At 36.4% G+C, this 287,728-nt stretch overlaps 26 protein-coding genes and 2 long non-coding RNA genes across 68 annotated transcripts in view; 11 read left to right on the forward strand and 17 right to left on the reverse strand.

Moving 5' to 3' along the window:
• The window catches only part of LOC120779090, a 20,916-nt gene extending 2,268 nt beyond the window's left edge, over positions 1-18,648 (reverse strand). Inside the window, exons 1-2 of the long non-coding RNA XR_005705605.1 lie at positions 16,266-18,648; positions 6,834-7,262 (exon numbers count right to left, since the gene is read on the reverse strand). This is a non-coding gene — a long non-coding RNA (uncharacterized LOC120779090). The remainder of the gene's footprint in view (positions 1-6,833; positions 7,263-16,265) is intronic.
• Positions 18,649-57,329: 38,681 nt separating this feature from the next.
• LOC120778558 (rhythmically expressed gene 2 protein) lies at positions 57,330-59,531 on the forward strand. 6 transcript variants are annotated; one of them, XM_040110417.1, is made up of 4 exons: positions 57,330-57,475; positions 58,213-58,658; positions 58,717-58,799; positions 58,862-59,531. In XM_040110417.1, exons 2-4 carry the CDS (start codon positions 58,498-58,500, stop codon positions 59,446-59,448), a joined length of 831 nt encoding a protein of 276 aa, XP_039966351.1. In that variant the 5' UTR covers positions 57,330-57,475; positions 58,213-58,497; the 3' UTR covers positions 59,449-59,531. The 6 variants fall into 6 exon arrangements, with proteins under 6 accessions (XP_039966351.1, XP_039966354.1, XP_039966353.1 ...); XM_040110420.1 differs by having other exon boundaries at positions 58,292-58,658; XM_040110419.1 differs by lacking the exon at positions 57,330-57,475 and adding an exon at positions 57,571-57,585.
• Positions 59,446-60,557, reverse strand: LOC120778559. The gene is made up of 4 exons (XM_040110421.1): positions 60,332-60,557; positions 60,110-60,272; positions 59,792-60,052; positions 59,446-59,719 (listed from the first exon to the last, which is right to left on the reverse strand). Exons 1-4 carry the CDS (start codon positions 60,488-60,490, stop codon positions 59,532-59,534), a joined length of 771 nt encoding a protein of 256 aa, XP_039966355.1. The 5' UTR covers positions 60,491-60,557; the 3' UTR covers positions 59,446-59,531.
• Positions 60,558-61,199: 642 nt separating this feature from the next.
• Positions 61,200-71,552, reverse strand: LOC120778750 (cell wall protein RBR3). Of its 3 annotated transcripts, none has more exons than XM_040110726.1 (10): positions 71,456-71,552; positions 71,075-71,360; positions 69,092-69,289; positions 68,811-68,950; positions 66,564-66,948; positions 64,444-65,260; positions 62,398-62,700; positions 62,142-62,331; positions 61,839-62,075; positions 61,200-61,765 (listed from the first exon to the last, which is right to left on the reverse strand). In XM_040110726.1, the coding sequence occupies exons 4-10, from the start codon at positions 68,842-68,844 to the stop codon at positions 61,716-61,718; spliced, it is 2,016 nt and encodes a 671-aa protein (XP_039966660.1). In that variant the 5' UTR covers positions 68,845-68,950; positions 69,092-69,289; positions 71,075-71,360; positions 71,456-71,552; the 3' UTR covers positions 61,200-61,715. The 3 variants fall into 3 exon arrangements, with proteins under 3 accessions (XP_039966660.1, XP_039966658.1, XP_039966659.1); XM_040110724.1 differs by having other exon boundaries at positions 71,075-71,376; positions 71,456-71,549; XM_040110725.1 differs by having other exon boundaries at positions 71,418-71,515.
• A 313-nt stretch (positions 71,553-71,865) lies between these two features.
• On the forward strand, positions 71,866-77,745 carry LOC120778749 (zinc finger RNA-binding protein 2). 2 transcript variants are annotated; one of them, XR_005705580.1, is made up of 7 exons: positions 71,866-71,949; positions 72,132-72,275; positions 72,347-73,387; positions 73,453-73,878; positions 73,948-74,454; positions 75,156-75,334; positions 76,685-76,773. XR_005705580.1 is itself a non-coding variant. In XM_040110723.1 (7 exons), exons 3-7 carry the CDS (start codon positions 72,376-72,378, stop codon positions 77,490-77,492), a joined length of 2,697 nt encoding a protein of 898 aa, XP_039966657.1. In that variant the 5' UTR covers positions 71,867-71,949; positions 72,132-72,275; positions 72,347-72,375; the 3' UTR covers positions 77,493-77,745. The 2 variants fall into 2 exon arrangements, 1 of the variants encoding a protein (XP_039966657.1); XM_040110723.1 differs by lacking the exon at positions 75,156-75,334 and adding an exon at positions 76,941-77,745 and having other exon boundaries at positions 71,867-71,949; positions 76,685-76,884.
• Positions 77,746-77,821: 76 nt separating this feature from the next.
• LOC120776953 (MRN complex-interacting protein) lies at positions 77,822-78,543 on the reverse strand. Its single transcript, XM_040108043.1, has 2 exons — positions 78,324-78,543; positions 77,822-78,262 (listed from the first exon to the last, which is right to left on the reverse strand). The coding sequence occupies exons 1-2, from the start codon at positions 78,372-78,374 to the stop codon at positions 77,822-77,824; spliced, it is 492 nt and encodes a 163-aa protein (XP_039963977.1). The 5' UTR covers positions 78,375-78,543.
• Positions 78,544-78,571: 28 nt separating this feature from the next.
• On the forward strand, positions 78,572-82,289 carry LOC120776845 (isoleucine--tRNA ligase, mitochondrial). The gene is made up of 12 exons (XM_040107870.1): positions 78,572-78,818; positions 78,875-78,994; positions 79,057-79,228; positions 79,303-79,510; positions 79,577-80,063; positions 80,132-80,374; positions 80,431-80,597; positions 80,655-80,957; positions 81,033-81,149; positions 81,211-81,418; positions 81,485-81,719; positions 81,775-82,289. Exons 1-12 carry the CDS (start codon positions 78,654-78,656, stop codon positions 82,188-82,190), a joined length of 2,841 nt encoding a protein of 946 aa, XP_039963804.1. The 5' UTR covers positions 78,572-78,653; the 3' UTR covers positions 82,191-82,289.
• LOC120776846 (integrator complex subunit 9) lies at positions 82,199-84,720 on the reverse strand. Its single transcript, XM_040107871.1, has 7 exons — positions 84,611-84,720; positions 83,957-84,553; positions 83,654-83,900; positions 83,210-83,523; positions 83,041-83,143; positions 82,781-82,980; positions 82,199-82,718 (listed from the first exon to the last, which is right to left on the reverse strand). The coding sequence occupies exons 1-7, from the start codon at positions 84,617-84,619 to the stop codon at positions 82,221-82,223; spliced, it is 1,968 nt and encodes a 655-aa protein (XP_039963805.1). The 5' UTR covers positions 84,620-84,720; the 3' UTR covers positions 82,199-82,220.
• A 509-nt stretch (positions 84,721-85,229) lies between these two features.
• LOC120776661 (girdin) lies at positions 85,230-92,464 on the forward strand. Its single transcript, XM_040107531.1, has 13 exons — positions 85,230-85,510; positions 85,773-86,189; positions 86,257-86,567; positions 86,630-86,711; positions 86,783-86,979; positions 87,036-87,321; positions 87,404-89,050; positions 89,157-89,294; positions 89,353-89,591; positions 89,654-89,732; positions 89,796-89,962; positions 90,066-90,167; positions 91,185-92,464. The coding sequence occupies exons 1-13, from the start codon at positions 85,442-85,444 to the stop codon at positions 91,717-91,719; spliced, it is 4,269 nt and encodes a 1,422-aa protein (XP_039963465.1). The 5' UTR covers positions 85,230-85,441; the 3' UTR covers positions 91,720-92,464.
• Positions 92,465-92,781: 317 nt separating this feature from the next.
• Positions 92,782-94,498, reverse strand: LOC120776662 (threonine aspartase 1). Of its 3 annotated transcripts, none has more exons than XM_040107534.1 (4): positions 94,480-94,498; positions 94,102-94,198; positions 93,083-94,038; positions 92,782-93,026 (listed from the first exon to the last, which is right to left on the reverse strand). In XM_040107534.1, the coding sequence occupies exons 2-4, from the start codon at positions 94,127-94,129 to the stop codon at positions 92,943-92,945; spliced, it is 1,068 nt and encodes a 355-aa protein (XP_039963468.1). In that variant the 5' UTR covers positions 94,130-94,198; positions 94,480-94,498; the 3' UTR covers positions 92,782-92,942. The 3 variants fall into 3 exon arrangements, with proteins under 3 accessions (XP_039963468.1, XP_039963467.1, XP_039963466.1); XM_040107533.1 differs by lacking the exon at positions 94,480-94,498 and adding an exon at positions 94,310-94,408; XM_040107532.1 differs by lacking the exon at positions 94,480-94,498 and adding an exon at positions 94,275-94,314.
• Positions 94,499-95,822: 1,324 nt separating this feature from the next.
• Positions 95,823-96,538, reverse strand: LOC120777864 (protein PDF). The gene is made up of 2 exons (XM_040109415.1): positions 96,348-96,538; positions 95,823-96,288 (listed from the first exon to the last, which is right to left on the reverse strand). The coding sequence occupies exons 1-2, from the start codon at positions 96,450-96,452 to the stop codon at positions 96,115-96,117; spliced, it is 279 nt and encodes a 92-aa protein (XP_039965349.1). The 5' UTR covers positions 96,453-96,538; the 3' UTR covers positions 95,823-96,114.
• A 3,553-nt stretch (positions 96,539-100,091) lies between these two features.
• On the forward strand, positions 100,092-107,272 carry LOC120779140 (H(+)/Cl(-) exchange transporter 5). Of its 3 annotated transcripts, XM_040111345.1 has the most exons (14): positions 100,092-100,262; positions 100,587-100,706; positions 101,129-101,429; positions 103,623-103,649; positions 103,753-103,892; positions 103,956-104,159; positions 104,229-104,861; positions 104,927-105,144; positions 105,218-105,432; positions 105,494-105,744; positions 105,824-105,924; positions 105,983-106,146; positions 106,210-106,426; positions 106,554-106,644. In XM_040111345.1, exons 2-14 carry the CDS (start codon positions 100,620-100,622, stop codon positions 106,642-106,644), a joined length of 2,649 nt encoding a protein of 882 aa, XP_039967279.1. In that variant the 5' UTR covers positions 100,092-100,262; positions 100,587-100,619. The 3 variants fall into 3 exon arrangements, with proteins under 3 accessions (XP_039967279.1, XP_039967281.1, XP_039967280.1); XM_040111347.1 differs by lacking the exon at positions 103,623-103,649; XM_040111346.1 differs by lacking the exon at positions 100,092-100,262 and having other exon boundaries at positions 100,620-100,706; positions 106,554-107,272.
• A 610-nt stretch (positions 107,273-107,882) lies between these two features.
• On the reverse strand, positions 107,883-110,635 carry LOC120779143. The gene is made up of 5 exons (XM_040111350.1): positions 109,090-110,635; positions 108,549-108,819; positions 108,343-108,452; positions 108,181-108,258; positions 107,883-108,055 (listed from the first exon to the last, which is right to left on the reverse strand). Exons 1-5 carry the CDS (start codon positions 109,941-109,943, stop codon positions 107,995-107,997), a joined length of 1,374 nt encoding a protein of 457 aa, XP_039967284.1. The 5' UTR covers positions 109,944-110,635; the 3' UTR covers positions 107,883-107,994.
• An 82-nt stretch (positions 110,636-110,717) lies between these two features.
• LOC120779142 (flap endonuclease GEN) lies at positions 110,718-113,749 on the reverse strand. Of its 2 annotated transcripts, none has more exons than XM_040111349.1 (6): positions 113,516-113,749; positions 113,115-113,424; positions 112,905-113,058; positions 112,694-112,829; positions 112,470-112,631; positions 110,718-112,383 (listed from the first exon to the last, which is right to left on the reverse strand). In XM_040111349.1, the coding sequence occupies exons 1-6, from the start codon at positions 113,671-113,673 to the stop codon at positions 110,925-110,927; spliced, it is 2,379 nt and encodes a 792-aa protein (XP_039967283.1). In that variant the 5' UTR covers positions 113,674-113,749; the 3' UTR covers positions 110,718-110,924. The 2 variants fall into 2 exon arrangements, with proteins under 2 accessions (XP_039967283.1, XP_039967282.1); XM_040111348.1 differs by having other exon boundaries at positions 112,470-112,637; positions 113,516-113,748.
• A 366-nt stretch (positions 113,750-114,115) lies between these two features.
• LOC120777971 (tonsoku-like protein) lies at positions 114,116-119,282 on the forward strand. Its single transcript, XM_040109602.1, has 8 exons — positions 114,116-114,230; positions 114,294-114,551; positions 114,608-114,776; positions 114,842-115,272; positions 115,373-115,900; positions 115,973-117,581; positions 117,646-117,821; positions 117,902-119,282. The coding sequence occupies exons 1-8, from the start codon at positions 114,218-114,220 to the stop codon at positions 118,954-118,956; spliced, it is 4,239 nt and encodes a 1,412-aa protein (XP_039965536.1). The 5' UTR covers positions 114,116-114,217; the 3' UTR covers positions 118,957-119,282.
• A 788-nt stretch (positions 119,283-120,070) lies between these two features.
• On the reverse strand, positions 120,071-122,768 carry LOC120777973 (probable medium-chain specific acyl-CoA dehydrogenase, mitochondrial). The gene is made up of 4 exons (XM_040109611.1): positions 122,606-122,768; positions 121,224-121,574; positions 120,723-121,158; positions 120,071-120,614 (listed from the first exon to the last, which is right to left on the reverse strand). Exons 1-4 carry the CDS (start codon positions 122,621-122,623, stop codon positions 120,163-120,165), a joined length of 1,257 nt encoding a protein of 418 aa, XP_039965545.1. The 5' UTR covers positions 122,624-122,768; the 3' UTR covers positions 120,071-120,162.
• Positions 122,769-124,532: 1,764 nt separating this feature from the next.
• On the forward strand, positions 124,533-181,543 carry LOC120777969 (ankyrin-3). 11 transcript variants are annotated; one of them, XM_040109591.1, is made up of 24 exons: positions 124,533-124,873; positions 133,429-133,530; positions 133,610-134,062; positions 134,145-134,909; positions 134,985-135,188; positions 136,002-136,382; positions 136,517-137,060; positions 137,556-137,663; positions 139,651-139,945; positions 140,019-140,039; positions 140,237-140,622; positions 140,687-140,898; positions 143,264-143,468; positions 145,892-145,918; positions 150,020-150,179; positions 151,241-152,079; positions 152,139-155,288; positions 155,360-155,464; positions 155,526-155,606; positions 169,360-169,410; positions 170,612-171,388; positions 171,672-171,953; positions 174,537-179,801; positions 180,796-181,543. In XM_040109591.1, the coding sequence occupies exons 1-23, from the start codon at positions 124,556-124,558 to the stop codon at positions 179,690-179,692; spliced, it is 14,622 nt and encodes a 4,873-aa protein (XP_039965525.1). In that variant the 5' UTR covers positions 124,533-124,555; the 3' UTR covers positions 179,693-179,801; positions 180,796-181,543. The 11 variants fall into 11 exon arrangements, with proteins under 11 accessions (XP_039965525.1, XP_039965526.1, XP_039965527.1 ...); XM_040109595.1 differs by lacking the exon at positions 124,533-124,873 and adding an exon at positions 126,145-126,300; XM_040109596.1 differs by lacking the exon at positions 124,533-124,873 and adding an exon at positions 130,885-131,273.
• Positions 156,862-181,543, forward strand: LOC120777972. Of its 7 annotated transcripts, none has more exons than XM_040109605.1 (4): positions 156,862-156,893; positions 166,589-168,891; positions 169,360-169,410; positions 170,612-170,653. In XM_040109605.1, exon 2 carries the CDS (start codon positions 166,654-166,656, stop codon positions 168,766-168,768), a length of 2,115 nt encoding a protein of 704 aa, XP_039965539.1. In that variant the 5' UTR covers positions 156,862-156,893; positions 166,589-166,653; the 3' UTR covers positions 168,769-168,891; positions 169,360-169,410; positions 170,612-170,653. The 7 variants fall into 7 exon arrangements, with proteins under 7 accessions (XP_039965539.1, XP_039965540.1, XP_039965541.1 ...); XM_040109606.1 differs by lacking the exon at positions 156,862-156,893 and adding an exon at positions 156,896-156,917; XM_040109607.1 differs by lacking the exon at positions 156,862-156,893 and adding an exon at positions 156,939-156,960.
• Positions 181,544-184,851: 3,308 nt separating this feature from the next.
• Positions 184,852-187,326, forward strand: LOC120777419. The gene is made up of 2 exons (XM_040108719.1): positions 184,852-186,028; positions 186,334-187,326. The coding sequence occupies exons 1-2, from the start codon at positions 185,485-185,487 to the stop codon at positions 187,266-187,268; spliced, it is 1,479 nt and encodes a 492-aa protein (XP_039964653.1). The 5' UTR covers positions 184,852-185,484; the 3' UTR covers positions 187,269-187,326.
• A 296-nt stretch (positions 187,327-187,622) lies between these two features.
• LOC120777420 (peptidoglycan-recognition protein SD) lies at positions 187,623-188,669 on the reverse strand. Its single transcript, XM_040108721.1, has 2 exons — positions 188,382-188,669; positions 187,623-188,314 (listed from the first exon to the last, which is right to left on the reverse strand). Exons 1-2 carry the CDS (start codon positions 188,589-188,591, stop codon positions 187,934-187,936), a joined length of 591 nt encoding a protein of 196 aa, XP_039964655.1. The 5' UTR covers positions 188,592-188,669; the 3' UTR covers positions 187,623-187,933.
• A 3,522-nt stretch (positions 188,670-192,191) lies between these two features.
• LOC120776486 (peptidoglycan-recognition protein SA-like) lies at positions 192,192-194,509 on the reverse strand. Its single transcript, XM_040107168.1, has 4 exons — positions 193,934-194,509; positions 193,115-193,318; positions 192,721-192,860; positions 192,192-192,661 (listed from the first exon to the last, which is right to left on the reverse strand). The coding sequence occupies exons 1-4, from the start codon at positions 194,262-194,264 to the stop codon at positions 192,281-192,283; spliced, it is 1,056 nt and encodes a 351-aa protein (XP_039963102.1). The 5' UTR covers positions 194,265-194,509; the 3' UTR covers positions 192,192-192,280.
• Positions 194,510-198,573: 4,064 nt separating this feature from the next.
• Positions 198,574-201,121, reverse strand: LOC120776485 (peptidoglycan-recognition protein LC-like). The gene is made up of 6 exons (XM_040107167.1): positions 200,978-201,121; positions 200,685-200,892; positions 200,140-200,628; positions 199,743-199,946; positions 199,138-199,289; positions 198,574-199,041 (listed from the first exon to the last, which is right to left on the reverse strand). The coding sequence occupies exons 3-6, from the start codon at positions 200,483-200,485 to the stop codon at positions 198,649-198,651; spliced, it is 1,095 nt and encodes a 364-aa protein (XP_039963101.1). The 5' UTR covers positions 200,486-200,628; positions 200,685-200,892; positions 200,978-201,121; the 3' UTR covers positions 198,574-198,648.
• A 3,066-nt stretch (positions 201,122-204,187) lies between these two features.
• On the reverse strand, positions 204,188-223,937 carry LOC120776484 (peptidoglycan-recognition protein LC-like). Of its 5 annotated transcripts, none has more exons than XM_040107163.1 (5): positions 223,673-223,937; positions 214,012-215,145; positions 207,554-207,781; positions 204,754-204,905; positions 204,188-204,658 (listed from the first exon to the last, which is right to left on the reverse strand). In XM_040107163.1, exons 2-5 carry the CDS (start codon positions 214,955-214,957, stop codon positions 204,266-204,268), a joined length of 1,719 nt encoding a protein of 572 aa, XP_039963097.1. In that variant the 5' UTR covers positions 214,958-215,145; positions 223,673-223,937; the 3' UTR covers positions 204,188-204,265. The 5 variants fall into 5 exon arrangements, with proteins under 5 accessions (XP_039963097.1, XP_039963096.1, XP_039963099.1 ...); XM_040107162.1 differs by lacking the exon at positions 223,673-223,937 and adding an exon at positions 219,096-219,772; XM_040107165.1 differs by lacking the exon at positions 223,673-223,937 and adding an exon at positions 219,096-219,771 and having other exon boundaries at positions 207,614-207,781.
• On the forward strand, positions 221,231-222,066 carry LOC120776487. The gene is made up of 3 exons (XR_005705429.1): positions 221,231-221,374; positions 221,452-221,613; positions 221,698-222,066. It is a non-coding gene; the product is annotated as an uncharacterized LOC120776487 (long non-coding RNA).
• A 4,018-nt stretch (positions 223,938-227,955) lies between the features above and the next one.
• Positions 227,956-238,475, reverse strand: LOC120777662 (peptidoglycan-recognition protein LA). 3 transcript variants are annotated; one of them, XM_040109118.1, is made up of 6 exons: positions 233,616-233,890; positions 232,377-232,636; positions 229,710-229,901; positions 229,189-229,424; positions 228,565-228,771; positions 227,956-228,408 (listed from the first exon to the last, which is right to left on the reverse strand). In XM_040109118.1, the coding sequence occupies exons 2-6, from the start codon at positions 232,459-232,461 to the stop codon at positions 228,268-228,270; spliced, it is 861 nt and encodes a 286-aa protein (XP_039965052.1). In that variant the 5' UTR covers positions 232,462-232,636; positions 233,616-233,890; the 3' UTR covers positions 227,956-228,267. The 3 variants fall into 3 exon arrangements, with proteins under 3 accessions (XP_039965052.1, XP_039965050.1, XP_039965051.1); XM_040109116.1 differs by lacking the exons at positions 232,377-232,636; positions 233,616-233,890 and adding an exon at positions 237,922-238,475; XM_040109117.1 differs by having other exon boundaries at positions 232,377-233,890.
• Positions 238,476-239,728: 1,253 nt separating this feature from the next.
• On the forward strand, positions 239,729-241,646 carry LOC120776904. The gene is made up of 6 exons (XM_040107975.1): positions 239,729-239,854; positions 239,910-239,993; positions 240,059-240,249; positions 240,302-240,512; positions 240,572-240,665; positions 240,837-241,646. The coding sequence occupies exons 1-6, from the start codon at positions 239,829-239,831 to the stop codon at positions 240,996-240,998; spliced, it is 768 nt and encodes a 255-aa protein (XP_039963909.1). The 5' UTR covers positions 239,729-239,828; the 3' UTR covers positions 240,999-241,646.
• A 682-nt stretch (positions 241,647-242,328) lies between these two features.
• On the reverse strand, positions 242,329-283,809 carry LOC120776903 (SCY1-like protein 2). 6 transcript variants are annotated; one of them, XM_040107968.1, is made up of 19 exons: positions 282,900-283,809; positions 282,573-282,698; positions 282,348-282,446; positions 278,683-278,838; positions 277,483-277,603; positions 275,668-275,763; positions 275,372-275,517; positions 273,591-273,721; positions 269,940-270,054; positions 268,336-268,481; positions 267,244-267,397; positions 266,896-267,072; positions 266,612-266,684; positions 266,065-266,201; positions 264,231-264,444; positions 259,913-260,166; positions 259,136-259,204; positions 254,969-255,148; positions 242,329-245,046 (listed from the first exon to the last, which is right to left on the reverse strand). In XM_040107968.1, exons 1-19 carry the CDS (start codon positions 283,077-283,079, stop codon positions 245,020-245,022), a joined length of 2,601 nt encoding a protein of 866 aa, XP_039963902.1. In that variant the 5' UTR covers positions 283,080-283,809; the 3' UTR covers positions 242,329-245,019. The 6 variants fall into 6 exon arrangements, with proteins under 6 accessions (XP_039963902.1, XP_039963904.1, XP_039963907.1 ...); XM_040107970.1 differs by lacking the exon at positions 259,136-259,204 and adding an exon at positions 256,151-256,168 and having other exon boundaries at positions 254,969-255,118; positions 259,913-260,181; XM_040107973.1 differs by having other exon boundaries at positions 259,913-260,181; positions 282,900-283,079.
• LOC120776955 (PE-PGRS family protein PE_PGRS47-like) overlaps positions 283,088-287,728 on the reverse strand; it is a 13,402-nt gene continuing 8,761 nt past the window's right edge. Inside the window, exons 2-3 of the mRNA XM_040108044.1 lie at positions 283,263-284,158; positions 283,088-283,213 (exon numbers count right to left, since the gene is read on the reverse strand). Of these exons, the coding sequence (XP_039963978.1) occupies positions 283,088-283,213; positions 283,263-284,158 (1,022 nt within the window). The remainder of the gene's footprint in view (positions 283,214-283,262; positions 284,159-287,728) is intronic.

Consider the following 287,728-nt stretch of genomic DNA (forward strand, 5'->3'; position numbering starts at 1 on the left):
TCCCGCGTACGGGACGTCAAGACTTAAACACTTGAGAGCGTATACCTTCAGCCATCCCACCGAACTGGCGGGTGTTGAAATTAAGTGCCTTTGCAAATTTATAATTTCGAACACAGGAATTCTTATTTTCTATGACTTCACAAAGGACAACATATACCAGTCCACCTGCGAACATTAATAAGTTCATGGAAATATCACTCTCTTATAAATAACAGTAATATTTCTAATTATGAATGCAAATGCACCAAATCTCTGTCCACAGCTGTATGCATGCATATACATATAGATACAATATTCGTCAGATAAGTAAGTGGTTGGCAACAAATGTGCGAATTATATGCTCATAACATTTTGCAGCTACTTACATTGGGACGAACATACAGACATTTGCGTGTTTGCATTGTTGTAAGCTTTTTCGCTGCTGCTGTCTTCTATTACTTCAACTGCTTTCACTGACATCATCCGCGTATATAAGCACGCACATACGCTCCCAGACAAACACCTTTACATAAGTTGAACCACTTTTGGAAGCAGCTGACTTCACCAACGGACAGCTGATGCAAATAGCCACACACACACACATATACCCGGCATGCATGTGCGCTGATTCACGCCATTGTTTATCTATGGAGCACAATGCCCCACCTGCCAGGAGGTTAATTACGAACACCGCCAACAGATCAATGCATCCGGCGTCTTTACCGGGGTGGTCTTCGTTTTCGTTTCGTTTTCGTTTTGAAGTTTTCGAAAAGTGCAATCATAACAAACAGCAGGTGCATTGTAATCAAAGCGAATACTTTGATCTGAGTGAGGAGTATATAAATTATGTGAGATATAAATGGCTCTGCAGGCAACTCATCTTCTATGGCCAAACAAACTGTAATTGCAATTAGTTTGTAGCAAGTGCCCTTAAGCATGAAGGTGTCAAATAAATTGACGCATTAGGTGGTTACTGATGAGTGCGTGTTGATTTGCGCTGTGTTGAGAGACAACCAACGTATAAATAAATTTTATGAAATTTTAATATCATAAAAAATGTTTACTTAAATAAAAATATGTCTCAATTAGTGAGGGCGCTGATTGCATTGAGCCTCGTTAACATTATCCCTTTTTCTGTTTTTATTTAACAGAAAAAAGGTTCTTAACATATTAACTGAAGCACCCTTTTAATTTTATGCTTAATATTCACATTTGTATACATATTTCGACTTTAACTAATATTTTTAGAAAACAATTTGAGTTATCTTTAGCCCCCGATTTCGGTTTGGGAAACGATCCCTATAAGCAGTGAAATCTCAAAATCAAGAAGATTTTGTCACTTTACATATGCTGTATAATTAAATGTATGTGTATATAGCAAGTAAGAGAGGGCTAAATTCGGGTGTAACCAAACATTTTATACTCTTGCAACTTGCAAAGATTAAAGACCAAGAATGTGTTTCAGGTGCTGGCAAAACTTTATATTAAGTATCAATACCACATACTACTAACAGGGCATATACTAAAAAAATTTTAGCTGGATTTCATTAAGGTACCTTACATACAATCACCAATCATATGGAATAAAGTCACCCGGATATTCGAAAATCCTGATATTAGTTGTATGGGGACTAGGTGAAATTTTCGCCCAATTTTATCTATTTTAGGCACAAAGATACATTGGCATGAGTAAAAACATGATCTCTGATTTTCAAGGAGATAACTCACATATTGGTTGATATATGCGGTATAAAATCACCTGGAAGTTCGAAAACCTTTATGTAATGTATAAGAGGGCGGATTTTTCACACACAGATACACTATTATCAGGGAAAGATTATCACTGAATTTCAATTATACTTATATCTCACACACTGACCGACATTTTTGGTAAAAAGTCAGCTATAACCACTGGGTCTACATATTCAGTGTCCAGGGAGTTGAGCAGTTTTGGTTAAATTTAGACAATTTCTGATCATACTTTGTCTCTAAAGCCATTATCCGCCCAAATTTTTATCCCGTTATATTCGTTTGGAAAGCTAGAGATTGAAATGGAATTTAAAATACGCCATATGGGAAGTAGGAACGTGAGAAGAATTTTACGGACTAAATTTAATCGAAATCGATGGGGTAGGTCCCGAGATATGTGATTTCACCTAAAACTGGGCGGTGCCACGCCTAATTTTTACTCCGTCTCGATATATAATTTATAGTTATATAACCCTATATCTATCTCGATTAGTTTTAGATGGTACATACAGCCGTTAGGTTAACAAAACTATTATATTCTATAGCAACATGTTGCAAGAGTTTAAAAAAGTGAACATTTAGCTCATTCAACATTGTGCTCTACAAATCGGTAACTCTTACTTACAGGCGCATTCTTTTGGCAAATAAAATGCAGCAATATATTAGTATCCGTATAAATACTACGCTTACACATCTGTGTTGATGTGCTCGCTTTACTCTTCGCTTACAATTACTCTTCATTGAAAATACTTAAAGAGCATTGCAACTCATACAACTGTAGATTTAGACCCACATATGCATCTCCTACACACATGCAGATCCACATATGCGTGATTACAAAAAGACACTAATATGTTTGCATGTGTAGGTGGCGCTTCGGGCTTTCAGTCGCCGTACACAGCACTTTGCTCGCACTGTTGGCAATTTGCGATCACTCACACTTCTATGGATGCAAGCGAGTGCATGTGTACACATGTGCGCATATGCATTTACACGAACGCCTTCATTCATAAAATTTAACCCACATCCACAACATCACACACAAGCGCAGATACTCACACAATCAACTGTCTTCATAAATACCCATTTGCGCTTGTATGCATATATGCATGTGTGTGTATATGGCTGCTGTACAGATGCAGCCACACAAATAGCGCAAATGAATCTCCGGCAGCAGACGCGGACCGAACTCATTAACTGTTTTCCATTCATCCAAGCTCCACACCCTAGCCGCCTCCTCAGTAGCTTTGCATTTGTAGTACCCACGCTATCGCTGTGTCTAGTAGATATCTTTGCCTAATGCTCCCATTGTAGCGCATCGACGATCTAATCAAGCGTTGCATTGTGTTGCTGGCGCCTGCGCTTCCACCGATACGTCCCATTGGTCGTTTTGTATAGCTGTACTTCTTTAGCGCTGCACTAAGTGCTCATACAGATTTACTTACAGACAATCATATGCACATACTTACATATATGTATATGAGTATATGAGCTGTAGATAATCCCAAATCTACAATAACGACGCTTCGCTATTTGTAATACTTCAACGATAAAAAATGCCGAGTCAGAGTTGCATTTGTGTTTGCAACAGATATCACCTTTAATCGCAGTCGCAGCTCGGTGCATTTCCCCACAGCGGCATCGTTTCTCCCTTATTATTCTGCAGCATCGGTAAGGCATCTAGAGTTTATATGGAACGAAAAGCGGTCAAAGCATGACATAATCAAGGCCACAATAGACCTTAAGTCGCGGTGCAATCCTCACTCATTTATCTATGACACAAAGACTTCATAAAACAACAACAATTGCACGTTCATGTCTTATATACATATGTGCTGAGAAACAAAAATTTACGAATCCATTGCCCATATTGCCTATTAAAAAATCATCAGTCGTCCAAATTTGCAGCCAGAAACGGTCAAATTTTAGCACAAATACACAATCTTCCACACATTTCACACCCGGATTAATTATTTTACACCCGTTACTCCGTAAATACACCAATACTATAATCCGAAACTTACATTCCTATCGGCAATGTTAACTGGTCACTGTCTAGAGGCGACTCCTGGTCGCAGAATGGTGCTTACAGAACTAGAAGACTGCAGGAAATGTCTAGAGCAGGGCACCAGGAAAACAATGGATCATCTCTTGTGCACTTGTTCCTCATTAGCAAGACTATGCTGTAAGCATCTGGGATCCCCACGGTATGATACACTGGAGAAGGTATCGATAGTGAGACGGCAGAGTTTGTTAAAATTCGCGTTAAGCGCAGACATCCTTAAGGATAACTACTACTCCTGGACCGAGAAACTGAACTCCATCTAGTATCACAAAGAACCAAACTGGTCTATGCGTGGCTTGTTGGCCTACCAGATTAACCTAACCAAACCTACATTCCCATCGCGGAAGACTACTGTATTACAGTTGTCGGTATGCCTGTCTTAAATGCTAAAACATGATTTTACTTCGTAGAAGACTACTGAAGCTTAAGTAATCGAAAAATCAGATAGCAGCTCTGAGTTCGCATTTTTGGGAGCCCCCTTTTCGATTTAATTGACAGCTTTGCTCAAAATTTTAACACAAATCATAAAATGAAACATTAAGAAATGGAAACAGTGACGTTAATTAGAATTTAAAATAGTTAACATTTGTAGAATTGAATTAATTTAAACGTTTGTCGTGGACTGCGTTGACACAGTTTTTAAGTTGGAAATTTTCATGAGAAATTAAAAACTTTCAACTTATAAGAACTCAGCTTTGGGAACCAAATTACAAAAAATATTAATTTAACTACATGAACACATCATTAGACAATATAAATTTCAAGTGTCGAAGCAAATGTTGTTAAAAAAATTAATGACTTCTAAACACTGAAGGTACGATTTTTTGAAGATCATTAGAAGACATTGAATAGGAAATTTTCCAAATTATATAAAGGGTCTTGAAACTTAGAGAACTTCATATTTGATACCTAAATAATTACAAACATACCCTTAATTCACTTAAATATGCGTAATCATGTCTGTGCGTCCACGTTAAAAGTCCACGAGGACGCGTGATTAGCAGCCGATGATTTTCAAATTGTTTTCACTTTGGCTTTTGTTTCAGTGGTTTCAGCGTGTGGACATTCCACTCATTTCTCATGCGCCTTTACCGCTTCAGACGGTGTCGACAGAGGCGTCTGTGGTCGCGTCAATGACGTTTGTCCTACATTTTCAGACTGTTTCAGTCGCAGACATGCGGCTATCTACAGCGCAGACGAAATGAAACATTTTTAGTCTTAAAATACCGAATATATACATATGTACACACGCATACATATGCTCGCATAAGCGTTTGTGTAAAGCGAAAGAAAATTCTATGCTCGAAATATCCATTTTAACTAATTGGGCGAATAAACCAAAATTGTTGCAAATTCAAAACGTATGTATGTATGTGTGGTGTACGATTCTGAGTATTTATATTTCCATTAATAAACGCGGCATGTCAAAATATTTGAGCAACACAGCTTAGTATGAATATTTTGCTTATGAATGCAGTTAAATTGTGTATTAACTGTTGAAATACCGTTTTTGGCACAAAAAAAAAACTTTTGCTAATTTTCTCTACACACTTTGTTTGGTGTAAACAATTTTCAAGTCGATTTCAGTTTACCTAATAAAATAAGATCTTTTACGAAAATCTTTATCCTGATTTCCATCGGTAATTTGTCTGGTAGCTAAATGCTATAGACGTCTGAACTGAAATGTTTTTTTCAGATATTGTATTTTAACATATTATGCTAAGTATTGACGCTAATCGAAAACATATGTGTATAGTATATACAAAATTTCGAATGCAGACCCACCTACCGCAGAAAAGGTAGGTAATCGATATCCACTCGTAAAGCGAATTTTAGTATACTGCTGTTGAAGACAACAATCCTCGCACTACTGTGGATACGTAATACATGGGTTAGATGGGTTTACGATGTTCAATTTTTATTGTCTTATTAAATTCTACAACCCCCCTAGAATATTGTCCTAAACTTTCAATTGATCCGAGTAATACATTGGAAGATACAGCCTTGAGAACTTGTCCGTTCGAGGCTAAGGAGCCTAGTCGCGAAGTCGCGTTTTTCTCGAAACTGTGTTTTTGAAGTCGGTTGGTAAGATTTCTCGAGAACTACTCAACGAATCTTCATGAAATTTTACACAGGTCTTTGAGATACAATTCTCAAAGACTTGGATGAGGGATTTTTTTTTTTGTAAAAATGTCCAACAAAAATCCAACTTTCAGTAACTCTTTCCTATGTACTAAGTTCTAAGTTAAGGTTTCAACTAAAACACATAAATTTTTTCACTTTAGTTGATCCTGTAAGAAGTTGTCCTGCCAACGCGGGCGCATCTGTTTTCCGAGAGGTTACCGGAAATGACGTCGCAATGGCCGAGTTTAAAATATTTTTTTCCAAAAATTTTAGAATTTCTTTGCTAATAGTGCATGTTTATAACAATAAAAAGTTCAAATAATATATTTCATTTTTTATATGGGAAAAAAATTGTTGAAAGAGGCTGTTTTTTACCTGAGGAAACCCATGTAGCCCCTTAATAAACCCTGTTTAGAAAGTTTTTTCAGATATGAGCAAATCCAAAGAATCAACTATACTTGTATAGTCCTTGTATGTAGACTTACTTATTTAATATACCCAATCTATTATATTCTTGGACATTTTCAAACCATAAATTTCACTCTAAATCGAATCCCATAACAAACTATGACCGGGTCAGGCAACTGCTCTGACGGTCGTTCCTAATTAAATTCTTTAAGCAAAGCAACTACAAACAGTTTCTTTCACAGCATGATCCGTATGCGCGTTGATATTTATGTAGGTGCGTGTGTGTCAGTGCTTGCACTTCGTTATGTGCAAAGAGACCACATAAGCAGCGAATAAGTAATTCATTCATACTTTTTAAGCACGCGCATGAAACGGAAGCAAAAAGGCAGCACATATTAATATGTGCACGCATGTGTGTGTATGTATGTACGTGTGTAAGTACGAATTATGTGTAAATGTATAGTGAAATCTAAAAATACTTTAACACCGGAAGTGGTGGCACACTCACCCAGCCATTTGAAAAAAACAACAACAACGGCATAAAAACCCCGACAATGATGGGGTATGGGGTAATCAACTGTCCGGAGGAGCATTGGGCGCTACCACGAGTATTGACCCGAAGTGTTCTGGCTGCAGATGGTGACGGAACAGCGTGTGGGTACCTCCAGCTTATCAGCTGCGCTTTGCTTCCACAATGTTTGTTTTCATTTTGAAAATTTCCAGTTTTTTTCGGTTTCTGTTTTCGTTTTGGGGTGCTTGCTTGCAGCTCCATACAATATCTGTTTATGGCGATGTACTTATCCCATTCAATAAACGCAAAAGCGGCGGAGCGAATTCGTAAAACGGTGTCATCGCTGATTGCGTGTGTGCGAGTGTTCGATATTCGTGTGGATTGGTGTCGAGTCGGTGTAGATCGCGATTTACAGATAAGAGTGCACTAAAATGAAACGAAAGCAAACATAAATGTTATGTGTAAGGCAAACAGTTCATGTACATATGTATGCATGTATGGTAAGTGTGTCTATAATTACCAATTCACACACGGACTCCTTTGTCGCCCAAATCGGTTTTTGTGGGACAGGCGGCGACGATAAAAGATGAAAGGACCGTGCCTCAAATGCTCACGTGGCACTCTTTGTGTTCTTTTTCGTAACAGTTCGTTGCTAGAGAGTAACAAAATGACGGGATTTGAATACCTCCCAAAAAATCGGAAATTCTCGTCATAAATTTGGCCTTGAAGATATCATTAGCGGATATTCAATTCATTCTGATGAGCTAGGCAGTTTTCGTCTTAAGTATTTCTTTGAAAATATTAATAGCGATTTAAAACATAATCTTCTCCTCCACATTGCTGGTAATTTCTTTTAAGCAAAATATGTGGCCAACATAAAATGAGCCACGCTCTAAGTGTCGCGTAGCCGAACTGCACAAACATTTGCGAAAATTTTGTGAAAATAAAGACAAAAAAATCGACTCAAGTGGCTGGACTCTTTTTCCTCGTGTGAACGCACAAAGTGACATCAAAAGAGAATGCGCGACAAAGGAGTCCCCATGTAAAGGTACGCATAGGAAGTACATACAAATCAGCACAATCAATATGTCGCATTCATATTGTGGGAAAAGTGCAATTGTGAATGAATTCATTGAGTAACTAGCAATTTAATACAAAATAAGCGCATGTGTATGTGTGTCGTGCAAGCATGATTGCAGCAATCAGCCGTGAGTACACACATATGAACATAAAATATACCATAATGACTGAGTGACGACTTCTTCTCCAAATTTGACACTTTCGGTGAGACTAGCACTACCTGCAAGGCTTATCTTGTTTGCTAACCCAATTAATAAATTCATGATGTCGAAATAACTGCGTAAAAGTCTACCTGGCCCTCGGAACAAATATATGAATTCACCCACCCTTTCATTTAACTTCGAATTTAATTATGAATGGACGTTCGACGAGCTCATTTTGTCAATGTGACAGTCAAAAGTCTGATATTATCTGATCCCACTGGGGGAACATTCAGGAATTTTCAGTGATTACGCTGTGTAAATATTTCGACACATTTAATATAGATAAATGTTATTGCACTTCATTTCCAAAAAAAATCACGTAGGCATTAGACTGAGTGCATTTACGTGCTCTTATATGACTTCGATATCTTCACCGTATTGCCCCCATTTCCGAACACCAACCGCAGTTGACATTTAAATGTTTAAAGCTGGCACATATCCGCCACATTTAAGAACAACCCTAATGCGCATATACATAAGCGCGTACTTATAAACACAGAGGTGCCAGTAATCAGACACCAATCCAGTCGCGACGCTTCGCTTTATCAATGGAGACGGCGAAACATGAATTCATGAATGAATTAAACAACAAACAAATTCACATAGCCACGCACACATAAATCGATTGGAACACCTACAAGCTACTACTTATGAGCGTTTATGCATAAATGTACATACATATATACACATATATACATACACACAACAGTATAGTGGAGCATTTATGTGTATTTGTATTTGAAGACCCCATAATCCAGCGAGCAATGATAGCAAACCGATCACAACAACGACCACAGCAACACGACGGCAATAAAATCGGCAACGGAAGTGAACTCTGCCACCAGTGCGGTACACTGCTGCAATAACAACAGCAATGGACGCCGTGTCAACAACAAGCGGCATGCCCGCGGGGAAGGCACACGCTGTTTACAGTTCGCGGAGAAATGAAGCGCGAAAGGAAGTGGCCTCCTCCGTCGTCACCACTCATGGAGGCAACATGAAAATACTCACACAACTGCTCAGACGATGGGAAGCAAACTGCAGCCAGCACCTCTGTGCGTCGCATGACATCCAAGTGCTTGCTCAGCTCTGCGACGCGGCGTTTCACTGTCGCTGCCAGTGGTGGCCATGCTTGGAGGAAATATGGTACACACAATTCATGGAGACGAGTGTTGTCACAAATGCTGGCATTTACATGGGTAGCTATGAAGTTTATATAAATAATATATCGGCGCTTTTCTACATACAACGTTTGTGTGTTGTGAGCATTTGGTTGCACACGCATGCTTGTAATTGGAATGCACTGCAGGTTACGTAATATACGCGCATACGGTACGTACAGCTGTGACAGCCAGCAAAACACACACACACACAAAGTAATATATGTAGTGTATATATGTGCGTGTGAGTGAGCTCTTGGTTTTCTGTACTTTTTTGTGACGAAATGAAGCGAAATGGAAGCGGAGCAGCAGATGCATTAAAGGCAAAGCAAGCAGTTTGGGAAGTGGAAACGCGAATGCGCTTCAAATAGAAATAGAAATAGAAACAGAAGCCGCAACGAAAAGTGAAGCAAAGTGAAAATGTAAGTAGTTGCAACATACGCATGCGCATACACTCATATCGGACAAAGCACACTCTTTCAAGTAAGTTTTTTGCTACATACTACTTCACAGGAAGGAAGTTGCCCAACAACAATAGCTAGCTCGATATGGGAACAAATTGTCCATAAAAAGTGTAGCAACAACAACAATCGCTTCTCCACCGTACAAGTAATTGAAATTACGAATACAATTCCGGCAAAGTAACAAAACGAGTACGATTTTTATAGTTAGTTTTCTTAATTTGTGCATGCTTGCAGAAGAAACATCGCTGCCGGACACGGGTTTCAACTGCCAACGCACACAACACCCGTATATATTGTGTATACATACTTACATACACATATGAGTGCATGTGAGTGCGTAATCGGAACATTAGCGGACTTCCACTTCCGCCGTAGCATGTTTTTTTGCGTGATTAACAGCAGACTTTAGACAGAACAGTTATAGTTGCGAGAAATTCGTATTTGCGACAAAACTCCTGAGATAAAACAATAACGGTATGTAAGACATTCGAGCAATATAAATATTTGTATGTATATCGCAACATATTAATGCTTTAAAGAGGATTCTGGGACGGAAATGCAAAACCTCATGTCATTCTCGTTTATATTCATCATAAGATGATAAAAGTTTTATGACCGGACATCTGTTATACCTTTTTTCGCTCATTTTCTTAGATCCTAAGATCTATTATTCTTATTTCGCTTATTTCCTTAGGTCCGAAGATCTATTATTCTTATTTCGCTTTTTTTTTCCTTAGCGTTGTAACGGTGGCTGAAGTTGTCGGGGTTTTCAATAAGAACGCTACAAAAGTACGTTCGGCAAATCACCGAAATTCTATATTCCTGTGAAAAAACATTCGAAGCCATTATCTATGAAACTCCATTTCTTTTGCAAAACCACCACGGACACGCTTGCAGAAGTGCAGATACTGAACTCAATTTTCGACGATTTTCAAGCATAAATCGGCCGATACTGCTGCAATTTCACGTTTGATAACCGTAGGAAGTTCATCAATCGTCGCTGGCTTGTTGGCATAGACCGTGGCTCCACAGGAAATAGTCGAACGGCGTCAAATCGCACGACCGAGGCGACCAATTAACTGGCCCATTTCGTGAGATAACATGTTCACCAAACTTGGTTCTCAATAAATCGATTGTGAAATTCGCAGAGTGGCTTGTGGCGCCGTCCTGTCCGAACCACATATTGTCCTAGTTCATATCATCCAATTCAGGCCAAAAATATTCGGTTATAACGTACCGGTCTTGATCATCACGGAAGAAGTTCGTCCCAATGACGCTGCCGCCCCATAAACCTCAACAAACCGTAATTTTTTCGTGATTCACTGACCAATAACACATATTTTGCTTATTGACGAAACCATTCAGCCAGAAATGAGCCTCATCACTGAAGATGATTTTTCGATGAAAATCCGGACCATTTTCAAGTTCTTGATCAGCCCAATTCACGAACTTACGACGATTCTGGTGATCAAGCGGCTTCAGTTTTTGCGTCAATTTGATATTGTAAGGTTGTAGGCCAAGATGATTTTGCAAAATTCGCTACAACGACGTCTCACTGAGATGTCAAACGCTTGAGAACGACGTGTGAGAGACTGATTTGAGTTCTCCTCAATTGATGCGTCTCACTGGCACGGCAACATTTTGACGTACGCGCTTAAAGTTGAAGCCACTGAATCCAAATTTCAGTAATAAATTTTAATAATGCTGACTCGTTGTTGGATCGTATATCTTTCCATGATGAAATGGCGAACCTTACTGAAGAGCTATGTCACTACCGAAAAATACGTTATAAGGTCCAAATATAACCGATGTATCTTAGTTCCAAACTGAATTAGTGCCTCCACATTTATACCTGACATTAGTTCCTTTCCACAGCACTCAACCAATTAGATAAATGCGTCAAAAACGGCGAGACGTGCTTTTAAAGTTTGAAAGTACGCCAAGAAGACAGGCTGTGTTTGTTGGCATTTATTGACAATACTGAATTTGCTCCCATTCATACCATGAATAATACATTTTTAGCTACACAAACCAATATTTATCCATAAATAAGTGGGAGCACAAGTGAATTGTTTAGCATTTTCACCTGTTTATAAATAAATCTCTACAAATCGGAACACCATACTTCCATTGTAACTTTTTCTGCACTACTCCTGGCGATAGATATACAGATATCTATACAAATAAATACATATATGTGTTTATTTGCTGCTTACATTTGCACTTATTTACATTGAAATTTTGTATTTGCCTCCCATCTTCATTTTCCGCCTCAGGGTCGATATTATAAAAGGTGAAATTTCACATAAAAAGTGAAAAAGTCTCAATGAAATGACGTCAAAACATTACAAGGCTGCCTCTTGATATGTGCGTCATCGAAGTGGAGGCATAAAATTTGTATAGCAAATTGAAGGGAAGTGAAATAAACAGTTTCATAAAAAAAATTAATACTAAAAAAGCAACAAACACAATACATAAGTAATACGTAAGTAATACGAATTTTAATGCAATAATAAACAAAACAAAAGTTCGGTTAATCCTATTGCGTCAGTAGTACATATACAGTATATACTTATACGATAACTTATAACTGTAATTTGCAGCTTTAGCTTCATTCAACATTCAAATACAGAGTAAATCTTAACTCATTTTTAAGCATTATAGGCAATGAAAATACTCAATGAATGTGCGGTATCATTGATATGGCAAAGTATTTGCGGAGAAAGTGAATTGAATTGCCATGCCATTGAGATTAAGCAGCGCTGAATATCCGCCTTTAAGCGAAATGCACTGGCGGAGGATGGTTATTAGAAATTATTTATGGGTGATTTCCATTCAGCTTTTGCTTCGCTTTGTTTCAGACTTTCGCATTGACGGTTAAGTTTGATATTTGCTTTTATGTGAGGCTACTCTGAACATTTAAACTTTGCCAAGCAGCAGTCGGAAAGCAAAGCATTCATTCTGACATATCCAATATTTACTTCACTTCCTTGTTGAAGTATAAACTGTCAAGCAAAACGTGGAAATTCGCAACTTTAAGGGGCTATACCAGTGTGACACTTTCTTTTTTTTTGCTTTTTAGATAGCATATATTTCTAAAAATATCCTGTGAAATCGGCAAGGTGGGATGCCAGCGTTCTAAAAAGCGACCGCTCGCAGGTACAAACATACATATACATATAGTGAGTTAGTGTAAGTGAAACTTAAAACGCGTTTTTCTCCAAACGACATTTTTCAAAATTGCTGACATCATCACTCAACAAAAAATTAACCGATCGACTTCAAATTGAAACTGAGTATTGTTGAATACATTTACTATACAATAACCTACGATCTTTTTGCTTGGTAGTCAATTTGGCATTAAAAAAAATGACCACTTTTTACCTAAAAACACGAAATTTTTTTTCAAAACCACGCCATTTTGTTAATTTTTGTTATTTTTCAATGTTATTTTTCAAAGATCATAGGTCCTTCTATAGAAAATATGTTTAAGTTCAATAAACTGTTTTGGTTTCTGCTACTCCTTCGGCCGAAATCATGTCAGTAGTTGGGGCACTTTTTTTGGAACTTTCGGAGTCAGCACATTACTCCGTTATTTTTCAATATTTTTGTAAAAAAAATCATAAAATAAAGCTGAATATAACTTATTACGTCCAAAGAAGTTCGAAACATTCAACAGAGTACTTTCTTCTAAAAAAATTCCCGAAAATCGCCTAATTTTTCATGCTTTACACTGGTATAGCCCCTTAAGCACCCAAACACGGCAATACACCTAAAAGTATGCAATAGTCTTACAGTTATTTTGGCTCCATAAAAAATACTGAAAAAAAATTTCCAAATGATGTGTCCACCTAAAAGTATGCAATAGTTATTACAGTTATTTTTCCTCCTTTATATTAAAAAAAATATTCAAAAGAATCTTCCAAATGATGTTCCCAGCATTCAGCGTTGTTCAAAAGGCGATGCAATAGTCTTAAGAAAGATAGCCCTTCTTCAGTTATGTATTAACTCATATGTAACTGTAAATCAATTAGTAGAAGGTGTACAGTAGATATGCATACTTATTATATAGAGTTTTAATTTTTTAAGTGTTTTCATATAGAAAAAACTTATTGCGCATTTAAATTTGCGACAATGGGCAAATATATTATATGCACATATAAATATATGCAAACATATGGACGTAAAAACGAGTCAGCCATCATCGAGAGTAGTCGCTCGAGGCATTTGAACGTTTGCTCCACATTTCGCTCTAAAGCTCTGCCATAAACACGCATATTTACATACAAACATAGACAAAGTAAGGCTAATATGCATACACATATGTATATACAAAGACACATACATATCTAATATATATATACAATCTGATTATATACAACATGGTTAGCACTTAGTATTATTGAAATTGCCAAAATTGTTGAAATTGTTCAATCTGGTTTCTCAACGTCTTTCTATACATATATCCATGTGTGTATGTGTATATGTTTGTATATATGTATGTATGTAGGCATGTACGCCCATCCTGTTGAGTTAGCGATTTTGTGCTATGAACAAATTGAGATATCGAGCTACATTGAACGTACACCTATTTTCATACATGTTTTTATGCAAATTTCTGAATGTACATATGTACATATGTATTTAGGAATCATGATTTAATGCCCAAGTGCAAATTTCGTTATTGTCTGCAAATTACTTGGCAGTGGATCCAAAGCGCTTGGAATAACATAAAGTGCTTAAATAGTCCAAGGTTTCAAAATATTATTTTCATAATGCGCCTAAAAGTATGCTTCAAGAATACTTCAATCGACAATCGTTGATCATTTGCTTCTACTTTAATGAGTTTACAAGTTACGCATTCTATATACATTTTTAACTAAGTAAAGTCCAACGAGACAACTTAAAAAAATTGTTGAGATTTCAACATTTCGAAACCGATTAGCATCGTTTTCTTCATAAATGTTTACGCTAAACATTCCATTGGACTCCCATGTGCATCGAACGATATCAAAGAGTGAGAAATTGAATTGAACTGAGGATCCTCTATTTTTATAAAGATGACAAGTGAAGTATTATTTTAGTAGATCTGGCAACATCGCTCAAACCACACACCAACACAGTTATTATCTCGTTCGCACTCATTCGCCCATTGTCAACGGAACACTCTCCCAGTATTACCTCCACAACATAAGTACATATGTACTCTCAAGTGTGCAACACACTGGCATTTGAGTTCATACATGTCTATAATTGTATGTGTGTCATATACACTGCGTAATCATATTTAACGCATATCGTTTTTCTTAAGTAGCGAGACATTTAATTAATTCATTCATCTGCACGCAAACAAAGCAATGTTTGATTTACACAGATATCTTCAGTTGTGTGTGTAGCTGTGTGTGAGCTTGTAATTTTCATGTTGCTCTTATATTTCCATGCTCGAAGGCATGATTATGCACTGAATGGTATGTTTGTATGTGCAAATTATATATCAAATAAAAGGTTTGATTACCTCACTGCTGTTACATGTCCGCCTCTGCATGCCTTTGGACAACTGAAAAATCTAATGATAACTTCGAAACTTCGCACAATATAAAGTAGCCGTAGAATCATATTTTAATTCGAAAAAGTAATATATTGTAAACAGTCTATCGTCCATGCATTGGTCACATGCCTCTCAATGAGCTTATCACAGTGCTCTTTGTATTTTGCAGCACTTGACTTGAGCTTGGAGAAAGCTCATTTTATTTGTATACATGTATGTATGTATGTCTGCCATAAAGGCAAGTCATTTCTCTTTTTGGATACAGTTTTGCTCGCAACATAGCAGCTGAGAGCAGACATTTCTAATTTTTATGCACCTTGGGGAATCCCCCTTAACGTAACAGCTGATTGGATTACAACACGTTTAAGCATACATATGTTTACATATATCTATGTACTATGTGTTAAGTTAAAAAAACGGCTAAAATCATCTGTTCAAAGCTGAAAGAGCGGTATTTGCATTAATGATAATAACTGTATGCGGTGCTATGCAGCCAGGAATGCATGCGGTATAATAATAATACATAATATTCGTCTATGGTATATTTACGCATTTTATGTAAACATGTCTTATTTCATATAAAGTCCTGCTCTTCACACTTTTAGCTCTTTTCAAATTATGTAATAAGCTCACGCATTTTTATCAGATAAGACAATGGAATGATTTTGTCACCAACGCCAATATCACTAAATCGTTTACACCTTCTCCGTCCTCCACCAACCTAACGTAAACAACGCCTCAGTCAACGTACCCCTCCTACCACAACCAATCTCGAGTGGTTCGCAACGCTCGCCAATTGGACCAATATATGTACTTGCAAACATACACTATTATGCATACATATTCGCATACATAGATACCTACATACATATATGCATGAACGTAATTAAGTTTATATATGTAAACATAGTTAAGGATGGCGTATACTTTAGAAACACACATTTAGAAACATACACTTATTGCCGAGAACTCACCTCACGCCCGTGCCAGTCTCAGGCTCCGTTTCATGCCATTCCATTCGGCTGCAAACAAAGACAGTCTCAGTCGTTCTTCATTATTAATAATATTATTATTATTTTTTTGTTTTTTTTTTTGGAAGACGAGACGTTGCTAGTAAGTTACTGACTGTTGCTGCTCGTCGATTTCTGATTGTAGAGTACTTCGTTCGGTGTTCACTGTTCCGCTGCTCACTTACTTAGAATCGCTTACGTTTTCATACAAGCACGATTTTGGGCATGCATGTGTGCAGGTTCGTGTGTTTATATCTATTCTTTTTAAATAGGTGCATATATTTGCGGTGAAGTCGGATGGCGTCGATATAACTCAACACTTTCCATAAAAATATATACACGCCGTAAAAAGTGGAAAATAGTTCAATGTTCTCGACGCTCGTGCCATTGAAAATTGGTGCAAAGTCTGTTTTAGTTTCATTTGCTCGTAGTACTCATTGTGACGGAAGTGTTTTCGCTGAAGTGGTTGCTGTCGTTGTTATTGTCGTTGTCTGGGCTTTTCAATTTCCATTTCATTTGCAAAGCGGCGATGGCGTTCCTGCTTCCGCTCTCCCCTTTTCTATATTATTTGTTCGACTACATTTGTGTTACTTTTGATTGCTTAATTTCCTCTGATTGTTTATTATTGTTGTTGTTCTTGTTGTTTGGCATTTGAGCTTCTTTATACTCTCTATTATCATGTTTACAAATTATTTAAATTTGTACGCATTGTCGTCACAGCCCCAGCAGGAAATTTTTGCGTATTTTTTTTACTAACGAATTCCAAGCAGATATTTACAAGTATGTAAATATATATAAAATTTGTCATATCACCAAGTTACTAGTATACGTTAGACAAGCTCTAAATCAGGAATGCACATTTCAGTTGTCCACTTCTAGACCGAATCACTGATGTTTGCATTGCAGTTAGTTGCGTGGCACTGTCGCACTTAAAAACGACTGTCATTGATCCACTTTAAGATTGTCATTGCTTTCGGTGTTATACCAACAATGTATGTTTGTAAATATGTACATGTATTCTCGTGGCTAAATTCATCCAAATATAATCCACTGCTCCGTTTCGTCTTTTTAATACATGTATATATGTGTGTGCGTGTGTCGGGCCTCTTAAATTGGTTAGAAAAATCATTTGTTTCAAAGTTCACATTTTCACTTTATTGTCTTAGCCTCATTTATTGTTGTTACGAATATTATTGTCGTCATTGTTGTTCTTCTTATTGTTACTCTGCTTGTTGTTATTGCTGTCGCCCTGAATTAGTTGTTCAAGTGGCGCAAGTGGCGCTATAAAGTCGTCAACCATACCGACGAAGGTTGGCCTTCTCGACAACTACAAATACAACAACACTAACAATAATAATAATAATAACAATTAAAGAAGAACTTAAGTTTCGGCGACATTACTCGTTGTCGTTAAATTCCGAATCCGCCTCGGTTTTCGGTAGCGTACATTCGTACAACGACCAACAATTCGGCAGAACGAATAGTTTTCGTGTGCCCACATAACCAAACGGCGAAACAAAGATACGACAACTGCGGCGCTGACACTTCTTGCGCCAGTAGCATAAAACACCAAAAGCTCCACCGAAAGGCATTTGAGCTGAAGTCAGGCTTTTTTTTTGCTATGAGCTGCACTCTATTACTGTCAACACCATCGCCATGAACGGCATGATCGGCGAATTCCTCCCCAACGACACTAGCTGAGCACTCGCCAAGCTCCACGGCCGCGTCGTAGCTAGTTGGTCAACTGCGTAGTTCGCAAACATTTTTAGTTATTAATTATATGCGTTTATTTCCAGTTTTATTTCGCACTTTTATATTTTAGATGTTATTTCTCATTACAAGCACTTTTTCGACTTTTTCGACTTTTTCCATCTTATCATTGAATTCATTTGTGTAAATCGGAAAATCGCACAATTTTCGAACTTCGAACAAATGTCTATATATTAATTTATGTATTTATCTATTTATACTCGCATACTTGAAAATAAACAGTAAATAATGTCGAACATTTTCCGAATATTAGCTTCCATTATCGGTTACTTTTTTATTGATTCTGTTGTAATTCCACTCATTTTGCGCTAATTATTGATAGTAATGCGCAGTCGTTTCAGTACCTTGTTCACTTCAAATGCACAAACACGACACAGCACCACAGCACCACAGCACAGCACGTCAAGCTGGCAACCGACCATCCAACAACTGAACGGCAGAATTCATCAGCACACCACCTAGAAACGGCCAAAGGCCAACGAACGACGAAAAACTATGAGCAGCCGTCGCTTACACCAACCATTGAGCGCTCAATCAACACGTCACACACAGTACGGTACACCAGCGACCAGCGACCAGCGACCATTGCATATTCCAGCTGCTGTTGGCCGCCTAGCTGACTTCTGCTGCCTCTTGGCTTTGCGTCTTGTCGACACTTCTACGATCTGCTGTTACTCACAGTCCCTAACCATCTGATTGTAAGTGTTCGTGTCTCGTAGCGCGCAAGGTCAGAAAATCTTACATAGTATGTAGACAGAGCGCACATACACACACAAAGTGCAATATCTAATACCAAAATGAACAGAAATATTCTTTCGTTTAAACATTGCCCATTCATATACATATATATATGTAAGTATATACACACGCGCACCTATAAACACAAATACCAACACCATATGTGTGCGTATGAGTGCGCCGTTTTCCGTTCCCACAGTTCGGCAACAGCAAAACATTCTTTACAATTTTCTCTTCTCCACAACACTGCACTAGTATTACGTGTACATACACTCACCCTCTAACCAAAACATCACCAACAAAGTGCTCAATGAATGGCACATTTTTACACTCACAATTGCTTTCGACTTGCGCTTGCCTCTTTTGTGAACGAGTAGGCATAGCACAATCATCTCTCATCTCATCTCTCCCGTAGCAAACTTACTATATGGTAGATTTGAGCCTCAATGACTTACGAGTCTTTATGTATGTATGTATGTATTTGCTGTTGGCGCTTCCAGCATATTTGTGAGAAATCGCAACGTACACGTATGCGAGCATTGCTATGTGACTGCGTACGCTTCATTCGTTCATTATTTGTTATGGTTTGACGCCAGCTTATTCCTATTGCTGTCGTGCGCTCATTGACAAAGCTAACTGGTTGACTGCCCGATTCCTGGCAAACTGACAAATATACCAGCGTACTCACTTTCTGGGTGGCTTACTCTGATACAAGCTAAATCATATATTGCAATATTAATGTTTATTTGTACATACATTTGTACATATTTACGAAATCATGCTTAGGGATCCATATAACTTCTGTTAAAACAGTGAAAAGGGCATTGAAAGGGCAAATACTTAGCCAACTTAGTCCCTGAAGTGAATGTACTCAATGGCCATCCATATTAGCCTGACTAATGCACATTACATTCTTCAGAATTTACTTACATACAGGTAAAGGAAATATTCGATAAAGTCTTGAGAAGTGTTTGCTGGGATTAGTTTCTTACATTTTTTCGCAGATACCCGCCTTTGTTTCTCAAAGAGACACTAAATATATATCCAAAAGATGAGCCAAACGCATCCCAAAGGGTCGTAGCAGATATGATACATAGTCTTTTAGACCTAACTTCTGATCATATGTCGTTGTATAGAGAAGATATGAGTTTGTATTCCATGTTCGAAAGGTTAATTTCCAGATATGGAGATTTGGATGTGGGTGCAACAACAATAATTTGATCTTGAGAGATCTCACCACTTTTTATATCTACCACAGTTCAATCCCGCATTTTCGGCGACCTTTAGAAAAATCTGTGTAGAGATCATTCTTGGACCAGACCTTTACGCTTTCGTTAAGTTGCTAATTTGATTATGTGAAAACAATTTGATATCCTTAAAGCGTCAATTTAGTGCGTAAAATTATTGTTACGTATTCTTGTGTTTAATTTAACCCTGAGAAGGTAAACAAATTTTACGGTTCAATAACCTTTTGGGGTTTGAATAAAACTCTTATCTGCATTCTCGATTTTTTCTGTTTTCAAACACACAATTACTAAAATGTATGAATATACATACATACATACACACATAGGCACGCATAGTGCCCCCACATTCGCGTTACAAACTCTCTCCCTCTCTGTAAAGGGTACTTCGTGCTTATTCGTGGTGGTATCGTAGTGGGCGCTGCGGGCCCGTAATCGTACAAGTATACCGATGTACACAAAAGCACACACAAATATAGATGTTATGCTTGTAGCTGTCGCCGATTTTGATATTATTGTCAACACAAGTTACTGTTATTAGCTAGTGTGTGAGCAGAAATAATACCATAGCCACACACTATAAACGGCACCACGAATTCCTCAACAAGTTGCCAGCTACTTTTTTTCCCGCTTGTCTAGCAATCGTCTGCCAGCGGCAATAATAACGACAAATATACGGTCATTTCTTTCCGGCCCACAGTGGGGCGTATATCTCACGCACACAATTATAGATGTGACACACTCAAATAAGCAAACGTACAGAATGCTGAATGCTCAGTTCAGTTGGCGCATCTGTGTCTGTGAGAATTTCGGTCAAGCATGCGATCACGATGTACGCTTTAATGAATAGACGCATACACATGCAACAAGCAGCAAACAAGCTTGCGGACATACACACATACATATAAGGGTACAAAGTTATTATTGGTGGTAGTGAGCGAGCAGTTGAACTGTATACATTTTTATGACCAAAGTGGCTGGCGTGAACTTTTGTAGTCAAATATATGTATGTATGTATGTAGCTGTATGTACATACATACGTATGTGCAATTGACATGCAACATGTTGTTGCCAGCAGGGACCGACATTGTCAATGATAAAGGTAGCCAAAGAGCAGAAGCAAAGATAACCCGTGGAATAAAGCCACAAATATTTATAAATGGAACATGTGTGCTGCCGAGGGTGCCACGGCATCCAGAAGTGAACAGACGGCAACCGTCAGACGAGCGAACTGCATTACCGAACTAAATTGAATGAGGCAACAAACACCACTGTGTGCAGTGCGGCATGTCACGCAAGCGTACCGCTACTCTAAATGCTGTAATGGAATTATTAGCTGCAGCGAAAGAAGCCACGAGATCGCAAGGAGAGGAAGTTATCTGCATTCATACCTAGCTTTTGGGGTATGAATGGGTAGTGTTGCTAACGTCTGAGGGATCGCCGATCCCAATTTGATAGTTTTGTATACAAAATTCTTAAACATTGCATCTTATTTTCAAATGTTGCAGTAATACAATCCATTTGTAGTTCTGTATTATTGGAAAGCTTAGCGCCAGCGATTGCCGATCTATCATTTCGCAAGTATTTTCTATCAGATTCATCATGCAACAACATACAACACAAACACCGAAAATAATAATTCTAATTGTAGCAGATTCCTGTCTTGAGTGAGCTTCAGCTGTACAGAATGCCACTTTTCCGGAGTATGAACTGTATCCGGGTATGTACGAGGTGGATTCGACAGTCGCTAAATCGTCGAAATAACAACCCAAGGCCGGATAAAATATGAGTCAAGAGCTGAACGCTCATAGCATGAAATAAACCGCGCCCAACTTTAATTTGAAAATATTCATTACAGGTTTTAACTCAAATATTACCCATATGCGTTACCATTCAGTAGTAGTGTTCGATCAGCCTTTTTACATCACGAAGGCGTCTAACTTTTGAATTAGAGTGTTCAAAGCATTCAGCATTTCATTTATTTTTAATAGGCAAACAAGATGTGATCTTCCACCATTTCGAAGTATATAAGGCGACTGATGCCTGAAATATGAGTTTACAATGTTAAGATTCAGAGGAAACGAATTGCCCCGCTAGGCTTAGAAGAACCACTGACACAGTCGCTGAGTTGTAATGAGGTGTTTAGATAAGTCAACTAATAAAATCGAAAACATCCCTCGATACTGTCAGTCTGCTCTCGTCTTGAGAGCATACCTTTCGCTTACCTTTTTGCCACTTTTGAGAGATATAAGCACTTATTATAATAAATATACATATGTATATAAGATGGAAGATTGGTGTACCCGCCGGAGACCCAGAAGGGGTGACAGCAAACTCCTTTGAACTAAGCAAAGTTTTAGTTCTGATTAAGGGCAGTAGAGTGGTTAATCTTCCCACCATTATACATTCAAAGCAGGTAGTATAAAGAGCATATATTAAGGAAAAAATCTGAAAGAATGAACAAATAACTTCGAAGTGATTTAGGATTTCCCGTTGATTGTTATGGTTCAGTTTTAGTTATATTTTCTTAGCCTCAGTTCAAACAAACTCAATTTAGAGCAACTCTAAATTACTCACTCCTGACTTCCTTCCGTTATAAGCAGAAGCATTTCTGCTTAGCTTCTACTAATAGAAATTACATCCTAGAACTACGAGTATGTATGTATTTATGGACTGGAGAACTCAGAGTTAGCGCCGAGCTTCCGCTATACAGCCCTCGTGTTGCAGATTGCGGTCACCGTGCCCATTACTTGCATTTAATATGTATGTACATATATACATATATAGAGTATATAGAGTATATATGTTGGTACGTAATTGTTTGTTCAGGAGCTTATTGGGTTCAATTGCCCATTTATCTTGTGCTCGCATACTCCACGTGCTTTCTTCGACATAAGGGTAGGGGCGTGTACAACTTTCGACAACGAAAAGAAAAAGAAAACCAATACACATACAAAACTTATGGTCACTCATACAACGACAACACACATGCTCGCATACACACTGATAACGCCTGGATAGCTGCCTACTGGCACTCATGCATTAACCCTCAGCAGTGCACCACCATCACACTTATTCACCAACATGCTATATGGACATAAATGTGTGCCCTTCTATGTGTATGTGAAAGGCATAGCCACGCTCGAATTTAGAGAACTAACTGATCATCGTCATCGCCCCAAATTGTAGGCTCTTTTCACATGTGCGATATTTTTAATTGCACTACTCAGCGGTAGCGATCGCCGTTTCAGGCCGCAACCACCTCTCCCCTTAGCATAGCTGCTTTGCTAAGTGCTCGGTGGTGTATTAAAATATACACGTACTATATAGTATGTATATGCATGTATATTGTATTCATTTATATATGTACATACACATATATCTTGTGCATGTGTGGATTTTATCACGTGTACGACGAATGTCAATCTAGAAACTCCACCAAATGATCAATATTCATAATATATATTTCAGAAAAATTTGTAATATTTACAAAAAATAGCAACGCATTCAGTCGAGGCATTTATAACTGCAATTTCCATAACATCTAAATACTTTTACCATATACATACACATTTACATTACATTATTCGCCTCTACGCTAAAAGCACATATTGATTAAAATCATTTTTCATACTTAATTACTAGATTTTGGTCATTTTCTTGTTTCACTTGCGTTTTTTCCTATCAATTATTCCATCTAAAAGCTTATCAGAAATTATAATCGGCACATTCAAGTGACAAATACAGGCATACGTGTGAACTTAGAACAGTCTATGTTCGCGAAATGTGCTGTTCGTTGCCAATAACAACAAACAAAATGGTCTACCTAATCTGGCAAGTAGAAGCTTTATGCTAGTGCTAAATAGCGTTATACTTCCAAAATGGCGGACAAGCCTCGTGCGCAACATGCGCTCTTATTTGTCCGAAATACATTACGTCAAAAACTGAAAGCACGAAATCTCACAAGCCTATTGAATAAGAACTTCAAAGTTAAAGAAAAATGTACATAATTTATACAGAAGACCTACATTTTAACATTATAATTTAAATTTTTAATAATAATTATTTTTTTTCATTTTTAATTTTATGACAACATTTTGAGTTCTTCGCAAAATCATTTTTACCAGGATCTTAGTTTGTCAGACTGCCTTTAAATATTTCGTTAATAGCTTCTCCGACAGTTTGCTTGGTGAAAAGGTTAGGCGTGCCATCTATGGTTACGGATTATTGCAGTTGAGGGCAAACTTTCGAAGATATTTCGGCCAAAAAAACTGCTTATTGCTCCGAAATACTAATGTATTTCGAAGCGAATCGTGACGGATTAAAACTGTTTTGTTTTATTTGTCAACTGCATATGAGAAGAGGAAGAACTCGTCCAAGCATTCAGCAAACCTGCAATTAAAACTCAATATTTTCACAACCTGTTCCTCAAAACATATTATATACATATATTTATTGGCGTAGACTCCGCTTACGCGGTTATAGCGACTATAGATTTTACAACAGAGCGTCATTCGCTCCTTCTTTTCGCTGTTTGGCGCCAATTAAGAGATTGCAAATGTAGCTAGCTCTTTCTCCACCTGGTCTTTCCAACAGAGATGTGGTCTCCATTTTCCTCTGCTTCCCTCGTCGGGTACTGCGTCGAATAATCTCAGAGCTGGAGTGTTTGCATCTACTCGAATGACATGACCTAGCCAGCGTAGTCGTATTCAGTCAGGAGAAATCAGAGCTAACCACGCGGTTGCTGAGGCCAATGATACCAATATCATCGGTGTACGCAAGCAACTGTACACTCCTATAGAGGATTGTATCTTCTCTATTCAGATCTACAGCTCCAATTATATTCTCTAGGAGTAGATTGAATAAGTCACACGATAAAGAGTCGCCTTGTCTGAAACCTCGTTTAGTATGGAACTGAGAGGTCCTTCCCGATCCTGACGGTGCTTTTGGTATTGCTCAACGTTAGTTTACACAGCCGTATTGGTTTGCGAAGATACCAATTTCAGGCATAGTGGCATAAAGGCAGTTACTTTTCGTGCTAAAAAAAAAACGCAGCTTTAAAATTGACGAAGTGGTGGTGTGTGTCGATCCTCTTTCCCAAGATTTGGCGTATGGTAAATATCTAGCCAGTTGTTGATTTTCCAAGTCTAAAGCCTTACTAAAAAAAATCCAATCAGCTTGTTGACTGTGGGCTTTAATCTTTCGCACAGTATACTCGATAGAACCTTGTATGCAATGTTGAGGAGGCTTATCCCACGATAGTTGACACAGATTGTGTGGTCTCCTTTTTTGTGGATTGGGCAGAAAACACTTAAATTCCAATCGTCGGGCATGATTTTGTCCAGCCAATAAGTGGTTGTGAAGTTATTGAATTATTCTATGAACGTAGTGTTTTCTGAAGGGGCCCTAGGGGTAAACTTAACCAACGCTGGTTTTGTCTACGCTTCCAATTGATTCGGTAACTCGATCTTTCGGGCAACTACGGTCAGAAATAGTCCACTTGACCTCAACTGAAGTATTGGCAATGCTAAGTTGCAACTGTGGAATGCAGTGTTCGGGCAGTCTTCATTCATTTGTTTGTATACATACATATATGGCAGGTGTGTATGTGTTTTACTTGTTCATAATGATAGCTTGACGCTATGAGGGCTTATTGGCATCACCTAACCATGTCTATTAGCACTGCCACTCAAACTCTACCAGCAAACGTATGTACATGCAGAGCTAACTCCAAAAAGAAAAAACAATAAAAAGCGCGTTCTGGAATTTGAACTGAAACTGCTATTGTCAGTGCCAAGTACTTGACGGTGTGCGTTTTGTTTACAAACTGCATTCCAACGTACCACGAATAGCAGATATCACCTTGAAACCCCGTTACATACCACATTTTTACTTGTATTTTCGAAATTGTTCATTAGTCGTGTTATTTTGGTTCTTTGTTTGGCTGCCTTTGCTTGATGTAAAAATTACAAATTTTGTAGTAATTCGTATTTGTAAATGCTTTCAATTGTTCGTGGGTGTTTGGAAACATTCGCAAAAGCGGTGATCTGTGATTATTCCCAACACCGATCATGTAACTACTTCGCTGAGTAACAAATCCAGTTTCTCATATATAGTAGCTGTAAGTAGTACATTCAAATTTCATTAGATAGCGAAAACCGTTAATGCTTAACGCATATCCATGCTTTAAGGACTAGTCTTGTCAACGAGATCATCTTTTGGTCACAGATAGAGGCTTAAGTCAGTTATAGTACCGAAAAAGATCCATTAAAGCATAGGTGTTCCGAGCTTAAAATAGATGATTTCAAAAATATATTTGGCAGTCGAAAAAGTCTTTTCGTATTTTGCTTCATACCATATAGTGTTGGAAAGGTGAGATTCTGAGCTACATTTAATCAAAAAAATTAAATTCGGGGAAGTTGAAAAAAAGTTACAGCTGTTTAAAAATGAGTAAAAATAATGAAGAAATGCGTTATTTTTGAAAGGAATGCCACGCAAGCCACCAATAAAATTTGGAGACTATACTGTATGAGCATAACAATGGTTCGCTCGTTTCCGTTCTGGAAATCTCGATATGAAAGATGCACCTTTCTCTGCTATAACATCGCTAAGGAACTTAACATTCATCGCCAAACGGTTTTGAACCATTTAAAAAAGGCTGGCTACAAAACGAAGCTCGATGTTTGGGCACCACATGAAGTGTCTGTGAAAAATTTAATGCACTGAATAACACCTGCGATTCTTTGCTGCTACGAAATGAAATCAAACCATTTCTGAAGCATGAATGTTCGAAAAAGATCATGGTACAAGCGTGCTGAACAACAAATGGTCGCAAAGCCAGAATTGACGCCTCAAAAGGGTATGCTGAGTGTTTGATGGAATTGGAAAAGAATCACTATGAGCTACTTCGGTCTGGTCGAACGATTGATTCTACATTTTACTGTCAACAGTTGATGTGATTGAAGCAAGCAACCGAAAAAAAAGGCTAGAACTGATGAACAGAAAGGGCTTCGTCTTCTATCAGGATAACGCCTGATAAGATGTGTGTGATCTTTGATGACTCGGCAAACACTGTGAAAGCTTGGCTGGGAAGTTTTGATGCATCCACCACATTGCCCTGATCTTGCACCATCGCACTACCATTTGTTTCGGTCAATGCAGAACTCCCTTAAAGTTAGCTTCAAGAGAAGCCTGTGAAAATTACTTGTCGCAGATTTCGCCGAGAAACCAGAAAAGTTTTACACTGATGGAATAATGTCTCAAGCGGAAAATAGCAAAAAGTGGTTGACCAAAATGGTAAATATTTTGTTTATTAAAGTTCAATATATATTTAAAAAATATATGTTGAAGTTTGATTAGAAATACGAAAAGACCCAATATATTTGATATCCACTGCAGTCCATCCCTTCAGTTAACTGATTTGTATATATGTATCTTATCTCACTGGTAAGCACAGATTCGTTGGATATATTTACTGGCTTCATAGTAGTGGTGACTCCAAACGCACATTCACGCACACACCTTTCACACAAAAGAGGCGAACTCTAATTCCCACCTAAATGCCTTCGCCTCCCAAACAATTCACGCGCAAACAACCCTAACTCTGCGACATACCGACTAGAGGAGATCACAGAGTAAACAGATAAATGTCCATCAGTCCAGCTAATCCTCATACCTCAAGATTTCTGCGAGACAGACAGACAGACAGACAGGCAGCTTAATATTCCTTCTTCTGGGAATAATTGTCAAAATATCCAGCAATTCTACTCATGAACTAGAAGCGGTACAGTGGGCACTGCTTAGTAAAGTAGCGCTGCATCTTATCAGCGCTGTTGTGTTATTGCCCAAAGTCGTATAATGAACATATGGTTATCTCGTTCTAACAAGTCTAAAACAAACACAAAGTGAAAGGTGAGTAAGCGTGAATTCGACAAATCTACAAAATGGCTGCCGGTATCGGTTAAATTGTTATTGAAATAAAGGATAATTAACTAAATTTCATTAAAGTTCGATTGAGCAACTGAGTTCTGGTAGATATCGATATTTTTGTCTGCTGTTACTGGCGTATGGTCAAACTATATTATTTGGAAAGCGAATTTCTTTTGTGTGGTTATAGATTTTGAAGAAAGTTTTTGTTGTAAGTTGTTAGTAGATATACAAAAATTTGCCCCATCCGATGTCGCTATCGCCAAAAAGTCGAACGAAGAAAAATATTGCGAAACGTTTACTGTATTCCAAAGAGTAAGGCTTGTTCACGATGAAATTAGTGTACAAAAAAATTTAAATAGCTTTTGACTTAGTTCATGTATTAAAAATTACAAAATAAAAAACAATTTTTAACAGAAATTCATTTCAGGTTTACATTTGATAAAAAATTTTATAGTTTAAATTTTTTTTATATTTTATATTTGTTTCTTCTCAAGCCAAGTCAAGCCAAAAAAATTTGGACCCTTCGTGCCGTCTTATGAATGACAAAAGGCGTTTTTGCAAGCACTCCTGGCTGTATAAATCAGTGTTGATAGTTCTAGTTGTAAAAAAAAGAGATACAAATTTCTTGCCAAACCACTTTTTTGGAAATTTTGCCTTTTTGTGTTTTAAAGTCCTTTTGGGCATTCCCCCTATGAGCTGCAACATAATAATCTACATCTCGACCCTGAGAAAAGCCCGCAAGCACATACGTCTCATCATCCATCATACATCAGCAAAACTTTTTGAAGAAATCAAAGGGAAGTCGGTTGGCTCGATATTTTGCCGTGCTGTTCTTTTTGGAATTTTGTCTTGCAATTTAGATTTTCGTTATAAAATCGAATAATATTTGCGCATTTCTAGTTGACTTTTCATTTTGAAAGCACACGTATCGAATTCTATTGAAACTTGACAGCAGGGTTGGTTTATATTTTGCAAAGCCATCTTCATGTAAAAAAATTTAACTTCAAATTTTAAAAGTTTGACAAACTGCAATATATGCACCAATTTCATCATGCGCCATCCTTATATCCATCGTGGTAACGAAGTTAGGTGTTCATTTAACTTGTTTGCATCTAATGGTCGTCGATTTAACTAACTTTGCTCACATCGAAGGATTTTCCATACATGTTACGACCACCACGGTTGATAGCAAACAATAATTATACAAAAGTTGGTCCATTTTATGAATAAAAGACTGCAAATATAGATTTTTTTCAAAGAGTCTGTTAATGTCAATTAATCCAAACTATACCAGTTTCATTTTTTTCTGCAAAAACGGGATAATTGAAGAGGGAGGGAGGCATTTGTATGTAGAAAAAGAAAGGGCCGAATGCGTGAATATAAAGAGCTTGACAAGCTGGCCGACAGGGGTAATGCTCAAAAATTCTACGAAAAGATGCGGCGGCTAACAGAAGGTTTCAAGACCGGAGCATACTCTTGTAGAACCCCCAAAGGTGATCTAGCGACCGATGCCCAGAGCATACTAAAATTATGGAGGGAACACTTCCCCAGCCTGCTGAATAGAACTGAAATTACAACGCCAGGAGAATTTGAACCCGATTCCCCAATCAATGACGCGAAGAACTGATAAGGAGCATGCATCAGCTTCTTTGTAAAATATGGTCGGAGGAAAGCATGCCCAACGATTGGAATTTAAGTGTGCCCTGCCCAATCCACAAAAAAGGAGGCCCCACAATTTGAGCTAACTACCGTGCGACAAGCCTCCTCAACATCGCGTATAAGGTTCTATCGAGCGTATTATCTGAAAGATTAAAGCCCACCGTCAACAAACTGATTGGACCTTATCAGTGTGGCTTTAAACCTGGCAAATCAACAACCGACCAGATATTCACCATGCGCCAAATTTTGGAAAAGACCTGTGAAAGGAGAATCGACACACACCATCTCTTCGTCGATTAAAAAGCTGCTTTTGACAGCACGAAAAAGAGCTGTTTGACTTTGGTATCCCCACAAAACTAATACGGCTGTGTAAACTGACGTTGAGCAATAGCAAAAGCTCCGTCATGATTGGGAAGGATCTCTCTGAGCCCTTCGATACCAAACGAGGTTTCAGACAAGGCTACTCCCTGTCGTGCAACTTCTTCAATCTGCTGCTGGAGAAAATAATTCGAGCTGTAGAACTTAATCGAGCAGGTACAATATTTTATAAGAGTGTACATCAGCTGGCGTATGCCGATGATATTGATATCAATCGGTCTCAACACCCGCGCCGTTAGTTCTGCTTTCTCCAGACTGGAGAAGGAAGCAAAGGAAATAGGTCTGGCAGTGAATGAACTGTATGAGATGTACGACGACATTGACATAGTTCAGCGAATTTAAAGACAGCGGCTACGCAGGCTAGGGAATGTTGTTCGAATGGACGAAAACACTCCAGCTCGGAAAGTATTAGGCGCAGTACTCGCAGGGGGAAGCATAGGAAGAGGAAGACCTCTACTCCGTTGGAAAGACTAAGTGGAGAAGGACCTGGCTTCGCTTGGAATATTCAATTGGCGCCACGTAGCTAAAAGAAGAAACGGCTGGCGCGCTGTTGTTAACTCGGCTATAATCGCGTAAGCGGTGTCTGTGCCAATAAAGAAGAAGATGCAAGTTTCATTTTTTCTGCAAAAACGGGGTCATTCTAGATTTTTAAACTTTCTGTCGAAACTGAATTTTTCAAAATTTACGTTCTGAAAATTAATAAAACGACCTCTTTTTTGGATGCAACTCAAAAGTATGTCACAATAATTCCATTTAAAATTCTACGAATGCGCATTTCAGAAAACAAACCAAACTACAAATGGCCCCGACACAAGTTCATCATGCACTACGAAATGGAAATTATGATTTGTTTTGCTATAGAAAAAATCCGTAGAAGTGCACGGAGTGAGTAAGTGCATTTGGAATGCCACACACCCATATACATATGTATGTGTATATAACATAACTTATGTAAATAAAGTAATTACAGAGTGTCGCTCTTGTTGGGTTGACATTTTGTGGCACGAAGTAATTAAAAGCCATTAAGGTCTTGCATATTACAACGCGCTGCCGTACACCTCACAGATGATGATATTTACTAGCTTGATTGTATTACAACTTTTCACCTATATTTTGAGACACATATATTTCTTTATAATTAAGAAACAAATTATTTATATGTTTTATATTTCATGTGTTGGTAAGAAAACACATGACATTTAAGAAATATGATTTTGATTACTCCCAGAAAAAATTAATACTAAATAAACTGGCTAATCCTCCTCCCTAACGAAACAATTGTTAAAGTCTTGTCTGCAATAGACTCAAATCAGTTTCCCGGAGCGGTCGTTTGTGTTTGTTGAGTAACCAAAAGTCACATGCAGCTAAATCAGGCGATCCGGTTTAGCGAAAAACTTACAAGAAATCAATGCAGTATGTAAATAAAAGTGCATTATCCTGATGCAAAAACCAAGTTGTCGGTATAATTCTGGCTTTTTTTTACGAATAGTTCCGCGCCAACAACGCATAACATTTAAATAGTAGTCCTTGTTGAGAGTTTGGCCGGTTGGAAGGAATGGGGGGCCAACAACTCGATAATCGAAGAAAACTGTCAACATAACCTTCGTTTATGACCTGCTTTGACATCGTTTTTTCGACTTCGGCTCACCTTTGTCACGATATTCGGCCGATTGATCGTCTGATCCCGGTTCGTAAGCATAAATCTGAGACTCATCGCCAGTAATAATACGAATCATTATACCCTGGTAGTCGGAAAGCTGTTTTTCGGGAAAATTGAGTGGTTTTGGAACCAATCTTGTTTTCACTTTTCATAGCACAAAATATCTTTGCTGACTTCCTTTTCCAACATTCTGAACGTTTCGAGACCAGAAATTTGATTATGCACACAAAATTTAATGGATATTCTTTGTAGAATAATTTCACTCATCATAAAAATCGACGAATGCACTTTATGTTCGGCAGAAAAACAAGAAAGGATTATTGGGAAATTATGATTTTACGAAAATTATTTTAATTCTCTTTAACTTAACTTCAATATTTGTATATACGAGCTTCTTTAATTTAGCCGAGAAATGAGGTCCTGAACACTTTAAGATAGTACTTCTATATGGCTATCCATTTGGCGGCAAAAACGATTTTGTATCGACGATTTACTGAAAACAAAATATCTTCCCCGGCTCATGAGTTCTTTGTATATGTACATATGTACATAAGAATATGATCAAAAACTAGTGCACTTATAACCAGTTAAGATATCGAGGTTTTCCCTGCTGGGGAAGGGCGCAACTTAATGAAAACGTGATGAAAAGAAAATTCTTTGGCCACCGACTTTCTGAGGTACGCTGATGAGGCGTTAAAATAGTTTTACCGCACAAATAAAAGAGCAATCGATCGACATTCGACCATTGGCATTGATGTGCATACCAACGGACACACTTATGCATAAGAAGATAACGTAAATGTACACATTTCCATGTGCATCGGTATTGCATACATACATACATACATACATAGTGATAGAGAGATATTGTGTAAGTGAACTAATCTCTACACACAAATATACTACACGCATATGTAAGCCCGTATGTATGTATGTATATTCGGTAACTGTTATCAAGTGTGCCGTGTAAATTCCATGCGCGGCATCTCCATACAGAGACCCCCGACTAGGGGCTTAGGATTTTCCAGGAATTTCTTGTTCTTAATTAAAAAAATATAAAAAAGAACAAACAAAACTGAGATACACGTTTGGAATACAGACACTCTGTACAATGCACCACACAAATACATCTAGGCACACACATACAACCATTTGTGAACACTAGGGTGAGCGTTTATATGACTTTTTACTCTTACTTGTTGCCATTCGGGATACAATGAAGAAAATAAATAAAAAAACTGGCCCAATATGGTTGGTAATACCAGTAAATAATTTTCAAATGTCCTTCTCCAACTGGTCTTTGTAACGGATTGGAGGTCTTCCTCTTTCTCCGCTCCCCCAGCGGGTACTGCGTCGAATACTTTCAGAGCTGGAGGGTTTTCATCCATTCGGACGACAGGACCTAGCCAGCGTAGCCACTGTCTCTTAATTCGCTGAATTATGTCAATTCCGTCGAATCTCTCATACAGCTCATCGTTCCATCGAATGCGATATTCGCCGTTGCCAATGCGCAAAAGACCATAAATCTTCCGTCGACTCATCAGATGTTGTCATCGTCCATGCCCCTGCACCATATGACAGGACGAGAATAATGAAAGACCTATAGGTCTTTGTTCGTCGAGAGAGGACCTTACTTCTCAATTGCCTACTCAGTACGAAGTAGCACCTGTTGGCAAGAGTTATTCTGCATTGGATTTCGAGGCTGACATTGTTGTTGGGGTTAATACTGGTTCTAAGACAGACGAAATTAACAACGACTTCGAAGTTATGACTGCCAACAGTGACGTAGGAGCCAAGTCGCTAGTGTCATTACCTCTTAGTAGTTATAATATTTTATAGGCTTAATCTAATGTTGCCAAACATCACATCGAGTTAGGATTGCGGTGTATATCGTCATTTAATGGTTTGGTTTGGTTCAGTTCTCCAATCGCAATGCAGCCTGAACACTGAGGGTTTCAAGGAAGTTTATTTTTTCCAAACTCTTTCAAATCACAATATGCTGCCGTTCACCCTAAAGTGTACCTATGCAATTATACATATGTACATGTATGTCTGCAACAGAACTAAAAACTCGTTGTTACAAATGTGTGCATCTGTGTGAGTGTGTCGCCACGCAAAATGAAAAACAGTAAATTTTAATAAAATAGCTAAATGACATTGGATGCTGATAAATACCAAGCTCAATAACTTCACATACGAACGAGTATCTTTAACTAGATGTTTGAGGCGTCCTCAACAGCATCTATCACAGACTCGCATGCATATGTACATACAAATTATCCGCGTACGTGTGTAATTCGAATGAGCGCATCGCTATTGAGGGCAGTTGAATTCAATACGGTGGTTTATTTTGATAATGAGGGGACACATACTATTAGTCTTGTGAAGGTCATATGTCTCATCGTCGGGAGGAACGTCTTTAGAAAGAAAAATTTAAAATTTCTCTCCAAAATTCATCAATTATTTGGATTATAGTCCTTATACTCCTTACAAGGGACAACATGATGAGAAATACTATTATAACAAGTTGAGCTGCAAACCTCAGAATCAAAATGTTTCTGTAGGCTCACTGGGGGAGCTATAAGAAATACATAACTTCATCTTTACTCGCAGTTATAGCACAGTTAACAACAGCGCGCCAGTCGTTTCTTCTTCTACATGTACATAACTGCCAATTGGAGACTCCAAGCGATGCCAGCTCCTTCTCCACTCGGTCTTTTCAACGGAGTAGAAGTCTTTCTCTTTCTCTGCTTCCCCCAGCAGTTTCGACATAGTACTTTCTAAGCTGGAGTGTTTTCATCCATTCGGATGACATGATCTAGCCAGCGTAGCCGCTGTCTTTCAATTCGCTGAATTATGTTAATGTCGTCGAATTTCTCTCCATCGAATGCACAAGAGTTGAGGAAAACCTAACGAAATGTCACCAATAAGGCGGAGCTAAAAATCCTAAAAAATGCCAGCCTTAATTTACACTTTCGAAACACTGTGCGAAGATCGGTTGGTCATGGCCGCAACCAAGAAGTGCAACAAGAGAGAACAACAACAAACAACCTTAACAGCAATCAGAATATTGAATTGGAAGGCTAGCGCTGGCAACGAAACAGAAATTGTCATTAAAAGCTTCAGCGATTTAGGCAATTGCATTCGGCCTGCTAGCGTTGTTGCTGTTCTTTCGAATACTGTTATACCGCCGGTATTAGTTATTTGTATGATGCAATATGAATGTGATGACAGTGTTCAATAGGAGAGCAGGATGAAAAAATCAGCGCATATGCGAATTCAACTCATAACATACATTCACACATACAAACGTAGGTATGCATATGTGCACACACTGCCGTAATGCCAATGGTCTGTTTGCAAAGTGTTAAACAACAACACGTTGTTCGCTCATCAAGTTGGTGGTTTGTTCAGGTTTGTTCAGAGCGATATTCATTCATTTGATCGCACCGACGAGAACAACAGCGATAACAATAAAGCAAAAACAAACGATACCTACAGCTATAGTGGCGCTGTTGTCAGCGCTGACTAACAGCAAGCGCACCGGAATGATGGCAACAACAACACAAGCTAAATCGTCAACAACGATGCATGCAACAATGATTGCTGCAACACAACCAAAGTATACAAGTTTATGTGGTGTTTTGGTCAAGCAGCTTTGGCTTTGGCTATGCGGACTTCATTTCAGGCGAAGGAGAAGTGACGAAGTGGAGCCGAACTTGACGGTATTGGGCTTACCACAGCAGCATGCCTGTGTGTTGGTGCAAATGTAGCTGCAGGTTCCGATAGATTATGCGGCAAGCATGGCAAGTGGCACGGCGTCATTATCAGCAAGGTAATGAACCGAGCTTGTATGCGAGTTTGCTACCAACAACAACCACAATACTAAATTGAAATTTAAATTGACAGTGAAAAAACTCTTTGTGAAGAAAGAAATTATTAACAGTGTTGTAAAAATGAGGAATGATATACACACAGAAAAATCTTACAAAAGTATTTTCAAAAGAGTTGACAGAACATTACAAGCTCAGCGCAAAAACGCGGTTAACAATGCTCCCAATTCATAAAATATATGACGACATAAACGATAAATATAGCCCGAAAGTCAAGAAATTTTAATTCCCCTCCTCCCACCTTTAATACCAAAAACCAAAAAAGCTCCGATAGAAATCCAAATAAAATTAAATAACTAAAGTTGGTGTGGACCACATTCTATAACTGTCTTTGCAGATATAACTTTTATTGTAGTGAAGTACGGAAGGTCGCCGAAAGCAAAAACAGAATGGTAAAATATACATGGTTTGTCCGGAAAGTAATAGGACTGATTTTCTTCAGCCGCGACTGTACTTCGGAGCGTGCGCGCACCGACTGGACTCGATAAAGTGTGTTCCTAGTTAACGAACGAGCGGCTGGTCAGTTGTTTCCGAACACCTGAAGAGTAAGGACAAACAGTTTCGCGCGACGTGTTTCTGTGTGTGGTGCAAGCCGAAAATGCACCGTTCGTTAGAGCAGAGGTACGCGATTAAATTCTGTGTGAAACTCGGTAAATCTGCGACAGAGACGTTAGATATGATCAAGCAGGCTTACTCAGATGTTGCTTTAGCACCATACCTTTTTGTGCATAGTTTTGAACTCAGACCGTCGACTAAGTATTCATTCAAGTGGAACTCCTCAAGAGATTCAAGCGAAGGGTCAATCGGTTCCAACAAGGCATCGCAGCCGATTGGAAGTTGCACCACGAGAACGCCCTTGCTCACACCGCCATTCTTGTGAGCAGCTACCTAACCAAGGCCGACATACCAACGGTTCCGCAGCCGCCCTACAGCTCAGATGTGGCCCCCAGACTTTTTTTTTTTGTTTCCTTGTCTGAAAAGGCCGATGAAAGGCAAGCATTTTGATACGACAGAGGGAATTCAAGCAGCATGCACCTCAGCTCTGAAGGCTATTCCGGGGCTTGCCTTCCGTGACGCTTTCAATGCTTAGAAACCACGCTGCATCGACGCAGAAGGAGTCTATTTTGAAAGTTTTTAAAGAATTGTAACGATTGGTTCAATAAATTTTTTTAAATCGACTCAGTCCTATTGCTTTCCGCACAAACCCTGTAGGTCAGTAACGTGGTCATTTCGAACAAGAACTCGATCAATATTTTTTCCTCGAGGATATTAAAGTTCTATATTTCAGACTATATATGAACATATGCGTCTAACCTCTTAATGCATCGACTTTCCACAAGGGGTAACCAAAAAGCGGTTCTTTTTCTCGCGCCAAAGCCATTCACTGTTATGCATCTTGGTTGGAATTTAACTGGTTTTCGATTGTATCAGAAAGTTTTGGTGGTTTTGCAATTGACTCCCACCAAAACACTTAAACACACATACATATGTATGAGCAAATACATGCATATGTGTATGTAAGTAAGTATGTGTAAATGCTGGTGCATTGCTGTTAAGTACCTAAACGAATCAATCAATTTCCCTTTTATTAAAAATTTTCCCATTGCACCATTGCACGTGCGCCGCGCCGACTCCTTATTTCACTCTTATCTGTTTTTTTCTTTTTTCACAGTGCATGCAGTCCACGCATTCACTCATGGATTCGACGTTGATGGGAAAGGGAATGTGGATTTTTAGCTGCTGGCATCGACTTCGGTCCGGTCAGAAGTGCACAAGCGTGCTATGTCGGGGTGCGGATAGCGGCGTTGGTGATGCGACGGTGCGGTGTTGAGCGCAGAGCTCTTTTTAATGTATTGCAATTCCAAGAATTTAGGAAGAGGAACGTGAGAAACTTTGTTTTTGTTTTCTTTACTTATTTTTCATTTCTTCATTTCCCCATTTTAAATGCCTTGTAAGCCCAGTGTGTGTGGGTTCATTCTTTACCTTACGTACATACGTTCGTGCATGCAAGCATTCACCTACGTTCGCTTCTACATATATGTATGCATGTATGTACATATGGGTACACACTCATATGTACACAAGGTATAACTAAATTCTTGAGGAATTTCGTACAGCGCCAACGTTAATGCACACAAGCACACCGGCAAGCACACACAAACTTGGAGACTTTGCAACAGCGAAAGTCGCCGAAAGCCCAAGCGGGCACCGTGTCTGCTTGTCCGTAAGGTTAAATGGGAGTTGAAGTTTGGGATGGAGATGCAGTCGGACGTTGGACGAGCCGCAGTGTTCAAAGTGCGTCTGCGAGTTTTTGATATAAACTACACGGCTGGCTGATGGCTGCCCGCCCCCGCCGATTGTTGCCTCACCAGCCTATGCATGCGAGCCAGCCAAGCGATCGCGATGAAAAGAGAAAGCCAAATTCCAATCTGAGCAATCGAGTATATGTGTAATGCTTGCTTTCAAGCCTATTTTGGTTTTTACCTTTCTTTTTGTGTGACTTTACTTTTATACTCACTTTTCATATTTCTTTTTTAATGCCTTTCTAGTATCGCAAAAACTTCTATAGCGGCAGGTAATGATTTGATTTAAGGTATGTGTCGCAAGTATCGGATCATTTCGATATTCGAACTATAATAAATGTGCAGGAATGGTTAAAAGTAAGCTTTCAAATTATATCGCTTTTCATGCGGCGGCGGTCTCACTATGAAACAGTTAGACAGAACACATTTCTAAGATCAATCTGATCTATGATTCATATTCGGTGTGGGCTTTGGAGGTTATGATCAAACAGCTTTGCATATTCCCTTAGCCCCTTCTACAGCTTACTCAGAGCTCTCTGAAGTCTTGATAGCCTCTAGTCTACATAACGTCCCAAAGCTGTGGGAAACTCAATCAGAAGTAATCAGCCAATTAACTGTTAGTATGTATCTTCTTTGACAACGATTGATCCTACGAATTTAGATAAATATGCTTCGGTCAATTGGACTTTTTTGATGGAAATCACTGAAGATAAAGTTAAGAAGCATTACATTTTCTTAATGAGAATACTTTGGTGGTCATCTTGCTCAACCGAACATATTTTCCAGTTCTCCTCCCGGCAAGACCTTATGAAAACAAGATTTATGTATGGTCACATTCGCAATGAAAATATTATTACATGGGTTATCCAAGCCGAAGAAAACGAGTTCAACCACTTTTCCAAAAAGTAAAAAAAGGGTGCACAGCGTACAATGCCTCTTTGCAGAAATAAACAAGTTCCATCACGATTATTTTTGCAATTCAAAATTCAATCAAGAGGTACAGACAAGGAAGCTTGCTGCTCACACTCTTCTTGTCTATTAACAAGTTTTTTTTCTTTATTTTTGTATATATTTTTGTAACTTACTTGTTTCTTTTTAATGTTTCGTCTCAGTGTACACAAATCCACACTCCATTTGTCTCCACAGCAAGGATTATAAGAAAAATCCCGTTTTCCCAGAATTCTTAATTATATCAATATCCACTTCCTGCACAGAAGAGGGTTGGACAAATGAACTACAAAAAAACAACAATAAAGGATAAAAGAAAACGCCGAAAATCAATGCAAAGCGCACAAAACATAGTCAGCAAATTGTGGGAAAAAGAAAGGACAAAGCCGCTCCGATGATGGTCTGGCACACTATTCCCTATATGCATTTGTTTGCTTATAGCAGTATGTGTATGTGTGAGTATTTGTTTTGTGTCACACACGCACTCAATACCCAAACATATACACACACAGAAATATCACATATGCACAACACTGGAACTACAGCGAGTTCAAGTGCGTACGTCGTCAAATGCTGATAAAGGACGAAGATGATTAGTTTTCTGGAATTGTCCATTGTCTCTGTGTGAGGTTTTCAAAGTCAGGGTGTAATGAGATTTCGTCGAACTATAAAATATTTATTATCTATTGATATGTGTATTGGTTTGAAATGAATGATGGCAAAGTGATAATAAGTTCAACATATCGTCACCTTTTCGTCGTAACTAAAATGCGAAAAAAACGAAAATGTGAAGCTAATCGGTGTTGAGGAATGATAATTGGTAAAGTGAAGTGAATATATTTGGACTTTTGTATGATGTGACAGTAAGTCAACGTAGACTATCAAAAGATTTGATTGAAGGTAACATGAGCTGAACCCAACCATAATTATACTTTGAATTTTTGAAAACTTGGTGCCATCTCCAACAGAGAACTTGACACGCATTTCTCTTAACTAAGGAAGCAAATCGAACGGATCTGGATATGAACGTTGATACGAGAAACAAGTAAAAAAGAGCTAAGTTTGGGTGTAAACGAACATTTCATACTCTTGTAACTTGGAAGGATTAAAGCCAGGAAAGTACCTTCAGGTACATACAGAAGGTCTGTTAGTTCTATGTGGTCTAAGGCGAGTTTTCACCTGTTTTTATTCATTCTAAGCACAAATATGCACCGTTATATGAAAAGCATGCTCTCTCCAAGATAACTCACATATTGGCTGATGTGTGCGGAAAAAATTACCCGGAAGTTCAAAAAACTTTAAGTTAAATATAAGGGCGCTCAAGAAGTATTAACTCGATTCAACCCATTTGATTCTCTCTGAATTTCAATTATATGTATATCTCACACACTGTGCTATATTTTCGGTGAAAAGTCAATTATAACCACTGAGTCCACATATTACACAGATGCAATTGCCACTGTGATCCTCTGTGCCAAATTAGAGTCTTATATCTTAATTTTGTGCTTATTTATGGCACTTCAAATGTTTACAGTTAATGGCTCTTTGTGGGCGTGGCATTGGTACAATTACTTGTACTTTTTTTTTGCCACCGAACCAACCGTATACCAAGTTTCATCAAGATATCATAATTTTTACTCAAGTTAAAGCTTGCAGGGACGGACCAACAAACAGACAACTGGCCTCATCATCCTAATAATTTAAATATCTGCAACTCTATATCTGTCTTGATTAGTTTTAGGTGATACAAAAAACCGTTAGGTTAACAAAACTATTATACTATTTAGCAAGCTTTGATAATGCCGAAATCAGTTGTAGTCGTTTAGACATGGATAACGATGAATATCACATAAGATGGTTTTCGAGGCTGCCTCGAATGGACGATGACAACATCTGATGAGTCGACGTTACGAGTTGGCGAGAGAAAGGTTCTGTGGAAGATTTATGGAATATCGCAATCGATGGAACGATGAGCTGTATGACATATTCGACGACATGTCTATACGACGCAATTTCCGCCGGGAGAAGCAAGGGAAGATCTCCACTCCGTTGAAAAGACCAGGTGGAGAAGAAGATAGCTTCGCTTGGAATCTCCAATTGGCTTTGAATTTCGAAAAGAAGAGACGATTGGCGCGCTGTTGTAAACTCGGCTATAACTGTGTAACCGGTGTCTACGCCAATAAAGGAGAAGAAGACGTCGTCAGCTGGTGCAAGCGAAAGATCCAGCTTTGGAACCTTGATTACATTGGAAAGGCCACATGCAAAAGAAATTAGTTTCATTTGGTGTTTCAAATGAAGCGTCTTACGAACAAAGTCGTGACCGGTGCGTCATTGTGTGATCCTCAAAAATCGCTTTATAAATCCAATCGAGGTGGGCGCATGCACAGTGCAATATTTTCAGAAATAAAGTCAGCATCCTTGAAAACGAAACTTATTGGAGAGATGTAAATTCTAGCTACTTTTTTCCATTTCTCAAATATGTTCGTATATTTGTTACATTAATGCAAAGTATTAAGTCGAATCTGCACCTTAGCGAATTTATTATTTGTAGTATGCAATAACATTATAAATGAATTAATGTAAAATTCGTTATAGATCTAATATGATATACCATATATACATATGTATGTATGTATGTACATATGTATGTATGGTATAAATGTTTAATTGCGCATTTTGTTCATATTCCATAATCTAATCAGAAAAGTTTTCAGTGCCGCCATTATTATTTTCGCACACTCCTCCCACCGCCGTCGTCCGCTAACCCACCACATATACGCTGACAACAACTATTTGAAAGAATTCAACAATACTACGCAGCATCATCACATATAACAAATAGACACACACACATTCATTTTATTACGAATACGAAAGCAATTCATTGAAATCTCCTACTGTTAGAAAAAGAGCAACCAAAAAGCGAGAATTACTCACCAACACACTCGCGCAACAGTGAGAACGGTACACACATACACTAGCAAAAGGAAAAAACTGTCATCTACAAACACACACATACAAAGCGTAGTCACTGTTGCCACATGGCCGAAAATGGCAAAGCAAATGCGAGTTGGCGCTAAGTCATGACAAATGTCAATAAAAAGTTTTCAAAATCTGCAGAAGCCTTTTCCAGTATTTAGCTGCATACATACGTAACTGTAGCTCAGCATACAAACAAATCTTTGAGCTAAATTTTAGCAAACTTAACTTGCGATTCCAACCGGTCAATACTGATTGGACATTAAGCTTAAAATTGTTCGTTATATGCATAAATTATCAAAGTGGCAACCATGATTGCTTTTCTCTATCTACACACATACACGACAGGCACGTAAAGTATGCCTCTGCACCGGTATTCATCACACCTATCAAAAATCTCACCAACACAATAAGGCATGATCGAGAGAAATGCCTACAAACACAACAGAATTCCGCATTTGCACGAGTGGGCATGAGCCGAATGCGCCTCCAACAACAAAACACAAAGTGTTATCTACGACAATCATCAATAGTGGCGAAAAGTACATACAAACAAACAAAATAGTTAAAACAATAATAAAATCAAAAGGAGAAAATGAGAAACTTCCACTCTGGCATCTCCGGCTGGGTCTAGTTGCTATCTCACCAATCCACATTCCATGCCCAACTATACACGGAAACCGTTTCATTCACAACTTGGCCGCTCTGGTCGGTAGGCCGCGTAGCTTGCTGCTTATTTTCACGGCACGAGCGAGCATTAGCGCATACTTAACCACAAACACCATCACCAATACCACCGTCTTGAACAGTATTCATGATTTTAATTACGCAGAGGTTTCTTCAAATATCGCTACATAAGTACATACTTAGCATACAGAGCAATGCGGCAGAGTCCGGGGAGATGAAGCTAAGGCTCATCCCGCTTGGTTTAAATGTAGCTTAATGGCTCCGTACCCAAATTAAGATGAATTTCTCTTTACAAATGACTTCATAGGTACAGATCGTATATAAGTATGTATGTGCTATGTATACAATATATACATACGTATTTATTCAAAGATCTCATCTAAAAATTTATCAACGTGCGCTCACCCTCGCCATAAGTATTGCCAATATAATTCACACCACCAAATGTTCATAGTTATTTCTATGTGTTTCATTTTCTAACACGCATTTGCACATATGTATCTCTGTGTATGTTTCCACACATCACACTCACACATTCTTTTAAGTACTTGAATGTTATTGGCTCTTCTGCCGCGATTGCGAGTGCTCACTTGCAAGTGAATGAATGAATACCAGTAGGGAAAGCTTTCGTTTAAAAAACGTTAGCTTTTTTAAACTTTTTGCCTTTGGTGAAATTTCGCGAAGCTAAAAGCCTTTTTTCGCCATAAATAAACTTAGTCAAGATCGGAATGTGAAAACCCAACGACTGGATTCTTAAATTCCTAGAACAAACATTTGCCAACATATTATAGCTAACTGTTCAATAATTGAATTACAAGGAGTCGCTTCTGCGATGTGAATCTAAAGGTCAGTCAACCACTTATAGGTTAGGTTAACCATTAATCCATCCACTCAAAATGAAAGTTAAATCTCACAAAGCGAAGGACTGCATTGCCAGCCCTAAATTCGTTGTTGAGAACGCTACTACTGGTTACCTCTAATCCGTATATACCAAATATATTACACATGTATAATATTGGGTAGTCGAAAAAGTCTTTTCGTATTTTGTCAAATGATGTCGTTGCAGTCAATATACGACCAATCACATTGTGCCATGCCATACAGTGTTGGAAAGGTGAGATTTTAAACTTCATTTTACCGAAAAAAAAAATTAAGTTCTGGGAAGAATGCCAGTCAAGCCACCAATGAAATTTCTGAAGTTTACGGAGACGATGTTGTATCAGTTCATGTAGCATAACAATTATTCGCTCGCTTCGGTCTGGAAATTTCGATGTGAAAAATGCATCCCGCTCTAGTCGACCTATCATTGAAAAAGTTGTTGAAATTATAGAAAAGAGTGACCAGGACCGTCACATGAGGGGCCTTTACATCGCTAAGGAACTTAACATTCATCATCAAACGGTTTTGAACCATTTAAAAAGGCTGGCTACAAAAAGAAGCTCAATGTTTGGGCACCACATGAATTGTCTGTGAAAAATTTATTGGACCGAATTAAAATCTGCGATTCTTTGCTGAAACGAAATGAAATCAAACTATTTCTGAAGCGAATGATAACAGGAGATGAAAAGTAGATCAAATACGACAATAATGTGCCAAAAAGATGATGGTCCAAGCGTGGTGAAGCTAAACAAATGATCGCAAAGCCAGGATTGACGCCTCGAAAGGTTATGCTGAGTGTTTGGTGAGATTGGAAAGGGATCAGCCATTATGAGCTGCTCCAGCTTGGTTAAACGATTGATTCTACATTTTACTGTCAATAACTGAAGATTAAAGCAAGCAATCGAAAAAACGGCCAGAACTGATCAACAGAAAGGGTTTGGGCGTTCTTAAGGACAACGCTAGAGCACACACATCTTTGATGACTCGGCACAAACTGTAAAAAATGTGAGAGCTTGGAAGGCAGGTTTTAAGGCATCCACCATATAGCCCAGATCTTTCACCATCGGACTACCATTTGTTTCGGTCAATGCAGAACTTCCTTAATGAGGTAAAGTTGGCTTCAATAGAAGACTGTGAAAATTATTTGTCGCAGTTTTTCGCCGAGAAACCAGAGTTTTACACTGATAGAATAATGTCTCAAGCGTAAAAAGGACAAAAAGTGGTAGACCAAAATGATACATATGTATTTGGTTCCTAAAAGTTCATTATATATATAAAAAAAAAATAAGTTGAAATTAGATTAAAAATACGAAAAAACTTTTTCGACTACCCTATATTGGCAACGTACATACTTAAATACGGATGTACACAATTTTTACGTATTTCTTTTAGATATTCTGCTAACTGTACCAAATGTTGTTGTTGGTTTAATTGTCTGCTGGACATTGTCACGCGGCAAAGTCAGATCGAGGAAGTCAATGGCTTTTGCGGAATTCCATTATGTGAATCTTCCAGTTGGGTGCAAAATCTTAGGCATATTTGCTTTATTTTCACCTAAATGTGCTTAGTAGTTTATTCTGTTGTTGCTTAATACGCTATTTATCCGTTTTGAACTTGTTTCACGCATTTCCACTGCGTTAATAAATAATCGTAAGGACAAGTTGGAGGCAGACAGCATTAGTTAGTGACAGGCAACAGAAGCTCTTGGCTATGTGCGTTACCTTGCGCTGTTGCCTGCTACTTTAAAACTATCTACAAGGAATATTTGACGGAGCAGCAACAACAAACATTTGGTATGTGTGTACATAGTATGCGCAGGTAAATGTTTGCAGTGTTGTTAAGAGCCCGCGCCGCCGATAAAGTGGCAACTTTCGCAAGAGCATGCCTACGCACGCGAATATTGCATGCAACGGACGTATCTACACAAGTACCATAGGTACCATACACATGGTATGTGTGTTGCACTGGCTCAGAAGCCGACAGCAAGTGGAATGCGCGCCACTGACCATAGAACGCGTACAGCGCAATGCGGCGATGGGTCGCACCGCAAAATCTGCGTTCGTGCTTCTCTCAGCCAAGCTTAGTATGAGTATAGTGATGTTTGCGAGTGTTTTTGGGATTGCGAATATTGTATACCTGATCTTCCTTATTAGTTCATGCATTCTTTGAGTCGTAGCTGCGGCCTGCGGCCTGCTTCGCTTTGCAGATTCTATTTGAATTCATTTTTATTGGACACAATTTCCTGGAAGAATTCTTTGAGCTTTTCGTTCACCTTGTTGTCCCTTTGAATTAATGTTTTCAACGGTAGTTAATGAAGCAAGCCGACTAGCGAGATGACCAACCCAAGTTTGTAAATTTATGTATGTATATAGTTAGTAGGTAAATATGTATGTATGTGTTTGTAGAGGATATGTAGCTAATGACGATGAGGGTGGATCATCATTTTCGACAATGCGAATATAATAGAAAGATATTTTAATTGGGCTAAGCAAGTTAGCAATTCTTAATTTCTTTGAATTTTTTATTTTTATTGGACTAATCAAGAAGAGAGGGGTGGAGAGGTCGCACCAAATGTTAAACAATCAAATTGAAAGCTACTTACTTTTCAGCAAAAAGAAGAAGACACCATTTACAAGACTACAAACATTTCAACAGTCTTTTCTGCTTAAGCCGCGATCCATCAAGAGAATGCATTAAGTTTTAAAACTTTTGACTCGTGGACCGATATGACTACTTGTAGCAATTTTAGCATATACAGGTAAGTATTATTAAATTTTTAATTTCATATAATATCCTGTTACATTACAGACATGCCAATTGTTTTTGTTTTCATATCCTCTCACCAAAACATCTCATCTTCACTCGAAAACAAACTGACATCCGATGGTGCAAAATTGTATTATATGTTATACTAATTTATTTTCTCTACTATATTAAAGCTAAGGAAAACTCTGAGGCCATGTCAGCAAGTTTTGCAACAAATTATATTATGCTAAACATATTCACCACCTTAATGAAGATTTATGACGAACTGCTGAATATTCAACAAAAGATCAAAAATCATTGCAATGGATATATGGTGGCTAAGGAACTACTTAATCTATTTTTTACATTAACTATATGTTCAAAGTTAACTCATATAATGAGAAAATAATTCTAACGGAGTTTCATCCATTGAATATTGCTGCAGCCGGACTTTATGTTCACTATATCACCATTGTCCTGAAGTATATTATTTTTAACGCTATTCGCAATTTTAGTGTGAGCATTTTCAATACCTACTTTCCATCATTTTCATGTCACATTGCGGAATTGTAGCACCACCTCGCCCTCTCTCTACCTCTCTATGCTAAACTCTTGCTTTAAATCTTAACATAAATATTAAATATTACGAATTGTACATATTCCCACTATTAATTTTTATATGCCCTGAACAGGGTATATTGTGCTGGCCACGAAGTTTGCAACACCCAGAAAGCAAAGTCGGATACCCCATAAAATGTATGTATAAATGATCAGCGCGACGAGCTGAGCCGATTTAGCTATGTTTGCATATGGTATATGCGAACTAGTCCCTAGGTTTTGAGATATTGCAATTTTTCATATGTCCTTTTCTCCTCTCTCTCTCTCTCTAAGGTCCAAAACTAATTGTTAAGGAAACTCAGTTTTTTATTGATTCTGAACTACAATCGATGCAATGAAGTTCTGAATATAGCATCATTTAAATGGCCTTCGCAACTTCTATTGCAGGAATGAATTCGATGAACCCAATTTTCGAGTACGTTTTTTCATTAAATCAAGTCGTATATCATATACCCTGTCAATAAAGTATTGGGAATTCTTCTTCTTGGCACATGTGCTTCGCTTCAAATGGATGTTACTTTGAAGGCGATAAAATAAATTTGAATGATGATTGGAAAATTTTCGTTTTATTTATAAATTCCCGATATACGTTCAATACCGACCTAGCTTGAAGAGACACTAACTTCGATTTCGAAAGAAGTACGTACCGATGATTCCAGACCAAAATCTACACCAAACATCCAATATACGTGAATGTAATGGTTGTTCATGAATATTTTGTATATACATAGTACATATATATACTGTGCCCAAAAAATAAGGTGAAATTGTATTTATTTTGAAAATTCTTTATTTATTCTTCCAAATCAAAATCATCCCCTTCAAAGTAATCCCCTCCCGATGCAATGCACTTATGCCAACGGATTTTCCAATCTTCGAAACACTGGTTGTAGTCACTTTCCGGGATGGCCTTCAGTTCCGTCTTCGCTGCGGCTTGAATCTCTTCTATCGTATAAAAACGGTGTCCCCGGAGCGGTATTTTGAGCTTGGTGAACAGCCAGAAGTCGCACGGCGCCAGATCAGGTGAATACGGTGGTTGCGGAACGATATGGGTGAGTTTTTGGTGAAATGATCACGATTTACGAGGGCAGTATGGGATGGTGCATTATCGTGGTGTAAAACCAAAAATTCTCTTTCCACAATTCCGACCTTTTTAGGCGAATAGCGCTACGCAAAACGACGCTTAACGTTCAAATAATATTCCTTGTTGACTGTTTGACCGGTTGGAAGGAATTCATAATGCACAACACCACGATAATCGAAGAAAACAGTCAACATGACCTTGATTTTTGAGCGACTTTGGCGTGATTTTTTTGGTCTCGGCTCTCTTTTGGCACGATATTCGCTCGATTGATCGGTTGTTTCGGGGTCGTAAGCGTAGATCCAAGTCTTATCGCCAGTTATAATGCGTTTCATGACACCTTGGTAGTCGGAAAGCATCGTTTCACACACTTCAACGCGACGCCTTTTTTCCAAAAAATTCAATGTTTTCGGTACCAGTCGAGATTTGACGCGCTTGAGGCCCAAAACATCCTTCAAAATGGTATTGGCTGAGCCTTTCGATATGCCAACTTCATCAGCAAGGTCTCTAATTGTTAATCGACCAAAGGCTTTCTGCACCATCCTCAACGTATCCGCAGCAGAAAATTGATTCCGTAAACAAAATTTAATGCAAATTCTTTGCTCAAAAAATTTCGACATCGCAAAAAACGAAAAACTCACTTTTAGCAGCTTACAAAACGACACGCATCTCAAACACTAATGAATATTTTGACATGAAATTTGACATAAATGTGACTGACAGTACTACCAACCTAAAAAAAAAATAATTCTCCAAATCCTTCGACGCGCTCAGTTTAAATTCAAATTCACCTTATTTTTTGCGCACAGAATATCCAAATAACGATTTCCAAAAAAAATTGAAAAATAACTCAACGCTTTTCAATAAAGGTCACCAAAAATTCTAGAGCCGTAGCCACACAACAACAACATCAACAAAACTATAACAACATAGTTCTCATAATGCAAAAAAAAGAATCCTGCGACTCAGAACAATATTTCTATTGAACCAATGATTGCGAGCCAATGTCAGGCAGTAAATTTTCTTCCTCAGACCTTTTTGCGTTTTGTTCTTAAAAACACTGTAGCAAAACATCCACAATTAACAATTACACACATATGAACTAAAAAACGGATGTTACAAATTGCATACAATTTTCTTTACATATTCCATAGAATCTCATCCGATTAACAGAGATAATGTGAAGGCAATACTACAAGAATAGTGCCCATGACCGGTCATTGGAAAGTTCTCATGTCCGTTTATAGGAATTGGTTTTATTTAAAAATATTAACGAAAACGATGTTTTCATGAAATTTGTCCTGTTTTGGAAGTTGTCCAGATATAAGGACTGTCCATAATGGAGAATGAAAGTGTGAAAGTGTTATCTAAGTTTAGGCATTCCATATCCTGATCTGTGTGTATACCTTAGACTAAATTATCTGCGACTGTCGCAACAAATTTCATCTGATTTTCCGTGGGTTGTATTCACCAATAAATAAGTGTATGTGCGTATATATGTATGTGCACATATATAATTGTGTCTACATATTTAAGTATGTAGCGGTATATTTGGCATGTGTAAGCAGACAAATCTAGGCGTCCCGTCGTGGTGCGGTGTGGTTGGAGGTGACGTGAGTCGACCGTGCCATACCTCCTTGCGCCCAGACGATATTTAATTTGATGTGATCGGCGAAAAAAGTCACTAGTACCGTGCCGCCACAACATTGCGACACCATCTTCATCATCTGTATCATTATTATTGTGTTTATCTGCGTCGCCGGCCAGCCACATCATCACATTTGCCAGCAACAGGCAACGGCCGAAACCAGAGGCTATGGTACGAGTATTACCAAATCATAGCCAGCCGCTGTCACCTCTACAACTGCCACAGACGACTTATGTGTAGAGATTCGTCGGTGTTCAGAATGTCTACGTATCTATTTATAATTTGTCTCTAAATCTATTTTCGCTATTTGTTTCGGTATAGAAGGAAGTGAAATATTTTTGTGATATCTCTGAGTTAAATTTATTTTCGTAAACATTTCATTCCATTTAGTCGTCCCCGGTGCTATGGTGCCCTTACCGCTGCACTCTTTATTTGTCAGGCTATCTTTGTCGTCGGTTGTCCATCCATCCTCTCATCATCATTTAGATACTCTGCTAAAAGTTTTATATGAATGCATGTATGTATGTATGTAAAAAATATGGATGTTCATACACACATACATACGTAACTGGGTATTCGAACATTCGCCTGTCAATCAAACATTTATGCGCTCCATAAAAAGCAATATAAGCATTTCTTGCTACTGATTGCCCTCTAGCAACAGACCTTTTTTCAGTATATTTGCATTGATGCTTCCTTGGTTTGTGTTAAAATTTCAAACTCGTTCATCATGGTAATGCTGTGACTTTGAGTGGGTGATCCTCAGGATACTCCCGACGAAAGTCAGGGCGGATGACCTTTCAATTCCTATAACAGCCGGTTCCACGGTAGCGGAACTGACCCGGGCGCAGTGAGCATGGGGACCGGATCGTCAGTTGATGGATCCGTCTTCAGTCTCGAGCGTTTGTTCGTCCTTGTATCCTGACTTAGTTTTCCTTATGGTAAAATAAAAATTCGAAGTACCGTCTACAAGCTAACTCAAGGATATCTCAGCACAGTATCTAACTGGGCGAATAGGAATGGCTTAACTGTCACCCCAAGTAAAACTAAAATGGTTTTATTTACCAGGAGATACAAAATCCCAGACGTCCCTCTCCTGTTATTCGAAGGCTCGCGTCTTCAACCTGTTGCTAAGGTGAACCATGTAAGGCTTACTATTGATAAAAACCTTTCAGGGAGACCAAATATTGAGGAGAGAGTAAGGAAGGCATCGGTTGCCTTATATTGCTGTAGAGGAGCTGTAGGGAAAAGGTTAGGACTCTCACCAAAGATAGCGTACGGTTCTACGAAACTGTAGTTAGAGGGCGCTCGAAAAGGCTACACTTACTAAAAAGTTTGAACGTATCCAAAAAGCGGTTCACATCGGCAACTCTGGTGATATACGAACAAAGATATACTGAAAATCTCTCCTACTTCAACTGAATTCCTGAAAACTTGGATCACTAGGTCCAAGAGGCCAACGTTTCAGATTTTTTTGTGCTCACATATCGACGAGGAAAATGTGGATGGGGAGAAGTCCCTGGAGAAGAGGAGCAGTGAGCTTTTTCACGGATGAGTCTAAGCTAGGAGGAGGAGTTTTCTTTATGAATCCACTGTAGGGTATTCTAGGTATAAGTAGCTGCTATCAAGCTGGTGATAGGCGTACTGCTACGAAGTGCAGCCTCTTTTAGACACTTTCACTTCGGCAGCAGAGCGGTAACACTAGCGTTGGGCTCACTAACAGCGCATTCAAAGCTAGTCAAGAACTGTCTGTACTTACTCGAAGAAGAATCAAAGTCGACGACCAGCGTCTGGGTGTATGTGAGATCCTTTTAGTCTGGAGTAGAAATCAGGAGATCAGGACGGAGGTGGAAACCTCCAGGTACATTCTCCTCCATTGTGTATACTTTGCATGACTGAGGCTGAAACCGATTTGTAAGGTTTCTAAGCTGTTCAAGTAAGATCCCTCTCCTTAATTCGACAACCTTAATTTGCGTACCAACAGCGTGTGTACTGGCCGAAATCGTGTAATATGGTATAAATTCTTAAGCACAGAAAATGTTTGTGTCTGCAGTTGTTGGGAACCGATCTTGCAACCAATGACTAGCATTTTGCCAGAAAACTAAATGGTACGCATTCCAGCAGCAAACGGAATCGTCTACATACATACTTGTACATACGAAATATGTGTTCTCTGTGTGTGGAGAAGTGTAGAGGTGCAGAAGTATCTCGCCCCAACAAACGTGCGCCTAGACACAAAGTCCAGCATAGCCACATTTGCTGGCAACAGGCCGCGCTCGTCCACTGCTTATTAAGTTTGGAATGCTGTAGTGCAACATTTGTGTAAAGACGGTGGTGCGATGTGTTTGTTGTTGCATGTTTGCAAATGCCGTGGAATGTCAGTCCGTTTGGTTGTTGGAATGTAGGTGAGGCGTTAGAATGTTGCCAATGCCTTGGCTTGTGTCTAATTTCTTCGTATGTACATACATACATATAAGATACAATTGTATGTGTGCATGTATATCTTATATGTGTAGCCTGGTGCAGACGGCCGCAATTGTCCTAAAAATGCGAAATTTCCACGAATTCGAGGCAACAGAGTTCTGGGTGGCCGTGTATGTTCGAGCTCTGGTATTTAGAATCTATGTGCACATGTAAGAGTGTCTACGCGACTGGTGTGTGTGTGTGTCTACAATCGCGTATATAATGTATATGCATGTATGCCTAAGAATAAATGCAGTTAACAGTAAAAGGTGCTAAGTGGCAACGGAAGTGCTTAAGTGGTTATTGAATGTGTAACTGAAACTGCGCAGTTGAATGGCTGCAAATGAAGCTGATGTACATGCAGATTGCCCACATCTACAGACAAACATTGACATTCTTATTCCTTAAATATACTTACATATACATATATGTACATATGTATGTATGTAAGTATGTACATATGTATGATTAGCAGACTTGTTTATTACGTGCTGAACATTGGAATATTTGCTATCAGTGGAGATGAAACCATTGTAAGGAAATCCGGAAGGACTGTGTTTCGCTGTGACACCGTAATTAACACCAAATACCGCGACTAAAAGCGTGGAATTGCTCTACAAAGATTTTTTCATATACAGCATTCTAATATCCCCAGAAATGCTGTCTGGATTGCGATATTCAGGTCATATTGTTTTGAAAAATGCGATTGGCATTTCACTGATTTTATGATGAGAATCCATCTTCACGAGAATCATAATTTCGCTCTGACTTAGAAGCGCAACCTATATAATCTAATCCATAAGTAGATATGTACATATGTATATGTCCAAATTTCTGGCATTTCACATTCCTTCCTTCACACATAGTATAACAACAATATCCGGTTTTCCCCATTGAAGCTTCGCTAAAATAATTTCTAAAAATAAAAGCTTTTTACATCAAGCTAAATGGAATTCAATGGACTCCCCCACTAAACTTAAGTGCAGCACATTGCCCAGAAATAGTAAGCATGAAACAAATGTTGTAAGCAAATAACAACAACAGAAATAACAAGACGGCGTGTTGTTGTCGTCTGATAACGCATTCCTGCATCAAAACAAACGTCGTGAATGCCATCGAATGCCAGCAACATCGACATGCGAGGCAACGCCAAAAGTACAATAACAATAACAACAACAACTACAAATATACTTATTGTTAGCTTGTGGAGACCTTTGAAAAAAATAAAAATACAACAACATAAACGTCACCGCCAACAGCACACAAAGAGCTAAAACACTGGTCTTGTTGCTGTTGCTGCCAGCACACACAAATGACCGGACGGTATGTGCATAAGGCACCATTCCCGCGAACTGATCATGTTTCATGCACATCCCACATACACACAAACACAGGCAGGGTAAGCACTGAAGCCGAAGCAGAAGCAGAGGCGCACACGCCAAATCAGCAGAGTTACTCCACAACGAGAACGCGGCTGCAACGGCAACAGCAACGGCAACAATAACAACGACAACAGAGGCGCATAGACGGAGACCCCCTCGGATGAATGAATTTATGTTTCTGTTATTTTTATGTTTTTCTTTGGAATTACATTCTGCCTTATTCAGCAATTTCATTTTTCGGTTCGAGTTTTATATTTACTTTAGCATTCCGATGTGGCTATGCAGCGACAGCAGCAAACAGACCGAACAACACCAACATCTATGTAACAATGGCAGACGAACTTCGAAACAAAAGGACAGACAGCAATGCAAATACTCACACTTGTACGAAGGCGAAAGAGTACGGGAAAAGCACCGCTGCAACAGGCAAACACACTCGTAATATAAGCAACTCCAATAACATCACAGTTGGAAAGTTAAAATGAAGCTTAGAGCTGGGTACTTCTAATAATCGATTCCAGTATTTAATAAAAATGGGTACATCAGTTTTATACATTCTTTCTTCTTTTCACTGTTTGGCGCCAATTGGATATAACAAATGCAGCCAGGTCCTTCTCCATCTAATCTCCACCAGCGGGTCAGTACCCGAAACCTTCAAAGCTGGGAGTGTTCTCTTCCAACCGAACAACATGACCAAGCCAGCGCAGCCGATGTCTCTTGATTCGCTGAACAACATACATATGTCAATGTCTATATCTCGTGCCGCTCATCATTCCAACGACAGCGGTATTCGCCGAGTCCAATGGTAAAGGACCAAAAATGTATAGAGGTGGACGTGTGCCACATCTTCGCTACAACAATATAGTGGACCAATTCGATGTTAGGTCATCGGAGCGTACGCACGTGAAGGACACTGGAGACATGTCGTCCACCTATCACGACATGATCAGTAACTTGATAAATTTTGTTGTGCTGGAATCTATAACTACAGACAGTCATATTTAGGGCCCTTGTGAATCAAATTAGTCTTATGTTAAAAAAAATTTTGCTCTGATATAGATTGTGGCCACGGCTGACCGGAGACTTAATTCTGGTACCACGGGTAGCAGCAGCCCTTGGAGGTAACTCCAACCTGCTTATGCGGACTGGCCCCTCGGGGAGTATCGTGGTGGTTGTGGTTAAAACCCAAATGCGGGAAGAACTGACCTTGTCAGTTGAATGTGGAGTTGCATTGCAACCGGGTGCCAGATCCAAAGCACGGCAGAGGTTTTAGATGGGCCTCGAACCCGACCAAGGTGGTTAGTGTGTCCATTCCACACTGACAATTGGTACTGAAATTGCTTAGCATTCTCAGGGCGCTGATCAACTCATTAATTTGATCCGCCGTCCTTGTTAGCGCCGTGGAGTAAGGCTGTCGTCAGCAGGTACCCACGTTAAACACACCGGACGTTGTAACTGCCAACCCAGAATCATGAACTTTTCATTTCAGTTCTGTTATTCACAGTTTAGCTTGTGTCCAAACTGGCCACTTAATAAACACCCACTAGGGCTCACTGCCTTGCGACATGTTATTACGGTTCACACATGGGTTTGCTCAGTTGTGCAAAACAGAAATTTTCGTGAATATATAGACAAACTAACTTGATTTCATAACAACCGATATTTAGTGTGTATGAATGTGCGCATGCTATGAATTCCTTTGTAAATCACAATTGCTTTTGTTACCTCCTTCTTTTTGGTTGCGCTTCTCTTTGCGGCCTTTTTGTATGAGGAATGCACTTGGCTTTGTGTTGAGGTTTTCAGAAAGCATTTTCGCATAATCGAGAAACTTTTCGGCATATCAATGTGACTGTCGCCGCGTGTCGAGGTGCGCGCAACCACATTGTCAATGGCGTGCGTTTATAACTTCGCACTGATATTCCTGCAAAGGCGCATTAGGTTGGTTCGTTATTTTTTTTTTTTGTAAGCAATTGGTAAATGTTTCCAATGGCCAATCGAATATCATTATAGACATAGGACACGCCATGCCATCCAACTTATATAAGTTTATGGAGCATATATTGCGTGTAGGTTCAAATACTACATACTGTCCAAAAGGTGTATGATTGGTACCACTCATCCCATCAGCTAGAAGCAAAGGACCTTCCCAGTCATACAATTCGATTGTATGCTATACCTAAGCAGTCTCGAATTCTCAATTTTTTATGTTCAATAAAAATTGTTTGCACTGATTGCAAGGGGTAATGCTTTAAGTAAAGTAAGCAACGGTAAAAAGACCTTTGCAACTGCTGGAACCTTAACTGAATTTCAAATCTTCAGCATATACTTGTGTATAAGTAATTGTTTATATCAGATTATGTACCACTTTCTCGAAGTAGGTATTTCGAAAAATTATTAGAACGACCTTAACGGTGGGATTAATTTATATGTATGCATTACGTGCATACCGGGCTGCATGGAGAGCTGCGAGTAGTCATCGCACATTCCCTTCCCACGATCATTAATAAAACTGACACGTATTCATATGTGGATTGAGCCATAAGAAATGCCGAAATATGTGATTTTTCGTTGCATACCTGCACATACATATGTACATGTATTGATATGTACATACTTATAAACATAAATATGTATGCAAGTTATGAGTTAATGCATGCGAATTCAATGCAGACTGAAACCTAAAAATAACCACGAATTTCGAATACCACGAGCAGATCTTTTAAAGGATCGATACATTTTCCGCACTTTTCTTCTTCTTCTTTACTGGCGTAGACACCGCTTACGCGGTTATAGCCAGCGCTCCAGTGGTTTCTTCTTTTCGCAATGTGGCGCCAATTGGTGAAAACAAGCGTAGCCAGTTCCTTCTCCACCTAGTCTGCTTCCCCCGGCGGGTACTGCGTCGAATACTTTCAGAGTTGGAATGTTTTCATCCATTCGGACGGAATGACCTAGCTAGCGTAGCCGCTGTCTTTTAATTCGCTGAACTATGTCAATGTCTTCGTATATCTCATACAGCTTACCTTTCTCTCGAAAACTCGTAACGTCGACTCATCAGATGTTGTCATCGTCCAAGCCTCTGCACCATATAGCAGGCGGGGATCAATGAAAAAAAATACTTCTCAATTGCCTACTCAGCCCGAAGTAGCATCTGCTGCCAAGAGTTATTCTGTGTTGGATTTCGAGGCTGACATTGTTGTTGGTGTTAATACTGCTTCCAATATACACGAAATTATCTACGACTTTGAAGTTATGACTGTCAACAGTGACATGGGAGCCTAGACGCGAGTTCGACGACAGTTTGTTTGATTACAGGAGATATTTCGTCTTGCCCTCGTTCACTGCCAGACCCATTTGCTTTGCTTCCTTATCCAGTCTGGAGAAAGCAGAACTAACGGCGCGGGTGTTGAGGCCAATGATACCAATATCATCGCCGTAAGCCAGCTCTCTCTATTCAGATCTGCAGTTCGAATTATTTTCTCCAAGAGTAGTTTATTAAGTCGCACGAAAGAGAGTCACCTTGTCTCAAACTTCGTTTGGTATCGAACGGCTCGGAGAGATCTTGCCCGATCATGACGGAGCTTTTGGTATTGCTCAACGTCAGTTTACACAGCCGTAAATTACTTTCAGCTTGAAAAATGTAACATACCTTTAGGCTGAACCATTTACAAAATTTAAAACAATAGATTTTCACATAAGATTTTGAATAAATGCAGAGAAAACATACAAAAAACCACAGTAAAGAAAAAAGTCAATGCAATTTGTGTATTCCGTTCAACTATTTGTGGACCAAATTAATTTAAATGCAACTGTTATGTGTAAAATGTTTCCATATTTTCGCTCCTAGATGTAATGGGTGAGTGTTTTATGTGAATCAGCACAAAATATTTTTTTATTACAGCAATGAGGCTATAAGGGCACGTATCTTACACCCGTGCCATAAAGAAATAACACCAATAACTTATCTGAAGCAAATAAAATATGCACATGCATATATTAGCTAAAGTTAACTGCCATGACGCTAGGCTGCTCAACTCCCTCAGTAGTTTCTCGTTGACATCTGCAGTATTCAAAGGTTGTGGGTTAAAAGTGGACAAACACCAATTGTACAGTGACATAATAGTTCCTGCCGCGGATTTTATCTTATGACGTATCGCAAAAATTTGTTTGGGAGTGTGTATACAACAACAACAATATATATTAATACTACACCTCTGTCCACCATAAAAGTGTAGAAGGATCAATTAAATATAAAGTAGATAAAATAAACAACCAACAAAAATGTAAAAGCTAGCGCTTTGAGGACGAATTATATGTACATAAGTACATATGTAGTATGTGTGTACTTAACTAGAAATTGTAATCCTACGTAATTGATCCTACAAGTATTGTGATTAAACTGATACGAGGGTTGTATTATAGAAGAGGTGACAAGTCAAAAGTCAATATAATTACAACAAACAACAAATTGAGTTTTTTTCCCGGCTCTCTTCTGAAATCTTGTTTCATTTTTCTATACTTAGTCGAATCGCGAATATTCGATCACTTCGATTCTTTGGAATTAGCGGAAAGGTGGTGTTTGAAACTATGAGGCAGACATCAAGCCGTTGTATGGTTAGTTAGTGTTTTAGGATAAGCTTTTTTAAGGACTTTTGAGTTTCAGGATTTTCAAATAAAACTATTTATTGATTTCTAATGATATCGTAATCGATACTACTATAATAAAACTCTTAGAGTAGAAATGAAACGTGCTCCAGATATCGCGGAGGGATAGTGTATCATGATACATATGTACATATGTACGTATAAAAATCTTATCATTATGCTTTCTAAATTCATTTCTAAACTTATTAAACTTTATAACTCATCATATACATATGTACATATATATGTACGTTTGTTGCGTATAGATAATCAAACATCCACGGGCTAATCGCCAGAAGAGCAAATCAACATTTGTTTTTATTGATAAGACATCCAAATCCATAGAAATAGCAAAACGCCGACGTGATTTGCTACAGAGCAAACGCACACCGAACGCTTAAACAGTTCTAGGGAAAGTCTTGATCGAATAGCATCGCATTCAAACACAAGTATACTTATAACAAGTATTGCCGGCGTAGTTGATAATAATAATAGGCATAAACAATTTAATACACACAAGTGCTTCTGGTGACTGCCTTCATACGATAACCATGTCAAGTGCTTTAGGTCGTATACGTCTAATAACCTTCGACGTCACCAATACGCTACTGCAGTTTCGTGGCAGTCCTGGGAAACAATATGGAGAGATTGGTGCACTTTTCGGTGTACTCTGTGACAATGCTGATCTCGCACAAAATTTTAAGGCTAATTGGTAAACTAAGGCAAATTTTTCGATCACTTTTTTTTAAGTTTTTTTTTTTTTTGTTTAGGAACATAATGAATAGAAAATATCCAAATTTCGGACGTAGTTCCCGCATTAGCTGGCAACAATGGTGGCATCAACTTATTGGGAGTATGTTTAATAATTGATTGTGCATGAGTATAATTTTATTCAAATACTTTTTTCTTATTCAGATACGTTTTCTGACAGCGGCTCGTTGATACCCGGAGAGAAATTAAGTAGCTTGGCAAATCATCTGCTTGAACTTTACAAAACAAGTCTTTGTTGGCAGCATTGCAATGGAAGTGTGGATTTACTAAATTATTTACGTTTACAACAACAACTCGCTGCAAACCATAATGATAACGACGTTGATGATAACCACTGCAGTCAGAAGTCACAAATAGCTTTAGGCGTTATATCAAATTTTGATCCTCGCTTAGACACACTCTTGCGTAATATGAAAATTAAGCATTATTTTGATTTTACAATTAATTCTTATGATAGCAACGTTGAAAAGCCAAGTCCGGAAATATTCGATTTAGCCATGAAGTTGTCCAATTTGGAGAACCTAAAACCTGAAGAATGCTTACATATTGGAGATGGACCTACCACAGATTATTTAGCCGCCAAAAATGTAGGTTGGAATGCTGCGCTTATTCACGAGAAAACTATTAATTACTTAATTAAAAACTATGGCGATAAAATAGAGGATCAATTTGTTTTCCAAAGTTTATACGACTTTCATAAGAAGTTTTCAAATAATTTTATAAACTGGTAAATAATTTGTTAATTTAATGAATTAAATATATTACTACCACATACCAAAAACAAATGTATGAACTCATATATATTATGGTAATATTAGTGACTGGTAATTGTTCCCTTAGGATGTGTGTCGCCCAGCGTTATAGAATGTTTTTCAAAAAGTTCGACAAGTGGATCCTGAGGCTTATGTGTTTCTTTGTCATACTCAATTCCTATCGCCCATAATGATTCCAAATCGTATTGTTCGCGTGCATCTGGTGAAAACACATGCAGAGCAATGTTACCTTAAATAATTAAAGCAACAAGTTTAGGTCTTTAGACAAAGTATTTCCATAAAAATATAAATGTGTATATACCCAGATCCAGTGCCATCCACTGTCGACTGTTTTCACCTTCGATCTTTGGTAAAATCTCTCCTTTCGTACGCTTTACTTTATAAATACGCCTCACAAATTCCGCAATCGCCAACATGTGCCTATAGCTGCGCCCACTACATACCACCATATAATCTACATACTTTAAATCTTTAGGAACAGAACAAACGAAAACATCTTCTGCATTTTCCTTTCGCAATACATCAACCAGATCTTCTACATCGTATACACCATGTTTTCCATCTGCAAATAATTTATATTATTTAACGAAATATAATTTATTTCAGATAGTATAGTTACGATTTAAGTTCAGTCCTAAATATTCATTGTGTTCGGTATTTTTCGGCTCCGGCTCATTTTGATACCGATAACGTTCTTCTTCAACGTCAAAAATCTCATTAGCATCCGTATCTTGGAATATTTGATATTTATGGCTGACGGAGCCTGCTACTTTATGCTTAATCTAAATTTATAATTGATAAATTCAGTATATTGAAAAGTATTTCTCATCGCAATCTTTACCATTGGCGCAGAATTGGCGACAGTAGAAGCGACCTTTTCTTTTTCACTTCCTTTTCTCTTCTGTGGTTCTGTGTCCGTAAAACCATGATTGAACGTGCGCAAAAATGGAATACTTAATCGATTATATCGAATCTCGCGAAATATGTAAGATTTTATCATATTTAGTTAATTTAATTTTATAATCGGTCGTATGTTTACCTATTTTACAGAAAACAGCTGTTGTCAAACGCAACATATGATCAAAGTTAAAGAGCGACATCTATTGGCGAGGTGCAGGAGTATATTGATATTGCCAGCAGGATCTAAAATAAATTAAGTTTGCATAATAAAAACCAGATTTACAATAGGGGTATTCTCGTGCTCTTGCAAAACCCTTGCACGGTGCACGAATTGCAGATTTTTCCACCTAATGCAACGGCACAACAACAAACACACGCAGGAAAATATTTGCAAGGGCTGTAAAATATGTCAGACCAAAACCCATGTTTGTTTTCGTGCAATGACACGTAAAAAATTCATTTACAATAAACTGACCGAATCAGCCGTTCATATATCATTCGATTCTGCAATCGGTGCTCTCGTGCCCTTGTATATTTCGCTATAGGATTTTTGCAATCTGCATCTTGCAAGAGCAAGAGAATACCCCTAATGTTTTTTAATAAAATTTTCGGCAAAATAAAAAAGTACTGTAAAAAGTTTAAAACTCCAGAAAATAATATAATATAGGTACATGCAAAAATACATAAACTTACATATGTACGTCTCAGATAATTATCTGAAAAATCCCCTCCCATTAATAGTATTTGAAGCCCTATGTTATACCTGGGATTTTTGGGAACACTCATATATAATATAATTAGTCAATATATATTTTCATCTTTATCACGATTTATTTTCAAAATAACCTTTTATAAAGAAACAACTTCACAAATGTACAATACATATAATAAAATCTCATACATTCATAAATAGCATGTATTTTGTATAGATCTCTTCCCATAATTCGCAATTTACCCACAAAAATATTGCAAAAATATACATATATTATGTTTTCAATATTGCAGTTTTCAGTACATTGGCATCTAATATAAATTTTAAATTATGTACTCACACATAAATGTTAATAAATTGCTCAAATTTTAATAATTTAGAAAATAGTTTTTTGAGCAAATTTATTGCATTTCCTTGTGAATCTTTTTGATATATATATTACAAATTCTCTACTACTCTCTTATGTCTAACTATTTTATTGGGATATCTTTAAAAAGATATATCAAGTGCAATTTATCGCGTTTAAAGCGATTTTCTTTGTTTATTTATAGTCCGTTATTATTTAGAATGCAGGCAGGAAATAGTACCACAAATATATTGCAGACAATGATGTCTAGCTTTCCCATATCTCATCTCGCTGTTTAGCTGCTAACATCTTACGTTCTAAAATAATTTGGAGAAACATAATTGTTTTGAATTCAACTCGAATTAAAACAAAAATAAATAGAAAATTTACCTTTGGCTTCGCGCAGTACCCGTTTCTCATTCTCTCTTTCTGCAGCAGCTGTTTTCAGACGTACACCTAAAGCTCCAGTAACAAGACGACGTGCAAGTGCTGCACACGTCTCCGGCCTTTGACGATATGGTTGCAGAGATGCAGCACATTTCTTAGCCTTTAAGCGAGATTCTATTGTAGCTTCCGCTAATGGTTTCAGTACTACGAATGGGTGGCCCATGGTTAAAACTTCAGCAGCTATTTAAAACAAAGATATTCATAAATATTTACAAGGTTTTATGTCTTATTTAATTAACCCATTACCAATTCGGGAACTGCTGAACACAGCCAAGGCATGGGTATCATCCACCCATTTAATATCAAAACCAGATTCCTTGTATTGGGAAAAAACCATAAGTAGGTCATGATTTTTAAATTCGACAGGGAAATTTGATACTTCAAGTACGTGTGGGAATTCCTCATCGTTGAGTATGGACTGTTTTGTAAGATATGCCTGTATGTCAAAAAATTATTTATTAATTAAATATATGCTTAAATGTGCTCCTAGACTAATATTTACACTATAATCCATTTTTGGCAATTCGATTTTCACTTTTCCCACCGAAGCTGTGAGTTCCTGCATGATTTTCGGATCTAAACACTCTCCACTATCGTCGTACATAGTTTCCCAATCGTCTTCTTCCTCCTCTTCTGTGGTACTATCTACGGCAGAGCGCTGTGGTGTCGAAATGGAAATATTATTTGGACTCCTTCGACTTGATTCCTTGTCATTTTCTTTGCCATTTTCGATTTTCTCGGGAATTTCAAGTACATCTGAGACGAATGTTTGCTTAATAATTCGTCGATTACTACGATTTATTTCCTGCAAATAATAAGAAGAAACTTGTTACAATCAAAATAAATTAGATAATTGTGTATATTTGTTCCACAAGAACCCTTAAAATTGTAGTAAATCTATATGTATGTATATTTTGAACTAACTTTGCGCTAGGATCAAGGGATATTTTTTTACAAAGCGAGTATCAAATAGCAATCTAAAACCTATACTTTTAATGGACAAAAATATACAAATTTGGGCATTTATATAATATTTAAAAGCATAACATACACGAAGACTAACGCGATACTAAACTTGTTATGCGGGACAATAGGCTAAGGATTAAAGTAAGTTATAGATGGAAAATGTGTGTTTTTATTTGAGGTTCTGATGATATAAGTTCCAGCTGTTTTAACTTCGGAGTAATCATGCTTTTCCAACCGAAAAAATCGCACGGAATCAAACCGAGCATCAGTTTATTTCGATCCGGATCAACTTCATTCAAATTAATTTTTCTATACATTTGAACAAATTTCCAATTAATTGCGCTAAATATATGACCCATATAAATCGTTATGCAAAACGCATAATTATAACTAATTATTCAGTTAACTAAATCGTTAATCACTGTACTTATAAAAAACAAGAAAAAACGTTAACTTCGGTTGCACCGAAGCTAAATACCCTTCACAGGTGCATTTCTCTTAGTAACTATGTGTTCAGTTTGTATGGAAGTACGTTTGTATGCTATAGTAATTCGTCCTGAACAATTTTTTTGGAGATTATATTGTTACCTTAAGCAGTAATCCATGCCAAATTTCGTGAAGATACCACGTCAAATGCGAAAGTTTTCCATACAAGCCCTTGATTCCGATCGTTCGGTTTGTATAGCAGCTATATGCTATAGTAATCCAATCTGAACAATTTCTTCTGATATTACATTATTTTTATAAACAATAATGAGGAAGTTTCCCATGCAAGCATTTGATTCTGAACATTTAGTTTGTATGGCAGCTATATGCTATAGTAATCCGATCTGAACAATTTCTTCGGAGATTACATTGTTGTCTTAGAAAATAATCTATACCAAATTTCGTGAATATATCTTGTCAAATGTAAAAAATTCCATACAAAAACTTGATTCCGATCGTTCAGTTTGTATGGTAGCTATATGCTTTAGTTAACCGATCTGAACAATTTCTTCATACATTGTGAAATGTGAAAGTTTTCCATACAAGCCCTTGATTCCGATCGTTCGGTTTGTATAGCAGCTATATGCTATAGTAATCCAATCCGAACCATTTCTTCTGATATTACATTATTTCTATAAACAATAATGAGGAAGTTTCCCATGCAAGCATTTGATTCTGACCATTTAGTTTGTATGGCAGCTATATGTTATAGTGATCCGATATCGGCAGTTCCGACAAATGAGCAGCTTCTTGAAGAGAAAATGACGTTTACAAAATTTCAAAACGATATCTTAAAAACTGAGGGACTAGGTCGTATATATACAGACGGACGGACAGACAGACAGACGGGCATGGCTAAATCGACTCTGCTCAACGTACTGATCATTTATATATATACTTTATAGGGTCTCCGACGCTTCCTTCTGGGTGTTACAAACTTCGTGACAAACTTAATATACCCTGTTCAGGGTATAAATATGTAAGCATTCATACAAATGCAATGGATTGCGTCTGTTAGTTAAAGATTTTCATGAAGCTGAACACATAGTCGCATGAAATTTCACAATTTTTTTACCCTTTGTCAATTTTAATTTACCTTCGATGCACGCTGGAACTCTTGTGCTTCTGTATCACATTTAGTTGTACTCCTTGTACCATTTTCTTTTGAAGCAACATCTTCTATTCGTAAATTCTGCACTTTGCTTGCGTTTTCAGTACTACTTTGCTTAATTTTACTTCGCCTGCTCGAGTTGGTATTCATTTCGTTGTTAACAATGGTTTCTGGTGCTATTTTTAGTTCTTCTGTTGGTTGTTGTTCTATTAACAGTAGATTTGGTAAATTATCACTATTCAAATGCGGTTGTTTTTGTTGACTTATCAAAACAGCTGTACTATCGCGCGAATCGGTATGTGTTATTGAATCATGCCCGTTTCGTATTGTTTTCGTTTCGGTTCGCTCTGATGACAATTTTGATATTTTCGCGTCTTGTGCCTCCACGCTGAGAGTAGACTTTTTAGAACGTTCTCTGCGTTCGCGATTGTTTACTGTAGAAGATTTCGTCTTCTTTCCCGTGCAAACAACTGCAATACATGCACTTTTGTTTCCAGATATATCGTCTAGCTTGGTCGACGCTGCAGTGTGTACTGACGCTCTTGGCTCCGAAGTAATTGCCAAACGCTGCTGATTACTGCCGCCGCAGCTATTATTATTACAAGCAGTCGTTGTTGGCGTCGGAGCTAACGAAGTAGCCGAAGGTGCGATATCATTTATTTTACTATGTTGTTGTTGTATCCGTGTTACTTCGACAGCTGTAGCTGTTGGCGCCGTTGGCGGGGTAGTTTGACTGCGTCGTGCCCTTGGAATATACACCGCTCTATCTGGCCGACGTTCACGTCTTACAGCTGACGATTGCCTACGAAACAAATACATACATACATGTAAGTAAATAAGGTACATGAAAAAATTGTTGTATTAAAACAGCAAAAAACCCAAATCGCAATGAGCAAACACAATGCACACACTACACTCATATAATATATCCACATATTTGGATATTTATAATACTTATATGCAATACAGCGAACAATTATATGTTTTTATGTATATGTGTAAGCACGTTTGCGTGTTTCGGGGTAAGTAGGTGAATGTGCGGCAGACAGGTGAACGAATCACTTAAACATAAGTGCAGCAACCTACACATACGAAACTAAGAAAGAGAGGAGCAAAACAAAATGGCATGTAAGTCACAAAAGAACTCCGTAAAATGCAACAAAACTAGTTAAACACGTTGGATTGCGATGAGGTAACTTCTTGCTACTCATAGCGCAGATAGCGGCTAGACCTGTACTGGAGCGTAGTTTTCATGTATATATGTACTCGTACGCTTTGGATTTCAGTTATACCATAACGACCAATTTTAATTTATTGCATTGTTGCAAAAAATATCGTAATAAATATTATATATAGGAAATTTAAATATGAGATGATTTCAGTCACATGGCCATTACTGAAATAGGAATGATACTAATTTTTAGTTCAGTGTGTACTAAGTGAGTTTTCAGGGAATTTATAAAAATTCATTGGACAAAACATTAGCGGATAAACAATCTTAAGGTTATACCAGAAAAGTGGCCTAATTTTTAATTTACATTTGAATTAAATGGAATGTGGAATGAGTAAAAGGCAAATCAGACAGCTAACGAGAATGATTAGGTATATAATGATGAATGTTATAATAAACATACTTATGTAGGTATTCAAAAATATATCAAAATGTAAAATACATATTTTAAAAATATATTACTACCCTTATTAAAACCAGATCGACACAAAAAAAATCCAGAATTATACTATTTTAAAAATGTAACTTTTCTAAATAACATTCGAGGGATATACTTCACGAAGAAGTTCCCACAAATTTATAAATAATAATATAAAAAAAAATGTTGCTTTCGCCCTACATACGAATAGACATGTACATTTACAAATATTGAATATAATAATCATGAGCTATCGAAATACATACATATGCCGAAATAATGAAACCTTCTCTCTTCCCTGTCTTTGTCGAAACTCTTTGTACACATATTAATTTGCATATATTACACATAAAACTCGTTGAGGAATTTCAGCAATAATGTTGCGCATACATATGTACATATGTGTTTGTGGGTTTCGCGAGTACGTTTTGTATGTCTGCTACCTCGTTCGTTTACCTTTGCTGGCCAGATTTGCTACTGACTGCGGCGGTTGTCGTTGACGCTGTTTCCGTGTCCCCGCCACTTGTTGGTGCCTCTGATTTGATTACCGATATGCTTGTTGTCGTTGTCTTTGTTGTGCCATGGTCCTCGTTTACGCACCTCGAGGTCATTGCATTATTATCGAAACTGTTGTTCTCATTTGCATGGGTCGGGGAATTATTGCATGATATTGAGGTAGATAACAGTGTGTCTTTCTCAGCCGCAGTTGTTGTAAACGAACGTTCTGCCGCCGCTGCACTGAGGTTATAGGTGGCAGCTACACCATCAGGCGAAGCGCCACTCTGATTATAATTTCTTAAGGCTGGAGGTCGATAGAGATCTAATGAGTTCGTTTTGAATACTGTAAAAGAGATAAATAACACATTTTAAAAATAATTTCTAGATTTTTTTCGAATTTAATTAAAGCAAGTAAGAAGATTGCATCCGGGCTCACATTGTGTTATGCTAAACAACAGCATTCAGAATTAATCGATATACAGTATATAGATCAGTCACGACAAAGAATACCGGTATATAAGGGTTGGATCAGAGCATTATTTCGTTATATATTATAAAATCTCAAAATTTACGAAGAGGATAAATTGAGAATGTCGCGAACAACATGTAAGAAATCGGGCAAGTCACTTACGAGATAAGAAATTAAAACTTGGTTTTGTTATTTATTCTAATAATCCGATTAACATTTTCAGTGGTTTCAGCAATTTTTTTGAGCTTTCAAGGCCTAATGAGAGATGTGGAAATTTCGTGTATGAATTTGCAGCGATTGTACAAATCCTGTTTAATGATAGGAAAATGTTGTCAGACGCCAACTTTTGTTAACCTTAATTTTTCAATTAATTTTACATCTACTCATGAATGGAGCGTTTAATAATTATGAAAAACAAATTTTATGCAAAAAGAAACTGTTTTTAAACACAACATAACTATAAATAACGCAAAATTAAATAATTGGTATTATGTGCAAATATGTATATACATACATATGTACATATTTACATGTATGCATACATTTAATTTATTAATGTGGAAATACTTGTTGAATACAAATTCAATGTTGACCTAAATTTCAAAGTTTTGCGGCTACTTTTTATTTTGTTTTTATCTTTTAATTTGTGCAGCTAGAGAGAGAGTACATTCGCTCTCAAGTGGCCTTGAAGTGAGCACAATTTAAAATTGTAGCTATTTTTTAATAACAACAAAATTAAAATAATGTTACATTATTATTTCAATTATTTTATTTATTCATCCATCCAATTTACTGTTACTCAATAAAAATATAAATAAAAGAATTACCGAACAAAACCGAAAAAGAAATCAAAACAAAGATACTAAAATTCAAATACATTAACTTTGTTGAGCGTTCAGTGGAAGGGGAGCGGCAATTGACTTGGCTAACTGGTTACTCGACCCTGAGACGCAAATGCGACATCACGTACAAAATTTTGGCAGATACGCAGTGAGCTGAGCGTAAAAAGGGAGTTAAACAACTTAAGTCAGAAGTGAAGGTACGAACGAAAATAAAGAAAAAGACGAAAACTAAATATGAATAGCGACCTTGAATTTGACTATGTAGCGCAAACGCTTAAAAAATGCCTCAGCATTGGAGTTCATCATAGGTGACCGTAAAGCGCTCTGCCCAATTTACGTATTGAGTATACATATATACGGTTATAAGCGTGTAAGCACTAAATAAACATTACACACATATGTATGTATGCATGTGAATGTATATGTATAGATACATAGATAGCTACAATATTTAGCCGGCTTTTATTATATTTTTGGATAGACGATGACTTGGCGAATAAATATTTGTGATTTATGCTTATATAGGAATTTAAGTGTGAAAATAATTGTGGTTTGTGTAGCTATTTGAGTGAGAATATTCTTAGTGAACATATGTATACCATATAGTATAGAGAATGATACATAAAACATAAAATTCAGAAAATCGAAAAACAATCTTTAGAAGATACTGCAATGTAAATATATTCCAATTAACACAGGAGTCTCCAGAGTGATAAATAAATATAATGTATGGCATATAATGCATAGAGTAATCAGGTACTTGCGTTTATAAGCATGAAAACTTATTTATTTATCAATAAGTCAATCATAATACGCCATATAATCCTATAAATACACTAATTCTATAAATATATATATGTACATATATTATATATGAATGCATAATGAACTTACAGCGGGTTTCACTTCCATTTTTCTCCACACCCATCTTACCAATCGTGTTTTTGTGCTGTCTAGCAACTGAAGTTATATCGTTCGTGTTACCGTCAATTTTGCGCTCACTGCGCCAATTTTTCACTGGTGACTTTTTTCGCCTGAGTAGAAAAAATTACAAAATAAATTACAAAAATAATGATCAAGAGTTTTTACTGATTAACATTATTTTGCATTCACAGTCGTATGTGCGTATAAATATGTACATATATATGCTCGTAGAGTGTGAAGCACATACTTACGATTCAAAGTTTGCTGCTGCCGTTGACTCTGTGAATTTATTCGGATCCAATAATTGATTCCGAAAACAGACAACAGTGCGGCGGAATGGCCCCTGCCCCACGGAAAAAGTGAAGAGATCGTACTGCTGGCGAAATTGCTCACATGCCTGATGAATAAGGAAACGGCGAAAATTGTTCACAGGTGGAAAAAGTAGAACACTGCAAAATATGGACAAATATTCTTACGTAAATGCCATGTAAATAAGTATATACATATGTATATTACACGAAGATTAATTGCTATCGCGTTTGTTTGCAGTTTTAGTTCTATACAAATATAAAAATCTTTTGCAACGATTAAATAAGTTCCAGCAGAGTAAGTATTTACGTAAAAAATTAGACATTTTATATACGGGAATGTGTATTATTATATTGCTGTAGCAAAATGATATTACAGAAAAATTGTGAAAACTGGTTAATAACAGAATGGCAAAATATGTTAAGTCCTCTAACTTTTAATGTTTTCCTTTGTTATAGTCTAGCGTCAATGTGCGAAACGGTTGATTCACAACAATGGATAAGTGTACAAATAAAAAAGCAAAAATTAAAGAGTAACATCAGAAGAGAAAGATTTACAGAGAGAATATTATGTAATAAATTAAACAGAGCACAGTTTAAGTTGACAGTATGGTGCTGAGCGAGGGAAAAGTAGTTAATAGGATGGTAGGTAATTGGATATAGAATTAACAAATCCGATTCTTAAGAATGGAAACCTATATTATAAGACGTTCCATATTTAGGATCCCAATCTTCCTATGCTAAAATTTAAAATATCTTCTCATTCTAAAAATAATTGATATGAATAGCGTTCGATTTGTTCATATCTACTATTTTCTTAATAAAGCAAAAAAGAACCGTTTCTAGCAATGAATAAAATGCTTTAACAATTTACCAACGTAGGTAACCTTCAAGAAGCTACAAATAAAAATCATTTGTAAATCACTACTTATTAGATAAATATACTTAATATTTATAAGATTTAATGTTTTCAAAAGCGGAAAACAAAAGATGTCAAGAGAAACAAGTCGCTTAAAAACTTTTTGTACATATGTAAATTTACTTTCAATTCATTTTTATATGCTTATGAACTAAGCCTTTCCTGGAATATCAAATGATTGCAAGTACATTCATAGATGTGTATGTGACCACTTTTAACTTGATACTAGATTCACCTCCAGCCCTCAGTTTTGCTAAACCCTCTCTCACCCTCTCATATGCATATAACTATGTTACTAAAACAAGTTTAAGTATACCGCGTAACGAATTCCATTAGGAAAATATCACATCCAAAGAAAAACTGTTCAACCGCTCATGCAACCACAAGTAGGACAAAAACAAAATGGCACATATAAACGAAAGATGTACAAAAACCAGTAGGTACCACTTCGATTGAAGCGAAACGTGATTTTTATATATTTTTACTACATAAGATATACATGTTTACATACATCTCTTTTTAAAGTCTTCCAAAAAAAAAATTAAATTTATAAACATATGTAAAAATAAATATGTATATAAAGTTGTAAAATCCACTTGAACGCTTAAAAAAATTACTATGGTCTCTTAGTGCAAATGTATGTATAGTACATATGTACAAATGCAGGTGTAATTAATTTATGTATATATGTAGTGTTAGTTAATGATCAATATAGGTTACACAGAAAAACTTAGACATCCAAGCCCTAAATTTTTTTTGATATTGTGTAAGGAATAGTTTAACCTAGCCGCTTGTTTTAAATAAAAAAAATACAATTTACTTGTCTTTGCATAGACACATATATAAACTGTGAGAGATAACAATTCACTAAATAAAATCAACGGAGTTTCATAATAAACAAACCCCGAAAAAATTATAATTCAGTAACATTAACACTCATTTTCCACATCTCCAAGACATTCAGAGTCTACTCGTATGCTATACGAATTGCCAAACCTTCTACTCACCTAGAACTATGCCTTTGGTTTATGAAATGCTCAATGTCAGCGGTGACATTGTACAAAAATTCCTCATCGTCAATGCTTAAGTTTGTGATATTCGTTAATTTCACCTTTCTTTCCAGCTTGTCCAGCTTTACAGAAATCGCTAGGCACTATGCCAGCAAAAATAATATAATAATTATTAAACAATGCCCTTCCTATAAAAGCACTGGCAGTAGAATTGCAAATCGTCTTCACCTTCAGCTACACAGCATGCGACCAAAATGGTTGGGTAGCGCGTAAGTTTGTAAAACTGTAAAGACAGGTAGCTAATTTTTGAAATGTATTTTATTTGATAATACTGCCCTACAATATGCTCGCCATTAATTTAAAAAACTATGTTCTTACTTCAATTTCTTTGATTCACAATATATTTCTAAGCCTATCAAAACCACGAGAAACCAATAAGAATATTTTTCGTATTCTATTATTCCTATTCGGAGGTAAAACCAGTGCTGCTTTGCTCAAAATTAATGATTCTTAAGAAGTGTATACAATAATTGTATAAGAACAATATATACTTAAATGTGGCCGAAATTTGGAATAGATAGGTGACCTTAGCATTTAGCTACAGTTTTAAATTTTTATTCACAAACTTTAGAAGTATTTTGTAAATTTTCTTATATGTTCGTCAATAGTATCAATTCCATAGATATACAGATCCAGGCATTTCAAGAATCAACTCAATAAAAATGTTAATTATTGTAAGTTCGCAAACTCTGGTTGTTAACCTGATGCAAAAATGTCGATTACAAAATAATCGATAATTTGTCCGTGCACTTCCGACAATTTTTCAGTACTGGTGTGGAGTTTATTCTGAAATATTTAAGTGAAATTTGCTGGTAATTAATACTCAATTTGAAGTACTTCAAAGAGTTTTTATTTATATAATATTTTGATATCATTTTATTATTTGTCTGGGTTAATTGAATTTGGTTTCGATTTGAAATATAAAAATGTGCCGATCAACCCCTAGATGTTCTTCGGCAAATGACGCGTCGATTAAAATTTTTCCATCTTTCAGAAACGCAATTCAACTCCTTTGGGTATAAATATCTCCACAAAACGTTTAGCTTCTAGCTTTGCGATAATTAATTAATTCTAAAAAAGAATATATAGAAACTGGTGACGAGTATTGTTGTCAAGTTTTTTAAGAATAACTTTTCAGGCAAGTATCAGAATTTCCTATCCATTTGCGGCTGCCACATTTATTGATTTTTTTTATTCATACCTCTTTAGGTTTTCTTGATTCCTAAAGGTTGCAAATAATGGCTAATAATAATTATGCCGGTTTTAGCTATGGCGGGACTCAATATGGCGCAGGAGGTGCCGGATACAATCCAGGGCAGGTATCTTATCCAGCTGTGACAAACGCTACCTATGCTAACGCTGCTGCGTATCAATCTGCTGCTGCTGCTGGTCAAGGTGGTTATGCAGCTGCTGGCGCTTCGGGAGCGGGCGGCTATGCAGGTTACGGCGACTATGGTCGCGCACTTCCTGCATATGACGCATCGAAAACATTTTATCAACAAGCGTCAGCTAGCTACAACACGGCTCCAGCAGCTACAGTTAGTAAAACGCATTATTCGGCTCCACCCGTAAAAAATATAAACGCTGGTTCCAAAGCCGCTGGTGTTAAAGATAAAACAAATGGAGCTGCTAAAACAGTAGCCACTCCAGCAGCTACCACTGCTACGGCTGTTAATGCGTACAGTAATTACGAGTCGGCTCTTTATAGTGCAGCTTCAATGTATGTTGCTCAACAGCAACACCAACCCGGCGCTGTTAAACCGAATGCTAATGGTGCCTCAGCCAATAGTTGGCAGTATAGAGCTCCAAAGGGCGCTGCAGCTGGTGGTGCAAATGTAGCACGTCCACGCACCAAGCCACCGCCGCGACCGCAACAATTACATTATTGTGAGGTATGCAAGATCTCATGTGCGGGACCTCAAACTTATCGTGAGCACTTGGAAGGTCAAAAGCACAAAAAGCGGGAGGCATCTTTGAAAATGCAGGCCACTGCACAGTCTGCAGCTCAAAATCGTGGTAATAATTACCACTGTGAGCTTTGTGATGTTACATGCACTGGTACTGATGCCTATGCTGCTCATGTACGTGGGGCAAAGCATCAAAAAGTGGTTAAGCTCCATCAGAAACTTGGCAAACCAATACCCCCAGATGAGCCAAAGAAGTTATCTAAAATAAATTTTGTCCCAGCCAGTGGTTCTACTGAAAATACAGAGAACGTTGAAGGCGAAAATACTAGTGTCAACGAGAACGGTATTGCACTATTTATAACTCATTTACTATTTACAAAAATATTTAAACTCAATAATATAATTCAGATAATCAAGATGATAATGCTGCATCCGGAGAAAACACTGATAATATTAAACCGGTTGGTGGCGAGTATATTGAAGAAATTAAGGATGATGAAGGAAAGATCCTAAGCTTCAATTGTAAACTATGTGATTGCAAATTTAACGATCCCAATGCAAAAGAGATGCACATGAAAGGACGAAGACATCGCTTACAGTATAAACGGAAGGTTCAGCCGGATTTGGTGGTCGACTTTAAGCCCACTCCACGTCAAAGACGACTAGCTGAAGCACGTGCCCAACGTGCTCTTATACAATCGCACCGAGGTGGTAATGTTGGTTTCGGTGATGAACATGAGAGTAGTGGCGGAATGTATTGGGATGAACAACGTCGCCGGGCTCAGTACGATGACGAATATGATTACAGCAACTGGTTGGCACGTAGCTTTGCTGGTAAATATCTACAATTAAAATTTTTTTTCTTTTTCCTGCATATTAGTTTACAACTTAATTAAATTTAAGGTGCTCAACGTGGATTTGGTGGTCGCATGGGTAATGGTCCACCACCATTCTTCGGAATGATGCCTGGTGGGGGTGGAAGTATACGTCGTCCTGAAAGTACCGATGATCGTCATGCAATTGCTCGTCATGCAGAGATTTATCCCAAAGAGGAAGAATTGCAAACTATACAACGCATCGTATCACATACTGAACGTGCTCTTAAATTTGTGTCGGATAAACTTGCCGAGAATACAGATGAAAAGGGACCAGCTAATAAAAAAGAAAAACTTGAGAATGCTCAAGTAAAGGACGGACGCGATAATCAAATGTTATCATTCCAAAAAGAGGCTGATAGCGGAAACGTACGCATTCTTAAGGGCGTAATGAGAGTCGGATTTTTGGCCAAAGGTCTTTTATTACAGGGGGATAATGCAGTTGAATTAGTGGTTTTATGTTCTGAAAAACCAACAGTTGGATTACTAAAACGTGTGGCCGTTGAATTGCCATCTAAATTAAAAGAAGTGGCAGGTAAGTGCATGTATAATAATGTATATATATTATATTATATATTTGTATATTTTTATGGATATGAATTTTTCAAGTTTGAATGACCTACATACATTGCTTTCATGAATACCAATTTTACACATATGTATAAACGAATGTATTTTTTTAATATCATTTTTATAATTAAGTTTACACCAAAGCCATGAAGAGGTCATTGAAATTGCTTGATTCGTCTCCGAGAAAAATTACATATTTGTAACAAGTATATAGTATTTCTGATTGATTACCCTAAACTAGTATGAATTCTAATAGTTTTGGTGTGAAATCAGAAAGACTGGGTGGTAACTTTTTCCAAAGAAATAGCTTAAATTGAAAACGTATGTTTTCTACGCTGTGTTCTGAACAACCGCTAATCGATGATTTGATATAAATTGGTTAATTTCATGCCTTAGTGAACTATACCAAAGTTTATACAATTTCAGTATGTAATACATTTAAGCATAATATGAATGGGCTTTTGCACGATTAATAATTAATAATGAAAAATATACATATGTATGTATACGGATGTTATAATATACAAACAAAGCAAAGGCAATTTGTATGGAAAAAGTGAAAGCAAATGAAAAATGGTGTTTTGGTGGAGTTATGCATATCCGCATACGTATTGTTTACAGAAAAGGGATATGAACGAACTAAAACATATTTGTTGGTGTTTTCAGCTCTTCACCGGATATACATGCCATTGTCCCATTGAGATTGGTTATTAGAGGTTTGTGAACAGGACATTCAACTTCACTCTACTTCACTTTTATTGTGGTGCGGGTACGTGTACGGGTACTCCTCCTTCATAGTATCTTTCTTTTATTGCGCTGTTTGTTGCTGGACTGGAAATTGAACGGTAAAATGTACTCTGCGCCTATGTGCGAGTGGCCCAAATAAAGGAATATATTTATACAAAGTTTTAGGACCAACATATTGCTATTATTACTTACTACTTAAGTTCGTCGTTTCATCCGTATGATTCGCGATTTTCGCCACCCATTATACAGTGAATTGCAAAGCTCAGTTTTTACAAGCAAATCTAACTTTGTGTAAATAAAATCCTTTCGAAATAAATTCTAAGGTGAAATCACATATGAAACAAAGCTCTTCAAATAGCTACACAAACAAAACGGTCAGACCTTTCCAAATTAAGTGAATTTGATATGCATACTTTAGTTGCAGTTGTTTTATGTTTGTTGTCACAAATAGCAACCTTTCGCTGTTGGCTAGCCGTTTTGTGTGTATCGAATATCAAGAAGACGTGGTTCGATATGAGAAAATTGTGACCGAAACATAAATGACAGTTACGCCAGTGTTTTTTTTTTAATAAAATACACCAGTGTATAAGACGATGCCTATAAGTTTGTCCACCGTTAGGGCACAAAAAGAGTTATTACTATAACTTGCGGTCCAAAGGTACAAATTGCTATTATAAAATATGTCACGGCGTTACTTGACATTGGTTTCGGTCAAAGTTTTTTATGAATATATTAATGACATGTAAGAGAATCGCAAAACTGCTACAATGTAAAGAGAGGTGCAAAGGCAGAATGTACCTGCATTGAAAGATGTGTACATACGCTCATTTTTTTTTTTTTGAATTCTCTGAAGTTAAAATCCGTCTAATGCATGCCTTGTACCTCTGCTTACTGGGGATGCTTTTATCAATGGAATTATAAATACATACGTTTAACCTTTATGTGGCCGACTCTTTTTAATAGGTAGTTTAGATCTTGGGATCACTATAAATAGTCAAATGTAAATAGATGAGCAAACTTTGATTTTTATTTTAGAAATTAAAAATGTTGAGGTCTGTGTCAGATGTATTGAGTGCATGAGTCCTGACAGATTAACACTAAAGGTAAACTATCAATTAATTAACAGACTTTTCAGCCCTCTAAAAAAATTAATATACTATCTCAAGAGAGTGAATACAAGTATTTAAAATGTTCCAGCCACACAAAGGTTAAAACATTTGCTTTCTTAATGATCTGAATATTGGTAAAAGTGACAAGTTAATGCAACAAAGTGTGCAACTATAGATAAATGGTGAACATGTTTGTCACTTTCAACCCACATTATTTAAGCAACTCATATATTCGATATGCAATTAAAAAATTTGGTCTGCAAATAATTTTTTTTTTTTTTTGCTATGTTCAATTTTTATTTTTTTTAGAGTTTTTAATTAAATCCGTTTTGCTTTTAGGAGAAAACCCAGTTGAATATACGGTTGAAGTTGTAGGTCAAGACTCAGCTGTCATCGTGCGAGATGATGTAGTGTCCGTTAAGATTTCACTTACTTCGCCCCTTTTACGCGAAGCTACACAGGAACCCAAAAATGATGCTGCTAACGTTAACGGAGGAACAGGAGATCTTGCACTACTGCCGCGCGAACCGTGTCTAAAGGTATGACCTGCGACAAATTAATTGTATTTTCTGAATCTAAACTTGTTCTCTTAAAGGCTTTAGCTGAATTGCGACACGCCAAATGGTTCCAAGCACGCGCCACTGGGCTTCAATCCTGTGTAATGGTAATACGTATATTGCGTGATCTTTGTCAACGCATCCAGTCGTGGCAGGCATTACCACAGTGGTCCCTAGAATTGTTGGTTGAAAAAGTGATCTCGTCAGCTGGTTTCCCAATATCTCCAGGTGATTGTCTTCGTCGTATAATGGAGGCTTTGGCTTCTGGTTTTCTTATTAATGGACCGGGACTCTTAGACCCATGTGAAAAGGAAGCTCAAGATGCTTTGCATGATTTGACTAAGCAGCAGCGCGAAGATCTAACCGTTTCGGCACAATTGTTTTTGCGTTACATTGCATTCAGGCAAATTTACAAAGTCCTTGGAATGGATCAGTTACCGGCACTGAAATTTCCTATCCGACCATGGCGCTTAAACCGCAAACGCCGCCGTTCTTCTGGCAAAGGTGGACCGGGTGGTGAAACAGATATGGCTGAAGGTGAAGAAAGCTGTACCGATGAGAAAATATCTAAAAAAGATATCACAACTTAATCTCATAATAATACAAATACCGCGTTTGTAGTTTTAAATTTCAAATGATCGTCTCTCACATATTAAAATATATAAATGTTTATCGGTGGATACATTGGAAACTGAACCGCTTCATCCACATAAAATAGTAAAAAAAAAATAATCTGGAAATTACTTATAACATACCGCGTGTTTACCAATAATTTTGAATTAAAAATGTAAACACTATTGCAATTATGATCAATAAATAATGCCACATAATTAATAATCATAATTTCGTTTTTAATATATGTAAAAGATAATATACATTTATGCATATACTATATATTTTTTACAATATTTAATAATATTTATACATATTTATCCCATTTGCTCGTTTTCTTCATGTTATTGTAGAAATCATTTGATGGGCGTTTACTACTATTTTGCATTTCGATTTCAGCCAATTCTTTAGTATTTTCCAAAGATGACTCGATATTATTATTTTGACGATTATCGACATTTCTTCCACTAAAATCCTTATCATTTAATTCAGACTCATTACTTGCAAATCCATTTTCCTTAAATTTCTTGTAATTTGAAGGTGAAATGTGCTGCTCATTCTGAAGGACCATATGATTTGGTGAGATAGACGTAGAGGTGCTCAATGTTGTAAGCTCTTTATTCTTATTCAGGTTCTGTACAAGCACACGACATTCCGGGCCACTTCCACGAAAGTACTCAGTCAGAGACCTTTGTTTTACATTACATACCTTACAAGTCCATGTTTTCACCTTTTTCACCAAATCGACCTTGAAAGTTAAATGTAGTAAACGTTTTCTCCTAAGTGGTATTAATATAGTTCATATTTACTTGGAACATTTTACATTCAGTACATTGCAAAACTCTAATTTCTTGCGGCATTTGTGATTTTTTTTTAAATGCGCGGTTTAATCAACACTAACACGAGATGTGTACGTATCTACATATATTTGATTTTACGATAACCTGATATTTTTTGCAATTATCAGAAATCAGTTTTAGCGAACGAAACTAAACTAATCGATAGAATGATAACTTTTGAGTGGAAGTGTAAAAATCGTATTTATAATTTCCTTCGGAAACAGCTGATTTATAAGTACACATCTCCTACAATTCCGGTAGAGTTTTTTATCCCTGTTTTTTATATTAAATAACCTTAAGATGTTAAAATTAATTGTAAATAATACATATGTGAGGCAGTTTTCTATTAAACAGGCAGCAAAACCTCCCATAAAGTACACAGACACTATTAATTTGCCAAAAACAAAATTTCCAAACAGATTAAATGCTGTTAAGCGGTTAGAATTGGAGCGTAAGCTGGTTGAGGTAAAATATTTACTTTATACATTGAGTTTTGAGTTGGAATTGCTTTTATACTGCAGGGTGTATTTTCTGAAGCATATAGTTACCAACAACAACATAATCATGAACCAAATTTTGTTTTGCACGATGGCCCCCCATATGCTAACGGAGATTTACATATGGGTCATGCAGTCAATAAGGTGAGAAACTATTATTAAAGCTCTTTGGGATAAGTAATAACTGTTTAAAAATTTTGTTAAAGATTCTCAAAGACATAACATTACGTCAGCATACAGTACGTGGTCATAAAGTGAATTATATTCCTGGATGGGATTGTCACGGTCTGCCCATTGAATTAAAGGCAACAGCTGCAATTAAAGATAATAACATTGCGAGGATTAAGAATCAAGATCCGATCAGCATTCGAAATAAATGTAAATATCAATTAAATTCCATTCATTACGTGGGTATACATGTAAGCGATTTACATAATATTTTTCTTACAAAGCTCGCAACTTTGCCTTAAATGCATTGCAACGACAAAAAAACGAATTTCGTTCATGGGGTATTTTGAGCGACTGGTTAAATGAGGAAAACATTTATTTGACAATGCGGTCGGGATTTATAATAAATCAACTGAATATGTTCATAGATTTTTATGAACGTGGATTGGTATATCGAGACTTAAAGCCTGTCTACTGGTCTCCATCATCGCGGTACATTTGTTTTTTTTTTTTATTGAAAGTGAGATTATACATTTAGTACTGGCTTTTAATTTTTAGAACCGCTTTGGCCGAAGCCGAACTGGAGTATGATGTGAACTTCGTTAGTCCTTCAGTTTACTTAAGATTTCTATTAACTAATTGGCCCAGTGGTATATCACTTTCCCCGAATACTAATATTTATGCTTTGGTATGGACTACAACACCATGGACAATACCAAGTAATCAAGCAATATGTTACAATTCAATACTAGATTACAGCGTGCTTAAATTGTCTAATTATGGCAATGATTTATATTTAATTGCCACAAGTTTATTGCAAAATTTTTCGGAAGTTACTGGTATTACGTACGAGGTTGTAACAACTTTTAAAGGCACAGAACTATCGAATTGCACATACCAACATCCCTTATTCCCAGAGCAGAATAACTTACCATTCTTCGCTGCTACACATGTGCAAGACTCAAAAGGCACAGGGCTTGTTCATACTGCACCTGCCCATGGACCAGAAGATTTTTTGATTGGTCTAGAAAATAAGTTGCCTGTGGTTAGTTTTGTATATAATACAAGTACATATATCTGAGAAGAATTATTCAAAAATTAAAATGTTTTCAGATATGTTTTGTCAATGAAGATGGTGTGTACTCTTCAAAGGCTCCTGGTTTTCTGAAAGGGAAAGATGTTCTTTGCGATGGTGATCAATTAGTATTGGAAAATATTGCATCAGATGTGTTACATGCCGGTAAAATAACACATTCATGCCCCATTGACTGGCGCACCAAAGAACCTGTGATAATACGTGCCAGTGAGCAATGGTTTATGAATACCGAACAATTAAAGGAACGAGCTCTTGAAGAGGTACAATTCAAATACAAATTTTACATAATGTAATTTAAATTTTTTCTTTGACCCAGATCAGTAAAATAAATGTTTATCCACTTGTTCAAGCAGATGCGAGTAGAAAAGCACTAATGACACAAGTGCGTAAGCGTCCATATTGGTGTATATCACGGCAACGTGTCTGGGGCGTGCCCATACCCGTATTTTATGAACGAGAAACGAAGAATGTTATTCTGAATAGGTTAGGTATTTAAAATTATAGATCAAATTTATAATTATTTATTTATAATCTTCGTAGATTTTTAATCAACCATATCTGTGATCTCATTAAAAAAGAAGGAAACGCTGACTTTTGGTGGTCGCGAAGTGTAGAGGAGATGATACCCCCGAATATTCTGGAATCCCTTAAAATATCAGCTACCGATTTGGAAAAAAGTAGAGACATTTTTGATATTTGGTTCGATTCGGGCAGTACATGGTCAAGTGTGTTAAAGGATGAGAAAGTGGCTGACGTTTACCTTGAAGGTTACGATCAGTTCAGTGGCTGGTTTCAGTCATCATTGCTTACAAGTGTTGCAGCAAGAAATCAAGCTCCCTACAAGTGAGTTATAATTTAAAGATACAAATTTTTAAGATTCATATTTTATTTATTACAATTATGTGAAAAAATTAATAGGTCAATATTTGTACATGGTTTCACAGTCGATGATAAGGGGCACAAAATGTCAAAATCATTAGGTAATGTTATTTCCCCAAAGGATATAATTAAAGAAGTCGGAGTCGATGCTTTAAGGTAATATTGTCGCAGTATACTTATAACTGCATACAAAAATGTTAAACTTTATACTTTTTAGATGGTGGGTGGCTTCGCATTGTGCGCAAAACATGACTATAACTGTTAGTAAGAAGTTAATGCAACAAGCTGCCGACAGTGTAAATAAAATTCGCGCTACATTACGCTATTTAAATGGTGTTATTGGTGATAAATCGGAAATTCTGAATGATAAAAGTACTTTTTTGGACAGATATATTTTAAGTGCGTTGGTAAAACACGAAAATGAGGTATGCAGCGCCATTCATTTGATTGGAATAATTTAGACTTATGATAAAAAAATTAATTTTGTGCAGATTTGGAAATTGTATGATACTTACGAGTACCATCGTGTCGTGACCAACACACAAAATTTTGTGACAAACCAAATTTCAGCAATATATCTTCACACTATTAAGGATCGACTATATTGTGGAGATAACATCGATATAAGAAATATACGCTATACGTTGCTTAATTGTTATAAAGTACTCTGTTCTACTATATGGCCTATTATACCATTCCTAGTGGAAGAAAGTTGGCAATATTACGGTAAAACTTCTATAACTGTCGGTCTGAACAAATTTAAATAATTATTTTTTTTCAGATCCTAAAAGGGCATTTCATCAACAAAACTTTACTGCTGACCCCGTTTGGAAAGATGCCGATGCTGAAAAAACTGTTGGTGTTGCATTGGAAATCAAACGGATTGTTAATCAAAAAGCGGGCAGCGCGAACTCATTTAATTTAGCAGTGGAAATTTCATACAACAAAAACAATGAGGAAATGCAAATGCTACGTCTTTTGCAAGAAGATGAAACAGAAGTATCTTCCAATAATTCAGAGCTATGTGAAATACTACAAGTTCAAAGGGTTTCTCTGCAGCCATCCAACCATGTAGATTCTACCAATATTAATGTTCAAAAATTGGAATTGACCCTATGTGCACGCTGTAGACGTTTTGCAGTTGATAATGCCGATTGTGTTTGCGAACGTTGCGCTTGGGTTCTAGCTAACAGATAATTGTTAACTTTGATTATATAAGTGTTATATTTAAAAGCTTTGTAAGCATTTCAGTACAGAGTCACGCAGTTTGAGTCGTAATGACTGCTTTCCACCACATATTATATGAGTTTCATTCTCATCAAATTTTATCGTTGTATCTTCATTTATCAAATGCAACATAACTACATTGCCAGTACGCTCGACTTTTATATTTGTAATTCCGTCTTGAATTAACCGTTTCTTGAGCAGATCTACGTCTAAGGTACCATATTCGTATTTCGTATTTTTAAGCACATCTTCTCGGCTGGGAGGTGGCATTTTACTACCACTTGGCTTATCATTTGAAGAATCCGCACATGGGTGTATATTGTGTACTTTATCCTTAACTTCCAGGACGCCAGTAATTGTGGAAACGGTTACACCATTACCCACATCACGTGGAACAATTTTATGTGCCATATCATATGTTATATAAACACGATCGAGTTTTCGTTTCAACGGCAACCGAATTATTTCGCCGCATTTAAATGTAATAATTTTTTTGTCCTGAAAATCGGAAATATCAGTAACTTTTATAAGGTTCGTTCACCTTTAATTATAAAACTTACCGGTTGCTCGATGAAAAGGTTCGGTGCATTTGGATGTGGCTTTGTATAGGCTTCAGGTATCACCAAAACATTTGGCTTCAATTCCTTTATTAATTTATTTGCCTGTTGATAATTAAGTGAAGTATCTATTGGACAATAGAAAGCTTTCATAGCAAGTGGTTGGAATGGTGCCAATACTTGGAGATATGGAAAATCTGGTTCTGAATAATATTTTTTTTAAATATTATTATTCAATCAATGGGATTTTCTTAAGACTTTACCTGTAAATATAATAGAATTATTGACATTATGACCCCACATCTCTACGAAGTGAACAGCGTCGCCGAATCGCAAGCTGGGATGTCCACAAAATACTACACAAGGCTGAAAGAACAATACGTTATTTTATTTGTCGTCGTTTTATTGCTTTATAAACAACTTTCGAAATACCTGCCGAAAATCTTTACTAAATCCTTCAGAAAACACATGTTTGTAATGCTTTAATTTTGAATTGCGTAAATAAAAGGCGTGCGGAAAGGGATCATCGGGCAGGTAGACTTTGTTTTGCTTTGCCGAACTCAGCCATTCAGCCAAAATATTTGAGTACGCTAATGAACTATCGGCTACCGGTGAAATAAAGAACATCGGCACATTATTTAATCCGGCATTTTCCAAATTTTGTGTAAGACATTCGAAAAGGTCGTATACTACTCCAGAAGGATAACAAGGTATTAATGCTGAACCATTGTTTCGAATAGTAAGAGCTTAAAAATTAATGTTTTAGAATACAAAAATTGGTCATTAAATAAAACAGTAATCGTGATAAACTAACTTATGTTTTGCATTAGTGTTTTTTTTTTTTGTTTACGTAATAATGGTACTTATTTTACTTACCCACGTTCATGCATAGTTCACCTAATTTTGTATCAGGATTAACAGTTGGGGCCTGAGTTAAACCCGTCATTATCAAAACGTCCGCATGTTTTAGTGCACTCTGGTTAATTGGGCGGGGATGTGTAGTTAAGGTTGACGATCCGCTAACATAACAAATTTTTTCGTGGGCTGTGCTTAAAACCCAATTACTCGATCCTAAACAATATCCCGAACTGACGGGGGTTGCCACGAAAGCACCTAAAATATCCTTCAAATATATTTGTAGTAAGAAGAGAACTTAGTTCTACTCAGTAAATATTTTACCAATTTTTCATCGTATCCCATAATTGTTACGCGCGCCAAACTATTGTGTACATCTTTTAAATTGAATATTGTTTTCCATTTCTTGGGTCTAAATGACTCACTCAAAGGACTGGGTAATAAATGTAACACATCTTTCCACAAATGTGCTGTACTAGCTTTAGGCGCAACTTCAATATACTCCACAAGTTCTTCAAGAAAGAAACGACCAATTTGTAACGTTGGCTCTGTTGCATAGACTTTTCCTTTAAATCCCGTGTGCTCCGTTATAAAGGGAAGTGCTAGCATATTTAGATAGTTTGATATTAATATCACATCAATCTCACTAAAATCCATCATTTTATCCATTGGCAATGTAAACTCGGGTGCAGAGTCAACAAAAACTCGACCACAACACTCTTTTAATTCGCCGTCCATTTGAGGATCATGATCGCGATTTGGTATCCAATTAGGTAAATTTGACAATTTCACACTTTGCACGAAAGGAAGTGGCAAAAAATTCAAGACCGATTGCTCTGTTAGTCCACAATCCAGCATGATTCGCAGGCCCTTGAAGGTTATAACGTAACAGTGCTTCGCCAAATCATTACTTAGGCAATACTAGATAGGGAATAAAAATTATTACTTAGAATTGGATATATAAATGCATAAATTCACCAGACGCATTTTGTTTATTTTCTTCACTTCTTTGCCGGCGTTTATCCACTTTTGCCTTCAGTTTGTAAAGGAAATTATCTTCAATTGAATGTCAAATAAACTAACAGCTGCCAGATGTTAGATTAGTTAAACTCTGCTCACACACGTAATTCATGTTGCCTATGCGAAAATTAATCTGAACACTCGTGCAAAAAGAATTATTTCTACTTTTATGATCTGAAGTCTGTAAGCTCAACATTGATTATAAACGAAACAAGTAAACTAACATCAAAAGCACAGTTTAATCGTTCCATACTTGCTCAAATTTTGCAGAACTATATTTGTTGCCTTAAAAATTGCAACATTATTTTAACGAAATAATAATGACAAAATTAATCAAAAATTGGATTCTGTGTAATTCGAGTTTCATTGCATATTTCGTATTAAAACTTAGCCTTGGCAACCCTGTTCTTTACATTGGTTTTAGCAACTCTGTGGCTGGCTTTGTATTTAAGTGGTATTTATCCATGAATTACATGTATAGTAAATTTTTCATCACTGTTGTGCATTTCAAAATATTTCAGAATAAAAACTTGTCTTAAGAAAAGTAGAAGTTATATTTTATTAAGTAAAATAGATATTGTCTTTTTTAAAAATGAAAATATTTCTATTATATTTGTATAATGTTCTATGATTTGTGAAAGTGAATTCGTGGTTATGTGAAGAGTGTCAGTTTTCATTGTGTTCAAGAAAAAAGTGAATTAATGAAATTAAAACAATTCTGCTAGCAATTTTTTTTTAAGTTGCTATAAAAGCAATTGAATGCCACCGTGGACTCTGTGAAAGTTAAAAATGGCTAATGCCGGAACAGCAACTCCTTTGGAAATTGACGAATTTATAAATGGAGCTTTAGTAACATGGGTCAGTTAACACGAATGATAAATAATTATAAAAAAATAGTATTTAAATATATTTTATTATTTTTACATTAGTACTTACTAATTAGGTTTTCAATGTATTTATATTGTATTTGTATAACCATTGAATTGTCTGTCGATATTCCAAATAAAGCTGACCTGCCCAGTTTGGAGGTATACATATGTACATACTATATGCATATGCATATTTATAAACTTTATATGTTTCTTTATAATTTTGAAATATATTTGTAACCACTTTTCAGTTGGAATCATGTTTGCCCCGTCCAGAAGTATTAACTGGTTATTCCTCCTTGTTGGATGGCAATATTATCCATAGTGTGTGGTTGCAAATAGACCCAGAACCTCAGAACCACCCAACTGATGTACGTGATTTAATCGGGGTATCATTATGTATAGCGCGATCAAAAAACTTCGAATGCATCGCACGCAATTTGAAATCACTTTTTGAAGAAGAATTAGAACATACCATTCTAGTTCTTCCCGACGTCTATATCCTAGGCTACCATCCTGAATCTAAACAAGGCTTGGAGCAGATGAAAATTTTGTTAACACTGTTGTTAGGTGCTGCAGTGCAGTGTCCTAATCGCGAAGCCTTCATTGGACGCATTAAAATGTTGGACGTTGAAACGCAACATGCAATTGTTGGATTGATAAAACAAGTAAGATTATAGTAGTAATGGATGAACATAATTTGCTAAAAAAAATGCATTGTCTTTGTTTGTATAGGTTACAGAAGACCAAAGTCTCGTTCTAACAAAGGAATCTGTAAATTTGCTAACCCCTGTAAACATGTACAATCATATATTGCGGCTGACAAAAGAACGTGACAATATGTATCTGCGCTGGATTGCTTCAATGTGCGCGGATACGGATTTAAATATGACTGCCTGTGCAGATGGTTCATTGAACATGCCATTATCACCATTATCATGTACGTTAACCACACCCTGTTTATCATCTTCCAACTCCGAAAATAACCACATGGCAGTAGAACTTGCAGATTTGAAATCAAAAATTCGCAAATTGCGACAGGAATTGTAAGTAACACATTCTCTCAATTAACTGGAGTAAAACATTTACATTTTAAATTTGTTTTTAGAGAGGAGAAATCTGAAAATCAACTTGAATTGCGAGAGGAGCTCGATCATAAAAGTGCTCAATATGAAAAATTAAGAGCTGAGGTGAGTAAAGATTTGAAGAAGTATTGTATAAATTGTTTTAAACTAGTTTTGTTTTGTTTATATAATTTTAGAGTCAAGAATGGTATGCAGAGGCAAAACGGGCGTATGCATACCGCGATGAAGTTGATGTCTTAAGGGAGCGAGCTGAACGCGCTGATCGTTTGGAAATTGAAGTTCAAAAATTCCGCGAAAAGTTAACAGACGCAGAATTCTATAAGACACGTGTTGAGGAGTTACGCGAAGATAATCGAATGCTTTTAGAAACTAAGTAAATACGTAAAATTTAATAAATATCGGCACATTAGCATAAATACCTTTTTTTAGGGAGATGCTAGAAGATCAGCTGCAAAGAGCGCGGAAACGTTCAGAGCACGTCATGACTTTGGAATCTGAAATTATAAAATATAAACAGAAACTAAACGATATGGCTTTGGAGAGAAACGTTGATCGTTCCAAGTTAGAAGAATTGTTGGAGGAAAACACCCAATTACAGTTGGCCGCAAAAACACTGAACACTACTCAAAGGCTTGATAGCGCATATTCCGATAACGAGGACGAATGTAATTCAGGGGATAATAGTTTATCAGAGCAACTAACCAATGATGCGCAGGTACTAACAAGAAACATGTCTGATTATTGATTACTGATAATTTTTAAAATATTTCGTATACAATTTTTATTTTTCTTTTCAGACACGAATTTTAAAATTGGAATTGAAGAATAAACAATTAGCTGCTGCGTTGGAGCAACTAAAAGAAAACTCATTCCATGAGTCTACGAACAAAATTCTTGAGCTTGAAAAGGATAAAAAGAAGCTTTCTTTGAAAGTTGAGCAGATGCAAGAAAACATCCAACGTTTAACACAACAGAATACTGCTTTAGAAGAGGTATTTAAAAGTGCGTTAGAAGAGAATAAAAAACTGCAAGATACAATGGACGACCGACAAAAGTCATATGAACGACAAAGCCAAGAACGCGAATTAGAACGTAATAAGTTGTTGGACGTGGAACAGCATGTAGAAACTTTAAATAAAGAGAAACAACGTTTACAAACACTTAACGAAAGTATACAACGTCGCGCTGATGATTTAGATCGTTTGCTGGACACTCGCACAAAAGAAATTCATCAGCTAACGGAGCGTTCACAAGGAGTGAGTAAGTTGAAAGAAAATGTATATGACTTGGAAGCGAAGCTATGTGCTTGTGAACGAGAAAATAACAGTCTTTTGAAGGAGGTGGCAAAATTGAAGGAGAATACCGAAGGCAAATCAGTTCAATTAGACGAGTCGACAGCAAAGCTTCAAGCGCAAACCAAAGAGATTGATCGTCTTACAAAGGAACTAACTAAAGTTGAGCAAACTCAGCTAAGAGCCATAGAACTGGAAAAACAAAATCAAGAATTAATGACTCAGCGTGAAATTGATTCAGATACAATACTGACACTTCGCAATGATTTAGTATCTGGTACATTAGCAACAAATAAAGTGCGTCAAAACTTAGAGAAATTAGGTTTAACAGATAGTGGCCATACCGACGATAATGGCGAATTGAATGTAGAAACTGTAGTTGAAAAGTTAGTACGCAATCCCGAAACTTTTAAGACAGTTCGTGAAATTATGTTGAATGTATCGAAAGAGCAACACCAAAACGAAAACACAAAATCTGATATATGTGTGCTGTGTCATCGCAAGGAAATCTACACTGTGGAAAAAAATATTGAGCTATCCAATAATGAGCCACAGGAGCTAAGCTTCGAACACAAGGTTACCTTAACTGCACCAACCGGGCGTGATCGCATCGAAATTTTGCGACTTAAGGAAGCCAACACTGAGCTAAGCGCACTCAACACAAGCCTTCAATCAGTAAATGTTCAACTGGAGGCAGAAAAGGCGCGCCTCGATGTAGACGTGGTGACATTGAGTTCACAAATATCCACGCTGAACACACAGTTAGTCGCATTACAAGTAGCTAATTCACAGCTTGCCTCTGATAAGGATCAACTGTTGAAGCAAAGCGAGTCCATTAAACAAGAAAATAAAAACGTACAACATGATTTAATGGCATTGCGAACTTTGCATGATCAGCTTTCAACAGAATATGAATCACTTGCCGCTGACAAAGAGCAACTCAAGCTGCTGCAGCGCGATTCGCGAAACGAAGCACGCGAATTACGAGAACATATCTCGAATTTAGAAAATCGTATAGCGGATTTAACGAAGGATAATGCTAAATTGAAGAGCTATGAAAACGATTTAACAATATTGCGAACAGAACATTCCAAGCTGACAGATGATTTTCGAAATTTGTTCCGTTTCAAAAACGAGTATAAGAATATTCAGGTACGTTGCCTAGCTAATATTATGCTACAATATTTTCCATTACTTTTACATCCTATAAAATACGTACTAAAACGAAAATTATTATTATTTTTTTTTTAATTTTTAGGAACAATATAAAATGATACGCCCAGAAAATAATAAGTTAAAGAAACAAATTGCCGAGCTGTTACGAGAGCTAGATGTCAAAAACGACCACATAAAAACCATGGAAAGTGATGCTGCTTACTATGCCCAACAATGTGAAGTGAGTGAATTATTTTATCTTAGTTGTTCATTGCATATTAAAATTTCCGTTTATATAGGTATTACTTCAAACAAATGCACATCTGGACATAGACCGAAAAACTTTAATGGACAATGTTTCGCAATTGCTGACGCAATATCACGAGCTGCTTTCACATTCGCTGGAGGATAAACAGCATTTCCGAGAGGAAGAGAAAAGTTATACAGAGCGTCTGCATAATTTGAGCCGTCAAAAAGAAAAATTGGAGGAGAAAATAATGGAACATTACAAAAAGCCAGAAACTGTTTTGCCAAAAAAGTGTGTAAATATATAATGACATGTAATTTTACTAAATTAAAACTAAAATAATATTTTTTCAGGAAACCTTTCGCAAGCAGTATTGTGCGACGTGTAAAGAAAGCCGGATCTGACTTTATAAATAAGGTGCCAACAAGTCGAGTGAGTGTAGTACCCTTTTCCGCAAAAAATAACAAACAAATAATTTAACGCAATTTAAATTAGAATCGCCGTTCATGGGTGGATGACTCACGGCTTAATCAGTCGCAATTCGTGGTTGGCTCCGAATCAGGTGGTAATGATTCTGACAATAGCATAGAAGAACCAATGTCCATTGAATCTGATTCTCACTTGCTTCAACGCAACTTGGCTATACGGCAAAGTTTGCAACGGTAAGTGAATTTTATACATATCTACTACCACACGTAAAATATATGTTTCTGTAAAAAAAACTTTGTCGTATTTATATGTGTCTGATTTATTATTAAAATATAGAGACCTAATTGATAGCACACTTTCCCGCGGCGGAATACGAAGCAGTTTGCAATCACAAAAGCGAACGGATTTGAATAGTTCTCGAAGAAATAGCGTCCACGGGTAAGTAAACAAACTTATCAATTTTCGGAACCGATTATATACTTTTGTTTACATATGTATGTTATTTTTGCAAATTTTTTTTGTATATTTCCTTCCAATTATTCCAACACATTTCTTTACTTTCAAATGTATGTTTATATGTTAATGGAAACTGGGCACGAACTTGGTTTACTTGGATGGGTTGTGGGCTTAGACCGAAATTAAAAGTATTGAGGCGATTTTTCGGTAAATATTCGATCATAATACGAAGAACTGGGTTAACGCATATCGCTATTGCAATTATTGTTGTGCATTAATGACTTGCTTACGCTTTTGTGGGCAATTAAAAAGAAAATAAGTGAACTTAAATTCGCTTGCCCGCCTGCCAAACAAATATTTTAGCCCCCAGTAAAAAAAAAAAAAAAATTAAACATGTTCCACACTATCTAAAGCAAAGACGCTCTCGATATTTTTATATCACTGACGTATCATTTCTGACCATTGTCCGCCAAGCAATAGTATTTGTTTTGTTTTCGTATAATTTTTATATGCATATATGTATATTTTTTTTTCAATTTATTTGTAACCTTGCTCTTGCAACACTAACAATTTTACATTTGCACAGCTGTTGCTGTCTTTCAGTACCGGCGACGTTCGCCCACACCCACTATTTAGAACAATTTGTTCAGACAATTAGTGTGCAAGATATTTGACATGTTTCATGGTGTGTGACGTTAGTTGATGGCAAAACATTATTTTTATTTGGCAAACATGTGAATCTCAAAAATGTATATTTTAGTAATGTAGTGCATATATTGGTTCGACCCTTTTACTGTCTAAAGTGATTTACGTATTTTTTTAATCAAATCAAATTAACATGCACTTTTTGTTAATATTGCATTCATGTATTCATATAATTTACGTACACATAACCAGACAATAGAGCTTTTTTTTGTTGGGAAAATTTATACTTGTACTTATAATTTAATAATTAACAAAAAATATACTAATAATATGTGTTTTCTATCTCTTCAACAGTCTTGAAGCGCCAGATGTGACAGGTAGCAGTTTAACACTGGGCACAGCCGGTTCCCGGCGCACAGTTTATTTAATCGATGAGCACCAAAAAATACCCGAAACAAACAGTACTTGTAGTGAAGTTGGTGGCAGTGGTGAAATGTCGAACTCGCATTGCGTTTTAAACTCAAGCGCCTGTTCTACATCTACAACTTTGACAGGTGCCGGCACCGTAGGTGACGCATATATGTCGGCAGATATGGGTATTGGTGGTACTGGAGTAGGCATTGCCGAACCTCAGACGCCTTCAAATTTGTCATCCGTTCCAAATAACGATAATCCGACTACATTCCTTATGTACAACCGCATCAATACAACGATCGGTAATGCTAATCCGGAGTGCAACATGCCACCGGGCACATCACGTGATTCACCTATAACAAGTAATAATTCAACACCAATGACAACCACAAATGCAACACAGGAAGATAAATCACTACGAAAACGTACTGACGATAAAAGTAACAGTATTTGGTACGAGTATGGATGTGTTTAGATAATAGACATCTGGAATATGTAGTTCGCTCTTATCATACCCAAAAACGTATTGCGTATATAAATTTAAAATACATGAAAAGCAAATTAGATAGGCCAATGTTTTCGAAAATATTTAAAGCCTTTAGTAAATTTGAAAGTTGCATCGAGTTTAGCAACTATGCAATAGCAGAGCAATTTCCACAACTCGTTTGGAAAATCCTATAAACATAAGTCAGTACATTTCCTCTTAACATACCACTGCCATTTTGGTAAAATAATTCTAATTTATTCGAATTTAAAGGAGGCTCTTCATTTTTATCATGCTAGATTTTCGTTAAATGCACCTCTACATTCATGTGATTGACCCAAATAAATAGTACTTCCAAAAAACCATGCTTTCCATTTCAAAATATTTATACGATTTTTCTTATTACTCTGATTGTGATTATATTCGCATAGTTACATATATATAATGGTCCTACAATGCGCACAATTTTATTTACCGCTTATATACATATATGTATACATAATGGAGCTCGAATAGTCACTGCTGGAAATAAAGTAAATATTTTATGAATTTTCTTCCAAATATACACAACGAAAGAGTTACACAACATTAATATATTTTACTCTAGTATAGCGCTTACTTAATAAAAAATCGATTCCGTAACTATAAATGCACACATTTTCTAGTTTATAGAAATCATTATTACATCTAATACAGCAATAAATGCTTACACATGTTGCAAGTTTTCGAAATACCACATTTGCCTTTATCTACTATAGAAATTATGAGTATTATATACATACATAAAGGATAAATTTAAAACTATACGGGCGATCGATGCTTCGGTCACTCATGCTTTGGCTAAAATAAAAGCATTTCCTCACAATTGAATACAAAAATACTTGTTAAGCTGGCTATAATATTATATATATATCATATATAAATCGTCCTATATACTTACTATATTTTTTATAAGTATTTACTTTTTGTAAATCGCCTTTTTTAAATTAATATATACTTTACAAACATAATAAACACACAATCTTTGAATAAAAAATGACTTTCGAATGGAAATTCTTGATCACAATTGTGCTTTCTTAGTATATGTATATAAACATTTTGTTTTGTACACGAAAATATTCGAAAATAAATAAAGAATGTTGAATATATGCTACGCCAGCACTCACAATAAATGCTGTCATCATTAATGCAAGCTATGGCAGCTGAGGCGGCGATTATACGCGCAAATGGAAATTATGCCCATTGACTACACATGATCTTCCCGCTATACTATACGTTGGCAGTGGGGAATATATGAACTGTAAGATAAAAAAAATTAGTTTTTTCATAAAAGCGCATTATAAAATGTACTGACCTTTGGTGCTTTTTGTTGCGTGGACATGTAGCCAACACAAAATGATTTTGTTGTGTGACTCCATAATACTTCCCCGGTATTGCCATGGGGATAGTAAATAAGCGAAAGGGCTCCGGCATACAATTCTTGGTCAACGGGAAGGAATGGCGATTCCAGAAATTTACTTTTCAAGCTTTTATGTAAACTCGTTACGGCACAATCGCTTGTCAACAAATCTACACATATTTCTTTTGCTAATAAAGTTTTCATTAAATATTCACCATTTCCCGTTGTACAAGTGGCCACGGAGGTGTCTGTTGTGTTAGTTGCCCAACACCCTGCGCCATAAGTAGCTGCCTGTCCAACTCGGCCCGGTACTTTAAGTAATAAGCCACCAGAGCTACAACCAGCAGCGGTATTACCGGCACTATCTACACACACTGCTCCCACAGTATCAAGTGCACTGACTTGAGTCGGAACAACTGATGAAGTAGGTGCTTCAGCAGCAGATGTTATTGCCGATATTTTAGATTTATAATGGTTATATGAAAGTTTTGCTTTGGAAGAAATCATTGCATTTGGGTCGATCATAGTACAACCCAGCTCTTCTGCATATCTTTCTGCACCGCTTCCCGCCATAACCATTGGTGGTATTCGTTCCATTGATAGCATAGTTGATTGACCATCACATAATAATCGAGCCAATCGTATAGGATTTCGTACAGTGCTGACGTTAGTACAAGCTCCAAAGTGTAAATTTGAACCATTCATTATAGATGCATCACATTGCACTCGACCATCCCAACAAAGGTTAGACCCAAATCCGGCATTCGTATTGCCACAATTCTCAAGGCGAACTATTGCTGCCTCGCAAGCGTCCATGGCCGAACCTCCATTCTTTAGTATATCTGTTGCTCGAACACAAGCTTCCTTAATAACACGCTGGTATTTTGTTTCATCAATACAATTACCAGCTCCTAAAGATCAAATCATTGAAAAACAATATATTCATGTTCAATTAAAATTGGCAATCCTCCTACCAGTGTGAACTGCGACAAACCCCGCCATTACAACAAATTCTGAAATTATTTTTGCACTCTTTATTGCCAGCGACTGAGTAGAAAAATTACTGCATCTCTGAAATAGACAAAACATTTAATGTAAACAAATTTAATGCCAGCGTACTATGAAAGTGATGACAGCCTGAACGTACAAATTTGATATAAATATACACTCAAATATATTTACTTCCAGATTATTTTTTTTATTCAAAATAAATATGTTTTAATTAAATTGTTTATAATACTGCCGCACAGAGATAGTTAGCAACTAAACTTATATTTTAGATCTGCAGTTGTTTATTTAAACAAAATGATTATTTACGATATATATCGATTTGTTATTCCCAGTTCTCTTACAATTAAAATGTAGCTGCCATATTTGAATGATTACACAAATACATTCCGAGAACAGCTAATGTGTCACAGTATATAAAAGTTTCCGAAAGACTAAGGTCTGCAACGATACAGATCAGAATTAAAAATGTATTAAATAGCACGCAAGTATAAAAATTAATTATTTATGTCGGTTCAATACAAACCAGATAGGGTATATGAAATATGTTTAAAATAAATTCAATTTATATCACATACTTTTAGGCATCTTATAGTGTGATGGCAGGATGTGACCTCGCTAATGCGGTGATCTCTACCTTTTCACCAATATTGACAGAACTATTTAATATTATGTAATTTGATAGAAAAGATTGCAACGAACAGGGAGATAAGAAGTTTCGTAGAATAAAAACTTTACCCAATAGACTCAAGACTTTCATCAATTTCTTTAACCAAGCATACAAGGTGTGTTCCAAAGTAAATTGGACTTAAAAAATAAACAGAACAAATGGTTTTTTCGACAAAATCAATTTATCCTTCTTCTTCAATACAGCTTTTTGCACGGTCCAAAAGTATGTCGAACGAGTGTTTCAGCTCGTTTGTCGGTATGGCCGCCAATATGCCGGTGCAAGCCTTTTGAATGGCCCCGACGTCTATATAACGCTTTCCTTTCATGGGCAAATGAATTTTTCCGAAAAGGAAGAAGTTGCACGGTTCCATATCAGTTAAATCCCCGTATTTGGTTAATGGTTAAAATGTGATTCGAATCGAATGTTGGATTCTGAGCAATTTTTGGTTGTCAGTCAATTTATGCGGAACAAACCGTGCACACACCTTTTGTAAGCCCAAATGTTCGGTCAAAATGCGATATATCGATGTTTTGGAGATGTACAATTTCATTTACATGAATTTCAATGATGAATTCGCCAGATTATTGATGAATTCACGCACAGTTTCGATGGAATTTCCGGTGATCACGGATTTTGATTGGCCCACATGTTGATCGTCGTTTATGACCTCACGGCTACTTTGAAAACGTTGAAACCACTCGTGCACTCTGCTACGGGATAGGCAATGATCGCCATAAACTCGTTTCATCAATTGAAACGTTCCGGTAAAAGTTTTACCTATTTTAAAACAAAATTTAATGTTGGCTCTTTGTTTGAAGCTCATTTTCGCACCGATAACACAAACATACTGACACTTAAAATGCAATAACTTCACTTCCAATCCAAATTCAAAAAGTCCTGTTTACTTTGGAACGCACCTTGTATATGTACGTTTTCTTCACTTCATTATATTATGATGGACATACTTTATTAACTGAACGTAGATGTATTTTGAAAATTATAACCCAAAAAAAAACATTTTTCTTGAAATTCTTTTATATTTCAATTACTTTTATTTGATGATTTATAACGATATTATTAACAACATTATTATTAAAGCACTTTACGTGTTACATCTTTATATAATTCGTGATACAATAGAGTATATTTCAATTGTTTTACAATTTATTACTAAAAAAATGTATTTGTATAGGGAATACTTAATCTCTTCCATTGCCTGTTGCCTTCGAAACGGATGTATTTAGCTATATATTTTTAAATTACATACAGAGAAGATTAGTTCAGTGGCACATATATTTTATTACATAGTTTATTTTCCAGCCTCGTTCATGCTTTTTGGCAGGCTAAGCAATGAATTGATTAACTCCGAGTTTCTTTTTGGTACAGGTCCAGTCAAACTATTGATCGGATAATATTTGCAAGGGGCTGCATAAGGCTGTGGGTATTGTATGGAGTTGAGCCAATTCAACAATTCGCGGTTGTACTGGAATTGGTATATATAAATACATAAACATACAAATTCTGAAATTTGGTAAAACTTACATCTTTTTCCATGTAACGCTCCTCGTCCGGAGTGGGCAGCGCTTGAGATGAAAATAATACTGCACAGAAAATCAAAGTGAAAACAAGACAAATTAGCTTAACCATGTTTAAGTGTTTTATTTAACGGTATTGCACTGAGCGATGGATAAAACTCCGAAGGATTGCAGATAACAACTGACGAACTATGAGGATTCGCTTTGGTTTTTATACCTGAACACAGCATGTTCAGCGCAGCAGGAGTCCCGTATACGCAACTAGAGCGAGTGTCAATTCCAGATCAAACAAATCAGAAACACAGATACGCAGATGCGTTGTTTCGTTTCCTGTTATCTAAGATTTTTACGACCTGTTTGTTATAGACTCTGCCAATACAGTTCTGCAAACGTTAGTGCTATATTTGTATATACATATGTATATTTATTCTATCTACACATACTTAGGTGCTGTGTTTTTATTGCAAACGGATACGTAAAAACAGGCGTTCATATGTATGTACATATGTACATATACATATGTACATATACATATGTACATATATATTTTATTAGCATCCGTAGGGAGGAGTTTTGGTAACATTAAGCAAAATAAATGCATTAAACGGTTAATTAAACACATTTAGACACAACAAATAGATATTAACTTTTTAATATTATTTTTATTAGAAGCAAATATCCAAACATGCATGCTACAGACTTATTTTCATAAATCGGCAGTTGTAGTTGATAACGTTAAAATGAAAAACTCTAATAAGTCCTAAACGTTTGTGGAAATGTTATGCATAAAGTTCTGAGGTTTGGTTTTTACCATAAAATCTAATTCCCCCTTCCAAATATAAGTATGTAGATAGAAACATATCAAAAAATAATACATTTGTACATACATACATACTCTGTTGTTGTTGTTGCTATAGCAGTAGAATATGTATATTCCTGAAGTAATTGGAATGGCGCCAAGTTGGCAGTCCTTGACAGAATAATAGTCCGGGTCCGTTCCTGTTACTTAGACGCGACTGTCGTGGGAACGGTACATTCTCTGACATACATACATATGTATGTACACATGGGTTTCCTACTACAGAATCATCTAAAGTGAAAAAAATCGTGTTTTAGTTAACCTTAACTTAGAACTTGAACAAAAGGAAAAAAACTGGAAATTAGATTTTTGCCAGACATTTAAAAAGAAATGAAAATTTCGGTGAATATTCCGACATTTTTTTTCAAATAGTTGTAATCTAAAACAAAAATCCCTCTTCCTTTAAGAATTGTATCTCAAAGACCTGTGTAAAATTTCATAAAGATCGGTTGAGTAGTTCTCGAGAAATCTTGCCAACCGACTTCAAAAGCATATTCGAGAAAAACGCGTTTAAAGATGGCGCACTTAGACTAGCTAGCTTCGCTTAGCTTTTTTTTCAAATAGTTGTAATCGAAAACAAAAATCCTTCGTCAAAGTCTTTAATAATTGTATCTCAAAGACCTGTGTAAAATTTCATAAAGATCGGTTGAGTAGTTCTCGAGAAATCTTGCCAACCGACTTCAAAAGCATATTCGAGAAAAACGCGTTTAAAGATGGCGCACTTAGCCTAGCTAGCTTCGAGCTCAAAAGTTTTCAAGGCTGTATCTCCGAAACTATTACTCGTATCAATTAAAAAATTTAGGACAATGTTCTAGAGGTGTTGTAGAATTTAAAAAGACAATAAAAAAATCGAGTTTTTTAAACCCGTAAACCCATTCAACCCCCTAATTAAGCCACTGCATGACAAAATCACCTTTCAGTATATAAAGTCATTAATTTATATATGTACATATGTAATATGGTATAGAAAAAGTTCAGTTATCTATGCCGAAATTTGTGATAAGCTTTATGTTTATAGAAATAACTAATGGGGTTGGTGAAAAAATTGAAATTGTTTGGCAGTTAGTCTAGTCGCGTGAGCTAACATAAAAATGTGTTAAGCCAGTGTAACAAAAGTCGTTATTATCATATAGACATGTTACCAAAAGTACAAAATTATTGCGAAAATAACGGAATATTTGACTTTTTCCAGGGGAAGGGTTAAAAAACTTTGCAATATTTTAGGAAACATAAAGTCATTGAAAATTTGCCCGCAAAAAAACCGAGAAATACAACATTTAATGAAGGTAAACAAATAGTAGAATGAGCCAGACGTATCCTTTTTTGACGTCCCGTGAAATTATTGCGCAATTGGAGCATAAGCAAGGTTACGTGTATCAACATAGATAGTTCGCCCTAGATTACAAGAAAACTCCCTAAATAGGGGAATTGCATGACGCAAACCGAACGTATCAAAGAAGAATATCAAACCAAGGCTAGCAATTGCCAGGGATCATCAGCAAAGGAACTCAAAATTCGGAGATGTAGTAATTTGGAGTGATGAATCCAAGTTGAATGTCTTTCGGAGTAATGGCAAACCGAAAGTCAGGCGACCACCATTACAAGCATTAAACCCATGATATACAAAAAAGCTGTGAAACATGGCTGATTCACTTAATTCGGGCTAGGACCCACTGTATATGTTGAAGTAAGATGACTGGCAGTATTTACAGAGACATTTTAAAAGAACTTTTAAATATAAATTACGTCGATGTTTTACCAGGGTTGTTAAGAACTTGCTTGCAATGAACTACATCAAGTGTCTCGAGTGGCCTTAAACCAAATAGAGATTCTATGGAGGATTATTAAAAGAGCAGTTGCGGCGAGTTGTCTTAGGCTAGACAGTGCCAAATTTTAAAGTTCGAATGGAGCAAAAATATGCCGGACCAATGTAACTCACTGGTTCGTATAATGAGCAAACGCTTCAGGGAAGTGATTTTGCAAAAAAGGTCCCCAACAAAATACAAGACTAAATAAAGAAAGTTTTTTAAACAAAACATCGAATTCTTTATCTGACATTTTTTTGTTGAAAACAATTATTTTAACTGAATTCATTTAATTTTGTGAAACTTTTTTCGAATTATCAATAAAATTCAACTGTTATGAATTTGTTCACCATAACTTTCATGTGGCTTAATGATGTGAGTGCAAGTGTACCTATGTACATACATATGTATGTACTGTGTGTGTGCTGTGTTCATGGAAATAGTTAAACATTTTCCAGATGGCAAATGAAAATATAACATCTTTCAACAGGTTTACATACATAGCTTATTCTTTTCAGGATGCTATGTATCAAATATGTAGGACCAACACCCTAGTACGAAGAGCAAGCCCATACCATAATGCTCAGACCACCATGTTCAAAAATTAGGTAGTGTACCGGGAATTATGTTATGTGTTTGGTGGTGGGCGGACATACTTTCTGAATTCTGTTCCTCCAAAAATAAATACTTTTGCTTTCATTGATCCACATCACATTTCGCCATTTTGTAGATAAAATCTGAAGGAACATAGTTATTTTCTTACATCTAACTATTGGAAAACGACATAATTACATACGGACTTCCGAGCAGATTCGAAATAAATAATAGTGTGTTCTAGCCTTAAACATCAGCTGTCTTCTAAACTAACTCAGGTATGTTTTATGTTTAGGGTTGCATCTGTACACAAAAAAGCAATAACGTAGTAATTTAACATGCTAACTATAGTTATATTGCAATCAATCTTTTGCTGTAAAATTGAATAAAAGCCAAATCATTTTCATTTTTGCATCAAATCCTGATACAAGACAATTTGCGCGGGCGCCAATTGGACAATTGTAACAATAAAAACTTAAGTTTTTAATTCAAACGAATTTTTTTCGTGACTAAAGCAACTCTGAGTATCGTAAGTTTTAGGACGTCATTAACTTTTTTCATTCGTTTTGATCGTGTGTGAGTGCAAATAAAATTTTTCATTTTCTCGAAATATATTTGGTGATTCCTGCTCAAGTTTGCGCAATAATTCAATTTGTTGAGATGAGTATGTATTTTAAATTTATTTACTAATAATGTTTTGTTAAGGATGTTCGCGATATTGGTGTGAAATGTATTGAAGTGTGCAGTAATGTTAAACTAATGTGAACGTAGTGGACATTTTGTGTGGTATTTATAATACAAATTTCTTTGTTTGAGAAACTTTAATCCAGTTGTAATTAAAAACATTTTATAAAGGTTCTTAGTGTAAAATGAGATAAATGTTTACAATTATGCATTTCATAACCGATGTGTGCTTTATTTATATATATTATATGTTTTTCAATGGTGAAAATACATATGTAACTAGAAATGTTCAAATTTTTTCTAGTGGAATTGCACTGAAAGTATAAACTAAATCGTAATGGAAAAATTTCCTCTAAAAGGCAGCAGGGAGATTGCAGCTGAAGGGAATAGTTACATTACAGCCTATCAGTCGGTATTAAAAAAGGTATGTGAGTTATACGCCTACTGTAAATGATATTAGTACATGAGTATATATTTAAGAGGGAGTATCTCAAATTCCGATAGCTTTGATTCGAAACGGAGTTAAATTTTAACTAAATGAGTTTGTTTACTATACAATAAAGATTATATTAATTCGTCCAAACAGCTGCAGACAAGCATAATCATATTTTGATTTACCGGAAGTATTTATAAGAAATTCCCAACGTGGCAAATAAGTATATTTCATTTTGGGAATTTAAAGTTGTTAAAATTATCACAATGTACTAAAAATAAAGAAAAATAAAAACTAACATTTTTAGTTGAGGTCAATAAGTAAAGAGGATTAAATATACAAATATTCCACAATATGATTATTTATTGTTACATTTAAATATATACTAATTTATAAAATTTTAATATTTTTAGTCGAATGGTCATACGGGAGCCATAGGAGATATTACTGATACTCAGGATCATCCATTGGCTACATCATCTCTAACAAAAGAGGGTAACGGCTCTGCAGCTAAAACTTCTCTCACAGTTCCCGACGACGACGACGACGAAATGATTGACATCACACCCCATTCAAGTCCAGGAGATGCGGGACATTCGTCCAGTTTTAATTACAAACGTCACACTTCGGCTGACTCAGATATGGAGGCTGATCATTACATGCGAAATCATCACCATGTTCCAACACATAGCGCCTTCGGCGATGCAAATGATAGTGAGTATTCGAGTTGCAAAGGTGATGTTTAGATTTGTTACGTACAGTTATATTCATATTAATAACTCCGGGAGTTTGCAACACTAATTTAATGTGAAATTGTGATTTCAGATTATTACTATATTCTAAGTATAATAATTGGAAAAAAAAAATTAAGGTTAGGTTACATGTCCTTTAAGTTTTCTCAAGGAGCATGAGATCTAATTTTTCTAAAGCTGCCATATCTTAGAGTTGAATGAACGAATTTTCATTTGAAACGGTAGGTTTGTTTGGACATGAAAAATCTGACAACAAATTAGAATCAAAGCTTTTATGTTGAAACAATAATATAATTTATTCAACAACAATTAAGTGGACACATTTTTTCAAGAACCATAAGAAGACGACTTTGTAGAGAAAAATATCTTTGGCAGATTGCCCCGGTGGTAGTTTGGGGCTGTTTCTCTTAGGGTGATTTGGACCTATTTTTTGAAAAAAAAAAAACAGAACATACGTTAAAATTTTTGAAAAAGTCGTACTCTCATATCCTGTAAGATATGATCTATTCTTTTCATCAGAATTTTTGAAATTTGTATTTTTTCTTTGTTTTTGCAATTTTTTTTATGGAGTGGAAAATTAGTACTATTAGTGATTCTATTTTATTGTCTGTAAAGCTTGATTCCGATCGTTCAGTTTGTATGGCATCTATATGCTTTAGTGGTCCGATATCGATTCCGACAAATTAACAATTTCATGGGTAGAAAAGCACGTGTGCAAAATTTTACATCGAAATCTCAGAAAACGAGATACTATTTCGCGATAGACATGGCTAAATCGACTCAGCTCATCGTGCTGATCATTTTTTATAAGGTATCCGAGGTTTATGTCTGAGTTTAAGAAACTTTTTGGCAAACTTAATATACCAGGATATAAAAACCGATTTTTTTACAAAATAAGTTTAAACCCCTTAAGACAAAAAAATTAATTTCTTTCTATCCCACATTAATTGAATTCCAAGTTTTCTGCAGTTTCTCTGCTATTTTAATGAAATTTTTCACCTACCTTGAAATCTTTTAGCATTGTTAAATGGATGTAAAGAAATTTAATGTAATTTATACATGTTGTTATTCGTCTAAAGGGTAGTATCCGAAAACAAGTTGAATAAAATTTTAATTGTAATGTTAGAATACGTACCACTTATCTCTTTTCATAAATGTGCGCTGCTATTTTTGTGAATATAACTGTATATATATATATGTGTGTATGATTCAACGTTCCTCCAAGATTGTTATAAATTATTATTTTATTTATTGCTACTGGAATAAATACAAATATTTGTGTGCACCTAAGCGTGAACGAGAACATTCATTCGTGTTACAATTCCAATCGCTAATTTTTTAAATGCGTTAATATTTTATCTACATGCTTTACAAGCCTTTAATCGTGCCCGCAAGTGTTAGGTGGGAATTGTTGATGCTCTGTGTCAATTATCAAAATATCAGCATACAGACTATTTGTTATCAACGTCTGCTTCTGTTGTGGACTCGTGTACTTTTGACGCATTCAATTTACACTCTTATTAGCACTTGGTAGAAGTGCAGGTTATTTTAATTGGATAATCAAGAGATAACTACACAGAACATTAGTTGAATTAATGTTCATCAGATCCAGCAAGCTTTCGACTTTTTGTCCAAAATGTTAGCTTGTTAAACTGATATCAATGCGTATTGAATTCTGACATTGTATCTACAATAATGATCATCTTCAAAATGCTTTGCTCGAGAACATATGCTATGGAAAGTTGATATTCGGAAGTATAATATTAATGACTTAATACGTTTGCAATTGCATTACATATTCTTTACATTAGAAGTGTATGATCACTTGCAAAGGTATCTCACATGGCTGATAACAGGCATTCCCATTACTTAAAACGCACATACTGTATGTATGAATGCATGTTAGGCATAGATTGTTTAAAATGTGATAATATCTTTTTATGTTTTTTGTCCCGTGTTTAACGGAGTGTTTAAAATATTTTACACTTGAACAAAGAGAGCAGCGTCTTACTATACTCCCATTGAAATTTATTTTCTTGCTTTCACATTTCTATTTGATTATACCTCTATAAATGTAGATATATATGTATATATTTACAATTTTGGCGATTGAATATTCACGTTTATTAAAAATTTGTTCTTTTCATGGGTAAAGGTGGAATGGCGTTCTACGGTGTATCGGGTAAGCTACAGAAATATGCACAAACATATGTACATACACCTATGTAAATTCTTATATCAGACGCACGTATGTATTTATGAACATCAAATTATTTAATATCTAGATGCACACGATGACATACCAGGTATTGGACAGTACGATGATTTTCACACGATCGATTGGCAGCGTGATATTGCCCGTGATCGCATGCGCCATCGCTATATAGTGAAAAAGCGGCAGGATTCATTATGGGATTTGCTGAAGGTTTGCTTATATATATATATATATATATATATGAATATGTAATAAAAGGAAATATTTCCACAGGGTGCTCATGACGCGTGGTCTGGTTGGCTCTGTGTCCTCTTTGTTGGTATTGCTGCTGGTTTTGTAGCTGGCATGATCGACATTGGCGCTAGTTGGATGTCCGATTTGAAGCATGGTATTTGCCCACAGGCTTTTTGGTTCAATCGCGAGCAATGCTGTTGGCCCACCAAGCAGTCCGTTTTCGAAGAAGGAAATTGTTCAACGGTAAATTTGTGATGCTATTACGAAATAACGTGTGCATAATGTTTAAGTGTTTGTTTTGCTTATTTAAAGTGGAAAACCTGGCCTGAGATAATGGGTATGGATCGCAATGGGACCGGTGCCTATATTGTCTCCTACTTCTGGTTCATTTTGTGGGCTTTGATGTTTGCAGCACTAAGTGCATCTTTAGTACGCATGTTCGCTCCATATGCTTGTGGATCTGGTATTCCTGAAATCAAGACGATTCTTTCGGGATTTATTATTCGCGGTTATTTGGGAAAATGGACATTATTAATCAAATCTGTTGGTCTGATGCTTTCTGTATCAGCGGGTTTAACGTTGGGCAAAGAAGGTCCCATGGTACATATTGCCAGCTGTATTGGCAATATATTTTCTCATATGTTCCCCAAATATGGACGCAACGAAGCAAAGAAAAGAGAGATCTTATCTGCAGCTGCAGCAGCTGGTGTTTCTGTGGCTTTCGGTGCACCAATTGGTGGTGTTTTATTCTCGCTGGAGGAGGTCTCCTACTACTTTCCGTTAAAAACACTGTGGCGATCTTTCTTTTGTGCATTGATTGCTGCATTTGTTTTGCGTTCGCTGACACCCTTTGGTAATGAGCATTCGGTTTTATTCTTCGTCGAATACAATAAGCCTTGGATATTTTTCGAGCTTATACCATTCGTCTTCTTAGGAATAATGGGCGTAAGTACTTGAATAAAATTGAAAAAAATTTCATTGTAATTTTTTATGTGTGAATAACATTGTAGGGCGTGATCGGTACCATTTTCATCAAAGCAAATTTATGGTGGTGCCGTTATCGTAAATTTAGCAAGCTAGGCCAATATCCTGTTGCTGAAGTGCTGGTGGTAACACTCGTTACTGGTATCCTATGCTTTCCTAATCCATTCACCCGAATGAATATGAACGAGCTTATTTACTTGCTTTTTAGCCAATGCTCTCCGGCCGACAGCACGAACCCCCTATGGTTAGTATCCGAAAATTTTATTATATATAGAGTTAAATCGTCTCAATAAAAATATCTAATTGACTAATTTCAGCGACTACAAGCGTATGAACATCACAAATGGAGCCACGTCTTCGATAGAAGTAACGGAGCCGGGTCCTGGTGTATATCATGCCATTATTTTACTGCTACTAGCATTTGTATTCAAGCTTGCTTTAGCTGTTTTCACATTTGGAATGAAAGTTCCAGCGGGATTATTTATACCATCTCTTTTAATGGGTTCAATTATGGGTCGTATAGTTGGAATTGGTATGCTTATGATAACTTATTGCCAGTTTGTTGTGTTAATCTTTTGTTGACTTTCATTTAGGTGTGGAACGTTTTGCGTACAGCTATCCGAATATATGGCTCTTTACGGGTGAATGTGTTAATGGCAAAAATCTGATTACACCCGGTTTGTATGCAATGGTAGGCGCTGCAGCTACTTTGGGTGGTGTTACACGCATGACCGTTTCTTTAGTAGTAATCATGTTCGAATTGACTGGCGGCGTTGGCTATATAGTTCCGTTGATGGCAGCAGCTATGGCTTCAAAATGGGTTGGCGACGCACTCGGTAGACAGGTGAGTTTTTTTTATCTCAAATCGAAAGTTCCAAATGTGCTCATTTTCTCCTTCCATTTTCTTGTTGTAATTTTTTCAGGGTATCTATGATGCGCATATAGCTCTTAACGGTTATCCGTTCCTAGATAGTAAAGAAGAGTTTGCACATACAACACTGGCAGCCGACGTTATGCAGCCAAAGCAAGTTGACAACATTTTTTAGAACGATCAATTTATTAAAATTAATTTTAATTTTTAGGAGAAATGAAACGCTTAATGTAATCACACAAGATTCCATGACTGTGGATGATGTCGAGACGTTATTAAAAGAAACGGAGCACAATGGATATCCCGTTGTAGTGTCAAAGGAAAGTCAGTATTTAGTGGGATTCGTTCTGCGCAGGGATCTAAATTTAGCTATAGGTAAATTAATAACTTTAAACTTTTCAACACATAAAATAATTAGAGATTTCTGTATTCCTTTAGAAAATGCCAAACGTTTGATCGAGGGCATAACTGGCGCATCAATAGTATTATTCACTTCAGCATCAGCAGCAACACAAAATTTGGGACCACCACCGCTCAAGTTGAAAAAGATACTTGACATGGCACCCATAACGGTGACAGATCAGACACCTATGGAAACTGTGGTGGATATGTTCAGAAAGTTGGGCTTACGACAAACTCTAGTGACACACAACGGGTAATTATTACAATTTTTTTTAGTCAATAAAATTGAACCATTCGAACATGTGCTAGCTATTGAACTTCGATTGAAACTCTAAGTATTTTCTTTAAACATAAATTTTAATTACATTAAATCTTTTCAGACGTCTGCTGGGTGTTATAACGAAAAAAGATGTTTTGCGTCACGTCAAGCAAATGGACAATGAGGATCCAAATACTGTCTTATTCAATTAATTGATAATATATATTGTCTTGATTTAACACAGTTCTTTTCGTACTTGGTGTTTGTCATCGGGATCCGTTTGGTGATTTTTCGTCTCGACAAACTCCTTGTTGTATAATAATTACATATTTAGCTGAATTATTTTCAATATGATTTTTTGTTACTCTAACTATACGTTTAGCATATACAATTCGTGCTGGCATCTAATTATGTATTTAATTGTATGTGTATGATCAAAGGATTATTTATTGTATTATTTCTCGAGAATTCAATATTATGCTGATAGGAAATTGTATTAATTCTATATTTTGGCAGCGCCAAATTTGATAAAATCAATCTTTCGAAGCTTAGAGGATTCAATTTTATGTACATATGTATATGAGTGCGCGTTAAGGATCCAATTTTTTCCATTATACAAGTATATATATATTTTTGATATGTTTTATGTAAATTGTTAAATTTATATGTTTACAATTTTAATATATTTCTATCGATCTGATATTTTGCAAAGAAAACCACTTTATAATACCATATAGACGATTTTATGTAAACTGTAAGAAATACTAGGATCATATAGCGATAGATGTATCAATAAAATGTCACCATATATCAAATACACTTTGCTGTGTATTCAATTTTCTTTACATCACTACTTATTAAGGGAAAAGAAATTAAAACAAAATGTATATGTAAAGATCATAAATAACTAAATTTGTTTATAAACATTTTTGCTTTATTGTAGCATGGTAGAAGATACTAATAACCCTGTTATAAGGCACATTTAAATTGTACAAAGCTTATAAGCAACAACTATATTTTCTTTCTTTGTTCAATTCCTATATAGTCTTCCTACTACGGGTTTCGATCGCGGACATTTTTGTTTTATACAATTTTTAGGAATACTTTTCGAGCAAAGTGAGTATAAACATTTTTAAGAAAAATGTGTATACACATGTGTGAATAATAGTAATGAAGCACCTTTTTTTTGAATATTTTGTGTCTGTGATTTGTAAACAAATCGGATTAAATGGTTGATGATTGTATCGAAGGAAACATATGAAATTTTTTATATTAGATCTATATTATAAATAAACAGTTATTATACAATACACATATTATTTTAAATATACTTGAAAAATTAATGTGCAGTCATGAAGCATTATTCATACAATTTTACAACAAATGTTTGTATATAAACGAGAGTGAATAATTAAACGCATATGTACATAGTAAAATTAAACACAATAAATTCCATTTATTATAAATTAATATTATTTATTATTGTTTCTTTTACACATTCCAGCAGATATACCGTTTATAAATATACATATTCTGTCATGCGAATTTTTCATATGCACCATCTAGTTGTCTATGTAAAATATTTGAAAGTCATCTGCGTAAAGTCCAGTGATTATCCAGTTCCTAAAAAGAAGTGAAATTTACTATAAAAATTCAGAATGTGGTGGAAAAAGTTAGTTCTCAACACAATTAAACACAACTAAAGTTCACGAGCACATTATACAATTTGTATGCAATTAAAGAAGTACCCATTATCACTACAGGCGATGAAGTTCCCCTTGCCACGTAAAGTCCCTTTAACAATAGAATGAATTCCACTGACTAAGCTGCAAAACAAGAAACCATATATCTATGTAGGTAGGAATCTTACATGTGCAGATTCAAATATAAATATTAAAAAAATTAATTACTTATAATATTCTAAAGAGCCATCAGTCCCGGGAGAATAGATAAGATGTCCATCCTTAGAACAGGCAATGGCATTTTTAAAAGGCAACGGGATGCGTAAGACCCGACTTTCCTTTGAAAAATAAATATAAATAAAATTATTGTTTAAAATGACACTTAAATATTTCTGTATTTTTTATTCGTTTATGTGTGTGTAATAAAAACTCACCTCCTCTGGTTGTGATATGCTGTGACAAAGGACTTGTCCACTTAAATCGCAACTTAAAACCGATGGGCAATTATTGAACACGGTTTTGATTAATGCTGAGATCATAAAAGAATGCTTTTTCAACGGCACTATTTCCATCTGTTTTCGCATTGTACCGAAACTGGTTATAGTACATAAAAATAAGGAACCATCCTTGATGCCTACCACACAAGTATTCGCAGTCAAACAAACAGCCGCTGTAATCTCACTGACTTGCGCTTTTAGTTGGAAACTTTGCAAAAAAATTGTTATAATACCTGTTTCCGCTTGAGATGTAGTAAAGCATTATTTGAATAAAATATGGACGTTCTAAAAATTAAATAATTTTCATATTTTTTGTAAACATGATTGTTATAAAAAAATATTATTGGTTATAAAAGTTACGATGACAAATAAATAATTAGTTCCGGAAGTTTATCACTCTTTCACACTTTGGTGTTCGTCCACACTTATTCAAAAAAATGTTACATACATATGTACATACAAACTTAGATATGCTTACTCATTTTCCAAAATCAATTCTTTGCCCACAACCCAGCTAATGATGAAACCATTAGAATGGAAACTAAGCAGACGATTTTCACTTGACCAGCACAAAGCCACAGCACAACCGTGAGGAGATGCTGCACAACAGAGTTCCTCGATTTCATATGTACTGGCCATAGTTGTACTTGATTTATTATCTCCAACTCGATTACTTGATCGACATCCCCATATATGTATGTCACCGTCCATGGTGGAGCCAGCAAATATGCTCTTGTTGAATGTATTCGTACTGAGGCAACCAAGACATGCCTTAAGCGGCAGACTTTTATATTCAGTATAAACAACTAGATTGGCAGTTTGCATGCGGTTGGGTACCAATAGCTTTAGGGTTTGTTGTAAATGATCACACCAGCTGTCATGTGGTGATCTGGTGCTTACTACTAGCATGGGTGCATTGTTTGTGTGTACAGATAACCATGTTGCGATGCCTTGAGAATTTTCTGCTCCTCCAACGGTGATCTTTTGATATATTTGAACATTCAATTTTTCGGTGAAAGAGGTAAAAGCGTGGTCAACGATCTCACAGCTGTTTAAAGGAGTAGTTCCTTTGAGTAGTTGTGCTTCAACAGCGGGATAAATTTTTCTCAACCACATAGCAAGCCTTTGCTGATCAACATGACTTTGTAATGAGTTAGATAGTTCTGTTTGTGTGCTTGCGTGTAAACGAAGTGTGGTTTCCACAGATTTATCCTGACTACTTGGCTCAAAGTCTGTGCTTACACAAGCTCCGACCATTTTACATTGCTTCCCCAACTGTTGTGTTGGCATGAATTCTAGAATTTCTGAGGAGTATTCCGACAACTCATCCATTTTATATATTTAATTATAAAAGATATTCAAGTAAAAAATTAAAATTTTTTTTAAGTTAAACAACATTGACTAAACGTCTGAAACGATTGCTTTCCGATTGTTATTGTATAGTGTTTCCTTGGAAACCATTTTCAAAATGATGTTTTTTTCTCAGTTGCTATGAACTTCAGTATTTGTAAATACCCAGCATGGCAATAAACAGAAATTCTGTATTGTGACACCAAATTCAAGGATTTTTACGTTTACCTGGTTTTATCTAAATTTTCTAAGTTGAAAATACATATGTATGTATGTACATACATTGATCTAACTTGCAAAGTATCGTACGATCAAAAAATTCGAAATTGAGTGTTCTATTGATTACGATCCACTCCTTCAAATTACGGACTTATATGTCCAATATTTCAAGGTGTATCAGATATAAAACAGTTTTAACCAATATTTAAATTTTTTTCATTCATTTTCCATTTTATAACGGGTTTAATTCTTTCCCTGCAAATGTCCGAAATGTTGTTACGTTATTTTGCATTTTAGGTGACGGTATGCATATAATTCTATGACCCTTTATTGAAATGGTAGTTTGAATATTTGTCTTTCAATCACGAAAGCTATAAATTAATCAATTTTTTTTAGCAAATCAACAAATATATAATATAAAAATCAAATATATATAAATATTTATACAAATTATAAGTGATGAAATGTGCGAAACTGATTAGCAATAACTATATTAATGTACTAATCGACTACATGTTTGTATATTCATATAACAGGTTTTAAGAAGTGTGGCATGGCGCATTTAAGTTTATTTTGAGTCAGCATATGCATATTTGAATATACTATAATGAGTATTATACTATTGACAAATTCAACTTCACAATAATGCTAAAAATCACATTATTTTTATTAACACACCATCTGCGTAAATATTAAACTTTTACCATTAAAAATAAATATATAAAAACCGGATAAAAGTAAATATCAACAGTCGTCACTGCTTTCGTTTATAATTAAGACATCATCTGGAGCATTGCAAATCGATGTCGTTCTTGGTTTATTTAATAAGCTTAAATCCATTAATTTTTCGAATTCATCGTTTTCACGACTACCTTTATTAAAAAAATAGCTTATATTTTCAACATCTTCACTCTCTGACGATATATTCCTATATATTTTATTTAGATGCTGCTCGCTTCCATTTAAGCTGTGTGTATGTGAACAATGTTGCTCTACAAATCGATCCACATGTGACCTAAGTTTTGGTGAGATTGTGGGGTTGGTAAACAAATTTAATCGTTTCGCCTTTTCCGTTAAGTTACGAATCTTGTGCCGTTTCGCATTTACCAAAGCATCAAAGCTGTCATCTAATGATATTCGCTTCGATAAAGGAGTGCCATTTTCATCTTTATGCGAACAAATTGATAAATTCCTTTTGTGAGCTATTAAATCAAGGTCGTCTTTAATACTCCATTCATTAAGTAAAATGCTTAAATTTTCTGTAACTGGTTCATAATGTAACGGTTGTCCTTTATGTGTAGTAATTTGGACAACTCGGTCAGGAGCGTTAACGATTCCACGTACTATATCTGAAATTTCATGTGCTAAATCATCGCAATCACTTTCTAAATCTGATGGAAAAGTTTTCGTAACAGGAGTAGAACACTGTGCTATTCTGTACAGACTGTGATTTTTAATAGGGGTAACATTTTCAGCACACACCTGTTGAGGCTTAAAGAATTTGTCAATCAATTGAATGCCTTTTTTGCTTGTACTTTTCTTTATTTTATTGGTTTTTGGTTCGATGGCCTTCGCTACTTCTTCGGTAGCATTTATTAAGTCGGTTAAATTTTCTAGCGAAATTAGCACGGCTTTATCAGATGCTTTGCCCTTCCGACGACCTTTTGCTGTTTTTGGTGGTTTTTCCTTGGATTTTAAGAAGGCATTTACCATTTCTGGATAGGCATTTTCAACCAAATAAAACGGTTCTATAGTGCTCCAAAGTCCAATAAGACCCTTCGTATTTTCTTTTTCGAATTCCTGCAGCTGATCTTCTGGTATTAGACCATTGAAGAAGCCATTCACATCCTCCCAAACAATTTCAAGGCTGATTACTCCTCGTACCGTTCGTTTTTTTACAATTTCTTTTATAGTTATATAAGAGTTTGCATTCAAATCTTTTATCTTTCTTAAATTTTGTACTTGCCAACGTGTTAAAATCGGTAAGAACTTCTGAAAGCAGTAAATTTCGGGCCATTGCAGCAGATGTCCAATTTGCTTTACAAATTTTATTATGTTCGGCTGTCTCCAAGTTAAAGCTAAAGTGGGAACCGTGGAGGGTTCGTTGAGGAATTCAGCAATGATTTCTTCGGACGGAAAAAACGGGTCCATCATTGCCTTCTTACGTAATGAAAGTTCTGCTTTCAAAGATAAACGTTCTTCTCTATAAGAAAATTAGAAATAAAATGTTTTATTAATAGATGTTTCAAATAAATGATTTCCACGAAATATAAGAGGCTCTATACTTACTTCCACAAGCTCTCATCACAACCACGATTAGTGTGGCAAATTCCACATCCGTTCTTTGTATGACTTTGCGTACGTCCCATGTGTCCGCAATTGCTGCAAATCAATTTGTCATCAACTCGCATTTCCAAAGCGGTATATTTATTGTCTTCTTGTCGCCACGATCTTATTCTAAATATAAGTACTGTGTATTCGTATTATAACGGTATTCAAACGTCTTATTATACCTTTCTAGTATTTCTTGTTCTTTGTACTTATTGAATAACTTTAAAACACCATCTCGCCCTATGCCGCCGATTCCTTCAGGACAGTAATCACAGCCACAGAGTAGTGCCATTACAATAGTTTTGTTTTGGCCGAAATCTGATGGATAATATTCAGTTTTTGTTTATAAAATATATTCTGATATGACAAGTATATACATACATTTATACGTACCCATTTTTCCTTTTATTTGACGCATGTCATAGATGTCTACTGCACCGCCTTGTGCTGCTTGGGCACCCTGAGTGGACACCGAAAAATTACGATAGACACGAATGGCGCCATAAGCAAAGCAATCTGAATCCTGGCTAATCACTCCATCAACTAACTGCTCCATAAAATTTTTTTTAAAAAGTTAATAATACAATAAAATTATTTTTATACCCCTTTTTTGTTAAGAAATGCGCCATATGCTTCAGCTTCGCCTGGTGCTTGAACACATTGGATACCCATTGACTGCAACAAGGTTTCGCATTGTTTCAACACATGGTTAAATCTTGTCCGACCTTTATCCTTTTCTTTAGTTTCTGCTGATGTTTTTTCCAATTTATTTTGTTTAGGTTTGGCACCACGGAATTGCTGCTCGGAGCGTTTTGAAATTATTTGACCCTTTAGTTTGGGCGCTTGGCCTTCTAGGATAAAAACGGGAGTCACGTCCTCCCATATCAAATAACATGTCCGAAAGAATAGGTTCCTTTTGTTTGATGTCAAAAATAAATTTATGTCGCGATCAGTGGTTATAAAATAAATTAAAAATATAAATCAGATATATCACATATACCTACTTCAAATGCTGTCTGGGATGCACAAAATAATCTACCACATTTAAACTTTCACAGATCCAGCCAGCCAGGTCTATAGCAACTTTTTTACCTCGTAATTCACATAAAGGCTTTCTCTCAGCATGTGGCGTTAAAACCGACCACAGATCCTTTACTCCCATTTTATAAACTATAATAATGTTTTGATATGAATTTAGAAGTAATTTGTATTTTTATACCAAAAATTCTTTCGCGGTTTTAAGTTTAAAAGAAGAAATTCAAAACCTGTAGAGCACAAAAAGTGGAAAAATTAAATAAAATTCAAATGTCACCTGAATATTCTGCATACCCCGTTGGAAAAAGTGAGTTTCTGTAGGGATATCGTCTTTTCGCTATTGCGTTAGAAAATATGCTTTAATGTATTTTATATTTATTATAGAATTGATATCCAGTAGTTTTAATAAATACTACATACATCTATTAAACGAATATTTTGTTTAAAAAGATTTTTCGTTGTTTAATTGTTTTAAAACCAAAAGCAATAAAATTTATTAGGAATCGATAACACAAAATTGATCGGTTTCAAGACCATACCTAATTGTTTACGAAAATTGCGCCCAACCAGCAAATCAAGTGAAGTAGTATTTGCAATAAGTCATACTATGCAATTTATTTAATTATTGCCGTATATATGAATTAATACAGTTGGAGAACAAACAGTGACTTATGGATGAAAAAAGTATGTATAGTCACATAATATTTTGGTATATACTTATGTATTTATGGATGTTAACATTGTTAGAATTTATCAAACGGAAGGAGAAGGCGCGAAGTGAAGGTAATACTCAACAACTGGCCGTTTGCTGCAACAATTTGGGAGATTTCTACAATCAGCAGGGAAAATACCAAAATGCCGTGCGCGAATATTTACAGGAGGCAGAACTTTACGCCAAACTGGGGAAAAAATTGGAAATGGCGAAAGCTCATAGAATGATTGGAGAAATGTATATGTTGCTTAGTGAATTTGGCGAAGCCAAAGAGCACATTAACCTTTACCTCGGTGAGTGTATTTATAAAAATGGTTAAATATTCATTAATTTCAATCATAATTTTAAGATGTTGTTAAAAGACTTCGTAATAAGGTGGAAGAGCAACGTGCTTATGCTACATTGGGACGGGCACACTTGTTGCATGGGCAAAGCACCACAGAAAGCGCTTCGATCACTATGGATCAGTTAAGGCAAGCTGAACGTGCCTTTCTAAAAAGTTTGCTTTTAATAAAGGAGTGAGTTCTAGTATCAGGTTTTATTGCGCAAAAGTAATACATATATTTTCCATAATCTTGTAAAGACTTTCAGGACAAATTTCAAAACAGGAACAATTGGATATGCAGGCACGTTGTTATCTTAATATTGGTGTTGTGAAAGAACATTTGGAAGAATTCCAAGAGTCAATTACATATATTGAAAAAGCTATAAAAATTAGTAAATCGCATGACCTATTTGAATTAACCCACTTATGTTATATTTCGATGAGTTTGCTATATTTTTATAAAATGCATGACTCGACATTAGCATTACGGTACTGTAATTTGGCGTTGGAGGTAGCGAAGCGTTTGCCGAATAGGGTCAAAAAAATTTGCGAAACACTTATTACAAAGTCGGAGATTTTAATTAAAGATGGCGATTTTGCCAGTGCTAAACAAATATTAACTAAAGCTTATAAGAAAAACACACCTGATGAAAACGACCGAAATGCGATTGAAAAATCATTACGAGTTGGTAAGTATAATATTAAAAAACTATGCACTTGGATTTCTATATCTTTCCTTATTAAATTAAGTCGTAAAGATTCACTTCTATTAATTTTTTCTTTACTTAGTCGTAAAGATTTGTCAAATTTTAGACGAATTGGTCACAACCAGCTTTTTAGACTATTCAAAACGGAAAAGTTTGTATGAGAAACTAGGTGATGGTTGCTGTCAACTACAAAATTATTCTAAAGCTATTGAGTACTATCAGCAAATGCTTAGTTGCGCTGAGAAAAACTTGGATCCATCAAAAAATTTAATTCCAATCTATGTAAGTCTCTATCAGACTTATAAAGATAATAGAGAATATGATCAGGCACTGGTGTATCTGTGGAAGGAATATGAGCTTAATAAGGATATTCCGTCTGAGGCATTTTCAACGCTTTGTGCAATAGCCGAAGTGTGTGAGCACCAACGACAATCGTTTTGGACAATACAAGATATTTATCAGAAGGCGAAGCTGCAAGCAGCAAAAAATACTAATGAACGCGAGCGAGCACAACAAGAACGTGTTGTGTTTGTGCGTTTGAAGCGTCTTATGTTAAAACACAAGATGCAAATGCTTGTAGATGAGTTATTGGAAGAAGCAAAAGAGAGAGGTGAAAATATAAAACTTTTTAAAATAGTATACATAAATATTTTATTCCAATATTTACATTTCTATCACCAAGGCATACATCTACAAAATGACGACGATGGAAATAGCGACACTGAGTCAGATGACAACGCGGCGGCAGTCAATGAAGAGAATACGCCTGAGCTTGGCGATGATGTGTGTCTTGATGACTTAACCGATTCAGATATGAGTGACTTAGATGAGACAGAAAAACCACGGCCTCATCGGGCAACACGAGGGGTTCGTGCCCTCACAATAAAGCGTAATAATAAAGGCGAAACGCAGTTGCATCAAGCGTGTATAGCGGGAAATATAGAGTTGGTGCGTCGACTTCTTGACCAAGGTCATGTGGTTAACGTTCGCGATCATGCCGGTTGGATTCCTTTGCACGAGGCCAGCAATCATGGATTTCGAGAAATAGTAGAGCTACTGTTAGATCGTGGAGCAGCTGTTGCTATTAATGATAAAGGGGGTATTAGTTGTGATGGAATAACACCACTTTATGATGCCTGTTCGAATGGGTTTCTCGATGTAGTGGAACTGCTCTTAGAACGTGGTGCAGATACAGCAATCAAAACCGATTTCGGTGAAACTTGTCTGAATGGTTTGGATAAATGGCGACGTTCAGCTATGTTGACCGATGGTGAGCAAGCCCATTACGAAGAGATTAGATCTAGACTTGTGGCAACACTTTCGAAGACAGGAATTTGTAAGAAATCGGCAGCACCTTTAACAAATGCTCAAGTTGAGCCTGCAACAGATGCTGAATCGGATAGCGGTGACACAACTTTGGTTGAGGAAGAACTGCATAGTGGTGGTAGAAAACGCACTAGTCTAAATCGTTCTGAAATTAAAAGAGCTGGAAAGGAATCGAATAAAAGGTCTCCACGTGACAAATCTGCTGGCATGGAATACAAAACAGTAATGGCACAGTTGAAACATCCGAATCGTGCAAACAAATTTGAAGAGGATACCTTTGACGGCTTAAGTTGCGAGCCAGGTTCGTCCAGTTCGATAAAATCTCGACGCAGTGCATTATTGGATGAGGACGAAATAGATGATAATGATTGGTTAATTGATGATTTGGGTCCAGAACGCAAAAAACGACGTTTCCACACACCAAACAAAGAAATAGCTTCAACCTCTAAAGAAAATCTAAACACCGACACCATGAGTTCAACATGGTGTGCAGATGATGCTCTTGCACCTGATGACGCATTTCAAGTACTGCTAGATGCGGCAACAGCTCCGACGAAACAGCAGCGCAAAAAGCAAACGAGCAAATTGCGTTTATCCGGTTCGTCTAATGTCAGTAATTGTTCAAATTTGTCAATCGGCAGAGGTAACAAGACCAAACATCAATCCTCATTACTGGAAAATGGCTTTTGCCGCTTTCGCAGCGAGAGTCCCAGATCGGGTGATGATTTCTGTGATCTGCCGTCAACAACAAATGAACCTGATTCAACAACCGCATCCATACACCTGCTGATATCGCCCTCAAAATCATCGCCGATTAAAGTACAAGCAACCCCGGTCATGCCAACAACGATTTCATTTAAAATTAAAGTTGAAAATGAATTGTTGTTGGTGCCCGTTGAGCGCAAAAAATTGAATGACGTTAACATACGTTGGCTGGCGGAAGAGGCTGCAAGACGCTATTACAAGTATGTAAACAAAATTGCCCTCAGTGTTAACAGGTCCAATATAAGTGCTCTTTCCTTCACACAGCTTAGTAGGATTGAAGCCGATTTTGCGTTTAAAAACCGCCGATGGTTTTGCCTACGAAGAGAATGATTCATTGAATGTGGCGCTGGAACAAAACATGATATTGGCAACAGTTTTGGACTGGCAGATATCGCCACTAGGCCAGCGTTACGAAGAAATGTGTCATCAGCTTAAGAAAGGTTAACACATAGTTAAATAATATATATATAATTTTTTTTTATTTCATAAATATAATTCCAATTGATAACGTTATTTTCAGATGTCAATAGCGCAGTGTTGTTTGCATTGGAGCAAACACAGACATCGAATATTATTTGTTTAGCTGATTTTTGGCTCCTACCGCCCATCACCGAGCCTATATTCAAGGCAGTGCTGCATCAAGCTAACCTGCGAGTAATTAATTTAAAAAATAATTTCATACAAAACGAAGGCTGCCGTCAGTTGGCCAAGTCCTTACCTACACTGAGGCAGCTGAAAACTTTAAATTTACAAGGCAACCTGATAACTTCGGAAGGGGTAGACATCCTACTCTCAATGCCAAGTGGGCTTGAGGAGCTCGAAGAGCTGAACTTGAGTCAAAATCCATTGGGCAACGACAGTTTAAGAATTTTGGACAGATTTTGTAGCAGCACTGCAGCTAAGTCTCTGCAACAACTGTCACTATCGAATTGTAATTTAACGAATTTGTATGATTTTGACTTGGCTTTCTTTCAATTAAGTGCGATTGATTTGAGCTATAACAAGCTTACGAATGATTCCCTGCGTAAACTTCTAGCCAAATTAAATGCATCTCGCCTAAAAGAGCTTAATCTGAGCTATATACAGGAATACACATCCGCAGACGAACGAAATGCGGCCATGATTGCTGAACATATCACGTCCTTCTTTGAAAGCGGTACGTGTGAGAAGTTTCGGCGCATTAAGCTTTGCGGTTGCCATCTTAGCGATCTGAATTTATACAAAATATCCGAAAACCTTCAAAAGGCCTGCGATTTAGATCTACTTGACCTGAGTGATAATAACAAATTAAGTGGCGCCACTTTTCTAACTGTATTATCAAAGATTCCACACCTGCGAAAACTTTGCGCTCTGAATTGCGTGCACTTTGTGGATGAGGAACGCTTGGAGAAGGTGCAGCAATTGAAGCAAATTCCAAGTTTTTTATCGCTTACTTTAGGCGACAAATGCAATGAATATGAGCCGCGTCTGCGCAGCTTATGGCAATCACATTGGGGCGATAAAGCGAAAATAAAATCATTTTCCGCGTGCTTACTATTACATATAAATGAGCAGGATTTGATTCAGAATTGGTGATAGATAAACGGTTGATTTTACGAACCCTTCTGGAGATTAAACATATTCACTTTCGAAGAAGATATCTATATCGGGACTATTATCCAACTATAGGCTGGGTCTCAGGATATTTTGATTAACGTAAGTGTTTTATGCTTGTAGTGAAGAAAACTTTGATAGTTATCAATTGGTATAAGTATTTATTAAGGATCAAATTTGTACATACACTTATATATAGTACAACAAAACGGTGCCAATCACAAATAAACTACATTTTTGTTATTAAAAAAATATGGCATATTGGAATTGACCGTGCATACCACCATCGGGTTCACATAGTCGTAATGCTCCGGGGTTTTCTAAAAATAATTGTCAACTATTAGTCTTAATTGTCTCGCATACGCAGGAAGAAGATACCCGGCTATTGGAGAAATGAAACTGTTGAAGGACTTGTATTTATCAGTGCTGCTAGGACTACTTTGTGCCACTGGGTTAAGTCAAGTGATGTGATTGATCCAATGTAATCTAATTTCCCTCAGCACAAATAGAGATAGAGCATCGAAATAGCCACCAGACATGCTGCTGACGAATAATATTAGTTTCATTGACAACAATTTCATCTTGGTCCAACACATTTGATAGACACAATTCAATGCCAGTTCGTCCGTTCTTAACCCGTATCTACCATACGCATCGGACTCAATGCGCTATAATCTGTGGTAACCGCGAGTAGATAACTGCAAAAACCTTTCCTTACTAAAACCTGTTCGATGCCCCCATTTATATGTTTGTCACTGTATATAAAACAATCTAGTCTTTTGAATCATACGTCTTCTTGGCATTGTTATCAGTAAACATACAAATCTGGTATTTTAGCGATACCAAATGCTTCACTAAGCAGAGACATGTATAAACAACTACCCCCAGGCGGACAATAATATCTCCGTCTTCGTATTGTTTGAGCTGATAAGTGATAGGGTTCTTAGTGCGCATTGAACATTGAACCAATTAATGAAAAGTATTGTCATAAAAATTTAAATTGCATGTCATTGTTTTGTAGAATGTTTTATTTCTTTTGACCTACCTATCGATGTAGTTAAATTATAATTTTTTTTCTTATTCCATATAGTAATTGCTTGAAAGAATCAAGCAGTTCGTAAAAAACTTACATAAATTTAATTTAGATTTTTCAATACATATTTTACATAAATAAAAATATTTCCTAACTTATTTAGCTGATTGTTTGGCCTCTTCCAACATATTTCTGGAGATGATTAGACGTTGAATTTGCGATGTACCTTCGTATATTTGGTAAATTTTAGCATCACGCATCAATTTCTCGACGGGATAGTCGGTGTTGAATCCGTTGCCGCCGAAAATCTGTACAGCATCGCTGGCAATCTTGTTCGCCATATCCGCCGCATGGCACTTGGCTATCGAAGCGTAGTAGCTGTTACGACGGCCTTGATCTACTTCCCATGCCGACAAGCGGTAAGCCAGACGAGATGTTTCCACCCCGATCGCCATGTCGGCGAGCATGAATTGTACAGCTTGATGATAGGCGATTGGTACACCGAAAGTTTTACGTTCCAACGAGTATTTCAATGCCTCGTCTAAACAACGTTGCGCCAGGCCGACAGCACCAGCAGCCACAGGTGGGCGCGTTTTATCGAAAGTGCCTACAATAAGATATATACATAGTGAATACTTTAGTTTCATGAACATTTGATATACTTAATGAGATATGAAAAAAACAGTCTCAATCTTTCGTTGAAACCTTTACTCACCCATGGCGATTTTGAACCCGGCACCTTCACCGATCAGCACATTCTCCTTGGGAACACGTACATCTTCGAAAGTGATGCCGCGTGTGTCAGACGCGCGTTGTCCCATATTTTGTTCCTTACGACCAGGCGTAAGGCCGGGTGTGTCACGGTCGACAATGAAGCCGGTGAAAGCTTTAGAGGCGGGCGCTTTGGGGTCGGGATTGGTGCGTGCCAGCACGAAGTACCAATTTGCCACGCCACCGTTTGTGATCCACATTTTCTGTCCATTCAAAATGTACTCGTCACCTTTGCGCTCAGCTTTCGTTCTAATGCCGTTAACATCGGAACCGGCACCAGGTTCTGTAACTGCATAAGCGGCAACTATAGGTTCCTCCAATAGGCGTCCTAAATATTTCTTCTTCTGCTCTTGGTTACCACCAATGATAACAGGTGTTTGCTGTAGCCAAGTAAGAAACGATCATATTAGAACAGTTGATGATTGCCATCTACTCATTTACTTACACCCAAACCACTCGCTTCTAGCGCTGTCATGATACCGGTGCAACCGTATGCCAACTCTTCGGCAATTAGACAACTGGTATAACAGTCAATGTCCATGCCACCGATGTCGGCTGGTATATGGTTGTTCATTAAGCCCAATGACCATGCCTTCTTGATAATATCCCATGGATACTCGCCAGTTTTATCATGATGAGCCGCCACCGGTATAATTTCCTCGCGTACAAATTTGCGTGTCAGGTCTTGAAATTGTTTTTGGTCATCGGTAATACCGAAGGAGGGTCCAGTAGGTATGACGTGAGAAAGTGCGGCATAACTGCGGGATGTCAATTGACGCAGAGGCGTGGCCGTAAGCTGAAAAAACAATGTCAATTTCATTGTAGTATATGTATATTCCGGTGATTTAGATCCTATTGTCATATATACGGGTGCAACGGATGCTTTGCATGCTTTTAAATGAAACGATTTATTAATTTCTTAAACACTAGCGTAAATAGGAGATTTTAACATTATATAGCCTCAATAACCAACCCATATTTTTAAAATGGCTGCCCGTTACCCGTTTCACCCTAAAAACAACTGGTACATTATTTTAGATCTAACCGAATATATGGTATACATATGTATGTATGTTTATTTGTGAGCATAAGCATTGTATAACCACAACTATTTGTTTTTTTTTTTTTTGGAATACAATTTTAAAATTTTTATAAAAATTCTACACAAATTTTTCTCAAAAATTTTTTTTTTCACGTCGAAAATCTAATCGAAACCGAAAAAATAGTCAGTGTTACTTATATTTTGAACCCGCTGTTGCACGTCAAACGTATTATCCAGCCGCAATTTTTTGTTTGTTTATTTAAGATTTGCAAATAGCAAAGAGGAAAAAAAATATCGCATAAAAATGAAGCACCCTAATGCAATGCACTTATTTCTTTATGAAGTAATTATCATGATAAATTCACCCAAGCTTGCTTTGCTCTAATAAACAAGTCATCCACATTAAAATAATATTCACCAAATCAAAAAAAAAAACAAAAATATTTGCTCAAAGCTTCTCGTATAAATTAGCGGTTATTGTCAACTTATGGGGGGTCAAAGTACAGAATTGACGCTTATAAACAAACAAAAATAATCTACTTGTTCGGTTTGCTGACGTCTCGTCATTGCACATAGAAATTCACATACATACTACATCACATACATATGTATATGTACATACATGTGCACTTGGCCTAAAAACAAAAAAAAAGCAATTTTATTCGAAATTTTTTAATTTTCACACTATTTTAACAACATTCGCTCACCAGTTGGTTTACAAAATTGATTTAGATTATTTTCACCGATCTTTGCTTAAAAATATGATCACTCTCTCGCATTCTTACCTTATTTAAAAAAGCCATAATTATTTTTGATTGCGCAAATATATTCCAAAGCTAAAAAGTTGGCGCTAGCAAAATCTAAATGCCGATGAACACTGTGTTGTTTGTGAGAAGTTTTGTTCCTGCTTACGGTACGTCGCGAATACGAATAAAATTAATTTTGCAAAGCACTCTTGCTTTATTATTGAAAGCCAATGCATCGGATTTGGACTTTGGAACTTCGCGCTCTGTGTACGTAGAGAGTAGAGAGTAGAGTCTCATACTAGTTGTTATCAACACATTTGTATATTCCCACAAACATACGTAAGTGTTTATGTTGTTTTGTTTTCTTCGGCATAAAAAAGTGTTGTCGTTGCTTGCTATTCACCACAGTTTATATATGTACATCGTCAGTTTAATGTTACGTTCTTACGTCACCGCAGTAGAGAACGGAAGTACGTATGTATATACTTTAACGTAGCAGTTTGCGTATAGCGATGGCACAATGCCGTTTCTCTTACCACATACATATACATACGTATGTATGCCCGCCATTATTAACAAATATTGTATTTTTAACGTAACTCCGATATTATAGACGATAGAATGTTTGTATTTGATATTTATAAGTCAACATTACCTCTATTATAAGTATAAGAAAATACCCAATATCTGTATGTTTAAATTTAATATTTCGTTGCCTAGATGCTTGACCGAGGTTCTAGTCCTAATTCCAAGGAAAGTGTGTCTAAAATTAGATTTGAGACACTTGGCTAAAGTTATGCCGGATGTAGTGCTCAACTTCCTTATTGAGTATGTAATATGGCTAAATTATGAATTCAGTCACACAAACAAATGTACATACAGCACGCACAAACATGCACGCATACAAATGTATGTACATAAATGTATGGATGACATCTCGGTGGACCATCTTAGCAACATCGCAAGCGCGGCAACACCCTATTTTGCTCACCCTGCCAAAGGGGGTCGCGTAGTCGCGTAAATACGAGTATATTTTTCTCATATCCCAGACCATGAGGAACACATTTAATGTGTTATGCTTTCTTCGGTGGCATTCTTTTGCAAGACGCTTTCGCTGTTGTTGTTGTAGTTTCCTTGTTTTCGTTGTATTTGTTTGTGATTTTGTGCCAACACCGACGAGGTGGTTGGCCCTGTTAACACCAATACTTACACTCGGCCAGGGCTTTAACGCATGGGTTCGCCTGATGTAGATGCCGAAGCGATGCGAAGTGTTGTGTGTGGAAAATCCTGCAATGCCATAAGGCAAAGGCTAAAGCCAGAGCATTTTACGAAAGCACTATCAGTTGTTTGACATTGTTCCTGGCAAAAGGTTGTCCTGACGGCTGACATTGCGAAAACTCCACTTGTACACCAAATACTCACACAAACAAATTGCTCACAACCAGTTTTGGTATACCCACAAAATGTGAAAATATTTTTATGGAAAAGTTATCTAATCGTTTTCAAAGTGTAGAAATTTTAAAGTTTGGTTCAAAGTGTTCATACATACATATGTATATGTAGTATACCTTGAAAAAGTGATATTGGTTAGATGCGTTAAGGAGTTGGAAAAGTAAAAATATTTAAAATATATACAATATGCCCTCTCATATATGTATATTTGCTAAGTGATCTTATGTAAAATTTGCGGCACGTAAGCGGTGAAAGTGAAAAAATATTGAATCTTCTTTCGAAAAAATATAAATATTTTAGTGAAAGTATGCACTATATACATATTTATGCAAAATAATAGATATTAATTCGAGATACAAAAGTTTAACGTGTGTTCCTGCACGTACACGTTCAGTAAATTTTATATCTGCATACATACAAAAATTTATTGAAAATATATGAAATTTTTCGAAAAATTAAAAGTTCAAAATCCTTTGGAAACTTAATTAAATTATTATTCACTTTAATACATAAAAATTATATAATCGCCTAACAAAAATGGCACAATTCGTAACGCACATACAACCGACGTTGCTGGAGGCCTCACAGGGCCATGTACCACATCACCATGGCCATCAGGTTGGTGTGCAACACACATCACATTTGCCTCATAGCGGCCATAACATGCCATCGCCGCCAACATCGCATAATCATCACCCGCATTCGCATCATCAGCAGCATCAGGAACAACATCACCACAACCACCGCCATAGCCCACCATCGCAACTGTCGTCCCCGCCAAGTGGCGCACCCATACACCATTATCACATGGGCAAACATGGCGCCAAACATGAGCACTTTGGACATCACAGCTCTGTAAGTACATGGTAACCCAACAGCTTTTATGAATATATATATATATATATATAAATATATTTAGCGCCTAAGTATGTATTGTATGTGTATGGACGTACCTTTAGTAGGTATCTGCGGCATAAACATTAAAATAGATCCTTTGTGGTCTCATCAAAATATTACACATGCCTTAATGAGCGTATATTTTCAGAGATGATTAAGTAGTTAAGGAGACCTCATCCTTAATGGCTTATTTACAGTTAATCAGGTGCTCATGTCAATATTTAGATCTTACTTTGGCCCACAATGGTTATTTGTATGGACATGAAATAACATCCCTAATTGAGTATGTGTACGCCCAAAGGCTATAACATGACTGTGCATATCCTGTCCGTTAGATGATACGCGTGTAGAGATGTGTAGATGTACAAAGAGTGACGTAATTCCGCAATGAGACAGAGATGTTGCGCAGGCAAGATTTAAATGTTGGATTTTCAGCGATGTCGCCAGTTTGGCAGCTAAAGCAATAAAATATTTGGGTTAAAGGGCGTGAGGCATTACTAATCGCTGAGGCTATGTTAACGTGCAAATGTATGTATGTAGCCACTTGGTCAACAGAACACAAAGTGATTTTGTAAATTCGCATTTTTATTTCTTCTTCCCCTTAGGGCGCTGTAGTTCGCTTTGCTCGGTATTTATTTTATGAATTCTAGGTGGAAGTTCCCTAATACTCTGTTATGATGAGACATGGTTATTGTTCACTTTCTTAATTTTACAATTAACCTCCATTAACCCACTTTAAATATTTTTGTATATGTATTTTTTATGCCTGTCGGATTATGCTCCATATTCGTGTTATTGCTAAAGAAAGAGATTTTCTCCGTTACTAACAGAAAAAGTGCCAATTACAAGTATTCGTCGGATCTGAGAGTATCTTAGGCCTGTACATACATACATATAACACCAAACCATTTGTTTAGACTCCTATAAATGCTCATTCAAACGACTCTGTCTGCAATCCATTCTACAATCCACAACCAAATGATCGCACTAAATCCCAGAGCATAAGGGAATATAAATATCTAATTCTATTGCTCTCTCTGAGTGGTTTTGCGAAATAGTATTTAAAAATAGATGGAATTGTTTTCAAAATTCTGCTCGAAATAACATAAATACTGAACACACAAGTACTCTCGACCAGAAATTGCTCGCCATAATGATATCCACATGCTTCTTCGGAAACTACAAAATGGATTTCATTTTCCTTTGCAGTATACAAATTGTTTTGCCACCGCTTGCTCGTCGGGCTATAATGTGAGAAACCGAATTAAATGAATTCGTAGGACTATTAATTAAAATTATTGATTAACAGTTATCCAACCAACCGCAAATAAAGCTAAAAAATGTTGTCTCTGAAGAAGCGCTTTCCATCGCTCCAAAGTTTGGGTGTAAGTGAAGAGTTCTGTGTGCAAAATATTGTATATAAATAAAGAGAAAAAGAATTTTATGGAAATTGATTATATGCAGCAGGGCTGGCAACGAGCTTATGAACTAGTTTCGCCCTTTGCAAGGTAGAACGGTAATTTTATTTTAATTGCTTGGTAAATTGTAGTCAAAAACGAATTATATGTATTACTTAAGCAAATCTAGGCAATTTGCTTCATTATGTATGCCTTCTTATGTACATACATACATATGCATAAATACATATCAACATTTATTGGCTTTGGCCTTAGATGTTTGTTGTGAAATTTCTGCAATAAACAACTACAACTCGTTGTACACTTGCAGACCCTGTAAGAAAATCAAAGCATGAAATAAGTTCTTGCTGCTTGCGACAATTTGGTAAATTAGAACTTTAACTTTTTTAAATAAAAGGGAAGTCGTATAATAAGTGTTTACCCAATAGGGAGGAAAGATAACATAAAAATAGTAAAGGGGACAATTAGCATATGAGAAACTTAATCGGAAAACTTGGAAACTTTATGTACCTACTAATCATGAAATGAGGTGATCTGATTGTGAGTGTGTAACAGCATGTGTTGTGTATAAAAAGCAACCAAATACTTCGTTTGTATGGCAGCTATATGTTATAGTGGTCCGATATCAGCAGTTCCGACAAATGAGCAGCTTCTTGAAGAGAAAATGACGTTTGCAAAATTTCAAAACGATATCTTAAAAACTGAGTGACTAGTTCGTATATATACAGACAGACAGACTGACAGACAGATGGACGCACAGACAGACAGACGGACATGGCTACATCAATTCAGCTCAACATACTGATCATTTATATATATACTTTATGGGGTCTCCGACGCTTCCTTTTGGGTGTTACAAACTTCGTGACAAACTTAATATACCCTGTTCAGGGTATAAAAAGATAGATAGATAAGATTTGAAAGGTACCCGTTCAGAATTTTATTACGATTTCTTACATATTGATCGATAGATATGTTATAAAGTCAATGGGAAGTGCAATAATATCTATATTAGGTATATGGGAACTAAGAAAGTATTGGCCAGATTCCACCCATTTTTGGTACAAGGGCATGCTGTTATCACAAAAATATTCTCGAATTGCAATACTAGAACTCACAGGTGTTCACATATTTGGAGTCTGGTTTCTTGTAAAGTTAAAGTCCGATTTCGATAATTTTTGGACGTAAGATTAAATACCTTGAAGACACTATTTATGCAAAGTTTTACTCGAATAACGTCATTGATGTTTGATTTTGTATATTGTAAACTGAAAGAATCAGTTGGACTTTAAAAGTTTGTTATAAAGGAAGTATTCGTGGTTGTCACCCGATTTCCCTCGTAGCGTACAATAGTATTTCAAATCTTGTTGAAATTGGTCAAGTAGTTTCTGAGATATACGGTTTCATTTAAAAGTGGGCGGTAACACGTCCGTCATCCTATTTTTACACCGGTTGTGAAACGTAATACTTGTTGTTCATTATCTCCGCAAAACTAATACGGCTGCATAAACTCACGTTGAGCAATACCACAAGCTTCGTCAGGACCGGGAAGGTCCTCTCCGAGCCGTTTGATACATAACGAGGTTTCAGACCAGGTGACTTCCTTTCGTGCGACTTCTTCAATCTACTGCTAGAGAAAGTACCATGTTCCATAAGAGTGTACAGCTGCTAGCGTATGCCGATGGAACTGATGTCATTGGCTTCAGCATCCGTGCCGTTAGCTCTGATTTATCCAGGATGGATAAGGAAGCGAAGAAAATGGGTCTGGTAGTAAACTAGGATAAGAAGAAATATCTCCTGCCATCAAACACACCGTCGTCGCACTCGCGACTAGGCACCCACATCACTGTTGACAGTCATAACTTTGAAGTTGTAGATAATTTTGTCTATATTGGAACCAGTATTAATTCCAACGCAAAATAACTCTTGCCAACAGGTGCTACTTCAGACTGAGTAGGCAATTGAGAAGTAAAGCTCTCTCTTGACGAACAAAAACCAAACACAATAAGTCACTCATTATTTTCGTCCTGCTATATGGTGCAGAGGCATGGACGATGACAACATCTCATGAATCGACGTAACGAGATTTCGAGAGAAAGGTTCTGCAGAGATACGATCCTTTGCGCTTTGACAACGGCGAATATCGCATTCCATGGAACGATGAGTTATACGAACGACGAGTTCAGCAATTAAGAGAAAGCGGCTACGCTGGCTTGGTCATGTTGTCCGAATGAATGAAAACAATCCAGCTCTGAAAGTATTTGACGGATTACCCGCCGGGGGAAGCAAAGAAAGAGGATCAGATAGAGAAGAAGCTGGTTGCTTAAGTTATCTCGAATTGGCGCCAAATTGCTAAAAGAAGAAACGATTGGCGCGCTGTTCTTAACTCGGCTATAACCGCGATTAGTTTTAGATGTACAAAACTATTATACTCCGTGCAACATGTTCCGAGAGTATAAAAACTGTTTCATATATGTTCTCTTCTAATGGTAAAGAGGTGTCTAAATCCATAATTGCATAGTTCTGTTTAATGTTATTGTATTTTGGAAGATACTATGTGGAAGGGGGAAGGAAGTAAGAATTTTTCGGTAAAATATGAGCCAACATTTAAATTTGCATTTGTTGCACAGATTATAACGGTTTTGCTCCCCTAACAGTTGATTGTAAACCCTAAAACTAAGAAAGCCCAGCGAAATGGATATAGGGATATGTATCAAAGTGATAACAGGGTAAATCGAATTTTGGATATCTGTCTGTCCGTCCATCTGTACATACAAGCAAAAATTTGGTCAATTAAGCCACTTTTGGCAAAGCTCCATATTCCAGCAAATACTAAAACAAATTGAACCAAATATTTACAATATTCTCTCTGCACCTACAATATTCTCTCATCCCAATGGAATTTTTTATGAGATGTTATAGTTTATAGCTTAAGTGGCTGGTATGTCATGAGGGAGGAACACGACTGCTTCATTTTGGAACCATTATTAATTGAGTAATGGCAAAGTTGTACACTTTTTCTCTACAGTTTCTTTAAAAGTCATCACAGGTCGAACCGTTGAAATAACAACTGTCACACTTTATATACATACTTATGTATGTACATATGTACACGTGCAGTCGTGCGAAATGCAATAAAGGCGCGAGTTGAAGGATAAAGCAACCCTCTTCTGAGGAAGTTCTTGCTAAGGGGCGCATGTTTTGACTGGGCTGAAGCCGAAAATGCATTTGAAACTCGAATATTTTGCGAATAAAGCGCGACCGAGTTGGTACGTATGTGACTCTGGTATGGCTGCGGCTTGGTTTTGCTAATCGTGACTTCTTATGCGTCACGGAAATGCAATTGAATTTATGTTAACATGCAAGCGTAATACATGCCTGCATATACATAAATATGTATATACAAACACACAAGTATAAATATGGATGTGTGTATGTACATAAATGTAGTTTTGCGTTCGCGTTTGCGATGCAGGTTGTCAGAGTACAGGCCATGGCATTCTACAAATGCGTAAATATATGTACATACATACATACATATATGTATATGTATGTTCATATGTACATGTGGCAAATAAACAAATTAAGAAAAGTGAGAAAGGGCGAATCGTTAAAAATATAGACGATTGGGTTCATTCCGTAAATATCAAAGGAATCCAAATTGGTCCCAAAATACGTACTGTCATCATTTAAGGGCTCTCTCGAAGAAGTCTATCATACTTATCACTAAAAAGTGTCGAAACTGCTTGCAAATGAGTTCTGTATCGGCTCTACAAAAAATTACATTTCCGAAGGACGGGATTTAGCAAATTCGTTTACCTGTTTATTTGAAAGCCTTCTCAATGACTTAAGTTTTTGTTGCAGATATCGCTTCCAAACAATTTAATGGTGAGTGATTTTGAATTGTCCTCCATGAAGACATCCTTCTTTTTGTCCTGTAATAGCACATTTTACTTCTTCCCTTAATAATTTCAACATTAAAAGTCGAATGATGAATACATTTCGTGAATGCTTAATGTATAAAGTTGTTGTTCCAAAGAATCCACATGAAGCTGTGCAATGAATCATCGAAAAAATCAAAATGCCACAGCATGATTTGCGAGTGCGGGCTTCTAAACGACAAAGTAATATGAGGTATTCCAGAAAATATTAAAGTATCTCAATGAAATCAGGGTTGCGCATGTGCGAGCTAACGCTATACATTGTATGTACATGTGTAAGCACGTAAATATTTATTTTCAATTCGCTTTAAATGATACTATAGAAGAAAGACGTATAAACCGGCAACTAATCAAAACAATAACAGATGCACGTGGCGAAACATTTTGCAAGGCACGCGACCGGCGTTTGTAGTGACTCTCCGTAGCTGTTGATTCCTTTTGCTCGCTCTATTTATTCGAAGTACTCTCGTTGCTCTCAATGCTTGACTTCGAAGTCACTCGTTTCGAATATGCACTGCGCAGGTCCTTCGAACATCCTGAGTCGGCAACTTGGTAGTCAGCTACTAGGATACGCTGAAGTTGCGGTCACATCCAGTCTAGAGTAAAATTTTCAAGAAATCGGAAGCAAAAATTCTTCTTAACATCAGCGCCTAAGTGAAAAAGCTATCTACCATAGAGCACTATATAGATATACATAAATATAATATACATACATATAGAATATTAAAAACGAATTTTAAAGTATTTTAAGTAACAAATTTAATTGAAAAAATACGAAAAAGCCTTTAAAAGGTCACATTCAATAAGTTTTTATAAATTATCGTGCACATAAATGAAAATTTCAATCCAGGAAAAGAAATGAAAGCTATGACTAAGCAGTGACGACATCGACTTACACAATTTCTCTATACTATATAAATTTTAAGTGAAGAAAATTGCCTGCAAAACCTTCAAACACTTTAGATTTTTCACAAAATGGTCACTGAAAATGGAACCCAGGTAATTTTCTATATTTCTATTATGTTTTTTATATTAAAAGTCGTTTAATTCAAGTGGAAATCCACAATTTGGCTGTTGAACTATGCGGCAGCCATATTGGCGTCCATCTTTGAAAATATCGATTTTTCATAGTTGCATTGAATAATTGCTCTTTCGCCACTGAATTCCACATTATTTGCAAGGATTTGCAAGTTATTGGCAAAAATATAAATTTTTCATCGATATTCATAACTCGATTAAATTTTATTTCAAATATTGCAAGAAATGTTCATTGGGACCCACCCATCTGAGGTGCTGAAAATTTCATCGATTTTCCTATTCTCTTTTGCAACGACTGTTGTGTGGCCAAACTACTTTCGTATACGCAATATTTGCCGTGGTGAGGGGCAATGCAGGTGATAGTAGAGTAATTGTGTGAAAATTGGCAAGTGATTAAAATGGTACTTCATGCAGGATAACTAACATTATATGCAAACATATGATAGGATACAGTTCGTGCTTAGTTTCAGGGGAACGCGTTTTTAGCATTATTCATGCATGTACTTGTGTATGTATGTATGTGTTTTTCGTGCATTAATGAGATAATTTAGCTTTGGGTGCGGCTTTAATGTGACTTGACAGTATGACGGATGTGCGTGTTTCATATCCAACATTCATTTATTTTTAGATTAACCCAATTTCGAGTTAGGCACTGACAATGTTTTTGCATATTTACTGTACCCGCAGGTCCTTTTTGCTTATTATTATGCACACTCTTCGCCCAAATGAGTCATATGCCATAAATTTGGAAAGGTTTTTGGAAAAATTGTCATTTGTCTTATGTACACATATGGGAGTACATGTGCACGCTTTAGATTTACTTGCAGCTACGAGTAGTTGCATATAATTGAATGCTACGGGGAGCCGACTTATTAACTGAAATAAGTAATATTAATTTCTTATATCCATTTTAGTAATGAGTTGGATTTGTAAGACTGCTACGGTATATGCCAAAACTATATATGCTAAACTAGTTTAAATCTAGCTTGAACTATGTGATGTAATAAACGATGCCATGATGATTCTGATATTAACTATGAAAATAAGGTTGCATTTACAACTTTCAAGAATGTTTTTGCGTCTATTCTTCTATAAGTGAGAATAAATATTTCTTCACATGCTAGGATTAAACATTTTATTGTCTAAAAGCTTCAATGTTTGAAGTCAACGTTTACGTCGCCATCGCTTGCAATTCCATTTATATTCCTAAGCAAGCTCATTAACTTAAGTAAATATTATTAAAATGTGAAATTACTTCCGGTATTTATGTTCTTTCACATATTCATGCCAAAAGCGGGTTTTTAATGGGAAATGCCAAGATTTTCTATTCACATGCACAAAGGGATGGTTCCTTTCAATGCTCATAATGCATAGCATATGTAGGTAAACATAGAGCGAAAATGCAAGAAAAAAATCACTGTCTACCATTTATTTCTGAGAACACTTCATTTCCAGCCGGAAGCAAATCAAAAACGGAAGAAACGAGCGGTGAGGGTTGTTGAGAGTGCAATTCGTAATTCGAATTTCTCTTTCGAAATGATGACGCCATTTTCGATAATGCGTGCTCTTTCGAAGTCGAAGTGTTTTGGTTTTTAAGTACATGCTCGACTTTCAACCCCTCAATTTGTAAACAAATAGCAAGTAAACAACTTTTGTAGTTTACCGTGTTATTTATGTATGCATTGCTTTATATATTTGTGAATGTATATGTAGTATATGCGGGCGAATGCACTTGCTGACAGCTGGTTGCATATGAAAGTGGGCACTTCGGCTTGACATTGCAGCCGTTCAGTCCGCATAATTTGTTAGTTGTTGGGTGGTAGAGTGGTTGGGAGGCAACCGGTAACCTCTAATGCACCTGTCCCAGTTGAATGACCATTTGTTTTTTTTTTGCAAGTGTTAAGGTTGTTAGGAAGTGTAATGTTCTTAATGCTCTGCCAAATAGTAATAATAAGTTATCATAGTCACATTTACCATTTTTATTTAAAAAATGGCCGCACGCATTGAAAATTTTATAAATTTAGTATATCTCGATCCTCTGGCAACATATTTTAATCCAATAATTCTTCATAAAGTCTTCAATATGCCCATTGATTTTTTGTAACTTTTGTTACAGGGCGATGGAAACACGTCATTTCTACGCGCTGCCCGAGCTGGTAATCTAGAACGAGTTTTGGAACATTTAAAAAATAATATTGACATTAACACAAGCAACACTGTAAGTATATATTTCAATACCGTCGATCTAATTTAACATAAGTTTTTAAATAAAACCATTTCTTTGACTGTTAAATTAGAATGGCTTGAATGCACTGCATTTGGCTTCGAAGGATGGGCATACGCATGTCGTTTCCGAGCTGTTAAAGCGTGGCGCTATTGTGGATAGTGCAACAAAGAAGGGCAACACCGCCCTACATATTGCTTCGCTTGCCGGGCAGGAAGAGGTGGTGAAACTCTTGCTCGAACATAATGCCGCCGTGAATGTACAGTCGCAGAACGGCTTTACGCCACTCTATATGGCTGCGCAGGAGAACCACGATTCTGTTGTGAAGCTGCTACTGGCCAACGGCGCCAATCAAAGCTTGGCTACTGAAGATGGGTTCACGCCGCTGGCAGTAGCTATGCAGCAAGGACACGACAAAGTCGTCGCCGTGCTCTTGGAGAGCGATACACGCGGTAAGGTGCGTTTGCCTGCATTGCATATTGCGGCCAAGAAAGACGATGTGAAGGCCGCCACACTACTTCTAGATGTGAGTATGCACTGAATATGAAATTATTATTGTGTTCGCTAATATGGAAATTTCGACATTGTGTTCGAACACCATCTTACAGAACGACCACAATCCTGACGTAACTTCCAAATCTGGCTTTACACCGTTGCACATTGCTTCCCACTATGGCAATCAAGCCATCGCCACCTTACTCATACAAAAGGGTGCCGATGTCAATTTCGCCGCTAAGCACAATATCAGTCCGTTGCATGTTGCCGCAAAATGGGGTAAAACAAATATGGTTTCCTTGCTGTTGGAGAAAGGTGCTAATATCGAGGCCAAAACACGCGATGGTTTAACCCCGTTGCATTGTGCGGCTCGTTCCGGTCACGAGCAAGTTGTCGACATGCTATTAGAGCGCGGCGCCCCGATTAGCGCTAAAACGAAGAACGGTCTCGCACCGTTGCATATGGCCGCGCAGGGTGAGCATGTAGATGCCGCACGCATTTTGCTCTACCATCGTGCACCCGTTGATGAAGTCACGGTAGACTATTTGACGGCGCTACATGTGGCAGCGCATTGCGGGCATGTGCGTGTCGCTAAGCTATTGCTCGATCGCAATGCCGACGCCAATGCACGTGCGCTCAACGGTTTCACGCCGCTGCACATTGCCTGCAAGAAGAATCGCATAAAGGTCGTGGAGTTGCTGCTGCGTCACGGCGCTAGCATTAGTGCCACAACGGAGAGCGGCTTGACGCCGCTGCACGTAGCCGCTTTTATGGGCTGCATGAACATTGTCATCTACTTGCTGCAACATGACGCCAGTCCAGATGTGCCGACCGTGCGCGGAGAGACCCCACTACACTTGGCCGCACGTGCAAATCAGGTAAGTGTCGCAGGGCTGGCTAAGCGACAAGGTTTAACTGCGTTTTTAATTAACAACGCTTCCTTGCCTTTGCAGACTGATATTATACGCATTTTGCTGCGCAATGGTGCTCAAGTGGATGCACGTGCACGTGAACAGCAAACGCCGTTGCACATCGCCTCGCGTCTCGGTAACGTAGATATTGTCATGCTATTGCTGCAGCATGGCGCTCAAGTGGATGCCACCACCAAAGATATGTACACTGCTTTGCATATTGCGGCCAAAGAAGGCCAGGATGAGGTAAAGCAATTGATTGCGAAAAAAATTGTGGACCACATTGATACGGTTTATTTGATGCAATTGTTTTGGATACGCCATCAGGAGTATTTCATTTGATCTATAGTTTCTTTTTTTTAGTTTTTACTCATTTTATGTACACCTAGTTTAAGTTTCGTTTCAATTTTTAATGTCACCTAAGTTCTTGTTATTGATGTTACAATTTTTTGTTCCAAAAACCACTGCTCTGTCAGATACAAATGTGGATTCCAAGAAGTGTCCTTAAATATATCAGAAAAGGCAAACACGTTTTATTTTTATTTTAGATACAACAATTTTTATAACCAATTTTTATCCACTTTTTTCGAGGTTTGCCTTATATTTTCAGTATTTCTATAAAAAAGATTAAAATAAAATCAAATTATTTTTGCAAAGCATTTTTGAAAGCTTTCTTTAATTTTTTTGTACTGATTTAGTATTTAATTTATTTAAACAAACTTTTCTGTCTTAACAATTTATTTATCGGTGACATATTGAAAACTGATATATGTATGTAGTATTTAGTTTTTACCGTTAAGTTCTTTCTTTAGTATTTTGTAAGAGCTTTAAAGTGATCTTTTGTTATTTATGTTATATTCGCCGCAAGTTTGTTTGATGTATGTTGTTCTGATTATACTGTTATTATTTATTTGTTGCCTCAATATAATGTTTAATAAATTATGAAATAAACAATTTTCATTTTGTATTATTCCTGTAGCAATCCTTTATCACTTTTTAACCTCACATATACATATTTTCTAAGACTTATACAGAAGTATTGTAAATGTTATTCTTCAGGTCGCTGCCGTTTTAATCGAAAATGGCGCAGCTTTGGATGCTGCCACGAAGAAGGGCTTCACACCGTTGCATTTGACAGCCAAATATGGACACATCAAGGTTGCTCAATTGTTGTTGCAAAAGGAGGCGGATGTGGACGCACAAGGAAAGAATGGTGTGACACCATTGCATGTGGCCTGCCACTATGATAATCAAAAGGTCGCGCTTTTGTTGCTGGAGAAAGGGGCCAGCCCGCATGCCATAGCTAAGAACGGGCATACACCGTTACATATTGCGGCACGCAAAAATCAAATGGACATTGCTACAACGCTATTGGAGTACGGCGCACAGGCAAATGCCGAGAGCAAAGCCGGTTTCACACCATTGCATTTGAGCTGTCAGGTGAGTAAATGGATGCACAAGTGTGGATGCAACTGTAAACAAGCGTGAGAGCACAGGTGACGTGTGTTTTACAATAACTAGTGATTGCCAATCTTAAAGTAGTCTTCTCTAACAAAAATAATCTAATTCCACAGGAGGGGCACGCTGAGATATCGAATTTGCTAATCGAGCACAAGGCCGGTGTAAATCATCCTGCCAAGAATGGCCTAACACCAATGCATTTGTGTGCCCAAGAAGACAACGTGAATGTTGCTGAAATCTTGCAACGCAATGGCGCCAACATCGACATGGCCACCAAAGCCGGCTATACACCACTGCATGTGGCCGCACATTTCGGTCAGGCAAATATGGTGCGCTTTTTGTTGCATCACGGCGCCAATGTAGACGCGGCCACATCTATCGGTTATACGCCATTACATCAAACTGCACAGCAAGGACATTGCCACATCGTTAATCTGCTTTTGGAGCATAAGGCGAATGCCAACGCTCAGACGGTTAATGGACAGACCCCGTTACACATTGCACGCAAACTGGGTTACATAAGCGTTTTGGATTCGTTGAAGTCGATCACAAATGAGCCGGATGCGGCAGCACAAACTCAAACCGACGAGAAGTATCGTGTCGTTGCACCGGAGGCAATGCATGAATCATTTATGTCCGATTCGGAAGAAGAAGGCGGTATGTTTAAATAATATTTTAAAGAATATCTTTCTATTTAGTTCATATGTATGAACATCTGTACGAGCATATGCGATTTCATTTACATTTGAAAAAAAAAAAAATATTTTGCTTGGTTCAACATCTCGTGTGTCACATAAAGCACCCTTTATATTTCATTTAAACATATGCATAGAGAAACAATGGCTTTACAACACTTCATTCATTTCAAAGTCCGGATATATGTATTTTGAGTATGTTAGACCTCCAATACTTGTATGTAATGCCTGTATAAAAACTTTGACATGCTACTCGAATAACACAATGCGAAGCACTCCACAAATATGACACGAAGTTAAACAATCTTACTTTATCCATTGTATGTGTATATACCTATCCTCATTATACTCTGGTATAATATTCGAAACAAACTTGATAAATTCAAAACAAATTTAAAATTGACAGTTCTATATTTTAAATATATATATTTTTTTTGTACAACAAACTGTGTCTCAGGTGACACAAACGATTGGGATCCTTGTTATGGCATTAAGGGTGATCAAAATACGAATGAAGACCACGTTTACCTTCCATATTACCAGGGCGAAGCATTCTTTATGTCTAGTAAGTCTCATACACTGAGCTTTACACTTATTAGCCGTATTGCAAATGTACACTGAATTAAGCAAACATATACGTTTTTCTTAAGTAACCCTTAAATAGAGAAGCTCCTTATAAAGTGTGTGTGTGTGGCAGTGTTTCCATTGAAGCTCGTGTTTTACTGAAAAACGATCTAAGAGCCATCGGTTTATGTTTGAAAATAACTAGTAACATGTCAAAATTTTTAGACCACCTTTCACACTTTACGGGGATATGCATATTTAAATACACAGATATGTACATACATACATATACTACTCGCATACATGGCGGTGTCTATATTTCACAAACTTATTAAATGCCTTCCGGTGCTCGCATAAAGAATATTTGGTTTATTAACACGGAAATATAGTTGAAATCTGGATATTCGGTTAGTGGGCACTAGGCGAATGAATATGCATGATACTAGGGTGATAAAAAATTAATGAAAAATACCTCTTTTTACAAAACGAGAAAAAAGAAGTGACAGCAATAACACTAGTACTGTATTAAAAATTTCTGGAGGATTAGTATTTTTTTAACCTCTTTTGCAAACTGAAATGTTCTTAACATGCTATACATAGATGCCATTTTCGTAGTACCATTACCTTTTCGTTTTCATTCGAAACACATTTCATGCAACTGCAATGATGAAACAACAGTCTTTTCTTTCAAATGGCGCTGTACTGCGTGATTTCGTCGTTCAAACGTTTCCCATAATTTTGTGTAATATGTTCCGCAACATACCTTTGCTATTTTAAAATGTCATCTATGTATATTAATAAATTTTGTTTTATGGTCATCCAAAGTCATTTTCTGGAGCTTTTGATGCTTTCGTTAGCAATCGTCGTCGTGTCGATGAAGCCGATACGACGTGTATTCCGAATTTCCGTTTTACTTCGCCTCGCAAAGCACGCTTTATGCCTTTGTTTAGAAACATCGTCAAAGTATTTTACATTAAAAGGGTCACCCTAGTGTTATGAGTATACATACATACATGTACATAATCCATGTTTTCCTCTATGATACTTTTCATGTATAAATTAACCGTTTCTTGGTGTTGTTGTAAATGAAAAAAAAAATATTCTATACAGACTTATGTAAATAAATATACATACATACATACATATGTACACAAATTAAAATACACGAAATTATATTTCAAGTTCTTTTCACTTTGCCAATTTTGAGTTCAAAAATATTGAATTAACTACAGATCAAGGACGGATGGTGGATGAAATAAAACAAATTTCAGGTTTAGAGACTGCGAGTTACATGTAAACATAAATAAATACCTGTATGACTGAAGACATATGTATAATGCTGGATTTTTGACACAATTTATATTCACAAATTTGCTAAGGGAAAAGTTCTCAACCGCAAAGGAAGAGTATATACAATACAACTGGGGCCCAGGGAATAACATGTGTATTATATTCGAAAGTGTTTACGTAATACAGAGAGTGTTATTACTAATGCAAGCGTATAGACCTGTAACTTACTAGCAGACTGCTTTAGAGGGGTACCACTTTGATTGGAACGTCCAAAGTAGCGTCCAAATTATAAGTCTGCTATCTGAATACTTTCTTCCTATATAGTAATTATTAGATATCTAATCTGCTGTGCGCTTTCAACATTTAAATTTTTTATAAACAACTACATACATACATATATGTGAGCATTTTATTTCCATAATCCTCAGTTAAGTTTCTTTTCACTGCAAATGCGTTATCAGCTTTCATATTTAATCCGAAAGATTATTAATTATGCATGTGTGTTTGTCATACAAATTAAAAATAAATCTTTGCATATCTTCATTTATGTTTCTTAAAATTTTTTTTTGCACTGTTTGCTCCGACACCGCTAATGAACTGCAATAACAAATCGAAAAAAAAATCGGATTGTAATGGAATGCCAAACAAATACAATATTAAAACTCGTCAACTTACCACTACACATCCACCACCACCAGGCGAAGATAATATGTTATCCGATCAGCCTTACCGTTATTTGACAGTTGATGAAATGAAATCTTTAGGCGATGACTCCTTGCCAATCGATGTTACACGTGATGAACGCATCGACTCCAATCGCATGATGACCCACAGTGCGGAGTATGCTGGTGGAGTCGGAGGCCCATCGCAACCGCAGGCCATCGCAGAAGAGCTTATAAGCCCACACAAGGCTCAAGTACATGGCATTGGGAAATCTTATGTGGACGGTATTTATATGGGTAATGGTCTCAACGAGGAACAAAAATATATGAGGTGAGTTGCAAAATTAAAAGTCTGAAAAATACTGAACACGGAAGTTTACTTATGAAACTCTGTTTACATGCAGCCGAAAACTTTCCTGGAAAAGGTATATAAATCAACTTTAGCTAATTATTTCGTACAACCTTCACTTGTTTTGAGACTTTATGTGTATTTATAAGAATTTATAGTTCAATTAAAGAATTACCTATTCAACTCCTTAAATAAACGATGCACGTTATCATCGAAATCTTTGCTCTTTTGCTGTTTATAATGATCACAAACATATTCATTTTAATCTTTCAGTTTCCTTGTATCGTTTCTGGTGGATGCTCGTGGTGGCGCCATGCGTGGCTGCCGTCACAGTGGCGTACGCATGATTATACCTTCGCGCTCCACTTGCCAGCCGACGCGTGTGACTTGCCGTTATGTTAAACCGCAACGCACCATGCATCCACCCCAACTAATGGAGGGCGAAGCTTTAGCCAGTCGTGTGTTGGAGCTGGGCCCTGTGTCCACCAAGTTTATTGGTCCCGTTATCATGGAAGTACCACATTTTGCTTCGCTCCGTGGCAAAGAACGTGAAATTATAATTTTGCGCTCGGATAATGGCGAAACCTGGCGAGAGCACACCGTCGATAATTCGGAAGAAATCATGCATGATGTGCTGCAACAATGTTTCGAACCCGAAGGTAAACTATTAGCAAAACATTTGAAGTATGTACTTCATTTTTAACGTTTTTTTGATATTCGTAGAAATCGCACAACTTGAGGAGCAAGGTGGCAATCATGTCTGTCGATTTGTTACCTATGACTTTCCACAATACTTTGCTGTGGTCTCCCGTATACGCCAAGAGGTGCATGCCATCGGACCCGAGGGAGGCATGGTATCCAGTACAGTGGTGCCACAAGTACAAGCTGTTTTCCCGCAAGGTGCACTCACCAAAAAGATCAAAGTGGGCTTGCAGGTAAATCTCTTTAAACCACGCAAAGGTGTTGCACCAGAAAAATTGCGCAAAATCAGCGTTAATCATGTTCCAAAGAAGAAGCGTTTCTCACTTATTTGGTAAACACCATATGTAATAGAATTATTACTAGCTATATACAAAATGCTTACGCATATATAAGCAAGCATATATATTCATCATAACTAACTTTGAAAATTAGCATAAAATTAGAACAAAATAACATTACAGTTAAATATATACTACATATATATCAATTATTCTTATGATGATTTATGATGTCATAAAACATAATCAATATGCATTTATATTATGGATAATACATAACCGAAAACTACCATACTGGTGAAGAATTTGAACGTAAACATAAGATTTGGTTATGCTCCATAAAGTCATCATCCAACAGAATGTAGTACAGTTAGTATGTTCTGGAGTTATTTTATGAAAAATACCTTCGGTTTACTGAATTATTGCTATTTTGCGTAATCTGACGGGATACTATATGTCTCAGAAAAAGTCACTTATATTGTAAGAGGTAAATACTACATTCTTTGTAAATCCACTATTTGTGGTCTACTTTTCAACATGCTAGTTATGTTATTGGTGAACTCGGCATTCACACTATAAAGCAACTAGTCTATCAAGCAACTAGTCTATCACTTAAAACTATCCAAAAAAGAGCTTAGTAGATATTACTTATCGCTCATATGAGTAGAGAAGGTGCTATCAATTTGATTTAAAATAGGCGAAAATACACAATTTTTAGTTAGAAAAAGTGCACAATATAACAGCAAATAAATGCAGCGCAAACATACAAACAAAGTAATATTCTAACAGAAAGAGAATAGTTTTCAAAAGTGGATAATTCATGAAATAACTGAAAATCAAAAGAATTAAGTGGCTGGTAAACTAAGATGAAATGCAATTGTATGGAATTATTAATCAACAGACGCAGCAAGCACATTGGTATTGAAAAGGCACAGCTTTTCGAACCTTTACTATATTGCTAAATGGATTATAAATTGTTCTGTTATTGATTGATTGATTCTTAAGTGCAATGTTGATTACATGCTGTCATAAATATGAAGCTATCCTCTCCTCCATATTTCCTTTATAAATTATCAAGTAAAAATTTGTGAGATGAAATGTTTGAAAGAAAGCAATGCAATGCAATTTATTATCAACAGGCTAGAAATAAGCAGTAGAATATAACATATATACTAAATCAATCTGGTCTAAACGAATAAGTAACGTCTACTATGTATTAACAAACGCACTATTACATTTAGAACATTTAGACTCGTTTGAGTAATATTTGTATTTGTTCTATCCCATTCGACATATGTATGTTTGTGTATGGTCGTATGTATGTATCATTTGTATGTTCTATACCTAACATTAATTAGTCATTACTCAATATCTATATCTATAATTAAAGTTAAACTTAATGGACAAATCAAAAATACCCAATAAATTTAGTTTCAATATAAACTTTAAAACAAAATGTTTTTTTTTGTTGGTGTGCATTTACTTAAACGTTTTACGCTTCTAAGAAGTGGTACACAGCAAGCGTGCGGTGCCTTAATAAGTTAAAATGCCTGTAAAATGTTACAACACAAATTCGCACAGTAAATAGTTTATGCAATTGGGTCTGGATTAGTATGCCTCGAATGTGCCAAAGCAACTTAAAATAATATATCGCATATAGTCGTATACAAAATGATTTTTCAACGGCCCTTAAGAACATAATTATTATTATAATTAGAATACCTTAAAACATACAAGTAAAAAGTTCATTAACAATGTAGTTTTTAAAGTTTATTTGAAAACTAAATTTATTGGGAAGCTAATGGGCCTGAACATTTGTAATACCACAAGTCGCCGATGCAAGTAGTAGACTGCACTACATTATATTAAAGAAGTGAGCGCTTTGCATACATACATACATATGAGGTACGCTTCCATGTGTGTATGTAGGAAAATGTTCAGCAATTAGCTCAGAAGCCCAAACAGCTTCTTATATTTCATATAAACACGTATAATTCAATGGAAATATAATATAATTTATAAGTAACGTAAATCACACAATTTTTGTACAATTATTGAAAACAGGAATTTCACAATTTCGTTAATTCTCTAAATTATCTGTTAAGCAAATGCATATCTTTGTCGCTTCAATACGCTCTACTTGCTTTGTTCTACTTTTCGCAACACTTGTACTATACTTTAGTCTTAAGTGGCCATTTTCATGTTGAAATAATCATTTGTTAAAACGCTAAGTTAGCGAAAACTCATAGTTAACCATAAAATAACTGCAATGGTAATCACAAAAATGTATCGATCATTTCTTGTGTTTACCTCATTTTAGGCACAACCAGTCGATCCAGATCTAACTGCTAAACTACTTGGCCGCGGTGTGGCCGTCTCGCCGATTGTAACGGTCGAGCCGCGACGTCGCAAATTCCATAAGGCCATCACATTGAGCATGCCAGCACCCAAGGCACATAGCCAGGGCATGATAAATCAATATTCCGGCAATACACCCACGCTACGACTACTCTGCTCTATAACAGGTATGTTTACACAGTTCTTTTCGTTCTATTATAATCGAGCCTTAGCAAATTCAAATTAGTCTTGAAGAAGGAGATGAAAAAATAAATAAAATAACAACTATTCGTTAATATTTACTTAAAATAAGATTTGTATTTGTAACTTATCTTAGGTGTTTAATTTACGTTTGTCTTTATTTGTTCGTTTGAATAAATACTTGTACTTGCGTTAAGTTCATTTTATTGTTTTTAGTTGGATTCTTTACTAACTTACTTTAACTTTCTTTATATTTGGTTTTTTACATATTTAAAATGACAAAATTTATTTCTATAAACTACATACTCACATAATTCTGTATAATCTTTTTGTTACTTTCCTAACCATTTAAGTCGGTGGTTATGTTGAGAGAGAGAGAGACATTTCAGTCATTGATATTTAAACTCCCTACAGACCCAAATACCAAGTTTGAATACCTCTGAATCGCACCCAAAATAGTGTTATGTAACGGTTTAGCAACATCAACTATTATGATCAATACATATATAATACATATATGCATTTATAGATATGTACATTATGTATACACAACTGCATTTATTTCTTTAATTTTCTACTTGTACATTTATGTATTTTGCCAGAAGTAAATACCTGTTCTATGTGCTAAAGCCATCCATATCAATATTTAAGCTATCATACGTGCGATTTACTTAAATACTAACATATATACATATATACATATGTGTGTGTGCATCTTCATTGTTTTTCGTTATTTTTTCAAGTTAGAACTCATAGCTGACCCAACAAGCCGGCGTAGGGTCTATTATGTTGCCAAATTTGCGGAAAATATTATGCAATTTGTAAGTAACAGTTCCAAGTGTGAGATTCGGTATGAAAAGTACAAATTTGAGAGTTAAAGAGAGTGACCCTTAACCGAATATACCGCGTTATATATAAATGTATATAAAATTATATGCACATGCGCTTCAAATAAAAAAATAATGTACTAATTATGTGTATGAGTTTAGCGATTTAGATATTAAACGACTCCAAAGCTTCCTTAACAGAGAAATGCCAAGATAACCAAAGAACAGGTTACTTAAAGGTTCGAGTGTTTGAAGAAATTGATTATTTAAGTTTACTTGGTGATCCATCAGATAAATTCTAATTCCTTAGCATCAGAAATTCTTAGTTAATCAAAAACCAGGTCACTTAAGGGTTCGTGAGCTCGAAGAAATTGATTATTTACGTTTACTTATCGATCCGTCAGAATCGAAGCGATTTTGACGGAAGTGTTGAGCTGAAATCATTGACTTTTTATAGCACTTAATAATGAATACTTCACCACGTGATTAAGCAGCTGGTTGTTTAATTTAGTCGACCGTGTTGCGGTGTAAGGCATTTTGATGGTTAGTAGCTGCTGAGTTGTTAGGTGCCTGTGAGTATTCACCTTCCACTCGTTTTGTCCATCGTGTTCTGTTTGCTTTTTGTTGTCTTTATAATATTATATCCCCCAGTTGTCGGGGAGCAACTCAAATATATAGAAATTTTACCAGTGAATACACAAGAACGGACATCAGTCAGCATTTTGCATTTACACACTCCTTCATTTTTATTTAAAATGTTTTTCGTTTGATATTTTGATTTCTTATTAATAGTGAAGTACATAAATGCCCTTTTAGATATTAGGATAGTCATTTAATAACATATTGTAATTATAGAGCGCTCATGTACCCAACAACTATAAAAATTGCTTCAAGCAAATAAAGAATTAAACAAGAGAAATTTAATAACTTATTTAGTAGATAATCTATATAATATGAATGTTTATTTAGTGAGCATACAGCATACTGATTTTATTGATACGTATGTATGTATGTAAAAAGTACATAATCACATACTCAACATGTCAGTAAAAGCTAGTGCATAATATCTAAAAAAATTGCGTGTTTTCGCTTAAATTGTTATCCAATTATCATTCTATCACATTATGGTTGTATGTATTACTTCGCATAAGATTTGGTTTTCTTTTAAATACCATAAACTAAATTCGTACGCCAGATCATACGCAACACTTGTACAATCCCAACTTTCTTGCATCTACAATTAACACAAACACATACATTTGTAACACCACACACACACACACACACCAAAACATATATACATGCATTCAAACATATCTACATACATATGGAATCGACTCATATGCCAACAATATGAGGTTAACAATAATTTCGTTCCTTTTTCGATAATTTTTGATTAATTCGAGTTTGGCTTTTCGTTAAGAAATTTATTCAGTTATTAAAATTTGTTTCGTTTCTTTCGGATTGCCTTTGTTGTTTTTCTCTGATTTAAATTTCAAAATGTATTCGATTCGTATATAATTTTGTACTAATGCGTAAATGCATATGTGCACGCATACCATTCTTTTATTCCATCATTGAAGGTGTGTTTCGGAAAAGATCTCTAAAAGGTAACTAGCAATTTCAAAATCACAAACATGTATGAAATTTCAAGTTCAATTAAGACAGACAAAAGCATTTTTGTATTTTGAGTTATTTGTTATTAGATTTACATACATATATCTGAAGCCCAAAGTTCAAATCTAATTTGAAAAAACATGAAGAAAAAAAATTTTAATAATTAATTACACGAAATCAAGAAAATTTTTTGTTTAATAAATACTGAAATGAATATATGTACGATTAATTTTACGATTTCGATCAAACAGCTCCAATTTCTATAATATTCCAATACATAAATATATAATATGCTTTGAAGCAAAACTTAACTACGAAATATATGTACCACCTAAGTTTATTTGGTTTGTTGGATTTCATTTCGATAAGTTTGATTTGCTTTTACTTTTTCACAAATGCGCAAATTTTATTATATTAATTTTATTATTTGTTCAGCATTTCATATAATTAAGTAAGCGAATGTCTTAAGAGTCGTTTTCAAAATTTTTCATTAAATTAATGCTGGGGTTGTCAAGTTGTAAAATTATGATCGCAAATTCAATATAAATATAAGTATGTATGTACAATATACCGCTATACAGTTTTAAAATCCGCCGCGTCTTACCAATCTGAAAAGTTTTCCTTCAAACATGTTCGTACGGCCTTTATTTCCGAAATAATGTAGTAGTATTTATGCTCTGTAATTGAATCACTGTAAATAAAATGTACTACGCCCTTTATTTCACCAGACAACCTCTGCATAATTTAAAATAAATATTAAACCATTTGGAGGCTATTTCATAAATTTCGAAGGCAAAGCACCATTTACTTGTTTTGATATTAAATACGAGCTATACACGAATGCACAGCGAATGTATAAGCTATTAAAGTACTAACTAATAAGAGATAATTAAATCTTTAAGCTTTGCTTTCATTTTTTAATTTGTAAACAAAGCGCGATTTTTATAACTGAAATAAAAAAAGTTTTTCCATAAATTTCTGCACAAATAGGTTAGGTTGCCTTTTCACATTATATGACAAATAATCACAAAAAACAGTTTTCACTGCAAGTTACTCTTTGGTCCAAAATAATTTTAAACACTTTCTTACAAATTTGGCTTTAATTTGGAACTTTAATGCTATTATTATTATAATTTTTATAACGAAATAGAATATGTTAGATGATTTTCGTGATAATAATTTTATGCAAAATAGCTCAATTAAATGAAGTAGAGAAAGGCAAAAAAATGAAAACCATTCTATAGGCAAACACTATTTCAAAAAAGACGACTTCGTTGATTAAGCCAAACCGATAGGGAGAAATCAAGTAAGCCCTAAGAAATGTGAATGAATTAGCCGAAATTAAGCTTACTTAAATCTAACTTACTCATTGGCTGTTGGGGAAATGCACGCACAGTAACTGTAAAATTACTTGTTTCAAAGATTTATTATTCTGATGTTAGCATGTTACAATTAACAAATGCGTGTTTTTAGACTTAAGGGATCGTCACAGTGTGACCCTCCAAAAAATCACTGATTTTCGCGATTTTTTTTTTTAATGTTGGAATTTGGAATTTGAACAAAATGTATCGAATTTTGGCTTTTTTCGACAGTTTTTCGTATGATAGACGTAAAAATGTTCTCTCCAAATTGGAACTAGATTTCTTCAAAACTTTTCTTCTGAGAGTGGAAACCGTTTTGAAAAGCACCATTCTGAGAAAACGTATAGTGTATACTATCCTATTGCAATCGATTTCTCGAAAATTTCACACTGAGACGTTCCCTTAACTGGTTGTCTTTGCAATTCATGTTGACGAATTAATCACATTGTGGGCGTGACTTCTGTAGTGTGTCTACGATAAGTTTTAAAGTCGAAGACGTTACCATTGAGAATATTGTAATATTTAGTTGGTAGAAGAATCACAGACGCCGTCATACTTTTTCACTGACAATCCGAAATTTTGGAAGATATTTCACTTGGGCTAAAGTACATTTACACACATACATACTTCTCCTAGCATTCCCAACGAGCTGTTTAAAATTATGGTTTATTAACTTTCTGATGCGTTTGTTAGAGCGAAAGTTATTCTATTTTGTACATATGCATGTACGTTTGAAATTAATTAAGAATTGCACCAGTTACTATACAATTAAAGAGCAAATTACTTTATTTCCAAATCGTTTTGTACACCATTGAAATTTATTTTGCAAATTTTATGATTGTATGTATGTATACATATATTTTTTGAGAGGTATGTGAATATTTTTGTCTGATTTTAATTAAGTTAGAAAGTTTGAAATTCAATACATATAATTTCTAGACATTTTTAGCGAAAAAGCAAAAAACGGACATATAAAGCTGATCCATTCAGGGGCTTTGCATAAAATGAGAGTGTAGCATTTACTTCAATAGAATATCAAAAACTTAGTTTTTATTTCGGAACTTCAAAGCTATATCAAGCAAATTTTCAATGTTTAGCAGTGTTTGTAACTGTTCCTAAAATGATTGGGGAAATAATTACAATAGAGGAAAACAGTTATATAATGAGGCTTGTGCACAAAGCCGAAAAATTCGTTCCTCACGACTAAGTTCTTCTTCTTCTTTACTGGCGTAGACTGCGGTTTTAGCTGAGTTAACAAGTTTGCCAATTTGCAATATTAGAATAGAAGACGAGAACAGTGTGATCAATCATTAAAGTGTACTGGCCAGGCTTGCAGGCTTGTTTTGCTTGTTCTGCGTCAAGAACTGTCAAAAATTATTTGAAATACACAAAAATGTATGACGGAACTACTCTCAGTCCACAATATGGTCAATAAGCAAATCTACCCTTATAATTAGAAATACGTTTTAGATGTTGAAAAAGATGGAGATCGAAATGCACGAATAAACAAAAGTTCTTATTGATCGTTTAAGGTTCGCATTAGCAAGTCAATTTTATTACCGAATTTTATCTAAATGTATTAATTTCGAATTTAATTTATGTTAATTTTTTATACCTTTACTTAATTCTTTTGCACATATGTCAAAAATAAAATGAATTAACAAATGTAACTTTGAAACTAACAATTTGAATTTTCTACTGTTTGTGGTACCAAAGAGAACTTTTCTGAAAAGGGGAGCCCGTACATTATTCGAAACTATTTGGAATTTGCATACATTCTAACGAAATAATAGTGTTGTGATATTTTGAAAAGTGCTCTTCATTCACATAATTCGAAAATTTTCACTCGAAAGCAAGAAACAAATCACAGCAATTTCATAAAAGTTCAGCTATTGCGAACAAAAAATACAAACGAAATACATAAATATGCCAAAAAACCGGCGCAGCTTATATAACTCACATTATTTTCATGCATTATGAACTTAATTATAACTTTTCGACTTCATATTTTTTTTCAATTTCAGTACTTTTTTAACTTTCTCCAAATTAGTTTTATACGAATTTTACTTTCTAATTATTTATGTTAAATTTGGCTATTACTCATGATTTTTTAAATACTTTTTTTGCCTTCAGACACTTACACGAAAAAAACAACAACAAAATATTCACATTCCATTGATTTTAATTAATAAAGCGCATGTTTTAAGAGGTTGTTTAGAGAAAACGAAATAAAATATTTAAAAAAAATATGTATAATAGCGATAAAATAGCTTTAAACTGATCTGTTTATTGAAGTATAACCATTTTGAAAGCAATATACTCGTACTTATATATATATATATATATGTGTACATATATTTAATGCTATTTAGCGCTAACTTACAAATCTGCTTGACAATTGCGATTTTACCTCAGTTTAACATTTTGCATCCATACCTCACAGTTTCTAACTAAGTTTCTTCTATCTACTTTAGAAGCTTTTCATTAAGCTTTTTTGGTTTGTGTTTATGTTCATTTCATTTAACAGCGACACCATTTTAATAATTGTTTTATTTCTTTGGTTTATTGAAAACATTTTTTACAACTCTTTTTCCTTAAGTTTTTGCTAATGAATTTGTAGTAGAAAAGCAAAAAACAATAATTATAAGATACATGTTTTTCTTGGATATGCTCGTTGACGCAAGGATCTTACTTTTGTGGCATTGTCTTTTTTGTATGTGTCGCTTGATTTAGGCGGGCCGTCTCGCGCGCAATGGGAAGACGTTACTGGCTCCACACCGCTGACCTTCGTGAATGATTGTGTTTCGTTTACGACTACTGTCTCTGCACGATTTTGGTTAATGGACTGCAGGAATATATCCGAGGCTACCAAAATGGCAACCGAACTATACAAGTGCGTATTTAGATCTCACTACAACCTTTATGTTTATACAGTTATAGCAGAAATAGCGAATTCCGCTCCTCACTCCCTCAGTTGCCGCCCGTAGCGAGCAAAATTTGTCAATAATAGCATTCGACTCTGATTTAGAGTTAGTTTAATAAAATTTCAAACATATTGAGGACAATTTTTATAATTACTACAGTATATGGACACGGTAACCCTGCGTTGTGAGAGAGCAATCAGCTGACCCGTTTCTACGGGAAAAGCGGGCGGTAGAAGCGGTGTTGGCTGATCATTTACATTGCGCTCTCATAAGATAGGTCGTATGAGGGCTGTTTACGTGGTTCGCTGTTTCTGCTATTAGATTTATCTCAATGGGCATTTAAGGAAGCGGCACGCACTGACGTTTTGCAATGTTATAGAATTTATATGAAAGGTTTTAAAAATAAATGTATATGGAGGTTAATGGGAAATTATATGAAATATTGCGACAGGTCTGTGGTTATTTATGAAAAGTATTGTTCATTATGCAATTAATATTCTTTATTAGGTAAAATTACATATGAACTGATTGCCCTCCTTTTTGGTAGATAGCTAACCGATTTAGCTCTTTGTGAAGTGCACAGCTCCCGCGTGTCTCAGATAGTTATTTGAGATATTTATATTATAAGAACCTTTTAAGGGGCTTACGCCATTTTTCATAAATTTTCAGACGGCATGCCACCTATCTTCGACGCCCTGAGCGAAATTTCACTTTGCGGCCTAGTTGGCTAACGAGTTATAATACTCATTAGAACCAACTTCAGGAGTAAACAAGGGTTACGGTGTTTAACATAGTGCAGACGAACGGTCGTAAAAAAAATTGTTATTCTGAGAATTTTAATTGGTACATATTATAACTACCAAAATGTGTTAATAGGTCGACATCGCGGCTATTAATAGCTGTGCAGCATTTTCAATAGGACACAGTGCAGAGCATGCCTTCAGAAATATTAGTGAAGAATTTACTCCTTGACAATTATACCCATATTATTGTTGAAAGCTTTTATATAATGACATAACTTTTTATTTAGGGAGGTAATACATGTGCCGTTCATGGCCAAGTTTGTAGTTTTCGCAAAGAAAGTGGAACCGTACGAAGCGCGTTTGCGTGTGTTCTGCATGACTGATGATCGTGAGGATAAAACATTAGAAAAACAGGAACTCTTTACCGAAGTTGCCAAGAGTCGCGATGTTGAGGTGCTGGAGGGAAAGCCACAATATATTGAAATGGCCGGTAACTTGGTGCCAGTCACTAAATCTGGTGATCAATTGCAATTGCAATTCAAAGCGTTTCGGGAGAATCGTCTACCATTCACTGTACGTGTGAAGGATCAACATGCCGACATTGTTGGACGTACATTGTTCATGAAGGAGCCAAAAGTTGCCAAGGGCGAGCCACCGCAACATCCCATCTGTATTTTGAATATCGTGTTACCGGATATTGTTATACCGGACACAACTACCGAATTCAGTGATAAGATCACTACCACCTATCGAAGCTCCCTCTTTAGTTTGAGTAAACATCAGAATGATCACTATATCGGCGATATACGTATTGTGGATCTGTCGAATTTATTAGGCAAGGATTGGATACAGTTAGCCTCTGAAATCGGTATAAGTACGGAGGAGATAGATGACATAATAAATCAAAATACCGATAGTATTGCGCGGCAGGCCCAAAGCATGATTCGACTATTCAAGGATAAACCAAATTATGATATTCACGCCTTAGAAGATGCGCTCAAAAATATTGGTCGTGAGGATATTATGAAAAAGTGTAAAAGTGGGCGACTTTCGCATTCGCGTGACTTTGACGAAACTGATATTATGAAAAACTCCGAATCGGTGGAGGAACTCGTGCGACAAGAGAGTAAGTAAAGCGTTGTTATACCTGGTTGTATGGTTGCAATTAAATATTTTGTATCTTAGGTAAACGGATTCAACAGATTCACGATCACGAGGAGGTTAAATATTCGGCAGAAGAGAAGGAAGTGGAAGAGTCCGAATCAGATGAGGAAATTACGAAACGTACTGTTGCCGAACGACGTGAGAAGATCGTTAAACGACTCTCAATCGAACGGCAAATACCTGCTTCATCACAGAAAAAAGAGATTTCACGTGAAATTTCCGAAATAAAACGTAAGAGCCTTATCGAGGATAAAAAGGCTATACATGAATCAGAAATCATGATGCAGTTACCAACAGATAACATAGTTAAATCAACCGTTGCTCCCGACCAAGTAATGAAAATGAAAATGGGTAAAATGGATGCTGCCGAAATAAGTAAAAGCGATTTCGATAAGGAATTGACGCACAAATTAAAGACATCCGGACGCAGTTCTGAAGAGGAAGATTCAGCAACAGAATATAAGACCGTTGAGGACGATGAAAATTTGAAAATAGTACAAGATATCAGCGCCGTCGAAAAGTCAAAGAAGCTTCAGGACTCCCCGAAGGAGTCAGGGCAAGATACAACCAAGCAACTAACTGAAGACTTTTTAAATGCCGAGAAACAGACTCAACTTCCAGTCGATATAACATTCAGTGAGAAATTTGTCGAGGAGGTAAAGGAAAAAGAAATGAAAAGCACCGAATTGGATGAGAAATCGAGTCAGAAGATTGAAAAAATTATATCCGTATTTGAGAGTGGCAAATCTGACGAGAAGGATGGAACTGTTAGCAAAACGTCCACCATTACGGAAACCATCCAAGTTGTCACAGAAGGTAAAGTAAAGGGTACTTCCATTGAAGATAAAATTGCAGATTTCGAAGCAAAAGGAGTTACTTATGATATGAAATCCGTGCTACCAAAAGATATAAAGAAATACGAAGATACACATGCAGATGATCTCTATGAAGCACACCAAGAACCCATTAAGTCATTTGAAAAAACTATTACAGAAGACTTTTTAGCGTTAGAGCAAAAATCTCAAATGTCACCAGCAATTAAATCTATTCAAGAAATTACTACTGCCGTTCAATTACCAAAAGATAATGCAGATGTAATAGAAAGCGCTCCAGCAGCTCCGGTTGCCGAAAAGAGAACGTCACTTTCTGAGAAATCATCAGAGCCAATAACGCGTTCATCTATTGAAATACAATCCTCAAAATTCAGTATACCAGATGGTAAAGAAGAGAAGGTCTTTCCTAAAACTACAGAAACTATAAAAGAATTCGAAAAACATATTGAAAAAGATAGCGAAATTGCTACCTCTGAGTTATCGTACATGGAACAGAGATCACAAAAGGAAATTACGAAAACAGCAAGTGAATTTGTAACCAGCACGGCGGCGGTACTTGAAACAACGGCTGATTCTTTTGAAATTACTACTGACTTAGAACTGCCAGTGAAAGAAGCAGAGAGAACGAAAGCTCAATTAAAAGAAGTCACAAAAGAATGGGACGGAATAACTCTAACGGGCATTCAAAAAACCTCTGGTGATCTCACAAAACCAGAGCATATAGAAGATAAATTGACAACTGAGCAGGTTACTACAGTTTTCAAAAGCAAGGATAGCTCAATGGAACCAAGAAGTGTAGCAAAGACTGAAGTAATTACGACCACGACATATTTGGATAAAACTGAAGCGAAAGTGATTAAGGATAGTGAAATCGACGATCTGATAGAATTCACTAAACAGAGGGAAGGTGCGAAGGAAACACAAGTAGAATCAAAAACGGTAAAAACCACACAAATATTAAATATATTTGAGACGGAATCAGATTCTTCCACAATTCAATCAGCAGTTGGTGATATTGCAGCTGACACAAAAATCACTTCAGAAATATTGAAAACTGGCAAAGAAATATCCACAATAGAGCCCAAGGAATTAAGTAGTGTTTTTTCAGGTGACGCAAGAGATCCATTAGACATGAGGTTTGACGACACTAAACATGAACAACCTACAAAAAAATTAACGCAAGATTTCTTGCTAATGGAGCAGCAAAAACAATTGCCATATTCCAAAGAATCCCAAGCCGAAGATGAAAAATTTGAGCTTTTGAAATCGGCCACACATACAGTCGTGCCATCTATTTTAAGTTCAACTGTTGTTCCTGCTATACCAACTGATTTGAATGTTAAGCAAGAACCAACATCGTTGGGAGATGTACAAGCAACTCTACCCGATATTGCTTCGAAAGAAGGACAGCCAACAATGGATGATACACATACGGTTGAAACGAAAAGCGCCATGAGTGACCTGATCAAATCAACCAGCGTTATAATGGCGACTGTACCGAAAGTTTCAACCGAGGAGGCCATTATATCATTGGAGGAAAGTCTTACAGATATCAAACGTGAAGAGAAGCCCGTACAGCTTCCGACAGCTTCAAAGAAATTCACGCAAGGTAGCCAGCCAGAGACAACTCCAAAAGATTTTGAACCAGAAATTATAATTGATGAGAAAACCACAACACTCAAGATGAGTTCAGCAGTAACGGATACGGTCAAAGAAGAAAGTATAAAACTTGTAGAATCCATTAAAAAGCTAGAGGAAACCATTAAGGTAGTCGATAAGCATCAAGACGACGGCATCGAGTTGGCCGCTCCTGTAAATGAGACGGACAAAGTATCAGCCGTGGGTATAAGAAAACTAACCGAGGATTTCCTCACTATAGAGCAAACAAAACAGTTTTCAACAAGCACCAAACCGGTGAGAGAAACAATTGTAACTGACGATCATGAAAAATCTACAGTATCAACAAAGTATGAGAAACCAGAAGTGAAGGCAGATTCATTTAGCAGCCTGCAATCGGCTGGTCTGAGCGAGGAAATTACTAAGATAGTAACGGAGGCAGCAACAAAAATCGATGCCATTAAAATGACGAATGACTTCTTAGCCACAGAACAAAGCACACAATTACCCATCGTGAAACAAACGAGTGAGCAAACTGCAGATCAACTTGATACACAAATTTCGCCAAAGTCGGCTCTTGACCTTGCCGCACCTGCACCTGTGGAACCACGCAAATCTATAACACTGACAGACGCTGAGTTTTGTAAGTCAGTCGAGGAAACGATCACAAAGAAGATGAGTGCGGGACAAATTGAAATCTGTGACGAGCTCAAAACTAGCGGTACGTATTCACTCTTTATCTAAGTGTTACTGTTATTAGTATTCATTGTATTGTTTACAATTTTTATGCAGCGAGCGACATACCACATTCTCAAACCCCACCGCCAACTCCGATCGATACTAGAACTGATAGACAAGAAGAAGAATCCTTACCACGGGCTAAGTTCGTTGAAAAAGGTACACGATCCCGTATATTATAGCTTTGAAATGTAAAAGTCTCTATATACTTATTTTCTAGATAATTTGTCTGACACTGTGGTCACTTTGCACAAGACCACAGAATCGACATTCGAACGTGTTTCGGGAATTTCCAAAATCGGTAAGCACTAAACAATATCATTAGCAGTATTTATTGTTAGGAGACTCTCATGTTTTTGTTGCCTTTTAGCATTTTATGAAGTAAATAAACTTATATAATCGACCACCATTTTCTTTTGTTTGTATGGCATACTGTAGATTTCGATTTTCTGTTATCGTATCATCTTATCTTTACTTTTTTACTGTATCTACATATTTACAATTTGATTTCCCATAGGCTTTTTGTATGCAAATTCCATTCATGTTATAGTGTACAAAACGATGTTTATCTGTGCTTACTGAAAAAAAAAGAATCAGAATTTGTGTCATAAGAAGTATCAGAAGCTAATTGAATGAATTAGCGGCTGGTAGTGATGAAAACCAAAATAAAACCTATTGACTATGAACGAATATTGGTAAGGATCGAACACCCACTGAGAGTATTCTATTACCCTATACTCTATCTTTGGATACTTATGTATGTATATATGTATGTATGATAAGAACGTAAAGCATGTGCAAAAGTCCGTTTAAATAGCCTTAAGGAGAAATATAGTAAGCTTAATAACGTACTGCTATCATTCCGGCACCCAGTGGTAGTTAGTTAAGCTCACACATATATGTATATATCCGTACTTATGAAAACAAGAATGCGAGTGCTCATCAACAAAACTTTTACGAACCAATGAACCCAAAAGACTCTTTAATGGTTTCCATATCGATCGATTTGTTGAAATTTTCAGTTACGTTGCATTGCCAAGGTTAAAGGTTGCAGAAGCAGAGCCAGACCACTCCAACAAAATGTGCTAACACATACACAATCATGCGCAACAAATGCTGTTGTGTATTTTAATTAACTGTACTGTTATTTTACTGACAAAATATCTAACGTATCAGATCTCACACGCACGTTTCTACATATATAGATTTACACATAGGTCATAGGTAAAATACCTACAAATGCTTAACAGTATTTACAAGTACCACTATGAGTGCCTGCGTACACTTTCCGACGTGCGTTAGTCTTCTGAGTCATGGAGCGCGTTTGCAGGGACAGCACCTCCGAAACTACCAGTCTATGGAAATAGTATATACATGAATGCATACATACATATATATGTACATACGCGATATGCCTCGTTGGTGGCAATGGCACCACCCACTAGTTTGTACGCCTGCCCTTAACTAATTTAATTTATACAAAGTTGTGAGTAAATATTTTTCGTTCTTGTGAAATGTTATTGATAATTCGCTTACAGTTCGATACTTGACTTTCGCGTGAACGTTGCTCGCTGTTCGTAAGCTAAAAGTTGGTGTTAAAACATATTATATGGTTAACAAAGTTTGAAGCCCATCGAATATTTACACAGATATATGTACATATATACGCCTTTGGACTATAAATATTTTTGAGTTATTTCCAATGTAGTTTTCATTTTATAAAAACAAAATATTAACCAAATATCTACTAGCCGTAGATTTACGATTTGTACGTTTCTTTATAATAACGTAAATAAGTAAAGTTCATTTATAAGATTATCAATAATAATCACGTTGAAATCAAACGGTAAGTTACATAAACATGTCCTAGTCCCTGTGGTCTGAGGTTGAGAATAAAAGTGGAAATTTTATTAATCATATTAAATATGGAAAAAACGGTGTGTATTGGTTTTATTGCTAAGATCAGGCATACATATTTTACATAGCATAACAATACATAAATCGAAATGAAGTTGTTAAACGTTTGCAATTTTAAATGGAAGATATTATGATGAACGGTCAAACTACTTCAAGCTAATTTGTTCAATTTGGTTTGAAATATGCATATGTATAAGTTAATAGTCATGTATGTAAGAGAAGAATCGCCTATTAAATTGAGTGAGTGTACAGCTAAATGGCACATATGTACATACATATGTAAAACGTGATCACTTTAAATAAATGATAAAACTTATTTTCACTTTAAATAATCGAGAAAACTTATTTTAAAGTTATCCTAAATTGAAATATGTTGCAATTGTGAGCAATTTTCATTTTGCTCGGATTTTAAGTGATTAAATGTCTCAAACTAATTAACTTCAAACATACAATGAATAATATGCGAAAGGAAGTAATACAATCCTTTCCATAGTACAAATAACTGGCACATAAATATTGCTTAGATTGGATTCTTGAAAATATTTCAACAGAAATTCCTCACATACCGTCCAACCTCACGCCAGTGCATCCAAATCTTAATAGCGCAAAAAAAATAATGTTTCGTGCCTGTACTGGAGAGTTTTTGCTTGCTTAAACAGCAACTGAACTGGTGAACAAGTGCGGTTGATTAATGGTTTTATGCCAACTAACAGTATGTGACTTTTTGAGTGTGTCTTCGAAATTTCAATTATAAAAAAAGTTCTCAAAACTCCATTTAGCAAAATTAAATTGAGACATAGCATAAAAAAATAATTATTACTGGGAACTCAAATAAAAAGTAAAAACTTTAAATTTCTATCAAACTTTATAGTAGTAAAAGCTGCTATGTGTTAACCGCTCACAGCCGCAGTTGCTGAAGTACATTAAACTAATCGAAGTCGATTGAAATAATCGTTCGCTAATTATGAGACACCCGTTTAGTTCTAAGAAATGAACCATATATGCGTGAGAAGCCCATAGCTTTCAATAAATACATATGTACAGAAGCTGAGCCTTAAAAAATCAGTTTTTTCTTGTCTTACATTTAGATTATAATAATTTATTTATATTTGTATAGCTTAATTTCGTACTTAAGTCTTTGGTTTGAGAAAATGCAATTGACACGATTACTTTGTATATATATAAATTTTCTGGCATAATATAATATGTTGATGTTTTAAGTTATTAACACACGCTAAATAACCATATTTTATAACGCGGTTTTGGATTTAGTTTAGTCATTAAATGTGAAAAGAAAAGTATTCTTGCACTCGCTTATTATTTACACACTCGTCGTATTTTTTTATGCTTTCAAAACCAATTTGGCAATGCAGCGGCTGTATGTATCTCGATTACCGTTCATTTCTCTATATTATTCTGTATGTTATATGAAGTCGTGGTTGGACAAGCTTTTACGTAAATTCAAAATATCATTCGTGCTGTTTCCTTACATAACTTTGTACACTCAATGGCCTCGAAAATCTTTTCATAATTAACATTTATTTAAAAATGCAAACGTTACCTTACTTGTATGTAAAAATAAATGTAATTTTAAGCAACGGTAATTTTCAATACTCGCACAACAAGACAGAAACACCAGCTGCATATAATCCACGACCTCGTATAGCATATTACGTCTACACATACTTAATCATATAATCGTATTAACATAAAATGGCGATGCGCAGCTTTGAACTGTTTAAGTTGGTGGCTAGCTGGTCGTATCATTGTAAATTTATTCTTTTGTTGCTTCACACACCATATACTCGTATCACATGCAACTTGGTGCCTACATAAAAATTTATCATACGAATCAATACACCATCTCACTTATGCATGTTGTCAACTAAATACTAAATAGATAAATATAGTATAGTCTAACCAACTGACCTCATTGATTTGTCAGTCGATAATATTTATGGTATTATCCATTAGTGTTAATTGTACTTGTTATTTTACATCGCATATTCCTTTGAATCGCTTTTAACCGCCTGGATTTGCAACTGAAAATGTATAATAAATGAAATAAATTAATCCATGTAATGCAATTTGAACGGCATAAACAGAGCACGTCAGCATTCAAAATATAAAATCTAGTAGTTTTGCCAAGATTACTGAATCTGAAAAGTCGCCCGACACGAACTATACACCTCGAGCAGTTAAGCCAGACGAAGTTGATGATCTTAGCGACACTACCTCATTTTCAGAAATGAGTGGTGGTAGTCAAATTAAGACAACCATTACAACTGCTGTAACCAGAACAGAAATGTCACATATACACGACACAGCTTATGATAAGGATAGTCAAGATAGGAATGCACCTAAAGTGGCTAAAGATGATGCGTCGAATGCAGAACATTTAAAGGGTCGGGGTGATGTTAAGCGCAAGATAATCGAATTGGAAAATGCCAAAAGCAAAATGCCAAAATTCGCTATTGGCAAGCAAAAGTCTTTGGCTGAATTTGGTGAAAAAATTCCAGCTGTTAAAGAAGTGGTGAAGGATTTTGAAGATAAATTGCATGACTACAGCCTGGAAACAACACCATTTAAGGTGAGACAACGTGATTCAACGCCAACCCATGTGGATGAGAGTGTTTTGGAGCGTCAAATATTAACCGATGTCGATCTTGCATTGGAGAACCTTATGTCTCATGAGCCACCAACACAAGAGGTGAAACTATCGCCTGTAACGGCCATAGAGACTAGATTGGATAACTCCGACGTGCCAAAGGAAGAAATTTGCGAAAAAGTCTGCATGAAACGTAAAATGTTCGAAGTAGCTAAAGATGAGATTAAGTCAGTCACCACAGATGAGGCAGAGTCCGCTTTTGAGCATCCAATGGAGAAGTCACCAAAAGCAATTAATTTGCCATCAGCAGATAGCAAAGATTCTGGTATTTTGCCAAATGTCAAAGATGTTGTTAAAACATTTGAGCAGAAGTTTGCTTCTCTACAATCCTCGCCATTACTCGCGCGCAAGCAGGTTGTTCGTGCGGACAATGAAGTGGACATTACTTATTTCGGCGAACAAGGTCTTAGTCAAACTGACGAAATTTTACAAACAATAGCTGGATCAGCGCTACCAGAACATGGTGCAATCATGACTCAGGCAAGGTTGGGTAGCTCTTTAGGAGAAGAACAAATAGAACAGTTTTCTGACCCATTAGTTAAAAATCAAAAAATGTCTGAAATAAATAGAGATTATGGCACTAGCTCGATTGATCAAAATACCCCAAATGACAATAAGAAAGAAGTAGTTTCTAAGGTCACCGATGAACCACAGGTTGCGGATAATGCAAACGACTTCATTGAAACGATATGTGATAAAACCGAATTTCCTATCGAAGGAACAAATGTGATAGACAATTCAAGCTTCCCAATGACAGATAAAGAAGGTGCTGACTTAACACCTGACAAACAGGACAGTGATATTACTACCATAAAAGAGTATAAATTAAAAATTTATGAAACAGCTGAAAATGAGCGTAAACTAGAAGTTTATTTAGGGAACCTTAAACAAAGAAAAGATAGCATAAAAAGTGTGAAATCTTCCGATGAAACTTCAACAATCAAACGATTTCCTGTAACGCTACCGTTACCGATAAGTGAGAAAAATGAAACTAAAGAAGGAATTAATAAAATAGAAAGTTCCTCCAAATATGAGCAAGACACTATCTCATGCGAGCATCTTAACATAAATCAATTAAAACTGAAGACATTCAGTGGACCGCCGGTGCCTTTAATAACAACAAAAAACATTGAATGGACTGATGAAAAAATAAAAAGGTTAGAAACGTCAGACATTCACACTCTTCCGAAACAGAAAGACTTCAGAATAACTTCCGAGAGAACTGAACTGATGACTACCAAAGAATATATCAGCAGTGAACAACAAAATAATATTTTCCATCACAAGACTATAACAACAGAATATAGCGATAACACAATTGACGAAAAAATTGAACATAAAATTAAATTAAGAGTAGAAACTAATACTATCAAAGACCAAAACGCTCTTCTATCCTTACATTCCACAATTGAATCCAAACCGGAAGACACAGATTTCAAAGATGTTCAACCAGAAGAGAAACACAAATTTTCTCTGGACATTGCTAAGCCTGTTCCTCATGTGTACTCTTCTGATGAATCAGAGGAAGAGTTTGACAAACCTAAAGTCGCTGATATGAAACAGGTGTCACCATTAGTACCGTCTGTAGGCAAACCAGATGACAAAGACACTAAAGACGTTCAACCAATTTCAAAACCAGAAGACAAACCAAAATCTCCTCTTGACATTGCTAAGCCTGTTCCTCATGTGTACTCTTCTGATGAATCAGAGGAAGAGTTTGACAAACCTAAAGTCGCTGATATGAAACAGGTGTCACCATTAGTACCGTCTGTAGGCAAACCAGATGACAAAGACACTAAAGACGTTCAACCAATTTCAAAACCAGAAGACAAACAAAAATCTCCGCTTGACATTGTTAAGCCTGTTCCTCATGTGTACTCTTCTGATGAATCAGAGGAAGAGTTTGACAAACCTAAAGTCGCTGATATGAAACAGGTGTCACCATTAGTACCGTCTGTAGGCAAACCAGATGACAAAGACACTAAAGACGTTCAACCAATTTCAAAACCAGAAGACAAACCTAAATCTCCGCTTGACATTGTTAAGCCTGTTCCTCATGTGTACTCTTCTGATGAATCAGAGGAAGAGTTTGACAAACCCAAAGTCGCTGATATGAAACAGGTGTCACCTTTAGAACCATCTGTAATCAAACCGGATGACAAAGACTCTAAAGACGTTCAAGCAATTTCAATACCAGAAGACAAAGCAAAATCTCCACTTGAAATTGCTAAGGCTGTTCCTCATGTGTACTCTTCTGATGAATCAGAGAGAGAATGTGATGAGCCTAAAATTCGTGAAGTGAATAAGATGCCTCGCCCCTTGCTCTCAGTAGTTTCGGGAGCAGATGTGACTACCAGCGAAGAAATTCCGTTTGAAAGTGAACGTGGTCAATTTTCTACGAGCTTGTCAAACAGTCGAGATATTTTAGATTCATGTAGTAGTTTAGATAGTTTAGAAAGGTCGGCTGCTCCGAGTGGAGGAATTGGAAAAGAGAAAGGTGTTGCATATTTTGTAAATTTAGGTGAAAGAACGGAATTAACCAGGAAAAATAGTGAAGAATTTAAGAAGGCTTTGGTGAATAAAAAACTTACTAGGGGTGTAAAGAAAACTTCTTCTACAAAGGTTGAAACTAAGGATACTGTGAGGAAATCATTATTACAGAACCATAGTCGGTACACCAAAACTGAAAAAGTTCCTGCTGCGACTCCTATTGAAAATGTGCAAAATAAAGCTATTAAAAATACAGCAATAGCAAATGTATCCACCAGACATAGAAAGCATTTACAAAATAAAGATGAAATATCTAAACTTTCTACAAAAAAAGCTGCCCCAAGCCCACTAAAAACGGAAATTCGTTCCGATCGGTCCACAAGCCTTCGTTCACAAACAGTCAATGTTGGATTAAGCGAAGACAATTCACATAGTCGATCAACAACGCCAAGGCCGCGAACACGCACTGACGTAACCACGATGCCATATAATGCTACACTAAGAACATTCAGTCCAACATCTAGCCGTCCAAAGGCCGACTACTCTCACGTAACTAGCGTTTACGCGCAAACCAAAAAATATGATAAAAAGACTACATCCAAGAAAACCAAAACAAAGACAATCACTAAATCTTCCGAACCAGCAGGTGAAGATGCTCAACGAAAGCGGCTGACTACACCTACCTCAACTGTAATGCACAGATATATGCAGCCAACTTTGGCACACAGCCTGCGATACGCACATACACAGTCCACGTCAAAACAAGCAGACTTAACTTCGGACACTACGTTGAGATCAAAATCACCTGGACCAGCAGTGTTACAGCCAAAAGGTAAGCCGCTAACTACTCCTATCACTTCTACAACTACTCATACTGATGCACAAAGACGATATGTACGCAACCTATCCAAAGAGGAGAAAACATTCAATTTTAAAAGTAGTTTGACGAATTTAAAAAAAGACTCACTCACTAATAGCAAGGAATCCATAAAAAGCACTGAAAAACTGTATAATAGAAAACCCAATATAGACAAGCCAAAAGCTGTGATAGCACATAGTGATCAAATAACTGACAAATCCATGTCCCCAAAAACAAGTAAGGAAATGAGTAATGTATTGAATAAGTCAAATCAAAGTAAAATAAAGCACAAAATTAACAGACCAAAGGATAACGCAAAATTAGATGCGGCTACCGGAAACACGCAAAGAAGCGTAACACGAGACAGCTCAGAAGAGACGAAAGTCTTAACACGAAGTGAAAGAATTCAGCAGCGGTCGAAGGTACCCGTTAGCATATCTTCCAATATAACGACTCGAAGAATAACTAAAACTAATAGAACAGAAAGTATTTTGGGCGACAAAAATCCACGTACCGTCAACAAGGATGTTGTAAAAACGGATAGTGGCACAATGAAAATGAATCAGGTAAAGAAGAAAGGCCAAACTAGGAAAAGTGATGTAAAAGTACAAAAGAAAATTAAAGATTCTATAAATGAGTCCAGCATGACTGGCAGCGGCAATACGAGTGCCAGTGGCTCATTGAGTAGTGTACGTAAATATACGCGCACCACCACAAATATTAAAAAACTTGATAAAGATGTGGCTAATCTGCGATTGGCAGAAAAGTCTGTTTTTACCACATCGAAAATATCTAAGATACCAGCCGTACCCACACGCACTACGGTGGTTAAAGTTAACCAAGAGCCAGTAGCTGCTATTGTCAGCACAGTCATAATTGATGACGACGCCGAAATAACGCGTTCATTCAAATCCACGGAGAGTACAAAAAGTTCTACCTCATCTTCTGGAAGCAGAAAAGTTTTAACAAGTGAAGTTTTTACCAAAACATTTGGACCAGACAAAGCTTTTGAAGTTATCTATCGACAGCCAGACAATGATATGGATTCAGCGTCCATTGTCCGGCCACCATCAGCGGACCAACGTTGTACAAACGAGTTTGATGTTAGTTTCATTGATACAACCGATTCCAGTTTGTCCGATTCAGTTGCTTTGCCAATGTTTAATACGGAACAGGACCGTTTATTAGCCGCAAGTCCAAGCTCACCAAAAGCCACACGCAGTCCACTAGCCTTAATCGAAGAAACACTGCGTAGGCAACAAGCCGGTTATGCCGTGGATCCTGCGCTGCAAATGCAATTCGGCGCCTCCGGTATACGTATGGGAAGTATAAGTCCGACATCATCGCGAAATTCTAGATCGGAGCAAAACGAAACGCCAAAAGGTAAATAAACGTTTATCACGTATTTAGTTAGCTTCCATATTTTTGCGTATAAGTTTATTTAGTTCACAGACTAAGTGTTTTTGAAGCTATATTTAAATGCTATTTACGTACAAACGTCAAACATACATATGCATATTGCCTATGATAGCGTACTCGTACAAGCCATACACACTGTTTTTTATTAACATATTTGCATTTACATATATAAAGAACGTAAAAACATAAACACGTAATACAACTTTGTAAATAAATGAACAATAAAAAATATTTTGAAATTTCAATCTTGTTCAATATGTACTACAAAATACTCTTTAATGGAGGTATTGCAGGACTAGACAACTTAGTTTAGAGCTTTAGTAGACCAATATTTTAATTAAATAGATATGATACATAAGTTGTTTAAGTTTGGATCGAGTTCGTTAATTTAATCGAAATGATAAGTAATTTTAAATTCTGAGTATAACAGTTTGGTATCTCAGTGAAAGAGTATTGAATGATATAAGTTAAGCATCCTAACTTAACGGACTCTTTCTGAATATTGGTTATGTTAATAAAACCTATTTCTGTTCACAATGAGACTGATAATATTATTGCAAACTTTTACAAATATATCAAATATCATCAAGTGCTTACATTACTAGAGATACTACACTGAAATTTAGTATCTGAAAGTGCGGCGTCTCTCTTGACCTAATCGACCAGATCAAGTAAAACAAGTAAGAAAGAGCTAAGTTCGTACAGTTTACACTCTTGCAACTTGCAGAAACCAAAGCCAGGATCGGGACCCAAGCAACTTTATAAAAGGTTTGATAGAAAAAGAAGTGAGAGAATCAAACGGAATTTAAAGTTCTGCTATATGGAAAGTAGGCGTGGTTGTAGTTCGATTTCGACGCACTGTGATATAGGAATATGAGAAGAATGCCGCATACTAAATTTAGTCGAAATCGGTCAGTCGGGTCCCGAGATATGTGATTTCACCAAAAAGTGGATGGTTTCGATATCATCCATTTTCACTCTGTCGGTAGGGGTTCTTATAATATTTTTCTGTTAAATGCGTTTTGTGGGCATGGAAGTGGTCCGATTATGCCCATCATACTTTCCTTTTTAAGGAACGCGCATACGAAGTTTCATCAAAATATCTGAACGTTTACTCAATTTACAGCTCATACGTACGGACGGACGGACAGATAAATATACAGACAGACGAATTTCAACTCGCCTCGTCATCGTGATTATTTCTTTATACATAGCCCGATATCTATTTCGATTAGTTTTAGGCGATACTTACAACCGTTATGTGAACAAAACTATTATACTCTGTAGCAACATGTTACAAGAGTATAAAAATCGATAATACATACATACATATATTGAATTCGACTAGCACGCGTAAATATAGTAAAGTAAAGAATACATACGGTATACATACATATAAACTATGCAGCTTACTTGGTTATAAATGTACTTTATGGATTATCAGTCTTATTGTGAACACTTGCAACGGCCCATTTAAGTAAGCATACACCAGTTGCACCCTAAAGCACTCTTTGAAGATTATTCAAAACGGAAAAAGATCTGCCATATTTAATTATAAAGTAGGCGTTAACTGCCGTTAAACGAGCAGCTCACGTGTATGCTTACTTAATTCTTCCACTGTTCACACAGCTCGCAGCTTTTCGAACATGGGTACAAAGACATGTTACATGTTTTAAGAATACAATTTTTGTTCGCCTAACTGTTACTTGCATAAGGCAGACAACTTCTTACAACTTCGCGTCAACTAATTAAATGTGCTGTTATGGTATTCATACAACAACAAAGTTTATAGTAGCGATGTTTGTGGTGTATGAATACCGTCCAATGCTTTAACTGCTTTCGTAAATAATTTATTCGATTATTTTATATTAAATTAATATAATTGGAAATAACTCAAAATTTAAAATCAATTTGACTCTTCCACAAATAGCGAATACTCAAACTGTTAATAAGAACATTTAAGTTACTCTACCTAAACAAACCAAACAAATCAAAATGTCCACAAAGCTTCCAATCATTTCCGTTACCACCAACGATCATTCGGAATCGGAATGCTCAGAGGATTCCCACAGCAATGATATGGATTATAATTTTAATACGGGTGAAGTGACAGACGTTGAGGACTTCGACAGCCAGACTGATATGAAGATATTGCCAACTCGGAAAGCTTCCAACCATACGCTTAATATACCTAAACAAAATGAGAAAGACAATGATGCCACCGACATTGAGGACTACAACGACACTGATTCCGAGGATGATGAAGAGGAAAAGAGCAATGTTTACCCCGAATTAAAGTTATCACTTCAAGAATTCTTGCAGCATGGACTGCGCGAACAAAGCATGGTCGACAATGAAGCCAAAGAAAAGGTGGAGAACAAAGCGGGTGACTTTTTGCAAGCACAAAATTTGAATGAAACAAGTGATTTTCTAACAGACTGTGAAGACTACAATACTGAATCCGAATTGGATAATGGTTGTGAGCGGTCGGTGTGTGTTGACTTAGATACTGCCGTTGGTGAACAGGATAGAGTATTCATTGCTGATAGCGAGCGTTCTGTCAACGGGAATGAACACTCTGATGAATACGAAGACTTATCTGTGCTAAGCGACATTAGCGAGCTCGCGTCGGCGCTGTCGGATGTTGCTGGAACCGGTGGCGCACGTGGCATGTCCGAAGATGAAGTGCTGGAGATTTCGGGCGATGAAGAGGAGTGTCAAATTGTTATTTCAGAATCGGCATCCGATGAAGATGACCAGGTATACGGCGATAATGCTAGTTTACCGCCTATTGATGTAGCATTCATCAGCAGTGGCAGTCAGCAGCGCAGGAAGTCGACAACTATGTCTCTTAATAAGAATGCTTTTCTGACGGTGGCAAATACAGGTGTAGAGGAGGTATTAACAGATGTTGAAAAACTTGATGACTCTGCCGCGGAGGATAGCTTCGATAGTGAGGAAGAACAAAAATCCATACCCAGAGCGGTTATACTAAGGGCCACTGGTGAAGAGTCTGCTGATATTACCGATGTGGAAGATGTATTTTGCGATGATGTCGGCACACAATCCTCAAATGAACCTAACGCAATATCGGACTCTATGCTGCCACCAGTACATCGTGAGATGGTGGTACTTAAGGAAGATAAATTTGGCGACACTATTGAGAACGTGATGCCATTAGATCGAGAATATCAATTTGGTGTTTACAATAGTGCAACCGACGGCATGCAAACTGACGATGAAGATTACTCATGTGCCGATGATTTGGAGCGAAATGTCTCAATCGCAGAGTGTTTGAATGCGGAGAATCTAATTGAAGACGAAGTCACCGTACTAAATGAGACGTTAAAACCACAGATTAGCAAGCGCCTTGAATTGCACGCCCACACAGAACCGGTGACAGATATTGAAGAAATCTATGTTGATGGCACAAACAGGCGTAAAAAACTGAAGACACGAAGCCTGAGCAAAGGAAAAGCAAAACTCTTAGATGTTGTTAGAGTTAAAGAGGACGGTGGCACCGACATTGAAGACATGGATCTAAGTGAACGTGGTCTGCCACCAAATCTGAAATTAAATGCAGCACAAAAGCAGCATCAAGACGATAGCATTGATAAAGCCACCGATATAGAAGATATCAGCGCTGACGAGGGGTCGGATGTATCCGATAATGAAGCTCAATGCGACGCCGATATTGGCAGTTCGACTTTAAAGGCGTACATAGCGAGTAACAGCAATATTGTGCTAACAATAGAAACAGATGGTCAAAGAAAATCTCACATAAATCATTTACAAACTTTGACAATGGGCGCTGACAGCACTGGTGATGTCACCAATCTACCAAATACCGATATTGAAGATATGCAATGCACTTCTGATGCCGACGATGTTGACAGCGATAAAGTGGCAGATGACATGCACACTGGCAATTGCACTGAATTCAACGAGTTGTTAAACGAGAGTTACACTGTGGTACACGAGAAGAACACCAATAGCTTTAACGCCGAGGCGGAGAAACTTCATATGAAAGGAAATGTTGAAACGCTTGATGTGCATACAGACATCGAATATGTTGAATCCGATGAATCGGCTGCCAGAGGTGGCAACTAAAAAGGGTACCCAACCAATACAGCCAACAATGAAGTTCACAAAGAAAGCAAACACAAACTATAAACAAAATAAAAAAAATATTTAAAATACATAAAAAATAACAAAAACACAACAAAATAATTTGTAAGTAAAAAACGTTTGATATATATTAAAACAAAAATAAAAAACACTAAGTCAACTGGACTTTTGAATATTGCTAGCGATGTCAACGTTATTGCTTTTTTATAAATGAAATAACATAATTAATACATGTTAACATACACTAACAAATATGAATGTCTGTTTTCGTCATTACTACTAACAAACTCCCAATTACTTTTGAACGTCTAACCACGTTGCTAACAAAAAGCCTTGTGTAATAAGCACTGGATATATTTGCGTTATCCCTCCATGCATTTACATAGTACGTAGTTATGAAATTCTTCATCCGTTCTTAGGCTTAAATCATTTTACATTGCAATTTGTGATCATCGTTTTATGTTTATGCTGCAAACATTTGTCAATCTCACCTCATATCAGTCTCTTGAAGTCCCAAACAAATCAATTCTTCGTGAATGCTAACATTATTTATTTTGTGTGTGTTTTTTATAGAAACCATAGAAGAAAAGCTCGTTTTAGATGAGGATTCGTTCCGAAATATTGGTAAGTTAAGAGTTAAAGGCTCAACCACAACACGTATATACGTTTGTGCGCATTCTTTTTACGTTTTATATTTACATATGAATATACATGTAAGCGATTTCCACCACTTACTTAGTCTTCCCATACACCGATAGTGATCACAACACAACAGCACGCTTTTACATTGCATTTACTTAGTTTTAGTTCTTAAGCCACTCATACACATTTCATTTCTATTAAGTTTCAAAAATTGCAAACAATTAGAGCAAAATTTAACAAAACCAGGCGACAATCAGTGCTGAAGTTTGGTTGAATATAGCGCGATTGGGGCATTACTACATATATGATTTCGTACTAGATCTCGGCGATCTCGCGTTGTTCTTACAACATACACGGAATCATACACTCAACTCTACTATTTATTATGCATACCTAACTTATACCTACATATGTACATATACAAATACACATAAACATACTAACAACATATGTTAAGAAGTATATATGAGGGAAAAAGCTTAGAGGTGAAGTCGTCGTTTGAAAAAAAAGTCAACTGTTTGAGAAAAGATTTCACAATATCGTAAGATTTACCAGTTCAGCTACTTAAGTTGTTTGAAAAGTTTTGAAAATTGCGGTTATTTCTTATTTAAATATAAACAATATTTTATTTTAATATAATAAATACATATATTTGTACGAATAACCTTTCACCAACCGGATTCGCATTACTTGATGCCTCGAGAGGTGTGCATAGGTACATGTGCTTGTATGGAAACATTTCGCTTCACTTTTGAGTAGTTAAGGATATTTTTTGTATAATGAAAGACATTTCAGGCTCGAGAAAGACGAAGAGCGTTTATCTCGTTATCGTCGAAGATAGCCAAACTCGTTCCGGCGACCAACTAAATAGCGTTAGGCTCATCTTACATAATTTGAGGTTTGCTTAGTCACTGCTTCTTAAGCTTCACATGCCAACACAACGCATTATCATTATATGTATGTACCATATGTTAAACACGACATTTCACGCTCATTAACTCATTATTGCATTAAAAAATGGATTTGCACGCTTTGACTAACAATGTGGAATATGCAAAAATATATTGTTGCCAAATATGTTGCAATGTTGCTGTAATTACTTACATTCATGTGAATGGTGCTTAAAGTATTGGAATATTGTTGCAATTACATACTGTATATGCAATGTGCAATTGTCTTGCAGGCGACGACGTTAAAGAACAAATCCTTTACGCGGCAGCCGAAGATAATGTTATTGAAAAGTTAATAGATTTTGATGCAGATGCTGATGGCAGCAAAGATAATATTTATAAATATAGTGATGTAGAGGATGATGATGAAAAATACTCTGATGACGATGACAATGATGATGATGAAGATAGAAGTAGAAAGGCTGGTGGTGAGAAGCTCCTCGCTTTTGATACCAACATACGCCAAGAGGCTGCAGTGCTGATTGATAACGTGCTCGAAGAGAGCATTAACATTATTAGCACGCGACAGCAGCAGCAGCATCAGCAACAAGAAGCCAATGGCTATGATTCATTTAAGCAGGAATATAATTCAGAAAGTGAAAATTATGCTATAACTTGTGATGATATTGGTGGCTTGGATGTTATCAAATCGCCAACTATTGAATCAATGTCTGGGAAATCGTTCGATGATAATATGAGCTTTACTGACGAGCAGTGGCCTGGCACGCAGCAGCACCACACGCAAGTCAGTGCAGTGCCCGGCGTTGCAACCACAACAATTACCACCACCAGCACATCACAGCAGCAAAAACGCTCACATGATCTTATTGATTCCAAAGATGGCTTCAAGCCGGTAACAGCAACAGAAACTATAACTACATTAACAACAACAACTACTAGACAAATTGGTACAACACTACATGAAGCTGTCACATTTGGTGGTAGTGGTGGTATTAGTGATGTTGATGCTGCTGACGCTGTTGTTGAAGAGGCAGACTGGAAGACAAAAGGTAATTTTGACAAGGCACAGAACATACAAGCATACACCTAGGCATATTATGTTTAAGCACACAGATCAAGTAATAGTTAACATACATATACATACATACGTACATCCATGCAAACCATATCAGGTACATACCAGAGATTGAAACTGCCGTGTACATAATCCCCCTAATCTTAGGTTATTCATCGACATATAAGTATAACTGCTATCACATATATATATACAACCTCACAAACATATTTTCGCTTAGAGACTGTGGTGTAAATTAACCATATGCATACCTATAGGTACTAGCGATCCCAAGCATGTTACAGAAGATTCCGGCGTTGCAAAGTCTCGGCGCATTGATCACAAATTCGAAAAGCTCACAACAAATTTCGCTGATATTGACGAGCAAGCATCGGCGTTCGATGCGAATTTCGATTCGATGTTGCAGGACGATGAGATAAGTAATTTGCAAAGTGAGTTTTCGAAAATGAGTTGGGACGATAGTGTGTCGCCCACAACGAACACTTTGGGCGATATCGGTCAAAATACACCAGATAACGATATTCAAGATATAGCAACAGGTATTACAAGCATCATAGTATATACTACGCATACATACATACATAAATTCTTACACAAAACATGCATTATTTGAGTTCACTCATGCAAAAGTAGTACTAGCAGCGGCTCAGGATGCGTATGAGGCGAACCATTTGTACCAGTATACTCTTGCAACATGTTGCTACAGAGCATAATAGTTTTGTTCACCTAACGGTTGTACGTATCAGCTAAAACTAATCGAGAGAGATATAGGGTTATATTAATATAAATGATCGGGATGAGGAGATAAGTTGAAATCCGGTAACTGTCTGTCTATCCGTCCGTCCGTCTGTCCCTGCAAGCTGTAACTTGAGTAAAAGTTGAAATATCTTGATGGAACAATGCGCGTTTCTTGGCAAAAAAAGTACTAGTTTGTAGATGGGCGTAATCGGACCATTGCTACGCCCACAAAACGCCACTACCCGAAAACCTTTAAAGTGCCATAACTAAGCACTAAAATAAAAAAAATTTTAAAAATAATAATGTACAAATATTATAAGAACTCCTACCGACAGTGTGAAAGTGGATGAAATTGGATGATAACCCGCTCACTCCCCATATAACGGTACTGTTAAAACTAAAGCACAATAAATCAATAACTAAATTCGTCAGAGACATTAAATCTCACCACCGAGATGGTAGAGAGAGGACTTTATGGGAGCCGAAGATGTGAAAATTAGACAATGGGCGTGGCACTGTCCACTTTTTGATGAAATTCCATATCTCGATTTCGATTAAATTTAGTACGTGGCATTCTTCTAATGTTCCTATGTCACAGTGTGAAAATGGTCGAAATCGGAATACAACCACGCCTACATCCCTTATAAAACAATTTAAAATTCCATTTGATTATTTCACTTTCCAGTACACAAATCAAGAAGGACGTAATATAGCGGGATCAAAATGGCACTAATAATTCCTTAAAACTATACCACCTTATGACCGAAAAATTCCCAAATTCAATCAAAACTCGGGCTTGAAGAGTAGGTACCGAATATGTGGACCGCAGTATCTATAGTTGACTTTTGACCGAAAATATCGAGAGAATCTTTTCCTAATAATATAATCTCTGTGTATCAAAAATGGGTTCAATTGGTTCAATACTTCCCTGGACCCACTTATAACTAATTTAAAGATTTTCGAACTTGCTAGTGACTTTATATTGCAGATATCGACCAATATTTTAGATATCTCGAAGAAAAATTCAGAGCGTGTTTTGCTCATAACAGACTATCTTTGTGCTTAAAATGGATTAATTCGGGCGAAAACGTGATCTAGCTCCCATATAACTAATATTAGGAGTTTTGAACATCCAACTGACCTTACTTCATATGATTGGTGATCGTATGTATAATAGTTAAAAGCTAATATCAGGTCGGTGCGTTTGATGATGTTTTTCTAACAAACCTTAGGCAAATATGGCGGTCGGTGTATATGAGTTACATATATGTATATAAAATTGCTTGAATTCTGATTCTTTGATTGACGTTTTACTTCTTAAAGTTTTGATTCCCGCTACTTACAAGAGTATAAAATGTTCGGTTGCACCCAAACTTAGCCCTTCTTTACTTGTTAAATTATCGAAGCGTTTTCGATTGGCCCGGGCAATATAAGAGATAAAAATATATATGAATACGAATATATATTTTTTGTCTAAATAAGTGTGACAATCTTGACTGATTATGCCAACGAACGAAAGTATAATATAAGTATACTGCAGGAGACATGACTCGAAGTGGCACTGCATTTAATGCATTTAAGGAAAAATCTCTATTACATTTATGAATACTATAGCCTATTGCCTCGAATCTGTGCATTTTTGAAAACGACAAAATTATAACCTTGTTATTGTCAGTGTTATGTGTTATGCGCAAGAAAATATTATAGCCAAAATGGAAAGATGAACCAAAATCCCCCAATCGCTTGCCCATACCAGTTATGTAAAACAGATTCATCTTCACCAGATATGTCTCAATAGGGTCAAAAAGTTGAAAGTTGGACTACTCAGAGTCCCAGGGCAACCAACTGAAGCCACGTTGGACAGTTGAAATATTAAATAATAATTACATAAATATTAAAAAAAAACATTTCGATATCCATACCTCATTGAAAGCGTCTTTAGAAGTGCTGTACGTTAAAATTTACAAACCATTGCTTATTTAAATATGCTATGTATGTATTACATTTGAAAGTGATTTGTTTACAAGAGTACAAGCTAGGTTTTGTTAAAGTTGAGCTCTAATTGCATATTCAAATATTATGATTTTGGTAAGTGCTATCCTTATTTTGCTTCCATTACAAGGTGAGCAATTAAATTGCATGTGAAAAAACAATTAATATTTATTTTGCCAGAAAGAAAGTAGTAGTTTATTTTCAAATCATATTAAATATATATAATTTATCTGTTCAAAATATAACCCATATGCTTTCAATAATCACTTTGTATTTGTCTCTATCTATCCATTTAGTTTAGCTTATTATCTTCCTTTCATTTCAAACTTTATTTATTCTTCTTTAATACTTTGGAAATACCTTTACTTTCACACTTATTATTACCTTTGTAGAGACAGGCTTTGAATTCGCTAAATCATCCGAAACCACTCCAGTACCAACTAGTGCGCCGACTTCTGCCCCAACTGGACATGATGCACCCACACCTAAGCCACGCGCCGCCAAATCAACCTCACCCGTGAGAGATATTGGCGACGACTTAACGCAATATCAAAAAAGTGATGATGCACACAGTATTACCGACTCCTCTGAAATCTTACCCGACCTGTCGATATCTGCGCCCGTGCCTAAGCCACGTTTACAAATGAAACCAACAGATTCTTTCAAGAATTTAGCTGCTCTGGTAAACGAACAGTCGGACAGCATTAGCCTGCGTAGCTTGGACATCACCGACGATATTTCGAAAACAGATGAAGTGTCAACAGAAATTTCAATTAAATCATCACATGCCCGGGATTACCCCACAACTACAACGATTACAACAGCTTCCGAGGATCGTACAGAATCACTGGAACCAACTAGTGAGATTTCAATAGATGACGCCGAAGTCGACACGGAAAAGTCTGAGCTCTCTGAAGGCAGATCAAAAACGAGTTTCTATATTGGAGAATCCAGCCGTAATGTGATAATTAAGACAACACCAACAAAACCAGACACTGATATAGAGTCTTCCCCAGAAGCTGTAACTACAAAAGATCAAGCCTTGGAGGGAGCAATTGAAGCGAAGGATGTCGCATTAATGAAGGAGATTTCTGTCGACTCGGATGAAAGTAATGACGTATTTAAGGAATTTGTAACAATGAAGCGTGAAACAGATGAAGGAGAAAGCAAAATAGTACGTCAAGGTTCCGAAACACGAAATGACTTGCTAGAGCAAGAACCAACAAAGGAAAAACAAGATGATTCGAACAAATCTTGTGAGACTTTTGTAATTACAGCTGATATTTCCCAACCAGCCGACGAAAAAAAAGAAACCATTTTAAAGCAATCATTGGACGATTATGAATCATTAAAGTTAGGTTCCGCAAAATCCGACAAACTCGACTTGGAGTTAGAAAAGAGTGAATGGGAAACAACAGAGAAGGGAATCCCAATAGCTAAACCTAAGGTAGTACATTCTCCACAGCAACTGAGTGAATTGCCCAGAGCTTTGATTGATGAGCAAATGGTTGCCAGAACATTGGAGGAAGCGCAGGAATCATTGAATGCGGCAAATAACGAGCTGAAGTTCATAGTGAAGGATGGTAAATCAATTAAAGAGTCGCCATCCGAATTTGAGTTTCGCTCGATTTCAAACACACTGATTAGCGCAGAGAAAAAAGATAAAACTGTGACTGACGAAAGCCTTATGCAAAAAGAAATTAAGGAACCTAAATTCTTGGAAGAGGAATATATTTCTTCATTCATAGGAATACCAGATACACTTAAGGAAACTCAGCTTCCATCAACATTTGAACCAATAAAATCATATGAGGATACTTTTGAAGAAAGAACAAAAGAGACACTGAATAAAGAAGCAGTTATTACACATTATACTCAAGGTAACGTTGATGATACGAAGGAGGAGTTAAAAGATGAACACGGTTCGCTAGGCTTTATATCTACAGGCACTGCAGATGACTACAGTTCAATGGAAGCATACGCAACTAAAGAGGAACATGCTTCTCTTGGCTTTGTTTCGACTGAAACTGTCGAAGATTTTAGCTCAATGGAGGACTATTATCAGGAAAAAATAGCCAAAGCTAGCTTTGTAACAGAAGGAGATGACCTAAGGAGGTCACCAATAGAGGTTACCAAGCTTGGTGATACAGGAGTATTTTCGGAGATATGTACAGAACAAACAATGAAACCATTCGAGGAGGTTACGCATCGCATTAAATCTGAAACTGGCTCTGTTGATGTCACGAATAGATGGTCGGTACCAGAAATTGACCAATCGAGCTCCAGTGAGAGTTACTACAAAAGCTTTGATAAAAGCGACAGTCGCCCGTTATCGTCAGAAGTCGACAATATACTGACACAAGGAAACTCTTCAGAATATCAAACAGCATTGGATGTGTCATCAGTAACGCGTGAAGCAACCGAATACATAAGCGCAGTTAGCACGCTTGAGAGTAGCAGTGGAAAGACGATAAGCTCGCACGAAAGCATGAAGAGTTTCGATTCGCAATCCGAAACATCTGGTAATTTAGGAAGTATCGATGTTTCAGAACTATCGGAAACATTGGTAGCTTCCTCTACAGAACCTGATGCTTTGGAAGCTGAGGAACTATCACGTATTCGTGACTTACGTGACGATGATGACGATAGTGATGAAAGTCTCGACATTCAAGATTACAGTAAAACTGAGCAACAAATGCAAAAGTCACTGATGAAACGTTCACAAGAAATGATATTTAAACCGAAAACCGAGGAGGCCAAACCCGAGGAAAAGCATTTCGAAAGCGTTATGGTGGAAGAGTTTCCTAAACCTAAGGAAGTGGAAAAAACTTGGGGCTTAGCTTATCCTATGGATGAAGCTAAAATAGACGATGGAAAGGATACAGATCGGCCTGAAGATATTTTGCTCTATCATAGTGACATAAGACGTTCCATTGACGATTCTAAGCTGGCTTCTAGCTTAGACGAGGGTAGCATCCTTTCGGTTAGCATGTCAAGTACATCAAACATAGAAACTGTTGTAGAGAACTTCGAGGATATGATTGGGTCAGCAGGTTCTTCTTCGTTAACCGGCATTGAGGCTTTTGGTTTTCCACACGATGAACAAGCATCTTCATTTCCCGAACATGAAGACACATTTACCATGGAAATGGACAGCAAGGAACATTCTCCACAAGACTCTGCCGCTACAACACCACCCGGTGAATCTCGTAAACGCGGTCACAAGCGCAGTGAGAGTACTTCGATCACTGGTGATGTTTTAAAATCCATCACGGATAAGGATCTACCAGTAGTGGGTGAAAACAAAGAATCTGAAAGTGAATCGGACACAGATCCCTACGAATCTGAGTACACCAGACAGTTTCGCTCACCAAACGAACGAAAGAAGAACAAGAAGAAACAAGCTGCCGCCGAAATGGATCATAGCTTTGACCTCGAAAAACGTCCATTTACTCCTTCACAACTTGTGGCTGAGGTTATAGTTGAGGATAGTGCTACCGAGGAAATGGAGGCCGAGGCTATTGAAGAGGAGCGTCGACCTTCGCAAAACATGCAAGACTACTCAAATATACCAGATATAACGGTAACCGAGGACTTTCAAAAGTCGCCAAGTTTAGAAGAAAATGCTGAGGGTTTCGAAGAAAAATCATTATACAAAGTGAAAACACAAGAAGAATTACATAAAGCTGCTGATGAACCTCTACACCAGCAAAAACGTATGGATAAGAGCGAGGAAACATTTCAAAAACTAGTACAAGAACAGTACGAACAAAAGCTTGCGGATCTTCAACGACCACAAGCTGGCGATATAGACTACGATGACTATGATAAGGCACCAGATTCTCCAGACTCTTTTGAAATGATTGATCAACCCGATATTTCCGACGATTTTGTCATAATCGAAGAGGTGGCTAAAGAAGCCGATGAGGCTGATTTAGGTGGAAAGAGCATTAAAATTCAGCCAACGAAATATGAATCAAAACATGATGAGGATGTTGAAAAAATTATTATAAAATCTGCTCCCGCCGATCCCAAATTAGGTTCGCAAATTTTCCGAGATGATCTAAACTTCGAATTCGAAGAAAGTCCACCAACTGCGGGCAGCAGCAGCGATCCACAGGATGAAAGCGATTCTGGAGACATGGCTGCTTCAAACAAACGATGGGTTGAAATGCAACTTACAGATTCACAATTGCGTTATCCGTACGACATTACTGGTGGTGTATTAGAAGATATCAAGGAAGAGGATGGCGAATTCGAAGTGGGTAGTAGTCGCATAAGCAGTTTTAAAGACTCCTTCTCCAGTACACCTGAGTATGATGCTATGGCAGCAAGACGATATTACGCACGTGGCGAACATGACGATTTATCCATGAACAGTTTGCAAGAATTCGAATCGCTAGAACAGGCAATTTCTTTAGAGAATCGCAATAAAACGCACCAAGGTTCAACGGACTCCAGCAACGGTAGTTTCACACGCCGCTATATGGTTCGCCATAGTGGCAGTGCCACAGCACAAGGCGATGATATATCAATTTCCAGCCTTAAAGAATTCGAAGGTCTGGAGAATGCATGTATAGAAGCACACTTGATTGAGATCAAAGCCAAGGAAGAGGCTGCCATGCTTTCTCGGTCGGACGACTCCAACAAATCAAACGAAAGTGATCGGGAAAATGGTGCAAGCAATATTGTTGTAAGCAAAGTAACACGTACAGTAACTCGAACCGAAGTGCTGCCGGCACAGCAACAAACAATTGAAGCGCTACTCAAACAGAAACTGGAAGAATGTGAAGGGTGTGAGTCAATGACAAAACTCACAGAAATGTCAACAGAGCCAATGGAGGGGAAAATGAAGTTGGATAAACAGGATTCGGAGAAGGGCAGTGTAGATAGTCTGGAGATAAATAAAAGTCTCGATATGCGTTCTAGCAGCATTGGCAGTTTCGAAATTTCAAAAGATGCTACTACACGTTCGGATATCGACTCATTGGAAACTGACCGTAAACAGCCTACACGTGAGGAGAGCATCGATTCAATGGAAAACGAGCAGTTCGATCTGTTGGCAAGATTTCCAACAGGCGAAACTACGCTTGGCGAAGGTCTAACAACAACTACAACTACCACCACTACCACTACAGATGCTGAGGGACATGAACACATCGTTACACAAACGATCACCACAACCACAAGCGCAAGCGGCAGTACAAATTTAGAATTCCCCACGGGGCAACTTCACAAAGACGTATCGGCCGACTCACTTTGTATTGAACAAACTAACACGAGTTCAGCTGGCACCACTGCAACTTATCAGACCAGTGCTGGAAATTCGCAAATGTCAGGCAGTGTCACCAGTTGTGCATCCAGTACACTCATGGAGGACTCGTATCCGGGTGCAAACTCTAGTCTAACATCATCTAGCTTTTGGTCGCACGAAGAATCAACGGTTGTGGAAGATAAGAATGTGCTCGAGGAAGTATTGCTGGAAGATGCTGAGGCACTGAAACGTCGCCAAGCGCAACATCGACAAGAGTACGACGATCAGCACTAGATTACATGGCGGATAAAAAACGTTAATGCAATAAGAAACAAACGACACGCATAAATTTACATAATTAAGGGATTACAAGCTTTTTATACTTACATACATCAGTGGTTAGGTAAGCGCAATTCTTCGCACATTTTCACTGAGTTCCCATTAGTAGTTTCCTATGTATTTGTGTTTTTATGAATGTATCCGTGCAGAAGTGTTTGATTTTCTCTTGCAGAGTTCTGTCGTTATACTTCTTTACTCAAATTTGTTGTCTTCTTTGGAACAAAAAAATTAACAAAAAAAAAAAATGCAGTAGAGCTCAACTAAAAGCTTATTAAAAGTACATAATGAGACGAAATCAAACTTAATGACGACTATAACAGTGTGCATTGTTGTTACATTAAAGCCACTGGATTGACCTGTAACGAATTGGTTTCAGTAGCTCAGGAAATACCTTCAGAAAATTTTCAAATCATACAAGAAAAATTTCATGCCGCATCAAGAGGTCTTTGCTAAATTTAATTTAAAATTATAAGACATTTGTTTCACTTAGAAAACGCTTCTCATAACGGTTAATAGTGAATTCATTTAAACATATGTACATATATGCATATATTGGCTAATGTCGCGCTTCAAAGCATAGTGCGGTGTATTAAATTTTAATCACTGTTGCCCAATTATGTATACAAAAAGAAAGCCATCCACCAAGGACGAATTCAATTCAATTGAATTTCAATTTACCTTTATATGAAATCGCTGTCATATTAGCTTTTGCAGTTTATTTAGTAATACTCGTATTATTGTGAGACAATTGTATGTATGTTTACATGAATGCCAACAGCATTTTTTAAAGACATTAATGGCCACCTGTCGAATTTCGAACATCCTTAACTGCACCGTATTTAGAGGAGCAATTTAAAGTAAATATTTGCTAGAATATCAGAATATCCTGTAGCTCAGTAGGTACACAGATCTATATTGTTCACCGGTAAAGTGGCTTATCGCCATTTGAATGCTTTTCAGCAAAGTGAAAAGACACATCAAATGACGACAAGCCATTGTGTGTCAGCGCCTTGCACGAATTATTCTAAAATATATACATATATTTTTTTCCTTTGCAGATTTAATTAAATAAACGCAAATGCGTGCTTTATGAATGGTGAGCAGGCGAGAGTATTGGCTTTGGGATCGCGACAGATATGCCATATAATTGTTACATTCCCTACTGGAAAACAAGCTTTGCATTTTAGTATTATCGGCGCATCGAAATTTAAGTAATATACATTAATCTATTAACAACTAATTCCAATCTACATAGAACACAAGTTTGAGCGAAAACACACACAAGCATTACTGAAGGTTATTATGCCACGCATATTAAATACAAATTTGACAGTTTATACAAATTTATCAAATGTACTTCTATTATACTTGGTTTGCTAATAAGAAACAATAAAGGGACTCTTTAAGTGTACGTATTATCTGTTAAATGTATACATACATACAACTATTTTCGTTATTGGGCTTTTAATAGTAAAAACTAAATGTGAAATAAAATTTGAATGAAAATCTTTATTATACAAATATGTATACTTGTTGCTATTTTAACGGTATGTAATTTTTGGAAAAGTGAAATTTTCTACGATGCTTTTGATTACGTAAACTGTATGCGGTAAATTATATTAATATGTGGTGTTAGAAGGAAGGAGGAACGTGGTAGTGTATTTAATATTTTTTAAAGCTTATTTGAATATATAAGTCTTTCATATGTAATTTAGTTTAAGCTGCTTCAATGGAATACATGCGTATAAGTTTGCATATGTATGATGCCTTAATAAGAAAAAAAATGAAAATAATAAAAAATAAAAACAAAAAAATGCTTTTAAAGTGACTTTGTCTTTTTAATTTTTTAATCCAAAAAGGGGCGAATAAAGCCCAAGCATCTTACTAATTTAAATTTAATATATAATTAAAGTAAATTAAGTACAATATTGATGGTACATATATATGTAACAATGCACACACACACATACATTCATACAAACATACCAAAATGCATGTATTACCAATTATTATTATTATAATATTAGTCAAACTTATTGCAAATTAAATATTAACGTAAAATAATGCATTTCCTATCGATGCATGAGAGGACACAGCATATTTGTAATGCAACACACAAGCCTACGATTAACCAAATAAATGCTTAATCTAATACACACTATATTACTCGTGTTTCTTAATTGTTTCAATGAAAGTAAGTCAGTTGCACACAGGAATAGGAAATACCACTCCAAGTCAACTAACCCCGTTGATTATCCAAGACTGCTTTTGTTGAAGTTCCTATGAGTGTCAAGGCGTTACAAAGCTAACCATTCTTACACATGGGGCTTACGAGTTGCACGGTATGTATGTATGTATATTTTAGTTTCCACGCTAATTCATTCAATGTATTGGAGTTTCGTTAGTGGTGACTTGGTGAGACATACTTAGAATTTATGAAATATGGCAAATGTTTGTTACCAGTGTAGATTTCCAAGAAAAAAAAATGAATTTTATTTTAAATTCTATTCTATGAAAGTATGGTGAGATTTAGCTGTCAAAAATTTTAGATAAAATAACATTATTCTGAAACAATTGAGGTATCTACATACATATATAAATGAAAGTCATGTTAGTTACACCATTTATAACTCAAGAACGGCTGAACCGATTTGGTTGAAAATTGGTGAGGAAGTAGCTTAGGACCAGGGTAAGGACAAAGGATACTTTATATCTCTTTATGTTAAAATTCAATACAGTTCATAAATACAAAAATTATATTTTAAATCATATGCATTTGTTCAAAATTCATGTAAGAATCATTTGAAAATGATTGTTTCACCAAAAATGCTATATCTTCTTAACTAATAGTCACAATCTTAATAATAGAAATCATATAGATGGTATTAGTAGTACTAACTATGTATCAGCCACAGTAAAACGTGGACGGGTCCTCTAGTTTTATATAAAAGTGAGTAAAACGGTCGAGCATATACTAATTAGTAACGCGTGATGAATTCTTAAGATTTCTTATAAATTAGTTGTATTCAGGTAATTATGTATATCTTTATATTTTTATTGAAATAGGTTACTATTAAGGAATTAAATATTTTAGTGAATAAAAAATGGGTAAGAGCAAGTCTTGTGATGAGGACAGATGGGCAAGGATGGAAAATCTTACGAAGACATTGCAAATACCGTAAATATCTCCAGACGTATGGCTTTTAATGAAGTTAGGTATTTCAACAAGAATGAAACAACTAGTTCCAAGAAAGAAGAGAGGTTGGAAATCGGCTATTCGGGAGGACGAGTTAATTATTCGCGAGTCAAAAACATACTGCACGTGGTACAAAGCAATGGTTTCAAAAAAACATGATTAGATTGGCTTTCATGTAACCCTTGAACCCAATCGAAAATCTTTCGACACTTTTGAAGAAAAGAGTTCATTCCCATAAAATTGGAAAATTGCAGGAATTATACGAAACGAATAAACAACAATTGAATTATATTCCAGAAGACATCTGCAAAAGGTTAGTGGAGGCAATGCCTTGTAGATGTCAAGCCGTAATTGACGGTAATGGATTTGCAACTAAATATTAATTTCAAAACCGAAATAAAAGCATTTTTTCAAAAAATAAAAGAAAGCGTTGTTAATTAGTTGCACGTTCTATTTGTGACTTTAAAGTCGTCCTTTATTTTATAACAGCTCTATTATAACCAAAAAAATTGGATAATTTACAATAACTATATTTGCACAATTTATCTTTATGATAAATAGTTAAAATCTTTTATTTTAGAAAATCAAAATATCAATCAATTTGATTTTTTTTTTTACTTTGCGCACATCCTTTTCTCATCAAGAAGCTGCTGATTACTTGGAACCACTGATGTCGGACCGCTATAACATATAGCTGCCATTCAAACTGATTGACCAAATTCCAATCATTGTCTGGAAATATTTTTTATTGGACGAAATTCTTATCAAACGACAAAACTTATTGAACAACCTGAAATCTTCACGAAATTGCCCTGGATGCAACGGTACATTTTGCAAAAAAATTGTTCAAATCTGATCATTATAACATATAGCTTCATATAACATTCATTCATAATTTCTATATAGTCCACCGGAATGCAATACTGGAGATGAAAAATTTCGTGGAAAGAATCAAAGTGTATTCAACAAAGTGAAATAATTATTTGACTATACCGTCTATGTTTTTTTGTCCTGAAAAATATAAAGCCACTTTCTTTACATATGTACAAATGTATATGTATATTATAAATAGAAACGTAATAATAATAGCATACAGCATGACATGCATAGTTTTTCGCAAAAAAGTTTGTCTTGGAGCCTAATCTAGAATAAAAACGTTAAATTTCTACTTATCAGAAGATGAGGGTTTCTCTCTTGGGGGAAGAAATTTTAATGAAGATTCCTTCACCTTAAAATGTAGCTTACATATTCTATATCATGTCTATGACAAACTGAATTGCACGACATACATATACTCTTACTCATCTCTCGTTGCAATTTGTCAGTTGGAACACAAAACATTGGTGAGTTGATTCCATGAGTTGTTTTGCCCAAGCGGCAAGTATTCGGTATTTTCTTTTTTTTTTATTAAAAATAATTGTATGTTTCGTTTGAAATTTGTATATTTTTGAATTTTAAAATTTGAATTATCGGATATATGTATGTACATATGTACATATGGAAGGGTTAAATCAATCACGATATAGATACATATCGAATAAGAGAATAGAGAAATTAAATGTAATATGTTTATTTCACTTTATTGAATACACTTTGTAAATATTCAAACGCAACTAGTGTAATATGCAAAAATATGATACGGTGTACTATCATTTCCGGAAAGTTTTTGAAGATATAACTTTGTATATCCCCATTTTCAGTTTGAACATACCCATGGTTTCAAATAAATGCAATTGTCACCGAAACAGGGTCATTCGTATTTCAATTTATTTAGCCAAATTTCGTGCCATAAATGAAAAAGTTGGTAACACAGTTGCTGTAGCTTTTTGGAAAAAATTTCAACCCTGCAGTCTGCGTCAGCTGAGCAGCAAACAGCTGTTATCACGAAAACAAGAAATATGAAATCGAATTCGTTTTCCACACGAATTCTGATGGAACGTGTGAAAAAAGCGTAAAAAACAGTAAATAGTGTGCTGTTTTAATACGATTTATTCATATTTCTCCATTTTATATAGAAGTAGTTTGTAAAGTGCTAAAGTAAAGTAACATTATTAGAAAAGTCGTTCATATTTATTTATGAATATTTAAAGTTGGTGCATAATCGGGTACGGAAGCAATCTAAATAGCAACAACTCAAGCAGTATTGCCGATCAGCCGACGTGTGTGTACATTTGTGCTGGCTGCTGCCATTTTTCTGTGCGTATATTTGTTGTTGGTCGCCTTGTGTTGTTCGCAGTTCGTTGGTTCGACATTCCAAGAAAAAAGCAGGTTGGCAAAAATCAAATAAAAATATCTATCCTTAATCGAATTGACCACACCTAATCGGCCCTATATTAATAATAAACAAAATTTCACAAACGGATTGAACGGAAAGAATTGTTTATTTGTGATCTTTCCCCGTTGTATTTAATCGAAAGGCGTGTTTCAACGATACTTGAAAACGAAAATCGATTTCGTTTTCGGGCTCGTGTTCTGTGAAAAGTTCGCCAGCACGTCAGCCCGTCAGCCCATTCAGGAAAAACTGGGAGTAAAACTAAAATAAATACGAAATATGGAAAAATTGAAAATAAAAACTATAGGCGTACTACGTGAACGCGAAGGTATTGCAAATGATAATGGAAATGGCGTATGTCGTGTGATGACTCTTACAACTGCAATTACGGATAGTGTTGGTGGTAATGTTGCTATTGTTAGCCAAGGAGAAGATATGAAAGATGATGGTGGTGGAGGGGGTGGAAATTATGCACCAACTAATCGAAACACTACTGCGTCAACACTTGCTCGACAATTACCAAAAATGTCTGCTTTGGACTTGGCCGGAATATTGAATTGTAAACGACGATTGGAGTGGACAAAGGAATGGCTGAAGAAAAATCAAGCTGAGTTGCTGAGCAAAGAAAACCTACGAAAAGAAATACTTTTCCGAAGTAATGAAATATATCACTTCAATTGCTTCTTCAACATAACAGAAAGACAGTTTCGTTATTTGGTGACAAAACTATCTCCAGTTATAAGTTCCTATGAACCACATCGAAAGAAGAAATCATTCAGTGCAGAAGAACGAATTGCTATTACACTGAAGTATTTGGCAACGGGTAAGTTCTGGTGAATGCTTTCTCAATTAGTTTTTTCTTCATAAATATTAACAGAAGTTATTAATGCTATAAATTAGTAACAAAAAATAAATAGGGCTATCCAACTATATGTAACCAATCAAATTTTAAAATTTGTTTAAAAACAAAATAAAAAAGAAAAATTTCAACCATAATCAAATAAATTGCCTCAATAATTTCTTTGCATTGCCAGTTCAGCTTGTATAATACAAAAAAAGCTTCCAAATATTTGTATTTAAAAATATATGAATTCCTTCTAATAACAAATTCTTATTAAATATTTTCAGGTGAAGTACATTCGTGTCGTAACTATTGCTTCCGTGCCTCGAAACCTGTGATACTAAAAATGATAGCCAACATATGCCTCAATATATACGAATTACTCAAGGACCCATTTGTATCACTACCAAAGACTGATGAGCAATGGCAAAACGTGGCGAACGAGTTTCAACGCAAACACCGTGTGCTGAATTGCGCTGGGAATTTGTCCATGCAACAAATCAGATTCCATTCTTCATCGCGGGCCGAGGAGCAAAAAGACTTTATCAACAAACAACCACTCATATTCACATCAATAGTAGATATTAATGATAACTTCCTTTATATCGATGTCGAGAAGACTCAGGCGGAAGCTTTCGACGATATTTATGAGAAGTCCACATTTAGACAGTTAATTGAAAATGAGGTTAAACTGCCAGTGAGTTACGAAGCACAAGATGACGTTAGTCAATCATACTATTTTGCAAGTAAATCTGGTTTGCCCTTGAAGCCTTATCTCTTGAGCGGACCAACCGATGTGCCAAATAACTCACGAGTTAATTACAATAATGTCATGAGTATGGTAAATAAGCATACCGAAAATGCATTGCGTATGCTGGCAAATATATTTCCCATATTATCACAACCTCTGCGGATTGATGAAGAAAACGGTCGCAAAATTATACTCGGCTGTGTGGCGTTGTATAACTTCCTCCGAAAAACAGATCGTGGATTCTTTACGCAGACGAAAAATATTGCATTACGAAATGATTGGGTGGACGATGATTGTATACTCATAGCAAGTGAAGAGGAACATGGCTTTAATGAAGACTACACTCCAAAAGTTGCAATGACTAATTGTTTTCAAAATTTACATAACCAGAAAGGGGACTCACTATTGGGTGCAGCCAAAAGAGATCATGTAATAAAACGTTTAGACGAAATTTGTGGAAAAATACAGTAAGAACACACATTAAAACCAAAATAGACATAGTAGTAGTAATGCGTAAGAGACAACGAAAGCTACGCAAAAATGTGATTCCACTAAATTAAAAGTAAAAGACGGTAGAGTATTACTTCTATAGTTTTTGTCTTGATTAGATATGCAGCATTGTAATGGAGGATTAGCCTATAAATTACACATATACAGATACAAGTAGCTCGAATCTAATGTGTAAAATACGGGTAAAATAAGTGTGAAAATCAGCTGCATTGTACATAGTTTGCCATTTGGATGTAACTACATTTTAATTTATTTAATAAGCAGGCAATTTTACTTTCAGCACTTTTAGAAAATACATACTTACGTTTGTTGAAGTACATATAATTTTATTTAAGAAAACCGTTAAATAGAAACGGCAGATTTTTTCTTTTCTTTTGTTATAATTAATTAATGCCAAGATGTACGCAATTACATTTACTGAATTTTCCAATAGAAATGTGAAAATAAAATTAAAATAAAACGTTGGCAATAACTGGCATGAAACCGACTACACACGCTTATTTTTTTATATTTGAAGGCCTACTTGCTCTATTCAGGAGTGTCCATTTCAAATCGATTGTGTTGCAAACGCTTTAATTTTTTAATGAACAAAATATGTTCGTAAACATATTCTTAGACGTTACGCTTTACCGTGCTCTACGGGTCCAATGAGGCCACTGCTTAATGATCTTATATAAAACGGCGCCGGGACTGAGAGTTGACGTCAGCTGACGATGTCCCAACAGCTTGTAATCTTCTGTCAATTTAGTCGTGCGCATACCCATTTCCAACAGAGACTGAGCAGCCTCTAAAGCTTGGTCTGTAGGTGGATCATTCTCAAATGTGCCAATGAATGCCACGCTCAAGCTACCATTATTGTAATTTTTAACGGCAGCTCCCATTAGATCCCAACCGCGCCCCTCATACACATTCCCATCGTTGCCCACCAAAAAGTTGTACCCAATGTCATCGAATTGTAAGTCCAGATGATATTTTTGAATATTGCGCACTTGTTGCGAGCAGCTATCCTAAATGGGTGAAAGAAAAATTTTATGTCAAGAGAACAATAACTAAAATCGCAAATTATTAACTTACCACATCTTGACAACCTGCACCAGCTGTATGTAAAATAATAACGCGTCCAATAGGCAATGCCTGCTTACTGAGCTCATTAATCGACTCAACGCCGTTCCATTGTGATTTGCTAATAATATTTGGATCGGCAACTGTTGTTTTGATCCCGAAGGTGGAGAAGATTGTGAATAACAGAAGATGGCTTATCAAGCGCTTTGTGATTTGATACATTTTGCTCTGCACGATCGGTTCGTTGGAAGACAGCGCTACAAATATACTGACAATGTAGGCTACAGCACAGCTACTATATGGACGAATGGGGGAAAAAGTACTCGACAGTCACTATCTCAAGACAATGAGTAAACGTAAGTATTTGTGTATATATGCATACATACATACATGTATAATTAGATGCATAATTGTTTGTACAAATGTATGTATGTATGTACTTAGAAAATGTACTTGTATCTGAGTATTGCAAATTTCTAGTCAAATTAATTGTGCTAAACAATGGCGTACAACAGTGGTATTCCCGTTTACGTTTCGGAAATTATTTTTAAAGTCGTGAGACCTTATCCAACAATGTTAACTCCATTACGGGCGCACCAAAATTTTCTTTGGCTTCTGATCTTGACCTAGCATTACACCTCTGTTGGACATACGACTTTTCCTATGAGCGTTTTCACATGTGGGAAGCACACCTGGAGGGACATTAGATTTAGAACTAGAATTGCCTAGGTATAAAATCATTGTTTCTTACTTCAGTGAATTTGCCGGCTATATGCTCAATGTGTTTGTCCACAGTTGTGTTGATGGTAATAGCAGTGTTCACTAGGGGTGAGGAAAACAATGGGCTTCTTAGCGATTAAAATTATTAATTAATTAATTAATTCTTTTTGGTCGCCACAAGGAATACGTGTACTTGGAAATTTTGTGATAAAGTTAACTCCATTTCAAAAGTTGCTAAACTTTGATAATAATAAAAGTAAATATTGTATTGTAAGTTTCATTGTAATGTGTGATAGAATTCGTCCTTCCTAGAGATTCGTACTAATTCAATGATATTTCGGCCAATTTATTCCATTGTAAATTTACTCTATATTCCAAGACCACCAATGCTTGTTTACAATTTTTCACATTATTTAAGTTTTTAATAGAATTTCTTGCTCCTTCAATATAGAGCTTGCAATAATCCATTATATGTTCTTATCTCCAGTTTTCTTTTAATCTATTCTATTTGAGTTTAATTAATAGAAAAAATTCACTTCAATCTTGGCTTATATTATTACACTAAGAAGAGTTAAAGAAAACGCTGTTTTTATTATCAAAAAGGGAATATCACGCCCATAAAGAATAATATCAAATTAATAATTCCTGAGTATAATCGTTATTTTAATATGAATGCGTTTAAATTACTTTTTGGAATAGATCAGTGCCATTTAATGAAGCATATCCCAAATCGTACTGCTATTATTCCGAACACAACTGTATCTATGAATTTACATTTTTTTTTGTGAATAATTTGAGTTTATACTCTTTTCGAGAAGGCAATAGATAACCCTCGGTACTTTTTCTGTTTCCCGATATCGTCATTATTTTCTATTAGAAAAATCCTAAACCAAGCCGCTCTTCGTCTCTTTAGCAGGAAATACGAGTATGCGCAAGCTGAATTGAGTTACGAGAACACATCATAAAGCACTCACACAGTCGTCCGCATTTGTTTGTGTGTGAGCACCAGGGCTTGATGTAAGGGGGTTTTGCAAAACAAATAGCAATAATAATAACAGAATATGTTATAATTGAACACTTTGCATCGAGAACTCCATATGGGTTATATTTATTCCATTCCTATGTATAAAGTATATTATATGGTGAGTAGTGTTGTATTCAATGGCAGCTTCGTATGTATCTTGGCTGAAATTACATAGAAGTAAAATCGGGATGCTTCTGTGGCTCATCTGTGTATGTAGGATCTAAAAAAATGTCGAATCCGGAAATTGTTGAATTCTTGGCAGTTTCATACTGCAATATCTAGTTTTGAGGCTATATGCAAATATGTATGTACTTATATACATACATATGAAGTGTATAAACATACTATTTATTTAAAAATTGATACAACTATTATAAATATTGGCACAAAAGCATTTAAAATCGCTAGAAAAATTAAATTCTTTTTGAAGTTTTCTTTGCCTTTCTGTTGTCCTTCTTCCAGTTGAGCCTCCGTTACGTCCATTATTTTGCATACGATTTGGTTTTGTTTGAATATTAAGATTTAGGTATGTGCTAAGATTTTTTCTTTTATTATTTTTGTTGCGTTCGTAATTCACATTCGTTGTATGTTTGCGCAGTTTTAATTCTCAAAACTAACGTGCAAATTCGTGAATATTGAAATTATCTAATATTCCCTACAAAATGATATTTTTGTAATCTAATTTAAATGAACATATAAAGAATCTCAAAACATTTTTGTTTTGTTATGAATATGAGTTCAAATGCAAGATGTCAAACAAATTGTATAAGTATGTTGCTTGAGTAAAGTGAGCTTGTTCTTAATGTGCACACACTTAATGTTGCTGTAAGTCTCCTGCAATTTAGCATGCTTTAAATACATTGACACTTCCCAGCAAGCCACGACTACCGAAACTCCAGCACATTTAAAATATTTTCATACATGCCAACACATGCACACATAAGCATTATTAGGAACAGGAAACACTTAACTGACCAGATATTCACCATGCACCAAGTCTTTGAAAGGATCTGTGAAAAGAGGATCGACACACATCCCCTCCTCGTGGTTTTCAAAGCTGCTTTTGACAGTGCCAAAAGGATCTGTCTTTATGCCGCTATGTCTGAACTTGGTATCCCGTAAAATTAATACAGTTGTGTAAACTGACGTTGAGCAATACCAAAAGCTCAGACAAGATCGGTAAGGACCTCTCCGTATCGTTCCATACCAAATGAGGTTTCACATAAGGCGACTCTCTAGTTCTGCTGGGTAAAGAAACGAAGCAAATGAGTTTTGTAGTGAACGAGGACAAGACTCCTGTCTCTCCTGTCGTCAGACAAACAGTCATTGGATTCGCGACCTGGCTCCCATGTCACTGTTGACAGTCTTAACTTCGAAGTCGTAGATAATTTCGTTTATCTTGAAACCAGCATTAGCATGAACAACAACGTCAGCCTGGAAATCTTACCAACTGATGCTACCTCGCACTGAGTACTTGGACAACTGAGAAGATGAACAAAGACCAAATTCTACAAGTCACTCATCATCCCTGTCCTGCTATAATGTGCGGAGGCAAAGGACGATGACAACATGTGATGAGTCGGTGGTAAGAGTTTTCGAGAGAAAGGTTCTGCGGAAGATTTATGGACCTTTACGCATTTGCAAAAGATGTGCTGTACGAGACATATGACGATATTGCCTTAGTTTAGCGCATTAGGAGACAGCGGTTACGCTGAAGGTCATGTCGTCCGCTTGGATGAATACAGTTCAGCTCTGAGAGTATTCGACGCAGTACCCACCGGAGGAAGCGGAGGAATAAGAAGATCTTCACTCCGTTGGAAAGACCAGGTGGAGAATGACGACTAGGAAACTGAAATGGAAAAAACAAAAAACGAAAAGGAAGAACGACTGGCGCGCCGTTGTAAACTTGGCTGTAACCGCATAAGCGGTGTCTACGCCAATAATAAAGAGGAGGAACACTTAACAATGATCATTATTGGAGCACAGTTCTGGGCTCCTCTAACTACCATAAACATAAACAAATTTATTTCGAATTTACATGCTAATTTTAGGAAATCATTCATATACAGTGCAGCAAATATGATTATTTTTTACTTAATATTTATTTGGTCTTTAATATTAACAGAAGTCTTAAATAAAATATAATTATGAAATCGCTGACATTTATTCAGACGCTTCTGCTCCAGTGTGGCCACTTCATTATTATGCTATACAGTGCTTTTCCGGGACTTTCAGTGGCGCTTAGCTGTCGGGCTCCGTAAAGTCGATAGTTTTCCGTGAGCACTCCCAACCTCACTCCTTCATCGATGAGTAGTTGAGCTGCTTTCAAGTCGTTTTCTGTGGGCACTGCCACATTAAATGTACCGATGAATGCTATACAGATGCTATCTTTATTATAGCCCAAGGTGTGGACGCCTTGGTTATACCAGCCTCGACCTTCGTATATTAGACCATCGCCTCCAATTAGAAAATTATAACCGATATCGCCCCAACCATTTGAGTGTATATGAAAGGCTTGCACAGCTCTCACTTGTGAATCACACTGGATCTGTAAGTATTTAGATATCTATTATATATACTCTAAACACGTATTCACTTTTCACGGACCCTATTTTCGCATTGCGCTGTTGAAATATGTGCAATGATGATCCGTTCTATTGGGAGTTGCAGTTTCTGCATTCCGTCTCGCTCAGTCTGCGCAGACCATTCATCTCTACTAATTAGCAAAAGCGAGTTTGCTCGAGGTACTGAAATCAGGTGGTTAAAAATTTATGTTAATGTAATTTGTAATGATTTCAAAAATTCTGTGAATCCACTTAAATATCGATTTTTTTTTTATTATTATATGAAGATATGTGGGGTAGACGGATTTTATACAAATTATTCTCAGATTTAAGAATTTTCGTACATTAACGGACAATTAAACTAAAAGTTTACAACCGGAGGCAACGACTTTTTAAACATGTTAGCGTTAGTATGTGGTATGTTTATGTGTTAATACCCAGGGTTGCATTTACTGGAATCATTTGCAATGACCCCTTGTTTGTGTTGAAAAATCCACTCCTTCCTTCAGTTAACAACAGCAGTCCGATTAATATTATTGACAAAGCTATAGCTGCAATAGGTATGATCACTCGCCGATTAAGCATGGATGTTTGCGCTGCTTTGTATTGCGTGGCAGAAATGTTGGCTTCTGTGACAGTGGCTGGAACGAGGCAAAAATCGAAAATACAGTTATAGTCTCAAAACTCGACATATCATTCTTTTTATAGTGGGACGATTTGAAGGTAGACAAGAAGAAATGTTCTACGGATCATTCTGCACCACCTTTTTTAAGAGACTATAGAACTATCGGACGACTAGTATGCCACATTCCTTATCTCCCATATAACCGATTATTCAGATTTTTTAAAATTCGCCTTAAATATCACTGGCTCGAAACCGGTTTTAGATCCTTAGTTTCTTAGGAAAAGTTGTTCGCAATGGTCCGTAGAATATTTCCCGCATACACAACTAAAAACAGCATCGACCCGTTCTAATATGTTCCTTCTTATGCCCTTGTAATATATACAATGAAGCCGAACACTAAATAAAATCAAATATTTAATTGCATTGAAAAGCAATGTTTTATTTCGAAGACAGATCAGCGATCTTTCGTGGAAATTTTTAAAATTCGACTTTAATATTTTGCTTCCGCGTTTGCAAGGAAATAGTGAGTTGACCTTGTGTTTTAACTATGTATATAAGTATATCCAACATTAGAGTATATAAAAGTTAAGTTTTTATTCTAAATAAGTGTGGAATGTATGTTGCAACTCACCTCTTTGTACCAAATCCGGACATGCTTTGAGATGGCTCTCTAATGCCTCTATACGCTTCTCCAAGTCAAGCAAATTGGTGTATTTTGTTTCAATTTGATTCGGTGGTTTCGATTTGGACTTGCAATCATTATTATCATGATTAACATTTTCAGCGGTTGAAGGATAGCAATTTTCACAGATCCAAATAACATTTTTACAGAAGCGCTCCTGTGGATTCTCCAAGTTGGTGCAATATTTGTTGGACTCGCCGAAACAAGGGTTCTGGGGTTCACAAGCGGAAAGCGAATACGCATTGCAGTCCCGACAAATATACACGGCATCGCGATCCATACTTCTCGATGTTTGAATATTGAATGCAATACGGCATATTAGAAAGAAAGTACATAGTTTCAAGTTAAACGCTTATCTCCCAAACGAAAATTCCCCTGCAATCGCTAATTCGTGCACTTTAGCTTCAGAAACAGAAACATCTTCTGTGGAAAGGCACGAATGCATGAAACTCTCGCAAGATTACAAACTGCGTATTATGACGGTGCATTCGGCAAATATCAGTTCATATGTATATATGTACATACATATGTACTGTGCTGTATATGCTTACATATTTTGTTAGGGCGGCTCATAACTTGATTAAATAGTATTTATCAAGCCAGTCATAAATTTGCACAAAAACTACTATTTCAGACAAGTTGGAGGGTTTGGCTAATTGGCAAAAGATGCAACGATTTTGATTTAAGAAATACGCAGATAATCATCCATACTTTTGCAAAAATAGGTCCATTGTAGCGAGCCCTTCGCCTTTCCCTACTTCGTAGAATAAGAGTAAGAAGCTCGCTAACTAAAGGGTCATCATGTACCCTTTAGTTAGCGATATTTCATTATCTTGCTGTGTAGTTTTCTAGCCCAGTCCCCATTGTTGTAAAATAAATACTGTAATCCACTTTGTTTTTGTAATGTACAATAACGGTAATTTATTTATACGATATTTGTTTTTGCGATTACATTTAACTGATAGCGATCATTGTGTATATTATGAATCCGATCACCAAGATATTGACGCTAATGACAAGAAGCTTATAATCCTTGAAAAGCATAGTGAGTGAGAACAGTCCTCTAAAGCGATGCTGTCTTTGGAGATGTGCAACGTCTGGAGAACAATGAAATACTATTTGATCTGTGCATATTCTATAATGGAGCATATTGAATAATTAATAAAAATTATAGGTGGAAACTGATGATTGGCAAATAGAAAAGAATTGCACACATATCATCTTACTGCTACAGTCGTGTGTTTTATAAAGCGTTAACTTTCCAATTGTTTATAGTCGCAGATTTGAGATTGTGATTTCTCCGTGCGAACCCTGCTAGGATTGCAAAGTTAAGTTCAATAGCTTTACACCATTGGATGCATTCTATTGGCTGAGAATGATTTATCATGCCTTTTCAAGGCAGTCGACGTATGAAGTAATGAGTACATGCCAAAAACTAATTCCACAATTTTCCTAGTTTCAGAATTTTTTATAGAGGCAATTTAATATTTGATCACAAATCGGGGGGGTTTCTCGTGGCTGCCAGTAATTTTTTATTAATGTATACGATTTACGTAGATGGAGCGTCCCGAAACGATCAAGTGTATTATTTTATTCTGGACTGTACATATTAAAGCTTGAATTCACTGAGTATTCAGTGCATGAGATGTGTGAACTGGAATACCACAAGTATATATGGTGTAAATAGTAAATGTTTGTATAAGGCTGGTATGATCAGATAGATATATAATAGATACCTTCTATATGTGTTTATCTAAATGTATGTATATGCTTTTATGCGGTGCTTTCGTCTAATTTTATGAGACATTTATTCAGATGCTCATATATTTGTATGTTATATATGTATGAATGTATACGGACAGAATGCGATCTTTATTTCCGCAAAGAAAAATTTAACTCTTGGGAATTGCATGCAATATTGAATTTGAAATTATTTAATTTAAATTAAATGAAATAAAAGGAAGAGTTAAGTTCGGGTGCAACCGAACATTTTATACTCTTACAACTTGCAAGAATCGAAGCCAGAGAATTACTTTAAGGTGTAACACGCCAACCAGAGGATCGAAATCAAAGTAATTTTATATAATCATATACTATATATAGCTCATACACTGACAGACACAAACGGTTTGTTAGAAAAACGAAAATCATTATGTGTAGTATAAGAGAGTTGGTGTGGTATCTATACTATTAACCGGAAGTTCAAAAATCCTAGTATTAGTTATATGGCGGCTAGGTCAAATTTTCGCTCAAATTCATTTATTTTAGACACAAAGATACACTGTTATGAATGAAACACGCTGTCTCATCTTCATTGACATAACACACATATTGGAAGTTCGAAAATCTTTTTATTATGGTTAAGAGAAGTATTGGCCCGATTTAATCTATTTTTGACATACAGAAATACCATTGCCAGAGAAGCATTATCCTTGAATTTTAATTAAGTATCTTACATATTGATACATGATTATGATTACATATCGATATTTTCGTTCAAAACTCAACTATAGGTACTGGGGTCGAAATATTCGGTACATAGGGGCTTGAATATTTTTTGTAGGGTTTGAATAATTTTTAGGCATAAGGTGACATACTTAGAAGAGTGAAAGAATCAAAAGGAATTTGAAATTGCATTAGATGGAAAGTGAGCGTGATTGTGGTTCAATTTCGTCCATTTTCGTACTTGTGACAAAAGAATGTAAGAAAAATGCAACGTACAAATTTTGTCGAAATCGGTTTGCTCGGATCCTCGGCGGTAAAATTTAATAACTCTTGGGTATTTAGTTATTGATTTATCGGGCTTTTAATAGATTTTAACAGTATCCATTATATGGGGAGTGAGCCGGGTTGTCCTTCGATTTCATTCATTTTCACACTTTCGGTAGACCTTCTTGTAATATTTGGGCTCCGCGAATTTGATGATTGTAGGTTTAGTGGTTAAGGAGATATATTTATTAAACTTATTTGGGCCACGCTCACTTTTTCAATATTTTTTTCCCACACTTGCCTCTTGCTACTGCGATTCCCGGTGCCAAATTACAGTTTTATATCTTAATTTAATCAAATACAAGTAAAATACTGAAGAGTTAGGTTACTTTTTTTAACCTGTACTTAACTGATAGGTGGCTGCTAAGTAGACATTGAAAAAAACGGGCCTTAAACTTTTAAAATCATGTGAGGTTATTGCAGCGACCATTGCTCGTTGACCTTCCGAGATGAAAAAACTGCACTAATATTTTAAGGATCTATGACGATTTCAATCCTTAAATACATGGTATATTTATTATATGTATATCGTAACTATTTTCATTAAGTAAAAAAAGAAAAACCAGATTCGAGGTTCTTAAATATATTAGACTGTTTCAATTAACAATATCTTAACGTCAGGGATGAAGCCAAAATCTTTGTTCTTATTGTCCCTTAATTTGTCAGTATACCGAAATCTCCTCTGTCGTCCCAAGATGCTTGCTTTTCAGCGGTCTTTTCAGGCAAGGAAACAAAAAGGTCCTGGGGCCACATCTGGCCTGTAGGGCGGCTGCGGAAGCGATAGAATGCCAGTTTGGTTAGGTTCACAAAAAAGGCGGTATCGGCTGCAATGCCTTGTCGGACCCGATTGACACTTTGTTTGAGTCTCTTGTGCACTTCCACATAAAATTTTAACTTCTAGGTAATTAACCGAATACTTAGTCGACAGTCTGAGTTCAAAACTTTGTGCACACGAGTCGGTGTTTGTCGAAGTCGCAGGTCTCCCAGCACGGTATTCATCAGCGACCTCTTCTCGGCCCTCCAAAAAGGCCTGGTGCCATTGAAACACAGAATTAATCGCGTACCTCTGCTCTGAACGAACGAACGCTGAATTTTCGGTTTGCACCACTCACAGAAACACGTCGCGCGAAAATGTTTGTCCTGACTCTCCAGCCGCTTGTTCGTTCGCTAGGAACGCCCTCTACCGAATCCAGTCACTGCGCGTATGCTTCAAAGTACAGTCGCGGCGGAAGAAAATAAGTCTTATTACTTTTCGGACGAACCCTGTATTTTAAAACTCGAGAGAGCTATTCCTCCATTGCTCGTGTTTTCCCAATGAAATGTTGAAAACAAAAACTACAATCCAGGGGATTTATTTTAAAAAATATGCTTAAGTTTTATGTTTCTATGCACATTTCTTAACATCAACATTTTATACAAATATTATAAGTTACCAACACTTTACAATATAATTATAAATTTAGTAAAACATCTTTTGTTTAAAAGCCTTTATTTTTGACTAAAAAAATGGTTTTTATTATTATGTAAAAATTTTAGAGAAACTGCGATTAGAAATATTTATATTATAAACATTTGTTTAGATTGCAACGATCTATAAAAACGGGCGATTTCGGTACAAATACGCTCCAAAGTATAAAAGCTTCTACCAAATCAAAATGAGCTTGCTAATTCGGACGAGCTCTTCTTTAAATTGTTAAAACTGACTTAAAAGCTAACATTCACAATTGATTATTTATATATTTACTAATGTACAAATATGAAAATTACTTTAGAAACACACTTTATATATTATTATTAGGACAAAACTTGAGAAATTTCATAAAAATATTATAAACATTTGTTTAGATTCCAATGACACATACATATATACAACATATGTACACATATATTGTGTCTTACTGAGCTATGTATTCAGACCAATGTGGCCAACCCTTGAAGCTGTTGTACAACTCATCTGACTGAACATCCGTCGAAGTCGGATCCAACATATATGCTCCATATATCTTGTAATCTTGTGAGAGTTTACCAAGTCGCACACCTTCGTCAAGCAGCAATTTGGTGACGTCCATTTGCTTTTCCGAAGGTTTCTGCTTTTTAAAGGTACCAATGTAGGCAAAACTAATACTATCCGAATTGAAGCCGCGCAAATGCGCACCGATCGCATCCCATCCACGACCTTCATAGACATTGCCATCGCCGCCGATTAGAAAGTTGTAGATAATATCATCGTGATTTTGAGATTCGATGTTTAGAGTTTGTGTCATGCGCACCCGGTAAACGCACATGGCCTAGAAGGAAGAGTTTGAAATTGTTAAACAATGAATTCATCTGTCATTATATACATATACCAAATTGTTTGTTTTCTTGTATTATTGCCACCTCACCTGAGTTTCGCAATCATCAGTGCGCGTAGGTAGGACAATGACTTTTTTGACGGGCGTCGCTAAAGGTAACGGATCACTTGAAGATGGATGGGCTAACCAGGCATCACGTGGAACAATTCGCAATATCTTGCCACCTCCCACGTTATCATCCGCTGCAAAATATAGGCACAAATCGTGTTAGGAGATTCAATGAGTTATTTTTTTAAATTTTTATTGATGAGTTCATAGTCGGTTAGAAATTCAATGATTTGTTTTCCTTGCAAAGGCGCGCTATGTTAAAGTAAGGGAGAAAAAGTAATTAGAATGAAATGAAATGATAGTATTACGAATTTCTTCAAGCCTATAGTGTGTGCCTTTGTTGTACCAGCCTCAGGAACTTAATTTGTAATGATTTAAAAACTTCTTTGAATAGGAATCATAGCTTTCCACTCAAATACCGATTTTTTTATATAAAGATATGTGGGGTAGACGGATTTTATGCAAATTATTCTTAGTTTTAAGAATTTTCGTACATTAACGGACAATTAAACTAAAAGCTTACAACCGGAGGCAATGACTTTTTAAATATGTTTGCGTTAGTATGTGGTATGTTTGTGTGTTAATACCCAGGTTAGAATTTACTGGAAGCATTTGCAATGACCCCTGGTTTGTGTTGAAAAATCCAGTCCTTCCTTCAGTTAACAACAGCAGTCCGATTAATATTATTGACAAAACTAGAGCTGCAATAGGTATGATCACTCGCCGATTAAGCATGGATGCATGCGCTGCTTTGTATTTCGTGGCAGAAATGTTGGCTTCTGCGACAGTGGCTGGAACGGGGCAAAAATCGAAAATACTGTTATAGTCTCAGAACTCGACATACAATTCTTTTTATAGTGGGACGATTTGAAGGTACACAAGAAATGTTCTACGGATCATTCTGCACAACTTAGCTTAAGAGGCTATAAGTCTAAAACCGCCATTTTTAAGGAGAATTGTTTTGGGTTAATACATTTTGCTCACCTCTTTGTACCAAATCCGGACATGTTTTGAGATGCGTCTCTAGTGCCTCTTTACGCTTCTCTAAGTCAAGCAAATTGGTGTATCTTGTTTCAATTTGATTCGGTGATTTCGATTTGGACTTGCAATCATTATTTTCATGATTAACACTTTCAGCGGTTGAATGATAGGAATTTTCACACACCCAAATAGCATTTTTACAGGATCGCTCCCATGGATTCTTTGAGTTGGTGCAATATTTGTGGTACTCGCCGAAAGAAGGACTCTGGTATACACGATCCTTAGCAAGTGAATATAGGTAGATCGATGCATTGCAGTCCCGACAAATATACAATACCTTGCGATCCATTCTTCTCGATGTTTAAATATTGAATGCAATGTGACATATTAGAAAGAAAGTACATAGTTCCAAGTTAAACGCTTATCTCCCAAACGAAAATTCCCCTGCAATCGCTAATTCGTGCACTTTAGCTTCAGAAACAGAAACATCTTCTGTGGAAATGCACGAATGCATGTACGTAATTTTCGCAAGATTACAAACTACGTACTTATTATGATCGGCAAGTATCATATGTACTATGCTGTACTATATAAGTATGCTAACATTTTTTGATACTTAGCAAAAATAGGTCCATTATAGCGACTCCTTTGCCTTTCCCTACTTCGTAGAATAAGAGTAAGAAACTTACATGGTAGCACTTCAGTTAGTAATAGTTCACTATCTGGCTTTGTTGTTTTCTGGCCCAGTCCCCATTGCTGTAAAATAAATACGGCAATCCACTAAGTTTTTGTAATGCACAATAAGTGAATTTATTTATACGATATATGTTTTTGCGATTACATTTAACTGATGGCGATTATTGTGTATATTATGAATCCGATCACCAAGATATTGACGCTAATGACAAGAAGCTTATAATCCTTGAAAAGCATAGTGAGTGAGAACAGTCCTCTAAAGCGATGCTGTCTTTGGAGATGTGCAACGTCTGGAGAACAATGAAATACTATTTGATCTGTGCATATTCTATAATGGAGCATATTGAATAATTAATAACAATTATAGGTGGAAACTGATGATTGGCAAATAGAAAGGAATTGCACACATATCATCTTACTGCTACAGTTGTGTGCTTTATAAAGCGTTAACTTTCCAATTGTTTATAGTCGCAGATTTGAGATTGTGATTTCTCCTTGCGAACCCTGCAAGGATTGCAAAGTTATGTTCAATAGCTTTACACCCTTGGATGCATTCTATTGGCTGAGAATGATTTATCAGATCCTTTTCAAGGCAGTCGACGTATGAAGTAATGAGTACATGCCAAAAACTAACTCCACAATTTCCCTAGTTTCAGAATTTTTTATAGAGGTAATTTAATATTTGATCACAAATCGGGGGGTTTCCCGTGGCTGCCGGCAATTTCTGTTTAACATGATTTTAATACGATTTTAAATTTTATTCAGAGGTTCACGACCAATAAGGAATTGTAAGAAAAAACGATTGTGTGCATTATTTTATTCTGGACTGTACATATGAAAGCTTGAATTCACTGAGTATTCCGTGCATAAGATGTGTGAACTGGAATACCACAAGTATATATGGTATAAATAATAAGTGTTTGTATATGGCTGGTATGAACAGATAGATATATATTGGATACCTACTAAAGGGTGATCAGTTTCGAGGTTTTTAACTTTTTAAAGAAAAAACGCCATCACTTCAAATTGATCGAGGAATGTTTATTATCATTTGAAAAATATTTTTTGACATTTATTTTATCACTTTCAAATGTCGACCGCGTCTACGTCTGAGATGGTCCATCCGTTGAGTCCAACTTTCGATGACTACTTCGGCCATTTCGACCGACCCAAAACGTGAAATTATCTGCTCACCGAAGTGTTCTCTCAATAAATTGTTTGATTGATGCGATGTGTGAGAAGTGCCGCCGTCTTGTTTAAACCAAGTGTCTCCGCGATCGTGAGCTGCAATTTAAGGCATCAAATAGTAGGTTATCATGGTTCAGTTTTTGCGCCAAATCGTTCCATACGTTAATCCGGGTTGCTGCGAACGGCGCCAAATCGACTCTCCACGGCGTTCGGGTATACTCAATATTTCTTCACTGCGTGCTGAACGTGGTTTATTCGATCGAATATTATCCAATAATGAATGCTGGGTCTCAAAACGTGTGATGGTACTGCGAATAGTACTCTCAGTAGGCCGATTATGTTAGCCACAAGTTAATCTTTCCATGATGAAATGCCAAACAATACTGAACAAAAATAACTTGATAGGTTGACACGAGTCACGCATGATCTGTCAAAAAAGGCTATTGAATAAAGTAGCTCTACTTTGATCACCCGTTATATTTGTTTATCTAAATGTATATGCTTTTATGCTGTGCTTTCGTCTAATTTTATGAGACATTTATTCAGATGCTCATACATATATGTTATATGGTATGTATGAATGTATACGCACAGAATGCAATATTTATTTCCGCAAAGAAAAAATTTAACTCATGGGAATTGCATGCAACATTGAGTCTTAAATGAGTTAATTTAAATGAAATAAAGAGACAGAAAATATTCGAGAAATGCAATTGTACTTTTGAAAAATGTGTATGCTCATGATTAATGGTTGTACCAAATAAAGGACTGAAGAGTAAGGTCTGTTTTTTCAATGGCAGGTCAGCAGTCAGTTAAATACTCATTAAGTTAACCAAGACTCCTTCTCCCTGTAAAGAAATTTGTTTAAATTTAAGCAAACATTGAGAAAACGGTATTGTTCCAATGAATTTTTCAGTCATCACAGCACAGTATGAGATGGTGCATTATCGCAATTTTTTGTCGAATAAATTCAACTTTTAGAGCCTTACAAAACGATGTGTATCTCAAATACTAAGGAATATTGTGACGTAAAACTTAGCATAGATGACACTAACAGTACTACCAACTTACAGAAAAAAAATGTACTGATTTGAAAAACAAGCGAAGTATAAATTAGAAATTCACCTTTCAATATGATTCCAGTATACTTTTAAATTATCTTTTTAAACTTTTCAATTTCATAATATAGTATGGTATATCTATGTACATATATGGTAATTATTTTAATTAATTAAAGAGAGAACAACTAGATTCGAGGTTTTGGTAGTATATATTAGACTTTTTAATTAACAATTAATTTTTTGCTTTTCTGAACAACTGTGCAGTACTTGCCTTTCCCATACATATAGGACTGATGTGTACAAACTATTTGAATTTGTCGAAACTTCAACTGAAATATAAAAACAACGGTTGAAATGCAGTTGATGTTTCTTTTTATTAATCTTTAATGATGTTAAAGAATTCATTTAGTCACTATTTCATTATGAATGAATTGCTTATATTAATTGTTATTGTTGTTCGTCACTGATAATAATTACAATTTTAAGATTTGCAAAATTGACATTAAAAACTATTTCAAATATCACAAACTATATATTTTTATGAGAATTACAAAATGATATTTCAACTCTGCCTCAAAATGATTTCAATTGAACAACACGGGAGATCTTTTTCTCCATTGCTCGTGTTTTCTCAATGAAATGTTGAAAGCAAGCAGGACAATCCAGGGGATTTATTTAAAAAAATGTGCTTAAGTTTTATGTTTCTATGTTAGTTTTTGAACATAAACATTTCTTGCAAATATTATAAGTTACCACCACTTCACAATATTATAATTATAAATTTTGCAATAAAAAATCTTTTAAATGCTTTATTTTTGACTAGAAAAAATGATTGTAACTATTATGACAAAATTTGAGAAATTTCATAAACATTTCTTTAGATTGCAATGATCTATAAAATCGGGCGCTCCAAAGTATGAAAGCTTCTACCAAATCAAAATGAGATTGCAAGTTCGGTCGAGCTTTTCCTTAAATTCTTAAAACTGACTTAAAAGCTAACATTCACAATTGATTATTTATATATTTACTAATGTACAAATATGAAAATTACTTTAGAAACAAACTTTATATATTGTATTATTATTAGGACAAAACTTGAGAAATTTCATAAAAATATTACAAACATTTGTTTAGATTCCAATGACACATACATATATACAACATATGTACACATATATTGTGTCTTACTGAGCTATGTATTCAGACCAATGTGGCCAACCCTTGAAGCTGTTGTACAACTCATCTGACTGAACATCCGTCGAAGTCGGATCCAACATATATGCTCCATATATCTTGTAATCTTGTGAGAGTTTACCAAGTCGCACACCTTCGTCAAGCAGCAATTTGGTGACGTCCATTTGCTTTTCCGAAGGTTTCTGCTTTTTAAAAGTACCAATGTAGGCAAAACTAATACTATCCGAATTGAAGCCGCGCAAATGCGCACCGATCGCATCCCATCCACGACCTTCATAGACATTGCCATCGCCGCCGATTAGAAAGTTGTAGATAATATCATCGTGATTTTGAGATTCGATGTTTAGAGTTTGTGTCATGCGCACCCGGTAAACGCACATGGCCTAGAAGGAAGAGTTTGAAATTGTTAAACAATGCATTCATCTGCCATTATATATACCAAATTGATAAGCCTTTTCTTGTAGTATTGCCAGCTCACCTGAGTTTCGCAATCATCAGTGCGCGTAGGTAGGACAATGACTTTTTTGACGGGCGTCGCCAAAGGTAACGGATCACTTGAAGGCGGCTGGGCTAACCAGGCATCACGTGGAACAATTCGCAATATCTTGCCGCCTCCCACGTTATCATCCGCTGCAAAACATAGGCACAAATCTTGTTAGGAAATTCAATAAGTTATTTTCTTCTAATTTTTATGAATGAGTTCATAGTCGGTTAGAAATTCGATGATATGTTTTGTGAAGAGGACTTCCTTGCGTTTGGGCGCTATGTTAAAGTCAGGGGGAAAGTATTTAGAATGGACTAAAATGATAGTACTGCGATTTTTCTCAAGAGTGCATATAAAATACGGTGTAATCATATCGTATAAATAAGTGACTGTATATTTGTTTTAAATTCAAGTAAACTAATTATATAAATACAATTAAGGTAAAACTACTACATAAAGCATAAAAATATACAATCCAATGACACTAATTATTATTTTCGAATTGAAAATTAAATTTAAAATCTCTGCACTCCATTCAAATTTGTCTGCTCCAGTGAGGCCACTTCATTATTATGCTATACAGTGCTTTTCCGGGACTCTCAGTGGCACTTAGTTGCCGGGCTCCGTAAAGTCGATAGTTTTCTGGAAGCACTCCTAACTTCACTCCTTCGTCGATGAGTAATTGAGCTGCTTTCAAATCGTTTTCTGTGGGCACTGCCACATTAAATGTACCGATGAATGCTATACAGATGCTATCTTTATTATAGCCCAAGGTGTGGGCGCCTTCGTTATACCAGCCACGTCCTTCGTATACCAAACCATCGCCGCCAACTAGAAAATTATAACCGATATCGCCCCAACCATTTGAGTGTATATGAAAGGCTTGCACACTTTGTACTCGAGCATCGCATTGAAGCTACAAAATGCCAAGATACATATATAAATACAGATTTAATCCTAATTTTTTTACGGAAGGGGGTTCATACCTTATTCTCACACGATGTCGATGCAGTGTGTGCTATAATGACGCGTTGCGCTGGCAGTTTTAGCTTGTTAACGCCATTGTGCTCTGCCTCGGCATACCATTCATCCTTGCTGACTACCAGTAACGTGCCATTGAATTTGTACTCCCCATCGGGCAGAGGTGCTGCAATGAAATAATCGAATGTTTTAATATCTGCCAGTATATTTATGGTGAGATGGCTTAAATACATTAATTCCATTCAACTTAACTTTTTGGCTTTAGATTGGTGCTCCAATAAGTTCGTTTTTAAATCACTTTCACAATAATTTAACATATGAATTTGACGTACACACATAATCTATACCATGTACGTATGTGTGTGTGTTGTATGAAACAGATGATTGTGCGAATTAAATAAACTTAAAATACTGTGAGCAGTAATTATAATAACAGAGATCGAATATTTCTTGTGCTCTGATATCAGATCAGGTGATGAATGTGGCGACTTAAATGATCGTTTCTATCACTGGGACAACAGTCACGGCAGTCAAAATATTTGAAAAATTAATGAATGTAATGAAAAATGCTACTTTATCATAATTTTTTACTTAAGGTAAGAAATGAAGCTTGATCAGAAATTTGAAATTAAAGGACTTATTGGAAGGAATGGCTTGAAAGAGGCTTGAAATGCAAGGACTTAGAGAGCCCTTGTTGTTCGCTTATTCTGTCGTTAAATATGACTCTACCATTAGCTTTCGATGCTTTTCCGATATATGTAGTTTTTCACAACGTAGATAAAGTAATAAACTCGGCCTTTGGCCTTTGGAAACAGATATCGTGTCTGATCCAGAATGGGATTCCAAACAATGTTTTTTCTGTTTTTTTTTTTAGCATAAAGCCTGAAAAGTGACCGCCAGCACCAGCAGATATCTGTAGCTTAAGCTTTCTTGAAGCTAGTAAGGAAAAATTTTAGTTTTTGTTATAATTTCCTTATCTGCAGCTGCAATTTGAATATTATAAAGTGAAATGACACTGTGCTATTGACACCAGATCAACATAATCAATGGAGCTATTAACTAAATGCGTAAGTGTGGGTCATTGACATTTGATAATCGCTTATAGAATTCCGCCTGTGTATTTGTAGAGAGCTATTTATAAACCGAGGAAACGACTCTTAGCTTATTACTCATTTTTAAAAAATTGATTGCACGAAATATACAATACTTATAAATATATATCATATTTCGAAAACAAGTTCTTACAGATTTATTTTTCCCCTAGATGTGCTCAAATGGTGGTTGGTATGTAAAAAATGTTTGCTTTGACAAAAATTGACATTAAAAATTACATCCGAAAAGTGCAGGGAAGCTATTGTTTAAAACTGACTAATATCAAAAATCTTTGTTTTCATAAAGCTTAAAGAGTGTAATCACACGTAACTTTTGTTAGGTCCCTCTTGCTAGAGAAAAAAGCTGCCGATCATGCACACATAGAGGATCACCGATTTAAATGATATTTTCAACGCCAACTGTCGGGCGCCTGCGTCTTTCAATTTTCTCAGAAGTAAGTTCTTTGTTATATGTTATAACAAAATGATGAAACAAATGAAAACCTTGAGCTTTCATGATACCACAAACGATGACAAACATACCCAAATGAAAGATGATATTCCAAACTTTTAATATTTGAGTATTTCGCCCAAATTCACAATATTCAGCTGAACTTTTTTTTAAATGGAAAATGTGGGAGGTAATTAATGTGCGTTTATGGGTGTGTGTTTGTGTCTGTGTTTTAACCACCATGAGCACCAAAATCTTTGTTTAAAAATACCTATTGTTGAATTGATTGGAATATGCTTTCTGGAATCGTCGCCATCGCCTAGAAGCTTACTTTTTCGAATCGTCTGTTTTGTGAGAGCATTCACCGTGACTATAGCTATTCCAGCTAATATTGTAAGTAGTATTACAGCGCCGGTAATGATGACAGCTCGCCGATGAAAATTGAATATATACGAAGTTTCGGGCGGTGTGGACGAATTATTAAATTTTTCGCCGTTTTCTGGAAAGAAGAGAAACATTATGTGTAAGTATAATTATAAAAATATATAGTAAAGCAATTTCTTATTCATATGCCATGTAGGCTTAGAAGCTACCATTTGCAACTACATTTACCACACGCTTGGCAATGCCTGCCATTTTTCTTCTCATAAGAAGGTTGGCATGAGTACACCCATAAATAGTTGGGTGAGGAAATGATAAATTAGGAAATGTAAACATACCACTATGAGCAAAAAATAGTAAGACTTTCTTCATAGTTTCAAAATTCTTAATTTATTCTTCAAAATCTATGTCGTCCCCCTTGGCCTCAATACACTTATGCCAACGCTTTTTTCAATCCTCAAAACAGTCCTTAAAGTCAATTTCCGGAAGAGCTAGATTGCACGAAGCGATTCACGTTAAATGCCTTCAACTGATTTAAAACGGTTTCCACGAACCGATCGTTTGAGTTTGCTGACTAGTCAGTAGTTTGCGTGGTACAAAAACCAGTAGTTGTCGGCCAATATTTCCGGCCTCTTTTTACGAATAGCTTCGCTAAACAGGCCGCATAACACTCGAATAGTATTACTTGTCGACAGTTTAAGCGGTCGGAAGGAATCCGGAGTGCATCACACTTCGGTAATCGAAGAAAACTGTCAACATAATCTTGGTTTTTGACCAGCTTTGACATGTTTTTTGGGCTTCGGCGCTCCTTTTCCACCATACTCGGTGGATTTATCGCCTGTTTCCGAGTCGAGCATAGATCCAAGACTCATAACTAATAATAATACGTTTCATGACATTCTGGTAGTTGGGAAGCACTGTTTCACAGACGTTAATGCGACGCTGTATTTTGTAAAAATTAAGTGATTATGGAACCAATCGTACTTTTTTAGGGCCAAATGATTTTTCAAAATGGTTTTCACTGATCCCTCCGACATTCCAACGAAGCTAGTAAGATCTCGGATTGTTAATGATCGATTCTCAAGCACCAATTCCTTTATTTTATAGACGTGTTAATCATCAGTTGATGTTAATGTCCGTTCTGAACGCGGTTCGTCGTCAACCGAAGTCCTCTTTTCAACATTCTAAATGTTTTCTCACCAGAATCTTGATTCCACACACAAAATTTAAAGGAACTTCTTTGTTAATTTCACTCATCGTAACAATCGCCAAATGCGCTTTATGTACTTCAGAAAGATAAGCGTTTACTAAACACTAATGATTAATTTGAAGCGACAATTGGCATAAATGTCACTGAGAGTCATACCAACCCAGAAAAAAAGCATTTCTACGAATGCGTCTTCACGCGAAATTTAAATTAAAAAGATTTATTTTGCTCGCAATAGTATATATGGAATAATTTGGGATTACAAAGGTCACTCACTCAAGTCTCCTATTATCGTATATACAAACAGTTTTTGTTCCAAAGCTTGAATGCGTTTTTCCATTTCGCAAAGAATTTTCGCATTTATTTCACATTTCTCGCTGTTGATTCTCTCAGTACACAAATAAAAACAGTTTTCACATTTCCAAACTATATTTTTCCTCATTTTTAAAATTTGCAGTTCTTGATTACTTAAATTCGAGCAGGAAGAGTGAAATTCACACTGGCAAGGGCCGTTGCATTTAATAGCACTGTCGTAGGAATACCAGCCAATGGGCTCATTACAGGAACGACAAAAAGACATTTCTATCTATAGAAAATTCCAAAACTTGAGTGATGATGACGTCGAATGTTGCCCGAATAATGTTTTGAAGTATTAATATGAGGCGCTTGCCGCACGATGTAGCTTTTTCGATGTTTTAGGATGAACTGATTTGAGAATGCCTTTTGGACAATATAGAATCAACGAATTTGCATAAATGGGGCGGAGAAATCAATTAACTTGTGAAAGGTCTCATCCATAGAATATGTAGATTATTTTTGCAGAAAAACCCCCTTAATAAGTACTCACTTGATGTGTTTTTATAAGTTGGAGAAGTTTTGAAACTTGTCACAATGCGTACAAAATTGTACTGGTCTTTGACATACTTCTTCGCATGATGACTACGGGTTCAAGTTTCGGTTATTTACACGATCGGGGAATATAAAGTGCGAAAACCTGTTGAATGAAACTAGGAAACGTGTCAAAGCTCAATTATAACAGAACACATTTCTTAATCGGTTTTATTCACTGCCATTAAGTAAAGCACTAAAAAAGACACATTCTGGAAATGGAGAATAATAAAATCACAACATTGATTAAGTGATTGTGTTACTCACTTGTTTACTTTTGCTTTACGCAGTTGAATACATATACATATACATACATATTATTGTATGTATGAATGTAGAGTGTGGAAATCTTGTATTTTTAGAAGATACCTGCCTGACAGTGAATTTACCTAACTTAAACATCGCCGATGAGCAATAAATTAAGAAGGCATGATTATTTTGATATCGACAAGCCGTGTGATAAGAGAGAAACGGACTTAGCATGTGTATTGAATATAGAATATTCGTCTACCGGCAACGTCAACTGAATTCGAATATCGCTTGCCCTCTAATTCTCATATTATTATCTGATGTATGGATGTGTGAATGTATATGTATATATATATGGTATATTATATACACATCTTATTCATAATTTAACGTGAATGAGTCAGTCTCTAATAAATAGACTAGGGATTAGATAAAAGCTGTTTAGGCAGATTTGCACCGCCTTCCTTTCCATACATAGATTAAATCTTTACACATATGTACATGTGTATGTACCGCGTTAATACATTCATAGTCGTATATACATATATATTATGTTAATCATTAAGAAAATACGAAACGAATAAGGGACTGTCTTGTGAAAATTCTTTGCATCTTGTTGAATAAACAACCGATTTTGTTAATTTTTGCACAAATTCAGTTCTACTTAAGGTCACATGGATTCACATGTTTCAAAAGATCGAATTTTTATTATGTTATTAAATTCTGCAACACCTCTATAATATTGTCCTAAACTTTTAAGTTTATCCGAGTAATAGTTTCGGAGTTACAGCGTTAAGAACTTGTGCGCTCGAGGTTAGCTAGGCTAAGTGCGCCGTCTTTAAACGCGTTTTTCTCGAAACTATGTATGTTTTTGAAGTCGGTTAGCAAGATTTCTCGAGAACTACTGAACCGATCTGCATGGAATTTTACACAGGTCTTTGGGATTAAATTCTTAAGGACTTGGACTAAGGATTTTTTTCGAATACAACTACATATTTGAAAAAAATGTTGTGAAATCTTAATTTTGCAAAAATGTCTGCCAAAAAACCAATTTTCATTTTTTTTCGTCCAAGTTCTAAGCTAAGGTTTTACCAAAAACGGGTATTTTTTTACTTTAGATGATCCTGTAAGAGTTATCCTGCCAAAGCGGGTGCATCTTTTTTCCGAGGGGTCACTGGAAATGGCGTCCCAATGGTCGTCTTTAAAATATTTCTTTCAAAAAATTTCAGAATTTCTTTGTTAACAGTGTACGTTTGTAATAATAAAAAAATTTATTAATATATTTAATTTTTATAGGAGAATGTTTTTTTTAAGTCTGTGTTTTACCTGATGAAACCCATATAACCCCCAAATACTTGACAGAAGGAAAGCTAAAATTACATTTGTATCCTAGATGCAAAAGGAAGTATTATAAATTAGGGACTGGTTTTGGTTAATGGCATGGACTCTATTATTATTATCATTTAATTTTTCCAAAAATGAAAATGCTTAAAAACAATACATTGCAGCATCAAAAGAAAGTCGGATACATTTTAGAAAAGCTTTTGCCTCAAAGCCTTGAATGACTGCGCAAAATCCTGAAACAAGCTGTGTATAGCGAACCCGCCTACGCGTGGGCGATGGAACAAGTGAAAATCGTTTGAATTTGCGTATGATTCCTATGACTATGGGCATAGAATACGTCGTGTTCATTGCAGTTATGCGTTTAGCACCTTGCTGTTCAGCATATTTGCCTTTCAACTACAGATAATTTCGGCAAAAATTTATGGCCTCAACAGATTTATATGTTCCCTGCTGTAAACAAGCCCAAATACATTCGTGTAAACAAACAATTAGTGTATGAATATGTACATATATATATGTAGGTATATATGCTTGTTCATGTTTTAAAAATTTACCTGAATATACATGCACTGTGACAAAAAAGTACCCGGAAATTGTAAATAAACGCAAAATATTTAATTATTCATCGATATTTATTTTGTCAATTTGCCTTCAAAGTAATCCCCACCAGTTGTAATACACTTATGCCAACGATTTTTCACGAAACACTTTTCATAAGAACTTTTTGGGATAGTCTTCATCTCCTTCAGCTAATTTTGTTTTATATCTTTGATCGACTGAAAACGGGCTCCACAAAACGGTAATTTCAGTTTGGGGAACAAGAAAAAAACACACGGAACCAAATCTGGTGAATATGGTGGTTGATCGATGGCATTCATTGCGCTTTTGAATTTAAATTTGGTCAGAATCGTGGCCCGATGCCATGTGCATTATCATCTTGTAAAATCCATGAATTGTTCTTCCACAATTCTGACCATTTTCGACGGATGCTCTCACGCAAACTCCTCAATACGGTCAAATAGAACTCCGTATTGACCGTCTGTCCCACCGGAGCAGATTCATGATGCACTAAACTATGAATGTCGAAAAAAAACAATAAGCATCACCTTGATTTTTGAGCCTCTATGGAGTTTTTTTTTTGGTTTCGGCTCGTTTTTTCCTTCCATTCCGATGATTATTGACTTGTTTGCATGGTAAACTCATAATCCCATATTTCATCGACAGTCAAAGTGCTCTCCATGAATGTGGGATTGGAAAAACATGTCCAAGAAGACCTGTTTGCGGAACTCTTTTTGAAAAAAAAAAACCAGCTTTATCAGAACGAGTCGAACAAAAGTGTCTTTCATATCCAAAATATTCACCAAAATCATTCGAACGGACTCATGAGAGATGTTGAACTCTCTTGCCAACTCTCTAACGCATGCCTGAAGATTTTCAAGCACCATATCTTTCAATTTCTTAAAAATGGGTTGTCAGTCTTGCGGTATTTTTTTTGATTTTTTTGGTTTTTTTTTTATTGAAGTTGAAATGAATTTTTGATGACTCATGCCCAGCTCTTGACCGATGCCACGGCTGCTACTATGCCGGTCTCTTTCGACCAATTCAGCGATTTTATCGCAATTTTCGACGACAGGCCTTCCGGAGCGTGGCGCATCTTCGACCACCTCTACACCAGAACGAAAACGTTGAAACCATCGTTGTGGGGTGGAAATGGAAACTGTATCGGGTCCATAAGCTACACAAATTTTATTGGCGGCTTGAGATGCATTTTTGCCTTTATCGTAGTAGTACTGTAAAATATTCCGTATTTTCTCTTTATTTTGCTCCATGTTTGCGACGCTATAACTCACGAACGACTTAAAAGAAACGACAATCAATCAAACACGTGTTAGCGCGTGAAATGAGCTTTCCAAAAAGGTATAGCATGACCCGATGCGACGAATAAAACTATAACTACGCGCTTTCAGCGCTAACTAGCGAAAATACCGCAATACTTTTTTGACAAACCATTATTTCGTCAGTTGAAGAGGTTGAACGTCGTCCAGAACGAGACATGTCTTCACTCGTAGGCTTGTGTTTTTGATAAAATTGAATCACCATGTGTCTTTTCCAACATTCGCAACGATTCCGCACAGTAAATTTGGTTACAAATACAAAACTTGAGACAAATTCTTTGTTCGATATTTTTATCTGTTTGACAGATCACGCTCATATTTGGCATAGTAACTAATTAAGGACAGTCCTACCAACTTAGCAAAACACATTTTTTTGAAATATCATTTACCCGGGGAATTTAATTACAATTTCCGGGTGCTTTTTCGTCACAATGTACAAATTATATAAATTAATATGAATTCGCATATGGTTGCGCAAACAAAATTGTATATTTGTCTCAGCAGAACGCAATTGCAAAGTTGAGTACATATAGTTTTATACATATACACATACATATGTATGTATGTATGCATGTGCATTTCAACAGAGAAAATATATCTAACTACCCAAATAACAACCAAACATCAAGTTTACAGGTTACAGGTGTGTGTAGCAGAAATGATGCTGAAGCCCTAAATAATGGCACGAGAATGTTCGCTGATGCTCGTAAGTGATTTCTCGCATAAACAACAAAATTCAGTCGCTTGAGTGCATGTATTACTCACCTGGATCGCCAGTGAAGGCAGGATTATCATTTCCGTCTTCACCGTTTTTCCATTTATCACGGCTATCAATGAGAAACTGTTGTATCGTTACGGGACCCTCGTAAAAATGCTTATCGCCGAAGGTAACATCTGTGGAATTCGAGAGTGCGATGCTACCGATTTGCGCTGAATTTGGCGGCATAGGAGGGCCGAGTACGGGCGATGCAAGCGGACCGCCATTGAGTATCGTCTCGGATAGTGGGCCGGCTGTTGGGGGTATTGCACCTGGACTTATAGTCTGACTTAGCACTTGCATGCCTTTATTAATATTCGGCAAATTGGGGTGATTTGGTTCGTAGGTTGTTTGCTGGCCAAGCTTTTTCACAACGCACCCGCTGTATTGTCCTTCATAGTCCGAGTCCGAGTCAACGACGCTGGAGTCAATAGCATTTTCATCAATCGATATGATCGATATGGTGTTACTGCGTATCGACACTGCCGGCGAGCCATTCTTCGAAGACGCCCTGCTGCCGGACGAGTTTCGTTGTCGCCGCACATTGATTACATTTTCAATATTTATGCTATTATTATCAATTTGTGTATTTATTGTAATATTCTTGTTTGTTTTCAAACTTTCCACACTCCGCCGCCGCTTGTCGTCATAGCCGTTGGCGATATTGCTGTTGCTGTTATCTTTTGCGTTGTTGCCACTTGTACCATTGCAATTGAAATTGTCGCGATTGATATCAACATTGTTGACATGTAGACTTTTGTAGTCGCTAATGATAACGCCAGAGTCTGTTGAAGAGGCACAACTGCCAGCTGACGAGGTTGATGGCGTTATTGGTGCCTCGTCTCCTGCTGATGTGGCACTAAATTCGCTTGGTTTCGCTGCTACCGTTTCAACATTCAGATGAGCGCTTATTTCCGGTTTTGAGTTCATTTCATTATCATTCTTTAAATGCATTTTTTGTAAATCTTTGTATTGAACGTCGTAATCAATACTTGAGTTACGAATACTGTTATTGCTAAGACATGCACTTTCGCTTTTATTGCATTACATATTTTCAACAGCCCTCAGTTATCGTTGATACTTATTATCAGAATGTTTGAATATCCGGTAACATTTCACAACTATTGCTTGGCTTAGAGGTTCTGTAATGAAAGAAGGAATAATCAGCAAAAGAGTGCGAATAATATTGCGAATCAAACAGATAATTTTATTATGACTATGTCTTCGATTTCATACGTTATTAGGCGTTCTGTTTCTGTTTACACTTCATTCAAACTATGGCGAATACTTCAAACAACATACTACTATACTATAAGCCAAAATAGGTTTGCCCTACAACAACATCTGCAGAAGCTGCGAAATAGTAGGAAATAAGGAAACAATTTTTCACTTTCTCTGTGAATGCCCCGGCCTATCGCAGATCCGAAACAGAACATCAAGCACCAAACCTTGAGTGAATGGCTAAAAAAAGCATATCGGACATTAGTAGCTTCATCGAAACCAAAAAATGATTGAAAAGAGAAGATGAAAAGTGAAAGCAATAATAAAAGTGCATCAAAATGGCACAGCTAGTGCTAATTGAGCCCGAAAGACATCAGGGCTGCACACCTTCCTACTATAAAAGGCTTAAAATTCCTATTGGTTCATCCAATTAACTTTTCTTTATCTTATCTGTGTACATTAAATATAGTATAATGTCAACAAATAACAAAGTCGAGCTCTCAGAAACGTACACAGTTTTGATTGGCAAATCCGTGTCAAAATTAAGTTGACGTCTGTGTTCATAAGGCTGCACCGTACTAATTAATAGCCAGCCAGACTTTATTCTATGGTAAAATATTAGAGCCTATTTACCTAGATGGATTATCAGCCGAGCTTTTCAAATATGGCGGCAAAGAACTTATAAGAAGCAAGCTTTTTTGCGAAAGCAGGCCCAACGATTGAAAATTAAGTAATCTCTGCCCAATACACAAAAAGGAAGACCGCGCCAACTACCGTGGGATAAACCTCCTCAATATCGCATATAAGGTTCTATCGAAAGTACTGTGTGAACCCACCGTCAACAAACTGATTAGACCTTATCATTGTAGCTTTAGGCCTGGAAAATCAACAACTGACCAGATATTCATCATGCGCCAAATTTTGGAATAGACCTCGACACAGACAAAATAATTCGAAGCGAAGGAATTGAGTCTGGTAGTGAACGAAGGCAAGACGAAGAGCTTCAGTCATTAACCAAACAGTCGTGTACTCTCGACTTGACTCCCATGTCACTGTTGACAGACATAACTTCGAAGTCGTAGATAATTTCTTCTACCTTGTAACTAGTATTAACACCAACAACAACAATGTCAGCTTCGAAATCCAACGCCCTTGCCAACAGGTGCTACTTCGGACTGAGTAGGCAATTGAGAAGTAAAATCCTCTCTCGTCGAACAAAGACCAAACTATATAAGTTACTCATTCTTCGGTCCTGTTCCGACGTTACGAGATTTCGAGAGAAAGGTTGTGGGGAAGATTTATGGTCCTTTCCGCGTTGGCCACCGTGAATACCACAGTCAATGGAACGATAAGTTGTACAAGATATACGACGACGAAGAGGAAGACATCCACTCGGTTGGAGAGATCAGGTGGAGAAGGAGCTAGCTGCACTTGGTATCTCGAATCGGCATCAAATTGCGAAAAGAAGAAACGACTGGCGTGCTCTTGTGAACACGGCTTTAACCACATAAGCGCTTTCTACGACATTAAAGAAGAAGAAGACCTGCTAAAAATGGTCTACTGCTTACAAACACATACAAGCAGACATAATCGTTTAATCATGCTTCCAAAAATTTGTTACTTTAACAATTTTCAAATTAAAATTCACGGGGGACCAGCCAGTCAGTGAGCCTACAATTCAAATTGACTCTGAGCTGGCATGACGTCAATTAGTTTACATACATACAAGTACAGAGAAATAAGTGCGCAATGACAATTGCTGCAATTCATAATTACTCACCAATATACATATGTTTATGCAAAACTCTTTGATTTCAAATGTTCGTACTGGAATCTCTTTAGCTTACCATAGGGAATCTGAAAGATCGAACACATCCCTTTTTGGGTAAGAAATCTGATATTTTTATTTGTGCATTTTTTAACAAAAAATGTAATTATTGAGATGGCTTGGTGGCATGAATGTCGTTGATGTCAATGACAAATAATTTCAAAAAACCCAATTTCGGAGATGAATCTGTTTTCGTGTTTTCATTGGCAGCAAATATCATTGTTAAAATTAGTTCAATAATTAATGGTAGGAGGCCACTGCTCTCCTATAAGGACTCATTATTGGGAAATCTGAGGCAAAAGGAGTAGAGAAACTTGTTGTCAACTCTGATCAGATATGTGGAGAACCTAGCCAGGTCACCATCACTAGTTTTCCGTTGTTGAGAATTTTTATAGTCCAATATTTTCTCTATTCTTAACACACAATTCTCAATTATCAGCTAAAAACTCACATTTCTCATAAGAGTAAGCTCGAATTGTTCAAAAACTTTTAGCTACATAATTAACAAAAATTATTTGAACCACCCTAATGTGTTTACACACACACGTGATTAGTTAACAACTTAAATGGCAAAAAATTAAATAAGTATCCGCAACCGGCTGTAAATAACAAAACAGAAACAAACACAAATTCATATTTCAGTGTTTTCTTTTTGTTGTTGTTTTCACAACCCAGCTTATTTACGCCATTAAGGTGCACAGTTGACGGCTATTTCAGACGAGCAGCCTTGCCGATTCGCTCGCGTTCGGCGCACACATACACATGCACGCGAGTGCAAGTCCATACACAGATACATATCTATGTATGTGTGGGTTTGCGCGTATTTGCTCAGTGAGCATTCGCACAAGCGTTTCCACAAATACATTTCTGCGAAATGATAACGCGAAAAAAGTCGATGCAAATTCTTTTATCGCATTCTCTTCCGCGAGACAAGACGAAGACAATTTACTTTCGGAACGAAAGGGTGTTAAATTAGCGTTGCATTGTGTCACACACACACAAATAAATGACATACATATGTAGGTGCAAAACTATTGTATTCTGGACGTCAGCTGTGAACGAGTTTACACAATCCTGAATTTCGCAAGACATGCTAACTCTCTGCAAAGGTCGAGAGATAATATTGAAGTTGCAAACATTCTGAAAGTTGGACGACGATCTTTGCAAGCGGGATTTTTTGATAATTTTAATTAATTGGCAACTAATACCTCAGAGATAACCTTCACCATATTTCCAAAGAGAAGGTCGACCTGAAAGATATTTAATAATAATAATAAAAAGAAAACTAAAATTATATGTATATGACTTTCTGTCGCATTGCCTTGGACAATAATTTATACCAGCTTTCGGGAAAATATTTTTAAAAACAAAAAAGTACTATATGCCACAGTTGCTCAATCTGAACAATTTGTTCGGAGATTGTACCGTTTTCTTGGAAAACAATCCATGCCAAATTTGATGAATATATTTTTACAAATAAAAAAGTTTTCCACCCAAGAACTTGATTTTAATCGTTCAGTTCCTATGGCAGCTAGGTCCTATAGTGGTGCGATATCAACGGTACCGACGAATGAATTGTTTTTGGGTAGAAAAGTGCATCTGAAAATTTTTAAATCGATGTCTCAAGCACTGAGAGACGAACTCGTGTATATACTGATGGACAGATTGGTTCCCTCCATCATGCTGATCATTTATATGTATGTTTATATATTTTATAGAGTCACCGACGTTTCCTGCTGGCCATTACAAACTTCATTCAAATTAATAAATCCTGTTCAGAATTTAAAAAGCAAATCGTTTGGAAAATAATCGGACAAGTTGGGGAAACGAGACAATTGTCAGTAATGTCAAAAACGACTGTTGTGGAATACCCCAAACGCTGTATCGGTAATTGTAATTGTAAAGTACGGTTAAATTAAATTTTCAGGTCCAAACTTATGTAAGTGTGATTTCTTAGCATTCTGGAGAGTTTGTTAGAAGTTGTTGTGAGTGTTTATGTAGAGATATATAAATATAAAGAATACTCGATTTGCACGAACTTACATTGGGATTTTTATGGCGGCAAAACCATCATCCTTTGCAGGAGACTTTTAATGATTTATCGTCTTTACTTGAGTAATTTGTTTTACACTAGTTAAATAGCACAACACTCTTTGGAGCGTCTTAATTCACACTTTTTATTGTTAAAAGCACTAACACATGAACACTATCTTCAAATAGCTTGGATTTGATTAAATTTACACTATATTTTTTTATTATTTTTTAGGCGTGTGTGTGTGTGTGTATTGCAGCTCTTCCTTCCCACCCTCTTCCCTTAACCACATCGAACTCCGTTGCTCAGTTAAAGCTCTGTTTCGTACTCGTTAAATGTCGACAAAAGCTTAATGTAAATTTTCCATTTTTCGTTTCACTCATAAATATGTACGACTATTTACTTAATTACACATTCATTTGCATGACAGTTAAATGCATTTTTCTTAACTCATTTGTATATTTATTGACGGGGCACGCACAACTCGTTTCCACTTGTAACTATGACAACAAGAATTATAGGCTTTTTTTGCTCGGTATTTTCTCAAAATCTCTACACAAAAACTCTACGTACTTAGCAAGCAAGTCGCCGCAAGCTTGCGTTTCTCCGTACCAGTAAATATTGGCGATGCGCTGAAGCGTTTGTGATCAACTGAGTGCGGTTCACTCGATCAAGCGATACCGAGCCCGAGTATTCATACCTGAAGCTGTGAATTCTCCAGCACGCTGCTCCAATTGTGTATGTGTGTGCTTTTACGACTGTTAACACCACGATCAACCGAACGAAATTGAGAGGTTCTCTCCACACTCGCTTTAATTCCGTAATAAGGTTAGTCCAAAGGCTAGAGAGAAGTGAGAAAATCAATAGTAAACAAAGAAAACAAAACAGAACTTTTTTAAATAAAATTCTAATATTGTCTAGCATCGTAGAGGGGCAGAGCACTTCAGTTTACCTTTTCTAATATTTTTCTTTTTTTTTTTAATTATTAGATATTTTATTATGGTTGTACATTCGTATTTACAGTCTCAAGTAAGTAATGAGCGGGACACGGCAAATTTTGCGCTCGTAAAGATGATAGTTTTACTATTACTGTTTATTTGTTAATATTTTGATTTCTAGGAACTTGTATATTAGTTCGTAAATATAGCGATGTAACGAAAACTAATGACCTTGAATTTCGGTCAATTAGTGGTATACAATTTATAATACTAACGTACTTATTTTTGATGTGATGAGCCTCTAAAACTCTTCGTAATTTATTCATTATATTTTTCATATCTTTCCTACTTTTCATCTATACTTCTGAAGAAAGTACTTCATGTATGGAATCTACTGAGGAATCATAATTATATTTCCAAAAGCTGAAGAAAAGTTGAAAGAAATGGGGGACATCGCCGGAAGGTGTGAAAGTAAGAGTCGAAGAGTCTAGGTTCCTAAAAGAACCTGAACACTCGGAAATTCTCACTCACTTTGACTTCATACCGGATTATTTGGATTATGGAGTCGCCAAACCGAACTCTGGCGGCTCCTTTTCTATCCGTATTCAGGAAGGGAGTTGTGGATTGAGAGTGAGTTTTTCACGGATGGGTCAAAGCTTGAAGGAAATCTACTGTCAGGAGTTCTCTATCATCTCCAATTTCAGACTTGACTATTGTAGTCTCTTCCATGCCGAGATTGCAGCCATTAAGGTAGCAGCAGATTTACAGCTCAGGAGTGTAGCCTCATTCATGGAAATGACTCAGATAGCAGAGCGGCGTTACTAGGCTTGAACTCATTAACAGTGCGTTCAGGGCTGGTCGAAGAGTGCCTAACCTCGCTATTAAATGTATCCAATGTCTTTGTAGGGGTACCAGGCCACAGCGGAATCGCAGGAAACTGTAAAACTGCTGAGCTAGCAAGAAAAAGGTACCCCAAGACCGCTATCGGTAAAATGGGAGCGAATCGGTGCTCCCGTATCCTCTTGTGTTCTACTACTAAATAGCTCAGCGTCGCGGAAGCTTGGGCAGCCCCATCGGTTCAGCCGTTTGGCCCATCATCATGATCACCCATCTGCCCTAACCTAATCTAATTATTCACTAAGTATAGTTTTTGCTGCCTAAAATAAGGCTAAGAATCTTTCCGTTCTTGTACATTGTAGAGAATGAACCATTAAAACACCCTTATAAAAATATGGTTTCGTTTCCTTATTTATGGATTTTCCAAATTTTTATAATACATTTTTCTATTTTCTATATTTTCACGTTGACCTTGGAGTTAAATGGCGCATAAACTCTTTTTTATGGAAGTCACTGTAAGCTTTTCAAGTAAATATAAAGTTGTTCTATTTTTTATCTACTCTTTTTCTTTCTCAATGTTTGTTTCTTTCAGTAAAGAGGAAAATGCGTCAGAACGTGTTTATAGAAATTTAAATAAATTGTTTAACTATTAACACACATTTGGCGTAAAATTTCAAAACAAGTTTTGTCAGCTTAAGCCAGCTTCTTAGCCTTTATCGCTGTCTTAGCTTGAGCTCACACTAAACAAATAAAAGTAAGTTTGTTATAAGTTAATTGGATTTCAATTGAAATTGAGCACTTATATCATATACATACATACATTTGTATTTATAAATAGAATTTTTTGCAGTCGGCATTTGAAGCCAAGATCCACGGTTCTGGATACTGCGGGAAAACTTGAAATTCCCAAAAGCAAGTATGTACGTACAATACTTTCAGTATATACATTGAGTTGACGCCATGTGATGGATTCAAATACAGAACTAGCTTAATTAACGCTTCCTAAAGCAATTGCAAACAAATGATTGAATCGAGTCTGTCGCTTATCAGTCGGTCATGTTATTTGAACGAATGTGTAGGCAGTGCAACGGGCATGGATTTTCCGGATTGGAACCTGCTTCTATCTACATTGTCATGTATCTATAATACAACTATGTACATACTTATTTAGAAAATATTGTATAGTAGAACGGCTGCTGGTGTTTATGTGAATATTTCAAATATTTATTGAATAAAGCATTTACTATGTGTTGAAAGAAACTGCGCAGCATGTTCGGAGTATACAAATTTATTAAATGCGGTGAAAAGCTAAAATAAATGAAAATCAAATATCAAACTTAATTTTAGGAATACATAAGCGAACTTAATTATTGTAATTCGGCGCTGCCCACGTGCAAATTTTGTGAGAGTATGAGACTGCTTGCTCTCAAAGAGGGAAATATGACGAAAATGAATGGTAGTACAAACGTTTATAATAAGACGGAAGATGAATTAAACAGTAAAAGAATGGGTTTGACAAAGGTTTCTAAATTACTAAAGCAACTCGGCAAACAATCGTCTTTTCGTTCTACAAGTGGCCTACTAATCGATTTTTCATAATTTCTTACTCTGATGACAAACTTATAGGCTTTTACAACTCGTCTTACTGACAGAGCGGAGTTTATCCTCCTGATGTACGAATATCATTAAATTTTAAGCCCAAGGCTTTTGATAATCGACTTGAAGAACCGACATATCATTGTCGCGTCCCTTGAAGTCATTAAATGTGATGTAGATACTTTGATCTTGCATTTCGCTGTGCGCCTTAAAGTAAGTATGCTAAGATAAAAACTCCAGTCTAAGTTTACATCCTGTCTTTTTGTCCTAACCATCAAATGTAATCGATGAAACTAAAAATTTAATTTTTTTTTTACCCCAGTCAAATAGGAACAAGAGAAGTAGTGAAAAGCTTTTTTGTCTTAATCGGGTGAGATTTCGCCGTTGGAAAAAAATTAATGCTCTAATTTTTTATTATTTGTAATGCATATACTGACCTCTATAAATCTCACATATCTGCTGCAGCAACGGACAGAGTTTTGTCGTTATCGAATTTTTATAAAAATGAGTTCAGAAATTGTTTTTTTTCTTTCATTGGGGGTGTTTCTTTTACCTGGTGGGGACCAAACCCAGGGGAGGGATATTTCGCCTACTCACTTTATCTCGGTTTCAAACGAATGTTTTTTGGCTACCCAGAGGACACTTGGTCAAAGACCGGAAGTTGTGAACTGCTTAAGTCATATGTAAAATAATCGTTTCTGGTCACTGCCAAGTATATGGCGCTCACTTGCGTGAACTTCTGCACATGGCTCTATCCTCTACTAATTCGGCTATAACCGCGTAAGCTGTGTCCAAGCCAATAAAAAAGAACAAGAGTACAGAAATTTCAGCATTTAGCCTAGGCAAAGTTATCATAAACTTTGATTACCTGTGCGAACGAACGAACATATATGTATGTACGAGTGAGCCGCGATAACTGTGGAATTCTTAGTAAATTTAAATTGCAAAATCATAACCAGTTTATGCGCAAATCATCTGAGCTGATGCAGTTGCCTTAAAATAGATTATACGAATTACAAAATAATGTCCACTCAGCTCGTCTTGCCACTTCTGCATGTGTAATTATGAGTGTTTTACATTCATGGCTGCGGTTAGCCTGATTTATTAGTGGAAAATGCATTCGAGGCTGTTGAACTGAGATAAGGGACTTTAGAAGATACGTTGACAAATACAATTTATTTATAAAATATACATGACAAATTATGAGTTGGACTTACCCACCAAATGTCCGAGGTTTGTAATCACTAAGTTAGGGAAACATTTTATCTTAAGAGCGTCAGTGGGAAACTGAGACGACATAAATACTTGGATGTTACATTTCCTGTTCACTGTTAATAAACACGACACTAATCGAAGAATTAAATTAATAGAGTGCCTTCTTATTATGCTCAGCAATTGCACGTACGCATTTATTCAAAAGTTTGTTGAGTATTGATAACGGAAATTTATTGCAGATTTTTTGAATATTTATTTGGAAATCTCAATCACCTTTTAACAAACACACACATCCATTTCTAAGGCTCTGCGATATGTTATTATAATATAAGTACCTAAGCGTGAACCATGAAACCGAGGATGTTTAGCGCGTTTTGCATAAAATTTGTATCAATTGAATTATCATAATATTACAATAACAAACACATTGCTTGAATCGCTCATTAGCTGGGCAGACGCACACCAAGCATCGATAATGTATTTAACGAAACGTTTAAGTGGCGTATTGGCTGACAAGCGTAACTCTGCTCACTGTCGCTGTGACGCGTTTAAAACCCGAAACCGAGCAAAAAGTCCAAGAGAGAGTAGACTGCGTTGTTGATAAAATCAAAGCTTGGAAAACCCAGCTTCGAAATACTCGTCTTGGCATCGGCCGTGATTTGGGTTTGTGTGCTTGTGCATTGAGCCGGCTTATTTGGTTTTATGGTAGCATTCCAACTAAAAGAGTACAACACAATTGAGCACCTGAGCTGTGAGCACCTGTCCGTTCACTTGCTCGCGCTTAGCCTTCGGTAAGCGGGAGCGATTTCCAGGTAATCGTCAAAATGTGCGCTTAAATGTGTTCAGCAAACAAATTATTAAACCATACATACATATACATGCATATGTATATATAATACAATATATGGCCGCATGTATTTACTGCTGCGTGTATACATATAATGGTTACAGAAGTACAGTATTGTTATGTTTATTAATTAATGTGTATGTGTGTGCGGCTGTATGGCAATCAAATGTTCAAAAATAGTTTTTAAGGTGAATTTCAATTCGACTGCGCTTGTCGGTCAGGCCAACCTGTTGCACTCCTTGTACACGTGATAAATTGACGTTGAACGGCAAAGGCTCTGGCACACAAAGAGTTTGCCGATCCACACTTATTTCATTTATAATTATATTGTAGTGACGGTATAAAGAGCAAGCGAGGTGTATCTAAATATTAATCTTTTTAAAAAATGTATCCTTCTGAGAAAGCTATTGCTAAACAATTATAAATTTTATATTGTTTGGAAAAACCATTATTTATAAAACATACATTTTCGTCACAGTTAATTGTTTGTATAATATATATGATTTAGTTGTAAGGATTGTTGAAATCAGTTGATATTTTTGTTCATTTTACCTACGCTACCTCTGTTTACCTATACTTACTACTATGGGTAAAAACTAGCAAGACATTTTAATTTAAATTTCGCTCGAAAACTCATTGGTCGAAATATTTGGTTTTTTTTTGGGGTTGGTACTGTCAAAAATAACTGTGTCAAAAGCCACATCAAAATAATCATTAGTGTTAAGTATACGCTTGTCTTTCTGAAGTGCATTCGGTGAATGTGAAAGCACAACTGTTTTCTAAATCATTAAATTTTTTTCCAAAAACCGCGTCGCATTAACGTCTGTGATACAAGGCTTTCCGACTATCAGAATGTTTTGAAACTTATTATTACTGACGATAGGTCTTGAATCTATGCTTGCGACAAGAAAACAGATGAACAGAATCGGCCGAATATCGTGGTAAAGCTTTTCATAAAAATAGGCCGGAATTATGGGCCAACAACTCTGGGTTTTGGCACCACGATAAGGCAACATCGCATACTGCATTGATTTTTCTTGAGTTTTTCGTCAAATTTTCAACCAATATCATTCCGAAACTACCGTATTCGGCTGATTTAGCTCTGTGTGACTTCTAGCTGTTCAGTAAACTCAAACGACCGCTTCGCTCCGAAATCGTTTTGAGTCAATTGAAGCATTTTCCGGAAGTTGACTTTAACGACGGTTTCTAGGTTTGGAAAAACGGTTTATTGGGACAAAGGAGGATTTATTTGAGGGGGACATAGATTTCGAAGAATAAATTAAGAATTTTAAATTAATGGACAAAGTCTGATTATTTTTTCTCAAGGTAGTATAAGCATACGACTCTTTATTGATTGATATTTCTTGAGTCTGATTTTCTTTAAAGCAAAGAATTAGAAAAACAAGAAAAAACGTTAACTTCGACTGCTAATATACCCTTCACAGCTGTATTTCTTTTAGTAACTATGTGTTCAGTTTGTATGGAAGCTATATACTTTAGTAATCCGATCTGAACAATTTTTTCGGAGATTATATTATTTCTATGAACAATAACTCATACCAAAAGAAGTGAAGATATATCGTCAAATGAGGAAGTTTCCCATGCAAGCATTTAATTCCGATCAATCAGTTTGTATGGCAGCTATATGCTATAGTTAACCGATCTGAACAATTTCTTCGGAGCTTGCATTGTTGTCTTAGAAAATAACCTGTGCCAACTTTTGTGAAGATATATAGTCAAATGCGAAAGTTTTCCATATAAGCCCTTGCTTCCGATCGTTCTGTTTGTATGGCAGGTAGATGTTATAGGGGTCCGATATCGGCAGTTCCGATAAATAAGCAGCTTCTTGAAGAGAAAAAGAGGTTTGCAAAATTTGAAAACGATATTTTAAAAACTGGGGGAGTAGTTCGTATATATACAGACGGATATGGCTAAATCGACTCAGCTCAACATACTGATCATTTATAGTATATATACTGTGCCCAAAAAATAAGGTGACATTGTATTTATTTTGAAAATTCTTTATTTATTCTTCCAAATCAATTTCATCCCCTTCAAAGTAATCCCCTCCCGATGCAATGCACTTATGCCAACGGATTTTCCAATCTTCGAAACACTGGTTGTAGTCACTTTCCGGGATAGCCTTCAGTTCCGTCTTCGCTGCGGCTTGAATCTCCTCTATCGTATAAAAACGGTGTCCCCGGAGCGGTCTTTTGAGTTTGGTGAACAGCCAGAAGTCGCACGGCGCCAGATCAGGTGAATACGGTGGTTACGGAACGATATGGGTTGAGTTTTTGGTGTAAAAACCAAGAATTGTCTTTCCACAATTCCGGCCGTTTTAGGCGAATAGCGTTACACAAACGACGCATAACGTTCAAATAATATTCCTTGTTGACTGTTTGACACCACGATAATCGAAGAAAACAGTCAACATGACCTTGATTTTTGAGCGACTTTGGCGCGATTTTTTTGGTCTCGGCTCTCTTTTGGCACGATATTCGCTCGACTGATCAGTTGTTTCGGGGTCGTAAGCATAGATCCAAGTTTCATCGCCAGTTATAATGCATTTCATGACACCCTGGTAGTCGGAAAGCATCGTTTCACATACTTCAACGCGACGCCTTTTTTCCAAAAAATTCAATGTTTTCGGTACCAGTCGAGATTTGACGCGCTTGAGGCCCAAAACATCCTTCAAAATGGTATTGGCTGAGTCCTTCGATATGCCAACTTCATCAGCAAGGTCTTTAATTGTTAATCGACGGTTTTTCAACACCAAATCTTTGATTTGTTGAACGTGAGCTTCGTCGGTTGAGGTCGATGGTCGCCCTGGACGCTCTTCGTCTTCGACACGTTCACGGCCGGCTTGGAACTCACTATACCACTTGTAAACATTTTTTTAGACATAGCCTCATCATCAAAGGCTTTCTGCACCATCCTCAACGTATCCGCAGCAGAAAATTGATTCCGTAAACAAAATTTAATGCAAATTTTTTACTCAACAAATTTCGACATCGCAAAAAACAAAAAACTCACTTTTAGCAGCTCACAAAACGACACGTATCTCAAAAACTAATGAATATTTTGACATGAAATGTGACTGACAGTACTACCAACCTAAAAAAAATAATTCTCCAAATCCTTCGACGCGCGCAGTTTAAATTCAAATGTCACCTTATTTTTTGGGCACAGAGTATACTTTATAAGGTCTCCGACGCTTCCTTCTGGGTGTTACAAACTTCGTGGCAAACTAAATAATAAATATTATTTTTACTTGCCTGGATCACTTTGACAGAAACCTTCGAATAATGCTGATAACTTTAAAATAGGGAGGAGGTGATGGTTCCTGTCAAATTTCCAAAAAAAAATATTATTTTTTGTAGACGTGCATCGCCTTGCAGATCGAAGAATGTTAAATTATGCAAAATAAAAGTTTTGAAATAGTTTGTTTAAATATTTTTATTATTCTAACTTGTATACAAATATCATATTCAACTTAAAGCTAAACATATGTGGAATTAGACGGTAACAGGCATAAGGATAGGTTTGTAAGACTACTTGAGAGTATCAAAAGAAAGTCATAAATATAATAGAAAATAATATGCTTGCGTGAAAATCTTTTGTAAAAACCAAGCTAATTATATGTCCGATATGTGCTACAGACCTACATATCTCTTACCCAAATATTCTATAATTACATTTACTTATGCTAAATATTTATTTGTAGAGTTGTCATAGTGCTGCTGATATTGTTCACATTTTTCCATCCCAAACATCTGGCATGTTGAGCTCAACGCCGCACCTCTTATTGTCCCCAATACCACAAGGATAAAAGTGTGGCCACTTTTTGATTTGACGGTAAACATTGGCGCCCGGACTTTTTGAAACCTTTGTCTAGAAAGAAAATATTTCAATATTAAAATTTTTTTATTAAACTGGCAATGCAGTTGGTTCACGCAGTTTTAAAATGATTTAATAACATGTTGCAAATAGCTTATACTTTCGCTAATGAATTTGGCGTTAATATAGTAAATTGACAGCTTGTCTTACCTGGTTTTGCGCCACCAACTTGTAGCCCAGGTCAATGTACTTATTGGCGATAGCATAGGACAGTAGATATTGGGCCGCCTCCAACTGCTTTTGGCTTGGCTCGTAGCGTCCGTAATCACCCATAAACGTAACCGCCAAGGTGTCGTTCGCGTAAGTGTTCGCGTAGTCCCAACCACGTCCCACATAAATGTTGCCATCGTCTCCAACCTTTGAAATATTAGTGTTTTTTAGTAGTTATTGCAATATATAAATGGATAGAGCGAATTTTGTTATTATTTTGCTTGGTTAATCGATTATATTTTGTTTGTAGTATTTCCCTAGTTAGGAGTTGTGACAGTTTTCTGATCCAACATTAACGAGTTATTTAAAAGTGACGGTCAAAATAAAATTAACTATGTATGTATGTATAATACCAAAGTAACGGGTTGTGATTTAAAATTATTCGATATTCGCTTTCGACGAGTTGCTAAATTAAATGTTGCCAAAATAATTGTGTAATTACCGAAATTATTCGTTAAGCATATAATTAGTGATTAATGAAGCTACAAACAAAAAACCGCAAAAACATAACAACACTGTACAGAAAACCGTGCAAATTTCATTCACTTATTTTATGCCACTCACATAAAAATTCGCCTGAATGTCGGGTAAGTTTTTTTCCGCAATCGCCGAGTCTTGTATGGTACGCATTTTAATTGAGCATTTGTACACGGTTTCGCAAGGCTTCGACTGGACGCCAATGTGCGTTATGATGACATATGGTATCGGATGTTTTAGTGGTATTGTTAGGGTTTTCGACAACTCCGAGGCACCCCATTGCTCGCGGTCTATCACCAGATGTCCATTTCCTAAATTCGGAACTAAGATACTTAAAATAAAAATTTCTTCAAAATTATCGTCAGGTACCGAGGTAAAAATATAAATATGCCTATACATGTTTTAATTTTCACAAGGGTTACTTATACGGAAAAACATAAACTACTGTAAATATGTGGCTTGGAACCAATCAAAATAATGTGATGATTATTGTAAATTAATATGAACAATGAGGAAATTTGCTTTTTTATATTGCGTAAATATTCATAATAAATTTCCACGCCAGTAATCTCGCGTCGGGTTTGGTTTTCCCAATATATTGTACTTACATGTGCCATGCTCATAGGTATTGCCAAACACTATGGGCCCGGGCTGCTGATTGTTGCTTTGCTGTATCTGTATGTAAATAATCACTACGGCCACAATTATAACAACAACAATGAGCAGCAACAGTAGCTTGGAGGATGTGGAAAGCTTTTGAAAAACTGAGGTGTTTACAGTACTCGTATTTTGGTTGATTCCTAAGGGAAAAAAACAGAGCGAAAGACAATTTTAGAGAGTTTGTTAGTTTGAGGAGAAGAAAATATTAGGTGAGATCATAAGGGGAAACAAACAATAATGTTTTTCTTTTCAAATCGTAAAAGCTGACAATATTTCGAAACCATGGTTTGGTTTTGTTGTTCAAAATTTAATAAAGAAATATTATTTTAACCTCCAATAAAACATTTTGTGGTTCTAAATCACTGTTTCGACACTTATACAGGTATAATGCTGACAGACATATTCGAAGGTTTCGGCTGGAATTCGACCCGACTGTTGACTTAAGGGGTTATATACAGTTAGAATTTTCAAAAAATTTATTTTTTTATTTTCTTTTCTTAATGTACATATGTATATTTAAGAATACACAGAAAAAATTTCATATCGTTCTGAAAAATATTTTCGAAGTTACACGCAAATTTGAACAGGTGTTTCAGAGTATTTGAAGAACAAGGCCAAACTTTAAACTTGTTTTTCTCAAAGTGGTGCTTTCAAATTCGGTGACAAACTTAGCCGATTAGTCTCAAATATTAACACGAGATTCTTAAATATATTTTTTAGTAACTAAGCGAAGATTTTATCTCACCGATAAATAAATTTTTTATAAACAATATAATTCTGTTAAAAAATCGATTTTTTTCATCGATACAGTGATTACCGCAAAACACCGTTTTTGAGATGGAGATCAGCTGTAGTTCCTATCCAAATAAATATTTTTTACTAATACTAAATCTGAAAATATAGTTAAAAGAGCCCATAATATGTGTACAAATTTTTGGATCAATAAATACTTATTGGGTAGTCGAGTCTTTTCGTATTTTGTCAATAGATGGAGTGGTTGGAGTCGTATATATCCAGTGCTACCAATATATTGTTGGAAAGATTAGATTTTAAGCTTCATTTAAACAAAAATTAAATTAAACTCGGGGAAATTGGAAAAAAGTTGCAGCTGTTCAAACATGAGTGAAAATATTGAAGAAATTCGCTATATTTTGAAATTTTTGCATAAAAAAAGAAGAATGCCACGCAAACCACAGATCTAATTTGTGAAGTTTACGGAGACGATGTTGTATCAGTTCGAGTAGCACAACAAAGGTTTGCTCGGTTTCGTTCTGGAAATTTCGATGTGAAAGATGCACCTCGCTATGGTCTACCTATCGTTGAAAAGGTCGATGAAATTATGGACAAGATTGACTAGGACAGTCACATAAGCAGCCATGACATCGCTAAGGAGCTTAGCATTCATCATCAAACGGTTTTAAATCATTAAAAAAAGACTGCCTACAAAAAGAAGCTCGAACAGAAGCTACCACACGAATTGTCTGTGAAAAGTTTAATGGACCGAATTAACATCTGCGATTCTTTGCTGAAACGAAATAAAATCGAACAATTTCTGAAGCAAATGATAACAGTAGACGAAAAGTGGATCAAATACGAAAATAATGTGCCAAAAAGATCTTGGCCCAAGTGTGGTGAAGCTCAACAAATGGTCGTAAATCCAGGATTGACGGCTCGAAATGTTATGCTGAGTGTTTGGTGGGATTAGAAAGGAATCATCCACTATGAGCTGGTCGAACGATTGATTCTACATTTTACTGTCAACAACTGAAGAGATTGAAGCAAGAAATCGAAAAAACGGCCAGAACTAATCAACTGAAAGGGTTTCGCCTTCCATTAGGACAACGCTAGACCACACACATCTTTGATGACTCGGCAAAAACTGGGAGAGCTTGGCTGGGAAATTTTGATGCATCCACCATATAGCACCTTGTACCATCGGACTATCATCTGTTTCGGTCAATGCAGAATTCCTTTAATGGAGTAAAGTTGGCTTCAAGAGAAGCCTGTGAAAATTACTTATCGCAGTTTTTCGCCAAGAAACCAGAAAAGTTGTACACTGATGGAATAATGTCTCTAGCGGAAAAATAGCAAAAAGTGGTCAACCAAAATGGTTTATATTTGGTCCATTAAAGTTCATTATAAATATAAAAAAAAAATAAATTGAAGTTTAATCAGAAATACGTAAAGACTTTATCAACTACCCAATATAAAGGTTTTCTCAGAAAAAATCTGGAAAATTCGCATTTTTCGGTATTCTAACTGCGGGCCTCTCAACAAATGATATGGGTATAGATCACGTACTATTTTGCTCAAAATTTCAAAAATTCACCGCACCCTAATGCATATACTTAAGTGCATAAATGTTCAGTGCTTTAGAGGCATTCGAAAGACGTATTTATTAAATATTCTCACATCAATATACAAGTACATACATTACTTGTATGTTTTATTAAAAATTAATTTAAAATTTGACAAATGCTGCGAAAATGATGTGTGCCTTTTTGTGGCGGGGAATGCAATTGCTACGAGCTTTCAGCTGCGCAGTTGTGATTTTGCTTACAATTTCTAAAACATCGACAAACAATTAGTGAAAAATTAATTAAACTGGTACTAACGTCTTGTGGTGGCGGTTGCTGCAGGCGCTGAGGGAGCGTAGCGTTTGCGAGCTCTTTCCGAGTTCACTTTCAACAGCAGTTTCATTTTGTTTACGCATGGGGCGTTTCCGATAGGAAATTTATAAACTCAGCGTTATTTAGAACAACCGATCGGTTCCTTTCACATATATTTTGCGCTGCGCATAAACGTTGTATGTTGAATATTTCTCCGGTGCGCAACAAGTGGCAATATAAACGTGTTTTTGTTCAACTTTCCGCTGCTATTAATAAAAACGACATTTGTAATGTTTAAATTATTTTATTTCATTTTTATGATAATTGCACATGTATTCAAAATGTTAATTTTTAATTGTTATTTGTTATTTGTTTTCTCTGTTTAAATGCAATGACATGCAGTGCTAGCTGCCAGCAACTTTAGCACTCACTGTAACATGCACATTACTTGATAAGCTCTTTAGTATTTCCACATTCGTCATGTTTCAATACGAATGCGCGATTCGCAAAAGAAGTCAGTTCAACACTCATTACTCACATTCATTTCAAAATATGTGTGAGTAAGTGCATACGAATAAGAAACGCCCGCGACATGCCCGCCGGAAATGCTTAATGAACTTAAAGAAATGTAATGGGTTTAACCTGTTCAGCACCGATTTCTTTATGTCAAATAGAATGGTGGCTACAACTGCCAAATAATTTTTAAAATGTTGCTATTTTGTTTTCATTCCCTAATTTTGTGGAAGGCAAGCAAAAAATGTGTCTGTATCTACTAAACGGTCAGTTTGACTTGAAAAGTGCTGTGATTAATTGCCATGTTCAACTATGAAATCCAACACTTATTGAGATTACTTATTTTCCGAGAAATATGTGAAATAAGTCACTTTTTGCATTTCTTGCTTTAATTCGAAGAAATATTTATTTTTAAATGTAATGACTTGTAATGCTCATAAACTGACTGCTTGTGACTTCAGCTGCAGCTGTCATTCTAAAGTGTGGTGACTTTAGTAAGGTGGTGTCCTTGTACGGTGAGTTACAGTGTTCCTACAGGGACAACTCATTCGTTTCTTGCTACATAAAAAGCATTCAACTTTTTATCACACTTTACAAATTACATGCTGATTAAAGCGAAGAATGGGGCGTTTTAGAACTTCCACAGAGTATGTTATGTGACATGACTAATTGCTGAATGCCCAATATTTAATGTGACGTCACTAATAATTATTTATAGCACATATTTCTCACTCGTTTCAAACTGATTTCACTTTGTGTTTATATACAACGCTTTCTTTGCTCAAATTGCTTCCGTCTTATTGGCACACATTTTAGCTTTATTGTTGTTTGCATTGATTTCCAACAGTTTTATGACTTTCTGACAATAAAGACTACCGTGTTCGCCGCGATATTAATTATTTATGTTGAGAAAAAATTTGAAAACAATCGGCACGTCATTGTCGCGATTTGGCGTTATCAGCGGCATTCGTGTTCGTCACAATGCGCCGTCGTGAAACCGCATCAACAGCGCTCAGCGAATTTACTACTAAATGCGATTGTTGAATTTTCGAAAAACTTTACTCAAAAGTTGACAAATCGACCAATGAGCCGGAGAACCACTCGCCGGCGGATGGGCCAATAAGCAGCGCAGCAAGCAATCATCCAGCAAGCCAAGCGATTATCCGGCGAACTGGTCAAACAGTCAATTGGCGAGTTCGCCTCTCTGTGCCAATTGTGATATCACCTTTGTGATTTGCGTATGTGTCTGGCTGTGTGTATGTGTGTGTGTGTGTGGCACTGCAGTGTTATTGAGGTACAATGTGATGGTTTATTTTCGCTGGGAAATCGTAAGAATATCCATTTAACGCTGGTGGCTATGTACAAGTGCGCGAGTAAACATGTAAGAAAGCGTAAAACTATTACATGAAGGGAGGGGAAGCAGTGAGTGGAAATCATTGTTTCTTGGTACGTTGACTCTGCCCGCTGTATGCAAGTAAGTAAGTGTGTACAACACGTATTTTTTCATTTTTACTCCTTCATTGTAAACGCTCATGTGCCGTTGTTGCGCTTATTCGAATATATGTATGTATGTATGTACAATTGCGTATTTATCGGATTGTGTAAATAGTAAATTTATTGTGTATGATCGCATTAGGGTGATACATTTCACATTTTAGAAATTCCAACGCCTTTGATGTGATTATTGTCTTCACTATTATTCAGAATGTGCCATTCTTGACAAAACCAGTTAGTAAAAGTATAAAAACACTTATTTGCTAAAATTTTATTTTCTATTTTTATATTATAAAATCATCGTGTTCACTTTGTATGAACCACCCTAATAATCCCAGTAACATACATATAGTTGTATATATGTGTTTATCGCAAAACATGCAATTGATGTGCCCATTAACGTGAAAAGATATAAACACTAGACTTTACGTTTTCTGAGTGTAATTAGTTCATAATTATTTTAAGCTTTCGACAGAATTAATAGCTAAGAGCTAATTCCCTCTCAAAGTCACACTTCTGATGATGATTAAAGGCATACTTCAAAGATGACTGCAAAGAAATTAATTTCCGTACGAAATTTAAGATTCACAAAGGCGACGGACATTTGGGCCAGCAATTTAATTTCTGTGACGTTATGAGCTTCGTATTCGAATCCGTTATGCACACCGTATATATGTAAATATAGGGTTGTCAAAAAAGTATTTTCGTATTTCTAAACAAAATTTTTATATTTATAATGTACTTTCATGAACCATGTACCATTTTGGTCGACCACGTTTTGCTATTTTCCGCTAGAGACACCATCCCATCAGTGTAAAACTTTCTGGTTTCTTGGCGAAAAACTGCGATAAGTAATTTTCACAGGCTTCTCTTGAAGCCAACTTTACTCCATTAAGGGAGATCTGCATTGACCGAAACAAATGGTAGTCCGATGGTACAAGGTCAAGGCTATATGGTGGATGCATCAAAACTTCCCAGTCAAGCTTTACCAGTTTTTGCCGAGTCATCAAAGATGTGTGTGGTCTAGCGTTGTCCTAATTGAAGGCGAAACCCTTTCGGTTGATCAGTTTTATCCATTTTTTCAATTATTTGCTTCAATTTCATCAGTTGTTGACAGTAAAATGTAGAATCAATCGTTCGACCAAGCAGGAGCAGCTCATAGTGGATGATTCCTATCCAATCCCACCAAACACTCAGCATAACCGTTCGAGGCGTCAATCCTGGCTTTACGACCGTTTGTTGAGCTTCACCGCGCTTGGACCATGATTTTTTTCGCACATTATTTTCCTATTTGATCCACTTTTCGTCTCCTGTTACCATTCGCTTCAGAAATGGTTCGATTTCATTTCGTTTCAGCAAAGAATCGCAGATGTTAATTTGGTCCTTTAAATTTTTCACAGACAATTTGTGTGCTAGCTTCTGTTCGAGCTTCTTTTTGTAGGCAGTCTTTTTTTAAATGATTCAAAACCGTTTATGTGACTGTCCTGGTCAATCTTGTCCATAATTTCATCGACCTTTTCAACGATAGGTAGACCATAGCGAGGTGCATCTTTCACATAGAAATTTCAAGAACGGAAGCGAGCGATCTATTATTGTACTACACTTACTGATTTACGTTTTGTCACAATGTGTACATGTGTATATACAAATATGTAGTACATATCGCTCATTTGCTGCAAGATCGGCATAAATCAAAAAACGTGATTTTTGAGTTAATGATGCAGAATTGTTCGTTATATCATACTTCATGTTGAGTGAAAAATTCATGTGAATACCTCTTATATGCTCCGCTTGTGAAGAGAATATGATTCCTGTTTTCCGTGTAAGGTTGGAGTCAGTTGAAAACTTTTAACGCGTTTTCTGGCAAATCGATTTTCTTGACTTATGCCGGTCTTGCAGCAAATGAGCGATATGCATATTCCGAATTTCTTGTTAGTAACGAGGAAACAAAGAAAAGTTACTCATACGCCAAGTTGGCAATTTTAGAAAATTGAAGCATAGCTAATTTCATTAATAAACAAAATTACAACGAAAAGGAAATAGTGTCAATAGCTTGGGTTAAAAATCTAAGTATTGTCTGGCCGCCAAGTTGGCAAATATGTCGATTTTAAGTCACAATGTTTTAAAATAATCGATTGCTTGGAACTGTAGAAACCGCATGAAAAAGACGGTCTGGCGCTATATTTGCCAGAACACTGTTAAAAGTTTACCTCAAAACAGCAATGGAAATTTTTAGGTATTTTTAATTACATTGCAATTAGTAAAAAAATTTAAAATTCACAGCGGCAAGACGCTAGCAGTAAAATTTACAATGTTAAAACTGTGAGCACTTGCTATTTGCATTTTCTATAAATGAACACGCTAGTACAAATTGGAAAGCAAATTTAGCCGCATTCAAATGATTTCAATTTTAGTTTGAAGCCAGCCATATAAACTAGTGCCAATTACTTTAGAATTATATTTGAAGTCTACTTACAAACTGGCAAGTGCGATTATTTCCGAGAATTCGCCGGTAATAAATGCTGAACTATAATTACCGTGATGTCGTGATTCTGTGTATATACAATTGCATGCTTGAGTATATTTGAATAGGTCGTGATATATTTTTTTATTAATAACTACGAATGGAAATTAAATGCCTGGTGAAATTTACTAATCTTAATAGTTATTAAATGGTTTCTTTGTTTACACATAATGGGTAGTCGAAAAAGTCTTTTCGTATTTTGTCATAGATGTCGTTGCAGTCGTATATCTCCAATGCTACCAATCAGATTTTGTCATACCATACAGTGTTGGAAAGGTGAGATTTTAAGCTTAATTTTACAAAAAAAGAATTAAATTCGGGGAAGTTACAGCTGTTCAAAAATGAGTGAAAATAAGGAAGAAATTCGCTATATTTTGAAATTTTTGTATAAAAAGGGAAGAATGCCCCGCAAGCCACCAATGAAATTTGTGAAGTTTATGGAGACGATGCTGTATCAGTTTATCAGTTCGTGTAGCACAACAATAATTCGCTCGCTTCCATTCTGGAATTTTCAAAAATTTCCATTTACATTGACGAAAGTTTTACACTGATGGTATAATGTCTCTAGCGAAAAATGGCAAAAATTGGTCGAACAAAATAGTACATATTTGTTTATTTATTTATTATTATAAATATAAAAAAAATTATACTTTGATTAGAAATACGAAGAGACCTTTTCGACTATCCAATATGTGTAAAAATGTTTGGATCAATAAATTTAACAGTTTTCTCAGAAAAAAATTGTAGAAAATTTGTTTTTTTCGACCTTCTAACTCTATATAACCCCTTAAACTAAAACCTACTGGAACAATGTTTTTCTAATATTTGCCTCTTTCACACATTTCAACTTTCATCACACATGTCCAAACATATGTACATTTATCTTTACACACATGTGTATGTAGATGTAAACAACCAAACAACCAAACAAAGCAAACAATGTCTCCAAAAAACTCGAAAATTCCGAAACCTCTTCAGGAGCATGGAAAAAATATGAGCTTTTAAGTGCATAATAATTACCTCCACCCGCTTGCGTCGATCGCGCTTCCACTGTAGCATCCATATATTGGTATATCGTTACGGGACCCTGATATTGGGTCATGGGCCCTATAACGACATCGGACGAATTAGATAAGTTTATCACACTCGAAGGCTGAATCGCCGGATTTGCGAATATGTTTTGTGGTATCGCTGCTGGGGAGCTATTCACTGGATGACCGGGACTGTTTCCCTGTAGACTCCATAGCGCGTTATTTGCTGCAGAGGTGAGTGGATTGTGATTGTTCGCTGAGCGGACACTTGCTCGATCCTCATCCATTTTTTGTTAGTTTTTGGTTAAATATTATATTAAATACTTTACTTCATACACACCCTGATATATATTATTATTATTAATTTATTGCGTACAACGTATGGTTTCATCACATTTTATCACATAACATCAACAAGTGAGTAAACAAGATGGATTGTGACAAGATCTATACGCGCTAGCTTACAAACCGGTTGTTTAACTACACGCGCCGTGTTTCGAAGTCATGTCCGGCTTTGTTGCTTTCAGAACTCGAACTGTGGATCATGCTGAGCTTACTTTCCGTCTGCACTCAGATCAACGCGGACTTCTCTGTTGATCATGGAGAGAATTTATCCAATACAAGCTTAAAGTAGATAGCTGGCATACATGTAGATATCGCACTTGTTTGAGTACGAGCGCATATGATCCATCCATCTTATGTGAGTGAAATAAAAGTGCGTTTATTAACGTCGTTTGTTTTAGTGGGGAGAAACCCTACGTCTTCATCAAGAAAATTAAAAAATTTAATTATACCCTGTCGTGGACCATATGAAACATAAATATAAGTGATCAGCATGACGAGCAGCGCCGTTTTAGTCATAGCCGTCTGTCTGTCTGCATATACACGTGTTAGTATCTCAATCTTTTAGTTATCGATCTGAAATTTTACACATGTCTTTTTCTCCCCAAGAAGTTGTCGACGTATAGCATAAAGTGCATATATCAACTGAACGATCAAAATCAAGTTCTTGTAGTATATACAAGTTTTTTATTTGAGGAGAAGACATCTTGGCAATTTGATTTGCCCAAGGTAACGGTACATTCACCGAAGAAATTATTTAGATCCGGCCACTATACCATATAGCTGCCATATAAACTGAGTGATCAAAATCAAGTTCTTGTATAGAAACTATTTTATATGTAAAGGGTATATTGGTTCGGTGCAACTGAAGTCAACGTTTTTCTTGTTCGACATTTATGTATATACTATTATACGGTATGTAGGTGTGCATAAATCCACTTAACTCTCATAATCAATCACTCTAATATTTGCAGATGTGTGCTCGTTCAACAAGTCATCATGTTATTGCCGCAAATGGTTTATACTCCAGAAATTAGGGATATATCACATCATAAACGAGACTTGACCCAATAAAGAATAAAGAAATTCAAAGTCATACGATTTTATCTGTTTCTTTCTTAAATAAAATTATGAATTTTCTTTTTAATTTAATACCTAATATAATTTGTTTTAAATTTATATACATATATTAATTTCCGTTTTGAACATACTTAATTTACCTTGAAATATTGTTTAAATTTAATTTTTTAATATTCATTATTTAAATTATTTCTTTATTCTTATATATTAATCCATTTAAAAATAATTTAAGGTCAGTCTAATCACCTTCCGTTTCGTTTTTGGTTTATTCATTCAGATGACAACACGTTTTAATATGGCAGCATCGTGTTTCATTCCCATCCATTCCAAATAAAACAGCTGATCCCCAAAATAACATTCATAGCAGAGAACGTATAATATATAATTATACGTTCTCTGTTCATAGTAAACATAAGTCGAATTTATCTGAAGCAAATTTTCTTGTATTGAATGGATTAACTACAAATAGAGAAAATGGATGAGCCAATTGAAACTAAAACGTAAGTTTTATTGAAAATAAAATAGTGCGAAAACAATACAAATCTACCTGTGCAGAAATCAATCACCCGACGAGAGTTTTGAGCGGCTTTTACATAGTACTGAAGACGCACCGGTGGAAAGCATAAAAAGTAACAAAGGGTAATGTTCACAACTACAACAGTTTATCCCACCTATAAGCTTAATTTGTCTTATTTTTCTTAAAGGCATACCGAGTGGCAAAATACTGACCAAAAGTCAGAGAAACCCGTGAAGAAGAGAGTGTCCACTGAGAAGATTCATGTTTATGGTTATATGAAAAAGAAAGTTTTAAACCATTTGGTAGAAAATGGTTGCAGCTCGCGTAGCGTCGACGAAGTGATAGCAGCATCAAAATTTAATAAGAATTCTGTGTTAGGTATGTTATTTTAAAATATGTAAAAATTAAAATATAGCCTCTTTATTGACAGAATATATGAATCAGCGCATACAAATGGCGCAAGAAAATGTGCACGAAGAATGTGATTCTCTGAGCTTTTCCAACATGGAATCATGGCTTAAATTATTTAAAAAGTGGAATTTGCCAGAATTATGTGTGTATGAGCCTGCTTTAGTAATCAATGCTATTGCGAATAATGAAGACTTTCCTGAACCTAAAGAGTTAGACGGCGTGGACCTAAAGTAATTGATTTTGTTACGGCTTATTAAATAATCAATCATTAAAATCTCTTTATTTGCAGAGCTGTTTACAAATTTCTAGGAAATGCATTAATGGGATTGCCTCAGCCAAATTTGGATGCGAAGAGTGCAGAATTTTTGGCAAACGAATTTGAGGTAACATACGCTTTTATAAGAAAATTTCATAGATCTTTTTTATTAATATAATTAAATAGATGTATTTAATGTTTATGTGTATATTTACATTAAAACAAGTGTCATTATTTGCAATTTTTTTAATTAGTTTAAAAGCTCTCAATTAATTTAACCCTTGCAACATATTTACAGATTTTAGTCGGTGAAGCCAATACGGAAGGCGGTGATAGCGAAACAGGTCGCATTAACCAGAAATTACAGTCTTATAAGGAACTTCCATTCTGCGCACAAAACGAAAAAAGTAGCATAGATCCTTTATGCCTCGGCGATGATTTGAATTTTCACCGAAAATAAACATGTAGTTGTAATCACAAAAAATTAATTTTATATTATTTTTTACAAATTCTGTATGTTGAAACTGTTTGCCTTCCACTTATTGTAATAAAATATATTGAAAGTCTGGTTTATACATTTTCTGGTCACATTTATTACACATTCAAATATTATTCAGTACTTTAAAAGAGTTGACATAAATTTGTATGCATAAATATATTTGTAATAATTGGTTTCTTTATTTCTTCTTACGAGAATCAACTCCCTTTCTAAACACACTCATTTTTAAAAGTATACTTTAGAAATATCGAAAACTATTAAATAATATTGATACCGTAATCATAGTTGTTCATTTTGCAGCCGTTTAGATGTTTATGTCTTGCAGCTTTCTTCCAAAATGATTTAAGCAGTTTTTAAACAAATGCCATGAAAACTTATTTCCCTTATCACCTGTGTACAAATAAAGTTGAATTTTAAAACACATTCAAATTGATTGATTTGAGGTAACTCCTAGTTTGAAAGACTCTTTCAAGGATTTTATACTTCACTATCTTCTATGAAATTGTAGACTCTATAGTTTCAGTATGAACAATTATGTGATTTCCGACTAAACACGCGTTGAATTACATGAATTAGTGAAATAATATGTATACACTTATTTAAAAAAAATTTGTCAACATTTCAATAAGGTAATTTTACAAACTATATGAATTAAACAACTAATTTCTCCTGCTTGAGGAGTATATTTGCATCTGTGTCGACTCTTGTTTGTCGTAAAACACTAATTAAAATATACATAGTACACAAATTACATTACCATTTTATATCTATTATATGTATGTGTATATGTAATTACACTAAAGTTTATAGTTTGTAAAAATAATCGAACTGCTTATAAAATATACATACGTTATTATGTTATTCCACAATATATTTGGCAATTGTCCTAACTGTGGCAAATTATTTTTGGTTACTAAAATTAGTATATAATATAATTGATTATGTATATGTTTTTATATGCAAATTAGTTAACTAATTAATTCGAATTCAGTCGTTTTTTGAGCTTTTGCTTTCCCCTTTTTATGTTTAATTTAAGTGCAATTAATGGACTGAAACAAATACACCCTTTTTTATATATATTTAATGGAAAACATATATAAAAGTTAATTCAGAAAATCGATATTCGCCTTAACAAATTGTATGCCATACACACGAAACAAATGATTTTGTGGTTTCTGTTCAAGAAACACTTGCATTTAATTATGAATAGCCGAAAGTGTGCATACAAGTTTTCTTTGTTTTGGTTGAAACTGCAGAGCTGCAGCCATGCTCTATGTGAATTTCTCTTAGATTTTCTTTTTATTTTGGACTTGATTATCAAAAAGAGCAGACGGGTGTTTATATTTCGTATGCTTGATTTATAAAGAAAATTGTATATTTTCGTGAATTTGCATTTGATAAAAAATATTATATAAATATTAATTATTTCGACTTTGCACTTTCAAAAAACATACATAAGCATATTAAAAAAATGTATGTAAGTGTGTTTTTATATAATTTTTGATTATCAGATTCACATATAATATTGTTAGGATCGGTGGTGTGAACCTACAAGCATTCTAATTCTAAATGTGCAAGTTCAACCAGTAGATGTGATTGCATACGCAAAAGCTAGGCAATCCCTGTAAAAGAATTTACGTGTCTGACGCGTTTTAGAGTAAAAATGGACTTTTGAGAGATTTTCTATAATACGAAGTATTAGTGTATTCATATAGGCAGGTATATACTAAAATTTATAGAGTATCTACTTAGTTCAATGTGGAAACGGTTCAAGCATTCGCGTATGAGTTCAACTAAAGTATTGAAAGTTTCTATGTATTTCTGAAGTGAAGAATGTAGCAGCACTTGTTATTCGAAATTTGAAAATACAGTTGGTCGTTTCCACATTGAGCTTAGCATATTGTTTAAGTTACGTTACATGTTTTTTCGCCTTATACGTGGAAATATATTGATTGTCTTTTAGATACACGAATTGTACAAATAGATATACATATAATAACGTAATAATTAGGTACTTTGATAAGAAGTAACTATATATATATATTTATCTAATAATGTGTATACACTCTTGAACAATCCATAAAATATAAATGTTATTCTCAAACGTTCATTTATTTCTTATAACTTTGGAAATACAGTTCTCATTAGTTGTATGTATGTATATATGTATGTATATTTAGAGTATGTTTTCTTATTCTTATTCTTTGGACATTTCATTTGAGTGCTGTAAAATTGACAGAGTATCCGTATATGAATACGATTTATATAATATCTAATATTAAATACAGTTTTGTGTTACGATCACCGCACGGCGTCCGCGAAAAATCCCAACAATCGTTATATGTAATTTATTTTCCTTCTATTTGCATTCCCTAACAGCAATAACATTTCGCTATTTTAACAATGTCAATAAATCCTCTCTCTTTTGCTGTTTCTAGCAAATTGAATATTTCATAACATTTTTATACCTTTTTGTATTTGTTGCATTCTTCTTGAAGGTTTCTTTACGCATAGTGTGCATTTTTGTTGTTGTATACTAATTCTATTTAAGAAGTGAGTACATTCAACAAATCGTCTCTGTATTATTGCATCTGTTTTTAAGTACCGTAAACGGCACCTGACACAAACATTCACACATAAAGCAAGCCATATATGTATTAAACGGGATTTCATTTATAACTAACTGCATCCATGTTTGGGTAGGGACCTGCCCTTTACGGAGGATTAACAACCTTTAGCTCAGTAGTAGTAGTTGTGGTGTTTTTGATGACGTTACTGCGAACTGCTGTTCCGTTAATTATTTGTTTCTTTTTTCTCATACAAATAATAAACCGTTAGCATCTAAACACTTACATATATTACTGAAATACTTGTTCTAAGTTGTAAAATCATGAATATAGTTTCATTTCAATTCTAACAGGTTTATCCTAAGTTTAATGTGTTGTAGCTAGCACGCCAAAGAATGTTAAACACATTTGTGGGAAGTCTGTCGAAATTCTCTGCTTTTTCCAAATAAATTCGAAAGTTGCATTATTTAGTTACAAGTTAGTCAAACAAAATTACAGTTAACCGGCCGCTAGCATAGTGTAGAAGTAAACAGCAAAGATTTGAGGATGATTTTTTTTTGTGTGAGACTCGTGTCACTATCGACTGAGGTAAACACTACGTATAGCTACTGATACACCTACAACACACATACATATATCTTATATGTGTGTGCAAAGTGTTAATGGAACTTTTTTCCGTTTCACCTACAACACTTGGCGCTACTAAAACATCGAGATTCCTTTATGTGAACATCAACATCTTAAATACATAAATACCATATGCCATAGTTGGCTGTGATTGTTTTCTAAAGACGCTAAGATGCTAAAAATGCTGGAAATGTCGGGTAATAGTATAAGAATAAATAGGAGTTTCTAAATTCAATCGTATTTCCAGATTTCCAGACTCTACCGAGAGTATACGAGTATGCTACTCGTTGCTATCAACTACTAAGTAATGTTTGTTTCTAAAATGATTGCATTTGCATTTAGGGGAGGTGTACGGGTGTTTTACAGCATACAGGCTGTTTCATATTTCGAAAATATGAGTGTAAATTTATTATTGCATTTCTTATTTAAGTGATTCGTTCGTGTTAGACACTGTGCGAACTTATTTCGGATGAACCTACAGTTGTATATGTGTTGAAAAGTGATTGAAATAAATAGCTGTGTAAAATATAATGTGTGAGTGTTAAGCTGGTGTGAGTATGACGAATATTTAAAACTGCTGGTAATATTGCGCGGTTACTTTAACGCGTTCCCATTGCCCAGTTGCTTTCTCTAAAAATGTACACATGCTCAGAGATACATCATTTCGCCGCAGTTTGTTTGTGGCCCGGCGCGCTGTAATTTGATGCAGTTGCAAGTCGCGTTTTGCTAAACGAATGCTAGGTGAGTTAAAAATGATTGCGATAGCTGTGACTTGTAAAAAAATTTGCTTAAGTTCGACCGGAGAAAAGCTGGTACTGAAAAAGAGTTAGATTAGCAAACGAAAAAAAGGAAATAAGTATGGATGGTTTAGTAGTGATATTTTTCCAATATTACGTAGAGCGACTAGCCGGAAGATCGTTGCATTTAGTAGCATGATTTGTGTAACTGTGTGCATCGTAACGGGGCCATGTTGTTTATTCAATAATAACTTAATTATACCATATATTAAGTGTAGTTTCGGCAGTTTTACAATGAAGTTAGAGATTTTATTAGTCTACGGTATTCTATATTATATAGCAACTAGTACACCTACGCACATACAAATATAAAGTGAAATAAAAAAATCAAACCTGCGACTGAAAACACATCACAAATAAGTTTCTTCCTAAGTTTTATTTTATATGAAACGAATTGCAATAAATAAAATGATTTAAAAATTTTAAAATTTTGTTTATTTAGCTCAATTAAAGTTCGAGAATTTGAGTTGGAGTAGCATACACTTAAAATACCGAAGTTCAAAATGCCGACACATCAAAATACCGACAAATCAGAACACCGAAAAATCAAAATGACGACAAACCAAAATGCCGACATGTGAAACATATTTTATTATTGCCCGTCCTTATTCCTATCGAAGCACAGAAAATTAATTCTACTGACTAGGGGTTATGATCCGGTCGGTATTTTGACTGTCGGTATGCTAAATTTCGAGATTTCAAATGTCGGCAATACGTTATACACCCTGTTGGAGTATTGAAAAAAAGGAATTTCTTCACATTGTCTATTTAAAATTGATCACAGATACAAGTCGCCTTTTTTTGAAATTACTGCTTGTTCCAAACTTGTTCTTGAAAGGTATATCAGAAACACCAGACCGGTTTTTGAAAATTCCGTGGTTTGCGAAGGACAAATATGAGTACCAAAATTCTCATTGGTTGTGAAATTAATAAGATCAAAACATATAGAAAGATTTTTAGCTAGATCTATCAATTAATACATACATGATTTGCATACGTACAAACTAGAATTAATTCTGTTTCACTCTAACATATATTACCAAAAAAATAATAATAATTAATAAATAAATACAAATATACATAGACTATAGTAGAGAACACGTACAAGTATTTTAGGGGAAGTACGTCACACGTACGTGAGAGGATTTCGGAGAAGTTGTATCAGTATCATGCAAAATCGAGGGGAGGGGTGTTGGTGGAGTAACTACAATTACAATTGACTTAAATATAAGAACAAAACTTTTATTAAAATTTGTATTGTTGATTACTGATGGTACGAGTTACTCCTAAATGTGGCCTTGTGATTACATTGTGATCCAATGTAAATGTGATATGTGATCCAGCCAGGCTTCCGGTCCATTGCTTATATGAATCGCAACTAATGAAACGTTTTGAGCCATAATGGATTCAATGTGATATTGCTTGAGTGTGTTTAGAAAATTGAGTTCAGAAAGAGCCTACTGTGTGTACATATTTTCTAACCTTCAGAGCTTATACTTATGTACTTCATAAATATAATACTTACATCTGCGAAAAGTATGGAGCCGATATTTGCAGATTATTGTATCGACATTCATACGAAATAATTAAATTGTTGATGAAATCAAAACTACCGGAGGCCGGGAAATGCAGATTGGAAGTCTCGCTTTGGGTATGCGTGTGAATGTGTTTGAGTTAATGCATGTTTGTTTTGGATGAATAATAGATATGCAAATAATGAAAATGAATACGACATTTGTGCATTTGCATGAGGGAAATTAACCGCGTATGCACGCACCAACAACCAATACTACCAAGTTAAGGTGAATCCAGTTGGCAGACATTGCCTGTCCTATTTTGAAATGCTTGTAAAATCGATCATTTCCAGAAATCGCTTGCTCAATTATGTGTTACCCGAAATTATGTGTACATATGTCTGTATGTCGGTGGTCAGATGTCTTCAAATAAGGGCTTACAATTTTCAGCTTTTTGAGAAACTCACGGTGTGTAAATCGTTTTTAAATATATACATATATTTGCCATGTGTGTGCGTATATTTATGTACAATTATACATATGTATATACCGATGCAGGCATTTAATTGGGTGTTTGGAATTAATTGGGACACAATTATCAAGAACATCGAAATGATTTTATATAACATGAATAAGTTTTGACACATCTAAGGCACTTAAGAGAGTAGTTTGCATGTCTGAGTGCACAAGTGTAGGTGTAGAGGTGTTTAATATAGTTTAACATAGAAAACTTCTATCCAAATATAAAAGTTAGTTACATACATATATACAATTGGTGCTTTTGGATTTGTAAAATCATTTCCATAATTAAAAATATGCCCGAAAGTTGAATAATGCCTGAGAAGATTTGATTTGAATTTTTCAAGCGTTGAGCCTAGGATGTTTCCAAAGTTAATGAGATACCGCACAAACTTGGTTGCTGCAGACATTGCACTGTATTTATTCATACATATACACTTAAATATTAAATACACTGCGATTTTTGAAAAGCGTGTATTATAGTGCTCTTCGAGGTCTGATTGCTCAAAGTTAGTTTTTTTTTCAACTTTAAGTTTAAGTAAGGACATTTTTTGTGTTCGATAGCTTCGAAAAAGGAAAATATTTCAGACAATCGAAAAAATTATGTCACGAAATTTTGACTGAAATTTTAATTTTTTAGAATTTTTTTTCCCTAAAAATGCGATTTTCAGTTTTTTTTCCTTTACCCAAGTTCCAAGTTAAGGTTTTACCTACGTATTTTTCACTCTAGATCATCCTGTAAGGAGTTATCCTGCTAACGCGGGCACATTTTTTTTAGCGTTGGCTCACCGGAAATGGCGTTTTTTTTTTCTCTCCAAAAATTTCAGTAGTTTTTTGTTAACAGTGTATGTTTGTAACAATAAAAAATTCTAATAAAATATTTCATGTTTTATATGAGAAAAAAATTGTTCAAAAAAGTCTATTTTTTACCCGAGGAAACTCATGTAACCCCTTAAAGAAGTAAGTATAATTAATAGATACAGTTTTGTGATACTCAAAGGGAAGAATCGTACATTTACATTCGCAAAGCATCCACAACAACAGTGAGATATGGAAACAACTTACAATATAAATGTCTTTTTGTGGATTTATAATGCAATATATGTATGCAAGTATTTTAGTAATAATTATAAAAATTTGTTAACTTCAATATTTTCGAATTTCCATAGCATTAACTACATATTTACATGAGTATAACCAGTAATACGTACGCACACATAAATACTTAAATAGATGCACGGGAGAGTATTAGATCACGTCAAGGTTAAGAAGACTAAAATAACAAAAATAACTCTAAGTTCGATTTTTTACCATTCTACAACTATATAACTATCTAAGGTTAACGGGGATTAGCGAAGATTCTTTACATCTATATTCAATGATAAATGTTACGAAAAATTTCCGAAACTCTTATACATACCTCATGGGTACTAATCTCTCTAAGTAGGCTATTGTACTTTAATTGTTGTATATGCAAGAATATATGTACATATGTCATACAAATAACTACAGTAATTAACGGTTTCATGTGTTTCGTAAAACTACACTAAGTCTAAGCTTTAAATAACGTAATGATCCAAATGTATTTGCCTATGTATATGTATATGGCTGTAGGTATGAAAAGATATCTTACGCTCTATATGAATACATACATATATATGTATATAAATATCTAGTATATTCAGGTTGTAAATCATGTGTTCGTGTGCAGTGTTTTGGGCCGTGAGTGTCAGTCAATCATATCCTTAAACATTCCTTTGAAATATTTGCAAACTTGCTTTTAACGATTTAGTGATATATACATACATACATATGTTTTGTCTGATAAAAATTGGCTTAGCATTAATTAAATATTTTGTACAATGCATTTCTCATCAATTCGATAGACTTTCACAAACGAACGGGGACGAGATAAAAATATCGCGGAAATTTGTTTTCTTCATTGTGCAATGTCAGATGGGCAGAAAGTAAAATGCGCACATAATAATACATATAACTGGATTCCATAGCAATTATTGGTACATGCAGCAGAAAACGATATACATTAATGTACGAGTGTATGTAATATTTATCATAAAAAAAATATAAACGTGTGTGGTGTACGAATTGGCGAATGCAAAAACATTTCTCTTAGGATAATTACGATTTTGAGTATCGTGCAAATAAGGTTTTCTTTCCATTTGGCGTGATACGCAGGTACCCACAATTCTACTTTAAATCGACTCATCCAATACCTTCTCCTATAGTCTAATAGTCAGCTCCTTGGACTACCGTTATTTAGTTGCCGAACTAAGGAATGTTACTTATCTGAATACTGTAATCGAGTTACGACTCCTACTTAGCAAGATTTGATCTCAACCTAAAGCTTATGCCCAATGATTTAGGCAGAGCGTTTTGTGAGATTGACTTATCCACTTATAAGTACATACTTATATGAAGCAAGGATCGAATTTCATATATTGGCCAATTGCAAATCGATCCAAATGCAGCAATAAAAGTTGCCGCGATTTCTGAAACGTATGCTAAATCATTATATTGCGAACAGGATAATTTAGTTTGTACGAGTTTTGTAACACCTAGAAGGAAACGTCAGAGACCCTATAAAGTGTATATGTATACAAAAGTAAACAAAAAATAGTAGGACTTTTTAAGTTGAATTTCACGCGAAAACTCATTATTCGAAATTTTTTTCTAGTTTGGTATACTATCAATGATATGTGAGTGGGAATCAGGGAATATCAAAATCAGGGAATATGATAACCCTACATCTGGACCAAGTGTCCTATCAAAATAATCATTAGTGTCGAAATCTTCAGAATGTTGGAAAAGGCCTTCGGTGAAAATTATTTGTCGGGAGCAAGTGTTTTTGGTTGGTACAAATTATTCAAAGGAAACGGAATTAGGGACAATATCCAGGACGACCATCAACATCAACTTAGGATCAGCACATCAATTAAAAAAAGGAATTGGTGCGTGAGAATCAACGTTTAACAGTCAGAGTTCTTACTGGCATTGTTCGAATATTGGATAAATCAGTGAAAATCAGTTTGAAAGATCATTTGGGGCTAGAAAAGTGAAAGCACGACTGGTTCCGAAACCACTCATTTTTTTCGAAAAACAGCGTCGCGTTAACGTCTGTGAAACATTGCTTTGTGACTACCTGGGTTTGTATTTGTAAAAAGGAACCGGAATTATGGGCCTGGGGAAACCGTTTTAAGTCAATTTAAGACTTTAAGGGATCGTTTGCATTATCGGATAGCATACACTGTAATAAACATTCTCTCAAATTTTGAAATCGAAATTAAAATTATTATGGTCGCTACAGCGTTTCTTGTAGAAAGAGAACAGAGTGGGGAACGGAGTAAGACATCTGCCTCGTTCGCATTTTTTTTTTTCAGAATGGTGTATTCAAAACGGTTTCTCCTCTCAAAGGAAGAGTTTTGAAGATATCTAGTTTCAATTTGGAGAGAACATTTTTAACGTAATTCTCTATCGCGCTATGAATGCTTTATTTTTTCAAATCTTCCTATTTTTTTCTTCAAAAAACTGTCGAAAAGAGGGCCAAATTCGTTTTGCTCGAATCGCCGCCATTTTGTCATTTCAAAAAAAAAACAAGTTCTCTATAGCACGATAGCAACTTTCCTACAGATTAATAATGTTTTAGAAACTTTTGTTTTCGATCAAAATTGCGGCTGCAATCGTGGACATCGTACAGAACCTTTTTTTACGTGCCATTTCAAAGATTTATTTAACTATTATGTAATCTATAAATAAACATAAAAAATTATTTTGTATTCGTCATGAATGTATTTAGTTATAAAAAAATCGAACCGATTAGTTAATTTCAACTTAAAAACAAATCACGATTTTTCGGAAGGTCACACTGAGATGTTCCCTTAAACATGAATCGTTACACGTATTGAAGGTTATTCCGAAAATTGATTTTTAAAAGTGAAAAAACGTTGGCACAAGTGTGTTAGGGCTAAGGAGTATGAGCATGACATAGATTTTGAATAATAAGTAAAGAATTTTAAAATTATGAACAAAGTCTTACTATTTGTTGCTCATAGCAATATAAATGGTCAGTATGATGAGCTGAGTCATTTAGCCATGCCTGTTTATCAGTCGGTCTGTCCAATGCAACAGGAGTTAACATTTTTTTTTATTTTATGAGAACTTTGTCACAAATCAATTGGATAATTATTATTTGCACAACCTCTCAAATGAAAAATTGATTAATAAATGACAGTTGTTAGTAATAGAAATAATGCATAACAATCAAAAACGTGAAAAGTCGGTAGAAAGTTTTCGCAAATGCTGCTCCAACATTTTATTACCCAGATATATGTACATATATAGTAACTCGAGTGACATGCATCGCCGAAATTCTTAAAAGTATGAGCGTATGTGAGAGGGAGAAGGGGTTAAGCCCCGTGCGGAAAAAGCATGCAAAAATAACTGACTTATAAATGGAAAAGTGTGTTTTCTGTAAATTCGCGTGCAACAACAATTGTACATCTTTCAATAGGATGGCAGTTGGGTGTCTGCAAAAAGCTGAAAATCATACAAAATTCGGTACTTGCTGGGGCAAAAGTCAAACGCAGGGCAGGCGCTACTTACTAAACGGAAATACATACATAAAGGTATATATGTATTCACTAACACTAAATTAAACTAAGCCAGCGAACTAATCTAAATTCAATTATTTAACCGATATTCTATGTGATAACTGTATATATGCATGTTCGCTTTATAATAAATTAAAATTTAATTGAATATTAAGACAAAATATAGACACAATTACTTTTTTGATTACGTAAGTACCGATTTCAAATACTGAGTGCACGCTAAAAATATACAATATATAACAGTATGTTTACCTAACAATATTACTATATACAAAGTGTGTGAGAGTGAAAAACTAAAGGAACATGTTCTTCCTTGGGAGGGTTCTTGTCGAACGCATTACGAATATTTGTTAATTTGTTGTTATTTTGCTTTTTGCTATTTATTTATGTACATTTAGTACTGCTATTAAATACATATGTATATACTTAAAGAACTACAACAAATCAAGGGTAAGAGTAAAAACAATTATGGTATTAATTTTAATTATTTTGCTTTCGATATGTTTAAACTTTAAAGTAAATAACATTTAATATTGGCTTTTTGTATAAGTATTTGTGTACATATATATGCGATAAATACGATACGCATGTACATACATGTATACTATGTGTAATTGAATGCATAACATTCGTGACATTGTTACCCTCTGCCCCGTCTAAAATGCGCCCATAAATAGCGCAACAACAACGTATGTATGGAAATGAAATATTATGTAGGAAAATTATCATTTTTAGAGTTAAAACTGTACAAAAATCACAAAATTTGCCAAAGCAACAACAACAACATTGCTTCTTTGCAATTTCTGTGACATTTGTTTTTATTCATTTACATTTCAAAACAAAAACTAAAATTTGGCATTGGATGATTTGGTTATTTTACTTGCGTGCCTCCATTTTTAATTGCAATCATTTCCACATTAAGTAACACTTGTTTCATTTAATTCAATAAATAAGGAAGAACCAGTGGAGAAGACACGAAAGACACCACGATCACTTAAAAGACATACTGAAAAATTTACTCAGACATATAAAGGGTTTTTCAAAAGGTACGCTACAAGACTAGACCGATGGAACAGCAAACGACGCCATATTTTTCTGCTCTTTTGACATTTCTCTTGAGTAATGTTTGTCATTTCATCATGAAAGGGTATACGATCCCACAACGAGTTGAAATTATTAAAATTTTTTACCAAAATTTGCAGTCAGCGGCCTCAACTTTAAAAGCACTACGTCCAATTTATGGTCGTCATAATCGTCCTGTCAAATCAACAGTTGAACGTCTAGTAGAAAAATTTTAATCCACAGGCACAGTAAAAAATGTTTCGGTGTCAGTGAGACAAAGCAGTGCCCGTAATGTTGAGAATATTGCTGCCGTTAGCGCATTAATTGAGGAAGACCGAAATCAGTCTTATCAGTCTTGTCGTTCATCATTTCTGTGACATCGTTGTGACGAATTTCGCGAAAGATCTTGGCCTACATCCTTACAAGATCAAATTTACGAAAGAACTGAAGCCGCTTGACCACCAGAAACGTGCATTGTTTGTGAATTGGGCTCGGCAACAACTTGAAAATCATCCGGCTTTTCATCGAAAAATCATCTTCATCGATGAGGCTCATTTCTGTCTGAATGGCACCGTCAATAAGCAAAATATGATTTATTGGACAGGCACATATTCCAAGAGCCACTATTACATCCCGAATATATTGCGGTTTGGGGCGGTTTATGGGTGATGATCAAGACTGGCACGTTACTGTGAATTGGAATCGCAATGATAACCGAATATTTTTGGCCCGAATTGGATGATATGGACTTGGACACTATATGGTTCCAACAGGACCTCGCCACAAGCCACACAGCGAATGTCACAATCGGTTTATGAAAACCAAGTTTGGTGAACGTGTTATCTCACGAAATGGCGCAGTCAATTGGCCGCCTCGATTGTGCGAACTGACGCCGTTAGACTATATCTTGTGGGGCTACGTTGAGTCTATGGTCTATGTCAACAAGCCAGCGACGATTTAAGAACTTCGTACGAATATCAAACGTGGATTTGCCGCAATATTGGCCGATTTATGCTTGAAAACTGTTGAAAATTGGGTTCAGCGTCTTGACTTTTACAAGCGTGACCGTGGAGGTCATGCAAAAGAAATCGAGTTCCATACATAATGGCATGGAATGTACTTTCACAGGAATAAAGAACTTCATTGATATCCCAACCAGTTTTTGTAACGCTCTTATTGAAAACCCCGTTACAAAATGTTCTCTCAAGAGTTGTCAATATAGACCCTACTCAAAAGACCCTGCTCACTGTGGCTTGAAACCACAAAAAGTCTTTATAATTAGAGAAAAATGTGTGTTTCTCCAATGCTTCTGGGAAACAAGCAAATCATACTGATGAAATTGGCAAAATTCCGCAAGTTGCTTAAAGGATATCTTATATATAGTTACTGTCACAGCCGGGTTTGATTTAAAAATGTTTCATACGTACGTCGGAGACTATGATTTGCCCCGACTAAACCAGGAAATGATTGCTTTATATTCCAAACGAGATGTGTGCGCAAGAAAGAGTTTCGTAGAAATCTGTAAGCCATATAGTGCTACAAAAGGTGTTTAGCAGGAGTGCTTTACTTAAATTGAAGGCCATCATGAAGACTCGAACGCACAATGTACATATGCGGTTGTGTAGGTTTCTATGCGATAATCAAATCTAGGCTTAAGATAAACGGCAATATTCAACTTATTCCCCACCGTGGTGGCACAGTGGAGCATGTATAAAAGTTCGTTACGAATTTTGTGCTGAATTGGCTTAGTTCTGAAAAAATCTGTTCACAAAGCCAATCATTCCCAATTGTTTGCCGTTTTTGTGACGTTTGTGAGTACTCTGCATGCGCTACGCTAACTTTTATTTTATATTAAATTTTTCTTTTATTTAATATAAGTTTTATGTACTAGTAAATATGTATGTAATTGTGTAAATTAAAAATCCTTTTTTTGGTTTGTTAAATATTTTGTTACAAAGCACAGCTCAAATGATTCAATGCATATTTGCGTTTAAGGCGTTTGCAAATCTTCATATCTTGCCAACGCCAACAGGCTTCACTTCGTCATTACTTCATTAGAATATTTTCGTATTTATCGAGACTTTCTGCATTTGTTCACTACTGACTGAATGTGATATTGAGTGACGGACACTTTCGGACGTAGGTACGTTGTCCATTAACCACTAAATGTTGCACCGGGCTTGCATTGCCTGATACAGAAGTAGTTATTTGTCTTACCATTCCGCTGCCGAGTTGCTGTAGTAGGCCAGAGCCAGATCCCAGCGGTCCCGATGAGAGCACAGTTGAGGTACGTCTGGATCGTATCGATTGCATACTGGACGATAGTAAAAATGGCACACTGCTTGAGGTGTTCGGCATTGATCCACCCTGTTTGTTGGAGGATAATAAAGGAGATTTCTTTGAAAGGTTATGAAGTCTGCTCAAAGCATACAGTTGCTAGTGTCATAAATACGTTATATCGTACAAATGTAGGTGTTTCTTGTGCGAATCTCGAAGAAAAATGTGCCAGTGTGTGGCAAGCCAATGGATATATTTTCGGTTATGTTCTGCGTAACTCGCTACGTTTATTTGCTTGAGAACTTTTTAATTTCTTCTCTTGAATCAAACACTCGCACATTTTTCTTCGTTGGAAAGATGTTTGACAAGTTTTTTGTAGCAAACAGATTGCAATTTACATAATGTGATGGGTAATGCGTTTATTTGAAGCTGTTGAACAATCATAATAAAGCAAAATTACGAACCGTTTAGGCAACAAACCAAACAACCAATTACACAAATTAACATTTTAATACAGAAATGACAATAACACAAACCAAAAATCTGTGGAACAGAAGCAAAGCAAGAAACGCATAATTATTTGGTGTAAATATGTAGAGTATATGCGGTTATATAGCAGGAGTAATATTTTTAATAGTGGCAGTAGTAGTAGTAGTTGTACGAGTAAATTGCAAGAATACGACAAACCAACGCAAAACAATCATCAACTCAACAAACCTTGTTAACATTCGTATTTATGTAACTATGTACTAGGTGTGCTGTGGATCAGGGTACGCAATTACTCAGTGCTTCCGAGCAAAATCAAGTGGACCTCGTTCGAATCTAAAAAGCGGGCGAATATCGGCCGGTGAAAGCTTTTCGCGAGCGAAGGTGTAGCACTGGACTTTGCTCGCGAGCAAGTTTTCGCGTACCCATATGAATGCATGTAACTGGAAAGTTTACAGTAAGCATAGCGTAGTGTTTGCGTTTTAGAGTAACAAAGGACATTCGAATGCAATCGCTTGCGTGTGAGTATAGAGTGGTGGTAGCGTGTAGTTACTTAAATACATATAAGTAATATGTGTACATATGTACATATGTATGTATGTATGTCGCAAAGTCATAGCGAAAACGTGTACTCACGATCATGCTCCGTGCAAGCTGCAATAATTTCCAATTAACCGAAAGTAAACGAAATAAAAAATATATTTCGATAAACAAATGGAATGCACACATTTGTAGAGAAATCGCTTAGAGATGGGACGTTACACAAGAACGAGAACAAAAAACACTAATACGAAATGAAATTTTAACGAATATACGAAATCATATAAATGAATTAATGAAATTATGCCCACTGAGATAGACACAAGTGGCGAATGTGTGTATGTATATATGTTTGTAGGTGAGAATTTTAGTGAGGCTCTCGCTGGTGAACACTCAGAATAAGTATGTAAATGGGAAAATGCAGTATTTGCACGCGCACAGAGATTATTGCTGCGAATTTAACCTGAACATGAAAATTTAAAGAACACTCAAATATGTAGATATTGAACGTTTAGGCTGTCGCTCTCTCTTTTGTTGAAAATACAAGAAGTCATTATAGTCAATTCACACAAACTTATAACACCGAAATCAAAAAACCTAAAAAACGTCAACATTATATCACACTGAGACTTAAAACGATTTAATAAAAAAACAGTTATGTTATCGAAAAGGACAATAAAAACAAAAGCGTACTCTCTTTCTTATAGCAAAGATTTACAGTTAGTTCTCCACACTCTTTTTTCGCTTCAACATATTATATTTTCAACTCACGATTTTTGCACAAAAAAATCCATCTCTGCTCTACAAATTTTATATACCCGATAATACTAGTTCCACTTCAAAACATTTTTCTAAGTAATACTCATTTTTTCTTTTTTATTTTATTAACATTGACATAAATTTAAATATTTAGATATAAATCAGGTTTTGTGGGTGTAAAACGCAGTATTTATGATTAGTCATATCATTTTGATAAAGAAATTAAAATGTTTTAGAATCCTTGCCAATCAAAATATAAAAGATTCAGAATAAAATAATCATATTTTTACTATTTTTTATTTATCGCCCTAAAGTCGAGTTCGTTGCTCTTTTAAGGGGTTATATACAATTAGAATTTTCAAAACATCGATTTTGTTTATTTTATTTTATTAATGTACATATATTTAAGAATAAACACGGAAAATTTCATATCGTTCTGGTGAATATTTTCGAAGTTACGCGCATTCCAAATTTTAAGCGCATTTTTCTCAAAATGGTACGTTCAAAGCCGGTGATCAACATTACTAGAGATTAGTCTCAAATTTTAACACGAGCTTCTTAAATATATTTTTTAATAATTAATCGAAGATTTTTTTCTCAACGATAAATATTTTTTTATAAGCAATTTAGAAATTTGGTCAAAAATCTTTTTTTCTGTTTTAAAAGACCGCCATTTTCTAAAACAATTTTATTTTGCTTATTCCTTCGATTAATTACTAGATTTAACATTTATTTAACGAAATCGTTTTTAAATTTCAGAGGATCCAGTTCAGAGGAACAGTGTGTTTTCCGGAAAGTAAAAGAACTGAGTCGACTTTAAAAATTTATTGAACCAATCTGGCAGCGCTGCATCGACGCAGAAGGAAAAAGAACGTAGTCTCCTTCTCCGTCGATGCAGCGCTGCCAGCGCGATTTCCAAGTATTGAGGGCGTCACGGAAGCCATTCTCCGGAATAGCCTTGAGAGCCGAGGTGCATGCTGAATGGATCCTCTCTGTCGTCTCAAATGCTTGCCTACATTTTCAGGCAAGGAAACAAAAAAAACTTTCGGGGGTGCCACATCTGGGCTGTAGGGCGGCTGCGGAAGTGTTGGGATGCCGGGCTTGGTTAGTTAGCTGTTCACAAAAAAGTGAGTACTTTTGTGACCATCTTCGCGCACATTTCCGTCACAATGTCACGAACCACAGATTTTGATAAAATTAAAATTGGGGCGTCTGAGTTCAAAACTTTGCAACTGACCAGCCGCTCGTTCATTAGCTAGGAACGCCTTCTATTGAATCCAGTCGGTGCGATCACGATCCGAACTACGGTCGTGGCGGAAGAAAATCAGTTCTATTACTTTCCGGACAAAACCTGTATTTTGGTCACAGCAATTTGTAAAAAAAAAAAAATTTCCAAATTAATATTTTTACTAATACCAAGTCTTAAAATACAGTTAAAAGATACCATAATATATGTACAAATTTTTGTATCAGTAAACTTAAAAGTTTTCTCTAAAAAAATTCTGAAAAATTCGCTTTTTTCGGCTTTCTAACTATATATAGTATATCCCTTAACAAACGGATTTTTTATATAAGATTTTCATTTCTTACCACTTCCTCGTATACATAATATACCAAAGATAACATATAAACACATTCGTAATTACAACATCTTTTAATTGTAAAAATATAAATAACTGAAATCATAAGTAGGCAGCCTTTTCCTCAAATACAGTATCGTCGATTATTTTGAAACACATTATCAACAGCAAAATGCAAAATATTCGTCACAAAATTATTATGAAAACAACAAAAATAATTGCTTAAGTAGAATAAATTTGTGTGTAGGCTTCAATGAAGCAATTAATGCGATGACAGTGTAGTGTTTGGAAAATATTCCAAATTTCAAAACAGTTTTAATCATTTGCTCTTAAGGCATCTTTTCATAGTGGGTAGCTATTTTGCCACTTCACCGCATCCATTAATTAATTACTTCATTGCTCTTGGTAATTAAAACAGCTTTCATGGACAGTTAATACTTCTTGAGCTTACGAGTATCGAAATAAGAAAGAGAAAATATTTATCAACGAATACGATACAGCTGGTTATCATTTGACGAGCGTGCGGAGGCGAGTACGAGCTTGCAAAATGGCATGAAACGAACGAACAATTACACATGTGCTCAGCAGTTCTCACACATCACAAAACAAAGCGTCAAGGCTTAATGCTTTAACATTTTTATAACCGTTATGATATGCGAATCGAACATCGCACCGTACTCGCACAAGATACCTTAGTTGACTTCTGAATGGCAATAATTGTTGAGACGTTTTTTAGACTTACAACATAGGCCGACGAGGAGGGTACCGACAAACTCGATCCAGAGCTACCGCGTGCACCAAAACCATACGTCTATTTGAGGAGTAAGTGTAGAGGGGTATTTACCATTTACCAATTACCGTTTGTCATTATTATGTTAAGTAGTTGTTGTTGTTATGTGATGAAATGTAATCAGTGGTAAGGAAATGAGAAAAAGAGTTCCGATTTTCAATTTTTTATGACAAATTTGGTTAAATTCATTTTTTTTTTATAAATGGACAAACAAAAATATTTTCATTTAAAGAAATATATAGCTGCAAAATTACAAACGAAAATATTTGATTCACTATATAAACAATTCAGCTATGCGATAGTAAAGCATTGGCATATAATGTTTTGTACAAACTGATTTTACTTCGCAATATACTTAAATGGAACTATTGATGTATCATTGTATTTGTAAGTATAAAGTTATCAAATTACTTGAGAAACTATAACTTCACTACAACATATTCAAGTATTTATTTGTACTTTTTTGATTAATCACAGCAATAGTAACATAGCGCACTCCCGCCCCACCCACAACTACTTATTTATACAGAATAACCAAAATAATGTAGTCAGTGAAGCTTCCTTAAAATAAATGCCAACAAAAAAAAACAAGGAAATAAGTAAAAGGAATTAAAAGCTGAAATCAACCAACATAACCACAAAGTAAATCAACGGGCGCACAACTAAGTCGACGCACACGCTGTGGTATGAATAAGTGATGGATGTGTTGAGAGGAGGGCGGCCACTTACAGTAGGCGGCGACAGATTGATTGTCGAGCCGCGTCGTTCCTGTGGTCCGATGCTCGAGTGTCGGCGTGTTGGCAGCCCGCTGCCCGGCGTGCCACCTGGCGAGGAGGCGCACGATGGTGCAATGCGTATTTTCGGCGTCATCAAGGTGTTGTCCGACAGCCGTCGGTTGGGGAATGCATTAGCCACGCGCAGGAAATTACTATCGGGCGATGACGGCGAACAGCCGAACCACCAGCCGCCCAGCATGCCTGAACCTGTAAATAAGCGAACTGCAAAAATTAAAAATATTCAAAACACCACATTGCCCATGTCGGCTGCGGTCACTTTCTACATACAAGCATATACATATGTATGTACTATATATTCATTGGCGTGTGTATAAACATGAGCGTATAGATATTTTTGTAAGTTCTGCGATGTGCAAGGGCATGGTTTTGAATTCCTAAATGAGTGTGTGCGATCACATCGAAAAATAATTGAAAAGGTCGCAACCATGCACCACATATTATATGGTCTAAAGGCAACCTCCTCAACTACTGGGTATATAATGTACAAATTCTTCTATTTGGCCTCAAATTTGACAGCGTCTTTATGAATACAGTTAAAGCGTTTTTCGGGTAAAATAAACATCAACACTTTAATTATTTGTTATTACCTTCAACCCAGCTTCATAGCGTGCTATTGTGGATAGAGTCAAGTATATACAAAGTAAATATACGCAAGTGGTACGGTTCCAGGGTTAACGAAGTATGTATCGGGATTAGTGCTACCTAGGCTGTTAATTGCCCCCCGAAGGCATTGAGAGATATTCAATTAGGGTTTTGGACAACTGGGGCTCAGCTGTGTACGTGCACTGCCTTCGGCCATGACAATATTGGCGTCCTCGTTGTGCTACGCGGCATTCGAAATTGATTTATTTGCAAGGCAAACCGCATAGTTGGCTCCAATGCCATTACTGGCTATTTAACTGCCAACCAACGAACAATTACTCACATTATTAAATATATATATCTTTATACATAAAAAGTACGTGTCACGTTGTTTGTCCGCGATGAACTCCTAAACTACTGATCCGATTTCAGTAAAATTTAGCACACTGTGTCCAGTTCTTATCAACTTAAAAAAAGGGTAGTAAAAATAATTCACATATAAAAAATACAGTGAAAGCTCTACAAAATGAACGCTCTATTAAGCGGACATCTCCATTACGCTTGCATATTGCTGATGTTTATTAAGTTCAATTTATTAAGCGAACAACTCTATTAACTGGACAGAAAGGCTGGTAACCAGACATTGAAAAGCAGCCTTGAATTCGTTAATTTGTCCAATGAAATTTATTTGTATAAACATATTCAAAATTAGACCTCAAGTACAATACCTTGGATTCTTATACCGACAAAAACGTTTTGGACTTTTTTCGTTAATAAAATTTTGCCTGTATTGAATAGTTTATTATATGAATAATGCTATAAAATGTATACCACAGCAACGGGTGGCCGGATCCCCTAGAAGAAGTATATATATAAATATGTATTAAGTAAATTTTTGGACTGAAAAGCCTATGTTCGACTCTCATGGGTATATGAGGCTATATGAAAACTCTGACACATAATTTTATAGGTCATCTCGCCCTAAAGTCGCCAGAAGTTGGGATTGGTATCATGTGAAAATTTTTATTATTTTTTATTGCTAAACAAAATGATTCCACGACGATGAAAAACGCGAAAACAAATAATTAATATTTAAACTTTTACTGACTTTAAAAAGCCACAAAAATTCTGGTATTTAAACAGGTCATGCACTGATTCACTTTCTGGTGACCATCGTGATGTTCATCTAAAATTAAGAGTTAAGTTTAAACCGACTCAGGCCGCTGCCCTATTTTCATGACAATGCAACTCCTGTCAAACGTGTCGAAGTTTTATACTATTTCTCCTGTAAGGGAGAGTATACATAAAGACTGTGCAGAGGCGATTCGGCGCCGTTCGCAGCAACTCGGACTGCATATGAAACTATTCAGGCCTTGGAGCAAAACAACAAGCGTGTCATTCGCCAGTTACCAGTCGAAATGTCCGAACGAGTCATTGAATATTGGACTCAACGGATGGACCATTTGAGAGGTAGCAGCGGCCAATATATGAAAGCAATAATCTTCAAAAAATAAAAACCAAAGAATGTTCTTTCTAGCCTCGAAAAGTATCATCCGGTAAAAATTTTCAAAGTACATAGTACCACATCCACCTTTCATATAACCCATTGCCATATCTTTTCGTTCACTTTACGATACCTACATAAATCAGGCACCATTGAAGATGTCGGATTAAAACATTACACAAATAGTGCAGAATATAACTTTGGCAGCCTTCAGACATCTAGACCCCTATACCTATTGTTGTGCGGATACTGCGTGAGGTATGGATAAACTCTGAATTATACCAAATATAGGAAATTTGAGACTCATGTTTGGCTTTATAGCGTATATGTGGATCAATATGTAAGATATTTGAAATAAATTGGATATCACCATAGTTTAGAAACAAGATATCTAAATACATTAAGGCGAATACTTGTATATTTCCCACAGCATTGATATGTATAGCAGGATGAATATCGTTACTTGTATTGCTGAGTTTGATTTTAGTCGGACTGCATACAAGGCGATTTAGAAAGATCAGTCAACTCCTGAAAATATTTTCTTACGATTTGCAAGAGTATAAAATGTTCTGTTACACTCTACCTTAACCCCTCCTTACTTGTGTACGAACACAATAAAAACTTTTCAAAAGGGCAAGCTGGAACAAATTGCTCTGGCGTTACCGCTTGTTCCTAACAACTTTTTGGGGCTTTAGGCGCTTCATTTGTTTTTTACGCAGCAAACGAGTACATAAAAAAAAAAATTCTTAAGCCAAATATTTGTATGCAAATATGAAGTCATGAAAGTAGCTAAGTACTCATTGAAAGCAGTCAAGCGAAATTAAATTCCAACTTCGAAGCTGTTTGTAAACGCGTCAGCGAAATAAAATTGTGATATCTAATGGATCTTATTATTTGTTAAGTTCGAAACGCATTCATGTTGGTCATTCAAAATTTGCGGCTTCCATTGTTCAATGAACTGCCATTTCTAAATGCTTCAAAGTTAATAAGTGTATTCACAATTTCATTGTATTCAGGTGATTACAGTGACTTTTGTCCAAGCCGCGGAGGTTACCTCTAATGCTTATCCAGAGTCAATATCAATGTAGACAGCCAAGCAGCAATCAAGTCATCTTGTATCGCATATCGGCCAGAAGTGTCTTGGGAAGCAGATCAACAGCGGAAAGTGTTTCCAGAAGCAATCAACTTCACTTCGAAAGGTGTGCGGCTAACATACGAAAACGTGAGCAACATTAGGAAACCCATACATTTTCTATACGAGGATCTGGATAGAAGCATGCTAAAGAAAATCAAAACCCGATGGAACGAGCTACTTGGGTGCAAAACTGCAAAAGTCATGTGCAAAACGGTCGGCCACTGGCCACTGTCTGCTGGCGACAAATGCACGCAGAATACGACTAAGAGAACGAGAGGACTGCTGGATATGTCTAGACCAAGGCCGCAGGGAAACAATGGAGCATCTCCGAATGGAGACTATACTGTAAGTATCTGGGGTCCCCAATCGATAGTAAGCCCACAGAGTCTGTTAAAATTCGCGTAAATCGTAGGCATCCTAAAGTGTGACCTCTCCTCATGAACCTAGTAACTGAATCGCATCTGGTATCGCAAGGACCAAAACTGGTCTATGCGTGGTTCATTGGCTTACCAGACAAACCCAACCTAACCTAACCTTTGTCCAAGCCAATTGACGCGTTCTACAATGATATGTGGAATAATTTACTCAGGTCTCACTTACTAAGAGGCAGATGACTATATCGAACCGACAGGGGCTACCAAAAATAGTACTATCAAAATTCTAGTCGGGGACTGAAACCGAAAGCTTACTCCCTCAATACAAAATGTTGATTGTCTATCAAGACGAGATCCGCTTTTCTCAACTATTTCGCAGTATCATATGCATACAAATATGACATTTGTAGACATTAGGCTTTTGCTTGGTCAATTGGAAACACACCTATTCCACTAACGTCGATATCTTCATTGATGTCATTCATAACGACATTGTTCGCGTGAATAACTATAATTGCAAACTTTCAAATTCCGACAAATTCCCGCACACCTGTCGGTATGTGGGCAATCACGTGCATTTCAGTTGATACATATAATGTGTGCATGTATAGTGTTAATGTGAGTGAAAATAAACGATTGTTATATGTGTATGTACCTCCGGAATTCTTGCGTGCCATATCCTCTGCACTGGATGTTTTCCGCTGATCGATACGCAAATTGGGTATATTGAATGGAGGGGCATTCATGTTATCCGATGAGAATTGATGCCGCAGCGGACGATGGCGCTCCGGTGATGGTATTGACAGATTGTCCAGTTTCAATTTATTACGTTGCTGACGGTCAATTTGTTCGAGCATCTCTTGCAGCACCTGTTGAAAGTGAGAGTTGAAAGTGAGAGTATTGCATGTGTTTGCATTGGAAAATGAGCTGTCACACTAACACCGACTAATTTTTACACCTATGTGCCCTGCAGTCAAGCAACAAACTAGTCTAAAAATGCAGCCTGGACTACATATTAGAGAAATCAAACTAAACAGAATAACAACAGATTGATTTATTATTTTGCACTATAATTTATATTAGATTATTTATTTATTTATCTCCCTCTGGAGTAAACCGAATATTAATTTCAAATAAAAGATTTAGCTTCAAACCAATGTACTTGTACATCGCTTGTTGACTTTTATATAGAATACGGCTCATATAATTTCGAACGAAATCCGATTTGGACTTCACTCTCTAACTAGTTTTTAAACAACGGGACAGAACAGGTTGATTTGACTGCAGGGGAGCTGTGATAAAATGTATATGTACTACTATGAGAAAAAAAAATAGTAAGCCTTTGTTCATAATTTCAAAATTCTTAATTTGTTTTTCAATATCTATGTCGTCTCAAAGTCATCCTCCTTGGTTCCAATACACTTGGGCCAACTTTTTTCCAATCCTTGAAACAGTTTTTAAAGTCAATTTCCGGAATTGCTTTCAATGCGGGTAGAGATTCACGTTTAATGTCTACAATTGACTCAAAACGGTTTCCCCGGAGTGACCGTTTGAGTTTGCTAAATAGCCAGAAGTCGCAAGGAGCTAAATCAGGCGAATACGGTGATTGCGGCAAGATATTGGTTGAAAATTTGGCGAAAAAATCACAAAGAATCAATGCAGTATGTGACGGTGCATTATCGTGTGGCAAAAACCAAGAGTTGTCGGCCAATAATTGTGGCCTGTTTTTATGAATAGCTTCGTGCAAATGACGCATAACACTCAAATAATAATCCTTGTTGACAGTTTGGCCGGTCGGAAGGAATTCGGAGCTCGATAATGGAAGAAAGCTGTCAACATAACCTTGATTTTTTCGGCTTCGGTTCACCTTTGCCATGATATTCGGCCGACTGATCGTCTGTTTTCGGATAGTAACTATAAATGCAAGACTTATCGCCAGTAATAATACGTTTTATGACATCCTGGTAGTCGGAAAGCATTGTTTCACAGACGTTAACGGACACTGTTTTTCGAAAAAATTGAGTGATTTCGAAACCAATCGTGCTTTCACTTTCCTTAGGCTCAAATTATCTTTAAAAATGGTTTTCACTGATTGTTTTGACATTCCAGCATTGCCAGTAAGATCTCTGACTGTTAATCGTCGATTCTCAAGTACCAATTGCTCTATTTTATTGACGTCTTGATCATCAATTGATGTTGATGGCCGTCCTAGACATATATGTATTTTTGCTCGAAAAATTAAAAAGTCTTACTATTTTTTGCCTACAGTGCATGCGGGCAGGCATGTGTGCTTTTGAATGAGGATACAAACGCTTAAATGGGTTAGTGTTTCTTAAACATTTCGCAAACCCGTTATTTTGAAGTAGTTTAGCAGACATATGTATATTTACGGATGCAAATGTGTGTGTATGTTATATAAGTGCCACATTAATGTATACATGCACATACATACATATAAGTATACGAGTATTAGTTTAGTGTAATTTTACCTCTACCAGCATACAGTATTGTTCGAGGTTCAGACCCGGATTAACGGTGTGTGGTATCAATAGTGGAAGCACATGCGTAGCCATTGTCTCCACCGTCAGACCATATGTCTTATCGACAACCATTTTATGATATATATCTGCAAGCAATTAAACAGTTTTTGTACAATTAATTTTTCGAGAAATGAGTGCAAGAGACAAAAATCCAATAATTTGCATTATACTAAGGCAACCAAAAATACAGTTATTCTACGCTAATAATATTTTCGAATTTCGATGACAAGGATTCGAGACTGGAGCTTCCTTGCGGTTATCATATTATAAATTATAGTTTATTTTTACCAAACAGAAGATTCCCACTAACTTACTGGCGCACTTTTCTGGAATTTAAATTTACAAGCAGCATAACTCTATATACGCGCCTTTTAAAGGTTAGATCCAAATGCAAGGCATATAGATTCAATTAGAGTCTTACAGTAGAATAGAACTACCTCACAATTTCTTTATACCTGATTAAACATGATTATCAACACTGATTACAAATACTTACGCACTGTACGCATCACTATATCCGGTTCCGGTATACGGACATCGCCTAGCAGCTGCAGCACCTCTTCCATAACCTTTTGCAGCCACATTGAGAAGCATGTTTTGATTGGAAAAAGATGAAAAAATTAATTTGCGAATTTAGGAGAAGCGCAGGTTGTGCAGGTTGTGCAAGTTGAATGTGCTCCGTTGAGTAACTCTCGAGTTATACTTAGAACTTACTCAACTGCAGCATTTTAAGGCGAAAGTACAGGCAAAATTTACACAAAAATTTATAAGTTTAATCACCTGAGCACGCTCCAGTTTGTCCATGAGCCCCTCTATGCAGATAAGTACGTTTTGCACAATTTTCGGATCCGCTAGATTCTTTTCGAACACAGATTTCACCTTTGGAATCACCATGCGTCTGATCGAAACATCTTCGATATTGTCGAAAACATTTGTAACTGCCACAACAGCAGCGCTCTGCGAGCGGAGCACAAAAATGAGAGTGGATAATTTGGACTTGTAAAAATTTCGAATTTCGAAAACCAAAATAATGTTTTCCTAAAACTTATAAAACCTCATGCGGCATGCAGTTTGTAACAAGCAGCCTGAAATTTTAAAATAAATTTTATATGAATTCGAACTCTTTACCTGCACCTGTATCGTTGAGCTTTCGAAAGCAAAAAACAGCATTGGTATAATGTCGGTGGTGACATCGCCCGGAGCGGTCTTCTCTATAATAAGGTGTAAATTTTCCAACAAGGTCACTGTGGCTTGTATGGACTTGGGCGAGCCGAAAATTACCCTGAAAAAAGTTTGCCAAAGCAATTCATCTATAAAGTAAATGACTTTTTTATTTCTTTTGGCTAAATTTATGCTTGTTAAAATTTCGTAGTCATAGGTAAAAGCACTTCCTTAAAGCGGTGCTAGGAGACACATTCATGCCGCACAGGCGTTTCATTAATAAGCAACACAAAATAAAAACAAAAATTCCTTTGACTTGTGTTTAACGAGTGCCCGGAATATGGTAAAACTTCCCATTCGTCTTGGCGCGAGCATGTGTATATGTTTGTTTGTTAGGTTTATTGTGGCACCAAATAGCGAGAAAAAAGTAAAGCTGCAATAAGAGGATAAATTTTACAGCGAACACACAAGGACAATGCGACTTTCGCGCGACAAACTGACAAACTTAAATTGTGCAAACAACTTTTATCGCAACGACGACAATGGGCGACATGACGAACACGAACGAGAGTCAACAAATCAAGAACAAGAACATGAAACGGTGAAAATAAGCACAAGTGAATTGTGACAAGCGCAGATGAGAAACAAAAACAATACCTACATGAAATTAGAAGGCAAATCAAATAAGTATAGTGCCGGCGGTAATGTTGCGTGTCTATTTGGATTCTACTTGCGGTGGCATGAACCGGACGCAATGAAATGCGCTGAGCACTGCTATTGGTAACCTAATAAAAACAACTTGAGTACAAACAGAAGTGGCTGATGACTCAAAGCGGTGGAACAAGTGAGACTGGATATCTTACTGCTCGAAAAGTTAAATTGTATTATTATATTTATTTTTTAAAAATGTTGAATTATGGAAAATAAAGCACTTTACAGGAAACGCGGTAAATATAGTTATAACTCTATTTAAAAGATGTTTAAAAAATGCTGTAATCACATTGAAATGTTTTGATTTAAATTTTCAAAAATAATTGAAAGCAATAGCTTAACACTTACTTCATCGTTGGCGCCATAATCGACTCATATTCACCCGGTGATGCCTCCTGTATGAGTTTGATGACGGGCTGCAAAACCGCTGCCAGTACTTCGCCATTGCTGATTTCGGCCTGCAGCATTGGCCACACATTTTGCCACCACAATTTCTGCAATAGAACGTTAATTGTTAGGCATAATGGAATGGCGGTCAGCGTAAAATCTCTCTCATACATAAAAATAATATATATAATTTTTTATTTTACGGTTTTTGTTTTCCAAAGCTTTGGGTGGGAAATTAGGAAGTCATAAAAGGCAAACAACAACGGCTAAAACATTACGTTTAAGTAAAAGCAGTCGCAAGAACCACCTAAGTACGCGGGTACGCGGCAACAGGTCCTTTTATGTGCCAAGCAATTGCTGTCTCATAAATGTGTCGGAATTTCATTTAGCCATTAAGCGCGCACCTGACGCCGTGCAGCGCTTAGACACACACAGCCGCTGCCAAACTAGAGACACTTTCAGGTAGAATGCACACATTTGCAAGGCAAGTTTCGTGGCGGTGCTCTGATGTTTACTGCATAGTCAGCTGTTGCATTACATTTTTGTTTTTTGCTTTTTTGTTTTCTTTACACTTAAATAACGTGAAAACCCTGAATATTACTTATTCCCATCAATTGGCTTGCTGCTGCGAAGTTTTCGTCAGGTACACAAGAGTGCGGCAGTCAATGCTTTAACGTAAGTTTTTCCGGAGTCAAGTACAGGGTTTGTCGGGAAAGTGATAGGACTGAGTCGATTTAAAAGAATTGATTGAACCCATTCCGGAATAGCTTTGGGAGTCGAGATACATGCTGTTTGGATCCTCTCTGTCGTCTCAAAATGTTAGCCTTTCATCGGCCTTTTCAGGCAAGGAAACAAAAAAAGTCCGGTGGAGCTATATCTGGGCTGTAGGGCGACTGCGGAACGTTGGGATGCCGGCCATGGTTAGGTAGCTGTTCACAAGAAAAGCGGTGTGAGCCAGGGCGTTGTCGTGTTGCAACTTCCAATCGGCTGTGGTGTCTTGACGGACCCGATTGACCCTTCGTTGGAGCCTTTCGACTTTGATTTTGATAAATTTAACATCAGGGCACACGAATACTTAGTCGACGGAGGGAGTTCAAAACTTTGCGCACACGAATCACTTTGTCGGTGTTTGTCGAAGTCGCAGGTCGCCTGGCACGGTCTCCATCAGCGACTTCTTCTCGGCCCTCCAAAATTCCTGGTGCCATCGAAACACACCATTTCTTGCTAAAGCAACATCTGGGTAATCCTGTTTGATCATATCAAATGTTTCTGTCGCAGATTTACCGAGCTTCACACAGATTTTATCGCGTACCTCTGCTCTAACGAACGCTGCCTTTTCGGCTTGCACCACTCACAGAAACACGTCGCGCGAAAATGCTTGTCTGACTCTCCAGGTGCTCGGAGACAACTGACCAGCCACTCGTTCGTTAGCTAGGAACACCCTCTACCGAATCCAGTTGGCGCGCACGCTCCAAGTTACAGTCGCGACGGAAGAAAATCAGTCCTATTGCTTTCCGGACAAACCCTGTAAGCATAAAGTGAGTAAATGTGTGCTGGCTACTTACTCTCGGTATCAGCGGCATCGCTTCCATTAGCGTGTTTTTGTAGAAGTGAGATTTCTGCGATGTGTCCTTCATGTTGACCACATCTAAGAACTTGAGCGCATTTACACCGGGATCACTGAAAGTTCAAGCGTACGTATGTAGTTATATATGTATGTGTGTAAGTATAGTTGATGTTTCCACAACTAATTTATGAATGAAAATTTCTAATGAAAACAATTCTGCGCGACGCAGCCATTAGCATTAAAGTTTATTAACAGTTAAATAGATTAAATTCCAACCGATACGAAGAAATATTCCACCCCATTTGCTGATGCTTTAACTGAAATAAAAACTTTTTTAAGCATTCAACTTCAGCACTCGCATCAAGAGCTTATATTTTCAATGTGGAACAGCGCAAATTTAAAAAAGTCGTCTAAACACACTTTACTTCTTTTCGAAGGCAAAACAACTGTCTGGCCGTGCACGGCTATATAAGCCTATATAACTGTACGTGTGTATCGCCATTGCGTTGGTGTGTGAGAGTCGCTTCCATTGCTGCATCCGAGCAGACAACCAAACAAACTACATTTAAGCCTTGCGGGTAATGTACTTAACCTGTGTAAACAGTGTGGATCTCGTTTCAACAAGATAGAAATAAGGAATAAAAGAATTGTTGACAACATTTAAATTATCTTTAAAGTGGTTTAATCTCCAGCAGAATGGAAAGCGCAAATATTTGCTTGCTTACGAGTTTCAATTTATACTTGCTCTTGCCTCCCACTTCGGACGCATTATTCCACCTTTTACTCGCCCTCTTTCGTGATTATACCCATTTACGTGACTGGCCGTCGACATTTACAGAAAGTAGTGATGCACACCATCACATGTTGCTGAGATTTAAATTTAGTTAAATCATCCATCTGAAAGTTTGCCTCTTTGCACTGAAAGCATAATTATTCTTATGTGCCGACCAAGAAGTCTGAAGGATTGGCACTTAGGTGGATATAGTAACTTGAAAGTGGATTTTAGAGAAGTTAAGCAACTTGACATATTTAACGCCTGTCTAAGATGACCAATAAATTAGCTTTAGTAATTTCAGTCTAAAAATATTAAAAACATTTCGTAGTCACAGATAAAACTTATTCGAAGCATAAATAAGGCCATATTCACCAATATATAACCCACATATAACCAATAATAACCCTTATATAACCAATAATAACCCATATATAACCACTATATAACCATTTTATAACTAAAACCTAATTTTATTTAATACTAGTGGTTTCTATTATATCGTTTTCCCTTCATCTGTAAACTTACGAAAAGTGATGTTACGTTATTTTGCATTTTAGGTGACGGTATACATAGTATCTATTAATTGTTTTTGAATATTAACATAATTTCACAACATGTTTCTTTTGCATCGAAACAACAAAAAATGTTTGGCTTTATCGGCTAGTAACTTTGAACTAGACTCTCTGGGCAAGCACAAGAAATACTTTTCTGTATAAAACCTTATTTACACTCTCTTCTCCAAAAACTTATAAATTTATTGAATTATCTCACAATAACCTGCGAATTATCTTACATTATCTCAACATTAAACGTATTTTCATTGATAATTGCAACCCTGCATATCAGGAATGTCGAGTATTCCTCATTCTGTAAATCGCCTTAATGTGCGTCTAGTATTTTTATGTCTATCAGCATCCTTTAGTCTAGACACAGTCAGCAGCGGCGGATGCGTCAAAGTCTCTGCCACACTCATTACAAAAAGTGGCAGCAGCACCGTTCCTCGGGCTATGAACGAACAAACAGCCACGCGCGATATCACGCTTCCAGAAGTGCAAAAGAAAACTTAAAGCAAATCCAAGTCAGTAGACTACATCAAGCTGCGCAATGAGGGCCATCAGCTGCAGGAAAACTGTAATTTACACCTTTGTATTCTGTTGTACTTTCCGCTTTGTGCTATGCTAGAGCGCTTTCTCCTTCATCCACGTCTGTGTTATTTTCCACAAGTATTAAAGTATTTAGTGTGCGAGTGTGTGTGCGAGATTATGTCTCAATAAATCGCAATCTCAGAATGGCGTAACACTTGTCAATCAGCATAAGGTTAAGTTAAACAAACCACAACGGTATACGCTCCTACATTACTTACTATACGTATCGAAACGCACTTCTCACCAACTAAGTGGCGCGAGTGGCAGACTCACGTAATAGCTATGCATACTCATACACACATGTATAAACAGTATTCCTTCGCTTTGTGATATTTTATACAAATCTTATCTCTTACGAGGGGAGCGCCTACGTTATTCCGTCGCGCGGGGTCAATTGTTTTCGAGAAAGCTGAGAAAACGTGTCACACTGCATAAATAATGGCGGCAATCTTGGGGGAAAGTGATGGGAGGTAAATGCATGAGAACATTTTCATTCCTCAGCACATTGAAAATTCTGAACATTTCACATTCCAAGAATTCTGAACAAATTCGCCCACGAGCCTCATAATTTTACTCTTCGTATATACGTAACTAATTTAAAACCTGACTTGAGACGATATATGTATTAAAGTAAACTTATACGTGCATACAGGGTTTGTCCGAAAAGTAATAGGACTGATTTTCTTCCGCCGCGACTGTACTTCGGAGTGTGCGCGCACCAACTGGATTCGGTAGAGGGCGTTCCTAGCTAACTAACAAGCGGCTGGTCAGTTGTCTCCGAGCATCTGGAGAGTCAGGGCAAGCATTTTCGCGCGACGTGTTTCTGTGAGTGGTGCAAGCCGAAAATGCAGCGTTCGTTGGAGCATAGGTACGCGATTAAATTCTGTGTGAACCTCGGTAAATCTGGGACAGAAACATTTGATATGATCAAACAGGATTACCCAGAGGTTGCTTTAGCAATAAGTGTTGTGTTTCGGTGGCACCAGGGATTTTGGAGGGCCGAGAAGAAGTCGCTGATGGAGACCGTGCTAGGAGACCTGCGACTTCGACAAACACCGAGAAAGTGACTCGTGTGCGCAAAGTTTTGAACCCAGATCTCCTCAGACCTAAGTATTTGGTTAATTAGCCAGATGCTAAATTTATCAAAATCAAAGTCAGAAGACTCAAACGAAGGGTCGATTGGGTCCGACAAGACATCGCTCAAGACAAGACAACACCCACTCACACCGCCTTTCTTGTGAGCAGCTACCCAACCAAGGCCGGCATCCATACGCTTCCGCAGCCGCCCTACAGCCCAGACGTGGCCCCCCGGACTTTCTTTTGTTTCTTTGCTCCAAAAGGCCGATGGAAGGCAAGAATTTTGTGACAACAGAGGGGATCCAAGCAGCATGCACCTCAACTCTCAAGGCTATTCAGGAGAATGCCTTCCGTGAAGCCTTCAATGCTTGGAAACCGTACTAGCAGCGCTGCATCGACGCAGAAGGAGCCTATTTTGAAAGTTTTTAAAGAATTGTAACCATTGGTTCAGTAACTTTTTTTAAATCGACTCAGTCTTATTACCTTTCGGACAAACCCTGTATCACAAATTTGACAATTTTAGCAATGTTTAAGTCTACTGCTGAGAATTAACGAATTGTTAAAGATTGTAAATATAATATGTAATTTATGCTGGTGAGTTCATTATTGGAACACTTATTAATACATATATAAGTTTTTGAGTAGAACTTACCTAAAGTATTTAATCAATTGCAAGAGTTGCGCAGGCGGTCGAGCGGTGGGATCTCGACTAACCAAACGAGAGGTAGCCTCTTGCAATGGTACCGGCACCCGCGGCAACATTTTCTGCACAGTCTCCTCCAGCTGAAAGTATTGCATCACAATAACGCTTTAACTTTTCTTTACTATATTGATAAGTGTTTCAGTTATATTTCTTAGTAATAAGATGAAAGAAATTAATGACTTAATTAAAAGAAAAACAAATAAAATTCTGTATAATTACCTTATGAGGAAACTAAATAATGCTGGAATTGCTACTTAGGGAGTGTATTCAGTCAATGGCTCGCTTTCGCTATCTAATTGGAAATAGTTTTTAAAGTCTTTGTTTCGTGTTTCTCTACACTTTAAAATTAAATTAAACTTTGCAGGCTCGAAATTATTATAATTTCGTTTCACATAAGTGGTAATTTCCCAAAATTTCAATTTATCAATCACTTGTGATGAGCCAGAAGTTTCCATGTCTCTGCCAACACAAGCGCCGGGTTCTTTATCAATGTCAACAGCACTTTGTGAATAAACTTCCGATACTTGTGTTCACTTGAAAGTTAAACTTGATAGTCTGCGTTTAAGACTCTCCAGCACAGAATTTCACTATTCCATTTTATCCGAGCTCTTCTCGTGAACAAACACTTGAAACTGGCCCATAACCAAAAACAAAAACTAGAAAAAGTCTACCATCAAGGAGTCAATTTACCATTGTTTTCTCTGCGCTATCAAAGCCTCACGACATTTCAGTAAATGCAGTTGTTGTGTCAGTCGAATGGGGAATATTTGCATACAGACATACACACATACATGCATTTCGCATGGAATGCTTCTAAAAAGGGCGGAAGAAATAGTTGTAAAAATTGCATGAAGCACTGTTAGTTTCAAGGGGAGGAACTTTTGTCGGTAAACGTGTGAAATAGTAGCAACTGACTAGCATAGAAATCAACTAGAGCCAGCATTGCTGACATTACGGTGCTTTTGAAGTCATCATTCGATCGCTTTCATGCTCAGCGATGGGAATTACTTCATTCAGAGGGGCGGTTAAAAACGAAAACTCTCCATATTTCTGAGAGATACTACAAAATATGGTGTATATATCGAAAAGGAAAAAGATATAAATAAAATATAACTCAAAAGGGAAAGAGTTTAGGGGATATTTTTCATGAAAGGAATCCTGGTCAGCTGTTCACTAAGCGTTTTCGTTTGCGTTACCCCCCTAATCTGGGATGATACTGAATCCGCACGTTGAAATAATATATTACGTATATGATATATTGTATTCGTATACTTCTACAATATGTACTACTAGTGGTCATTGGGGAGGAGTTTCCCGTCAGTCAATTAGACGCTTAGTTCGTTGAAAATTTAATTTTCCTTTTTCCTCATGCATTTATTTCCAGTTCCAGGTAAACCCATAAAGGCTTGCCTTGCAGGTATAACTTTAGTTATGAAGTTAGGAATTTTATTATGATTCGCAGACAATTTTTTATTGAATTTGCGTTAGCTAACGAAGAGCGCATTGTGCACTGCGCGAAGCCGCAAGTTCGGTGCAGGAGTGAGTGGCGTTCATGAATGTATGAGATTATGTATGTATATGAGTTTTTCAGTGTTAAAATATGAATAAAATAAATAAATTATATGCAACTTTTTGTTTGTTTGACTCAATTACAAGCGACAGAGTAGCTTATTAATTTGCTTATGTATATGATAACATGTGTGAATATATGTATATAATATATTGCTTACCATCTCCAATTGCTTCATATAACTCGAAACTATATTACCGGCTTGGATGATTGGCCGTCCGCTGTTGAAAACCGCACATATTACCAAACCCAACGAGAACATGTCACTAAGTAGGCTGCCCTTCGAAGTTAATTGAGTCTCGGGAGCTGCGGAAACAGACGCAAAACGCAAATATTTTAATTTGGAATCACGTGGTTGTTCACAAAGAACCAGTAAGGCAGCGACAGAAGAACACAATTTATCTCCAGAATATATGTAGTTGTATTAGTTTATTAGAGTTCCAGTTTTCTACTTACCCATGAAATCCAGATTAGGTTGAGCCATTTTTGAAACCTTGTTACTCCAAGGCGGGCAAGGAACTAACTCATTTACATCAGTCTCATTCATTCTTTCTGTTAGAAATAAATAAAATTTAAAAAATGCTCAAATGAAATTAGTACAATTGATATATGTATGTTATGCTTTTTTTAAATTTTTTTTTAATGTTCGAAATCGACACATATGCTCTCTGGCAACTGAACTGAATACTGAATATTACAGTCTCCATGCGAATTACTGACTTTACTCGTATACCAAAAATATTAGACATTTTGTGAAATATCTTAATGAAATGAGGGGTACATATTTTCTTAACCACAAAGTGGTTTAGCTTCAAAAGCACTAACCCCACTATCCACAATATAGAGTATATACATGCACACAACGCTACAAAAGATTTATTTTTAATAAAACAAAAACGGTTTGGGATATCAATGAAGATGTCATAATGTAGGGAACTCTATTTCTTATGCATGGTCACCACGGGCACCGTTGCAGAAGTCTAGACGCTGAACCCATCAAGCCTAAATCGGCGGATATTGCTGCAACTTCACGTTCGATATTCGTATGAAGTTCATAAATCGTCGCTGGCTTGTTGACATTCGATAGACCACAGACTTAACGTTGCCCCATAGTAAATAGTCTAACGGCGTCAAATCGTACGACCAAGGCGGCCAATTGAATTTCGTGAGATAACACGTTCGTCAAACTTGGTTTTCATAAATCGATTGTGACATTCGCTGTGTGACTTGTGGCGCCGTCCTGTTGGAACCGCATATTGTCCAAGTCCATAACGCCACCGGCTCATAAACCACATAAAACCGTAATCGGATAACTTTCAAATTGTTGCTCAGCCCAATACACGAATATTCGATGATTCTGGTGGTCAAGCGGCTTCAGTTCTTGCATCAATTTGATCTTGTAAGGATGTAGGCCGAGATTTCTTCGCACAATTCGCCACAACGATGAAACAGAGATGCCCAACGCTTGAGAACGCCGTGTGAGAAACTAATTTGGGTCTTCCTCAATGGATGCGCTAACGGCAGCAATATTCTCGACACTACGGGCAATTTTTTGTCTCACTGGCACGAGAACATTTTGTACTGTGCATGTGGATTCAAATTTTTCTATTAGACGCTCAATTGTTGATCTGACAGGACGATTATGACGATCACGATTGGAATCAAAAGAGCGAGATGAAATCTGGCGTCGTTTGCTGTTCCTATCGGTCCACTTTTGTAGCGTCCCTATGGAAAAACCCGTTACTATTTCACGTAAAGACAGAGGTATTATTAAATCGACTCTGCTCGCCACCCTGATCTTTTATATATGTATATAAATTGTATAGGATCTCGTACGTTTCCTACCAGATATTAGAAGTTTGCTTGAGTCCTTACACGCAGAAAAATGATCCGATTGAATTTTTTCAGCATGTTCTGTATATACGGAGTGTCCCAAAATTAACGAAAGATATAAGTTTGCCGCAATTTAGTAAAAAGGTTACAACTTTTAGACACTCTATATAGGTAATTATCCATGGAAAGAGCTATCAGTTTTTGATCTGCGAGCAAAACTTTGAGTAGAATTCAGTCATACTAGTTATACCCATAAAACTTTTTCCTAAATTGACCAAAAGACTATAGCCCGATATGATAAACGATCCAATTACATTTGAGACACTAAGAGTACTACATATGTATATGACCCATAATCATTCCAAGTTGTATAAAAGTTTTTCTTCCAAAAAGTAGGGAAACTAGTTATAATTTTGCATAGAAATATAGTATACTCACCAATAAACTCTAGGCCAGCCAATTTCCACGTACCCCGCTTGGTTACTAATATAGATGAAGGACACACATTTCGATGAATCACGTGGCCCGAGTAGTGTAAAAAGGATAATGCTTCCACCAGCTGCAGGAGAAAACAAGTGCATAAATTCATATAATAATTCATATTCGTAAATAACTGTAAAGTTGAATACTTTGTGATTGTGGTTGAAGTGATACTTCATAAATTTTGAAAAATTTTACCAAATGGTCTTGTTTGTATGCAAGCAGCCACTATTTACTCATTCCTTTCACATGCTTTTCTTTTAAATACTTGAATTTGATATACTGGCACTCGAGTTAAATGTTCAAAACTTGGCTTTGAAACTTACAATTATTTAAAGTTTACAATTAAATCAAGCGGAAAGTTCAACAGATTTGCTTTGGTAATAGATAGTTTCAGTCTTGCCAAATTTGCCAAACTTAATAAATAGTTTTGCTTTCAAGTCGAATTTTCTACGCGATTCTGCTTCTGCACTGCAAAAGTGCAAAAGTGCATTGTGTGGATGCTTCACGAAGTTCGTGTAATTACGCACACGCTAAAGAAATTAACTGAGCTTGTGGGGAAGTATTATGGAGAATTGAAAAATTGGAAAACTTTCGTGTTGTATTTTTTTTAGAATTTTAGGAAATCCTGGTTGCACCTGCGTATTTACTTGTATTCGATATAAAAGTAATCCAAAAAGATAAATAACACTTTAACGCGATTCGAAGCGATTTTACTTAAGAATTCTTATGTTTTAATGAATTAATACATCTTGAAATCGGTCAAAATGAAAGCAAAAGTTTAAAACTCAGTTTAATGGTTTTCACTCATCAAAGAAAAGTATCTTTAAATAGTAATAGTAGTAACATAGTAAAATATTTGTTTCAAAAGAATATTACATTTCCTAGTCACCACGTGTTATTACAAACATAATTCTCTAATCATAATTCTCCATTTACTAATCGAAAGATCTGTCGATGATTTCCATTGAATCCATGTTGAAATTTGTGAAATTCAATTGTTTTCTTATTTGTTAAAATTGTGCGCTCAACTGAAAGTAGCAAATTAATTGGTTTCATATTTCTCAAAACGCCTATACGAATTATTTTCACATTGGTTTGCTCATACACATGCACACACATATGTAGGCCGATAAGGTTTTTGTGCTCAAAACTCACTTGCAGAAAGCCGTATTTCAATTCGATATCCAAAAAGTTATACTCCTTCGCATGAGCTGGCCGCTGGGGCCCTGCTGTGTTCTGCTGTTGACTGTTCTGCGTGCCCGTCGCTCCACTGTTCGAAGGCATGGCCACATTTTCATAAGTTTTCGATTCCTGCAAACAATAAACCGAGAATTTATGTAACGAATATGATTGCTCGTTTGTGTATTTTCAGTTATGTACCCAATTTTTACCGTTAAAGTTTTAATATTATTGAAAATAGTCATTTGATATAGTTTTTCGGATCAAGAACTTAACAACGCATTTGCACCTGAGCTGCAGTCTACAACGCTGCAACAACATTTTTTTGTTGGAATTGCATATCCTACTATGCACTTATGTAATAATATAGCTTTGCACTTACGGTAAATAGATATATGTATGTATATATATATAAGTACTAAAACATAGTGTAGAGAAAGCATCTACATTATTATGCGCCTCTTTTGAATGAAGTCGTTATATAAACCATATTGCTGAGCGGAGGCTGAAATGTGGTTGCCCTTAGAGAAAGGCCTAGAATCACTATCGGTAGAATGGGAACGGGTAGGTGCTCCGGCATCCTTTTGTGTTCTACTACTAGATAGCTGGGCCTCGCGGCTGCTCGGTCAGCGATGGGCCAGCATTAGTACCTGCGCGGTCGCAAAAGCCTTTTGGCCAAAGATAGATCGAAGGAGATCTAGGGATCTCTTTGCCCTCAACAAGGCTAGCCTCTAATTAATGATGGGGCTCTTGACGGGCCACTGTCCCATTGGCATACACGCTGTAAGACTGGGAATTTTACCGGACGCCGCATGCAGAAGCTGCTTGGAAGAAGATGCAGTGGAAACTAGCCAGCACTTCCTTCTTGACTGCCCTGCTTTTGGGAGATCAAGACTGAGGCACTTGGGGGCACATACTTTCAGACATCCCACCGATCTGGCGGGCATTGAAATTAAGCGCCTCTGTAAATTTGTGTTGGATACTAAACGGTTTGCCGATCTCTAAGTTCGAACATGGGAGTTCGAGTTTCAACGGCTTCACAAAGGACTACTTCTAGTCCATGTGCGATCTCTGATCAGCCGTCTTACCTAACCTAACCTAACCTAGAGAAAGGCCTAGATAAGCTCCGCATAGGCACCTAATCAATTACTCGCTAAACTGCTGTCTTCCCAACCAATTATCTTCCACAATGAGGATAATCGGTTTCATCGAAGCTATAATACCATTCACACTAACAAAAGGTCAAAGAACTTGATTTTGATTGGTCAATTTGTAGGGAAACTAATGCTATAGTAATTCGATCCGAACAATTTGATCTAAAATTGAACTGCTACCTTGGACAATAACCCATGCAAAATTTCGAAAAGATAACTTGTAAAATATATTTCCATACAAGGACTGGATTCCGATCATTCAGTTTGTATGACAGCTATGTATATGCTATAGTGTTCTAAAAACGGTGGTTCCAACAAATCAGTATCTTCCTGATGAGAAAAGGAAGTGTACAAAATTTCACAATAACCTTAATTCGACTTGAAGGTTGTTTATATAGACAACGTGACCAGACAGAATTACCACTAATTTCCATTGAACGCATGCCGTTGATCCCTTACGTTTTCAGATTTAATTATGTGTATAAGAAACGCAGTTGTGAAGGGATTACAGCTTCGGCTGAAGGTAACTTCTTCGATTTTCTTCATATTACTTCTATGTATAACAAACAAGAACAGTTATTATTCACCGATGTTGGTCTTTTTTGAACGAATTTTCTAACTAGTTCTACCTTTAATATAACATACGTAAATTCACACGAATGCGACTCAGGTGCACGTAATCAAATGCAAAAGTCGGTTAGCGGAGCGTTGTGCTTGACGCGTAAACAGTCTGCGGTGTATCAATTTCCGCAAAACTGCACACAGCACTCCCATCAGCAAGGAGACAATAAACGCTCTTCCCACAGCTGAAAGTGTACGTTTAGAGTCTCATACGCGCCAGCCCCTTGCCGTTCCCGCAGCCACGTGACACAGTGTCAGTGCCAGCTTTGGCAACCTGTGCTGCATATATATAAATGTATATACACTCACGCCAAACGCAGCTGTTGATAGGTGAAACCATATTCGAGGCGTTGCAAGTTGAGTATACGCTGGAGGCCAGAAGAGCGGCAGAGAAGATGTGAAGATGTGGTGTGTTTTACAGTGGGCGAACAAGCAGGGATACTACACCCCAGCATTAGTGGTCGATATAAGCCGAAATGTGAAAAGTTTATCTCTCGCAATGTGCCGCACGTGACCAAATGGCGAACACGCTGGGCTGCCTAAATGCATAGGTGTACTTAGTGATCCATATACGAGTGTTTATGCAACTTTAGCTTTGTGAAGGTGACTTTTGAAAACCACTGTGCTACATAACCAAAGAAGAGGCAGAAGTAATGCATATAACGGGTGATGCAAGTAGAGGCACTTTTTTCAATAACCTTTTTTTGACAGATCACGCGTACGTCATGTCATGCTGTCATGTTATTTTTATTCAGTATTGTTTGACATTACTTACATTGGTGGAAAGACTTACGCCTAAACAACGTTCAAAAATCCTTCAACTTTATTGGGAAAATTCACGTTCTGTAAAAAATGTGTTTCGCACCCTTCGCTCAACTTTGGTCAACATAATCGGCCTACTGAGAGTACTATTGGGAACTCCATCGCCCATCTTAAGACCTAGCATTCATTATTAGATAATATTCGACTGAATAGGCCACGTCCAGCACACAGTGAAGAAACATTGCCGTTCGCAGCAACTCTTGGCTCACTTTACGTCGAGATCTTAAATTGAAAGCGTACAAAATATAGCTTGTTTGCAAGAACTAAAACCGCTTGACCTTCCCAGGCGACATCGCTTTGCTTTATGGGCTCTTGAAAGGTTCCAAGAAGATCCAATGTTTTCGAGCCAAATTTCATTCAGCTATGAGATCCATTTATGGCTCAATGGATATGTAAAAAAAGCAAAATTGCCACATTTGGGACGTGGAACCTGAGGAAATTCAATATCTACCATATCATCCAGAAAAACAACAGTTTGGTGTTATTTGTAGGCCGGTGGAATCATCGCTGCATATTTCTTGAATGTACCGATGAGAATGTAATCGTCAATAGTGAACGTTATCGCTCCATGATATCCGACTATTTGATGCCTGAAATTAATGCTCGTGATCCCGGCGACATTTGGTTTCAGCAAGACGGCGCCATTTCTCACATATCGTATCAATCAATAGATTTACTGAGAGAATACATCGGTAAGCAGATAATTTCACGTTTTGGGCCGATCGATTGGTCACAAAGATCGTATGATGTCAAACTGTTAGGCTTTTTCCTGTGGGGATAAGTAAAGTCTAAAGTCATGATGCAAGTCATACGACAGCTACCAGTCAAAATGCTCGAAGGAGTCATCGAAAATTGGACTCAACGGTTGGACCATCTGAGACGTAGCTATGGCCAATATTTGAAAGAGATAATCTTCAAAAAATAAATGCCAAGGAACGTTCTTTCGAATGATAGTAAACATACTCCAAATAGATCAAAAATATTACTAACTTATTTGCATAGTAAATATGAAACCTTAATCTACCTATCTAGTTGTTTACTTACATGAAACGCCAAAATGTTAGAGAGACTAGCAAAGATGGGTTCAGAAGCGAAAGCCAAAGTATCTGACGATTCTTCCACGGTGTGAATAACTTGTAGAATCTATGAAAAATTAGATGAGAAAGAATGAGTGTAATATAATAAAATTTAAATAGTCACGTCAGGGTCTATAATTAATAATCCAATGCCCTCTTTAATGTAATAATTAAAAGATATTTATCCACTTACTTTGGGGTGACGAAAACGCTCCATTGTCTTTACAGAGTTCCTCAGTAGTTCCGTTACTGTCTCTTTACGGCGTGGTTTATGAAGCTTTTCTGCAATTTTCTTCTCGAAAACAAATATAGAACATTCCTAAAGAATGAAAAATTAAAGGATACGTTATAATTGACTTTTGCAATTTCCAGAGGGTTTTCGATTTTTATTAATAATTCTACAATTTTGCACATTATTGTACTTATTGTAGTACAATATGTAAGGTTATCTCCATATACATTCTTCATGGAGCAACACTTTGAATAGTTAATAGAGGTAAAATTATAATTTTGAACTTACCCTGCCATCACTTTTGCGGTAGCCCTCGTGTATCCGCCACACCAATTCCGGGCCTGAACTGGCCACTTGTTTGCCGATCTCGAAGTACTGACTGATAGGATTTGTATCTGTGATACTTTGTAAGGACGTGGGTGCCATATTGGCACTCTTGAATTTAGAGAACATTGTACCGGCGGGCATTCCGTCGATTAATTTCGAGAAAACATTCGAAAAGCTTCCTTGGCGTTTAGGAATACCTGCTCCAGCAACACCGCCAGTCCCGGGACTTCCGCTACCTGCGGCAGCACCAACACCGCTACTTCCTTGACCAACGCCTGCACCACCAGCACCGCCTATTAATAAGAATTCATTCGCTGTCGCTACACCGCCTTGTATCGCCGCTGCAGATGCGCTTGCGCCAGCGCCAGATGGTGAACTGATTGAGAGACGCCCTCGTGTCGTCGTTGTAGTGCTACCTATAAATTGTGAACCGCTGCCTCCGCTCGCTCCACCGCCACCTCCGATGCCAACACCACCACCAATACCAACCGCTGCAGCTGCCGTTGAATAGCCATTCACACTGCTCCTGCTTAACTGTTGACCAGCCGGCGATACCACGCCTGTTCCACTGGTACTCAGCACTGCACGATGACCATCTAATCCAGGTGCTATGCTACCACTGCGCGAACCGCTCGAACCGCGCACACCAACACCGCTGCCGCTTCCACTATTGCCGCTAACACCGACGGCTACTGGTAAACGTGCACCCGCAGACGCATATAATCCTGCCGCGCCAACCCCAGCTCCAACTGCTATACTGCCACGCGATCCTTGTGGACCCTGTGCCGCGACCACTGGCAATATCCCGATTGCGCTTCCACTTCTGCTCGTACGCTGCTGCAGCTCCTCAAGACTATCGTAACGCGAGAAGACTCTGGCCGCCGTTGTTGCCGTTGTTATTTTTGTGGTTGCTGGATTAATGGGACCAAATGTTGCTGGGTCGTTCGCTGTTGCCGCTGCAGATGCCACGCAAGAGGATTGAGGCGCCTGCGTTGGCTGCTGTTGCCTCTGCTGCTGCGGAGCGGTAGCTAGCTCTAGCGCCTGCTGCGCCTGGAGCTTTGGCAGCACCTGCTGGAGCGGCTGTGTTTGCTGCTGAGGCGGGTGCTTGGGTGATTGTGGTTGCGGCTGCAGCGGCTGCTGCGCTTCGCGTTGTACCGGCCTATGTTGCGGCTGGTTCAGTATATGCTGCTTGAGTTGCTTCCAACGTTGCGCTATTTTGGCTAATTAAATTATACCCCAACACTGTATAAAATGCTGTGTTCATTAAACTATGTGCGTTGTTGTTGTGTGCTGGTGCTTGTGTGTGTCTGTATGTGTGCCTATGTAGTTCTCTAGTAAATGTTTCTAGGATGTCTTCGTGTGGTGTGTGTGTGCAAATAGATTTGTGTTAGTATTACCTGTATGTCTAGTCGTGAAAGTGTTGTTGTGTGCCTATAAAATGGAAAATGTTCACAACTGCATGTGGATGGTGTTGTTGTAATTGTTGTTTGTTGTTCAGACTATATTCGCACGCTCGCTTACTAGGATTTGATATAGTTGTGGTTGCCGTCGGCTTTCGTACGCTCGGCCCCGCTCGACTGTCCAATTAGTTACGGCCAATCAATTTAATAAACTCCAAACAACGGCAACAATATTGAATTTGTATCCCGGCAGGCTTGGCAGTTGCGGGCAATGCTAGCTTTGTATGTGTGTGTGAGCGCCCAAATGTGCGTAGATTTCTATGCCTGTGGCCTGTCAGAGCTGCTTTGGGAATACCGCTATTGTGACGGCAGTTCGACAATCAGATAGTTCGCCGCTTGCGGGTGTGGGCCACCAGTTGATGTGTGGCTGTGTGATTCTGTGCTGATATGTCAGTTGCAGTAATTATGATTGTTGTTGCTTTGGTTGTGGTCGTCAACACTGATGTATGGTTGTTGATTACTCTTTCACTGCTTTAAACTGCTAATTCATGCAATTTAATTGTACAATTCTTTCTCGCGCTCGATGTTCGCCTACTACTTGTTATTATTTTTGTTGTTTAATTGCCGTGCATGTGGATCGTAGGATAGGCGACAGTGAAACGTTCTCAGTTCGCCGACAATTCGCGTGACAATTGCGAGCGTGTCAAATTTAGCAATTACAAGGATGGAATTTCTAAATGCCCGCGCAATGCCACTCTGTCTCCTATCTGTATGCAGTCAGGCGATGCTTGTCACTCTGTCACGCGGTCGCTATATTCACTACCGTTCTCTTACTGACTGCGCAACATTTGTTTCGACTTTATTGTTACAATTAATCAAATTCAGTGGCTGACAAGAGCGTTGGAAGACTTTGTTAATTTCCCGTCCTTCTACCTCATACCAGTCGTGCGCTCGGCTCGTTTGCGTGTGGCTTCGTTTATGTTGTTATTTCACACCTAATTATGATTGATATAAATTGATTTGCGACAGTTGTCGGTCGTTTTGTAACTCAAAACTCTGGTTTCCATTCGCCAACAAAGGCTCTCAAGGACAATGGTATTGACAAATCTAAAGGGAGAAACAAAACATGAAGAAGAAAATTAAAAAAGGCAGCTAAAGCTGTTTATGTTATGCAAATGTTAGAGCTTTTGACAGCAACAAGCTATGGTAGGGAAGAAATCAAAAAGTTTGGCATTTTGGAGGAATGTTGATAACGAAGAATTTGGGTACAACTCACGATTGCCAAGTGTTCCCAAGTGAAAAACTTTGTGAAATTATTAAACTGTAAACTTTACCACGAATGTCAATATAATTCGATATGAAAATTCACGGAACTCTTCTCCCAATCCCTCTCAGCTACTTATACAGTAATTGTTATGATTTTGAAACAAATAAAAATATTGTCCTTACATATGGGGCTTAACCATTTGAACCACCATAGGGTATGTGGTCGAACTGTCTTTTCTAATTGTGTTCTGACCTTTATGGTTTTCAGCCAGCTTTGCATTAATTCATGATTTTCTGAAGAACTTTTTTATGCCATAAATATGTTTGGCTTGCTGAGCGGCGAATGGCATCTGAAGTAAAACAAGAAAAAACGTTAACTTCGGCTGCACCGAAGGGTATATTCACAGGTACATTTCTTTTAGTAACTATGTGTTCAGTTAATATGGAAGCTATTTGCTATAGTAATTCGATCTGAACAACTTTTTCGGAGATTATATTATTACCTTAAGCAGTAATCCATGTCAAATTTCGTGAAGATACCACGTCAAATGCGAAAGTTTTCCATACAAGCGCTTGATTCCGATCGTTCGGTTTGTATGGCAGCTATATGCTATAGTAAGCCGATCTGAACAATTTCTTCGGAGATTACATTGTTGCCTTAGAAAATAATCCATACCAAATTTCGTGAATATATCTTGTTAAATGTAAAAGCTTTCCATACAAGAACTTTTTCCGATCGTTCAGTTTGTATGGCAGCTATATGCTGTAGTAAGCCGATCTGAACAATTTCTTCGGAGATTACATTGTTGCTCTAAAAAATAACCTGTGCCAACTTTTGTGAAGATACATTATCAAATGTGAAAGCTTTCCATACAACAACTTTTTTCCGATCGTTCAGTTTGTATAGCAGCTATTTGTTATAGTGATCCGATATCGGCAGATCCGACAAATGAGCAGCTCTTGTAGAGAAAATGACGTTTGCTAAATTTCAAAACGATATCTAAAAAACTGAGGGACTAGTTCGTATATATACAGACGGACGGACAGACAGACAGACGGACATGGCTAAATCGACTCAGCACATCATACTGATATATACTTTATAGGGTCTCCGACGCTTCCGTCTGGGTGTTAAAATCTTCGTGACAAACCCTGTTCAGGGTATAAATATATAATTCTAGGTTTAGTTCACCTCAACGGCGATTTCGAAAAATGTTTCATTGAATGACAGACGAGCATATTTTCTAAATACCTCAGAAGCATGCATTGAGAACATTTTCGGAACCGTTCCAACGACAGTCGGGTCTACGTAACCGGAACGAACCCAGATTTTTATCCCTCCAAGGACTATCAACTTGGCAGAATTCTGTCGCTACAACAACAAAAGAAAGTCTAAATCAATTATTCTGATTCTATTTATGTATATCTTTTGCCTACCGCACCACCAAAAGTAATACAATTTTCAAATAACATACTAATAAGCACAAACAATGCAAATAAGGAAAATTTGGGCTAAATTGAGTTATACAGAAATAGACGATATGCCTATGACCCCCATACATGCATAGCATACATGTGTTCACATGTGAGTACAACGGTAAAAAAGGCATTAATTTTAGTACTAATAAAATCTCAATCGCTATATAAAATTCGACAGACGGACATACACACAAAGGTATGAACACATCCATGCACAAACCTGCAAGTGAGGGGATGTGTGCTTGCCATCGAGCGATATTGGCCCGACTCCAGAGCGAACACGTAGCGGCAATTTGATGCTACAGACAACAGCAGTAAAACCAAACACTAAATAAAAGAGACGACGATGGCAAACAATTTGCACTCTCCAAACAATGTCCTTTGTCGCAGTAGAGCCGAAAAGCCCAAACAATACAACCAAAAAGAGCTTAAACACACACACATACTCACATACATTACAAACAGCATTTTCTTTCAGTAAAACACTAACTTTGAGAGGCCAGATTGCAATACCAATGAAAAATTAATTACTGCACGATAAATTGTTGTATAACGGTAGATCGCGTGGCAGTGGAATAGCTGTCAGATAAGCAGGTCAATATTTAAGGGAATGTAAGGAGTTAACTAAAACACTGTTTATATTAA

Source organism: Bactrocera tryoni, chromosome 5 (assembly GCF_016617805.1).
Source record: "Bactrocera tryoni isolate S06 chromosome 5, CSIRO_BtryS06_freeze2, whole genome shotgun sequence".
NCBI lineage: Eukaryota > Metazoa > Arthropoda > Insecta > Diptera > Tephritidae > Bactrocera > Bactrocera tryoni.

Bases quoted from the DNA above. Each gene is read 5' to 3' on its own strand.
- LOC120776903 (XM_040107973.1), bottom strand. From the start codon at position 283,079: ATGCCCGCCGGTACAATGTTCTCTAAATTCAAGAGTGCCAATATGGCA. The intron at 278,839-282,347 runs GTAAGTAAACAA...TATTGTTTGCAG, and splicing joins CTAACATTTTGGCGTTTCAT to GAATCGAAAACTTATGAAAA. The intron at 267,073-267,243 runs GTAAAGAGTTCG...CTCCGCTCGCAG, and splicing joins GCTCAACGATACAGGTGCAG to AGCGCTGCTGTTGTGGCAGT.
- LOC120776661 (XM_040107531.1), top strand. From the start codon at position 85,442: ATGGCTAATGCCGGAACAGCAACTCCTTTGGAAATTGACGAATTTATA. The intron at 85,511-85,772 runs GTCAGTTAACAC...ACCACTTTTCAG, and splicing joins ATGGAGCTTTAGTAACATGG to TTGGAATCATGTTTGCCCCG. The intron at 89,733-89,795 runs GTGAGTGTAGTA...AATTTAAATTAG, and splicing joins ATAAGGTGCCAACAAGTCGA to AATCGCCGTTCATGGGTGGA.
- LOC120776485 (XM_040107167.1), bottom strand. From the start codon at position 200,485: ATGGATCGCAAGGTATTGTATATTTGTCGGGACTGCAATGCATCGATC. The intron at 199,947-200,139 runs GTGAGCAAAATG...GCCCCGTTCCAG, and splicing joins TCCGGATTTGGTACAAAGAG to CCACTGTCGCAGAAGCCAAC. The intron at 199,042-199,137 runs GTGAGGTGGCAA...TCTTCCTTCTAG, and splicing joins CTGATGATTGCGAAACTCAG to GCCATGTGCGTTTACCGGGT.
- LOC120776904 (XM_040107975.1), top strand. From the start codon at position 239,829: ATGGATGAGCCAATTGAAACTAAAAC. The intron at 239,855-239,909 runs GTAAGTTTTATT...CTACCTGTGCAG, and splicing joins GAGCCAATTGAAACTAAAAC to AAATCAATCACCCGACGAGA. The intron at 239,994-240,058 runs GTAATGTTCACA...TTTTTCTTAAAG, and splicing joins AGCATAAAAAGTAACAAAGG to GCATACCGAGTGGCAAAATA.
- LOC120776486 (XM_040107168.1), bottom strand. From the start codon at position 194,264: ATGGATCGCGATGCCGTGTATATTTGTCGGGACTGCAATGCGTATTCG. The intron at 192,861-193,114 runs GTATTAACACAT...ACCTGATTTCAG, and splicing joins TCCAGTAAATGCAACCCTGG to TACCTCGAGCAAACTCGCTT. The intron at 192,662-192,720 runs GTCCGTGAAAAG...AAATACTTACAG, and splicing joins CAGCGCAATGCGAAAATAGG to ATCCAGTGTGATTCACAAGT.
- LOC120778749 (XM_040110723.1), top strand. From the start codon at position 72,376: ATGGCTAATAATAATTATGCCGGTTTTAGCTATGGCGGGACTCAATAT. The intron at 73,879-73,947 runs GTAAATATCTAC...ATTAAATTTAAG, and splicing joins GTTGGCACGTAGCTTTGCTG to GTGCTCAACGTGGATTTGGT. The intron at 76,885-76,940 runs GTATGACCTGCG...GTTCTCTTAAAG, and splicing joins CGCGCGAACCGTGTCTAAAG to GCTTTAGCTGAATTGCGACA.
- LOC120777864 (XM_040109415.1), bottom strand. From the start codon at position 96,452: ATGGTTAAGCTAATTTGTCTTGTTTTCACTTTGATTTTCTGTGCAGTA. The intron at 96,289-96,347 runs GTAAGTTTTACC...TACCAATTCCAG, and splicing joins AGCGTTACATGGAAAAAGAT to TACAACCGCGAATTGTTGAA.
- LOC120779140 (XM_040111345.1), top strand. From the start codon at position 100,620: ATGGAAAAATTTCCTCTAAAAGGCAGCAGGGAGATTGCAGCTGAAGGG. The intron at 104,160-104,228 runs GTAAATTTGTGA...GCTTATTTAAAG, and splicing joins AAGAAGGAAATTGTTCAACG to TGGAAAACCTGGCCTGAGAT. The intron at 105,145-105,217 runs GTTAGTATCCGA...GACTAATTTCAG, and splicing joins GACAGCACGAACCCCCTATG to CGACTACAAGCGTATGAACA.
- LOC120779142 (XM_040111348.1), bottom strand. From the start codon at position 113,673: ATGGGAGTAAAGGATCTGTGGTCGGTTTTAACGCCACATGCTGAGAGA. The intron at 113,059-113,114 runs GTATAAAAATAA...TTTATGGAGCAG, and splicing joins CATTTCTTAACAAAAAAGGG to TTAGTTGATGGAGTGATTAG. The intron at 112,384-112,469 runs GTAAGTATAGAG...ATTTTCTTATAG, and splicing joins TGTGATGAGAGCTTGTGGAA to AGAAGAACGTTTATCTTTGA.
- LOC120777420 (XM_040108721.1), bottom strand. From the start codon at position 188,591: ATGTATCAAATCACAAAGCGCTTGATAAGCCATCTTCTGTTATTCACA. The intron at 188,315-188,381 runs GTAAGTTAATAA...TCACCCATTTAG, and splicing joins GTGCAGGTTGTCAAGATGTG to GATAGCTGCTCGCAACAAGT.
- LOC120778750 (XM_040110726.1), bottom strand. From the start codon at position 68,844: ATGGGTGTGGAGAAAAATGGAAGTGAAACCCGCT. The intron at 66,949-68,810 runs GTAAGTTCATTA...TCTCTTTTACAG, and splicing joins AAATGGAAGTGAAACCCGCT to TATTCAAAACGAACTCATTA. The intron at 62,332-62,397 runs GTAAATATTAGT...TTTGACATACAG, and splicing joins TGCCAAAAATGGATTATAGT to GCATATCTTACAAAACAGTC.
- LOC120777971 (XM_040109602.1), top strand. The intron at 114,552-114,607 runs GTGAGTGTATTT...CATAATTTTAAG, and splicing joins GCACATTAACCTTTACCTCG to ATGTTGTTAAAAGACTTCGT. The intron at 117,822-117,901 runs GTTAACACATAG...CGTTATTTTCAG, and splicing joins GTGTCATCAGCTTAAGAAAG to ATGTCAATAGCGCAGTGTTG.
- LOC120779143 (XM_040111350.1), bottom strand. From the start codon at position 109,943: ATGGATGAGTTGTCGGAATACTCCTCAGAAATTCTAGAATTCATGCCA. The intron at 108,820-109,089 runs GTAAGCATATCT...TTTTTTGCAAAG, and splicing joins GAATTGATTTTGGAAAATGA to TTTCCAACTAAAAGCGCAAG. The intron at 108,453-108,548 runs GTGAGTTTTTAT...TATTTTTCAAAG, and splicing joins GCATATCACAACCAGAGGAG to GAAAGTCGGGTCTTACGCAT.
- LOC120776484 (XM_040107163.1), bottom strand. From the start codon at position 214,957: ATGCATTTAAAGAATGATAATGAAATGAACTCAAAACCGGAAATAAGC. The intron at 204,906-207,553 runs GTATTTTTAAAC...TATGTTTTGCAG, and splicing joins TCCAATCAATTCAACAATAG to CGGATGATAACGTGGGAGGC. The intron at 204,659-204,753 runs GTGAGCTGGCAA...TCTTCCTTCTAG, and splicing joins CTGATGATTGCGAAACTCAG to GCCATGTGCGTTTACCGGGT.
- LOC120776846 (XM_040107871.1), bottom strand. The intron at 83,901-83,956 runs GTAAAATATTTA...ATATATTTGAAG, and splicing joins TGGGATACGATGAAAAATTG to GATATTTTAGGTGCTTTCGT. The intron at 82,981-83,040 runs GTAAAGTCTTAA...AATATTATTCAG, and splicing joins TAATTCTATTATATTTACAG to AACCAGATTTTCCATATCTC.
- LOC120776845 (XM_040107870.1), top strand. From the start codon at position 78,654: ATGTTAAAATTAATTGTAAATAATACATATGTGAGGCAGTTTTCTATT. The intron at 80,958-81,032 runs GTGAGTTATAAT...AAAAATTAATAG, and splicing joins AGAAATCAAGCTCCCTACAA to GTCAATATTTGTACATGGTT. The intron at 81,150-81,210 runs GTAATATTGTCG...TATACTTTTTAG, and splicing joins GTCGGAGTCGATGCTTTAAG to ATGGTGGGTGGCTTCGCATT.
- LOC120778558 (XM_040110417.1), top strand. From the start codon at position 58,498: ATGTCAAGTGCTTTAGGTCGTATACGTCTAATAACCTTCGACGTCACC. The intron at 58,659-58,716 runs GTAAACTAAGGC...TTTTTTGTTTAG, and splicing joins CAAAATTTTAAGGCTAATTG to GAACATAATGAATAGAAAAT. The intron at 58,800-58,861 runs GTATGTTTAATA...TTTCTTATTCAG, and splicing joins GTGGCATCAACTTATTGGGA to ATACGTTTTCTGACAGCGGC.
- LOC120778559 (XM_040110421.1), bottom strand. From the start codon at position 60,490: ATGATAAAATCTTACATATTTCGCGAGATTCGATATAATCGATTAAGT. The intron at 60,273-60,331 runs GTAAAGATTGCG...TTATAAATTTAG, and splicing joins TCGCCAATTCTGCGCCAATG to ATTAAGCATAAAGTAGCAGG. The intron at 59,720-59,791 runs GTATATACACAT...TAATTATTTAAG, and splicing joins GTGGATGGCACTGGATCTGG to GTAACATTGCTCTGCATGTG.
- LOC120777972 (XM_040109605.1), top strand. From the start codon at position 166,654: ATGTCCACAAAGCTTCCAATCATTTCCGTTACCACCAACGATCATTCG.
- LOC120777973 (XM_040109611.1), bottom strand. The intron at 121,159-121,223 runs GTAAGTAAATGA...ACTTGGCTACAG, and splicing joins TAGAAGCGAGTGGTTTGGGT to CAAACACCTGTTATCATTGG. The intron at 120,615-120,722 runs GTGAGTAAAGGT...ATCTTATTGTAG, and splicing joins CGGGTTCAAAATCGCCATGG to GCACTTTCGATAAAACGCGC.
- LOC120777419 (XM_040108719.1), top strand. From the start codon at position 185,485: ATGGAAAAATTGAAAATAAAAACTATAGGCGTACTACGTGAACGCGAA. The intron at 186,029-186,333 runs GTAAGTTCTGGT...AAATATTTTCAG, and splicing joins ACTGAAGTATTTGGCAACGG to GTGAAGTACATTCGTGTCGT.
- LOC120776953 (XM_040108043.1), bottom strand. From the start codon at position 78,374: ATGCCGCAAGAAATTAGAGTTTTGCAATGTACTGAATGTAAAATGTTC. The intron at 78,263-78,323 runs GTAAATATGAAC...TTAACTTTCAAG, and splicing joins CTGAATGTAAAATGTTCCAA to GTCGATTTGGTGAAAAAGGT.
- LOC120777662 (XM_040109116.1), bottom strand. From the start codon at position 238,219: ATGGATGAGGATCGAGCAAGTGTCCGCTCAGCGAACAATCACAATCCA. The intron at 229,902-237,921 runs GTAATTATTATG...TTTTTCCCTTAG, and splicing joins ATCGACGCAAGCGGGTGGAG to GAATCAACCAAAATACGAGT. The intron at 229,425-229,709 runs GTAAGTACAATA...TAAGTATCTTAG, and splicing joins TACCTATGAGCATGGCACAT to TTCCGAATTTAGGAAATGGA.
- LOC120776662 (XM_040107534.1), bottom strand. From the start codon at position 94,129: ATGGCGGGGTTTGTCGCAGTTCACACTG. The intron at 94,039-94,101 runs GTAGGAGGATTG...TTTGATCTTTAG, and splicing joins GTTTGTCGCAGTTCACACTG to GAGCTGGTAATTGTATTGAT. The intron at 93,027-93,082 runs GTCAGTACATTT...TTTATCTTACAG, and splicing joins CGCAACAAAAAGCACCAAAG to TTCATATATTCCCCACTGCC.
- LOC120777969 (XM_040109591.1), top strand. From the start codon at position 124,556: ATGGCACAATTCGTAACGCACATACAACCGACGTTGCTGGAGGCCTCA. The intron at 140,623-140,686 runs GTAAACTATTAG...TGATATTCGTAG, and splicing joins ACAATGTTTCGAACCCGAAG to AAATCGCACAACTTGAGGAG. The intron at 171,954-174,536 runs GTATTACAAGCA...TTACCTTTGTAG, and splicing joins TATTCAAGATATAGCAACAG to AGACAGGCTTTGAATTCGCT.